Genomic DNA, 243898 nt, shown 5'->3' with positions numbered 1-243898 from the left:
CTAGTACATACATACATATATATATATATATATACGCACACATTTTTTTTCCCACACAAGTATTCCCACAGATTATCAGAAGTAAATACAAAGACGTGTCGCATAATAAGATAAATATTTCACACAGTAAAAACAGTGTGTCAAATGTTGCATGTTGCAATGCATTGAATCACACCTAAAAAATAAAAACAGCCTAAATTAGAATGTCAAAATCTGCTTTTGAGTTCCACGTTGGTCCCTCTGTGTTTGACGCAAATCAGGAATTGAATGTAAGGCATACATGCTGTTCAGTCCATTGGTTAGAAGTGGAGAAAGTTTTCAAAGTTTTCATTCATCTGTGCAGTACAACTGACAGACACCATTCTACACTTTTTGAATCTTCAAGAGATTTTATTATTATTATTTGTACTTAAGGCACCTTGACACTTGCACAGATTTGCTCACTGCATTAACCCACAATCTGGCATGCCAGTGAGTAAACGCTTCGTAAACTGTTGTAAACTGTGTGTGAATTGTGCGCAGCTGCGTGCCAGTGCGCAAAGAAAATTTTGAAATGTTCAAAACTTCTGGCACGCATAAATTTCATGAACTAGTCATGAACATTGTGCATCCTATTCAAAAACACTGTGTGTCACTGCATTTCATTGTAAGCAGGACATCGGAATGATTATGACGAGATGTTACATCTATAATAAACATAATTTTACAGATACATTATCTAACTCATAAGAAGGAATGAAACTGCTACTGTTTTACCAATCCATTGCAATTTAAATATTATAATCACCTTTGAGACAAGACTCCAAATGCGTTCTCCGCCACACGAAGCGCATGAGACAGTGTCTCTGTGAATCTGGGAGCTATTAGAGAATGGTTTCATCAGCCAAGTTCTGACACCAAATGCGTCATCGGCTATGAAATGATTATTTTATAAAGCGTGGCGTCAAGTGGGACAAAGTGCAGCATCAAGCGGGGCTAAGCAGGATGCACTGGCACAATGAATTGTGCGGCAGTGCAGGGATCAAATTAATGCAAGTGTCAAGGTGCCTTTTGACTGTGGATGAGAAAATGCAACAGTCAGAAAGACCAAAGTGACAAATTCCTAACTGTGTAAATTCCATGAGGTATTTATGACATCATTACTGCTAATGTACACTGATGTCATCGAAAAAAAGAGAGGAGCAGCACTGTAATGTATGAATGGAGTCTGTAGGGCCTGTCTTATGCTTATGTGCATGCACCATGTGCGTGCATGTGTCAGAGCACTGAGGTACAGTTCTTGAGGAGCAGAGGTTTGGCCAACGCCAAGATGTCCAGGTCAGGATCCAGGGACCTGCCCAGCCCCTCCAGTACCATGATGGCAATAACGATGGATGCAAAATTACTCTCCAGCTTGACCTACAACAGCAAACGATATTCAACAATAAATTACAACACTGGTATTATGTATCTCAGTACATACAATATACATACATCAGTGTGGGCTGAGAAAGTGCTGCATGTGGACTGTAAGAGGTCATTAAACATAAAAAAAATAAATATCTTTGAATTTCAATTTGGTAATAAAGTTTAAAGTTAAAAAATATTTTGAAACAATCAGAAGTAATAAAGCCATGAGATTAAGTTATTCTTGATTTATCTGACCTAGTTTATACGAAAATATTAAAGGATTATTAACCGAGCGAGAGGAAATATCAGACGGGGGAATATCCGACCCAGGTGTTAGTACAGACCGAGTGCAGACGGGGGAATATCCGACCCAGGTGTTAGTACAGACCGAGTGCAGCGAGATCCATACTAACACCTGGGTCTGATATCCCCATACAGACTGAGCAAGCGGGGTTAATAATTTGTTTATTATATGGGTATTATATATATAAACGCGCAAACTTACAGTATCACCGGAATATGCTGCTGACGGTGTTGGGTTTGTTCGCTTTCTTCACCTCCATGAAGAACTTGCTAAGAGATGGTTCGGTCTTTAGCTGGTAAGCTTTCAATCTGTGTGTTTTGTCTGATGCCGTTGACATATTTATGGAGTACATTCATGTCCAACTTGGTTTTTGTAATCACGTTTTTAGCTTCCTAGTTTGTAAAGAAAATGCGTGCTGCAGGCTGATTGTCATGGAAACCGGTTTGATATGAAAAAATATCAGACTGGTAATCAGACAATCAGAGCGCGCGTAGCTTCACAGCCATATAATAATTTAATTTCATGAGTCAAACAACATTGACACTTGAGATTTGGATGGACCACAGAAGTGGGCCGAGGTATTCCTAAGTTGCAAATATGTTAATGGTAACCCTTTTCCGAAAGAAAACACAAGGAGGATTTTTTTTCCCTCACTCTAACACATTGTAATCATATCTGAAATTTGAACACAAATTAAAAAGTAGAGGGTTCTCAAAAAGCACATGAATATGAACCAAAAACTCGTGTTTATCTGTGCTTAAACAAGCTGAAGTACAGTTCTTCAGAGAACTGTTTTTTGTTCCAAAATAATATTGGTAAGAGAACTCAATGGGAGGCATCACAAAAATATGAATTTAAAATGCTCATGTACCCACATCTAGCTCAAAGTCTAATAAATATTCCTATTTATTTATTTGCCTGAGACATTCAGCGATGCCACACTCACATTTTCAAATATCACGCATGCAAAGAAATGCTTTATGAGCTTTAAAACTGTCAACTTTATTAACAATAAAGTACTACAAATAATTTCCATAAAATTTGCCATTTTCCTGTGTATTAGCTTGACCCCTGACCCTGTTCACTGGTAGATCCCAAACTAAATCAAACTATTTTTTCCCACCCACAGGCTCAACGTACCTGCCAAGCTTGATCAAAACAGGATGAGGCGTTATTAAGATATCTTTGAACAAACACAGTTCCATAACAATGAGAGCAATCACAAGAGCGTACGCCTCGGGCAACAATCCAACGAATGTGACATCTTTTTATGTTCGCATACTTCCCAACATGATCACAGTGCATCTGAACATCAATCTTTTTGTTTTTGGTTGAGCAGCAGGATTGCAGCAGTGGCTCTGTGAGAGTGTATAAATAGTAGAATTAAGTGTTTCTGGATAATGGAACTCTGAGTGGTGATGTGAGTAAGGATGAGTGCTCCAGGTTGTTGCTGTAGTGAGTAAAATTCCTCCTGACACTTCACCTTGTGTTTGATGAGCAGACTGAAGACTCTGGACAGCAGGTCAGCCACTTGGATCTAACAACACACAAAGAAAAACACAGCAAAAAATACCTCAGTCGTAATCAGTGAGCATCATCAACTTTCACCAGCCAAAAGGAAAATGGTCAAGTCAAGGTTTAGGTTTAGGCTCTGGCTGACGGACAGCAGTGGGTGTGACTGTTTTAACACAAACCATTCTGTTGGGAAAGTGTAGGAAACGGACCCACAACAGGGGGCGCAAATGAACGGACAATGGAGTAAGTCAAAATAACAAGCTTTACTGTTGTGAATGTGCACAACGAATACAACCAATCACAGCAATGGACAACAGTCAATTCACAAAAGTGTCGTGTGGGCAGGCTCGAAGATAGGAGACGCCTCTCCAAGGTAAGACCGGAACCACACGGCTTCCTCCGCCACAGGACCCCGGGAATACTGGAGCCGCCAAGTCCCGAACTCCCAGGTGGCCACTGCCTCCGCGTGTCGGACCTGGTACTGCTGGCGAGGAACAAAGGACAGTTAGCCACAAACTAAGCACAAATCCAAAAAGATACACTCCGTAGCTTTGATACGTTACCTCTCTGGTAGAAACGATATCTCGGCGATGAGGTGGAGATGCCGTCCTGCTGATATACCCCAGTGATAATTGCCGTCAGCTGTCTCAGGTGATGGGTGACAGCTGTTACCGAGGCTGCTCCTGTGGGGCGGCGGCGCCCTCTGGTGCCTGGAGCCCGCACTCCAGGCAGGGCGCCCTCTGGTGGTGGTGGGCCAGCAGTACTCCTCTTCAGCGGCCCACACAACAGGACCCCCCCCTCAACGGGCGCCTCCTGGCGCCCGACCGGGCTTGTCCGGGTGGCGACGGTAGAAGTCGGCCAGGAGGGCCGGGTCCAGGATGAAGCTCCTCTTCACCCAGGAGCGTTCTTCGGGACCATACCCCTCCCAGTCCACCAGATATTGAAAGCCCCGGCCCATCCGACGGACGTCCAACAACCGGCGCACTGTCCAAGCCGGCTCGCCATCGATGATCCGGGCAGGAGGTGGTGCCGGACCGGGTGTACAGAGGGGCGAGGTGTGATGGGGCTTGAGCTTCGACACATGAAATACAGGATGGATCCGCAGTGAGGCTGGAAGCTGAAGCCTCACTGCGGCGGATTGATGACCTTGAGGATTTTAAACGGTCCTATGTACCTGTCCTGTAGTTTAGGGGAGGCCACTTGTAGTGGATGTCCTTTGTGGACAACCACCACTTCCTGCACGGGGCGATATGTAGGGGCCGGGGTCCGCCGCCGGTCTGCATGGGTCTTCGCCCTCATCCGGGCCTTCAACAAAGCAGAACGGCGGCACGCACACCGACGGCACTTCCGCAGGTGGGCCTGACCGAGGGCACACCGACCCTCTCCCTCAACACCGGGAACAACGGGGCGCTGATACCCCAAACACACCTCAAAGGGGGAGAGGCCGGTGGCTGATGACACTTGACTGTTGTGGGCGTACTCGATCCAGGCCAGATGAGTAATCCAGGCCGCCGGGTGCTGCGGCTGTCACACAACGCAGGTTTGCTCCATTTCTTGATTGGCCCGCCTCTGCTGCCCGTTGGTCTGGGGGTGATACCCGGACGAGAGACTGACCGTGGGCCCCAGTTCCCGGCAAAAGCTCCTCCAGACATGCGAGGAGAACTGGGGACCCGCGATCGGAGACGATGTCTGATGGTAATCCCATGCAGGCGGACGGACGTGGTGGACCAGGAGGTCCGCTGTCTCCTGGGGCCGTTGGGAGCTTCGGGAGGGCCACGAAGTGGGCCCGCCTTGGAGAATCGGTCCACTATCGTGAGGATCACTGGTGTTTCCCTGGGACGGCAGGAGGCCCGTGACAAAATCCAGGCCGATGTGGGGACCAGGGGCGATGAGGCACGGGCAGCGGCTGTAGCAGTCCCGGAGGTCCCTTGCCGACTGGTCGGCCTTGCCCCTGGCCAGGTGGTACAGGCCTGGATATAGTCCCGGACGTCGGCCTCCAGGGACGCCCACCAGAAGCGCTGCCGGACAACTGCCACGGTTCTTCGCACCCCTGGATGACAGGAGAGCTTAGAGCCGTGACAGAAGTCCAGGACTGCAGCCCTTGCCTCTGGTGGGACGTAAAGTCTGTTCTTGGTCCAGTCCCGGGGTCCGGGCTTCGTGCCAGGGCCTCCCAGACGGTTCTCTCAACGTCCCAGGTGAGGGTGGCCACGATAGTGGACTCCGGGATGATGGTTCCGGTGGATACGACAACTCCGCTTTGACCTCGTCTTCGTGTTACCCGGGACAAGGCATCCGACTTCTGGTTCTTGGTCCCGGGCCGGTAGGTGATGCGGAAGTCAAACGAGCCGAAGAACAGGGACCAGCGGGCTTGCCTGGGATTCAGCCGCTTGGCGGTCCTGATATACCTCCAGGTTCCGGTGGTCAGTGAAAACCGTGAATGGCACGGACTTTCCCTCCACCAGGTGTCTCCACTCTTCAAGAGCCTCTTTCACCGCAAGGGAGTTCTCCGGTTGCCGACGTCATAGTTCCGTTCAGCCGGGGTCAACCTGCGGGAAAAATAGGCACACGGATGAGAGACCTTATCGGTCTTCCCACTCTGGACAGCACAGCTCCTATCCCTGAGTCGCGGCGTCCACTTCAACCCTAACTGGCGACTAGGATCGGGCCTGCACCAGAACGGGTGCAGACGAGAAGCGCCGTTTCAACTCCTGAACGCGGCCTCGCCACGATCCGACCAGGTGAAGGGGACTCTTTGGTGAGGTCAGGGCTGTCAGGGGCTAACAACCTGACTGTAGCCCTTAATGAACCTCCTGTAGAAATTCGCCAAAGCCGAGGAACTGTTGCAGCTTCCTACGGCTGTGGGTTGGGGCCAGTCTCTCACCGCTGCAACCTTGGCCGGATCAGGTGCGACGGAGTTGGGGGAGATGATGAACCCCAGGAGGACAAAGAGGTGCGGTGAAACTCACACTTCTCGCCCTTAACAAACAGCCGGTTCTCCAATAACCGCTGCAGGACCTGACGTACATGCCGGACATGAGTTCTCAGGATCCGGAGAAAAGATGAGTATATCGTCTAGATATACGAAGACGAAACGGTGCAGGAAGTCCCGCAATACGTCGTTAACCAAGGCTTGGAACGTCGCGGGGGCGTTTGTGAGGCCGGAACGGCATGACCAGGTACTCAAAGTGACCTAAGGGGGTGTTGAATGCCGTCTTCCACTCGTCTCCCTCCGGATCCGAACCAGATGATACGCGTTTCTAAGATCAAGCTTGGTAAAAATCTTGGCTCCATGCAGGGGCGTGAACACCGAATCAACAGGGGTAACGGGTATCGGTTGCGAACCGTGATTTCGTTCAGCCCCCTATAATCGATGCATGGACGAGTCCGCATCTTTTTTACCCACAAAAAAGAACCTGCGCCCATCGGGGAGGTGGAATTTCGGATCAACCCGGGCAGCTAACGAGTCCCGGATGTAGGTCTCCATTGATTCGCGCTCAGGCCGTGAGAGGTTGTACAGTCTACTGGACGGGAACCCCACTGCCCTGGAACCAAATCGACTGGCACAATGGTACGGCGGTGGGGGGGGACGTGTGAGCGCCAGATCCTTGCTGAAACACGTCGACAAGGTCGTGGTACTCCACCGGCACCGTCCCAGATTGGGCGGGACTCTGACCTCCTCCTTAGCTTGGGAGCCGGGAGGAACGAGGAACTAGACACACCCGATGGCAGGTCTCGCTCCCACTGAACCACTACCCCGGACGGCCAATCAATCCGGGATTGTGCTTCAACATCCAGGGAAAGCCTAAAACCACACGGGAAGTGGCCTGAGTCACAAAAAACTTGATCACCTCCGGTGGTTTCCTGACACCACCAGCGTTACAGGTGGTGTCTTATGTGTGATCGGAGGGAGCAGGGAGCCATCTAGCGCTCGAACCTGCACAGGCGAGGTAAGCGCCACCAGAGGGAGCCCTATCTCCCTGGCCCATCTGCAGTCCACAGATTCCCTCAGAGCCCGTGTCCACCAGTGCTGGGGCCTTCAGGGTTAAATCCTCATACAGGATCGTGACTGGGAGTCGTGTAGCAATGTGGGTGTGTCCCACGTTGAATGTCTCGGCCCACCCCTAGCCCAGTCTCTAGGGGTGGTCGTTGGTGTTGTAACCGCTCGGGGCAGTCTCTCACATGGTGCTCTAGTGCACCACAAACAAAACAAAGCTCCATGGGCCCGTCTCCTCTGTGCAGCTGGTGCCCTAAATTGTTGCCCTACTCGTGTACCTAGCTTCGTCAGTAGGGGGAGCTGTGGCCCCACGGAGCGCAGGGCCGTGGAGCGTGGGGAAGGCGGAGCGCGGTCGGAACCGGAAGGGAGAGGGACGGCGCGTGCCCGGCCACGCCCTTCGTCTCGTTCCCGCCGACGTTCTTCTAACCGGCTGTCCAACCGTATGACAAGATCGATAAGCCCGTCTAAATCCCGCGGTTCGTCCCTTAGCCACCAGGTGCTCCTTGAGAACCAAGACAGTCCGTTTACAAGGCGGCGCGGAGGGCAGCGTTATTCCAGCCGGATCTCGCAGCCGCGATGCGGAAGTCGACTGCATAAACAGCTGCGCTCCGGCGCCCCTGTCTCATTGGTACAGTAGCACGGTTTGAAGCGGTCTCGCCCCTATTAGGGTGATCGAACCCGGTTCTGAGCCCCCTCACAAACCCATCGTTATGTCAGAAGGAGCCGTGAATTCTGCTCCCAGAGCGCTGTAGCCCAAGCGCGTGCCTCACCGCGAAGCAGGTTTATGACATAAGCTACTTTACTAGCATCGTCGCGTACATTACGGGACGCTGTGCGAAGACGAGCGAACACTGCATCAGAAATCCGCGCACGTCTCCACACAGCCTCCGTACGGCTCTGGAGGGCTTATGTATGCTTCTGGGGAAGGGAGGGAGAGGTCGTTGAACAACCAGTGGAACGTCAACGTTACGCACAGGATCTATGGGAGGGAGAGCCGCAGCGGCGCCCATGAGGGCGGCGCTTCCACCTGCGCGGCGAGAGCCTCCACCCTGCGGTTCAGGAGGACGTTCTGCTCGGTCATGAAATCCAACCGAGTCGTGAAAGAGGTGAGGATCCGCTGCAACGCACCGATTACCCCTCCCGCGGACCCTGCGCGTCCTGTTCTTCCATTGGCCGTTCAACAGCCGGTTGACGCCCCTCGGGATCCATGGACGCTGGCCGAGATATCCTGTTGGGAAAGTGTAGGAAACACGGACCCACAACGGGGGCGCAAATGACGGACAATGGGAGTAAGTCAAATAACAAGCTTTACTGTTGTGAATGTGCACAACGAATACAACCAATCACGCAATGGACAACAGTCAATTCACAAAAGTGTCGTGTGGGCAGGCTCGAAGATAGGAGACGCCTCTCAAGGTAAGACCGGAACCACACGGCTTCCTCCGCCACAGGACCCCGGGAATACTGGAGCCGCCAAGTCCCGAACTCCCAGGTGGCCACTGCCTCCGCGTGTCGGACCTGGTACTGCTGGCGAGGAACAAGGACAGTTAGCCACAAACTAAGCAACAAATCCAAAAAGATACACTCCGTAGCTTTGATACGTTACCTCTCTGGTAGAAAACGATATCTCGGCGATGAAGGTGGAGATGCCGTCCTGCTGATATACCCCAGTGATAATTGCCGTCAGCTGTCTCAGTGATGGGTGACAGCTGTACCGAGGCTGCTCCTGTGGGGCGCGGCGCCCTCTGGTGCCCTGGAGGCCCGCACTCCAGGCAGGGCGCCCTCTGGTGGTGGTGGGCCAGCAGTACTCCTCTTCAGCGGCCCACACAACACCATTCAGTTAAATGGTTAAAGGTTTCTTATCAATTCATTAGAAAATTAGGTCAAATTTGCACACTGCATAAGAAAGCAAGCAGATATACCGTATTTTCTGAAGCCACACCTTTATTCTGTATTATCAGCTCTTTGGGATTTTTTGCACTGCTGTAGTAACAAAATGGGGAAAATGCCCTTCGGTCTCTATAAAGCCAGTAACTGCTCATAGTCATGTATCCTTCTTAATCAAACATCTGTAACATCTACATCTGATGGAGGGTAAAAAAACAGTATGAAGATGATTTATTGGTTTAACTCGCACCCTTTCACAATTATATCATCGGACAGTCTGACATCACGATTATGATGCCGTTAACTGTCCAGCTCCACTGTCCAGTTTAACAACATGATAACGAGTGCCATCATCTTGTACTTCTCCAAATTAAAAAAGGGTATAATAATGACAACCTGGTTCAAATTTGGTTTATGTATCAAATCAATCCAAAGAGCAATTTTGTTTTGCTTATGTTATATCCCACACGCCTGCCTGCCACCTGCTGGATGATGAGTAGATGCTGGACGAATGATGGAAATTTGGAGCAGCTTTGGTTGAACTTACGTATGTCTACTGGATGTGTCTGGGCTTGTTGCAGGGAATAATGTTAGCATCACATGCATGGTGGAAATTAGGAGCAGGTGTAGTTTTGACAGAGCATGTTCGTCACTTTCATTTCCAAGCTCAGGTCAGGACCTTTGGTATTTGCTTTGTACTTTTTTTAATGTCTGAAAAAGTTATCTGTATATTTTGATAAATTGGACGGGTTCACATGACTGAATATTCAACATATAAATGTCAGGACTGGACAAAACAAAAATGTCTCAGCTGGCACAAAGTGCTGTTTTGTGCTCCAGTGGCAGCTGTGACAATAAGAATCATTATTCAGCACACAAATGTGTGTGTTGTCATTTCAGTTGCTCCCATCTCAGGATGGGGTTGCCACAGAGGATACAGCCAGCTCCGCATTGGTGACTGGCACAAGTTTTACGCTGGATGCCCTTCCTGACGCAACTCCAGTTTCACCCGTAGAAACCACACACACACACACACAGCAACACATTTGGCAACCACAAATGTACACACAGTAATAACACACACTTCTAGGTTTGTACCTTTCCCAGTGATACAGTGTTGCTGACGGCACGATCCACCAGCTGTGCCATCTCCTCCTTGAACAGGGCCACATCTTGACAATCGCTCGCCCTAGCGTGATGAAGCATCAACTCTGCCACTTGATCACCCTGAAACAAAGAACATAAACAAAAGTCAATCAAAAACCACTGTGACGGGTGATAAGCAACGTATACACATATTTTAATCAATCTATCTAGATAGATAGATACAGTTCATCCACACAGAATTCACAGCGCTTCACTTTTTTCCACTATTTTAACAGCCTTATTCCAAAATGGATGAAATAATTTTTTTCCTCAAAATTCTACACACGATACCCCATAATGACAATGTGAAAAAAAGGGGGGGGGGGGGTTTAGATTTTGCTGTGGGATGTTTTTCAGTGGCAGGGAACTGGGAGACTAGTCAGGATTGAGGGAAAGATGAATGCAGCAATGTACATAGACATCCTGGATGAAAACCTGCTCCAGAGCGCTCTTAACCTCAGACTGGGGTGATGGTTTATTTTCAGCAGGACAATGACGCTAAGCACACAACCAATATATCAAAGGAGTGGCTTCAGAACAACTCTGTGAATGTCCCTTGAGTGGCCCAGTCAGAGCCCAGACTTGAACCCTGGAGAGATCTGAAAATGGCTGTGCACCGACGCTCCCCATCGAACCTGATGGAGCTTGAGAGGTGCTGCAAAGAGGAATGGGCAAACTGCCAAAAGATAGGTGCACAAAGCTTGTGACATCATATTCAGAAGACTTGAGGCTGTAATTGCTGCCAAAGGTGCATCAACAAAGTACTGAGCAAAGGCTGTGAATAATTATGTAAGTGTGATTTCTTAGTTTTTTATTTGTAATAAATTTGGACCCCCCCACCCCAAAAAAAATTCATGTTGTCATTATGGGATGTTGTGAGAAGAATTTTGAGGGGAAAAATTAATTTACTCCATTTAGGAATAGGCTGTAACATAACAAAATGTGGAAAAAGTGAAGCGCTGTGAAAACTTTCTGGATGCACTATAAATGCATTCACTATGAGTGTTGGTGTGCAATAGATCATTAAGTCAGGGTGCCAATATTTTTTGAGAGCATATATTATGTTGAAATTCAGTGAAAAGAAATAAATGATGGAACGTGATTGTAAGAAAAAAAAATTATTAAATTATTATTAAATTATTTTTTTAAAAAGCAGTCATGAGCGGTGAGTAGAGTGGTGAGGAGATGTAATTGATTGTTTAATTGTAACAATTTTTCAAACATCCTCTGTAGTTTTTGTTTTCCCCAGAGCATTACCAGAGTGTTATACACACGTGTATAACACTCGAATGTGTATAATATTACTCTGCACATTTTCAGGGAACCTCAACCTTTCGTTCTTGTGTGGTACCACTTGTGTGGTACCATCATTGCCCGAATCCGTGTCTCCTCTCCGTCAAGCCCCCTGCGTTCACAGTGTAACACACACACATTAATTTTGCACTGTTGTCCACTTTACCTGCCGCAGCAGCACAGCTTTAAAGACAGCCTTCAAGTTGGATAGATCGTTAGTGCTGAGTTGGGCTACGATGCCGCCATCCAGCAGCACCAGCTGCAGGGGGCACGGGTCGGGTCTCATACTGACCACCACTGTGTCCCACAAGTCAGTGAGGTGGCTTTTCCATGGGGCTCCCCAGATTTACCACAAACTATCACTGGAACCAACAGCAGGCCCTCGACACTGAACCAGGATGTTCCCAGGGTGGAGATCCCCGTGGACAAAATTGTCCACAAAAATCTGCCTCATGAAAGACAATGATATTGTAACCTTAGTGGAAATGTCCCATGAAATCACATCAAATCACCCAAGATTATTCAATAAAATGTCACATTGCATCAGGTTTCTTTCAAAAACACAGTTGATAGGAGGACACATGCACGTGATACAACAGTGGCGATGTCAGGACATACATCTCACCATCTTCAGCAGGGCGCCGACTCCTATCCTGGCAATCCTCCTCTTCAAATTCTCAGGTACCTCTGAGCTCAGGTACTTGGAAATGGGCTCGCTCTCCTGTAGATATAGCGCACCTCATTAATGATTAATGACAACAATCAATTTATCCACAACAATCCAAATGGCTGCAGAAAACAAAAGTGGACAATTTCTGAAGAGAGAATCTTATGTTTGACATACTTTGTGTATTGTCAGTTAGTGGTTATTTGGAAACTGTTACAATACTTGATGATTAACTACTGATGCAAAAATGCTAAAAATGTCTCAGGAGCTACCCTCTTAAACGTACTGACAACTGTTTTCATCAGTTTTATATCATTTTAAACAGAACATGTTGGAGTTTGAAATATGGGAAGACAAAAAAATATATACCACGTTGGGCTCTGGAAAATCACAATAAACATTTTCATTATTTCTCGCATTTATTCATTAAACAATTAACAGAATATAAAACAAAATGATCACAAGTTCAATTAGTCGTGAAATCATAGTTACATGCTGCCCCGCCCAACTCACCTCAAACGTTTCCACTAATATAGTTCTGGTGACAAACGGCCGCAATGGAGTTGGGAACTTGACAGAGTCGACATCACGGAAATGGTCCTGGAATCGCTCCATGTTCGTGGCCTCAAAACGGAGATCGATCTGACACAAATGAGTAGTCAGTGGATTCAAAGGATCAAAAACTATTTTGGCACTTGTTCCCTCTCTTCCTTTTTTTTAAGGATAGTTGTTTGTTTTTAAGGATAGTTGTTTTCTAGTGTAGCAAATAAGCAAGATGTTGTTGTTGTTGTACAATCAGCTGCTCCCTCCCACATTGGTTGGGGTCGCCACAGCGGATACAGCCAGATCCACATTGAATCAAGCACCAAATTTGGGAGAAAAAATTCTGAGAGGTCCTTTGCCTCAAAAAAAGCTGTTAGCCACATTTAATTTTGGGGGGGGGGGGGGGGGGGGGGGGTAATAATGTTGAATCGTTGTGTCAGTTCAACAGTATTCTGGAAGTTTTCAGTCTTTGTGCACTGATATAGGAGCAAAGCAAACTGCATCACTCTCTGTGTTGCTACTCTTGCCTGTTGTATTCCACAAAGAAAGATGGTCTTCAACAACAATGCTTCATTAACATTCCTTAGCTATTTACAAGAAGGTTCAAATTACAAGTGCTGGGAAAACATTGCCAGAGGCCTGCGTGTCTGCCTTATATACTGCTGAGTTGTTTACATAGAATACCATGGAATATTCTATAACTGTGGAAAAGCACAGTACTAATTGCAACATTACAGAACATGCAGGAAAGCTTCAGAAGGCCACAGAACAGTCTAGACTAATCAAGACATAAGCACGTTTTAGCTCAGGGGTGCCCAAGTTCGGTCCTCGAGATCTACCTCCCTGACACTCTTTGTTGTCTCCCTGCTCCAACACACCTGAATCCAGTGAAGGACTCGTTAGCAGGCTTTTAATGAGCCTTTCATTGGATTCAGGTGTGTTGGAGCAGGGAGACAACTAAGAGTGTCAAGAAGGTAGATCTCGAGGACCGAACTTGGGTACCCCTGTTTTAGCTTATCTGTAAACAGATGAATCATTCTAGGCTGTTCCACAACATTACCTAATTCAGATCCCAAGCCAATGAGGTTTACTGGGGTGTGGCCATTTCCATGCACAAGCAGCTATACTTGGACCCGTAGGTAAGAGTGAGGTAAGCAGTAGGGATGGGTACTGATATCGATATCGATAATATGATTGCAGTTTACTGGTTGTATTACAACATTTGTAAAGAGGTGTCATTTGATTTAAATTGCAATTCGCTTTGAAGTTATTAATTCCGTGCAGACTCTAGACTTAGAGTAGAGAACGGTGCAGTGTTTGGAGCAACAAAACAGAGGACGATTCTCGTTTCTTTCTCGCAACAAGACAAGAGTCGCAGTTAGTCACTTTAATCTGCACAAAAGTGACTCACGACATATTTTAATGGCTTTGAGTTAAGAAGTGGAGTTGCCACTTCCAAAGAAGAGCAAGGCAATGAACCAATGAAGCAGCGGATCGGGGCACGTCTTCATTGGTTTAAGGTTCAAAGCAGAGCCGCGCTGCAGAAACGGTTGATTATATACCCGCTGCCTTCTCTGTAGAGAAATGATCATTTTCCTGACAAACACCCTCTAAAACAACGGTCGCTCATAAGGGAATAAGCACATTAGGCACAAAGGCTATTGATGTCAGTGGATCGAATCATTTCTTAACGATACTCAAAAAGAACCGGTTCTTGATACCCAACCCTAATACACAGTGAGACCTAGTGCCCATCCAAAGGACATGGATGACTTTAAAAGCAGAAATACTGACTCTACTACAAAACCCTTACACCCCAAACAATGTCATACGTTCTGCTGCATGCATCTAAAAAGCATGAAAATATTGTCCGAATTTCAAATCCTCCCTAGTCCACAGTACAATATTTAACAGGTACAACATTGAAATAAACCAACATTAGTGATGAAAATACATATTTTCAGACGCCATCTTGAAAAAAGGCTGCCACCTTGAAAGCTGAAGTGGCTAACAGCTTCTTTGCAAAACATAGACCAAGAAGTATCGCTCTGCCAGATTTGGTGCTTGTATCACAAAATGAAAGTTTCTTATGCTACATGCATTTATCTGCGGCACTGTTCTTGTTGTAAATTGAAATAAAACATGCCTGATACACAGACACATTTACTGTACATTTTTCCACTGCAGGTGACCTATATGACATTTTATAAAAAATGTAGAATTAGAAGTCAGAATATTTCTACTCACCTGTTTGGTCATGAGCTTTTCAAACTCCTCCACGACTTCACACAGACTCAGCCATTTGAGTCCCGGCACACAATGCAAAAGCCAGCTCCCGAGCTTCATCAGCATCAGGTCAATTTCCACCTGCCGCCTGATGCCTGGGTGGACCACCTTGAACACACACACACACACACACACACACACACACACACACACACACACACACACACACACACACACACACACACACACACACACACACACACAAACAAACAAACATTAACACATCTACCGCAGGGATTGGAAGAAAATGCCACATTAAACCAAGACAGCAAAGCATTAATAAAAGTGTGATTGTTAGGAGGCTATCTCAAAAAATTATTAATAAAATATAAAATAATTGATAATTAATAATATATGTAAACAAGATAATTGTTTATTCATATTTGTATGATGTTTACCCTTTACTTCCCATTCATTTTAAAACATTCGCAATCACACCTCTTCACAACTCTACTCCCCACTAATGATTGCTTTTAAAAAATATTTAACCCCACAAAAGCCACCCTGGAAGTTAACAATTCACTGCCATTCAATTCAAACTCACAAACAGCACCAACAACCGAGTTGCCTTTTGAATTCTAGGTATGTCAGTGGTACAAATCATCTTACGTTTCTGGCCAGCTAGGTGTACTGTTTTCCTGTAATATACCAGTTTATATCACATTTTATCTGTCTTTGATAGTTCTGGTCAGTTTGTTTATGGCTCAGTGTGGCACACAGTAAATAGTGCCTTTGTAAATGTATTAACATCGCCCACAGCATTTTGTTAGTAATCACAAAATGTAAGAATTTATTAACAACCACACTATGCAATTATAAGCTTTGGAAAAATGTGGTTTGAGGACATTTAGCTCTACTACCCCTGCTCCATTAATACCCATGTATAACCCCAATTCCAATGAAGTTGGGATGTTGTGAAAAATGTAAATAAAAACAGAATATAATGATTTGCAAATCCTCTTCAACCTATATTCAATTGAATACACCACAAAGACAAGATATTTAATGTTTAAACTGATAAACGTTATTGTTTTTGTGCAAATATTTGCTCATTTTGAAATGGATGCCTGCAACATGTTTCAAAAAAGCTGGGACAGTTGTATGTTTACCACTGTGTTACATCACCTTTCCTTCTAACAACACTCAATAAGCATTTGGGAACTGAGAACACTAATTGTTGAAGCTTTGTAGGTGGAATTCTTTCCCATTCTTGCCTGATGTACAACTTAAGTTGTTCAACAGTCCACAGTCTACGTTGTCGTAGTTTGAGCTTCATAATGTGCCACGCATTTTCAGTGGGCGACAGGTCTGGACTGCAGGCAGGCCAGTCTAGTACCCGCACTCTTTTACTATGAAGCCACACTGTTGTAACATGTGCAGAATGTGGCTTGGCATTGTCTTGCTGAAATAAGCAGGGATGTCCCTGAAAAAGACATTGCTTGGATGGCAGCATGTGTTGCTCCAAAACCTGGATGTTCCTTTCAGTATTGATGGTGCCATCACAGATGTGTAAGTTGCTCATGCCATGGGCACTAACACACCCCCATACCATCACAGATGCTGGCTTTTGAACTTTGTGCTGGTAACAATCTGGATGGTCTTTTTCCTCTTTTGTCCTGAGGACACAACGTCCATGATTTCCAAAAACAATTTGAAATGTGGACTCATCAGACCACAGTACACTTTTCCACTTTGCGTCTGTCCATTTCAAATGAGCCCGGACCCAGAGAAGGCGGAAGTGTTTCTGGATGTTGTTGATGTATGGCTTTCGCTTTGCATGGTAGAGTTTTAACTTGCACTTGTAGATGTAGCGACAAACTGTGTTAACTGACAATGGTTTTCTGAAGTGTTCCTGAGCCCACGTGGTAAGATCCTTTACACAATGATGTCGGTTTTTAATGCAGTGCCACCTGAGAGATCAAAGGTCATGGGCATTCAATGCTGGTATTCGGCCTTGCCGCTTACGTGTAGAAAGTTCTCCAGATTCTCTGAATCTTCTGATTATATTATGGACTGTAGATGCTGGAATCGCTAAATTCCTTGCAACTGAACATTGAGAAACATTGTTCTTAAACTGCTGGACTATTTTTTCATGCAGTTGTTCACAAAGTGGTGATCCTCACCCCATCTTTGCTTGTGAATGGCTGAATCTTTTGGGGATGCTCCTTTTATACACAATCATGACATTCAACTGTTTCCAATTAGGTGTTCTTTGAGCATTCATCAACTTTTCCAGTCTTTTGTTGCCGCGTCCCAACTTTTTTGAAACGTGCTGCAGGCATCCATTTCAAAATGAGCAAATATTTGCACAAAAACAACAAAGTTTATCAGTTTGAACATTAAATATCTTGTCTTTGTGGTGTATTCAAATGAATATAGGTTGAAGAGGATTTGCAAATCATTGTATTCAATAAGAAAGTCCAACTTGCCATGGCCAGACAGTCACCCAAGGAATGTCTGCAAAAAAAAAAACAAATTCTACAGGGCCATGGGGAAGCCACCCAGAAGCCCCCTACTGAATGAGTCAAGGTCAGTGATCATCTATGTGTCAGTTGGCACTGACTGAAGGAATGTGTATGCAGTACTATTGTAAAGTAAGTAAGTAAGACCCTTCGGCTGCTCCCATGTTTTTCACTCAGGGTTGCCACAGCAGATCCAAGTTAGATCTGCATGTTGATTTGGCACAAGTCTTACACCAGATGCCCTTCCTGAAACAACTCAACATTACATGGAAAAAGGTGGCAGGGGTGGGGTTTGAACCGGGAACTGTCCGCACTGAAGCCAAGCACATGAGCCACTTGGCCACCACCCCATGCAGAATTATTGTTTAAAAAAAAAGGTGGTGGCCAACAATAAAATGAGAAGTGTGCAAAAAGTCATTTTGGCCGGGGAGCTTAGAACAATTCAAGGACAATGACATTGATCTTGCCTGTAGGTAGCCCCAAAATAATTTTGCAAAATGAGGGGAAAAAGTGACTGAACAGATTTTCCGCAATAAAATCCATGTCTGAAAAATAGCTATTTGTTTCCCTCGTTTCCTGGGAGCCCTGGTGGACCAACAGGGATTCCATGATCAAGTTCATCATTCCTTGACCAGAGAGTTCCACAAGAATTGTTTGTACCAAATTTCAGAAAAAATCTACAAATGGTTTTTCACTAACTCATCAGCCGGAGCACTGCACAATGCACACCAATGCAAATCAGGCCTTTGTACAAAGGACTAAAAAAGAAAATAATTTTCTGATTAAAAAAATAAATATTCCTAAATGAGGGTTTATTTGACAGTAAATATCTCTTTTGGTTTCAGACAGTTGGCTGAACAAAAGAGATTTCAAGATGAGTGAGGAATTTTTACAAATTGTAATTAAGCGGTATTCAACATTTTCCATATTTCTGTCAACGTACAACAGACCCTTCAAACATATTAATTCCAACCTTTTGCCTGTAGGTGTAATTTTGGTTAAACATCCCATGTCATAATGCTGACGAAAGTGAAAACGATAACCTGGATCCAGTTCTCAATCTTCACTAGTATTTATTAGATTTTGTCCCACCTCTCCACAACATTTTAAATAATAATAACAATAATAATGAATAATCTATCTATACATTCTTGAATCATCCTGGTGGGAAATAAGCAATTAAGTGAAATTGTAACTCACTTATGGAGGTAATAAAGGAAATAAATGTGGCCTTAACGGCACTGACTCTATCTTCTGACTGCTACAATCACCTTGATAGCAACAGGTATCAGATGCTCCTTTTCTGTGCTGCTCTCATCATACCAGCTCCTCTCTTCGTGCTCCTCCTCCTTTCTCCCTCTCCACAGCTGCCACAGGGAGCTACCAACACCTCCAAGACCAGCGATCTCCCAGGCTTCCAGCAAGTCTTCTCTCTCCATCTCCTCCACCAACAGTTGGAAGGCCGGGTCTTCCACCCGGTCCGCCTTGGCCCAGCCCCGGTACACCTGGGCCACACAGCCTGAGCCCATTGGCTCCTTGCTCTCAAACACCAGCACCTCCCTCCAACCATCCCCAAAGGCCCGCTGCAGACACTGCTTGGTGTGGGACCAGGGGTGCGGACGGACCTTGACATGGAGCCTGGAGAAGCGCTCGCAAAACTCCTGAGGGAAGATGTCCTGCCTGGTGCTGGCCCACTGGCCCAGTTTGATAAAAGCAGGACCAGAGATCTCTGTCACCCACAGCAGGGCATCAAGCCAGAGAGACGCCCAGCGGGTGGAGACCACAGCCAAGGGGGCCAGGAGCAGGAGCGGGCCAAATCTAAGGAGCAGCACCAGCGCACGCAGGCTGAGGCGGACAAAGAAGATCAGTTTGTGGACCTGGACTTTAGCTAAAGTCTTTCTGGCAGCAGTCTGAGATGTGAGGGAGGCTTGGTGACATGTGGCTGCACAGCACGCCATGTGGACCCCCCCAAAACACAGCAGGCTCACTCTGGGGATCCGGATTACAATCCGCCCCCTTTTCATGAAACACGTCCTGGAAGTCTGGATGAGTCGGGCAAAGGCACCTGCTTTCTGAAAGCTGTACCTCAAGTTGAGAAGAGCTGCTTTAGCTCCAAATACAGACATGATCAGCATGTGGACCGGGTCAAAGGTCAACAATCCACAGTGATGTTTTTGTGCAAACAGCCTTCAGTGAAGACCCAAAGAGCTCCATCTAAACAGGAATCACCACCTTAAAACAAACACAAAGCCGGAATTAACGTGAAATAAAGATTAACGACGGATTTTAGTATTAAGAGCTGCTCGTTTACTCACTGTTACTGCAGTTCCTGTGGAAACCAAAAAACGTCAATTCCTATTACGCACATTTCACGAGGCTGAACCAGCAAAATAACAACTGCAAATATATAATATATACTTTACGGAAACTATAACATTTAGACATGTTATGACCACATGTTATAACGACCTTACAACGAGCCTACAAAAAAAAAACCAAAAAAAAAAAAACGTGAAAGCGCTTCCTGGTATTACGTCACGTTACCGAAGTCACGTGACTTTATTTTAAAGGCGCAGTGTCTGGGGGGGGGGGGGGGGGGGGTTAAGTGATCGCCTTCCAAAATAAAAACATTAAATTTTGGGATACAAAAGAGGACTACATAAATAATTTGTGTAAACAGCCTAATTATTATGATTAAACAATTCATTTTAGATGTATTCATTCATGAATTAACATTTTAGGAACAGTGATTGATGAGGTTCAATTAATTTTAATAGCTTAATAAAATACAACATTACAACAATAAAAAGTCAACTTTTATTTATATTCAGTTCCAGTAGTATACATTTATTTGAAAACATTGCAATTCAAAGTCAATTTTTATGTAAAACCAATAAGAATGATAAGAATAGTATAATACCATACTTATTAAATATGTGCATTGCAAAATCAGTTTATTTAAATTAATTTGTAATAATAATAATAATAATACAAATAAAAACTGTGCAAAGTCACTGTTTTCATAAATTCATTTATTTAAAATTTATTTATTTAAGATAATAACATGCTCATTAAAAATTACAGCATGAAGTCCTGACAGGCTCTATTCTCTAGAAATTTTGCTTTGAAATTGCTTCAAACTTTTAGAGTTGCCAGCTGGTGCATTTAGCTACTTACAACATGTTTAATAACATTTTGAGCCTTTTTGCTGTCTTTCTGATGCCTGATTCAGTTTTTTTCTCAGTCACTCTCTCTCTCTCTCTCTCTCTCTCTCTCTCTCTCTCTCTCTCTCTCTCTCTCTCTCTCTCTCTCTCTCTGTGGTGCGGCTCCATCCAGAGATGGGTGTGGTGTCTGCTTTCTGTTTCTTTTCTGCTTTAGCTCCGTTTCTGTACCCTCCTGTCCTGTGCACCGGCAACATTTCCTACATTTTTGTTTTGTGAATTGTTCTGTAAATTGTGTCGGCAGCATGGCCCAAGCAGAGGGTCACCCCTTTGAGTATGGTCTGCTTGGGGTTTCTTCCTCAAATCATCAGAGGGAGTTTTTCCTTACTACTGTCACCTGTGTGCTTGCTCTGGGGGTTGGTAAGGTTAGACCTTACTTGTGTGAAGCGCCTTGAGGCAACTTTGTTGTGATTTGGTGCTATATAAATGAAAATAAACTGAAATTGAAATTGAACTGAAATTCCATGAAATCACGGACTTTTCAAATAACAGATAAACAGCATTCATTAGAGCTCTGTCCAGCCATAAAAATAAATTTGGATGATCACATTTGAATGATTTCTTCCACTTGTAAAAGGCAGTATTTCCATCATGTTTATCATAGTTCATGTAACAGCAAACAAAAAAAAAAAATAGCACTACGTTTTACTTCCATGGGTGAAACTTGAATACCGCTCACATTTGGGAACCAGAAGACAGGATTTGACTTTCAGTCATGTGTTCTAAAATGTTCCTTACAAAACAGTCACCAGTCAAACACCTTCAAAAAGGAACAATGTAAATCCACTTTTCCTGCATTGGCAAGAAGGTATATTCTGCTTCCCCTTGGCATTTTAACAATGATATTTGTACTAGGGGCTTTTAAATTTAATTTAATTTTAGAAAAAAAAGGGGGGGGTTACGAAAATAATACTAAATAAATAAACAAAAACATGTTATTGTTTAAGGAAAATAAAAAGCACCATATGGAGATAAAAAATCATCACCAACATTTAAAGGGACTGCACGTTAGTGCAATGAGGCAGTTTTCTCTGCAGATGGAGACACATCACAGCAAGAAACTTTTTTCTTGTTTTTTGGCAGGCCATGGCAAGAAGAGGTGGATTAAAAGTAGCTAATGGTGCATTAAAAGTGTCAACAAAGACATAAGCTGTGTGGGTAGATATAAAGTGTAAGTGGAAACATTTGTGTAAAGCAGGCAGCTGTTGATCAGAGTTGGAGACTATTTGCCTGATCTTTTACAAAGTGCATTAAACCCTGTTTTTATTGCATGAAGGAGTCTTTGGAGCTGCTTATTGATTTGTGATTGCTGCAAAACAGTACGGGAATGAAAGACACACACACACACACACACACACACACACACACACACACACACACACACACACACACACACACACACACACACACACACACACACACACACACACACACACACTTGGTCATGCAGTGAGGGCTGACAACATCTCTGTTCCCACTTGTGTGTGTGTGTCACAGTGTGTGTATGTATGTCCCCTGGACAGTGGGCTCTGTACCCTCCCAGGATTTCAGCTGTATTTCTGACTCAGTAAGGTGAGTTAAATGCCAAACAGATGTTACCAGACCCTTCCTCCCACCGGCTCAGGTCAGGCGAGCAAGAGTGTTCAGATCTCTCTTGCATTTCAAAGGCAAGGTTGGGGTTTGGGGGTCAGAGGTCAGGGCAGTTGCTCATCTGAGGTGGTGCTGTGTCTGACACTGATAGTTGCTCAATGAAATGAGTTTTGGAATGCAGTTGTTTTGAAATCATTTCAAACCCCTTGTGCCACATGTGGAACTAACATATTATTCATATGGATTTGGTGAAATGAGGCTGTAACTACATATTATCTATAGATACAGTGTGTTCTTGGAGCGGTGCATCCATAGATGACACAGATTAGGACACCCTGGACAGGCCGCCAGTCTTTCACAGGGCTGACATACTGTATGTTGGCAGACAAATGCCTTCACACTGACTGACATATGGACAATTTAGAGTTACCATTTCACCTCACCTGCATGTCTTTAGAAGAGGGAAGAAGCCGGAACACCCGAAAGGAACCCGTGTAAACACAGGAAGAAAAAGCACACTTACCACATCTTTACCAAATGCCCAAACCACCTCAGCTGGCTGCTTTCAACAAGAAGGAGCAGCAGCTCTACTCTGAGCTCCCCACAGATGACCGAGTTTCTTACCTTATCTCAAAGGGAGACACAGGCTATTTTCCTAAGGAAGCCCATTTTGGCTGCTTGTATCCGCAATCTAGTTCTTTCGGTCATGACCCAACCCTCATGATCATAGGTGAAAGTAGGAATGAAAATTGATCAGTAGATCGAGAGTTTCACCTTTTGGCTCTTCCTTTTCGTCACAACAGTACGGTAGAGTGAATGCCATACTATCCCTGCTGTGCCGATTGTCCGGCCAATCACACGCTCCGTTGTCCCCTCACTCATGAACAAGACCACGAGGTACTTGAACTCCTTCAAGTACCTCATGGTCCTCGCTTTTGAAAATAAATAAATTGTAAATTGAAATTGAAAGGTAACATCAGTGTTGGGAAAGATACTTCCAAAAATGCAGTTATAGGTTAGTAGTTACTGTTATTTCAAAGTAATTATTTACATTACAATAGTACTGTCTTTGAAATGTAATGTGTTACATGACTTCTGCATTACTTTTCAGTAACTTTTGCCACAATAACTGCATAAGTAGGAATTGGCATTTACTGCAGCTCATTATTTGTTTTACCAGGTTAGTCTTATTGAGTCCCATCAAGACCTCTTTTGCAAGTGAGACCTGGACAATTATAAAGTTTACAATTCACTTAACCTGCATATCTTTAAATGTTTGAGGAAACCGTAGCACCCAGAGGAAACCCACACAAATACAGGGAGAACATGCAAACTCCACACAGAAAGCCCACAGGTGGGAATCAAACCCATGACCTTCTTGCTATGAGGCAACAGTGCTAACCACTAATCCACCATGCTGCCATTATAGATCCAGTGGAGGGCGATGTGGTGAAGCATTATGACTGTGTGCCCTTAAGGCTACTAACAACAATATAATTAATACAATTGGCAGAGTGACTGCTCAAGACGCAGTTCAAGTAAAAGTCACAGCCAGAATCACAAAGGATCAAAGTCTGGTAAAATTATGACAGAGATTTTGTGAATATTTCAAGTCTAGGCCAATTAATAAACACAATCAAGCTAGAGCTCACTATAATGTAACCTATAGCCTAAGGACATGGCAAAATACACAATCTTTTTCTTTTCTTTTCCATTCTTTTATTCTCTTTTAATTCAATAAGTTCACAGCATAAAGCTGGTATTCACAAAACTGACATGATGGACATAACTTATGCTTTATCATATCATATAAAGTGCACTTGGAGGATTAGCCCTCAGCCTCAAAGGATATCCCAACTTCACAAGAAGTTGGGATAAAATGATAATCATAGACTGCAACTGCTAAGAAATAAAACACAGGCTAAATATGTAAATATAGAAACCTTACTAGACCTCTTTGCCTATATATATATATATATATATATATATATATATATATATATATATATATATATATATATATATATAGACACACTTTTACATACATGGACTCTGTAGACATCTGGCAAAATTTAAATCATCTGAAAATGCAGATATTGATTTTTCAAGAGTTATTATTACCATAAGAACATGTGATTGCACAAAGTCATCTGGTCATAGCTGGTGGAGTTTCAGTCAGCTCTGCTGTGTACGCATGATTCAGTGGGGTCAGGCAAAATAGTCAAATCCAGTCTTGGTTTCAAAGTCAAGATGGTTCAAACTGCATTATTATGAATAATAATAATAATAATAATAATAATAAATTAAATATATTTTTTGAAGTAGTGGAATCTGGTTATTATTATTAGCATTATATGCAAGAACTGTATTTAAAGGGTCTTCAAAAATGGACTTTTAAGTAGTTTGGGGGGCTTTCCCACCCCTCAACCCTGTGGGTCCGTCCCTGCACGGTCTGGGTGCAACCTGTAGAACAGAGATGAAGAGAAAGAGGGTGCATTGGTTGTGTTTAAATTGGTCTTATCGGCTCTGCGAGTCCACACTATCAAACAGCAAGACAGATGCACGCTGTTGATAAAAAAAAAAGACTTACTGCATGTTTAAAGCTAAACAGTGCATTCATCTATTTTTAAAAGATGCACAGTGCTGTGTGTTGATGCCTGCGGCAAACACTGTCTGCTCACTCTACCTCGCAGATGAAAGTGAGAGGAAGTGCGAATTTTTTTTTTAGTAAATCAAATTTAACTGACCAATACAAACCAGTCTTTTTTCTAGCCGATTCTTATTGGATTTGACCAATTTTGATCTATTCATCAACAGTGCATACAGCAGATTTATCAATGCAGCTTTTTGAAGAAATCAGTGTGGAAAATCTGCACTCCACAGTCCAACACAAGGCTGTTTTAGCAGGCTGCATTTTGCCAAAGGTCTCTCAGTGTTGGTGATTTTTTATAAAAGCAAAATCCCACAATATTTCAGGTTAAAAGTGTGTTGTAATGTGCATTACTGAAATATGCAACAAGTATAATATTACTGAAAAATTATTAGTGATGACTTATATTACTGTAACTGCATTATTTTTGTAATGCGTTACGCCTGTCACTTAACATCTGAAAAAAATGTGTTCTCCTGAAGAGTGTGGCATGCCTATTATGGGATTTATGATTTCCAGAAGAGATTTAAACAGGTCAGCGAATGATGGGTCTTTGAACTGCACACACACACTGCCATATGTCTGGTCTGAGCCATGCTAATCCACCTCTGGCTCCCCCGGTGCATAGTTACTGCACACCAACCTGCATTATACAAGTATTACAATTTCAGCCTGTACTTTTAACTTTTCATCAAAGTGACTGAGCAGCCAAATCCACATTCAAGTACAAGCCCAATTTCAATGAAGTTGGGACGTTCTGTGAAATGTAAATAAAAACAGAATACAATGATTTGCAAATCCTCTTCAACCTATATTCAATTGAATACACCACAAAGACAAGATATTTAATGTTGAAACTGATCAACTTTATTGATTTTGTGCAAATATTTGCTCATTTTGAAATGGATGCCTGCAACACATTTCAAAAAAGCTGGGACAGTGGTATGTTTACCACTGTGTTACATCACCTTTCCTTCTAACAACACTCAATAAGCATTTGGGAACTGAGGACACTAATTGTTGAAGCTTTGTAGGTGGAATTCTTTCCCATGCACACATGCACACACACAGAGGGCCACTTGGCTATTATAATGTAGATGAACCACAATAACAACATTTAAACCCCCAAAACCCCAAACTCCCATGGTGCATTGCAGCACAATGCCCATTGTTCACTGTTGTTAGCTAATATCGTAGATTTCTCCAAAAATATTAGTCCTATTAACTTTTGGTTTTCGCAGTGTTCATCCTTGACCCAAAATACATAAGCATACCAAATGGCAAATGTTAACTCTCCCCAGTTTCTCTGTGATCAAAGCCATACACAGGCATGCACACAGAGGCCATTAGATAAGAAGAAGAAGAAGAAGAAATGAGAAAATCTAACAATGAGTGAAATATCAAAGATCTTTCAATGACAAACTTCATTATCAAAGTTGGTAACTACGTATCTGTTGACTGGTTAAATGATTAATTGTAATCTTGTAATTTATCATAAAGATCCCATAATACCGGCCTGCAACATGAGACACTTTTCATAATTTTGCAAGCCTGGACGTCTTTGCAGTTCTCTTTCTCCATTCAATTTTTTTTACTGAGCAAGGGTGAGTGACCCCTACAAGACCAAACCGTGTCTGTCTTCCAGCTCTGAGTCTTTGTTGTTGTTGTTGCTGCTGCTTCCAGGCTCCTGAAGGAGGCTTTTATTCAAGTATTCAGTTGTACTTGGCTTTTCCTGCTCTTTTTAAACAGGGCCCTCTGTGACCTGGCAACTTAGGGATCCAATCTCTTTTAGCCAGCTGTAGATCAGTTCAGTGTGGAGGAGGTGTGGGGAGGGTGATGGTGGAAAACAGAGAGGGAGGAGAAGGGAAGGAGAAGGAGGAAAGAAGGTAGGAGGGGGGCTTAGAAAAGAGGGGTGGGAAAAGTTTGGGGAGAGAGAGAGAGAGAGAGAGAGAGAGAGAGAGAGAGAGAGAGAGAGAGAGAGCAGGAGTGAGTGTCATTGAAAGGAGTGAGAGCGAGTGAGTGCATGTTTAAAAGTGGAGAGAGAGCTTTAAAGATTTTAGCCCACAGGCTGCACAGGAGGAGGGATTCCCCCAACTTTTTGCCTTTTTCATACTTTTTTTTTTTACTTGGAGCTGTGTTATTTTTTTGTTGTTTGTACAGACAGAGAATATGTACAGTGGGAGCAGTTGGAGGCAGGAGTAGAAAGGAGAGAGGAGAGAGGCAAAGGCCACAGACTTCTCTCAAGGAAAGAGACCATGCAAGTGGATGCTGTCTCCTCCAGGATCTCATTCCACAAAATGACAAAGGACTCCCGGAGCACTTTATCAAGGCTCAGCCCCCCAAGAAAGGTAAAGTCAAGAGAGGAAAGTATAAAGAAATGGGTTTGTTTGTGTGGAAAGTGGGATTCAAAGCCTGATCGTGATTTGTACTGAGTCTTGGCTTGCAAGAGGAACAGTTTTTAATGTGCATTTATTGGGTTTTACTATGTGCAGAACAAAACAACCGTGTTTAGTGTGTGTATGTGTGTGCGATTGTCACCAGCTTCAACATTTGTTGCTCTCAGGACATAGGTTTGTATGAAGACTTGTGCATTACATATAGTATATTCTCCAGGTCGCACACATAGATTTTTATTAACATGTACATTCTGAGCGGACCCCAGTTTAGCGGTGAGCATGAGGTTGTCTTCCAACCAAAAAGTTGGGGGAGTTGAAATTCTGGTGAATACGGTTTGCGTGCTTGAGTCCTTGAACATGATACTAAAGCCCAGATTGCTTCATGCTGGGGGAATCTACAGGTGGTCCCCACGCTGTAGCACCACTCTGTTGGGAGGATGGGGGAAGCCTTTCAGGTCGAGTGGAGTACTTATACCACCAAAAACCCCAGGGTGAGACTCTTAAGGTCTGATCCCCAGAGACATGTGGCAATCACAATGTGTGATGGTCAGTAAATGAACAGATATGCACTGTGGCAGTGTGCTTCGTGGTTAGCACTCTTACGTCATAGCAAGAAGGTTGTGGGTTCAGGTCCAAAAGCTCAGTTCCTTTTATGTGTGGAGTTGGTATGTGTTTCCTCTGCTGTCCTAGTCTCATCACGCATAATGAATGGACAGAATTATTGGTCTTTATTTTAAATCGGTCTTTATTTTAAATACAGAATTTGAAACATCTTCACAAATAATTGTAAATAACCCAATTTTGTTTAATCACAATTTTTTTTTTAACTGTTCAGAGTGAGTTAACAACAACCAAACAAAATGCTTCTATATCGTGAAATAAAAAAATACTGACATAAATATGAAGAGTTCAGATACAAAACCCAGGAAGTACTTTTTTAAATGGAGAAAAATGCAGTTGAAAATGGAGATCTAAAGGAAACCATATGCATGCACTGCATGAGGCAAATGGTGGTCACACCAGATACTGACTGGTATCCCCCCCCCCCCCCAATAAAACAAAACTGCACCTTTCAGAGTGGCCTTTTATTGTGGGCAGTCTAAGGCACACCTGTGAACTAATCATGGTGTCTAATCAGCATCTTGATATGGCACACCTGTGAGGTGGGATGGATTATCTCAGCAAAGGAGAAGTGCTCACTATCACAGATTTAGACTGGTTTATGAACAATATTTGAGGGAAATGGTGATATTGTGTATGTGGAAAAAGTTTTAGATCTTTGCGTTCATCTCATACAAAATGGGAGCAAAACCAAAAGTGTTGCGTTTATATTTTTGTTGAGTGTAATATATAAGATATACCTTACTGAATTTTCATGTAACATTTCATGACATATCACAAAGTAATAGATTAAATCCCTTTTCATGATGCCATCACGAACTGGCTTGAGATCAGGTTGCAATGTTACATTTCTATCTGATGCCTCCTTCAACAGTTCTTTCTTTGTGATACCGATGTTCTGAAGGAACACAAGTTCAACTGGGATCTTCTTCTATTTCTGTTTAATGGACCGTACATTTGTTTGTGGTATCACACATCCTTTCAAGAAGGTTCCTACAGATGAAGTAGACTTGTGGAGGTCCAGTGTTGTGCTCCATAAGCCTTGATTTTCTTTTTCCTGCTTTAACTGCAAGAAAGAATTAGCACTTCTAGTATAACCTTAAATACAGCCAAAGGCTCCTCAATTGAACCCTAATTATGGCAATTAGTCATTCAGAAGCTTTTAAAAATAAATCACTTTCTGTAATTTTCTGTGCTGTTTTGTGTGTCATTGATCTTGATGTATGCTGACCTACTGAAAAGTTTGCATTGTGAAGAAAAGCTGAAATTAAATCTCATCTCCTATTTTTTTTTTAATTCATAAAATAATAATATAGTAATTGTAACTGACTTAACAAATAACAGTGTTTGACAGAATTGATTATGGGCATTTGGGCAAAATTACCAAGGTGTATGTAAACATATCTCCACAACTCCACATTTTGTTTCACACATACAGTGCATCTAGAAAGTATTCACAGCGCTTCACTTTTTTTCACATTTTATGTTACAGCCTTATTCCAAAATGGAGTAAATTCATTTTTCCCTCAAAGTCTATTCACAACACCCCATAATGACAACATGAAAAAGCTTTTTTTTAATGTAAAATTATTAAAAATAAAAAACTAAGGAGTCACACGTACATACGTATTCACAGCCTTTGCTCAATACTTTGTTGATGCACCTTTGGCAGCAATTGCAGCCGCAAATCTTTTTGAATATGATGCCACAAGCTTGGTGCACCTATCTTTGGGCAGTTTTACCCATTCCTCTTCGCAGCATCTTTCAAGCTCCATTAGGTTGAATGGAGAGTGTCGGTAAGAGAGAGAGTTGAGTTTGCAAAAAATTGTTTTGGGGGAATAAGATTTGCAAATATTGAGTTTTTGGGAGGGGAAGAAGAGCTTTCTTTTTTGTTTGATTTTTTTTGGGGGGGGGGTAAGGTTTGCCATTTTTTTATATTTTGGTCTTTTGAGGGAGGGGTTGTAATTTTTTTAATTTTAATTTTATTTATTTATTTGGTTTGTTTTTGCTTTTGGGGAGATAAGGTTTGCAAATCTCATTTTTTGGTGTGTGTGTGTGGGGGGGGGGGGGCATGACATTTGTAAAAACAAAACTGTTTTGGTGAAACAAGCTTTTAAAATTCTTTTTTGGGGGAGTGGAGATGACATTTATAAATTTTTGTTTGCTTTTGGGAAGTGGAAGTAATAAGTTTTGTAACGTGATAGTTGATCTGTTTCATTCATAAGTGCTTCTTCACACATAACACGATTTAACTTGACTAGCGCACAAAGAAGGAATTGCATGCCAATTGTGAAAAATCAGAACAACCTCCAATGCCTCATACATATGTCGCTACTGCCTCCATCACCCCACACACCTGTTGCTACAACTATTTGCGCACACCAGCGGCTGAAAGACAGAATGTGCCCTGTGAGAGCCCATTCAATCCCTCTCGCGGCAGGTGTCGGCCAAATTCCAGGTGACACACCTGAACATCTAACACCGCTCGCTTGGCACTTAGGAAATGTGTGGCCATTCGCGCTGTTAGCATGAAAACAGTCAGCAGACAATAACTTTCGAGCTGGATATGAAATTTGTCCTAGTGTCCCCGCGACTGTGAAGTTCCCAAGTATACATGTGACGTGCAAGAGTGTTGACTCCCCCCACAACATGTGTGCGTGTGTTTTGCATGCTCCCCCCGCACTCCCGCAACACATAGCATGCATGTATTTCACAGCAGCTATTGACATCTCTGGTCCTGGACATCACAGTTGCAGAACACGTACCGTGTTTTGATGGACATGCACGTGTGTGTGCTAGCTGTCCTCACGTGGAAATACATAAAACCATATATCGCTTTTGCAATAGGCTGGAGAGCGTGCACAGTGCACATATTGACAGGATGCCCCAGGTGAGCTCTGTTCCACATGACGTGGTGTCTGATCTGCAGTGTGCCGTCCACAAGACACACGTGTTGGGCTGGAAATGCATGCGGGGCTGGCTGGACACGCCAGGTTCAGCAGATGTGGACATGATAAGAGCAAACTGCTTCATTCATGTCATTTCATGACTGTACATCTGTGGCCATGGGTCATCTACAGAGGAACAGATGGTTCATACTTGTATTGCCCGCTTGATAAGAGGGATTCAATAAAATCCAGTGTTTTTTAAATGGTGTGTGTGTTTTTTTTTTAAATATGCACATCGCGTTGTTGATTTCAGGCATTTTTCTGCACCTTTTACAGGCCAATGATGGTAGCGCAGTGATAAATTTTCTGGCTGGCAATCAGAGCTTTTGTAAATTGCAGGTTTGAATCCCAATGCTTTCCTTGTTCACTCATACGAGCTGTTCCGCTGTGATTCGTCCTGATTTGTACGATGTGTGAAGGGACCCTAATATTTGAGCAGTATTTCAGTTGTTGTCTCTCTGGCTCCAGTTAAAGTTTATCTGAGTAGCTTTTTTCAGACTGTCTGCACTGAGTCCATTACTGTTGTCTGCATGCAGTCATATAAACATGCACAAGTGAGCACTTACACCAGAATAGACAATAACTCTTTCTGCTTGCTAAATAGAAATATAGAGGGCAGAAATGTTGTGGTGACCTTTTGGATAGGAGTCAGAGTGCATGCTTACACCGTCACATTCCACATTAGAGTGAAGACAAGATAAGTAGATGGACATTCTTTGCTGGAAACAAAGACCCGACTTCATGCAAATTCTCAGGACGGGTATTGTGAGGAATCAGGTGGGCAGGAGGACAGAGGGGTTCAACTTTAGATGCTTTCAGCCTTTTGAGGATTTGTTTTCAGTGTATTGGTCATGTGGGATTGAAACAGTGCATTCTGGTTTAAAGGGGTCACCTGGCAGCTGCAGTCACTGAAACTATGGGTTTTTTCCACTAATGAGGGATCCACATAGTGATTTGGTTTGGAAAGGATTTAGTTCAACTTTTCACTTTGGACAAAAACTATTTTAGTTATTCCTCTAGTGGGTTAGAATGCTCACACCGTCATGGGCAAAACAGCTATCCAAAGTAAAGATGGGGCAAGCTAAAATCATTGCAGTAAATCACTTGTTGTTGCCACTAAATCAATTTATATAGAACATATATATACGAGGTCTGTCCAAAAAGTAACGGACCTTTTTATTTTTTCAAAAACTATATGGATTTGAATCACGTGTGAAGCCATGCGTAAGTTTTTCCACGCCTGTCGGTTGCGTCATTCGCCTGTGGGCAGGCTTTGAGTGAGCACTGGTCCACCCCTCCCGTCTGATTTCTTTTGTCTGAGAACTTGCTGACAGACTGCCGCTTTGCTCCATGAAATTTTTTTTAAGAAACTGTTAGAGACAGGCAGTTGGAAACCATTCGATAGATTCAGTTGGATATCGGTGAAGATTCTGTCGGTGTCACGTGGATTATGGACTGTTAAAACCTTTTTAAAGACAGCCCACAGCGGCGGAGGGCGCGAGGCGCGTCGAGCGGCCATCGACAGACTGGATTGACCAGATCATTTCTAAACTGAACGCTGTGTTGATCCGGGACATCATGTGACTAACAGAAATGGCAACAGAGCTGGAGATTTTGTAATGAAAGACGTGCGGAGGATTTCGCACGTCGGCACGAAGCAGCTCAGGACACGCAGAAAAAAAAAAAAACACCTCTGTGTTGGAAACATTCAGAAGATTCAGACGGCTTTCGATGGCTTTCAGTTGAGTGAGTATCCGAGAAATTGTGTAACAGCTGGACATGCCCCAACATGTCCTGTGAGACTTCCAAGACAGAGGTGTTTTTTTGCTGCACGTCATGAGCTGCTTCGTGCCGACGCGCGAAATCCTCCGCACGTCTTTCATTACAAAATCTCCTGTAACAGTGGAATGTGCCACAAAAGTGCTATGTCCAGCTCTCCTGCCATTTCTGTGGTAGTCACATGATGTCCCGGATCAACACAGCGCCCTCCGCCGAGCGCTCTCCGCCGCTGTGGGCCGTCTTTAAAAAGGTTTTAACAGTCCATAATCCGCGTGATGCTGACAGAATCTTCACCGATATCCAACTGAATCTATCGAATGGTTTCCAACTGCCTGTCTCTAACAGTTTCTGAAAAAAAATTCATGGAGCAAAGCGGCAGTCTGTCAGCAAGTTCTCAGACAAAAGAAATCAGACGGGAGGGGTGGACCAGTGCTCACTCAAAGCCTGCCCACAGGCGAATGACGCAACCGACAGGCGTGGAAAACTCACGCATGTGCACGAAGGTTCAAGCTTGGCTGATGCAGTCGCACGTGATTCAAATGCATATGGTTTTTGAAAAAAATAAAAAGGTACGATACTTTTTGGACAGACCTCGTATAATATATATATATATATATATATATATATATATATATATATATATATATATATATATATATATGTATGTATATGTATGTATATATATATGTATATATATATATATATATATATATATGTATATATATATATATATATATATGTATATATATATATATATATATATATGTATATATATATATATATATATATATATATATATATATATGTGTGTGTGTGTGTGTGTGTGTGTGTATAAGCAGGCTTTGTTTTTGGTAAAGCCACACACCACATTCTTAACACAAGTAGTTTTATTCAAAACCTCTAAATAATAATAACTGACATCAGTGCAACAGGTCCACATACATTTGAATTTCAAATGTGCATGTGTACATGTACACACAAATTGTGACATTGTAATTTGTAAATTAAGATTTCCTTGATGATACCATAGTGGAATTTAGTCAACAAAATGAAATTTCAACAGTGTTCAACAGAATGTAATTTAAAAGAATGGTGTAAGGTGCAATTGCAAAGTGACCTGTGGAGTTGACAGTTGTGAAAACAAAACAAAAAAACAACAAAAAAAATCAAGTAATTAGAAGGTAGACACGAGCAGCCTGTTTTCATTAAGAATTCAGCAATCTGATGGTCTGGGGAGAAAAGCTATTGAAGAACCCTCGTGGTCCAGCACCGAATGGTGCAGAGCCTCTTTCCATTTTTTAAGTGATTAATTAAGAGGACATATTGGGTTTTATTTATATATTGCAGAAAACACAAAAAAACAAACAAACAACAACAACAACAACAACAAAAACAAGAAAAGTAAAGCTTATTAATTCTGAGTGTATACTCACCACACCAAGGTCTGTCAACCACTGACAGTGGTTGACAGATAATATAAATTTACTTTGAGGTTCATTTGTAACCATTTTTGGAAAAATGATGCATTCTGTAGTAGATGTAATTGCATACAGCAATATGTAACCAAAGAAAAGAGACTGACACTTCCACATTCGTACACCTTGCACCCCATACAGTTCAGACCGATTTAAAATATGATGCATATTATGTGGTTTATATGAAAGAGCTTAAAGAAAATTTAATGTATTTATTTATTATAAAAAATGGATGCACATCCTCTGGGCCACTGGGATAGGCTCCAGCACCTTACGACCCTGAACAAGAACACATGGATTTAGAAAATGCTTGAAAGACATCCTTTGTCCTACAGTCTTCAGTTCATTGGGGGTTTTTAATTTTCCCTTTGGAACATCCACCGTTCTTTTGACATCCAGCAATTTTCAGAGAATTACCTCCTAAGGAAATAAATAAATATAAATAGGACATTTTGCCATCTTTTGCTCATACTGCAGACAAATTACAATGTCCAAAAGCCAGAGTTTACTTGGTGTGGATCATTAAAGCCCCGTTTACACATAGACGGTAAGAGCTCCCGGAAGCGTCCTGGAAGAGCTTTTGGCTCACACGCCGTTGTTAACGCCGGCAGTAGGGGGCGTGGCTTAGTTCCGGCTTTACCGGGACTCGTCGAAAAAATTATTCAACATGTCGAATAATTCCGGGAGCGCTCCCGGAGACCTCCCGTGACAACAGCGACAATGAAATGCAATTGATACTTTTTAATCACCGTTTCATCCTGCCGCTTCCTGTAGTGCTGCAGTTCTCGTCGCGCCGCGATGACCAATCAGAGACTGAATATGTAGTGACGTGGAGATGTCTGGAGTTTGAAGATGTGAACATGCCCTGTATCTGGTAGCAGCCTGTGAGCAGGACTTATGTCTTGTCCTTTATTTTACAATCATGACAGTTTTTGGAGCGAGCAGCAGCACCACAGCAGCGTGGAGCGGAGTTTTTTATTATTTTTATTTTAAATGCGTGTGCGTGCGAATTGTCCTGGAGATTATTTTGCTTATTAGCTACACAGCTGTATAATAAAGCAAATGGTGACTGGCTTCTAAACACAATTATGACAGAGTTGTTTTGGGGAAAGAGCAGAGGAGCAGCCCCCGCAGCAAACAGCAGCAGGGAGCGGAGTTTCTTTTTTCTTTCTTTTTTTTTACATGCGCGCGAGCGAATCGTCTGTAGAGAATATTTTATTAATTAACTACACAGATGTATAATAAAACAAATGGTGACTGGTTTCTAAACACAGTTATGACAGAGTTTTTTGGGGGAAAGAGCGAGGAGCAGCGGAGTTTCTTTTTTTCTTTCTTTTTTTTTACGTGCGCGTGCTCCGCCCCTTTCCACCGCGAAAACAGCCGGAACTACCGCGAACTTCGGTCTACGCACTACTCGCCGACAAAACCGTCTGTGTAACCTGGGCTTAAGTCAGATTGCAGATGGATGCAATCTGACTTCATGCTATGCTCTAGACACTATTATTTCCTTATATATATACGCAAACACTGACATCTACAGGGACTGAATGTTGGACATAACGCCTTTAAATAACATCTTTAATATGTATAAACCACACAAGTGTCTCATGTTATAAACTTATCTTTTCACTTTGTCCCTCCATCAGTAATTGCAATAATTGCATACTGATCCAGAATGGTCTGACTGATCAAGATGTTGCAATCTGATATTTAATTCACAGGACGAAACAAAATAGTGTCTTCCTGATCTTGGTTTTACATCATTATACAAATAATGAATGTTTATGAGTTCAATGGTATGAATATTTCATGAGGTGAAAGCTGGAGCAAACCATTCAACATACAAAGCACCAATCAAATGACAAGGATCCACTCAGCTGTTACATAATATAGTTTAACATACATAATAAGTAGAAACATTTCTAAAGCAAATACATTTGCATGTATTTATTTGACATTAAATAATGGCTGAGTGGATCCTTGTCATTTGATTGGTGCTTTGTATGTCACGTGACATTCGTCATTTGCGTTGTGTTGCATTTAGCGTGCAAATATGGTTCCATTTACAGTGCAAATTTGGTTCCATACATTTTTTACCATTGCACGATGCGAACCCCGCCCACACACACACTAGTGGGGGCGGCGTTTAGCTAAACATGGTGGAGTTTTGTTTTGCTGACGGACGACGATTTGAACGAGCTAATTGACGGTGCTAATTCTTCTAACACACACACACACACACACACACACACAAAGCCAGATCCACTACGCCGTAAACCTTCTGGAGGCATGAAGAGCTGTTAGGATGTAAAGCTGGACAAAAGTCTGACGCGATTTTTCACTGGACTGAGGAAGTACACAGTCTTTTTTTTGGTGGGCGGGGGTGGGAGTGGGGAATATAACAGACTAACTGTTTTTCCAAGTTGACTGAGAACAATTTTAGACTCATATTTAAAGTTTGTGTTAGACTGTTGATGTCAAAACACCACACCAAAATCTAAGTCCCTTTTCTGTTGTTTATAAATTAATATAATATCAAATGACAAGCATCTATTTTACCCGTTATATAAAACAAATAATGAATGTTTTTACATTCTTTAAATGGAATGAATATTTAATTTGGTGAAAGCTGGAATGTATCATTCAACTCGGCTTCGTCTTGTTGAATGTAACATTCCGTCTTTCACCTTATGAACTATTCGTACCATTGAACTCATAAACATTCATTATTTGTATAATATTACATGTACATAATACAATTTGACAAAGGGTAACACAAAAACAAATTACTTTTTTTCCGCTGTGGTTCTCAGAAACAGAAGAAAATACAACAGGTAAAACAGCACAACAAAACAAAAAAAATACAGCACATTTAATCGTAGCATTTTCTGCATTGTTACAACATTAGCACACCAGTTAGCTTCCAGTACTGCCTAAAAATGAAATATTACAGGCTGCAAAACAGCCAGTTATGAAGCCAGTTTCACTGAGACCAAACATCACACAAACGTATGTTGAAAATAGTTCTGGGGTATTTTTGTTTAATAATTTACGCTCAGTCAACATTAGCATGCTATCTTTAGCTTAGCAGGCTTAAAGTCTCGCTCACACCGCGAGCATAAAATAAAACCAACAGTGCTAATTTCTGGTTCGTCTTGTTGAGAGACAGTAGTAAAAATACTTACCCAGTGTATTGATATCATAAAGTCTCACATTTCTTCAGCTTTCACATAACAGGTCTCTTTGTTACGGTGTTCCGAACTACGATCCTACAGCCACTGAGTCATCATGGGTCATCCTAAATATCAAACACTCCGATATTGTTCCCAGGCTATCTTTGTTCACAAGAGTGTCATCACATCCTTGAACCTCTCACACACTGGAACCACCATTTCAAAAATATTGCCACATTTCTTTAACAGTGCTAATCTGGGGCAGCCCGATGTCGCGCTGGACGTAAAACATACATGAATATTTGAAACTGAGTAAAGTCATCAGTAGAGGGGAATGAAAGATGGGATTTTGGTGCTGTTCCTGAACTAGCAGAGAAGCTCCATTTAATTATCATTTACAGCCTCATGTGCTTTTCATATGATCCTAAATGAACGGCTTCAGTCAGTCAATAGGAGTTTTCCTGAGTTAATTAACATTCCTCCTGTCTGTCTTGGCATTGTATTTGTTTAAAAGCAGCACGGCTGAGAGTTTATGCAGGCTGGCTGTCTGTAAAGAGAAGCTTTATGGAGTTTCAGATAAAGAGACAGGGACGACCTGTCTGCTAGTCAGCAAGCTTGTAATAAGCGGCCTGCTATCTTATGAAGAGGCTCCGGTGTGGAGCCAGTGTGTGTTTGTGTTATCACACACATAATGGTCTGTCAGACTGGATCAGTTGCTTATATTGTAAAGTCCAGGGTAGAGGGGAGCAGTATGATGTGCAGCGATGTAGAAAAGTGGTTATTTGTGACCTTGCAGTCATCACTGCAAATACTTACTCTCTCTAGTCTTAATATTCTGTTGTGTGTTTAATTTTACAGTCATTCTTATACCATTTTACAGCGGTGCACTTTAATGCATGCAGGAATATTGTTTGTGGTCCTGTGTGTCTGTCCATCTGTCAGTGTTTGACCAAAATAATTCAAAGTGTTTTTAATTCAGTTTGAGCCAAACCTGGCAGAGTGATGGAGGGGTTAGCCAAGGACAAAGTGATTTGATATTGGGAAACATCGGTTAAAAGTCAAAGTTACAGGCCAATGTCAAAGTTTGGACCCTAGAATCATAAATAGGGGAATGACTATTCTGAGGTAGGGGTAATTCTAGATTTAACTATACTTGCAGTTATTCTCATTTTAATTTTTTTTTTTTTTTGTATAATCAACATGTGTTGCATATCAAAAATTTTCACATCAGTCTCAGCTTTCAGAATACGTATTACATATGTGTCAAAAGCACTGTATGTAGAAATATTTTGGTTCCAAATTTGAAAATATGAGATGCATTTTTGGAAAATTCTTAAAATCTTTACTGATAATGCACCTTTATTCATGTGGACAAAGTGTTTTTGGTGCCAGGAATGGGCTCACCAAAGTCTTTGGCTTACAAAAGTAGTGCAATATATGAAGGAAATTGTGTACCAGTTTAAATAAATAAAAAATAAATTCAATCATTACTTCCAGGTATGTTTTCTATCTTCACTCTATGCAGAAATGTCATCAAATATCTGTCAGTGTCACAAAAACTGTCCATTTGCTCCATTGAGTGGGGATTGTAAATCCTGCAAAAAGAAAATAGCCCATCCACATGTTTTTAACAATGGTCTTCTTTGTCTGTAGGACAAAATATTTAAAGTAAAAATGTATTTTCAGGCTGACAGGACCTCTTCTATTTCTTTTTTTTTTTAGCATTAATGAGTGTTTAAAGGCAGTATGAATTCATTTGCCTCCTGAAGAGAGCGACGGTGCCCTCTGAATGAGCATGTTAATGTGGCAGAGAGAGTGAGAGGAACAGATTCATATTAACTTCTCTGGGCTCTAGAATTGGCTGTAAGACAAATACCGTGTAGAACAGGGATTGAAACTAGAGGTGACACTGTAATTTCAGGAAGTGAAGTGAAGTCTCTGAGATGTTCCGTTACTGATTTATTTATAAGATAAGATAAAACTTTATTGATCTCACAGAGGAGAAATTCACATCTTACATCAGCTCTTAAAAAAACACAAGATGGGTGCAAGTAGAGGAAAATGTTCATCAAGCAGCGTGTGCAAGGATAAGCAACAATACTTGTAACAGTACACGACATAAGAAAGTGAGGTAGAAATAGAATATGTATGTGTATATATATATATATATATATATATATATATATATATATATATATATATATATATATATATATATATATATATATATATATATATATATTTTTTTTTTTTTTTTTTTTCCAATTATTTTCATTTATATAGTGCTAAATCACAACAGAGTTGCCTCAAAGCACTTCACACAGGTAAGGTCTAACATTACCAAACCCCAGAGCAACAGTGGTAAGGAAAAACTCCCTCTGAGGAAGAAACCTCAAGCAGACCAGAGTCAAAGGGGTGACCCTCTGCTTGGGCCACACTACAAACATAAATTACAGAACAATTCACAGAACAATTCACGGACGAATATACAAGAAATGCTATTGGCACACAGGACAGGAGGATCACCAACACAAATACAACTTCCATCTCTGGATGGAGCTGCACCTTAAACAGAGAGAAAAAACAGAATCATGCATCAGAAAGACAAAAAAAAATACTGTATAATTTGCCAGCATTAAACAACAAGAAAAACAGAGAAATACTAAGGTGATTGCCGGCCACTAGCCCTAAACTTCACTAAAAGACCCAGAATTTAGGTAAAGTTGAGGCCGTGGCCCGCTCCAATTACTAATAAATGAATTAAAAGAGTAAAAAGCGTAAAACAAAACTGTACCAGTATGCTAGCCATATGAAAGGGAAAATAAGTGTGTCTTAAGTCTGGACTTGAAAGTCTCCACAGAATCTAACTGTTTTATTGACACAGGGAGATCATTCCACAGAACAGGGGCACGATAAGAGAAAGCTCTGTGACCCGCAGACTTCTTATTCACCTTAGGGACACAAAGTAGTCCTGCACCCTGAGAACGTAAAGTCCGGGCCGGTACGTAAGGTTTAATTAGGTCAGCTAGGTAGGGAGGTGCCAGTCCATGAATAATTTTATAGGTTAGTAGCAGAACCTTAAACTCTGATCTCACTGGGACAGGAACCCAGTGAAGGGATGCCAAAATGGGTGTAATGTGGTTGAACTTTCTGCTTCGTGTCAAAAGTCTGGCTGCAGCATTTTGAACCAATTGGAAACCCCTAATGCTATATATATATATATATATATATATATATATATATATATATATATATATATATATATATATATATATATATATATATATATATGTTCTCCACTCAGATTGCAATAGCCAATCACAGATTATCCTTTCTGTCCATCATTTACCTGTATTTTGGCATGCTTTGCACCAGAAAGTTATGCTGGATCCAAAAGGATCCGAAAAGGCTAGGACCAAAAGTTATATTGGATCGGTTCCCACTGACCAACAGCGTTAGAGCTTACTGCCAACAGCTAGCCAATCACAGCGCGGCATACGAAGGTCAGGAACTAGCTGACAGACGCTGGTTGAAAAAATGGCAACAAACATGTCAACAACAGCAACAACAGAGATTTGCTGAGTTCACAGAGGAGGAACTGGTGGAAATATTGAACTCCAAGAATGCCAAAAACACTAAGAAGGTACTCTGAATCAATCATATGCTGTTCACAACAAAATAAATTGATCTGATTTACTTGACTCTTTGTTGTTTGCTTAATTGTTTGCTTGGCTACGCCTCGTCCAATATAACTTTTCTTCATCCAGTATTTCTCTATGTTGGACTCCTTACCATCCATTATTTGTATAATATTATACAAATAATGAATGTTTATGAGTTCAATGGTACGAATATTTCATGAGGTGAAAGCTGGAACAAACCATTCAACGAGGCGAAGCCGAGCTTTCACCGAATTAAATATTCGTACCATTGAAAGAATGTAAAAACATTCATTATTTGTTTTATATAATGGCTAAAATAGATCATTGTCATTTGATATTTTATTCATTTATAAACAACAGAAAAGGGACTTACATTTTGGTGTTCCACTGTGACTTGTAATCCAGTGATGCTGTGCACTGACTTCGGACTTCCATAAAAAAAAAAAAAAAAAAAAAGACTGTGTAGTTCCTCAGTTCAGCCAAAAATCACATCAGCGTTTCCTGTTAGCAGCTCTTCATGCATCCAGACAGCTTACAGGGGAGTGGATTTTGTGTGTGTGTGTGTGTGTGTGTAGCAGCGTCAGTTAACTCAATCAAATCATCATGTCGCTGTCCCGTGTGTGCGGGCGCCCACGCAACCGGCTCGATCCAGCTGTACCTCTTCAGTGCAGCAAAAAAAAAAGTCACGTCAGAAATGAGTCCAGGTTTTCTTTCTCTTCCTGCTAACATTTAGCACAGTGGATTTGTTTTGTGTGTGTGTATCTTACAAGAATTAGCAGTGTCAGTTAGCTCAAATTCAGGAGAGTCGTGTCCCCCGCGTGCGCGCACACACACACACAACCTGGTCGGCGTTTGTGCGTGCGTGAACAACAAAAATAAGACTGTATACGTCCTCAGTGCAGCAAAAAAATAAATAAATAAAAAATCACATCAAAAATGAGTCCAGCTTTTGTTCTCTCTTCCTGCTAACAACCTCCAGGCAGCACAGTGGATTGGTTTTGCGTCTGCGTGCGCACGTGTGGGTGCATGAGCATGCACGGGTGCGCACGTATGCATGCACGAGCATGCTCGCACATGCGCATGCAAGCATACTGGTGCGCACGTGTGTATGCGTGATCACATGTGCGCGTGTACACGAGGCCGTGCATGTGCGCGTGCACGTGAGAGTGCAATAGTACCAAACGTATGGAACCAAATTTGCACTCTAAATGGAACTCTGCACTCTGAATGCAATGCAACACAAATGGGATGAATTAATCTATGTCATGTGACATACAAAGCACCAATCAAATCACCAGGATCCACTCAGCCGTTTTATATATATATATATATATATATATATATATATATATATATATATATATATATATATATAAGTATGTATGTGTGTGTGTATGTATATGTGTATATGTATTACAGCTTCCCGCTCCTCTTATCCTCAAGCAGCCGTTTCAAGAGGAGCGGGAAGCTGGAGATCAGTCAGTCAGAGCTGGAGAATTACCTCAAGGAGCTCTACAGCGACCCAGCGAGACAAACCCCGCTTGAACCACCAGGGTATGTTCCTCGCCAAGCTCAGCCATCTCACCTCTTTGACGTTGCTCTGCCCAAGCTTAGTGAGGCAGTAGAGGTTGTTCGGAAAGCAAGAGCAGCCTCAGCCCCAGACCTCAACGGGATACCCTATAGGTTGTATAAGCACTGCCCAGGGGTCCTGAAACACTTATGGAAGCTCCTGAGAGTGGCCTGGAAGAACCAAGTCATCCCGTCAGAGTGGCAAAGAGCAGCCACTGTCTTCATCCCGAAGGAGGCGAATTCCACCACCATTGGCCAGTTCAGAAGTATCGCACTCCTAAACGTCGAAGGCAAGATCTTCTTTGCCATCCTTGCCAAGAGGTTGACCAGCTACCTCACAAAGAATGGGTACATTGACACCAGCTGCCAGAAGGCCGGGGTGCCAGGCTTCCCAGGGTGCGTGGAACACTCGGCTGTAATATGGGAGTAGATCCAGCGAGCAAAAAGAGAGAGAGGTGACCTGCATGTAGTTTGGCTAGATCTGGCCAATGCATAGGGGTCAGTCCCCCACCAGCTCATCGAATTTGCCCTGGAATTCTTCTATATCCCCGTCTGCATTCGCGCCCTGGTTTCAAGCTACTTCGCAGACCTTCAGATGTGCTGTACCCATCAAGATTTCATCACAAGCTGGCAACGACAGGAAGTTGGTATTGCCATGGGATGTTCAATCTCCCCCATCCTGTTTGTTACAGCCTTTGAGATCATCCTTATAGGGGCAAGGAAGATGAAATTACCTTCTGGACAAAGGCTGCCACCAGTGAGAGGCTGTATGGACGATGTCACCACCATCCTCCAGACAGCGGCATGCATGACGAGACTGCTGAAGCGGATCGACGAGCTTGTGGGCTGGGCAAGAATGAAAATCAAACCTGCGAAGTCACGTAGCCTGTCCCTAAGGAAAGGGGTCAGGAGCGACCATACCATCTTTGTCGCAGGTGGCAAGGAGATCCCGTTGCCGGCTAGCCAACCCGTCCGTAGCCTCGGGTGGACCTATACGGCAGACCTCTCCGACAAGCAGATGGGGGATGCAGTGAGGAAGCAGCTTGCCGATGGCTTGGCATGGATCAGCGAGAGCCAGCTCCCTGGCAAGTACAAAGTATAGATCTACCAACTCATGCTGTATCCAAGGGTGATGTGGCCGCTGAAAATGTGTGAAGTCCCCTCGTCAGTGGCAGATAAGATGGACAGATTAGCAAACCTGTACATCAAGAAGTGGCTGGGACTGCCGAGATGCCTTTCGGACGTGGGGCTATTCAGGAGGAACACGCTGCAACTGCCTTTTCAATCCATCAGCCAGGGATACAGGCAGGAAAAGGCCCGACTGGTGCTGGAGCTAAGGGATTCCACTGACCAGCTAGTGAGAGCAGCTGGCTCTCAAGTGCGAACAGGGAGGAAGTGGAAAGCCCAGGAGGAGGTTGACATGGCCGTCAGCAGGTTGAAACACCGGGAGGTCATTGGACGAGTCCAGGAGGGTCGAGCAGGTTTGGGCAGAGGCGAGGCCCCCATCTTCTGATCCAAGGCCTCCAAGGAACAAAGAAGAGCCATGGTGGTGGCAGAGGTGGCAAGGATGGAGCAAGACCGGCTACGTGTCAAAGCGGTGGCTCAAAGCCGTCAAGGAGGCTGGATGACTTGGAAGGTGTCACAGAAAGGTCCATGTCATGGGCTGACCTGTGGAAGATCCCCCAGGCCAGACTCAGCTTCCTTATCAGGGCCACCTACGACACCCTGCCTTGTCCCCGAAAACCTCCACTTATGGTTTGGTATGAAAGAAAGCTGCCCCCTGTGCAACACCATCAATGCAGGCCTCCAGCATATCCTCTCAGGCTGCAAGACCGCACTATCTCAAGGCCGCTACAGGTGGCGGCATGATCTGGTGCTGAAAAAGCTGGCAGAGGTGGCAGAGGCATGCAGACAATGAGCCAACAGCAAATCTCCTGTCCCAGCGAGACCTCCCATCCCTTTTGTAAGAGCTGGGGAGAACCCCAAACTCACCCACCGGAAAGTAACATCAAGATTCCTCTCACCTGGTGGTGAGTGGACTATGAGGGTTGATCTGGGGAGGCAGCTTCAGTTTCTCAGGGAGATAGTTGAAACATCGCTCCGGCCAGACCTGATCATGTGGTCAATCCCACACAAGACCATCCTGCTTTTAGAACTAACTGTCCCGTGGGAACAGGGGATGGAGGCTGCTAATGAACGTAAGTGTTCCAAGTACGCTGACCTGGCGGCAGAGTGTCAGGAGGCTGGCTGGAAAGCCATTACATGCCCCGTTGAGGTGGGGTGTAGGGGCTTTTTGGGCTCTTCAACAGTTTGTCTGTTGCGAGACATCGGCTGCACAGGGGCAGGGAGCTGCAAAGCCATCAAGGAGCTAGCAGAGGAGGCGGAGAAGGGCAGCTTCTGGCTATGGCTAAGGAGGAGTGATAGGGGTGGGGGCAGAACACCTAGGGCATCAGCAGGGTGTGGCAGGTGAAGACACCTGCCATCGCTCCGCCACCAAGAGATGTACTGGGGTTAAAGGAGCGAAACATCGGTGACTGGTGGTCCCCAGCTGATGACCCGTTCCTGCCCATAGGTGTATGGGGGAGCACACTTGTATAGAGTGCACTGGTGGAGGTGCGTCAGGCAGTAATGTCCAGCAGGTATTCCAACAGCCTGTATCTTCAAATATGTATGTGTGTGTGTGTGTGTGTGTGTGTATATATATATATATACACATATACATACACATACATACATACACACATGCACATATGCACACACATACCTATACACATACACATATGCATATCTATATGTATGTACATATATAGAACTTATGCATATATCTAAACATGACTGGGATTGAAAGAGATATCAGCATCTTATTTACAATATCTGAAGTGGAGTTTAGTTATGGTAAGGTGACATTAGTGTAGGGATTTGTAAATGAGTTGTTATTGCACATGATTTGTGGACATATTAATATTACATGTGATTTGTGGACATATTATTGCATGTGGTTATTTCACAGTGTTATTGCACAGTCTGACGGCAGAAGGGAGGAACCACCTGCGGTATCGTTCCTTCTTGCACTGAGGATGCCTCAGTCTGTCACTGAAGGAGCTGCTCAGCTCCACTACAGTCTGATGCAGAGGGTGAGAGGAGTTGTCCATGATGGATTTGAACTTGGTTAACACCCTCCTCTCAGCCACCTCCTCCAGAGAGTCCAGAGGACAGCCCAGGACAGAGCTGGACTTCCTGACCAGCTTATTCAGTCTCTTTCTCTCCTGCTGTGCTGCCCGGGGCCCAACAGCTGACAGCAGAGAGGAGAGCAGAGGCTACAACAGAGTCGTAGAAGGTCTTAAGCAGAGGCCTGCTCACTCCAAATAGAAACATGAGGTGGATATGTCGGCATGTCCATCGACCTCAGAGTGTTAAAGATGCACCAATGATTACTATGAAGTCCCTGATCATTTTTCTGTTGGTCACATGACCTTTGATCTCAGGTGACCGTGAAAGATCAAACTCAAGGTCATACATGTTTAGTTTTGGACAGAAATGACCTTATATACTATATACAACCCCTGGCAAAAATTATGGAATCACCGGCCTCGGAGGATGTTCATTCAGTTGTTTAATTTTGTAGAAAAAAAGCAGATCACCGACATGACACAAAACTAAAGTAATTTCAAATGGCAACTTTCTGGCTTTAAGAAACACTATAAGAAATCAAGAAAAAAGATTGTGGCAGTCAGTAATGGTTACTTTTTTAGACCAAGCAAATATGGAATCGCTCAATTCTGAGGAAAAAATTATGGAATCACCCTGTAAATTTTCATCCTCAAAACTAACACCTGCATCAAATCAGATCTGTTGTGTGGGCCGCCAGAAGAGGAGGTACTGCTGGCCCACCACCAGAGAGTGCCCTGCCTGAAGTGCGGGCTTCAGGCACGAGAGGGCGCTGCCACCACGGACACAGCCGGGAGTGACAGCTGTCACTCATTATTTCCTGACAGCTGTCACTCATTCATACTTCATCATCTCACTCCATAAAACCCAGAGGTCATCTCCACCTCATCGCCGAGATATCGTACTTCTATGGAGGTAACCTTCTCAGCCTGCAGATTCAGATAAGTAGTTACACAGACGCTGCACGAGTGTGTGTTAGAGGTGGAGGTGGCATTCCCACCGTTGTTCACACACCCACACTTGACTGTCTTTGCTCTTCGCCAGCAGTACCAGATCCGACAGTCGGGGACGGTGATCACCTGGGAATTCGGGACTTGGCGGCTCCAGTATTCACCAGGTTTGGTGGCGGCGGAAATCGTGTGGTTCCGGCTCTTCTCAGGACAGACGTCTTCTATCCTCGAGCCTGCCCACACGTCACCTTTGTGGATTGACTGTTATCAGATTCTGAGATTGTCTGTATATTCGTTGTGCACCTTCACAACATTAAATTGTTAATTTTTGGCTCATCTATTGACCGTTCATTTGCGCCCCCTGTTGTGGGTCCGTGTCACTACACTTTCACAACAGGATATCTCGGCCAGCGTCATGGATCCCGAGGGGCGTCACCCATCTGTTGGACAGCCAATGGAAGAGCAGGGTGCACAGGCGTCTGCAGGAGGCGTGCTCGGTGAGTTGCAGCAAATCCTCACCGCCTTTACCACTCGGCTGGATTTGATGTCCGAGCAAAACGTCATCCTTAATCGCAGGGTGGAGGCTCTCACCGCACAGGTGGAAGCGCGCGATCAGAGCGCTGCTGCGGCTCCTCCTCCTGCCGACCCGGTGCCGGATATTAACATTCCACTGGTCATTCAACGAACCCCCCCACCATCCTCTGAAGCATACATAAGTCCCCCAGAGCCGCACGGGGGTTGTGTGGAGACGTGCGTGGACTTTCTGATGCAGTGTTCGCTCGTCTTTGCACAACGACCCGTGATGTACGCGTCTGACGCCAGCAAGGTGGCTTATGTTATTAACTTGCTTCGGGGTAAGGCACGCACCTGGGCTACGGCGCTCTGGGAACAGAACTCACGGTTGTTATCAGCATACACTGGGTTTGTGGGGGAGTTCAGAACAGTGTTTGATCACCCTAACAGAGGAGAGACCGCTTCAACAGTGCTGCTGTCAATGCGACAGGGGCGCCGGTGCGCAGCCGAATATGCAGTCGACTTCCGCATCGCGGCTGCGAGGTCCGGCTGGAATAATGTTGTGCTCCGCGCCGCCTTCATAAACGGACTGTCATCGGTCCTGAAGGAGCATCTGGTAGCTAAGGAAGAACCGCGGGATTTAGATGGGCTTATCGATCTCGTTATACGGTTAGACAATCGGTTGGAGGAACGCCGTCGGGAGCGAGGCGAAGGACGTGGCCGGGTACGCGCCATCCCTCTCCCTTCCGGGTTCGAAAAGGGGCTGCCCTCCCCACGCTCCGCAGCCGCAGCGCTCCGTGGGGCAACAGCTCCCCCTGCTGACGTTGCTAGGGAAACGCACAGGGCCAAAATGAGAACAGATGACAGAATGAGGAGGCTGGTGCGCGGGGAGTGTTTTCTCTGCAGCTCAAAGGAGCACATACAGAAAAACTGCCCCAAACGGCCACAACGACAACAACCGCCCTTAGAGACTGGGCTAAGGGGGGGTCATAACATTCACGTGGGACACACACATATTGCCACATGACTCCCAGTTACAATCCTGAGCGGGGATTTAACCCTTCAAGCCCCAGCACTGGTGGACACGGGGTCAGAAGGGAATTTGCTAGACAGCAGATGGGCAAGGGAGGTAGGGCTCCCTCTGGTGGCGCTTCCTTCGCCATTGCAGGTGCGGGCACTAGATGGCACCCTCCTCCCTTTAATCACACACAAGACACAACCAGTAACTCTGGTGGTGTCTGGAAACCATCGGGAGGAGATTGAGTTTTTTGTAACTCCTTCTACCTCCCATGTGATTTTGGGCTTCCCATGGATGTTGAAACACAATCCCCGGATTGATTGGCCGTCTGGGGTAGTGGTTCAGTGGAGCGAAACCTGCCATCAGGTGTGTTTAGGATCCTCGGTTCCTCCCGGTTTACATGCTAAGGAGGAGGTCGAAGTCCCTCCCAATCTGACGGCAGTGCCGGTTGAGTACCACGATCTTGCTGACGTCTTCAGCAAGTATTTGTCACTCACCCTTCCCCGCACCGTCCGTACGATTGTGCCATTGATTTGGTTCGAGGCGTTGAGTTCCCGTCCAGCAGGCTGTACAACCTCTCACGACCTGAGCGCGAATCAATGGAGACCTACATCCGGGACTCATTAGCTGCCGGGCTGATCCGCAACTCCACCTCCCCGATGGGTGCAGGTTTCTTTTTTGTGGGCAAGAAAGATGGCGGACTCCGTCCATGCATTGATTACAGGGGGCTGAATGAGATTACGGTTCGCAACCGATACCCATTGCCGTTGTTAGATTCTGTGTTCACCCCCCTGCATGGAGCCAAAATCTTTACTAAGCTGGATCTTAGAAATGCGTATCACCTGGTTCGGATCCGGAAGGGAGACGAATGGAAGATGGCATTTGACACCCCGTTAGGTCACTTTGAGTACCTGGTCATGCCGTTAGGCTTCACCAACGCCCCTGCGACGTTCCAAGCCATGGTTAACGACGTCTTGCGGGACTTCCTGCACCGATTCGTCTTCGTATATCTGGACGATATTCTCATCTTTTCTCCGGATCCTGAGACCCATGTCCAGCATGTACGTCAGGTCCTGCAGCGGTTGTTAGAGAACCGACTGTTTGTGAAGGGCGAGAAGTGCGAGTTTCACCGCACGTCTTTGTCCTTCCTGGGGTTTATCATCTCCTCTAACTCTGTCGCCCCTAATCCGGCCAAGGTTGCGGCGGTGAGAGATTGGCCCCAACCAACAAGCCGTAGGAAGCTGCAACAGTTCCTCGGCTTCGCTAATTTCTATAGGAGGTTCATTAAGTGCTACAGTCAGGTAGTTAGCCCCCTGACAGCCCTGACCTCTCCAAAAGTCCCCTTCACCTGGTCGGATCAGTGCGAAGCCGCGTTCAAGGAGTTGAAATGACGGTTCTCTACTGCGCCAGTTTTGGTGCAGCCCGACCCAAGCCGCCAGTTCGTGGTTGAAGTGGACGCCTCTGACTCAGGGATAGGAGCCGTGCTATCCCAGAGCGGAGAGACCGATAAGGTTCTTCACCCGTGTGCCTACTTTTCTCGCAGGTTGACCCCGGCTGAACGGAACTATGACATCGGCAATCGAGAACTCCTTGCGGTGAAAGAGACTCTTGAGGAGTGGAGACACCTGTTGGAGGGAGCGTCTGTGCCATTCGCGGTTTTCACTGACCATCAGAACCTGGAGTATATCAGGACCGCCAAGCGGTTGAACCCCAGGCAAGCCCGCTGGTCACTGTTCTTCGGGCGTTTTGACTTCCGGATCACCTATCGCCCCGGGACCAAGAACCAGAGGTCGGATGCCTTGTCCCGGGTACACGAAGAGGAGGTCAAAACTGCACTGTCGGATCCACCGGAGCCCATCCTGCCTGAGTCCACTATCGTGGCCACCCTCACCTGGGACGTGGAGAAGATCGTCCGGGAGGCCCTGGCACGAAGCCCGGACCCGGGAACTGGACCAAAAGACAAACTATACGTCCCACCAGAGGCCAGGGCTGCGGTCCTAGACTTCTGTCACGGTTCCAAGCTCGCCTGTCATCCGGGGGTGCGAAGGACCGTGGCAGTTGTCCGGCAGCGCTTCTGGTGGGCATCTATGGAGGCCGACGTCCGGGAGTACGTCCAGGCCTGCACCACCTGTGCCAGGGGCAAGGCTGACCACAGGAAGTCCCAGGGTCTGCTCCAACTGCTTCCTGTGCCTCATCGCCCCTGGTCCCACATCGGCCTGGATTTTGTCACGGGTCTCCCACCGTCCCAGGGCAACACCACCATCCTCACGATAGTGGACCGATTCTCCAAGGCGGCCCACTTCGTGGCCCTCCCGAAGCTCCCTACGGCCCAGGAGACAGCGGACCTCCTGGTCCACCACGTCGTCCGTCTGCATGGGATCCCTACTGACGTAGTCTCGGATCGTGGTCCCCAGTTTTCCTCTCACGTCTGGAGGAGTTTCTGCAGGGAACTGGGGGCCACCGTGAGCCTCTCGTCTGGGTACCATCCACAGACAAATGGACAGGCAGAGCGGGCCAACCAGGAGTTGGAACAGACCCTCCGCTGTGTGACATCCGCGCACCCGACGGCCTGGAGCAACCACCTGGCCTGGATCGAGTATGCGCATAACAGCCAGGTGTCTTCTGCTACCGGCCTCTCCCCATTTGAGGTGTGTTTGGGGTACCAGCCCCCATTATTTCCCGTGGTGGAGGGAGAGGTCGGTGTGCCCTCGGTCCGGGCTCACCTTCGGAGGTGCCGTCGGGTGTGGCGCACCGCCCGTTCTGCCTTGTTGAAGGCCCGGACGAGGGCCAAGACCCATGCAGACCGCCGGCGGTCCCCGGCCCCTGCATACCAGCCCGGGCAGGAGGTGTGGTTTCGACGAAGGACATCCCGCTTCAGGTACAGTCACCGAAACTGATGGACAGGTTCATCGGACCCTTTCGCATCCTCAAGGTCCTTAGCCCTGCCGCAGTGAAGCTCCAGCTCCCAGCTTCACTGCGGATCCACCCGGTGTTCCACATCTCCAAAATCAAACCGCACCACACCTCACCCCTCTGTGCTTCCGGTCCGGCGCCGCCTCCTGCCCGGATCATTGACGGGGAGCCGGCTTGGACACTGCGCCGGCTCCTGGACATCCGTCAAACGGGCCGGGGGTTCCAATATCTGGTGGACTGGGAGGGGTATGGACCCGAAGAATGCTCCTGGGTGAAGAGGAGCTTCATCCTGGATCCGGCCCTCCTGGCCGATTTCTACCGTCGACACCCCAATAAGCCTGGTCGGGCGGGGGGGGGCCTGTTGTGTGGGCCGCCAGAAGAGGAGGTACTGCTGGCCCACCACCAGAGGGCGCCCTGTCTGAAGTGCGGGCTTCAGGCACAAGAGGGCGCTGCCGCCACGGACACAGCCGGGAGTGACAGCTGTCACTCATTCATACTTCATCATCTCACTCCATAAAACCCAGACGTCATCTCCACCTCATCGCCGAGATATCGTACTTCTATGGAGGTAACCTTCTCAGCCTGCAGATTCAGATAAGTGGTTACACAGACGCTTCACGAGTGTGTGTTAGAGGTGGAGGTGGCATTCCCACCGTTGTTGTTATGGGGTGTTCACACACCCACACTTGACTGTCTTTGCTCTTCGCCAGCAGTACCAGATCCGACAGTCGGGGACGGTGATCACCTGGGAATTCGGGACTTGGCGGCTCCAGTATTCACCAGGTTCGGTGGCGGCAGAAATCGTGTGGTTCCGGCTCTTCTCAGGACAGACGTCTTCTATCCTCGAGCCTGCCCACACGTCACCTTTGTGGATTGACTGTTATCAGATTCTGAGATTGTCTGTATATTCGTTGTGCACCTTCACAACATTAAATTGTTACTTTTTGGTTCATCTATTGACCATTCATTTGCGCCCCCTGTTGTGGGTCCGTGTCACTACACTTTCACAACAAGATCTGCTCGTTGACATTGACCCTGTGCCATGACATTGACCCTACGTGTCTTTTTGCAAGGAATGTTTTCGCAGTTTTTGCTCTATGGCAAGATGCATTATCATCTTGAAAAATGATTTCATCATCCCCAAACATCCTTTCAATTGTCCAAAATATCAACGTAAACTTGTGCATTTATTGATGATGTAATGACAGCCATCTCCCCAGTGCCTTTACCTGACATGCAGCACCATATCATCAATGACTGTGGAAATTTACATGCTCTCTTCAGGCAGTCATCTTTATAAATCTCATTGGAACGGCACCAAACAAAAGTTCCAGCATCATCACCTTGCCCAATGCAGATTCGAGATTCATCACTGAATATGACTTTCATCCAGTCATCCACAGTCCACGATTGCTTTTCCTTAGCCCATTGTAACCTTGTTTTTTTTCTGTTTAGGTGTTAATGATGGCTTTTGTTTAGCTTTTCTGTATGTAAATCCCATTTCCATTAGGCGGTTTCTTACAGTTCGGTCACAGACGTTGACTCCAGTTTCCTCCCATTCGTTCCTCATTTGTTTTGTTGTGCATTTTTCGATTTTTGAGACATATTGCTTTAAGTTTTCTGTCTTGACGCTTTGATGTCTTCCTTGGTCTACCAGTATGTTTGCCTTTAACAACCTTCTCATGTTGTTTGTATTTGGTCCAGAGTTTAGACACAGCTCACTGTGAACAACCAACATCTTTTGCAACATTGCATGATGATTTACTCTCTTTTAAGAGTTTGATAATCCTCTCCTTTGTTTCAATTGACATATCTCGTGTTGGAGCCATGATTCATATCAGTCCACTTGGTGCAACAGCTCTCCAAGGTGTGTTCACTCCTTTTTAGATGCAGACTAACGAGCAGATCTGATATGATGCAGGTGTTAGTTTTAGGGATGAAAATTTACAGGGTGATTCCATAATTTTTTCCTCAGAATTGAGTGATTCCATATTTTTTTCCTCTGCTTGGTATAAAAAAGTAACCATTACTGACTGCCACAATCTTTTTTCTTGATTTCTTATAGTGTTTCTTAAAGCCAGAAAGTTGCTATTTGAAAACTGACAACTGAATGAACATCCTCCGAGGCCGGTGATTCCATAATTTTTGCCAAGGGTTGTATTATGGTGTCACTGAGCCACAAACAATGACTTTGGATGTATTGGTGTCACATATGTAAGGTACAATGTATACTCTCTGAGTGTCCATTCCTGTCTCAGACTGTTTTCCTTTGTTCCACTTGCTCTCTTTTTTTCTCTTTCTTTCTGCTGTCACTGTTTTATGATGTACAGCATGCACACAGACATAAAGACAGCGGAATGGTCAACACATGCAGCACACACTGCACTGTTTGAAATGTTACTGTGTCGAATATTAATGCTTTGTAAGGAAGGGAAAATAACTCACACACCAGATGTTTAATATCGTGGCAAGTCTTTCATCTTTTAGAACTGACTCAGCATTTTTTTGGAAGCATATTGAAGTGGAGAAATGCATCCTGCAGGAACTGTATGAGTCACAAGAGTCATCCAGAAAAATGTTGTTAGACTTTACAGGCTCAGTTTCTAGATGTCTATGTTTTTGGGTGCACATTTTTTGCAGTACTAGGGGATAGCCACAGAGTCGTATACAGTATGACTACTAGAGTCCGTGTCACAATTTTGAATCAGGGCAACTCAGTGGGCAATACGCACAAACACTCAAAGAATCTCATCAAGAAACAGGTGGAAAATTCTGGAAAGCTGCGCATGTTGGCAAAGCCACAAACAGAGGAAGAAGGGAGACAACATTTCCTTCCATAATTAAGCAGTTTTGGTTATTCTTGTAACTTTTGCCGTGACTTATGGGCAATAAACTGGTGTAAATCGTCATGTCTGTGCACCAAATCTGAGGATTTAGAAATGACCTTGAATTTTATTCAAAGCTGACGTTATTCAGTACTATACAAAATGGATTTAATTAATGCGGAGCATGTGGAAGTAATTAATGTGCCCAGTTTGGATTGTGTGACATTGTGTCTTCATGTCTGCAGAATTTGGAAGCTGGAACATATCTGATCTGTTTAAACTTTCAACATTAAAATAAAATAAAATAATAATTTCTTAGCCGATGATGCATTTACATTCAGAAGTATTGGCTGATGAAACCATTCACTCATAGAATCAGAAATCCTGCAGGCTGTGTCATCTGAGTCACGCGGTGGAGAGCGCATTTGGAATCCTCTCAAAGGTAATTTTTTTAATATATATTGTAAAGGATAGATGAGCCGTGAGTGTGAATGCAGCAGTTGCAGCTGAGCATGTCAAGTCACCCAAACGTCTCAGCTCTGCTCACAGAGGCTCTCTGGCTCAGCTGCTGATTTATTGCAGCTGGAACAGATCAGATCCATGTAACTTCCTGTGGCCCATTTTTGGGCTGACTGTGCGGGATCTCTCATTAACCTCTGGATATGTTCCTAAATGTTTCAAATCTGCATTACTTAAGAACTCTAATGTTGACCCTAGTGTATTGAAAAACTATAGGCCGATATCAAATCTATCATTTTGCTCTAAAATTCTGGAAAAGGTGGTTTCACGGCAGCTCATGGGCAATGTTACTGAGAATAATCTTTCTGACCCACTGCATTCTGCTTTTAGAAAATATCATTCCACAGAGACAGCTCTCACTAAAGTGGTGAATGATCTTCTGCTTGCAGTGGATTCAGACACCACTATGGTTCTGATGCTGTTAAATCTTAATGCTGCATTTGATACCGTGGATCATCATATTCTACTCGATAGGCTGGAGAATCATTTAGGGATTACTGGGAATGCCCTTGCATACCTGACCAGTCATTCTCACTGTGTTTTGTACAATAACACTACCTCTAACCTTAGTGACATGAAATTTGGGGTTCCACAAGGGTCCATTTTAGGCCCCCTGCTTTTCTCCCTTCATATAGCACCCCATGGGCACATATTGCTGTGTTTTGGGATTACCTTTCTGTTGTGAAAGTGTCGTGACACGGACCCACAACAGGGGGCGGTAATGAACGGACAATGGATAAGCCAAAAAGTAACAATTTAATGTTGTGAATCGCACAACGAAGTACAGACAATAACAATATGGTGGAATGTCAATTATACACAAGGTGACGTGTGGGCAGGCTCGAAGATAGAAGATATCTGGCGAGAGAAGAGCCGGATCCCACACAGCTTCCACCACCAACGGATCTGAAGAACACCAGAGCCACCAAGCCCTGCGCCCCAGGTGGCCACTGTCTTCAGCAGTCAGACCCGGTACTGCTGGCAGAGAACAGAAACAGTATTGATGAGTGCGAGTTCGCACACTCAGTAATCCCACAGTCTGTGTTTAGTTAGGAGGGAGCACCTCCACCTCCAATCACACACTCGTGCAGCTCCTGTCTAACCACTTATCTGGCTGGGGTGTGAAGCGAAGCCGTCGCTGATCACACCAAACGCCAATCCCACAGATAAGGCAAACACCACAGGAAAACGGCTGCAAAAGAGTTCAGACTATTATTCAGTTTTAAGTCAGCAGAGAAGTTACCTGAATGGTAGCTGATTTCTCGGCGGGGAGGTGGAGTTGCAGGTCGGCCTTTATGGTGGTGGTGATGTGAATGAGTGACAGCTGGTGCTGATAACGAGTGACAGCTGTCACTCCCGGTTGCTATGACACCCTCTCATGCTTGAAGCCCGCACTTCAAGCAGGGCGCCATCTGGTGGTGGTGGGCCAGCAGTACCTCCTCTTCAGCGGCCCACACAACACCTTTCATTGCTATGCTGATGATACTCAGTTATACATGCCGATAACTGCTCATAATCTCATCCACATAAAATCATTAGAAGATTGCCTTGCATAATTGAAAAGCTGGATGTCTAGTAATTTCCTACTTTTAAACTCTGATAAGACTGAAATGATGGTTCTTGGTCCAATGAAACATCTGCATCAATTTGACCAGCTAACGCTTAGCCTAGGCTTGTGTGTCATACATCACACTGCCAAAATACGGAACCTTGGGGTACTTTTTGATCCTACGTTGTCCTTTGACCTCCACATTAGAGATATTTTGAGGACTGCTCTCTTCCACCTGTGAAATATAGCGAAGATTCGTCCCATCTTGTCTATGGATGAGGCTGAGACTCTGGTACATGCATTGATCTCTTCTAGATTGGACTACTGCCATGCTTTTTTTTCTGGTTTACCGCAGTCCAGCATTCAATTGGGTCAAAATGCTGCTGCCAGACATTTGACAGGAAGCAGAAAGTTTGACCATATTACACCCATTCTGGCATCCCTTCATTGGGTTCCTGTCTCTGTGAGATCGGATTTTAAGGTTCTGCTACTAACGTATAAAATTGTTCACGGACTGGCACCTCCCTACTTAGCTGACCTAATTAAACCCTACGTACCGGCCCGGGCTCTGCATTCTCAGGGTGAGGACTACTTTGTGTCCCTAGGGTGAATAAAAAGTCTGCAGGTTATAGAGCTTTCTCTTATCGTGCCCCTGTTCTGTGGAATGATCTCCCTGCATCAATAGTCAGATTCTGTAGAGATTTTCAAGTCCAGACTTAAGACGCATTTATTTTCCCTTTCGTATGGCTAGCATACTGGCATAGTATGTTACTATGCTTTTTACCCTTTAAAATTCATTTTATTAGGAAACGGAGCGGGCCGCAGCCTCAACTTTATCTAAATTCTGGGTCTTTTAGTGAAGCTTAGGGCTAGTGGCCGGCGATCACCTTAGTATTTCTTCTGTTTTTCTTGTTGCTTAATACTGACAAATTATACTGTATTTGTTGTCTTTCTGATGCCTGATTCTGTTTTTTCTCTGTTTGAGGTGCGGCTCCATCCAGAGATGGGAGTAGTGTCTTCTTCTGCAACCCTCCCATCCTTTGAACAGGCAAAATTTCCTGTATATTTATTTTGTAAATTGTTTTGTCAATTGTGCCTGTGGCTTGACCCAAGCAGAGGGTCACCCTTTTGAGTCTGGTCTGCTTGAGGTTTCTTCCTCAAATCATCAGAGGGAGGGACCTTACTTGTGTGAAGCACGTTGAGGCAGATTTGCTGTGATTTGGCGCTACATAAATGAAAATAAACTGAAATTGAAAAATTGAACTTCCATCACTAAGATTTCGGAATGTGTAGTTGTCAGGGTAAGTTTAATACTTTAGTTTAATGTAAATTAATTTTACAGACTCGATATCCAGGTCATAACAGTATTTTAACACGTATTTTGCAAGCTTTTTTTCCCATGTGTGTTCCGCATATCTGCATTGAAAATGCATATGAAAACATGTTACATTCAGACACTTCGACAGTATTTTGTCCGGTTACAAAGTGTCATGTCACTCTCCATGAAGGGACATATAGGGAATAACCCTGTTGTGTCTGATGGTTTGTTGACGTTCATGGTGATGTGTTAACGGAGTCGGTAAAATGAGTTTTACGGCAATGCATTAGCGGAGCTGTAAAATGGCTTTTTGCGACCGTATAACAGCAGTGTCGGTACGCGACTTTCTCTCGCTCTCAGCTAATAGCGCTAACAGCTAGCAGTGTGCGCAGCCAGTGTTCTGTTGAATTGTGCATCTCATCGCATAAATTGATAGTTCTTGGTCGCGACAATCAGAATCCACATCAATACTTTCATATGGGAGCTTAAATTCACCCATTTAGGCTGTGGCATCGGTACGCAACTTTCGTTTGCTCTCAGCTAACAGCTAGCAGCGCGCGCAGCTGAATTGTGCATCTTGCCACATAAATTGACACATTGATGTCTTGACAATATTGTGCATGTGTGCGCATGCACATGCGCAGTTGCGTGGAGGACAGGAATGACATCTCGTCAGAACACCGGTCAGGGCGTGGAGTAATACATCCAAATTTGAAACGATCTAATATTTTGCCACTGTTACCCCGATATTATACGGTCTGAAATCTCACACGCTTAACCAATCAGATTATATAAAATGTAATTGGAGTAGAATTGTGTTTAGTAGGCAGCATTGGGAGTGCGCTCTAGTAGTAGGGCTCTGTGGTAATAGCACCCATGGGCATAAAGACAGTAAGGGCTACAGCAACATGGCATTTCACCTGAGCGACCTTGACCTTCACTTGAATGATTGACCTGTGGCTGACCTTGCCAGGGCAGTTCTCTAATCTACCTAAGTGTGTGTCACATTTGAATCAAAAGGGGTTGAAAAATCAAATTCATTGCCAACATGAATTTTTTCGGGGCCAATTTGTGGTCAAGCTTCACTGACAGACCACGTTTGGTAGAAATCAGCAAAAGGACCTGAGAAGAGTCGACCAACGAAGAGACATGCAGACATGACCTCGACAGAAAGATTGTCCTTTGGCAAATTTTTACCTCACCTCAGCAATTCTGGAAACAATTGGCACATGTGTGCCAGGTTTGGTGGAAATCAGAGTGAACAGCTTCAGTTTTGACCTTGGACACCAGTGACGTTGAGGAGAGCCAAAACAAACCCTTGAAAATTCTGGGGTAAGCCTTCAACCACATGCCTAGTTTGGTATAAATCAGCCATGGGACCAGGGCCAGACTGGTAAACAGACAGACAGTGCTCACATTATATAGTATGATTATCATACCTATTGTTACAGCAGAATCACTGTCAGCTGCAACAGCAGCAGAAAATAATGACAGGAGATGTGGCAACTTTGCAGAGTTAATGAGAGCAGCAATAATTATTTATTTGTAAGATTCAACATTGTTTTACTGCTTAGCACAATTTATACCAATAACAGAATTTCTGGCTGTAGTTGTTACTTAAAATATCAACATGGACCATTGTTGAGGATCAATCATCATTGACCCTACAGCTCAAGTAAGCAGAAAATCTGTAAATATTTAACTTTTGACATCACGTAGCATTACAGCATGTGATGCGTCACTTCCACAGCCAGCAATGGTGGAACTTTTCATTGTGGAATTTGACCATCTGCCATACATAGTTCATTCGTTCCTTGCACTGTGATGAAATGTCAGTTACAACACTATGACTATATGTGGCATATTTCCCTGAGTATATTCTCATGAGCAAATGCGTCATCAGCCAGACGAGGTCAAGGGGATACTCATGCATCACGTGGCTGTGACACACAGATGACTCCGTTCAGTGGTGGTCAGCCTGGGTGGTTGCCATTAACCAAGTTGGACTGAGCAGAGTAACACAGTCACTGTATTTGTAGCAACAGAGAGGAACATGCTGATCGTCATTGTGTGAGTGAGATATTTTCCACTTATTGTGAGGAATTAAATATGCACCAAACACTGCTGAGTTCTTGGTTGTACCGCAAACCTTAAGGGTTTTTTTCTTTTTTTTTTTTTTTGCTGTCAGTTAGTGGAAATCAGGGAAAGACGTGCTTGAAAACCACAGCAAAGTCTGGCATCCAAAACTGAACTACACTCACTTCTTACATGGAACACATTTTGCCACAGGTAATAGTGTTTTTAGAACATTTCTTTAAAAGTCATACGTCGTGATAGTCTGTATAAATGTGTTTGTGAATGCTTTTTACAACCATAAATCAGAAAAAGCTGGGACAATATGGAAAATACAATAAAAAAAACCCTGCAATGATTTGTACATTTGCTCATTAACTGTAACTTCTATCACATTGTATACAGTATGAACCCAAGATATTTCATATTTTATATGGAAAAATTCATTTTATTTGATGATATAATCCATTCAGCATTTTAGGCCCGCAACACCTTCCAAAAAAGTTCAGACAGGGGAAATGTAGTTCTAGTAAAGAGGAAAATAATAATCATGATAATAATAATAATGTTTTTTCAAGCAGATGATGTCATGAATCGTCATTTGCTACAAAAGTAGTGTCGTTGAAAGCAAGGGCGTAGGTTTGGTCTCAGCTTTGGTAGGGACAATACCACCCCCCCGCCCCCCTGCCCACCACCACCACCCCCTAACCCACTCATACCATTAGACGCACAAGTACAGCATAATACATAACATATGACGACATAATGCTGAATAATTTAACACTTTATTTACATTATTAAGTGTGTAGGCAGACAAACAAATAGCTTAAATAACAAAATTGCACCCAAAATCACGAATCAATTCTATAGGCCTACACCTGAGAGAACAAGACAACAAAAAAAATACTTGTGGAGCTAACAAAAAAAAAAGAAGTTTTTGCAACCAAGATGTATAATCTATTCTCTTCATCAATAATGCAGTTGTAGGTATCTGGCAACCTAATTTGCCAACAAAAAAAGGGCTTTACAATGATATATATGGTGTATTACGGTAAACGTAAGCCTGTGATGTCATAACGCAGAGGAAAAACACGGAAGTTTCACACTAGTGCGCCGCTGATTCTCATTACCGTACGTTCTCATGTAAGCCCTCACGCTGAAAAATTTCAACACTGACAGCAAGCCAAGAACCCGTGCTTTCCAACAGTATGCTATATGTTGCATATATTACGGTAAAGTGCGTTCGGTGACTTTTGAAACGAGGGAAAAGTATGAAAAAGAGCGCAAAAGTGACAGAAAAGTACAGAGACAGACAGCAAACATAAATGTAGTAATTTTTGAGGAAAAGGCAGGGTGTCATTTGTGAAGGTGTGTGTGCGTGTTTGTGTGGGTGTGCAGTTTATTTTAAGTGTGGCGCACAGCATTGTTCGCAAGCCCCCGCCCTTCTTGTTTTTCTGCACCGGAGCAGTGTTGCCAGATATGAAATATGAAACTATCGTACCAAAACCTCAAAATTATCGTATTTTGGGAGAAATTATCGTACACAAACAAAACGCATACAACGTAGCTATTTTAGCGTTTTTTTTTAATTTACAAAGAATTTTATGTCACATTTTTAAACAGTAATTATAGTAATGGGGAAACTATGGCACAACAAGAACGCAAATGCACAAGCAAATGCACTACCAGACTAGAAAGATTTTTTTTTTTTCTGTGAAGGGACACAAACGTGTTAATTACCAGACTAGAAAGAGTCGAATTCAACCTCGAGGTCGCTGTCGTCATCTGATGCCATGGCCACTTGCGCAGATTTTGTTGAACACAGAAAAAAATGTTGACACCTCCATAAGGAACTTTAACTTTTTTTTTATTTTTCTTGTATATCTCTTTGCTCTTGTGTTTTGTTCGTTTGTTATTGCATTTGTTGAAATAAAGTTTCGAAAAAAAAAAGATGTTGGTTGGGGAATCTTCCTGTCACGGCAGAGATTGGATGGGAACTCATTACTTTGTATGGAGAGGGGGCGGGCTTTCAAATGACTGTCCCGGTCGCCCAAAGCCAGCATTTGATGCCGCCTGAGTGCAACACCTGCAAAATGATTCTTGGGTGTCAGAGAGAGATGCGTGTTTGGGCAACCAACTGAAATTATCGTACATATTGGATTTTTTCCCATTATTGATCGTACATCGTACAGAGGGCAAAACTATCGTACAAATACGATAATTATCGTACATCTGGCAACACTGCACCGGAGCCACCCATCCTCTGCGCTCTGGGACCTCCCACTTTACAAATTAAGCACTGCCTGCCACGAGATGCGCTTTGTTTACGTCCATGTGAGAAGAACGTGAGCTAATGAAATTGCAACATGGGTAACCCTGTCACTCTGGCACGTCGAAAACACAAAACGTGACGACTAAAATTATAGTATCGAGTTCGCAAAAAAATAGTGAATGATTTTGTTATATAAAAAAAATTCTAAATATTGGTAGGGACTATTTTGCCATCCCAAAATATTGGTTGTGACTTGTCCCTATGGTCCATATGCAAACCTACGCCCCTGGTTGAAAGGCTGAGTCTTTAAGGAGCAAAGATGGCAAAGATGGGACAACTAGTTTGTCAACAAATCCACTGGAAGGACTGGATTTGTATATTTCTCCACCTACAGTGTGTAATAAGTCCAGGAAGGGCATCTGACATCAAAATTGCCAAATCAACATGCACCACGCAACATGTCGATCCACCTCTGTTCTCACTTTTTAGTGTGTGTATGGTTGTTGTTTTGTTTTTTTTGTTTTTTTTAATTTGCATTTTCTGTATCATCTCAAGTTTTTATTAAGTTCCGGTTACACGGCACTAACGAAGGACAACAAAGCCCAAAAGAAACAAGAAATCTGGGCTTTTGTTGACTTTCAGAGGCATTGTTTAACCTTCTTTCAGCTTCATTCCTGCAGTTGGCACGTCGTTGGAATTTTCAAACGGTTGAAAAACTTAAACGAATACCAACAACAACGTCAATTCATCTGTATTTTGTTTTGCTTTCATTCTTGATGGTTTCTTATCATTTGCTTAGTTTTCGTAACATTAGCGTTGCGTTGTGTAACAGTAGCGTCTGTCTCTACTGGTCTCTACTGGTGGTTGGCTCTCACTGCGGTATGGTATCACTTCCTGTTCCAGAGCACAGCGGTGTTTTGCTGTATCTGTTAGCTGTTTAATCTGCGTAGTTAGATTGATCTAGATAACTAGATAACAGTTTGTTTCACAGTGTAATCTTCACGTGCCTTAACTAAAGCACTCCCTCTGCTGAATCACCTCTAAATTATTTACACATTATTCACTGTGTGTATTTTTAGGAATCCGCTAGCTTAGCGCAGCTACTAGCTCTTAGCCGGTTTAGCATGGTGGCTTCTCCTGTCTCTCCCACACTTCTCTGCTCTGGTTGTGAAATGTTTAGTTATTCCTCGGCCTCCTTTAGCAGTAATGGTACTTGTAATAAGTGTAGCTTATTCGTAGCTTTGGAGGCCAGGCTGGGCGAATTGGAGACTCGGCTCCGCACCTTGGAAAATCCTACAGCTAGCCAGGCCCCTGTAGTTGGTGCAGACCAAGGTAGCTTAGCCGCCATTAGCTGCCCCCCAGCAGATCCCGAGCAGCTGGGAAAGCAGGCCGGCTGGGTGACTGTGAGGAGGAAGCGTAGTCCTAAACAGAAGCCCCCTGTACACCACCAACCCGTTCACATCTCTAACCATTTTTCCCCACTCGGCGACACACCCGCCGACGAACAAACTCTGGTTATTGGCGACTCTGTTTTGAGAAATGTGAAGTTAGCGACACCAGCAACCATAGTCAGTTGTCTTCCGGGGGCCAGAGTAGGCGACATTGAAGGAAATTTGAAACTGCTGGCTAAGGCTAAGCGTAAATTCGGTAAGATTGTAATTCACGTCGGCAGTAATGACACCCGGTTACACCAATCGGAGGTCACTAAAATTAACATTGAATCGGTGTGTAACTTTGCAAAAACAATGTCAGACTCTGTAGTTTTCTCTGGGCCCCTCCCCAATCGGACCGGGAGTGACATGTTTAGCCGCATATTCTCCTTGAATTGCTGGCTGTCTGAGTGGTGTCCAAAAAATGAGGTGGGCTTCATAGATAATTGGCAAAGCTTCTGGGGAAAAACTGGTCTTGTTAGGAGAGGCGGCATCCATCCCACTTTGGATGGAGCAGCTCTCATTTCTAGAAATCTGGCCAATTTTATTAAACCCTCCAAACCGTTACTACCCAGGGTTGGGACCAGGAAGCAGAGTTGTAGTCTTACACACCTCTCTGCAGCTTCTCTCCCCCTGCCATCCCCCCAATACCCCATCCCCGTAGAGACGGTGCCTGCTCCCAGACCACCAACAACCAGTAAAAATCTATTTAAACATAAAATTTCAAAAAGAAAAAATAATATAGCACCTTCAACTGCACCACAGACTAAAACAGTTACATGTGGTCTATTAAACATTAGGTTTCTCTCTTCTAAGTCCCTGTTAGTAAATGATATAATAATTGATCAACATATTGATTTATTCTGCCTTACAGAAACCTGGTTACAGCAGGATGAATATGTTAGTTTAAATGAGTCAACACCCCCGAGTCACACTAACTGTCAGAATGCTCGTAGCATGGGCCGAGGGGGAGGAGTAGCAGCAATATTCCACTCCAGCTTATTAATTAATCAAAAACCCAGACAGAGCTTTAATTCATTTGAAAGCTTGACTCTTAGTCTTGTCCATCCAAATTGGAAGTCCCAAAAACCAGTTTTATTTGTTGTTATCCATCATCCACCTGGTCATTACTGTGAGTTTCTCTGTGAATTTTCAGACCTTTTGTCTGACTTAGTGCTTAGCTCAGATAAGATAATTATAGTGGGCAATTTTAACATCCACATAGATGCTGAGAATGACAGCCTCAACACTGCATTTAATCTATTATTAGACTCAATTGGCTTTGCTCAAAATGTAAATGAGTCCACCCACCACTTTAATCATACTTTAGATCTTGTTTTGACTTATAGTATGGAAATTGAAGACTTAACAGTATTCCCTGAAAACCCCCTTCTGTCTGATCATTTCTTAATAACATTTACATTTACTCTGATGGACTACCTAGCAGTGGGGAATAAGTTTCATTACAGTAGAAGTCTTTCGGAAAGTGCTGTAACTAGGTTTAAGGATATGATTCCTTCTTTGTTATGTTCTCCAATGCCATATACCAACACAGTGCAGAGTAGCTACCTAAACTCCATGGGTGAGATAGATTATCTCGTCAGTAGTTTTACATCCTCATTGAGCACAACTTTGGACGCTGTAGCTCCTCTGAAAAAGAGAGCCTTAAATCAGAAGTGCCTGACTCCATTTTAGAATTCATCATACTACAGAAACAGCATTAGTGAAGGTTACAAATGATCTTCTTATGGCCTCAGACAGTGGACTCATCTCTGTGCTTGTCCTGTTAGACCTCAGTGCTGCTTTTGATACTGTTGACCATAAAATTTTATTACAGAGATTAGAGCATGCCATAGGTATTAAAGGCACTGCACTGCAGTGGTTTGAATCATATTTATCTAATAGATTACAATTTGTTCATGTAAATGGGGAGTCTTCTTCACAGACTAAGGTTAATTATGGAGTTCCACAAGGTTCTGTGCTAGGACCAATTTTATTCACTTTATACATGCTTCCTTTAGGCAGTATTATTAGAAAGCATTGCTTAAATTTTCAATGTTATGCAGATGATACCCAGCTTTATCTATCCACGAAGCCAGAGGACACACACCAATTAGTTAAAGTGCAGGAATGTCTTACAGACATAAAGACATGGATGACCTCTAATTTCCTGCTTTTAAATTTAGATAAAACTGAAGTTATTGTACTTGGCCCCACAAATCTTAGAAACATGGTGTCTAACCAGATCCTTACTCTGGATGGCATTACCCTGACCTCCAGTAATACTGTGAGAAATCTTGGAGTCATTTTTGATCAGGATATGTCCTTCAATGCGCATATTAAGCAAATATGTAGGACTGCTTTTTTGCATTTGCGCAATATCTCTAAAATTAGAAAGGTCTTGTCTCAGAGTGATGCTGAAAAACTAATTCATGCATTTATTTCCTCTAGGCTGGACTATTGTAATTCATTATTATCAGGTTGTCCTAAAAGTTCCCTGAAAAGCCTTCAGTTAATTCAAAATGCTGCAGCTAAAGTACTGACGGGGACTAGAAGGAGAGAGCATATCTCACCCATATTGGCCTCTCTTCATTGGCTTCCTGTTAATTCTAGAATAGAATTTAAAATTCTTCTTCTTACTTATAAGGTTTTGAATAATCAGGTCCCATCATATCTCAGGGACCTCTTAGTACCAAATCACCCCAATAGAGCGCTTCGCTCTCAGACTGCAGGCTTACTTGTAGTTCCTAGGGTTTTTAAGAGTAGAATGGGAGGCAGAGTCTTCAGCTTTCAGGCTCCTCTCCTGTGGAACCAGCTCCCAATTCGGATCAGGGAGACAGACACCCTCTCTACTTTTAAGATTAGGCTTAAAACTTTCCTTTTTGCTAAAGCTTATAGTTAGGGCTGGATCAGGTGACCCTGAACCATCCCTTAGTTATGCTGCTATAGACTTAGACTGCTGGGGGGTTCCCATGATGCACTGTTTCTTTCTCTTTTTGCTCTGTATGCACCACTCTGCATTTAATCATTAGTGATTGATCTCTGCTCTCTTCCATAGCATGTCTTTTTCCTGATTCTCTCCCTCAGCCCCAACCAGTCCCAGCAGAAGACTGCCCCTCCCTGAGCCTGGTTCTGCTGGAGGTTTCTTCCTGTTAAAAGGGAGTTTTCCTTCCCACTGTCGCCAAGTGCTTGCTCATAGGGAGTCGTTTTGACCGTTGGGGTTTTTCTGTAATTATTGTATGGCTTTTGCCTTGCAATATAAAGCGCCTTGGGGCAACTGTTTGTTGTGATTTCGCGCTATATAAATAAAATTGATTTGATTTTGATTTGATTTGTTTGACTTTCGTCCAACTTTGTTTAACCTACCAAGTCCGACATATTGAACAAACGCAACTGAACAAATTAATAACTAAAACTTCGACGAGCTGAACGAAACATCCTTGTATTGCTAATGAATTGTTCATTTTTGGGAGGAAAAAGAAGCATCTTCATACAGAAACAACAGCGTTAAGAACGTTTTAAAAACTACTTTAACTCGCACGTTTCAACTTTTTGTGGCTGGCCTGCGTGCGCATCTTTGGGAGTAGCCTTCATCTGACACGGACAGTCCCAATGGCTGATGGAGAACTTTTGTTTGTGAAGCCAAACAAAACAAACAAAATCTCTCAGCTGTTGTCAAGACAAACAAAATCCCACACCTGCAAGTATTGTGGCAATGAGGACAAGGCTGGCTGTCCTCGGTTTTATATCCGCTTTCGGTAACGTCATTGTGAATGTTTTTGAATGATTTCGTGATGGGAAAATGCAGGATCTTTCGTCCATCTTTTATTGACGATTTTTGACATTTCATCCAGCTATCGCCCTGTGCCGTGTGACCGAGGCATTAATTTGGGGTTGTACATGACCCCACACATATGCAGGCAGCAGAAAATGGAGGGCTGGGAGTTGACAGCTCCGCCAGATTTCAGAATTTTTATAAGACAATCACAAGAACACAGATCTTCGGTTGGAGAAAGTAATTTGTAGTTAGTAATTTATTAACTCTGTACTTTTAATTTCTAGTTAGGTTTCTTAAAGAGGAATTGTCACTTTTACTTGAGTTGTGTTTTTATGGTAGTAATTGTAGTTTTACTAGTTTCAGTACTCTACCAACCGCAGGAAAAAATGATTCTTTTCTATTGTGGGCGACATGAAAGCCTACATTTATCTCTGAAGTGAATTCTACATTACAACTTGAAGTCCAAAGCACCATTTGTACTGTTGATGTAACTCATGCATATATTTGCATGTTGCTTTTACCAGGTACAAACATGACACTGTTGGTATTGTTCATGGTATAATTTCCACTTAAAGAAACAGATTTTTCTCTGTGAGTTGAGAACGGGTCTTCTGTGTGCTCTTGCTTGCGTGTTCGTGGATGTATGCATGCTGGCGGATGCAGCTGGTGACATCTGTCCTATTGTCTTCTACTCTGAAAAGTGACAATAGTGCTTTCAGACGTTACACTCTGTACACCCCCTCCTTTACAGGAACTAGCTTTTGCAACCGGATTGCATCGGGGGCAATGTCCCGCTGCCCCTGAGCTGCAGTTGTTCCTATGGCAACACACTCACAAAGAATGCGTCCTGTGGCGATGGTGAAAGAATTCCCTTGCTTTCAAAGTTATGGGGGGGGGGGGGGGGTATTGTCTGCGATGTTGGTCGATGGCCATGGGGATTTGTCTTGATCAAAAACAGTCTGACCCACTGTTTGATACACATATATACATTCATGGATAATGCATACCGTTCCGGACTCCCCTAACACTCTCCTGTCAGTCCCACAAAGACATGTATACATGCACGCATGGATAATGCATACCATCACACTGGATACCGGCCCAGGTGGCAGCAGGCCAGGCCTTTTCTTATTAGAGGCACTCTTAACCCGCGCATCCACAAAGCCGAGCTCACACATTTCTCTCACATGCTGCCGCTTGTGAGCTGTTGACCTGTCTGGCAGCTTCACTCTGCAAAGTGTCTGATGTGTTCTGACTTGTATTTGAAGGTAATATGACCATACATGGAGGATCACAGTGCCAAGATTCTAAGTGGGACATGGCATATTGAATCCGCGCCCCACTGTCTTTATTTACACAAGCTACAGAATAGATTTCTGTAGAGTCTGTAGCAGGGCTCAGCCTGCAGAGAGGAGAAAACACCCCATCAGCTACCCTATGACTGTTAGATGTGTCCTGGCAGAGTCATCATAGCAAACCAATACTGGTGAAGACCATCCAAACCTTAAAGGTTTGCTAGCTTTTTGCGGCTTTGCAGTTTGCTCCCACTGGGTGCACACGATGGTTGCATACTTCCACATGAATGCAGCAAATGTACACGCTAGAAATATATGAACACTATATCCACTTACATGCTGAAGAAACCATACTCGTACTTGTGCACAAAGATTAGATTCTTTTGTCATGCCATAGAGAGTGCACGTGCATGCGGAGAACGCTCCCGTCTGGAGAGGAATGTATCCATCTGGGTTCAAAGTGTCACTCTGATGTGGCTGTGCCGCACACTGATTTATAGTTTCAGGTTGCCATGTTATGATGAGCATTCCAAGTAAAATGGGAAAAGGTGACCGCATGCTTTGCTAGTTGAGTTCTGTGCAGCGTGGGTGTAAAATGTGAGATGGAAAAACTGTAAGACCAGTAATCTTGAAAATATTTAGGCATTTCCAATCATTCCGAGGACTTCTCAGTGATGAGAGTTGTAAATTAGAGGGTATCTTGCTTTGTCAGCTTCACCTAAACCCTTTTAACGTGGATTGATGTGATGACAAAGTTCCTTTACACAAAGAGCCTTCACACATAGAACATTAATGATTAATGGTGTTCGCCATCTGTGATAGACAACTTTATTTTGTTAAAGCAGGACACAGGGCTGAATGATTTAAAGAAAAAAAAAAATATACCTTTGCACTTAGAGTCCCTCAGCTGATGCTCTCATTAAAGTAAGTCAAGGCAACAAATCTTCAATAAGCTTCTTTTCCTTCCCAACATGTATCACTGACATTATCATATTTTGCTTATATAGTAACTCACCAGATTGACCTGTTTTCCCCAAAAGAACAGATGAAATTCAGCAATCTTCAGTACGCTGCTGGTCCATCCCAAGACGCATCGCTGTGCCAGTAAGAGGACAAACATCTCTTTGCTTATTCAAATAATATTGTGTTTACCTTGTTAATGATCTATTTCCCCAGGCAACCTAGTTCAAGGTGACCTATTTTAATAAGCATCTGATCAGTCTCATCCATTGTGATGTCTTTGGTACTAGGTCTCATGAAGTCAAAGTTCAGTCAATAACACACTTGCACAGGTAGAAGAAGCCCCACCCCTATTGTGCAGAATTTCAAAGTATTCACAATCACTAGAATAGTTAAACTCATATTTTAATAGTTACACTGCCCTGATTACAACATTAAAAGCAATCACATCATCAACAAGGATGTAATTAAATGTTGAAATAACTAAATTAAAATGATTTCATCATGAGGTTTATGTCACATTGAGAAATCCTAATAATCAAACAAACTGCAGTCTTTGTTACATCATCTCCTGTTGTGTTTATATATATTATTATATATATTTATATTTATTTACGGTGTCTTTTTTCTTGGTTGAAATGCAGATATGAATGAATGAATGAATCTACCAGACTTAAAAATGTACACATTACTTTTCATGCTATTTTATTTGTCTAAAATAAATGTCCAAGGTTGATTATCATGTTAATCAAGACATTATTGCATCTGAAACAACAACAACTGACAGTTATGGTTTTATTTTACAGATGAATAAAGATTTCTAAAGAATCTTTTTTTTACTTTACTATTTTAATTACAAGTTTTCTAATGTACTTTAAAATGTACAGTAATCAGAAATTAATCTTGAGGTAAAAAAAAAGATTTGTAAGGATTTTCTTCAAAAAACTGCAGTGTATCAATTAGTAGTTCTGATGTTCCTCTGGCACACATTTCTACACTCTGTCATCTTCTGTGTTTGGCCTGATGCCTCAACTTTGATCGTGGCGGCCTGCGACAAGTAGTGGTGCGTGCTCCCAGGGGAACGCCGCACAAGCTTGGCTTTTGCCATGTCGCGCCGCAATGTGTCTTTAACACAACATTTCTCATTGAAAATAATGGGTTTTAGAGCAATGTGTGACACGTTTAAGGCCCTGATCACATTCGGTGTGAAAGGCCCTTTAAGGTTGTGACTATTTAATGAGCTAATGATGCGCTAGAGTTAATTATGCATTTGAGAAAAGTTGTTAAAAAAGTGTTAACAAAGAAGGGAAGAAGAGGAATGATTCAAAATGTCACTTGTATGATGACACATTATTGAGCCAATCAAACGGCTGAGATGGAACAAGTTCATTTTGAGTCCAGAAATCATCATGGTTTGGCCTCGAAAAAGGGCCACAGTCTCTTGAGCTGAATGGAACATTGTCAAGTGAACATATTCTTGTGGAGGTTTTACAGAACAGTCACCCATGCTATTCTCAAAACTGACATGACAAAGTCACTTTGGAACAAATTATTGGCATAGCATGCACATCTGTAAGGGGGATCATACCGTGTCTTCCTCTCACCAACTTTGTCATCTCCTGGGTCAACGTTAAAAATGTGAAAAATTTTGATTACCGTCAATTTGGTATCGACTCTGTAATAAGAATCAAAACAGTATGAACATTTATCCAAGTGTGACAACTTAATGAGTGGATGCACCAGACACACTGCAGACACACGGGAGGTTTAATCACATGAGAGCAAAGTCTAAACACTTTATACTTTGCAGACAGAAAGTAGTAGTTTTCTCCACTGTGGTGATAATTTACAGTAATCTCCACCTTTATTACATTATGCAGACTTTAGCTGCTGATTGTCATGTCTGAGTCTTAGTTCTCAGTCCTATACAGAGCTGCAAAAATAAGGAACACTAGAAAAAATGTATGAAATTAACAGTGAAGTGTTGTAAAATCACAACATTAAAAAAATCTGTAAACAGAAAATAAATGAAGCAGTGTTTAATTTACAGTGTATACCCACCATAGTGACTTTTTAACATTGTGATGTGTTTAAAATGCAGGTAAATTTCGTACAAAACTATGTGTGGACAAGGCTGAAATCTGACTTTTGTTCCAAATGCCGGTGTCCTAACATTTCATCCTACCTACAAACCACAGCATCATTTCAAAAATATCTGAGTCCAAACAGACCATTTCAAACGCTGCAGTATGTGGTGCTGTAATGCTTCCATAACGAACAGAACATGTGTAGCATGTGCAGGACAGGTGTCGTGCCAAATATGTCCCACTGGTCTAAAGAGCTAAGCAATGTAGCAGCAACTTTACAAAGTGGCACAGAGTAAATATAAAATTTTTATTCTCACCTGTTGCCTGCTTTCAGTCAGATTCATCATCACAGCCTGCTGAAAAACTGTTATCCAAAGAGGACGGCCTTGTTTTAGAATGCGTTGTCCGGAAATACTTTTATTCTTCATCGTGAAAAAAAGTCCCTCGGTGTGAGAGAGGTAGGGCTATGACGTCATCATTTCAGAAACCCGACCAATGAGATGTGCTGTAAGAAATTCCGTCAGGGGAGTATGCATGGCTGATCAAGAGTGTCATCATTCACGGTGGAGCTGCGAAGCAATCTGCAGACTGTGTGACGGTCCCCAAAAACTGTAGAAAATCTGAATTTTTGGGGAAATTCTCAAAAAAAGGTTTTCTGTGGAAATGTACGTTTCCATGGAAAACTTACATGTCTGTGATCAGTGAAACTGCATATCATAATCAATGGTCTAATAAGACCCCCCCCCAAATTCTCATCAGATCTGCATTGATACCATATCTGGCCTTTTGAAAGTTCAGTTTGACAGTTGTAGTGAGGGAGAACTTTAATCCCTGCTGTATTGTCCATTTGATTCACCCATTATATTGTACAGAGCTAAGGTGAGTTGGTGGCCATAGCTGCCTTCCATTTCTGTGATGCCCCACTTGCCTCAGGTCATCCACCCCTTGCTGGTAACTCAACAAACAGTTTTGAAATCTTTTATGACACGCTGATGTGCAGTAATGCCTGTGATGTTTATTTGTGGACAACTGTGACTAAAAAAGTCTGCAGTCAGACGGGGTTAAAATAATGTTTATTCTGCTAATTTGTTGCTTTTATTATGTCTTAGATAACTACCAAAAATAATATATATATATATATATATATATATATATATATATATATATATATATATATATATATATATATATATATATATATATATATATTATTTTGGCATGCTTGGCGCCAGAAAGTTATGTTGGATCCAAAAGGATCCGAAAAGGCTAGGTCCAAAAGTTATATTGGGTTGGTTCCCACTGACCAATAGCGTTAGAGCTTACTGCCAACAGCTAGCCAATCAGAGCGCGGCATACGAAGGTCAGGAACTAGCTGACAGACACTGGTTGAAAAAATGGCAACAAACATGTCAACAACAGCAGAAAATCGTCTGCCAGTGAGGTTTGCTGAGTTCACAGAGGAGGAACTGGTGGAAATATTGAACTCCAAGGATGCAAAAAACACTAAGAAGGTAGACAAGCACGCTACTGATGTTTTAGAAGCATTCATATGCTGTTCACAACAAAATAAATTGATCTAATTTACTTGACTCTTTGTTGTTTGCTTAATTTGGGAGGGGGGTGGAGAACATAACAATTGATGGATGGTAAGGAGTCCAACATAGAGAAATATTGGATGAAGAAAAGTTATATTGGATGAGGCATAGCCGAGTATAACTATATATACACTCAACAAAAATATAAACGGAACACTTCTGATTGTTCTGTCTGAGTTATTTTCATTAGTTACTTCATCCAAACCATCAACATGTTTATTAGACCCCATTCCTGCCAGGCTGCTCAAGGAAGTCCTACCATTATTTAATGCTTCAATCTTAAATATGATCAACTTATCTTTGTTAGTTGGTTATGTACCACAGGCTTTTAAGGTGGCAGTAATTAAACCATTACTTAAAAAGCCATCTCTTGACCCAGCTATCTTAGCTAATTATAGGCCAATCTCCAACCTTCCTTTTCTCTCAAAGATTCTTGAGAGGGTAGTTGTAAAACAGCTAACTGATCACCTGCAGAGGAATGGTCTATTTGAAGAGGTTCAGTCAGGTTTTAGAATTCATCATAGTACAGAAACAGCATTAGTGAAGGTTACAAATGATCTTCTTATGGCTTCGGACAGTGGACTCATCTCTGTGCTTGTTCTGTTAGACCTCAGTGCTGCTTTTGATACTGTTGACCATAAAATTTTATTACAGAGATTAGAGCATGTCATAGGTATTAAAGGCACTGCGCTGCGGTGGTTTGAATCATATTTGTCTAATAGATTACAGTTTGTTCATGTAAATGGGGAATCTTCTTCACAGACTAAGGTTAATTATGGAGTTCCACAAGGTTCTGTGCTAGGACCAATTTTATTCACTTTATACATGCTTCCCTTAGGCAGTATTATTAGACGGTATTGTTTAAATTTTCATTGTTACGCAGATGATACCCAGCTTTATCTATCCATGAAACCAGAGGACACACACCAATTAGCTAAACTGCAGGATTGTCTTACAGACATAAAGACATGGATGACCTCTAATTTCCTGCTTTTAAATTCAGATAAAACTGAAGTTATTGTACTTGGCCCCACAAATCTTAGAAGCATGGTGTCTAACCAGATCTTTACTCTGGATGGCATTTCCCTGACCTCTAGTAATACTGTGAGAAATCTTGGAGTCATTTTTGATCAGGATATGTCATTCAAAGCGCATATTAAACAAATATGTAGGACTGCCTTTTTGCATTTACGCAATATCTCTAAAATCAGAAAGGTCTTGTCTCAGAGTGATGCTGAAAAACTAATTCATGCATTTATTTCCTCTAGGCTGGACTATTGTAATTCATTATTATCAGGTTGTCCTAAAAGTTCCCTAAAAAGCCTTCAGTTAATTCAAAATGCTGCAGCTAGAGTACTGACGGGGACTAGCAGGAGAGAGCATATCTCACCCGTGTTGGCCTCTCTTCATTGGCTTCCTGTTAATTCTAGAATAGAATTTAAAATTCTTCTTCTTACTTATAAGGTTTTGAATAATCAGGTCCCATCTTATCTTAGGGACCTCGTAGTACCATATTACCCCAATAGAGCGCTTCGCTCTCAGACTGCAGGCTTACTTGTAGTTCCTAGGGTTTGTAAGAGTAGAATGGGAGGCAGAGCCTTCAACTTTCAGGCTCCTCTCCTGTGGAACCAGCTCCCAATTCAGATCAGGGAGACAGATAACCTCTCTACTTTTAAGATTAGGCTTAAAACTTTCCTTTTCGCTAAGGCTTATAGTTAGGGCTGGATCAGGTGACCCTGGACTATCCCTTGGTTATGCTGCTTTAGACGTAGACTGTGGGGGGGTTCCCATGATGCACTGTTTCTTTCTCTTTTTGCTCTGTATGCATCACTCCGCATTTAATCATTAGTGATCGATCTCTGCTCCCCTCCACAGCATGTCTTTTTCCTGGTTCTTTCCCTCAGCCCCAACCAGTCTCAGCAGAAGACTGCCCCTCCCTGAGCCTGGTTCTGCTGGAGGTTTCTTCCTGTTAAAAGGGAGTTTTTCCTTCCCACTGTAGCCAAGTGCTTGCTCACAGGGGGTCGTTTTGACCGTTGGGGTTTTTCATAATTATTGTATGGCCTTGCCTTACAATATAAAGCGCCTTGGGGCAACTGTTTGTTGTGATTTGGCGCTATATAAAAAAAAGTTGATTGATTGATTGACTTTTGGTTTTGCTCCCATTTTGTATGAGATGAACTCAAAGATCTAAAACTTTTTCCACATACACAATATCACCTTTTCCCTCAAATATTGTTCACAAACCAGTCTAAATCTGTGATAGTGAGCACTTCTCCTTTCCTGAGATAATCCATCCCACCTCACAGGTGTGCCATACCAAGATGCTGATTAGACACCATGATTAGTGCACAGGTGTGCCTTAGACTGTCCACAATGAAAGGCCACTCTGAAAGGTGCAGTTTTGTTTAATTGGGGGGGGATACCAGTCAGTATCTGGTGTGACCACCATTTGCCTCATGCAGTGCAACACATCTCCTTCGCATAGAGTTGATCAGGTTGTCAATTGTGGCCTGTGGAATGTTGGTCCACTCCTCTTCAATAGCTGTGCGAAGTTGCTGGATATTGGCAGGAACTGGTACACGCTGTCGTATACGTCGGTCCAGAGCATCCCAAACATGCTCAATGGGTGACATGTCCGGTGAGTATGCCGGCCATGCAAGAACTGGGACATTTTCAGCTTCCAAGAATTGTGTACAGATCCTTGCAACATGGGGCCGTGCATTATCCTGCTGCAACATGAGGTGATGTTCTTGGATGTATGGCACAACAATGGGCCTCAGGATCTCATCACGGTATATCTGTGCATTCAAAATGCCATCAATAAAATGCACCTGTGTTCTTCGTCCATAACAGACGCCTGCCCATACCATAACCCCACCACCACCATCGGCCACTCGATCCACAACATTGACATCAGAAAACCGCTCACCCACACGACGCCACACACGCTGTCTGCCATCTGCCCTGAACAGTGTGAACCGGGATTCATTCGTGAAGAGAACACCTCTCCAACGTGCCAAATGCCAGCGAATGTGAGCATTTGCCCACTCAAGTCGGTTACGACGACGAACTGGGGTCAGGTCGAGACCCCGATGAGGACGACGAGCATGCAGATGAGCTTCCCTGAGACGGTTTCTGACAGTTTGTGCAGAAATTCTTTGGTTATGCAAACCGATTGTTTCAGCAGCTGTCCGAGTGGCTGGTCTCAGACGATCTTGGAGGTGAACATGCTGGATGTGGAGGTCCTGGGCTGGTGTGGTTACACGTGGTCTGCGGTTGTGAGGCTGGTTGGATGTACTGCCAAATTCTCTGAAACGCCTTTGGAGACGGCTTATGGTAGAGAAATGAACATTCAATACACGAGCAACAGCTCTGGTTGACATTCCTGCTGTCAGCATGCCAATTGCACGCTCCCTCAAATCTTGTGACATCTGTGGCATTGTGCTGTGTGATAAAACTGCACCTTTCAGAGTGGCCTTTTATTGTGGGCAGTCTAAGGCACACCTGTGCACTAATCATGGTGTCTAATCAGCATCTTGATATGGCACACCTGTGAGGTGGGATGGATTATCTCAGCAAAGGAGAAGTGCTCACTATCACAGATTTAGACTGGTTTGTGAACAATATTTGAGGGAAATGGTGATATTGTGTATGTGGAAAAAGTTTTAAATCTTTGAGTTCATCTCATTCAAAATGGGAGCAAAACCAAAAGTGTTGCATTTATATTTTTGTTGAGTGTATATATATATATATATATATATATATATATATATATATATATATATATATATATATATATATATATATATATATATATATATATATATATATATATATATATTTATAAATGTCTACCATATGTTGAAGATGTTGAAAGAACTGTAGAAGTTTAATTTGGCTTACTTCAGCCATGCTGAATACCCCTATCCATTTCACTAAGACTTTTTTTTCCCATTTTTTTTTTTTTCAGGGGTTTTTTTTTGGGGGGGGGGGGGGGGGGGTACCACTGTAGGTCTTGGCTCAGGCTTCCAGTCATTGTTCATGGGGTGTGTGGAGGTCAGAATCATCTTTTCTAACTCTGACATTGGCGTTTACACTCTGGAAGATTACTTTCCCAAGCTCTCGCCTCATTCAGCCCCCTGAGGATCAGCGGGTGAATTATGAAAAAAATCTGTTTCTGCACAGGCATGCAGAGGAGCTGGGATGTGATGGGGGAGCTCTGGTGGGAATTCTCAAACGTAACCCTCATTTTGTGAAGGGGAGAAAAAAACAGGAAGTGGAAGAGGAGAGGATTTTGGCTTTGGAGCTCTGCTCAGAGACCATGGCTTATGGGAGAAATTGGATCCAGGGCCGAGAGAATAATGTTAGTGTGTTGAAAAAGCTGGGTTATTGTTGAAAAGACTGCAGGCCTACTCGATGGAAGTTGTTGAGCCTGACTTTACAGAGGAATGGTTTCAACGTTAATAAAAAAATACCCACAGTGTCTGTCAGCACAATGTGATATCAGATAACGACACATACTGCTAACTGCAGGGAGACCTTTGTTTCCGTGAACTGGGGGGGGTTAGGGTTCGCAAAACCCAAGCTCTGCAGCTAACAGCACTGACAGTATTGTCAAATGTGTAAAACATCATGTCAGTCTCCTGTTGCAACTGTGTTTCAGAGCATGAAATCAAATACTACTGTGGCTGCAGAAAAAAATGTGCATGTGTGCCTTTGTCTTTGGAGGACCAGGAATATTACTTGTTTATACATCTTACCTCACCCATTGAAATGACCAGGTACGTGCTCAACAGTAAAATTCATTGCCAGGAACTACTTAGACTTCCTTTGTTTAGGAAATTATCCCATCAATGGCCTTGCTTAGTCTGGCACTAATATACTTTTAGGCTTGCTGTAACCGGACTGTCTACACCATATGCGTGCACTTTTACAAGGGTAGAAATGATTAATTGAGGACACTGAGCAATTTCATTTATATGTATCATTGAATTTTATGCCTTGAGGAATTGTTTTATTGTTGGAGCTATTGAGTACACCACCAGCATTTACTTACACACAGATGTCTCACCTGTTATGACCATGTTGGAAAATAGAGGAAGACAATTGGAATACATGATAGTCAAAAAAAACCCTCAATGGCAAGTCGCCGATAGCGAATGAGATTCGGCTTGAGATGCCGACATCTCTGGATGTTGTTGGGCTATCCTGGCTGACATGTCAATACAATGTTGCATGGAAGTCGTGGACAGTACATCTGGATTGGCAAACTGGTGTGCTGGTCCTCATCTTTAAAAACTGCTGCAGTGTGTGATTTAGTCTCTATATGACCAAAGTAGGCGCTGTTTCCACATTCTCAGCATCATATCAGACTTGTTGCCAGTATTGGACGCCACCAGGAGTGCCTCTTGTCACAAATCCTGTGTGTGATGTTCATGGACAGGATTTCAAGGTGCAGTCAGGGACTGGAGGATGTCCATCTTAGTAACCTCAGAATTAAAACCTGTCTAGTGACCGCCGATGCTCACTGGACAGGTTTGAGACCGAGTGTGAAGCAACTAGGATGAGGTTCAGTTCTTTAGAATCTGAGTCCATGGTCCTCTGACAGAAAACTGTGGATTGTACCCTCTGGGTCAATGGAGAATTTTCTCCCCAAGTGGAGGAGTTCAAGTCTTTTGACAAATGGGAGTAAGTTGGAGTATGAGATCTATGGATTGGGGCTGCATCTGACTGTCATGGTAAAGAAAGAGCTGAGCCACAAAGCGAGACTCTCAATTTACTAGTTCATTTAGAGTCCTATTTTCACCTATGGCCATGAACTTTGGGAAATGACCAAAAGCATGAGATTGAGGAAACGAGATATACTTTGAGACAGGATGAGAATATCCTTGAAGGACTCACAATAGAGCCACTGCTTCCTTGAGTAGAAAGGAACCAGCTGAGGTGGTTCAGGCATCTGGTGAGGATGCCCCCAGTCGTCTTCCTCTGAAGGTCTTCTAGGCTGTCCAACAGAGAGGAGGCCCTGGGGAATACCCAGGACACGCTGGGGGGATTATATTTCTCAGATGGCTTGCAAATGTCTTGCGATTCCCCAGGAAGAGTTAGATGACTTGGCTGAAGACAGGGATGTGTGTGCTGAGCTGCTTGGTCAATTACCACTGTGACATGGAGCAGCAGAAAATAAATGAATTGATGTAGCAACCATTCATGCAGCATAATTCTCACAGCTGTTAATTATGTACACGCTGCCTTTATGCAAATGACTATCTATAGTCACTATTTGTGTTTGATGTTGATACTTGTTTGGTTGTCCTATAAATAGAAAAGCTGCTCAGACAGCATGGGTTCTTTGCATTATCTGAATTGGACAAGTACAATTGTAGTTTAACGTCAATACAATAATTGGTACAATAATTGTAAAAATAATCAATTATTTCATCCAAATAATTGCTCTTCCACTGCTGCTTCTCATTGTGATGAGTTCTGCACATGACAGACATCATTCTCTAAGATCAGCGGGATGTTAGCCTCAATCCATATGTTAGGTTTTGTGGGGCGAGATTCATTGTTTCTCTGGTGATGTACCCTGAAACATAAAAGATGATACATCCCATCATAGATATTCACCAATTTAATTGATTTTCTGTTGGCTGCTCCTGTTTTTGCTTTTGGTGCCCACAGCTGTTGGTGTGGCATAGGTTTCACATTAAATACTCGTCCAGACACAAGTCCAGAGGTACGAGGTCTGTCCGTAAAGTATCGTACCTTTTTATTTTTTTAAAAAACTATATGGATTTCATTCATATGTTTTTACGTCAGACATGCTTGAACCCTCGTGCGCATGCGTGAGTTTTTCCACGCCTGTCGGTGACATCATTCGCCTGTGAGCACGCCTTTTGGAAGGAGTGGTCCCGCCCCCTCGTCGGATTTTCATTGTCTGGAAATGGCGGAATGAAAAGGACTTTTTTTCCCATCAGAATTTTTTCAGAAGCTGTTAGAGACTGGCACCTGGAAACCATTCGAAAAATTTATCTGGCTTTCAGTGAAAACTTTACGGGCTTCACAGAGAATAAGGACTTTAACTACAGGTTTAAGGACCCCTTTAAAGGACGGTCGGTGCGCCGCGCTGCGAGCTGCGATGATGCGGCACAAACCACTGGATCATTTCTAAGCTGATGGCTCTGTGGATACGAGACCGTCGTGTGCTCTTTCTCTGGTTATCACAAGACCTGGACATCAGCCATTTTCCGGCAGATTTCACTTTTAACAAGAGATTTTGTCATGGAAAGCCGCGCGGAGGCTTCGCGCTTCACGACCGATTCGCTGATGAAGCGAGACAAAGGAACACCTCCGTTTCGGCGTGTTAGAGGACAAGTTGGGACATGTCCAGCTCTCCACAAGTTCTTTTATACTCACTCGACTGGTAAGCACTGAAAGCCGAGACAGATGTGTTGCAGAATATCAGGAACATATATGAGAGGGTCCAAGATGCTATGTGAACAGTGTCCATGTTAAGCCCTCCACTCATTACGAGAAGATGCCATACGAATGCTGCTACTAGCTAAGTGGATGCTAGGGTCCCTTGATTCAGACAGTAGTGTCAACTGACAACGTGGCGCCATTTTGGGGCCAATTGTGCTGAACTAGGGAACGAACCTTTTATTTTTTCAACTTTTTTTTTTAATCAGTTAATGACATACAGCAACACATCCAGGTACAGGTACTATCAAAATAAATATTAAAGTAGTTATCAAAGTTTGTGTACGAGTTACTACGAGGACAAACGAGGATTTTAGAGGCATGTTAATGGTGAGGACGAGTCTGTTCGAAGCTTATTATCTGAGTACCTGGCAGCTACGAGAAGAGGACAGGCTATTTTGGATAGTCTTTTTTGTCTCCGCCCTCTCGTGCACTTCGTCGTGACAATCCCACCAGCTTTGTGCGCTGGACGCTGTACATAAAATAATTATTTCATAGTGGATTAATCATTTTCTGTCAGCGTTTGGCTGTTGAAAACACCTCTAATTGCTTCCAGAATCAGAGAGGACCATTTCAGCTGCCGCTTTTCTTTCTGTCTTTTTCCTGCGCTGCATGAGATGGAGAATGTAATTGGAACAGCCTAAAAGGTAATAATTTGTAATGTTTATATTGTAATGGCTTGGTAAAACATTTGCATGTTTTTTAATTGTTTGCACAATCTTCATATACGTGGCTGATTATTCAAATCATCACTGAAATTTCTGACAAATCCATACGTGGCTCATTATTCATGGCTTTATTATTGGGTGGGACCAAAGCTTTCCTGAAATCAGTGAGTGTCAGCGCTGAAGTTTAATTTTGTACCTCTGTTACTGTGCACATCCAGACCGATATGTCCAGATACATGTGAGTGGTATTTAATGGAAATACATTGTGATCGGACGGGACATTTTTTTTGATGTGAGCGAAAATCTGTTAATAAAATTCTTTATATATGGTGTTTATTACATAGAAAACCATACAAAAACATCCAGTTTATATGATGACGGTTTAGGTGAGTTTTACTGTACATGGGACTGAACACAAGTCGCTTCCATCCCACACCGCTGACTTTATTTTCCCAAATTCGGTACATCTTGAAGCTCTTGTTGTGTCTATTTGCACAACAACCTGGCATTTTCAGTCAATAAATTAATAAAATAGCTGGATTTACATGCAGATAGATTAACAGCAAATGCTATTTTGGCCCCAAGATGGCACCACGAGTCACGTGACTGCCATTTTCGACCCGTCATGTTGCTACTCTCTGAATAAAGGGACTCCAGTGGATGCTAGCCAGTGTAGTTTACCTCTCGTTATGTTCATTCAGGGAATGAACCGGTGAGTGAGAGAACTGGTGAGCCATCAGGCAAAGACCACAGTTCAGCAAACAAATGAGTCAAGAAGCTAGTTTTTGAAAGTGGAGTAATGACTAAAAACAGGCTAACTTAATTGTTTATTGCTGCTCTGGCTGCCCAGGCTGATAACTCACAAATGTGTGAAACCCTGTAAATTCCCTTGTGCTGTGACAGAACTCAAAATGACTAATGAACAGAGTGAACTCCTGTGTGTAGCATGATTTCTCAGTTAACATAATGAACAGCTCTGTGAGCCAGAAGTCTTGTCAATGAGCGAAAGTAAGCGGAACAAGCTGAAATGTCGATCCTTCAGGAAGTAACCGTATATGTAAATAAGTCAGAAATGTGAATGAACAAGGAGACAAATGAATCCATCTTTCAAGTAAAGGTTTCATAGAGTTGGCTCAGTAAGGTGAATGACTCTGGTTGATTTTACCTCCCTTGAAGCAATGAAACAGCACCTAAACTACGTCTAGTTCTTCTTCTTCTTCTTTCGGCTGCCCCTGTTAGGAGTCATCACAGCAGATCAATTGTTTCCATCTCACCCTATCCTCTGAATCTTCCTCTGTCACACCAACCACCTACATGTCCTCCTTCTCCACATCCAGAAACCTCTTCTTTGGCCTCCTTCTTCTCCTCCTGCCTGGTGGCTCCATCCTCAGCATCCTTCACCCTATATACTCTGGGTCCCTCCACTGCACATGTCCAAACCATCTCAATTTCACCTCTCTGACTTTGTCTCCAAACCATCCTACCTGAGCTGTCCCTCTGATATGTTCATTCCTAATACTGTCCATCTTCGTCACTCCCAAAAAGAATCGCAACATCTTCAGCTCTGCCACCTGTCTTTTTGTTAGTGCCACCATCTCTAAGCTGGTCTCACTACTGTCTTGTAAACTTTCCCCTTCAGGCTTGCTGATATTCTTCAGTCACAAATCACTCCTGCCACCTTTCTCCACCCACTCCACCCGACCTGCACTCTCTTCTTCACCCCTTTACCACACTCTCCGTTACTTTGGAATGTTGACCTCCAAGTATTTAAACTAATCTACTTTCACCATCTCTACTCCTTGTAACCACACTATTCCATCGGGCTCCCTCCCATTCACACACATGTACTCAGCCTTGCTCCTACTGACTTTCATTCCCCTGCTCTCCAGAGCATATCTCCACCTCTCTAGGCTAGACTAAACTTGCTCTCTACTCTCACTACAGATCACAATGTCATCTGCAAACATCATAGTCCATGGAGACTCCTGTCTGATCTCATCCGTCAACCTGTCCATCACCATTGCAAACAAGAAAGGATTCAGAGCTGATCCTTGGTGTAATCCCTCCTTCACCTTGAATGAGTCTGTCATTCATACTGCGCATCTCACCACTGTCATGCTATCCTTGTTATATCCTTGTTATATCCTGCACCACCCTCACATACCTCTTTGCCACTCCAGACTTCCTCATACCATACCACAACTCTTCTCTTGGCACCCTGTCATAAGCTTTCTCTAAATCCACAAACACACAATGTAACTACTTCTGGTCTTCTCTATACTTCTCCAACAGTGTTCTCAGAGAAAACAATGCATGGCATGAAACCATATTGCTGGTCACAAACCTTCACCTGTTTTCTGCTTCTACTACTCTTTCCCACAACGTCATGCTGTGGCTGATCAACTTTATGCCTCTGCAGTTACTGCAGCTCTGCACATCACCCTTGTTCTTAAAAATAGCAACCAGCACACTTCGTCTCCACTCCTCAGGCATCCTCTCACTTTCCAAGAGTTTATTAAACAATCTAGTTAGAAACTCCACTGCCATCTCTCCTAGACATTTCCATGCCTCCACTGGAATGTCATCTGGACCAACTGCCTTTCCACTCTCCATCCTCTTCCTAGCTACCCTCACTTCTTCCTTAATAATCTTTTGTATGTCCTGATTTACTCTCACCACATCATCCAGCCCTTTTCTCTCTCTCATTTTCTTCATTCATCAGCTCCTCAAAATATTCCCTCCACCTTCTCAACAGACACTCCTCGCTTGTCAGCACACTACCATGTGCATCTTTTACCACCCTAACCTGCTGCACATCCTTTCCAGTTCTGTCCCTTTGTCTGGCCAATCGGTACAAGTCCTTTTCTCCTTCCTTACTATTGAACGTCTTGTACAGCTCACAATATGTCTTTTCCTTAGCTTTTGCCATTTCTCTTTTCACCTTACGCCGCATTTCCTTGTACTGCTGGCTACTTTCTTCATCTCTCTGACTAGCCCAAAGATTTTTTTAGCAACCTCTTTCTCATGCTTTTCTGGACGTCTTCGTTCCACCACCAAGTCTCCTTGTTTTCCTTCCATTGTCCAGATGTCACACCCAGTACTGTCCTAGCTGTCTCCCTCACCACATCTGCAGTACTTTTCCAGTTGTCCAAAATTGCTTCCCCTCCATCAAGTGCTTCTCTCACCTGCTCACTAAATTTCACACAACATCCTCCTCCTTCAGGTTGCACCATCTAATCCTTTGTTGAGCTTTCACGCTCTTCTTCTTCTTTACCTCTAAAGTTATCCTACAAACCACCATCCTATGCTGTCTAACTACACTCTCTCCTGCCACCACCTTACAGTCTCTGATTTATTTTAGCTTGCATCTCCTATAAAGAATGTAATCCACCGGTGTTAATAAAGTTTTATGTTCCTGTTCAAGGTTTATTACAGATATTCAATATTACACTACTTTATCATGTCAGTGTTCAAAAATGCAGTTTGGGATTTTACTTCTAAATAGATCAAGCTGAATAGATCCTATGGTAAGATGAGCTTTATGTTAGAGGTTAGTCAAAACTTCATCTCTTACTCCAACAAATGTGGGATTTTGAATTTGACACAGGCGGTGTTGGAAGGATTTATGTAGGCCAACATGAGAGCTCTATAAAAAATGCCTCTTGGCTCAGGTGGAATGGGTCCTGATCTGTGGAGCCAGCAGGATAATTGGGAGCAGACTGGGATGAGTCAGGAGCTACGCTGATGGGCGCTTACTGTCAGTAGTGAGAAGAGGCTGACATGTTTGAAGTTTCTCCTCCCCTTCAAGGAGATGTAAGATGACACGATTTCCCAGATGGTGGACAGAGAAAGATCTGTTTACCTCCAAGTCTGATTCACCTTCTCCTCTTCTGCTGTCAAATTGTCCTTTTCTAGACAGAGCCTCGTCCTCCTTCACTGAACTAATTAAGGCCTCTTTGTATTTGTTGGCAAAAGCTACCTCAAGGCAGAAGAATCCATTTGTAATATAATTTTCCAGCAGGTTTTACATTTGAATAAAGCTCCTATTTGTGTCAAAGTTACCACAAGTGTTTTTCAGTTACCAGTGTAATTTACCCATTTTATCAGGTCACCAGTAGTAATGGTCCTCCTCCAGATAATTTCTATTTTGAGTCAGGCTTATCAGAAGACTTTAGTGAATCATCAGGTTGAAGGCTGCACCCCTGGCACCGTCAGTGGACTGTGGAAAAGAAACCACATTCCCCATTATAAGTCTGTGGTTAGTAAAACTACAGGACTGTCATTTGTAAATCCTGACAGGAGAAGTGAGAGGCACTTGGATTTTGCTTAGTTTGTCTGGAGTTTCCTTCCGTTCACTGCCATTTTGACCTTGCAGCAGCCAGAAATGTCCTGTTCATCAGCAACAGTTCTTCAAGTTCTGACTGTAACAGACAAATTTAGATGTTAGAAACCTTACTGTGGACAATGCTGCTTTTCCACTTGGTTTATACAGCACATTGTAGTGCTGAGGTGAGCCACATTGTAATCATATGCAATTCCACTTTGCCCTACTCAGGGTTAGAGACTATTCATGGTCATGTCCATCTTTAACTGATGTAACTACAGTACCAGTTAAACAGTTGGACACACTTTCCCCATTCTGTCCAAACCTTTGACTGGTAGTGCATTATGATCGTATGACACAAATACCTGATGAGACACCTTGAGTGACACCCCCCACCCCCCATTTCCTTGTAAACAAAGACACAAGAAGGACATCCTACCACCCATCAGACTGGTGATTATACCCTGATATCATAGCATTAATCAATGAGAGTCTCTTTCACACCAGGCCTACGTAGAATTGCGGTGTGCTGTGTATCAAGTATGCCCGAAAAAACATTGCAACGCGCAGATGTTGTGTAGTCCCTACATAGGTTATACATATAGGTATCAGGCTTGGAGACACACTCATGTCAGACACAAATGCAAGACTCACACTCAGACGGTCGGCGTTCATAGTTCTTTACTGGAGTTACAAGTGTGGTTTAGTACACACAAAGGCAGTCAGAGAGCAGCAACAATAACCAAAGCATCAGGTGAAAAGTAGAGACCAAAAAACAGGTAGGGGATTTCAAAAAATATGGTAAGACAGTCAGGACATGAAAGAGCTCAGAGGACAGGCTGGAAGTGAAGGCACAAGGGACAACAATCTGGTGAAATAGAAGGAAGGAAGAGATTTAATTAAGGCAAGTGATCAGCCAGTGATGCAGAGCAGGTGCGAGCAAGCAGGGCGGGGAAAAAAAACCGGAAGTGACACATCCGCCACTAAGCAATCAGATGACAGACAAAAGAACGCAGCCACAAAAACCCAAGCAGAACAAATAACAGAAAAGACATAAAGCAAAAGCAACAATAATACAGATCCAGACCACAGAAATACCAGTGTGACAATATGTTGTCGTACGATGCCGTGTCTAGGTTTGCTTACACTTGCGTACGGTTGCTTACTGTATACTTACTGCCATGTATGTAGCCCTTGCCACTATATCAACCTAGTTTTCTGCTTCTCAAAACACATCGTTCCTGTTGGAATTACAGTGGACTGCCTCTTCTTCTTCTGTGGATTTGAAGCTTCACTGCCAGCTGCATCACTATGTTCAGATGGTGGTGCACGTGATTCCTCATCTTTACCAACGGAAGCATGCGAAGAAGGTGCACGAGAAGGTTTTGTGCCTTGGCCATGACCTCTGCCTTTCCTTCATGGCATTTTGTGGTAATTTGGCAGCATAGTCTCGTTTGAGGGCGGGTACTAAAGGGGTAAAATATGATGCATATGATGTAATTTCTCTACTTCCAGGGAGTTTTTGGACTTATTACACACAAAGAAAAATGCAAATAAATGCAAAGAAAATACAAAGAAAAAGTGACGATGCAGTGGAAAGTGGATATACGTTGTGGTTTGTTTATGACCCGGAGCTCAAACGTGTCAAACGTTTTGCAGGCGGAAGAATGCAGCTACTCTGGTTAGCTGTGTAGGCTAACACTTACAGACACCTCGTTTTCCCATCCCCACAGGGAACCAAAAAAATACTTTTTGCGACGGCTTTGGAGATTGCAGCCAAAAATAAAACAGTACACCATTTTCCCATGCGAAGTTACGCTGTGTATATATTGCACAAAGGGACCGGCTGTCCCCATAAGTGGTCAAATCCCACAATATTCCACAGATTCCATTCAGTGCCTCCAGGAGTGCCTTGACTGCACAGATTGGGATGTTTTTAAAGACAACTGCAAAGATCTTGATGAACTTACAGAAACAGTGTCTGCCTACATCTCGTTTTGTGAAAACATAACTATCCCTCGCAGATCATTTCATTCCTTCTCAAACAACAAATTCTGATTCTCTAAAGATGTTAGAGACTCAATAATATAGAGAAATAAATGCTTTGAAGGAGGGGATATGTCTATGTATCACATATTGCAGAAAGAGGTCAAAAGAAATATTAAAAGAGCTAGAAATGACCATAAGAACAAAGTGCAAAGCCTTTTTACCTCAGGAAATCTTCGTTCATCTTGGAAGGGAATGAAATCTATGTTAGGTATGGAATCAAAATCAAGCTCTGGTGTTCTGAGCACTAACCTGTTTCCTTCAGATGTGGTCTTTGCAAATGAATTGAATACTTTTTATAATCAATTTAATGTCCTGAATTTTAATCACAATTTGTGTGTCCTTCAGAATGATGAGCCCAGCAACATTAACTTACCCATTGATAGAGGTGTGGTCCTTAAGCACCTTAAAAGTGTTAAGGAAAGGACAAGTTCAGGGCCTGATGGTATTGTGGGAAGGGTACTAAAAAACTGTGCAGAGCAATTGGCTGATATATTCTGCCACATCTTTTCTTGTTCAGTGGAACTTCGTAGAGTACCCTCCCTTTGGAAATCCTCAACAATTGTTCCAGTACCAAAAAACAAGTCACCTAAAGAACTGAACGACTACAGGCCTATAGCATTAACATCTCTTGTTATGAAGACTTTTGAGAAAATTGTGAAAGAGGAGCTGTTAAGACAAACACAGGGAGTGTTAGACCCACTCCAGTTCGCATACAGATCTGGAAGGGGCGTGGATGATGCGATCTCCACTTTACTCAATCTGGCTTTGCAGCATTTTGAAGGTGCAAATACCTTTATTCGGATGTTGTTTATTGATTTCTCCTCTACTTTTAACCGCATACAACCATATGTATTGGCAGAGCGATTAAGAGACATGAATATTGATGTTGGCCTAATCTTATGGATTATTGACTTTTTAACAAACAGATCGCAGAGAGTCAGAGTTAATGAAACTCTCTCCGATGCTGTTGTATCATCCAATGGAGTCCCTCAGGGCTGCATTTTATCTCCTTTGTTGTTTGTTTTTTATACTAATCTCTGTCAAAGCCAACATGATAATCATCACATCGTAAAATATGCAGATGATTCAGTCATCCTGTCCCTTTTGCACGGTGATGACTCCACAGACCACAGTTTGGTCTTGCTGGACTTTTTAGACTGGTGCCATTCATCTTTTCTACATATAAATGTGGATAAAACCAAAGAAATGGACATTGATTTCAGGAAAACACCACCTGTTCTGAATCATATGTCCATTGATGGGAAGCCCATAGATATTATTGAGAATTATAAGTATCTGGGCACCCAAATTGACAATAAATTATCCTTCGAATTGCAGGTTAATGCAGTGTGCAGTAAGGCTCATCAGAGAATGCACTTTCTGCGAAAACTTAGGAATTATAATGTAGATGGTGTCTTCATGAAAATGTTCTACAGTTGCTTTGTGGAGTCTGTGTTAACCTTTTCCTTCCTGTGTTGGCTAAACCTATTGAACCTTAAGAATCACAATCGTCTTTGTAATATTGTCAAGGAATGTGGTAAAATTATGGGAACTCAGTGCACGGACATTAAAACAAGGGTTGTGTCAAAAGCCAGGAAAATTATGGCCGATTCTGCACACCCTCTGCACCCACAACCATTATAAGTTTCTGCCCTCGGGCAGATGCCTGGTAATGCCCAAATGCAGAACCAACAGACTAAAAAACTCTTTTATTCCCACAGCCATTGCTCTCCTAAATAACACCTAAGGACTCACTGTTGCACTTAAGTCTACACTGACTCGCACCTTATTTCTGGGCTCTTGTTTTGTATATTTATTCTGCTGTGTTTTTACGTTTTTTATGTTTTTATGAATTTGTATGATGTGGTTTTATGAATGTAATGTAATTTTTACTGCTGACTGCACCTGAATTGCCCCCATGGGGACTAAATGATCAAATCAATATCACGCAGGGTTCAAACGAGACTGCGGTGCCCTGTTAAAGCAGTCCTGCGGTCCAGGAATAATAAAGTTCAGCAGCGATAATGGAGTCCAGCAGGATGAATAAAATGGCGTCGGGTAGTGTGCTATTGCATAGGTGTGGTGTACAGTAGCATAGTGTTGCGTAGACTTGTGTTAAAAACTACATACTGTCTGCATCCAGTGCTCTACACAGAAATACAACAAATTAAACATGTTTAATTTTTTCTTTGTTTTCGGTCAGGTTGCCACATCTGCACTTTATAAGCCAGCCTGCTAGGAGGCAAGATTAAGCTGTTTCATCTCGTTGCACTTGTTTGCGTAGTGGAACAGTGTCCTGTGGAATAGATAGCCCTGTTATCAGAAGTTGGCAAACAAGTGCACCACATATTAAAATTCAGATGGTAGAACTGGTGTCCACCCAGCACACCTTCATCGTTGCTCAGCTCATTTCCTGGAGATTATTCTTCTCAGTTCTGTTTTAAAATGTTGCGCTACTTTTGAAATGATGTAGAACTGGATATATATCAGGTATCAGCTGATGGTGGCCAAGTGGTTAATGTGCTTGGTTTCAGTGCAGAAGGTTCCAGGTTCAAATCCCACCCCTGCCACATTTCTCCATGTAATGTGGAGTTGCGTCAGGAAGGGCATCCGGCGTAAAACCTGTGCCAATTCAACATGCAGATCCACCTTGGATTTGCTGTGGCGACCCCGAGTGCAAACAAGGAAGCAGCCGAAGGGACTTACAGTATAGTAAAAGAAAAATATGGGTTGTGGGAATTCCTAGAACTCTTGTCATGGTTGTTCATGCTGTGGTTTGGTTTTATTTGTCCTGTGTGAATAATTTGTCTTTAGTATGATGACTTTGTTTATGGAGACAAAGAAGGTCAAACCAACAACAGCACAGACAAGAAAATAACATATTATATTGTATTGCATGTTGTTTATTGAGAAGACAAGAAGCCTCTTAACTGGTGCATCACTTTATTATATTGGTTTTGTCTTGGCACCATCATTACATCCACAGCGGCTTTCTCTGTGGTCCTAACATCTTCTGAGGTAATATTTTGCATCATTCTTCCTGGGATACACTGCAGACAATCAGGCCTCCAGAAGTTTCAGCTAAAAGCTACAACAAAACATAAACAAACAAACAAAAAACTAATATTACTATTATTACTTTATTACTATTATTACTATTATTACTAACTAATATTACTATTATTACTATAAACTATTACTACTATTACTATTATTATTAAAACTATAAATAGTGCATTACAAATATGACAATGCATGCTTCCATTGTATTTAAAAGGGATTGATAAGCCAAATTGTTAATGGGGTTTCCCCTTCAATTCCTGTCTGGTTCTGTGTCTAACCCAGTTCCATCCTTTTAACAATGGACGGAAAAATTGGAGGTGACAGGGCAAAAGGGGACAGGCCAGTAGTGCACAGGGGCTGATAATGGACTAGGACATCAGGACACAGGACAGCAGGATGGCTTGTTTGTTCATTCTTAATGTCAGTGAGTGTCTTTTCCTTATGGTTGAACTGATATGACTGTACATCCAGTGTTGCCACAGTTACTTTGATAAAGCAATCCAATTATTGATTACTGATTACTCCTTGAAAAAGTAACTTAGTTACTTTACTGATTACTCAATTTTAAAAGTAACTAAGTTAGATTACTAGTTAATTTTTTTGTTACTTTCGGCAGCTGCGGACAACACTCCCCTGCCACCATCAACATGAAAATGATAACGTGTTTTGCCAATACTCACTTTAGAGTCACCTTTTCTTGACTTCAATGAACATAAATACTTGTTTTATAAAAAAATAAAATAAAGGCATCTTTCTTAACCTCATATTTAACTCTTGACAGCACTGTAATGGTAAAACTTACAATTTCTAACTATCATTCCTTGTAAATGTAAGTATTAAATTCTTCCTAACATTTTTCTAACATTTAAATTCTTTCTAAACATTTTAGTTGTTGAAATTATTATTATTATAAGTAGCATTAGTAGTAGTAATAGTATGAAAAAATGTCTTCAAAAGTGGACCTTTAATCTAGAGCTGTTGTGGGGAGCCATGCTCCCCCACCACCACCACCCATGACCCCTTCCCACATCGATTCGCCCCTGGCTTGTTTGAGCAGAGGAATAGATTACGTTTATTTATGCGCAAAACACAACCAGACTGACAGGTAAGAAAGTTTTATCAGCGTTTTTTACATCATGTCATCCTCAGAAAGAGACTTTAGGTGCATTTGGGTGTAAAAAAGTGTTAGTATTTGTAACACATTGCGGATCAGCTGTTTTTAGCAAGGAGACATACAGTGGTTCAGAGATTTAAAGAAAAAAAGTGTAATGTCTTTGTAAAACCATGGCTCTGAGCATCACCATGCTTTGAGAGACAACTCTTTTTCAACTCAGAACTGCTGCACAGCGGACACGGTGTTATGTGGGCCGCTGAAGAGGAGGTACTGCTGGCCCACCACCACCAGAGGGCGCCCTGCTTGGAGTGCGGGCTCCAAGCACGAGAGGGCGCCAGACCCAGAAGAAGTGACAGCTGTCACTCATCACACCAGCTGTCACTCATTCACACCACTACATAAGCCGGACTGCAACTCCACCTCCCCGCCGAGAAATCAACTACTGAAGAGGTAATATTCTCTGCTGTATCCCTACTGTGACTTACGTCTGATCTGTTTTGCAGCCGTTTTTCCTGTAGTGCACTCTGCTGGGTTGGCGTGTAGTGAGAGAAGCGACGTCTTCGCATCTCACTCCATCCAGATAAGTGGTAACAGGAGCTGCTAGTGTGTTCCTACTTGGAGGTGGAGGTTCTCCCTCCTGACTGTGTACAGACTGTGGGATTACTGAGTGTGTGAATTCACACTCATCCATCCTGTCTTTGTTTTCTGCCAGCAGTACCAGGGTTGACAGCCGAAGACAGAGGCCACCTGGGGACTCGGGACTTGGCGGCTCCTGTGTTCTTCAGGCCGTTGGTGGTGGAAGCCGTGTGGGACGCGGCTCATCTCTCGTCGGGGGTCTTCTATCTTCGAGCCTGCCCACACGTCACCTGGTGTTAATTGTCTATTTATATCTTGTGTGAATTTAGTTGTGTGTTGTCACAACATTAAATTGTTACTCATTGGCTTATTCATTGTCCGTTCCTTTGCGCCCCCTGTTGTGGGTCCGTGCTACGACACCTTCCCAACAGGATTTCTCGGCCATTCGTCATGGATTCCGAGGGGCGTCAACCCGAGCTTGAACGGCCAATGGAAGAGCCAGGAGCGCAGGCGTCAGCGGGAGGCGTGTTGAGTGAGCTGCAGCAGATTTTAACCGCCTTCACGGCTCGGCTGGATTTGGTGACCGAGCAGAATGTTCTCCTTAACCCGAGGGTGGAGGCTCTCACCGCCAGGGTGGAAGCGCGCGATCAGGGTGCTGCTGCAGCCACTCCTCTTGCTGGTCCTGGGCCCGTAACAGACGTTCCACTGGTCGTTCAACGACCCCCCCCCCCCACCGTCCCCTGAAGCATACATAAGCCCTCAGGAACCGTACGGAGGCTGTGTCGAGACGTGCGCAGACTTCCTCATGCAGTGTTCGCTCGTCTTTTCACAGCGTCCTGTCATGTACGAGTCAGACGCCAGCCGGGTGGCTTATGTTATTAATCTGCTTCGAGGAGAGGCACGCGCCTGGGCTACGGCACTTTGGGAGCAGAATTCACGGCTCCTAATGTCTTATGCTGGGTTTGTACGGGAGTTCAAACAAGTTTTTGACCATCCCAACAGAGGCGAGACCGCTTCGAGCGTGCTGCTGTCAATGAGACAGGGGCGTCGCAGTGCAGCCGAGTATGCAGTCGACTTCCGCATCGCGGCAGCGAGGTCTGGCTGGAATAACGTTGCGCTCCGCGCCACCTTCGTAAATGGACTCTCTCCGGTCCTGAAGGAGCACCTGCTGGCTAAGGAGGAACCACGGGATTTTGATGGGCTTGTCGATTTGGTTATACGCTTAGACAACCGTTTGAATGAGCATCGTCGGGAGCAGGCTGGGGGGCATGACCGGGCACGAGCCGTCCCTCCCTCTTCCGGTTCCGAAAGGGTGACGTCGTCCCCACGCTTCACTGCCAGAGGGCTCCGTGTGGCTACAGCTCCCCCTGCTGAGGAGGCTATGGACACGAGCAGGGCCAAAGTAAAGACAAACGTCAGACAAAGGAGGCTGGCCCGCGGGGAGTGTTTTGTCTGCGGCTTTTGTGAGCATATGCAGAAGGACTGCCCCAAACGGTCAAACTACAACGCCCGTCCTTAGAAACTGGGCTAAGGGTGGGCCATAACACGCACGCGGGGAAACCCCGCAAATCTGCACGAATCCCAGTAACGATCCTTTGTGGGGATCTAACCCTTCACGCCCCAGCACTGGTAGACACGGGGTCGGAAGGGAATCTGCTGGATAGCAGATGGGCAAAGGAAGTAGGGCTCCCCCTGGTGGCTCTGCCGTCACCATTGCAGGTGCGAGCACTAGATGGCACCCTGCTTCCGTTAATCACACATCAGACACAGCCTGTGACCTTGGTTGTGTCTGGAAATCACAGGGAGGAGATCGTGTTCCATGTAACACCTTCTATCTCCCGAGTGATTTTGGGATTTCCGTGGATGGTGAAGCACAATCCCTGGATAGATTGGCCGTCCGGGGTTGTGACGCAGTGGAGCGAAACCTGCCACCGGGAGTGTTTAGGATCCTCGGTTCCTCCTGGCATGACGGCTAATGAGGAGGTTAAAGTCCCCCCCAATCTATCGGTGGTGCCAAAGGAGTACCACGATCTCGCTGATGTCTTCAGCAAAGATCTGGCGCACACTCTTTCCCCGCAGCGACCGTACGATTGTGCCATCGATTTGGTCCCGGGCGCTGAGTACCCATCCAGTAGGTTGTACAACCTCACACGTCCGGAACGCGAATCAATGGAGACCTACATCCGGGACTCTTTAGCTGCCGGGCTGATCCGGAACTCCACCTCCCTGATGGGTGCTGGTTTCTTTTTTGTGGGCAAAAAGGACGGCGGACTCCGTCCATGCATTGATTACAGAGGGCTGAACGAGATCACGGTTCGCAACCGATACCCGCTACCTCTGTTGGATTCAGTGTTCACCCCCCTGCATGGAGCCCAAATTTTCACGAAATTAGATCTTAGAAACGCGTACCACCTGGTTCGGATCCGGAAGGGAGACGAATGGAAGACGGCATTTAACATCCCGTAAGGTCACTTTGAGTACCTGGTCATGCCGTTCGGCCTCACTAACGCCCCCGCGACGTTCCAAGCTTTGGTAAATGACGTCTTGCGGGACTTCCTGCATCGGTTCGTCTTCGTATATCTGGACGATATACTCATCTTTTTCCCGGACCCTGAGACCCATGTCCAGCATGTACGCCAGGTCCTACAGCGGTTGTTGGAGAACCGGCTGTTTGTGAAGGGCGAGAAGTGCGAGTTCCACCGCACTTCTTCGTCCTTCTTGGAGTTCATCATCTCCTCCAACTCCGTCGCCCCTGATCCGGCCAAGGTTGCAGCGGTGAGAGATTGGCCCCAACCAACAAGCCGCAGGAAACTGCAGCAGTTCCTCGGCTTTGCAAATTTCTACAGGAGGTTCATTAAAGGCTACAGTCAGGTAGTTATCCCCCTGACTGCCCTGACCTCCACCAAGGTCCCCTTCACCTGGTCGGATCGGTGCGAAGCCGCATTCAAGGAGTTGAAACGCCGGTTCTCGACTGCACCAGTTCTGGTGCAGCCTGATCCTGATCGCCAGTACATAGTGGAAGTGGACGCCTCTGACTCAGGGATAGGAGCCGTGCTGTCCCAGAGCATGGAGGCTGATAAGGTTCTCCATCCTTGTGCCTATTTTTCCCGCAGGTTGACCCCAGCTGAACGGAACTATGACGTCAGCAATCGGGAGCTTCTCGCGGTGAAGGAGGCTCTTGAAGAGTGGAGACACCTGCTGGAGGGGGCATCGTTGCCTTTCACGGTTTTCACGGACCATCGGAACCTGGAGTACATCCGGACCGCCAAGCGGCTGAACCCCAGGCAAGCCCCCTGGTCTCTGTTCTTCGGGCGCTTTGACCTCCGGATCACGTACCGCCCCGGGACCAAAAACCAAAAATCGGATGCATTGTCCCGGGTGCACGAAGAAGAAGCCAAGGCGGGGCTGTCGAACCCCACCGAAACCATCATCCCCGAGTCCACTGTCATGGCCTCCCTCACCTGGGACGTGGAGAAGACCGTCCGGGAGGCCCTGGCAAGGAGCCCGGACCCGGGGACCGGCCCCAAGAACAGAATGTACGTCCCACCAGAGGCCAGAGCTGCCGTATTGGACTTCTGTCACGGATCCAAGCTCTCCTGTCATCCCGGAGTGCGTAGGACCGTGGCAGTGGTCCAGCAGCGCTTCTGGTGGGCGTCCCTGGAAACCGACGTTCGGGAGTATGTCCAGGCCTGTACCATCTGCGCCAGGGGCAAGGCAGACCATCGAAGGACCTCGGGACTCCTCCAACCCCTGCCGGTGCCTCACCGCCCCTGATCTCACATCGGCCTGGACTTCATCACGGGCCTCCCGCGTCCCAGGGCAACAACATCATTCTCACGATAGTGGACCGGTTCTCCAAGGTGGCCCACTTCGTGGCCCTCCCGAAGCTCCCGACGGCCCAGGAGACGGCAGACCTCCTGGTCCACCACGTCAAGGAGAGAGCATATCTCACCCATATTGGCCTCTCTTCATTGGCTTCCTGTTAATTCTAGAATAGAATTTAAAATTCTTCTTCTTACTTATAAGGTTTTGAATAATCAGGTCCCATCTTATCTTAGGGACCTCGTAGTACCATATCACCCCAATAGAGCGCTTCGCTCTCAGACTGCAGGCTTACTTGTAGTTCCTAGGGTTTGTAAGAGTAGAATGGGAGGCAGAGCCTTCAGCTTTCAGGCTCCGCTCCTGTGGAACCAGCTCCCAATTCAGATCAGGGAGACAGACACCCTCTCTACTTTTAAGATTAGGCTTAAAACTTTCCTTTTAGCTAAAGCTTATAGTTAGAGCTGGATCAGGCGACCCTGAACCATCCCTTAGTTATGCTGCTATAGACGTAGACTGCTGGGGGGTTCCCATGATGCACTGTTTCTTTCTCTTTTTGCTCTGTATGCACCACTCTGCATTTAATCATTAGTGATCGATCTCTGCTCCCCTCCACAGCATGTCTTTTTCCTGGTTCTCTCCCTCAGCCCCAACCAGTCCCAGCAGAAGACTGCCCCTCCCTGAGCCTGGTTCTGCTGGAGGTTTCTTCCTGTTAAAAGGGAGTTTTTCCTTCCCACTGTAGCCAAGTGCTTGCTCACAGGGGGTCGTTTTGACCGTTGGGGTTTTACATAATTATTGTATGGCCTTGCCTTACAATATAAAGCGCCTTGGGGCAACTGTTTGTTGTGATTTGGCGCTATATAAAAAAATTGATGGATTGATTGATGTGTCCCGCCTCAAGCCACACCACACCTCGCCCCTCTGTGCTCCTGGACCTACGCCGCCTCCTGCCCGGCTCATTGACGGGGAGCCTGCTTGGACAGTCCGCAGGCTCCTGGACGTCCGTCGTAAGGGCCGGGGGTTCCAATATCTGGTGGACTGGGAGGGGTATGGACCTGAAGAACGCTCCTGGGTGAAAAGGAGCTTCATCCTGGACCCGGCCCTCCTGGCCGATTTCTACAAGAGACACCCGGACAAGCCAGGTCGGGTGCCAGGAGGCGCCCGTTGAGGGGGGGGTCCTGTTATGTGGGCCGCTGAAGAGGAGGTACTGCTGGCCCACCACCACCAGAGGGCGCCCTGCTTGGAGTGCGGGCTCCAAGCACGAGAGGGCGCCAGACCCAGAAGAAGTGACAGCTGTCACTCATCACACCAGCTGTCACTCATTCACATCACTACATAAGCCGGACTGCAACTCCACCTCCCCACCGAGAAATCAACTACCGAAGAGGTAATATTCTCTGCTGTATCCCTACTGTGACTTACGTCTGATCTGTTTTGCAGCCGTTTTTCCTGTGGTGCACTCTGCTGGGTTGGCGTGTAGTGAGAGAAGCGACGTCTTCGCATCTCACTCCATCCAGATAAGTGGTAACAGGAGCTGCTAGTGTGTTCCTACTTGGAGGTGGAGGTTCTCCCTCCTGACTGTGTACAGACTGTGGGATTACTGAGTGTGCGAATTCACACTCATCCATCCTGTCTTTGTTTTCTGCCAGCAGTACCAGGGTCGACAGCCGAAGACAGAGGCCACCTGGGGACTCGGGACTTGGCGGCTCCGGTGTTCTTCAGGCCGTTGGTGGTGGAAGCCGTGTGGGACGCGGCTCATCTCTTGTCGGGGGTCTTCTATCTTCGAGCCTGCCCACACGTCACCTGGTGTTAATTGTCTATTTATATCTTGTGTGAATTTAGTTGTGTGTTATCACAACATTAAATTGTTACTCATTGGCTTATTCATTGTCCGTTTCTTTGCGCCCCCTGTTGTGGGTCCGTGCTACGACACCTTCCCAACACACGGCTCTGTGCTCGCAGCTCGCAAAAAGTGGGTGAAGTGAGCAGTTCTGTCGAACCCTGACCCACATCGGTTTTAATGCTGCAATCGACCCTCAATACAAAAATATTAGTAATGCAGAGTGACTTGGAGAATTAACTTTAATCTGATTACTGATTTGGAAAGATTCAAATCCTCATCCTCGTTACCGAAAAAAAGCGTTCAGAATAGAGTAATGCATTACTAAATAACGCATTACCGGGGGCGCTGTGGAGCACGCAATGGAGTAAGACGTGTCTGTTGAGCACTGCGGAGCAACTTTTTTAATAATTATATTTTTGGGGCACAAGCGTCAGAGAAAAGTTATCAAGGATTAATCCGAACTGTAACTGTCAGGGAACAAATCCAGAAAATGGCTGGTAAACAATCCAGAACGCGACAAACTACTCTTTTACCAACGAGGCCTACATCTCCTACTGCAGCTGCGGCCGCCATTGAAAAAGTTTCTCCAGTGAAGGAACAGTCAGTCCCGGCCACATCAGCGATGGACACCGAGACGTTCAAATGTGAGCTTTTAAATTCCTTACGCCAGGATTTAAAAGATATTCTAAAAACCGAGGTCCGGGCTGTGTTAGAAACTGAAATGGCAGCCATTAGAGCTGTCATTAGCACGGCTAGGTCTGAGCTAAAGGAATATAGACAGTCAGTAACATCAGAGCTGTCCGCACTGGGAGTTACGGTGAAGGAAATGGAGCAAAGCCTGTCGACATGCACGGACGACATCTCGCAGCAACAGAAAGCCTCGCTGCAGTGACACATGCTTTGCAAACCAAATGTGATGATTTAGAGGCCAGATCTTGAAGAAATAACGTCAGGATAGTGGGGGTGCCTGAGGCCCAAAGCTGTTCTACATCCTCTGTTTCGGCGCTGCTTAAACAAGCATTTGATTTGGAAAAGGCGCCGCTGCTGGACACGGCGCACCGCGCACTCCACTCAGCGCCACGGCAGGGGAATCCACCGCGCGTCATCATGGCCCGCCTGCACTACTTCCAGGATTGTGCAAACATTCTTCGCCTTGCACGTGAGAAACAGCGGATCAAGATGGATGGCATGACCATTTCAGTTTTTCCGGACTATACTGCTAAAATAGCCAAAGCCCGTGCTGCAGTCAGTGACGTCAGATGACAACTCCGAGGGATTGAGGGGGTGCGGTTTGGCATCCTCCACCCAGCCCGACTCAAAATCACCTATCAGAACATTGAGAAAACCTTCTCTAGTCCAGAGGAGGCCCAGATCTACATCGACCAGAATATTAAGGGGAACTGAGCAGGTGATTAATGACACTACAGATGGTTAAAAGACAATCTCAGGCCTTAAGCTTCAGTTCAATTAAGCTAAAAATGTTTCACCCAGCCATATGGTTTATTTAGTTTTTTTTTTTATTATTATTTATTTATTTATTTAAACAAGTGTGCACATGCCATATTCAGATATTTTTCATAAATATTATTTAGTAATACCCAGGTAGTTTTTTTATATAACCAAATATGTACATAGTGAACTCGGATATTTTTCACAAGTAGTATTTTGTAACACCCAGGTGTTTTTTTTTTTTTTGTCATAAATATGCACAGGCCGTTTAGATAACTTTCATATGTACTACTGCAGTGTTCAGTGTATAGCATGAGTGTGACAGAGATAAACCCGAGCACTTTTTGTGCTTTTTTTTTCACCGTTGGAGGTAGGAGTATAGGTGCGACCTTCTGTTGTTTTAGTGGGGTCAGCACAAGGGGGTGTGTGTTTATGGGGGGGGGGGGGGGTTTGCAAAGTTTTTTTTTTTTTTTTTCTCTGCTCCATGTTGTTATCAAAATATCTATATACTGTCAATTGTCTTAACAGATGAATAGGCCCACTGTATTTTCTTCTGGCTCAACACGCTTTATTAGCTGGAATGTCAAAGGACTGCATCATCCCATAAAACGTAGCAGAATCTTTCCACATCTGAAATCCTTAGGGCCTGAAATAATTTTTTTACAGGAGACTCACCTCCGTAACAATGAACACTCAAAATTGAAAAGAGGCTGGATAAGTCATGAGTATGGGGATAGATCTAGAGGTGCTGCCATTCTTATACGAAAGGGGGTCCCCTTTGTATCGACTAAAATTATATCCGACACTAAAGGTAGATATGTCATCATCGTGGGGAGGCTGTTTGGCATGGAAGTAGCATTGGTCAATATATATGGCCCAAACTGGGATGATCCACAGTTTTTTCCAACATCTTTAGCAATATTCCTGATCCTAATACTTCCCATCTTATTCTAGGGGGAGATTTTAATTTGGTGCTTGAGCCAAAATTGGACAGATCAAATCCTAAATTTGCAAATAGAATATCCAAATCTACAAATATAGTTCTCTCATTCATGGACTCTTATAAACTATTAGACCCCTGGAGAAAGGATAACCCTGTATCTAGACAATTTTAATTTTTTTCACCAGTACACCGTTCATACTCAAGGATAGACTTCTTTTTGATTGATAATAGACTTCTTTCTTGTGTTACTAACTGTCAATATCATAGCATAGTAATTTCTGATCATTCCCCTGTACAGTTAGATATGACTTTCCCGGATAGTGTTCTAAATCGACGTCCATGGCGTTTAGAGCCTTCGTTGCTATCTTATAAACCATTTCGAGATTATATTTCAGACCAAATTGACTTCTTTATCGATACTAACAGTACGCTAGGTATGTGTTGTGCCACTATCTGGGATGCACTTAAAGCCTATCTCAGGGGGCAAATAATCTTATATGCAGGTCATAGGAAAAAAGAATGTAGTCATCACCTCACTGATTTATCTCAGCAAATTAAACGGTTAGATAGCAATTATGCCACCTCTTCAAATCCAGATTTGTATAAAGAACGACTGGTCCTTCAATCCGAATTTAACAATCTCTCCATTGAACAAGCTGAAAGATTATTATTGAAAACAAAGCAAACCTACTACGAGCATGGAGATAGGGCTGGTAGATTATTATCTCACCAACTCAGACAAATCTCGGCTGATCAAACAATAACTGAAATTCGCATGGCACAGGGACTGTCTTCCAACCCCACAACTATAAATGAGCAATTTAAAGAGTTTTATACTAATCTTTATACATCTCAAGATTCTACCAATCCATGTGAAATTCAGACCTTCTTTGAAAAACTCAAAATTCCGAAGATCAGTCCCAAGACCAGACTATCATGGATGCCAAAATCTCAAGTGAGGAAATAACACATGCCATAAACTCTTTGCAAAATGGCAAATCACCTGGTCCAGATGGATTGCCAGTCGAATTTTATAAAACTTTTTCAGTTAAACTATCCCCTTTTCTGTGTAAACTTTTCGAAGAAATTCTTACCGTGCATAAATTACCTGACACTATGAATCAAGCTACTATCATTGTATTGCCTAAGAAAGGTAAGGACCCTCGAGAATGTAACTCTTATCGGCCAATACGTTTGCTCTGTTGTGATTACAAAATTCTCACAAAAGTTATGTCCCAGCGTCTTGAAACAGTGATGCCCAAAATAATTGACCCAGATCAATCAGGTTTTATATTAGGGAGACAGTCATTTTACAACATGCATCGCTTGTTCAGTGTGTTGTACTCCTCACACTCCACCCAACACCCCGAGGTAGTCATTTCATTAGATGCTGAAAAGGCATTTGATCGGGTGGAGTGGCAATATTTATTCACAACGTTGAAGAAATTTGGATTTGGCACAACTTTCATATCCTGGATTAAAACAATTTATTCAACACCATTGGCAGCAGTTCGCACCAATTCGGTGACATCAAATTATTTCCCACTGAGTCGTGGCACAAGACAGGGCTGCTGTCTGTCACCATTTCTTTTTGATCTAGCTATACAGCCGCTGGCCATTGCCTTGAGAATGGATGATAGGATTACTGGGGTGTCGAGATATGATAAGATACACAAAGTGTCGCTTTATGCAGACGACCTTTTATTATATGTGTTGAATCCTGGGCAATCTATACCAGTTCTCATTGACATACTACGTACATACGGCAATATATCAGGGTACAAACTGAACTATTCTAAGAGTACTCTTTTCCCCATTAACGATTTGGCAAAAACAATAGATTTTAGTCCTTTCCCCTTTAATAAAGATGAACAATTCACATATTTAGGAATCAAAGTTATACAACTGTACAAAGATCTTTATCAATATAATTTAAAAAACTTATTAGAACGCACCAAGTAAGATTTGTCACGATGGTCTACACTACCCACTTCTTTGGCCGGAAGAGTGAATACAGTTAAGTCTTACCAAGTTTTCTGTATTTATTTCAAATGGTTCCATTTTTTTTTTACCCAAGTCTATGTTTAAGGAGTTAGACACCATGATTTCAACTTTTATATGGAACAATTCTTCCCCAAGAATGAAGAAAATGTTTTTGGAGGTGCCCAAACCAGCAGGAGGTCTGGGCTTGCCCTGTTTCTTAAAGTACTATTGGGCTGCAAATATAAGTAAAATAATATACTGGATATCCACGTGGGGCAGTAGTCAGGGCCCAGTTTGGGCCAGCATGGAGCTGTTTGGCAACCCAGGAATCTATCCTATTTCTTTATTAAGTTCCGCGATTCCTACGGGTCCACAACCTCAGATCCCTAACCCGGTTCTCAAGCAGTCTTTAAAAATATGGTTTCAGTTTAGGAAGCATTTCTGTATCAAACAGCTATGCTCTTTTTCTCCTTTGGTAAATAATCATTTCTTCCGGCTGTCTCAAATTGATTCTGCATTTCAAATCTGGCATAACAATGGCCTAGTCTTTTTTAAAGACCTTTTGTAGTAACAGAGTGTTGATGTCATTCGAAATGTTACAAAGGAAATACAATATCCCTAGATCTCATTTTTTTTTTTTAGATTTTTACAAATTAGGAGTTTCGTCAATAAATATTTTAATCCTTTGACCCCACCATCTAAGAATGTCATAGATGACATATTAAGCTTGAACCCTTACGCGAAAGGTAATATATCAAAAATTTACAACATGATTCAGAATATTCACCCACCCTCCTGGAATAAAACCAAATTAGTATGGGAAAAGGATTTAAACATTGTGCTCTCCAGTCTGACCTGGCAAAGTTGTTTGAAATGTATCCATATTTCCTCTGTCTGCATTAGACAATGTCTGATTCAGTTCAAGGTATTGCATCGCCTTCATTATTCGAATGACAAATTTTCAAAAATTTATCCCAATGTCAATCCGGCGTGTTTAAGGTGTCATCAGGTTCCAGCTACTATGGGACACATGTTCTGGCATTGTCAATCACTGAAAGGGTTCTGGAATAACATTTGTGATGTCATTTCATATATGTATCGGAAAAAAGTGACACCTTCTCCATATATCTGCATTTTTGGAGTTCCCCCACCTGAGATTTCTATTTCTAGGTTACAAGCAAGTGTTATATCTTTTGCCTCTTTAATGGCACGCAGACTTATTCTTTTTCAGTGGAAATCAGCTAAACCTCTGCTATTTGATGGCTGGATTAAGGAAATGCTCGCTATGCTTCAGCTAGAAAAATTGAGATATTGCAGAACTAATTGCCCTGAGAAATTCTGGGTGGTTTGGTCTCCCTTTTTTGACTATATAAAAACATATACCAAATTGATACCTCCTTTTTGTTAGAATACAAGATGTGACACAGATATGATGGAGCAGGTCTCGCCCTTTTTTTCCCCCGTTGTTTAATTTGCTTATTTATTTCTTATTGTTTATTTTATTTATTTTATCCTTATTTATTTTACTCATTTATTTAATTTTTTGTTTTTTTTTGCTGGGGTGGGAGGGTTTCAATGGGGGGTGGTTGCTGAATGTTGTTGTTCATTTTTGCTTGTTGTTTGTTGTGAAATGAAAAGTTATAAAGTTATAAAAAAAAAAATAACGCATTACTGGCATCACTGTGTACATCACATAATATAACTTAATGGCAAAGTGCATCCAAACTTTTGACTGGTAGTGTACATCCAAATCTTCCACCAGCTGGAAAGGGGTGCACATCATAGCGCAAGCGTTATTGGCAGTTTCAGCCTGACACTATTGTGGTTTTCACACCTAGCACTCATGTCATATTTGTCCTCAGCAGCAAGTAGAACTGTGCTCCTGGGCATCTGGAACCAGAAACAGTTTGCACCACAGACCACCAAAAATCTGATGTAAAGTCATGCCCAGTGTAGTTGCATCCAAATAATTGCCCTCATGCATTTGTGGTATTTAAATGACACATTATTAAGACATGCCTGTCATAAGTAGGTTTAAGACACACTATGCATGCTGACAACAAGTATCTGTCAGTGCTCATGACAGATACTGTGCCATGTGCTCCTGGTGTAACTGGTTTGCACTTTTCAATAAGGACCGAATGCTCCCCTGGGAGGACAGAACCTAATTTATTTTTGAGAACACCATTCCCTAAATGGACTGCATTTATATAGCGCTTTTCCATCTGCATCAGATGCTCAAAGCTCTTCGCAAATAATGCCTCACATTAACCCCGATGTGAGGGTGCTGCCATACAAGGTACTCACTACACACCAGGAGCAACTAGGGGATTAAGGATCTTGCCCAAGGGCCCTTAGTGATTTTCTGGTCAGGCTGAGATTTGAACTGAGGATCCTCTGATCTCAAGCCCAGCGATTTGTTGTGCGCAGCTGTGTTCAATGTTCAAAATCTCTAGCATGCATTCATTTTGTGAACTATGCGTGAACATTGCGCAACCTATTCAAAAACACTGTGTGTCAGTGCGAGTCAACGTGTCAGAGCAGCACATCACAGCGCAGCTCATCTGAACGATTATGATGAGATGTTAAATCTATAATAAACATAATTTTACAGGTACTCATAAGATGGAATGAAAATGCAACTGTTTTACCAAGCCATTACAATATAAATATTATAAATAATTATCTTTGAGATGATTCGAAATGCGTTCTCTATGGCATGAAGTGCACAAGAAAAGCTGCAGCTGTAGAAAATTCCTCTGTGATTCTGGGAGTGATTAGAGGTAGTTTCATCAGCCAAGTTCTGAGCGCAAATGATTAATCCACTACGAAATAATTATTTCATATAACGCAGCATCCAGTGTGGCACAAAGCGCAGCATCCAGCTGAACAAAGCGGGTCGCATTGGCACAATGAATTGTGTGGCAGTGTGGTGGTTAAATGTGTGCAAGTGTCAAGGTGCCTTTACTTGTAGACTTTCTGTATGACTTTCAGACATGAATGACTCAGAGTGAATGCTGGCTTGCGATCAGTCTTGCAACAACTACATGAAGAGGAATCATAATGATTCTGGAGATCCTCTGATGTTCTATCTAGTGCTTTAAAAAGTTTCATATTAGTAAAGTTGGCTGATGCGCGAAACAACTTAATTTGTCTCTTATTGTGATTCCCCTTTTTTTTACTTTACCATAAATCAACTTTTAGCAAAGAAAGCGCAAGAAGAAAAATTGTAAAGTTGTGAAAAAGTCAAATGAATGCAGAAAAATGAAAACACACACACACACACACACACACACACACACACACACACACACACACACACACACACACACACACACACACACACACACACACACACACACACACACACACACACACACACACACACACAAAACACACATATCGTCATGGAACTGGACTGCTTGGCTCACATCCAAGGCCTCTGTCTGAAATCAGCTTGGGAAAGCAGCGGGGGCCCTGAACAGGACACAGAGAGACAGACAGAGACGGCCAAGCTCAGATAAAATTCCATTGTTTATTTGCCCGACCCCCTCCTCCTCTCCATATATCCTTTTCTTTACCATGAGCCCTTCCTTTTCTCCTTTTTCAGGAACAAGGCAAATTCCTGTCAAAGCTTACAAGGTCAAGTCAGCATTTTGGTCACGGTGTAAATCTCCATATCGCTGTGGCGCAACGCTTCACATCAGATCTGGCAAGGCCTGTCATTTTGAAAATAACTTGGCTGCACACAAGTGAACGCTGTTCCACAATTTCCAGATCATGCATCTCGGTGCAGCTCAGTGTGGATGAGACGGAGCAGAAAATGATGAACAAAACACCCCCCCACCCCCACCCCCACCCAGGCCTCAATGCACCATATTGAGGCCACAACTCCAAGAGGTTCACCGCTGTGATTTGGTACTGCAGTAAGAGTTGGTTAAATGTGCACTGGTGCATGAAATTAATTGCAGGCAAAATGGCAAATAAAGTGAGCCACATCTCAAGTATTTAAGCGTGGGTGCACGAAGAAAGAGAATCTAAATCATGTTTGACAAGTGTCTCAGCAGCTGTCACGTGCCAGTCGCCTTTCCCCGTTTCCTGTAACACCACGAAATGCAGCATGCACTGTGATTAACGTTGTCCTTTTTAGGAGCATGGAAATGAGAGAGAACGGGAGCAGCAGAGCGCAGTCGCGGGATGATGTTGTGGTGTCGCTGTTCTTACAGGATTCACAGGAGGGATGGAGGTGGAGGAAGGATGAAAACTTGACGAGAAGCAGCTGTTAGGGAGCGGCCGGCAGACGTCCAGAGAGTTTGCGGCAGCAAGCCAACAGTTCACTGACAATAACTTTAGAGATCTGACCAAACTGCATTATAGATCTGCTGAGTGGATCCTTGTCATTTGATTGGTGGGTTGTATGTCACATGATACGGATTATTTGTATCATTTGCCGTTGTGTTTCATTTACCATGCAATAGTTCTTTTTTAGCTTTTTAAAATTTTGATGCTATATGAAATGTGCTATTGCATGCTCCGACCACCTTGTGCGCTCACGCTACCGGGGGCGGCGTTTAGAGTTTGTTTTGCTGGTGGATGATGATTTGAAGGAGCTAAATAATGCTGCTAATTCTAACACACACACAAAAAAAACAAATCTGGAGGCATGAAGAGCTGTTAGGATGAAAAGCTGGACAAATTTGTGATGTGATTTTTAACTGGACTGAGGAACTACACAAAGTCTTTTTGTTCTCTTTTTTGGGGGGAGTACACAAAGTCAGTGCACAGCATCACAGACTACATCGTTGCAATTTTGGACTCCAATTTAAAGTTTGTGTTGGAGTGTGAAGCATCAGTGGAACACCAAAATGTATGTCTCCTTTCTGTTGTTTAAAAAAATAATAAAATATCAAATGACAAGGATCTATTTTAGCTGTCATATAAAACAAATAATGAATGTTTTTTCATTCTTTCAATGGAATGAATATTTCATGAGGTGAAAGATGAAATGTTGCATCTTTCACCTCATGAAATATTCATTCCATTGAACTCATAATCATTCTTTATTTGTATACTAAACACTGACCGTTAGGGATCCACCAAAATCAGTTATTTGCAGATTATTAATGCCATTACATTAGTTCGGCTTCTTCTTTTTTCCTTGGGGTCACCACAGCAGCAATTCAGCACAGCTTTTAAACTGGATGTCCTTCCTGACACAACTCCCCATTGTCATGCTTCATGTCTCAGTGGTTCCTGTCCTCTGCCTCTGTCTGAGGTCCTACAGACTGTTGCCTACATATCTTCTTTTATTCTGGTTTTTGTGGTCTCTATTTAGTGTTGAATTAAGTGTCTGCTTGTGTTGGTATTAATTCTAGCATCGTGCATTGCTTTTATTGTTTCATTTGCTTTCATCCCCTTTTTATGCAGCAACACAATAGTGAAAAACAGTCTTTGGGTTGAAACGATACAGCAACCACATGGATCTCTTTATGAACACAATGCCGTGAAGAAATGATAAAATATGGCCGACTCATTTCTGAAAAGGCATGAAAAAGAAGTTAATCACGGATATCTCAATGCATGTGTTTGTCATTTGTTTGACGTGGCACATCAGTAAATGTGACACTGTGTGTTTGAGATGAGATCATTCATTCCGGCATGAGTTATCTATTGTCCAGACATTTCAATTTCACGTTACAGTTTAATATACTTTTTATTTATGTCTGCCAGCTCTTTGTAAATCAGCAATTTATTTGACATCACAGTCATAGATGACACAAAAAACTCAAATATCTATGCAGTGCTGTAACCTGTGTCTGACTAGCTGTCCTGAACTGTGTGACTCTGTAATGAGAATTGCCAAACTGGCAGCTTCTTTTTATGTTCCCCCTGAGGCATGAATTTACAACCCATACCTTATCATTTTGAATTAAATGTGGCTTGCATGATGTTTTGCATCTGGCTTACACATTTCACTGATAAAAGTTGCTTTAGAAAACCAGATTTGCCTGCTAAGGTAGTGACAGAGCAGCTCAGCTGCCAAATAATGCTTCTGCAGTGCTTTGTCCAAAAGAGAAACATTTTTTCTGCCTATTTATTGGCAGTTAAAGAAAGCGTAGTTAATAAAAGGCATCAGAGGGCTGATGTATACCCCAGCATGCTCTCCACACCGCAGTATAAATGTGCAAGCAAATATACATATGTCTGCAATGGTGTTTTTGACTGTCTGTGATTTCATCACATGACTTCTGCATGACTTCATTATGAAGTCATTCATACCACTCAATATATATATATATATATATATATATATATATATATATATATATATATATATATATATATATATACACTTTCTTTGACATTGGCCTTTGACTGATTTATACCAAAATTAAAGTACCTTAAGCTATTCACCTAAGTAATATAGTTTATAATATAGTGAACTCGATCTGATCTTTTTTGAATCATCTTATGGCCCTGTCCCACTGGCATTTAGGAGGATTTGCGGATGGAATGCGCACAAAAGTGGCCCACATCCGCCAAACAACCGCAATAACCGTGTAACATTCCTTTATGAGTCGGCCGCCATCCGAACACGTCCGTGATCATCCGCAGAGGCACGCATGTCTGCAGCCAGGATTTTTGAGCAACTCAAAAATCCTGCTGCGGATGAGATCCGCATCACTGCCTGAACACATCTGAAGACATACGCAGGACATACACAACCAGCGCGCCGCATATCCCCTGTCATCCACTGATATCCGCAACCGACAGGTTGGCGTGGCTTGGTGGTGGACCGGGACAGCGTGCAAAACAGATATGACGCGTGCCCAACACGGCCACATCACGGTCGCAAATGGTATGTCGCGCATGTAGACAGAGTGGGCACGGATGAAGCGAGTGCATCACGACCGCTGTGCCCCTCATGGGGGCGCCTCCGCGGTCGCCTTCACTTCTGTTCCCTGTTATATCTGCTTTTCTTGCTCATCTATTCGCTGATCCACCCCGGGACATTTGTCATTTCCGCCCACCTTTGTTGCGGACGCTCAGCTTTTGTCTCCTCATTTCATGCGCAAATCCTCCTAAACGCCACTGGGACAGGGCCCTTATTACACACCCACAGACAGACAAACACACAATACCCTCCAAGGGTCGCTGTCAAAAGTAAGTCTCTTGGCTGCTTCCTTGTTTGCACTCAAGGTCACCACAGCAAATCCAAGGTAACGTGGCAGGGGTGGGGTTTGAACTGGGAACGTCCCGCACTGAAACTAAGTGCACTAACCACTTGTCCACCACCCCTAGGTGCTGCTGTAATAGGGCGCTGCAGTCCCGTTTGAACCCTGTGTGATATTGCGGGATTTGACCACTTATGGGGACCTCCGCTGCCGTTGTGCGATATATACAGAGCATAACCTCACACGGATAAATGGTGTACTGTTTTGTTTTCAGCTGCAATCACCGAAGCAGTCGTGTAAGGTGTTTTTTTTTTCTGTTCCCAGTAGAGAAGGGAAAACAAAGCCAATGGGAGAGGTCGTGTCGGTAAGGCCGGGTTCACACGGCAGGATAATTAGGCCGATATCAGACCTGATCTTCCCCTTCCGACAATCTTAAGGACGTCCCGACAATCGTGATGACGCTAAAGATAATATTATCAGATATTCCTGCCGTGTGTGGTGTGTTAAGAGCGCTCTGATCTGCTCGGAAGGACGTCAGGAGCGCTCAGATCGCAAATCGGGGATATTCAACATGTTGGATTTTTTTGGCCTCATATTGCAGCGTGTGTTGTGTCCTCCAACCAAAACAAGCACGCAGCCTGCTGAATGTGACGTGCAGCCAATCAGAAAGCGAGGTGACGGACGCACGGAGCAGAAAATAAAATCAAAACAGCTGTTCTGACTTACCAGAAAGTCCGGTGGTCGCGCTGTCTCCACTCCTTTAAAGAACGCCTTTTCTTTTTTTCTTTTTGTATAATTTTTCCCCTCTGTTTTAAATAGTCCACAAAGTACCTCCGTTTGTTTACTCTGAAGTCACGTTTAATCTCGAGAGATTTTGTGAGATTTCCTGTCTGAGATGGAAATGTTGGTGTGTGAAATCTGTTCGTGTGAGGTGTTGTTGTTCTTTCCGTGTGGCTGAACACCACACACTGTTTGACCAAACCTGTTAGAGCTATGATTTTTTTATCTTCACATGTGTGGTCTCTCAGGTTTTGGAAACCTAAAGATAATTTTAAGATCCTGTCGTGTGAACCAGGCTTAAGGGTTAGCCTACACAGCTAACCAGAGTAGCTCCATTCTCTCGCCTGCAAAACCACCTCGACATGTTTGAGCTCCAGGTCATAAACAAACCGCAACACATGTCCACTTTCCACCGCATCGTCACTTTTTCTTTGCATATTCACTTTGTATGCGTGTAATTTGCCGAAAAACCCATTTGCCATTCTTGACGCAACTCCACATTACATGGAGGAACGTGGCAGGGGTGAAGGTTGAACCAGGAATGTCACACACTGAAACAAAGTGCACTAACCACTTGTCCAGCACCCCTAAGCATCACTGCACCAGTGTGCAGAGTCATAATTGTGTCCATCTGTCTGATGTGAATGAAGCATTCGTCATCATGCAACACAGGTCATATCAAGATCACTGGTCAAGGACAAATCAGAGGTCATCATCTGAAATCCATGAATGACCATATCTCAGGAGCTTTGTGGCCAGTGGTGGGCACAGATAACCAAAAAAATGAACTTCAATAACAGAAAATCAGATAACTGAAAAGTTATCTTCGATAAAGATAAAACAATAAACCACCCAAAAATGTGTCGGAAGTTACAGATAACCTATAACAGATAATTTCCAATATTGTCTCTGGTACATTTACAACTACTAATAAAACTAATTTAAGTTTTAATGCCACAATAGCTTCTACTAATATTAAAAGTAACACAACAGACCCAAACAGTGAGCCCAAACTTTAACATAATCCCTGTCTGCTACATTTAAAATGCGTGGAATTTAACAAACACAAATACAATAACAACATCTATAAACCCAGAGAATATATTCACGAGAGTTTTAGGCACTAGAGTTTAATGCTGTTGTCCGTGGAGCCTGAACAGTGTGAACAGTGAGTATCTGAAATGCATTTTTCCTGTCGTGAATGTACTGAGATTACATCATCCTACCCATAATGCACTGGGCACAGCATGTGCTCACAAAACCTTAAAAATTAGCACATTACTTTAAAACTAAAACATATATCTGATATTTTCACTTTATAAAACTTCAGACATGACAGTAATTTTAAATAACTTGTCCAAAATTAGTTTGGTTAAAATTTGAACCATAAGTTAAAAATGTATGCCTCTGGATGACTTAGGTGATATTGCCAGCATATCAGTATGGTGTTAAAGGAAATGTTTTTTTTTTTTTTTTGGCTATTTCTCTTTTGTTTACAGAGGATAGAGATGCTTTTCATAGAAGCAGCTCTCTTCTGTTAGCAGAGGATATAACTGTCCATCTGTTATAAAACTTTTAAGAGGTAGGTGCTGAACTTTTTTTAAAATTTAAAAATGCTTATCGCTGTTCAGCTTTGTTTACTTTATCGGTCTAAAAGTTATCGGACAGAAATTAATTGGAAGATAATTGATCCAATAATGGGTTTTAAAGTTATCTAAAAGGATAATCCGATAATGAAAACATTATCTTCAATAATTATCTGTTATCGGATTATCGGAAGTGTGCCCACCACTGTTTGTGGCATACTGCAGAAGTGGTTTGCTGCATAGACGTCTGCTCACCCAGGGCTAATAAATGTATCAGACGTCTGATGTCAGCGAAGTCACGTGATAATGATCAGTGAAGCCAAATAAAATTAGTTGGCAGCAGAAAGGCACTGCAGTCATCAAGATACCTTGTTGTTCATGGTCAGTGATGAGGAATAAAAGTAAAGAGTGATGACAGTATTTTTTAAATTATTATTTGAACGTAAAGACCCTCGGTCAAGTGATCTCCTGCATACTACAAAACCAAACCAACAACTGATCTGAGAAACGACACGAGACAGTAGATTAACCCCACATACAGCACTCCATCACAAGCGCAAACACAGCACAATTGGGCATGACAGTCACACAACGGGTCAAAGATAAACCTTTCATGTAGATATATTTACAACAATACATAACTTGTATATCTTAACATAAAATTCTGTGTGGAAACTGGATGCTAGCCTACCTCAGTGGACTCAGGATCCTTGCTCCCTGCCGCACTGACAAGTACAACCCTCAAGGGCCTTTCTTGGGCCTTTCACACTGAATATGTCAGATGCGTCAAAAATCGGTCTAAAAAGCATTATTTTCAATGAGATGCACTGGTTTTTAGACGCTTCAGATGCATCACGTCAAAAGCCGAGCTAAACCAACGCTTCTTATGGGAGCGCGCATTGCCACTTGTCGGCAGGCTGATGTGGTCAAAGTTCAATCCAATCTAACTTTCGATGCTCTGAGCTGTGACGTACCTTTGCATTGTCCAATAGGAATGGCGCGTCGGCCAAAACACGGAAGACTAGTGGCAGAAACCACTGATCTCTACAAAACAGATTGGTGTAGAAACCACTGATCTCTACAAAATGGATCGGTGCAGAAACCAGTGATCTCTGCAAAACATACATGTCACTGGACTGCTCATTTATGGAGCAGTTTTCTGAAGAAAAATCCTTCGAAATGTTTTTTGTTGTTGTTGTTTGTTACCTCAGAATTTCTGATTACTGTTAACAAAAAGTTTAGAACACTTGTAATTAAAATAGCTAAATAAATCAATAAATGGTTCTTTAGAAACCTTTCATCTGTAAATTAAAACCACCTGTTATTTCAGATTAGATAATTTCTTGTTTAACATAAGGACATTTATTTTTAGACAAAAAAGTCTGGTAGATTATTTATATCTCATTTCAACCAGAAAGACACTGTAAATAAATACAAATTTATTATAAATGCAACAGGAAATAATTTAACAATGACTGCAGTGTGATTGTAAAGTAGGATTTCTGTGACATAAACCTGATGATTTTTTTTAATAGTCCTTTCAACTTGTAATTTCACCAAAATATGTAATTGCCTTTAATGTTGTTATCAGGACAGAGTCATTTCTAAAATATGAATTTGAGCGCAATAAGTGGAGAGCTTCTACTTGTGCAAATGTCTTTTGACTTTGATTTCGTGGACATTTTTAATGATCCGTTCATTTATTGTTAACATATAAAATGAAACAGCTTTTTAAAAAATAATAAAATAGTTGCTGTTGAAAGAGCCTTTTATTTAGAAGCAGGTGATGTTCTGCTGGATTCTTGGGACCAGATGAAGGTCTCTTCTGCAGCTTTGAACTCCGGTGGTGTTGCTGAAGACACTTTTGTCCTATTTCGAAGAGCAGAGATGTTTTCTTTCGACTGGACTTCGTAGTGTTCAGCTCATCATTGGCAGTTTGGTTGTCTGCACAGCAAATGTTCCTAATTGTGACAAATAAAAATATTTCTTTGAATATAAAGAAACACTAAACAGTTTATATATAAAAAAGGAAAAAAAAAAAACAGGAAAAAAACGATGGAAAAAAATGCCCGAAAAAATAAGTTATTTAAAGTTGAGCTTTTGTGGTGTCTGAAAAAAGCTGTAGCTTTATTTGGTAAAAATAAAAAAGACTGAACCATTTAGAAATTAAAGCGTTCACTCAGATCAACTGTGCTAAAAGGCTAAGCTAACGTTAGCTGATCATTAAACCTTTACAGCAGTTCAGTAAACGTCACGTTTTATTTTTACATTATTCTCACCTCAATAAAGCTGCAGAACTAAACTCCGTTGGGCAAACTGGGACTTCGCATATATCCAAAAAGTGGGAGATTTCGGACTGAGTGGGTTTGCTCCATCACCCCGGCTGCCTGCCTCGCTCTGCCCAGGGATGATGCCTGATGCCGGCTTCTCTGAGCGGGTCGGCCCGCTGTCGCGGTTCGATCGATATCCCACCAAGTCGTCAGTCCTCCCTCGGACGGCGTCACTCCAAAAAGTAGCTGAAAAAAACTTCTCCCAGCAGGGTGATGGGAGAATCGTTCTACTGCTGTTTTTTAAAGCTTTTTTGTGGTTGAGGCGACCCAAATTCAAGATGGCGATCGCTGAACTTTTTTCAGGTTGTGGAAACAGCCAGAGTGTGACGTGGCAATCTCCGCCCCCTTGCCGATTCCGAAGCGACGTCGGATGCGTTGACGGATTGAGACACGTTGACGGATTGGCCTAAAGTATTCAGTGTGAAAGGCCCTTCAACCTATCAAATTGCTTGAACACAGGCACACGCCATATCCGTTTTTTTTTAATTAATTACTTTAGTTAATTAATTTGGTTTATTTGTTAAATACATGATATTATTGAATAACTAATATTTTGCTATATTTTCCAGTATTTCTTTTTCTTTCTTTTTTATTTTTATTTTTTGATAACTCTCACATCCGAGGGGGCGGGGTTGATGACATGAAACGCCCCCTCATGGCGCCGGGTCCGACCAAAAGACTTTGTAATGCAGGTTACACATGCAAGCAGCTACTATGGTGTGTGTGGGGGGGGGTATAATTTTGTGAGCTTGATCACAGGTCTTGAGATCTGCAGTTTATTTCTTTTGATTGATAAATTGTTGAAGTATCCTGCGAAAGCAGAACCTCCTGTCAGTTAGACATCAGTACTCTATGTGTTTAAGGTAGAGGGGAATGAGAATTATTTACAGGCATGTGGCTGCATATCCATATGTCTCTTGGCTACATTTCTTTCTACTTTTTTTTAATTTTTGTCTCGCTTGCAGCAGATAGTTTCCAGGTGTTCCAGCTGTGCATCTGTGGATTCAGCAGTTTGGCCCAGTGGAAACAGATGTCATGACCTTTAATACTAACAGTGGTCACCAACCCTGCTCTTGGAGATCGCCTGCCCTGCACAGTGTCCATGTCTCTCTGCTCAGTCCACAGCCTTATTAGCCCAGTCTGGTTCCTGCTGTCTTTTGATTAGCTGAACACCACTGACTGGACTTATTTAGTTGTGATTAGAGCAGGTAAGGCAGAAAACATGCAGGACCGGTGATGCCCAGGATAAGAGTTCATGATCACTGCTTTGGAGACTTGCCATAGTGCTATAAAGTCGCCTTTTGGTACAAAACGAAAAAAAGAAAGAACATACATACAGTAATTTTATTTTGTTGTGTTTATCCTTTGCTACAATCGCAATCAACGAATGTGATTCCTGCTTTTTACCTTGACCATAAATTACGTTTTGATTACAGGGCCATTCCATTGGGCAGCATTCTACTAAGTACACCACAATCCAAAAAAGTGCCAAAAGGGGATGAAATGGCTTAATCTCCCTCCGTACTCACAGCTGCAAGCTTGCTTCCTTTACCCTCGCACCCTCAGCCAGACATGATCAAGCTGTTGAACAAAAACTACTTCGGCTTCCAATTTATACCCTGATGGAGCACAGTCAAACAAGTTTCAAGCCATAATCAATGCGAATAGCCATTTTAAAGACGTTCAAACAAGAATTCCCGTAAGTTACCATGTACTGTCAATGATTTCGAGAAGTGGGATTGCATTTTTAAACAGTTCAATAATTTGATCCCGTTTTCAAATCTCGTGCCAATGATGGCCACAACTACTACATATACCAAGTTTGCTCAAGACTGACAAAGATGGATCAAGAAGCACTGTGGAATAGCCCCATTAGGAGGGATCTGTTGTGTGGGCCGCTGAAGAGGAGGTACTGCTGGCCCACCACCACAAGATGGCGCCCTGCTTGAAGTGCGGGCTTCAAGCACGAGAGGGCGTCGGCTTTGCTGGAGGTGACAGCTGTCATTAATCAACACAAGCTGTCACCCATCACCACCACTACAAAGACCGGACTGCAACTGTAATTACCTGAACTACCATTCAGGTAATTACTCTGCTGACTGACACTTTGTGTGTAATAACCTGAACTTCTGTTGCAGCCATTTTCCTGGAGTGTGTCCTTATCTGAGGGATTGGCGTTTGGTGTGACAGCGACGGCTTCGCCTCACACCCCAACCCAGATAAGTGGTTGACCAGGAGCTGCACGAGTGTGTGTGATTGGAGGTGGAGGTTTTCCCTCCTTTACTTAATACAGACTGTGGGATTACTGAGTGTGCGAACTCACACTCATCTGGACTGTCTCTGTTCTCTGCCAGCAGTACCGGGTCTGACTGCTGAAGACAGCGGCCACCTGGGGCGCAGGGCTTGGCGGCTCCGGTGTTCTTCAGCTCCGTTGGTGTTGGAAGCTGTGTGGGGATCCAGCTCTTCTCTCTCCAGGCGTCTTCTATCGTCGAGCCTGCCCACACGTCACCTGGTGTATGATTGACAGTCCACCATATTGTTATTGTCTGTACGTTGTTGTGCGATTCACAACATTAAATTGTTACTTTTTGGCTTATCCATTGTCCGTTCATTAACGCCCCCTGTTGTGGGTCCGTGTCACGACACTTTCACAACAGGATCAGCTAAAAAGTGGAAAGATATTCCTTAACCACTGCACTGTCCATCACACATTAAAGCCCCTGAACGGTAATGTCCCTCACGCCTTCATACTGCCACTACAACTACTACTAGGGACAATAATAATGGTAACAGCAACAACAACAATCACCCAGGCAGACAACCACCCCATCCCTACCTCTCTAACCATCTATCTGCTGCAGCCACTTAAATGTGCACATGGACTTGACCATGTTCAGGTGCTGGGGTCCACAACACTGAGGCACCTGTGTGCTGGATCACGCACAGAGGAAAAACAGCAAAACATCATAGCTGCTACTCTCTCAGAATGCAATTGGTACTCCTTATCCGAGTCTCACTAAGCAACCATTCATATGACACAAAATCATTCCTCCAAAGAGACCAAGTGCCAAATACTTCCAGTCATTGCTGTAGGTCACTGGTAGATTAGAAGCACCCAGGACCCTAAAAACTTGCAACTTTATTGCCCTGCAAAGGTGTCAGCATCACCAAACACCTTTGTCCAGTGACATTATGAGGTCTTCTCAGGCGTCTCTCGATTTTAAGGGCTTAGGTCCCAGAATGAGGTGTGTTTTTCAGTCTGGCTGTACTGACACCCAGTGTCCATCAGCTGATTAGAATCTACTGTTGGGTTTGTTATGCAACTGATGCTTTTCCAAGTCTATTGCTATGTCAAATACCTGCAAGTCCTCATGTCATCAATCAAAGTCCTGTCACCATAGATAATTCTCACTTTTTTAATGAAATACACTTATTCAGTTGAGTTCATGCTCGAGGCAAGTAGATTAAACAGTGAGTCTTTGGAATCAACAGGCAGTTCTGTAGGCTTCACCTGTCACACACACACAAAAAAAACCACGACAGTTACATCCACAGTAGTCTTGGCAGGAATCTGTCACACTTTGAATGCACACGGTCATCCTTACAGCTGCCGGTGAACAATGCTGCTTCCATTTCCTGTGTTGCAGCACACACACCCCAAAACACCAGTTACATCTCACAAGGCAAAGGCTGAAGAGGGTGAGGCAGATCGAGGTCTTCAGGGTCGCTTCAGTTTTCCGTGATGTTTTTATTGGCCTTAACAGATGGTTTCCGTCATCACCTGCATTGTTGTGGCAGCCATATTGCTTTGGTGGTTGTGGTTGACAAAAGACAAAGACAATGGCTTTCCTGCTCCCCCAAAACAGTTTTCTCAGTAAAATTGTAACACCAAACCAGAAAAATTTGGGACGGTAAATGCAAATTTGTTTTAAAAATGCAGGAATGTGTAAGTATTCACAGATGAAATGAAGTAGCCCTGTCAACACCTGAAATATTGGCTCTCACTGCGGTATTGTATCACTTCCTGTTCCGGAGCACAGCGATGTTTTGCTGTATCTGTTAGCTGTTTAATCTGCGCAGTTAGATTGATCTAGTTACCTAGATAACGATTTGTTTCACAGTGTAATCTTCACGTGCCTTAACTAAAGCACTCCCTCTGCTGAATCACCTCTAAATTATTTACACGTTATTCACTTTGCGTGTTTTTAGGAATCCGCTAGCTTAGTGCAGCTACTAGCTCTTAGCCGGTTTAGCATGGCGGCTTCTCCTGTCTCTCCCGCACTTTTCTGCTCTGGGTGTGAAATGTTTAGTTATTCCTCGGCCTCCTTTAGTAGTAATGGTACTTGTAATAAGTGTAGCTTATTTGTAGCTTTGGAGGCCAGGCTGGGCGAATTGGAGACTCGGCTCCGCACCGTGGAAAATTCTACAGCTAGCCAGGCCCCTGTAGTCAGTGCGGACCAAGGTAGCTTAGCCGCCGTTAGTTTCCCTCTGGCAGATCCCGAGCAGCCAGGAAAGCAGGCCGACTGGGTGACTGTGAGGAGGAAGCGTAGTCCTAAACAGAAGCCCCGTGTACACCGCCAACCCGTTCACATTTCTAACCATTTTTCCCCACTCGGCGACACACCCACCGAGGATCAAACTCTGGTTATTGGCGACTCTGTTTTGAGAAATGTGAAGTTAGCGACACCAGCAACCATAGTCAATTGTCTTCCGGGGGCTAGAGCAGGCGACATTGAAGGAAATTTGAAACTGCTGGCTAAGGCTAAGCGTAAATTAACATTGAATCGGTGTGTAACTTTGCAAAAACAATGTCGGACTCTGTAGTTTTCTCTGGGCCCCTCCCCAATCGAACCGGGAGTGACATATTTAGCTGCATGTTCTCCTTGAATTGCTGGCTGGCTGAGTGGTGTCCAAAAAATGAGGTGGGCTTCATAGATAATTGGCAAAGCTTCTGGGGAAAACCTGGTCTTGTTAGGAGAGACAGCATCCATCCCACTTTGGATGGAGCAGCTCTCATTTCTAGAAATCTGGCCAATTTTCTTAAATCCTCCAAACCGTGACTATCCAGGGTTGGGACCAGGAAGCAGAGTTGTAGTCTTACACATCTCTCTGCAGCTTCTCTCCCCCTGCCATCCCCTCATTTCCCCATTCCCGTAGAGACGGTGCCTGCTCCCAGACCACCAATAACCAGCAAAAATCTATTTAAGCATAAAAATTCAAAAAGAAAAAATAATATAGCACCTTCAACTGCACCACAGACTAAAACAGTTAAATGTGGTCTATTAAACATTAGGTCTCTCTCTTCTAAGTCCCTGTTAGTAAATGATATAAAAATTGATCAACATATTGATTTATTCTGCCTTACAGAAACCTGGTTACAGCAGGATGAATATGTTAGTTTAAATGAGTCAACACCCCCGAGTCACACTAACTGCCAGAACACTCGTAGCATGGGCCGAGGCGGAGGATTAGCAGCAATCTTCCATTCCAGCTTATTAATTAATCAAAAACCCAGACAGAGCTTTAATTAATTTGAAAGCTTGACTCTTAGTCTTGTCCATCCAAATTGGAAGTCCCAAAAACCAGTTTTATTTGTTGTTATCTATCGTCCTCCTGGTCGTTACTGTGAGTTTCTCTGTGAATTTTCAGACCTTTTGTCTGACTTAGTGCTTAGCTCAGATAAGATAATTATAGTGGGCGATTTTAACATCCACACAGATGCTGAGAATGACAGCCTCAACACTGCATTTAATCTATTATTAGACTCAATTGGCTTTTCTCAAAATGTAAATGATTCCACCCACCACTTTAATCATATCTTAGATCTTGTTCTGACTTATGGTATGGAAATTGAAGACTTAACAGTATTCCCTGAAAACTCCCTTCTGTCTGATCATTTCTTAATAACATTTACATTTACTCTGATGGACTACCCAGCAGTGGGGAATAAGTTTCATTACACTAGAAGTCGTTCAGAAAGCGCTGTAACTAGGTTTAAGGATATGTTTCCTTCTTTATGTTCCCTAATGCCATATACCAACACAGTGCAGAGTAGCTACCTAAACTCTGTAAGTGAGATCGAGTATCTCGTCAATAGTTTTACATCCTCATTGAAGACAACTTTGGATGCTGTAGCTCCTCTGAAAAAGAGAGCTTTAAATCAGAAGTGCCTGACTCCGTGGTTTAACTCACAAACTCGTAGCTTAAAGCAGATAACCCGTAAGTTGGAGAGGAAATGGCGTCTCACTAATTTAGAAGATCTTCACTTAGCCTGGAAAAAGAGTCTGTTGCTCTATAAAAAAGCCCTCCGTAAAGCTAGGACATCTTACTACTCATCACTAATTGAAGAAAATAAGAACAACCCCAGGTTTCTTTTCAGCACTGTAGCCAGGCTGACAAAGAGTCAGAGCTCTATTGAGCCGAGTATTCCTTTAACTTTAACTAGTAATGACTTCATGACTTTCTTTGCTAATAAAATTTTAACTATTAGAGAAAGAATTACTCATAACCATCCCAAAGACGTATCGTTATCTTTGGCTGCTTTCAGTAATGCTGGTATTTGGTTAGACTCTTTCTCTCAGATTGTTCTGTCTGAGTTATTTTCATTAGTTACTTCATCCAAACCATCAACATGTCTATTGGACCCCATTCCTACCAGGCTGCTCAAGGAAGCCCTACCATTATTTAATGCTTCGATCTTAAATATGATCAATCTATCTTTATTAGTTGGCTATGTACCACAGGCTTTTAAGGTGGCAGTAATTAAACCATTACTTAAAAAGCCATCACTTGACCCAGCTATCTTAGCTAATTATAGGCCAATCTCCAACCTTCCTTTTCTCTCAGAAATTCTTGAAAGGGTAGTTGTAAAACAGCTAACTGATCATCTGCAGAGGAATGGTCTATTTGAAGAGTTTCAGTCAGGTTTTAGAATTCATCATAGTACAGAAACTGTTATGTGTCGGACGCAGCTCGGAGAACCGACCAGCGTTTGAAGGACCCAGTATGAAATAAGCAGAGCACGGTACAAAGGCTAACTGAATTTAATACATAACAGTGATACAAAAAATACAAAAGAAAGTGCGGTCTGGCGTGGTGCGCTCCCAGCAGCGCTAACGGTCCGGAGCCAGAAGCTGTTCGGACCCAAGGACCCCGCCGACACCCCCCAGGTGGCCGCAACAAACCGAGTCTGTGAAAGAAGGAACCATTATGTGAGTCCACACTCTACACACAGAGAGAACCCTTAAAGGTGTACAAACAGCAAACACTTCCTGGCTTGATTACTAATCAGCTTCCCAACCTGCAGGCATGGAACATCCAGTTCACAAAACTCCACTGCAGTGGAAGCCGATACATGACTAACGTACAGCTCAATATAAAAAGGTGTGAGGGACACCACATTTACTGACTGTATAAATGTTAGTCACAAAATCTAACGTACCTCAGGAAGTGTGCTGACGAGCGTGAGACCTCACCCCCTCCTCTTTCACAGACCGTGCATCAAACCTGGATGTTCTCTGCATCCACTGATGATGAGATGGCTCCCGAGACGACGATCTCACCCGTCTGGTCACAAGGTCGAGTCTCTGGCAAATACACACTGCATACTCCAGTCTTAAATGCCACCATGTTCCAATCCATATAGATGCACCTCAGCTGTGAGTCCTGACGAGCCGCAGGTGATCAGGGTGAGGTCCTGATAACCTCAGCAACACAGCCACTCAGTCCCACATGCAAGCCACCTGGAAGGAGAAACAAAGGACAGAAACAAAAAGGCAGCCAGGCCCCCCCAGCCATATAACAGTATAACCCCACCCTCACGGGAAGCCTCCCGGCGACCACACAAACCTGGCCCAGGAGAAACACCCCCCTCCAGGGACCATGGCTGGAAACCGCATCTGCATTCGTCTTCCAACAGAATGGTTGATGTCCTCTCCTCTGGCTGCATCCTTGCCTTTGTTTCAGTCAGTCCCTTAGCACAGGTGTGGCCAGGAGTTCTTAAACCTGTGCAGTCAGCCTTTATCCAACCATGTTTGGTCTTTAGTCATAAAACAAAAAAGACAAACACAAACAACCAAAACATCCCCCCTCCCCAGGGGACCGTCCCATCAAACCCCGGGAAGAGGAGAAAAGAAAAACCCCAAACTTAAGCTTACAAATAAAAGTGCTAAAACACCCCCCCCCCCCCAAACGACATGTAGGGACCAACACCCCCCAGAGGACTTCCCGCCAGCTCCAGGAGTAATAACCACAGCCGAGGTCCCTCTGGGATCCAATGTCACCCACGGGGACTCCCAGCGCCTCCCAGAGGACCACTTGTCAACCCCAGGAGACGCCTCCCCTCATGACCAACGGACCCAGCCTCGGCCGACTATGGCTAGATGGACCCACAGCCCTTTCCCCCCCAGAGGACACCACAGTCAAACCCTGAGGGCGGAAACTGGGGGGAAAAAAAACAAAAGGAGGAAACCCCCCCCAGGTGCAGAGGTTACCTGGGAAACGCCCAGCATAACCAAACTGCACCACTCCAGCAACGCCGACACTACGGCTCACCCAGCTGGAGTCAGAGGAGAAGAGAGGGAACAAAAAGAAAACACCCCCCCCCCCCCTCCCCACGTGCAGAGGTTATCCGGGAAACGCCCAGCATAACCAACCTGCACCACTCCAGCAACGCCGACTCTACGGCTCACCCGGCTGGAGTCAGAGGAGAAGAGGGCACAACAAAAAACAAAACAACAACAAAAAAAAACAACCCAATTACCCCCCCCCATGACCTCCCAGGGGACCGTCCCATCAAACCCTGGGAGGTGAAACTGAAAGAAATAAAAAGAAAGACTAACACACTAACATACAGTTGCTCGGGTCCTTTTTTTTTTTTTTTTTTTTTTTTTTTTTTTTTGGCAGAACTGCAGGGTCATGACCCCAGACACTAAATAGTGAAAAACAAAAAATAAAATCCCACACAAAAACCAACTCAAAAAACACCCACACAAAATGAACTAACACAAAACAAACAAGTGATTTATACCGTCAAGCTCAAACAAATGGAACACACCTGTTCCAACTTAAGAGCTTGACGGTAATGTGACTCAGTCACCAACAGAGGGAGCCAGAGTGCTAAAAATAAAAAAACCCCTTTGGTGACAGAGAAAACAAACAAGCTGCTTTTCTGTGCGCAGCTGTGAGCAACACACAACCAAAAATGTGATTCAACTAAATAACACCGGAGCTGACACAACAGACGCAGTAGCTATCATTACCCGGGGAAACGGGGCTACGACTGTAACACAGGAAGCACCGCGACCCGTGCCACAGAGCTCCGCCGTGCGCGTTCACCCATTACAGACCCACTCCTGCAGCTCCCGTTCAAACCTCTTATCCGGTCGAAGTGCGAAGCGAAGCCGTCGCCAGTCACACTCCACCACGACCCACGGATAAGGCACAAACACAGGAACACGGCTGCAAGAGAGCACGAATCAGTATTCAGTAATGGGTCTCAAATACGAACCATCCGGGCGGAGAGCACCCGCAACTGATCCGGATAACTTCTGAACGTCTGCTGCCGCCTTCCCGGCGCGTTACCGTCTCTGCTACCGCTGGGTCCGTGATGTTTGGCCAGAGACTACTGTTATGTGTCGGACGCAGCTCGGAGAACCGACCAGCGTTTGAAGGACCCAGTATGAAATAAGCAGAGCACGGTACAAAGGCTAACTGAATTTAATACATAACAGTGATACAAAAAATACAAAAGAAAGTGCGGTCTGGCGTGGTGCGCTCCCAGCAGCGCTAACGGTCCGGAGCCAGAAGCTGTTCGGACCCAAGGACCCCGCCAACACCCCCCAGGTGGCCGCAACAAACCGAGTCTGTGAAAGAAGGAACCATTATGTGAGTCCACACTCTACACACAGAGAGAACCCTTAAAGGTGTACAAACAGCAAACACTTCCTGGCTTGATTACTAATCAGCTTCCCAACCTGCAGGCATGGAACATCCAGTTCACAAAACTCCACTGCAGTGGAAGCCGATACATGACTAACGTACAGCTCAATATAAAAAGGTGTGAGGGACACCACATTTACTGACTGTATAAATGTTAGTCACAAAATCTAACGTACCTCAGGAAGTGTGCTGACGAGCGTGAGACCTCACCCCCTCCTCTTTCACAGACCGTGCATCAAACATGGACGTTCTCTGCATCCACTGATGATGAGATGGCTCCCGAGATGACGATCTCACCCGTCTGGTCACAAGGTCGAGTCTCTGGCAAATACACACTGCATACTCCAGTCTTAAATGCCACCATGTTCCAATCCATATAGATGCACCTCAGCTGTGAGTCCTGACGAGCCGCAGGTGATCAGGGTGAGGTCCTGATAACCTCAGCAACACAGCCACTCAGTCCCACATGCAAGCCACCTGGAAGGAGAAACAAAGGACAGAAACAAAAAGGCAGCCAGGCCCCCCAGCCATATAACAGAAACAGCATTAGTGAAGGTTACAAATGATCTTCTTATGGCCTCAGACAGTGGACTCATCTCTGTGCTTGTTCTGTTAGACCTCAGTCCTGCTTTTGATACTGTTGACCATAAAATTTTTTTACAGAGATTAGAGCATGCCATAGGTATTAAAGGCACTGCGCTGCGGTGGTTTGAATCATATTTATCTAATAGATTACAATTTGTTCATGTAAATGGGGAATCTTCTTCACAGACTAAGGTTAATTATGGAGTTCCACAAGGTTCTGTGCTAGGACCAATTTTATTCACTTTATACATGCTTCCCTTAGGCAGTATTATTAGACGGCATTGCTTAAATTTTCATTGTTACGCAGATGATACCCAGCTTTATCTATCCATGAAGCCAGAGGACACACACCAATTAGCTAAACTGCAGGTTTGTCTTACAGACATAAGGACATGGATGACCTCTAATTTCCTGCTTTTAAACTCAGATAAAACTGAAGTTATTGTACTTGGCCCCACAAATCTTAGAAACATGGTGTCTAACCAGATCCTTACTCTGGATGGCATTACCCTGACCTCTAGTAATACTGTGAGAAATCTTGGAGTCATTTTTGATCAGGATATGTCATTCAAAGCGCATATTAAACAAATATGTAAGACTGCTTTTTTGCATTTACGCAATATCTCTAAAATTAGAAAGGTCTTGTCTCAGAGTGATGCTGAAAAGCTAATTCATGCATTTATTTCCTCTAGGCTGGACTATTGTAATTCATTATTATCAGGTTGTCCTAAAAGTTCCCTGAAAAGCCTTCAGTTAATTCAAAATGCTGCAGCTAGAGTACTGATGGGGACTAGAAGGAGAGAGCATATCTCACCCATATTGGCCTCTCTTCATTGGCTTCCTCTTAATTCTAGAATAGAATTTAAAATTCTTCTTCTTACTTATAAGGTTTTGAATAATCAGGTCCCTTCTTATCTTAGGGACCTCATAGTACCATATCACCCCAATAGAGCGCTTCGCTCTCAGACTGCAGGCTTACTTGTAGTTCCTAGGGTTTGTAAGAGTAGAATGGGAGGCAGAGCCTTCAGCTTTCAGGCTCCTCTCCTGTGGAACCAGCTCCCAATTCGGATCAGGGAGACAGACACCCTCTCTACTTTTAAGATTAGGCTTAAAACTTTCCTTTTTGCTAAAGCTTATAGTTAGGGCTGGATCAGGTGACCCTGAACCATCCCTTAGTTATGCTGCTATAGACCACTCTGCATTTAATCATTAGTGATTGATCTCTGCTCCCCTCCACAGCATGTCTTTTTCCTGGTTCTCTCCCTCAGCCCCAACCAGTCCCAGCAGAAGACTGCCCCTCCCTGAGCCTGGTTCTGCTGGAGGTTTCTTCCTGTTAAAAGGGAGTTTTTCCTTCCCACTGTTGCCAAGTGCTTGCTCACAGGGGGTCGTTTTGACCTTTGGGGTTTTTACGTAATTATTGTATGGCCTTGCCTTACAATATAAAGCGCCTTGGGGCAACTGTTTGTTGTGATTTGGCGCTATATAAATAAAATTGAATTGAACTGAATATCTTGGATTCATACTGTCTGCAATGAAATACAAGTCAAAGTGTTGTTTTCACAAGGTACCAGAATGTTGCTTTTCAGGTTTTGTCGAGCACCAAGTAGATGAGTCAAGTTTGAGATATTCGAACGTCATCATGCATGCCATGCCATCACTTTTACTCAGAATTGTGGAAAATTTACACCGTGTTGAGCTTTGGCCTTCAGCCTCCAAATGTCAACAACATACTTCTGTTAGTTCCAATACCCATTTTTCTTGCTAGCTGTTCCAGACCCCAGCCTCTTCACCCAAAATCTAGCTTTGATTTGGCCCGTTTGTCCTCTCCCCGTATGATAGGCAACATTCTTCCCAAACCAGCAAAATTTTATATGTGAAACTGAAGGCTCCATACATTCTTTGAAGTGCCCATGCTCACCCACTTTCCAGGCAGGATTTCTGGTCTTCATTTCTTTCTTTCTTTTTCCCCCTATTGGGTTTTGGCAAAGAGAAATGAAGGAGGAGGGGAAGGACGGGGAAAAAATGGTTGATGTTTCCCTTCAAACATGTGACCTCTGCTCAGCTCACAGCTGAAAATAATTTGGACCTACAGGCCAGTTGACGACTGACGCAAAAACTCCTCTTTTCTTCTCTCTAGGCCTTGGTTTGATTGGCGGTAGGGGCTAAAGACAAAGCCATGTAAGAAAAGCTTGAAGCTGAAAAATGGCATTTCTTCTACATGAGCTCATATGTTTTCAGTTGTCCATTAGCTCTTTCATTATAGACGGGAAGAGAGTACCAGCACAATACATGAGACCCAGAGGGGCAATTATGTTGTTAGCTAAGGGAAGACTTAAGTTTTTTGGCAGCTTTGTTCTTCTTTCTTTCTTTTTTAAATTACAAAATTGACCTAAATTATGGCTTTTTCTGACTTGCGTCATTGGCGTTTGGGACAGCAATTTGAAGAATTTGGCTGAATTAGGGCTGCATTCCCCACATAGTCGGGGGGTAAAGGAGAGAAGCGTCAGAGTTCGCTAATCCACGTTTATGGGTAGAGGGATGGGAGGTGGGTTTGGACCAGGCAGGACTCAGGAAATGTTTAACAGCCTACAAATACCATAAACTATCCTCAAACATCTGGTTGAAATCAAATATGCACATATGCATCCATTTGTATGGACACACCTATAGCATATATATTTTGAAAGTACAGGTTGTCCTGAAAAAAAGAGACATAAAACTTGATTGTGGGATGCAGGGAGAGCTGTTAACAGCAGTAATAAAACATTTATGCCAGGCGAGTGAATTGTCCAAAAAATGCCCTCAGACCCCAGAGGGTTAACCACTGAATCTGAAACATGACGGTAGATGCGTGAAGTGACATGGAATAAGTCTCTTTACCAAAGGGTATTCCATGTGACGTCAGTGACCCTATGTCCTTGGTGGAGGTTTGCGCTCTCCAAGTGCTTCTAGTTTAACCTGTATTTAACCAGGTTAGTCCCACTGAGATATGGAGTCATTATTTGCCACAGGCCAAACTGCATGTTTATTAAGGCAAACATATTAAATGGACAATGCATACATACAAATGTATTGTGGTCATTTGAAAGACATAAACCTCTGTGTAAAGCATCAGTACATCAGGTTGCATGTTTTTAAACTGGGTAGTTAGTAAATCTCACTCCATCACGCCAAAACACACTCTGGCCACAGACATCATGCCTCCTGGTTAGAGTGTCTGCCTCCCATGCCGGAGATTGTGAGTTTGTGTCCCGAGTGGAGAGATAAACACATACACAACGCAGAGATTAAACAAACCTTTCATAAATCAGGTCCTATGTCTCTTCACTCCACCCTCATGTCTTCCCTTGGCCTCATAGGCCAAATCACTGAGAATTATACACCTGTGATCTAATTTAATAGTACATATGGTTGTTCTAGCTTCAGTCCAAGAGAGTCTGGTTTAATAATACTCTGATAAATGGACCAAATAATCTTTTCAAACTCACTGAATATGTCCCTTCTCACTCAACTTGGCACTACTTGTCCATAATGAATAACACAGGGAAAATACACGACACATTAAAAAAGTTATTTTTTTGCAATGTGAAATCTTGTCTGTGAGGGATTCTTTAGTCCCGTTCTCTGACTTTCAGTTACAGCTATCCCCCAAAATTCCCAATGTGAGTCTAATTACATTAACTCTTGGCATATGCAGTATTTTCCACAAATTTCCTTAATACCTCTTGGGTATTTTGAAGTCTAATGTGGTTTATAGCTGTTGGCTTGCTGCCATTTAAAGTTTTATTGGTACCTGTAGCCTACATTTATTAATTGGGGTGGGGGACTGGTTTAGGGTGAGGGTGGCAGGGCATCGATCCTGCGAGTTTTTGCCTTTTTGCAGCTTGTTTTTGACATGGGTTTTGTTGGTCACAGAAATAACAGGTTTGAGCATTTTACTACTTTATATTCACACACAAAATGTTTCCTAAGGGAGTCCTTCTTTAGACTGAACACATACTATGGGCCTGGTTTACTAAGATCCCAGATAATGAGTGTTAAATTGCATGAGCAATCCAAACTTTTGTAGTTTGGGGTGGAGACAATTTTGGGATGATTTACGAAGAGTAAATGTGCAATTTATAGTGGGCGGTAATATGACATAGACACCAGTATGTAAATGAGGATTTTGCATGTGTTAATGGCTGTAAGCGCAAAATGAAATAAAATTAGCCACTTCATTTACTGCATGTAGGTGCAAGGCACCGCTTTATCCAGATCTAATTTACACGGAAGACAGCTTTGTACACAGAAATCTGACTGCTTTTTTCAGTATTGAGTAATCTAACAAATTAATGTTTCCAAATTAGTAATCAGATTAAAGTTACTTCTCCAAGTCACGGTGCATTACTATTATTTTTGCATTTTTATACAGTATAAATCATGGGTGCCCGACCGGTCGATCGGAGAGATAGTGTGGGCCAATGGCTGCATTAAAACTAGCCCGTGGGCAGAGCAGCTCAGAGTTGAAAAACTAGTTGTCATCTCTCAAAGCGTGGTGACGGCAGCACACCTGCACTGAGCTTTACAGGCATTTTTATGCTTTTGTTTTCTTTAAAACTCTGTGCTGCTCTGAGTGTCCTCACTAAAAACAGCTGAAGACCCGCACAATGTGTTAATAACAAATACTAATGCTCTTTTCCCACCCAAATGCACCTAAAGTCTGTTTCTGAGGACGACATTACGTAAAAAACACACATAAAACATTCTCATCTGTCAATCTGGTTGTGCTTTCTGCATAAATACACATTATCTGTTTTTCCTTCTCATACAGCAAACCAGGGGCGAATACAGAAGGAAAGGGGGGAGGGGTATACAGCTCCCCACAACATCCGTAGATTTGAGGTCCATTTTTGATGACATTTTTTCATACTACTACTACTTATATTACAATAATAGTAATAATAAATTCAACAACTAAAATGTTTAGAAAGAATTTAAATGTTAGAAAAATGTTAGAAAGAATTTCATTATTACATTTATAAACAATGTAGATAATAAAGTATAAGTTTTACTATTACAGTGCTGTCAAAGGTTAAATATGAGGTTAAAAAGATGTCTTTATTTTATTTTTTATAAAACAAGTATTTATGTTCATTGAAGTCTGACTTTATTTGATGTTTTACAAAAACTTTTTTTTCAGGAAATAGTATTTAAGTTCAACTTAAAATGTCAGGACATACATTGTTTACTTCACAGTACTGTTAAAAATGCACTTCCAATAAAGTGAGTATTGTCAAAACTGATGATCATTTTCATGCTGGGGTGATGGGGGGGGGGGGGGGGGGGGGGTGGGTGGGTGCTGAAAGTAACTAATAAAGTAACTCGTAATCTAACTTATTTACTTTTAAAATTGAGCATTCATTTATGTAATTAAGTTATGTTTTCAAGGAGTAATCAGTAATTGGATTAGTTTTTCAAAATAATTGTGGCAACCCTGTAACACGAACTGTGGAATGCACACACAGCACATACAGATCTGCGTACATCATCAACCATAGACAGGCTGGCGTGCTGCGTGCTCAACTAGGAGTCTGTGAATGATGAGGCGCAGCTGTCTCGTGCACACAGGTCACTGTACACAGTGGTTGAATGCACAGAGAGCTGTGTTCCAGCAGAACGCACAGCTCTGTGTGCAGTTATTTATGTGTGCTTTCACTGGCAGAAAGCACACACAGCACGCACAGAAGTGCGTGCATCATTCCACACAGACCCAAAGATGTGTGTGTGAAAAAAATCTTTAAAAAGTCCCAACATTTACAAATAATGATTTTTCTTTATTGTGTGTATGAGGAGGAGCAGCTTCTGTGCTGCTGGAACAGCAGTCTGTCACGTGCAATAAATTAACGCCAAGCTTTCAAACTCACACAATATGGACACAAGCCATGCCCCCTGCTGTCCTTTTGACCTTGATAAATCATGCTGTGTGTGCAAACCTCACGTATTTGCATGTTACCTCCCACAATTTTGCGCTCTCAGGTGCACAAACCCCATATTACATATTCATGAAGGCAAATGGGATAAATTGACAATATGTGCTATTTTGCGTATTTGACAGGTGCAGTCCTTGTTACGCTCTGTTAGCAAATCAGCATGGAGGTGCATTTGCAAGTGCAGTGATGTGACCTTTTACATACCCAAACCTTTTGTAAATCAAGCCCTATATGTTTGCATAATTTAGTGTCCCATCAACATATATCAGCCTTTTTTCCCCAAAGAGTGGTCTGTGGACCACTGGTGGTTCAGGTGGGAGCTCTAGTGGTTTAATTAATATCAAAGTCTAACATGAAAGTGCTTCTCAGACTGTTTTTAAAATTACTCCAAAGTCTAATAGATGGTAATATACTGTTGGAGTGATAACCAGAGATTTCCTACTGGATATTTTGAGAGTTAGGTGGTGAGACTTTTTATCAGTAATTCAATTTAAATTAAATTTAATTTATTTAGTTTCTATAATGCCAAATCACAACAAACCTGCCTCAAGGTGCTTCACACAAGTAAGGTCTAACCTTACCAACCCCTGAAACAAGCACACAGGTGACAGTGGTAAAGAAAAACTCCCTCTGATGATTTGAGGAAGAAACCTCAAGCAGACCACACTCAGAGGGGTGACTGGCTGCTTAGGTCATTCCAACTGTTACAAGATTTTACAAAACAGAACATAACAAAAGATGATTCTGATGAGAAGTCCATGCAGACGTCCAGTCACAGATATGGGTCATCTATGAAGCCATTCAGTGGGCCTGTTCCCATGGCAGAGTCGGTTCTACGTTACATGTCCGTTTCAGACATTATGCAGTCGTCAAGTCCAGCACAGGACATCATGACGTTTCAGTGATCAGCTGATAAAAAGATAAAAAGCTGATATAGTGATCAGCATGTCCATATGTCTATCCATCCGTTTTTTGCTTGTTAGCACAATATCTCAAGAACCAGTTGACCAATTTCATTCATACAGTACTTTACATAAGGGGGTGATCTGCCATCAGCAGTCGATTATGGAGACCTTGGGGTCAATGTCAAGGTCACAGGAAGATATTGAAGCTATTGTTGCCCATTTTGTTAGTGTGATATCTCAAGAACCAGTTGACCAGTTTCATGCATATTTAGCATAAGGATGTACTTGGGTGATCCCCTCACACTTTGTGGGGACCAGGAGGATATATCATCTCCTGATGACTCTTGTTTTATTGATTAAGTGGTCCTTGGGCTGACAAAGTTTGAGAAACACTGCCATATATACTTTTATGTGATCGTATTTGTATACAGGACTCTTTTTTATGTGCGTTCGTGTTGATGAGGTTTACTGTGAAGGGCACCTGCAGTCTCACTGTATCTTGAGTATAGTGACAATAAAGGCATCTTACGTATATATGTACCAAACAATTAGAAATTCTACTTTTACTTTTCACCTTAATGATGATATAAGCCTAAAGAGATGAAATACAATACAAAATGTCCTTGTATTTGTACAAGATTAGATGCATTTCTAATTTCATCATCTGCTGACCAGCCATATGCGGAGAGTATTCTTCTGACTGACTGTCTGTCTTTTTGTCTTGCAGAATGCCAGCTGCTAGCACCATGACCGGTGGGAGGGTCCTGCTGCTCTGTACAAACACTGACAACTGTATCTACCAATCAGTCAACGGGTACGTGTCGCCAAGGCCAGTCAAATGGTTTATGTCTGTCCTCACCCTGCTGTATTGTGGAAAAAGAGTATTATGTATGCTTCATTCTGTCTCTTGTCTGTATGTGACTGTATCTTTGCATGCAAAACTGACATGTTTATCCTGATTGTCTGCATTTGTTTATTTACATTTTAATGTGTATCTTTAAAATGGTATATACAAGATTCTAATCCAATTACATTTTTTTCCGCAAATCTGATTGGTTAATCATGTTATATTTCAGACCATAAAATATCACATGGACAGTGGCAAAATATTAAAACCGTTTCACATTTGATGTGTTACTCCGCCCCCTGACCGCGTTGCTGCGCAGGTGTCACTAATGGCGCTGTTAGCTGAGAGCGACAGAAACTAGTGCAGAGACAATGATGCCGAAATGCATGGATTTAATGGATTTAACTGGCTTGATTGATGGATTTACTGTGGATTTAACTCAGTGCAGCTGATGAGTTGGAGAAATCTGTGGGTCTGCTAACAGAATTTCCAGTTTGGCATGAAGACGCTGTTGCTACGGTAAGCTTTGAGAAACTGACCACACCCTTTCACAATGATTCGCCGACCAAATTACTTACAAAAAAGTAAACCGCGCAAACGATGGAACTGGATTAGAATGGGAATAACCCTGTTGTGTCTGATGATTTGCGGACATTTGCAGTCACAAATATTCATTTTACAGATAGTTAAAAATGGATTATTGCAACTGTAAAATCCAGTATGAACATCTGCAAATCATCAGACACAACAGAAGTATTCACTAACGAATGTCCACCGATGTGCTTGAAGTGGTCTGCAGTGAATGACTCAGCTGAATCTGGTGGGGCAAAAACAAATACTTTTTCATCAGTCCCATACTAGTCTTCATGAGTCAAGCAACAGCAACAACAATTTGTCAGTTCTTCTCAGAGCTTCAAATTACATTGTACACTCAGCTATTAATGACATCTTCTTCACTCCTCTGCTTTTGTGTTCCATCCATCCATCCATCCATTTTCTTCCGCTTTATCCGGAGTCGGGTCGCGGGGGTAGCACCTCAAGCAAAGCCACCCAGACCTCCCAATCCACACACACCTCCCTCAGCTCCTCCTGGGGAACCCCAAGGCGTTCCCAAGCCAGCCGAGAAACGTAGTCCCTCCAGTATGTCCTGGGTCTTCCCTGGGGCCTCCTCCCGATGGGACATGCCCAGAACACACCTCGTCCAGACATCCAGGGGGCATCCGGAAAAGATGCCCGAGCCACCTCAACTGGCTCCTTTCAATGTGGAGGAGCAGCGGCTCGACTCCGAGCTCCTCCCGAGTGACTGAGCTCCTCACCCTATCTCTAAGGGAGCGCCCAGCCACCCTGCTGAGGAAACTCATCTCGACCGCTTGTACTCGTGATCTCGTTCTTTCAGTCATGAGCCAAATCTCATGACCATAGGTGAAGATCGGAATGTAGATCGATCAGTAAATCGAGAGCTTTGCCTCCCTACTCAGCTCTCTCTTCACCACGAAGGTCCGATACAGCGACCGCATCACTGCAGATGCTGCACCGATCCGTCTGTTGAGCTCACGCTCCATCCGTGCCTCACTCATGAACAAGACCCCGAGATACTTAAACTCCTCCACTTGAGGCAAGGACACTCCACCGACCTGAAGAGGGCAAAGCACCTTTTTCCGGTCGAGAACCATGGCCTCGGATTTGGAGGTGCTGATTTTCATCCTGGACGCTTCACACTCGACTGCAAACCACCCCAGTGCACGCTGAAGGCCCTGACTTGACAAAGCCAACAGAACCACATCGACGCAAACAGCAGATACGAGATTCTGTGGTTCCCAAACCAGACCCCCTCTACACCCTGGCTGTGCCTAGAAATTCTGTCCGTAAAGATAATGAACAAAACCGGTGACAAAGGGCAGCCCTGGTGGAGGCCAACGTGCACTGGAAAAAGGTTTGACTTACTACCTGCAATGTGAACCAAGCTCCTGCTGCAGTTGTACAGGGACCAGATAGCCCTTAGCAAAGGACCCCGGACCCCGTACTCCCGGAGCACACCCCACAAGGTGCCTCGAGGGACATGGTCGAACGCCTTCTCCAGATCCACAAAGCACATGTGGACTGGTTGGGTGAACTCCCATGAACCCTCAAGCACCCGATGGAGCGTGTAGAGCTGGTCCAGTGTGCCGCGACCAGGACGAAAACCACACTGCTACTCCTGAATCCGAGGTTCGACTATCGGTCGAATTCTCCTCTCCAGTACTCTGGAATAGACCTTACCGGGGAGGCTGAGGAGTGTGATCCCCCTGTAGTTGGAACACACCCTCCGGTCCCCCTTCTTAAACAGAGGGACCACCACCCCGGTCTGCCAATCCAGAAGCACTGCTTTTGTGTTGAAAGGTTCCAATAACCCTTTCACAGTGTCACCACAGAATCGGGCAATTAGGCCACAATTATTTCCCTGCAATTACCAGGGCAAACATATGATTATTGGAGTCAGCTAGTGAGAGATCAGATCCCGTCTATTTCATGACCATTGCAGAAGAAGACACCCACTCCCACTTCTGGATGGAGCCGCACCTCAAACAGAGATCAGGCATCAGAAAGACAACAAATACAGTCTAAGGTGATTGCTGGCCACTAGCCCTAAGCTTCACTAAAAGACCCAGACTTTAGATAAAATTGAGGCCATGATCTGCTCTGTTTACTAATAAAATAAATTTAAAAGGGTAGAAAGCACAGTAACATACTATGCCAGTATGCTAGCCATATGAAAGGCAAAATAAGTGTGTCTTAAGTCTGGACTTGAAAGTCTCTACAGAATCCGACTGTTTTATTGATGCAGGGAGACCATTCCACACAACAGGGGCACAATAAGAGAAAGCTCTGTGACCCCCAGAGTTTTTATTCACCCTAGGGACACAAAGTAGTCCTGCGCACTGAGAACGCAGAGCCCGGGCCGGTACGTAGGGTTTAATTCGGTCAGCTAAGTAGGCTGGTGGTAGTCCGTGAATAATTTTATAGGTTAATAGCAGAGCCTTAAAATCTAATCTCACAAGGACAGGAAGCCAGTGAAGAGACGCCAACATGGGTGTAATTCTTCATGGTGAAACTCAAATGTCACATTTATTTTAACAAATACAAATATGGCAGCTCCAGCAGGTCTATTCTTTTAAGGATTAAATGAACTTAATAAATGGCTTTCAACTAGTCAACTAATAAAAAAAATTGTAGACTAGTCGGATGTTAGCTAGTTGTAGTTGACTATTACAACTAGTTGTCCCATCCTTATTTTCAGCAGACTCAAATGTCTTTGTGTGTTTTTGGACAGGGATCATGCAGCGAATGCATAGATTCAATATTTCAGCCAATTTCAACATCAAGTTTATGGTGGAACAATATAATTTCGTTATCTCAAAGGTGCTGAGCAAGTGGTTTCTTCCCAAATTTTTGGGGTTTCTGAATTTTTTTCAGATAATTTTCACAGAACATTGGGTATCTGTGCTATGCACAATTTGTCATTGGTTTTTGGCACTTGGTTTCCAACTGATAACTGTAAGATGGAAAAATAGGCATAAAATGGTCCCAGACAAGTAGCAATCACAAGCACATTTTACTCACACAAAGTGTAAACCACACAGAACAACTCCTGTCTTAGCATATGGGCACAACGTGTTCTGCATTCCATCGCCAGTTCTTTCTTGTTTAATAATAAACACGTTTTGTTCAGGAAAACCAGTGCCATTAATTATCTCCTCAATCTGTCCTACATTTTCAGATTTTTCACTCACCCTTCCACCTACTGATGTTCTCCTTTACTTTCTTTTGCTATTTGACCCCCCCGTTTCTTCATGCTTCATAAAACCGCTGCTTAACTGGTGGAAAATTTAATGAGAAGGAAAGGGGGAGGGAGAGAGGTACAGTGGGGTGAAGATATAAAAACATTTTTAAGAGAAGGTTTTTTTTTTTTATTTTGGTTATATTTTGGCATTGACTGAGTTTTGAAATTTTCTTTAGAAGTCTCGTAAGGAACTTGAATCTGTAATTTACCCCAGAGGTTTTGCATAGTTGTTGCTTTTCACATCCAGCAATGTCGACAGATGTCGCCCAGTAAGGCCACGCTTCCTCGACATGTTAAAGGTCTGTGGGCCAGAACTGAGAATTCTGGGTCAGGATTACAAAAGAGAAGAGGCACGTCTGCAGTTTGGCCTTTCCCCTTTTTCTGTGTACACTTCCATCTCCTCTCTAGAAATAGCTTTGTGTGTGTATTTCGTAAACTTTGACCTCCAAACCCAAAGTTCAAACAGTCACGACCCAGTAATATTCCAGGCGTGAGTCACTGTTAAAGCAGAGGCACCAAGCTCAGTTTTAACAAGAATTCTTGTTTAAACCATAAAACAAAGATCCATTTGCATGCGAGTGTGAGTGCTGAAATTGTGTGGCCAACAACTTTAAGCACTGTGGGGAACGCACCACTCTTCTTTTTGCACTGAAGATTACAACTGACATCTCTGTGGAAATCATTGCACAATATCTCAGAATCTTAGAATTGACAGCAGTGCAATGTTCCGTCTCGCTCTGCTGTTGTATCTGGAATTAATTAAGATCCTATATGAAGCAGTGGTTCAGAGGCCCCACCATTCTCAGAGTTTGGTTGGGAGAACAACTACACCACACGAAATATACTTTTAATGAAACTTTGCAAACTGTCTGCGCCTGGATTCTTCAAGCATCCTAATGTTAAATGTAGCTCTAAGTGATATCATTCTAAGAAAAATCTTTGAATTCCTCGAATTCTTAGACATTTCTTAGAAATTTCCCTCAGTAAGATAAAAGTTATTCACAAAGCATCTTAGGCCTTAAGAGAGCTCCTAAGGTGAAAACCTGTTAAGAGGAGGGAGGAGGACTTTTAAGAAGCCTAAGAGTGTCATAAACAGACAAGACGGAAAGACAGAAATGAAGGAGAAATATTCTCTGTATGTTGTGTGACAGTAATTCAGTGACACTACCGGCACGATTGTGCAGGGATAGTGTTTGTGGTTGACCTCCTCAGGAATGAGCTTAGTTTTCCCACCCAGCGCAGTAACGCAATCACACCTGAGATGGTCATCACAACATTGTGATACCTGGCTACGGGAAAAATGTATAGTGCATGTAAATTCTATAACATTCATACAATTATTAATAAGTAAGTGATGTCAGTAGCCAGAGTCTGAACTCACCTGTTTGAGAAGAACTTGGCTTGTGTTGTTGGGTTTGGTTTGTGGCCGGGGTTTTAAGTGCCTCTGTGTCTTTTATGTCCTGTCCTGTCCTGTCTCCCCATGGTCTGTGTCTTTTTGTGTGTCCTCGTCAGAGTCCTTGGCACCTGTCCTGTTCTGCATCCCAGTGTGTGTGTGTGTGTGTGTCTCCCATGGTGTGCTTGTGTGCATGTGGGTATGCTTGTTCTTGGTGTGTGTGTGTTATTGGTGTGTCTGCGATTTTGTGCTGTGATTCATACCTGTGTCATCTTCCATTACTCTGCCACGTATAGTTGCCATGGTCAGTGTCACCCATGTCAGCCGTGCATGGCAAAGGTCTGATCCTCCGGGTCCGAGGGCCCCGCCTCTGGTGACTTGGCTTTATGTCCGCCCTGGTCCTTGATGTTGTTTATGTTATCTTTTGGTTCCAGAGTTATGTTGTGTTCTTGTTTGTTTTCGGGCTTATTGTATTACCAGTGAGTTCCTGGTTCATTGCTCAGTTGTCAGGGTTATGCCTGACAGCTGAGCATGGCGTGTTGATACCTTGTCGCGTGCAAAGGCCACACCCCTCGTGCACTGATTGTGTTTTCTTTGGTGCTTCATGTCTTGTATTTCCTCCTCACATTATTGTGTTTCTGTTGTTCACCATTGTGTTAGTTTGGATTGATGTCATATTTCCGCTTTCTGTTTTTCCACTCGGGGTGTGCGTTTATTTTTCGTGTCTGTGCCCTTTTGATTTTTCTCCCACATGCTGCTGCTGTTGCGTTAGTCCTTGCCACACCTGTTAGTGATAGGTTTTGTTTGTTATTTAAGCCACACCTTTGTTAATGTTCTTTGCCGGTCGATTGTATCTGAACTCCTTGTGTATTCATGTGCGCTCAGTTCAGAACCAAAATTCCATGCGAAATAGAACCAGTATTGCAAGGGAAATGGAACAAAATGGCAAATGGCATGAATGATCCATATCACGTGACATACAAACCACCAATCACCAATACAATGACAAGCATCTATTTAGGTGTTATATAATTTTTAATATACTGGTTTATTATCACCCATGACCCAGTCCCGGATAAGCGGTTGAAGATGAATGAGATGAGAGTGGTTTATTGTCCATCCTTTGTGTGTTAGCAGTGTTAGCGGATACCTCTGCTCAATTTGCTTAACATGCATGCAATGCGTAGCAAACAGTCCCTTTCTTAATTTAATAATACTTCCAGAAATATATGTTGTAAGTAGTCATAAAATTAAAGAATGTATTAATGACTACAGTTCAGAATTTTAAAGTAACAAAATGTGCTTTTGAGTTTATTTAGAGTACTGCTATTATTGACATCCATTTATTTACTTTTTGAGAATTTTTTGAAAACAAAATTCCTATCATATGATGTCAAATAGGAGTAAAGCCCTCAAAAGACTGATTGATAACGATGTTTTAATGACTAAAGCTCGGCTGACATTGGATTCGATTTATATGGGGAGGTGGGGTAATGTAATTTTACCACAGCATGTCACAGCTAATATTTATGGCTGATATGCATGGGAGATGAAATGACAGAGATGGGAGTGGCTACTCAATAAACCAGCTTGACAAATTACTGTCAGTAAAGTAAGTCCCTTCTGCTGCTCCTTTGGTTTCACTCAGGGTCGCCACAGCAGATCCGAGGTGGATCTGTATGTTGAACAGGCACATTGCCCTTCCTGACGCAACTCCACTTTACATGGAGAAATGTGGTAGGGGTGGGGTTTGATTCAGAAATTCTATGTTTGGTAAATAAAACTAAACTGTGCATGTCACATCTCTGCTGTTGCCGGGTTGCCTGGTAAATCCTTAATTCTCTTTGAGAAAAAGTTCACTTCGCAAATGGTCTGGTCCTCCCGGTTGAACACAGGCCGTGCAGACTGCAACCATTTGGGGTGAACTTTATGTGGGCACTCACTGAAGAGCACTGAAGAGTTACTGTGTGGCTCCCGTTGATATGGAGTGATTATTTGAAACAGCTCTTAGTTCTCTTTTGAATGACCTGGATATGATCAAATCTGTAAAAGAGAACTGTAAAAGCCTTCCTTTGTAAGAAAGATGTCTTTACTTTTCTCCCAACTCCACATTTGTTGACACCAGTGTTTTGTCGCTCTGCCTATGCCACATGCTTCCTTACTCGATTAGTTGCATGTCTTTCCAATAACGTCCAGAGGCAGTTTTGTCTGTGACCAATTGTTCTGTTCCCTGGAAATGAAACATCAATGAAGAGCTGCCAGAAGAATTCTCTGGCTGTGCCAGGCTATTTGCCCGGTTAACTGTCATATATATATATACTCAACAAAAATATAAACGCAACACTTTTGGTTTTGCTCCCATTTTGTATGAGATGAACTCAAAGATCTAAAACTTTTTCCACATACACAATATCACCATTTCCCTCAAATATTGTTCACAAACCAGTCTAAATCTGTGATAGTGAGCACTTCTCCTTTGCTGAGATAATCCATCCCACCTCACAGGTGTGCCATATCAAGATGCTGATTAGACACCATGATTAGTGCACAGGTGTGCCTTAGACTGTCCACAATAAAAGGCCACTCTGAAAGGTGCAGTTTTATCACACAGCACAATGCCACAGATGTCACAAGACTTGAGGGAGCATGCAATTGGCATGCTGACAGCAGGAATGTCAACCGGAGCTGTTGCTCGTGTATTGAATGTTCATTTCTCTACCATAAGCTGTCTCCAAAGGCGTTTCAGAGAATTTGGCAGTACATCCAACCAGCCTCACAACCGCAGACCACGTGTAACCACACCAGCCCAGGTCTTCCACATCCAGCATGTTCACCTCCAAGATCGTCTGAGACCAGCCACTCGGACAGCTGCTGAAACAATCGGTTTGCATAACCAAAGAATTTCTGCACAAACTGTCAGAAACCGTCTCAGGGAAGCTCATCTGCATGCTCGTCGTCCTCATCGGGGTCTCAACCTGACTCCAGTTCGTCGTCGTAACCGACTTGAGTGGGCAAATGCTCACATTCGCTGGTGTTTGGCACGTTGGAGAGGTGTTCTCTTCATGGATGAATCCTGGTTCACACTGTCCAGGGCAGATGGCAGACAGCGTGTGTGGCGTTGTGTGGGTGAGCGGTTTTCTGATGTCAGTGTTGTGGATCGAGTGGCCCATGGTGGCGGTGGGGTTATGGTATGGGCAGGCATCTGTTATTGACGAAGAACACAGGTGCATTTTATTGATGGCATTTTGAATGCACAGAGATACCGTGACGAGATCCTGAGGCCCATTGTTGTGCCATACATCCAAGAACATCACCTCATGTTGCAGCAGGATAATGCACGGCTCCATGTTGCAAGGATCTGTACACAATTCTTGGAAGCTGAAAATGTCCCAGTTCTTGCATGGCCGGCATAGTCACTGGACATGTCACCCATTGAGCATGTTTGGGATGCTCTGGACCAGCATATACGACAGCGTGTACCAGTTCCTGCCAATATCCAGCAACTTCGCACAGCCATTGAAGAGGAGTGGACCAACATTCCACAGGCCACAATTGACAACCTGATCAACTCTATGCGAAGGAGATGTGTTGCACTGCATGAGGCAAATGGTGGTCACACCGGATACTGACTGGTATCCTCCCCCAATAAAACAAAATTGCACCTTTCAGAGTGGCCTTTTATTGTGTGCAGTCTAAGGCACACCTGTGCACTAATCATGGTGTCTAATCAGCATCTTGGTATGGCACACCTGTGAGGTGGGATGGATTATCTCAGCAAAGGAGAAGTGCTCACTATAACAGATTTAGACTGGTTTGTGAACAATATTTGAGGGAAATGGTGATATTGTGTATGTGGAAAAAGTTTTAGATCTTTGAGTTCATCTCATACAAAGTGGGAGCAACCTCTCTAACTGATAAATTAACTGTGTACATTGATAATTCTTTGTGTTCCAGACTCCAGTGCTGCGGACTGAAGGTTGGGGAACCTCCATCATTTGTGGTGCCCCAGCGCCAAGAGGTGTGTGGGTCACCAGAAGACAGAGACAGGAGGGACACTGCTGTTTCCACTAAGCGACCCCACTCCTCCATTCTCAGTCTTAGACCTTCAGACACCATGCTGACGCACGGGAGAGCCAACACCACTGACCCGCGGATTCCTAACATGGAGAATGGGCTGTGCAACAAGCTGAACCACACCAAGAGTCCAGTGGCACTCAAAACTGCCAGCATCCGTGACAAGATCTCACACTGGGAGGGCAAAAAGGAACCTGCTCCATTGAACGCCACAGGGTCATGTCCATTGGGCGTAATGCAGAAAGAAACTGAGATGGTGAGGAAAAAGGACTGCAAAGCATCAGATGTCCAAAGGACAGACAGCAAAAGGTTTGTCAGCTGGGATAAGCAAGACTCAGGCAAGGAGAATGTTGGAAAGTTTGGAGATTTGAAGCCCAAATGTCCTGATGGATTAACAAACAGGGACAGAGAAGTGATCTCAGAGGGAGGACTTCCAGGAACTAAGCAAACAGAACAACCCCAAGATAAGAAAACTGTTTTAACTCACATTAAGAAACTGGAGAAAGCAACAAAAGAAGCACCCGTTAAACCTTCACTAGCATTTCCAGGAAATTATTTCTGCCCGCCTTCAAAAGAAGAACAGGAAGAAACAGAGAAGAGGGGGACTGAGCCCATTTTTGGGACTTTTGACCTACCTCGGTCTGGGGGCATGTCACAGAAGAGGAGAGAGGGAGATCTGGAAAATGTGTACAGTGAGCCAGGTGCTCCATCAATAAATCCTTTACCAAAACCTCAAAGAACCTTCCAGCACCACACACCGCCTACTACCCCAGCTTTAGGATCAGGTTCAGGGAAAGGCAAGAGAAACCTCCCCCCTCTGCCATCAATTCCCCCTCCTCCCTTACCCACCTGCCCACCTCCCGGAGTGTCCAGGAGACCCTGGGCGGGCAAACCTCGGGACAGCAGTAACAGGTAAAGGACTATTGATTCCACGGCAACACTCTACTAAAGCTTGATAATATACTGTAAACTTAATTCATGTGCTTGAAAGTCACCACAAGTACATTTCCTGAACTCAGAACTGACCTGGCTGTGCTGTAAATTTCAAAATCATCATCCTAATGCTGACATGAACATCAGTTCCCACATCTGTGGGACTCACATATAAATAACAACTCCTGATGACATCAGCCTGTGTTGAAACATACCACAGAATGAGCTCATTGGTTGGATCTGAGTAATATACATGTGAGTTTAACTTATTCCTCCTTCTAAATCTTTGCAAAATGTAAAGAACTTCACGCAGATGAATATGTCATGTTAAAGAGCCCCCCTCCCCCTTTGGCAATCAGTAACCCCCAATGCTTTTTGCATTACTTAATATAGCATGTGAAGTTAAAATTGCGAAATCTGTTGTAATTGATCTAAAACCAAGACTAAATCACTTTCTCTGAGTCACTGCATGGTGAAGCTGAAGTTTGCACAACTGCCTCACAGCAAAACAGTCTTGGTATAACTGCCTTTCCAAAAGCCAATGCCTTTCTGGTTTCATCCATCAAAACATCTACATTCGGTTCATGTAGGCCTGGGCAATATACTGACATTACAGACACCACCTCTACAACACCATGCCGTGCCATGGATTACATCATCTTAGCTGGCCTATAACAAGAAATGTGCTCTGTTTTTACTTTTACACTACTCTGTTTTGATGTCATCACAGACAACATTTAAAGAGGGTTGTGTGGCTGTTTGCCTTAACAGTATGTAACCACTGGAGACATGTCAGCATAAACCAAGTAGTCATTTTGTTGTGGTTCAAGCTTTCCTTTTAACCACAGCTGTAAATTCTGCCAGTCAGCTCCTCAACTTTCAATGATGAAATGTAGAGACACACCAAAAATCATTGATTGAGTTCATTTAATTGTCTTCTTTGGACAATTAAAGTGAATTAAAGTAATCTATTAGATCATGATACCCTCACAAAATGTAGATTTTTGTGATGGTATCACTGTCTAATAGATCACAAACTGCCGTGAGACTGGCCTGTTTTGCGGACCCACTGTGTGGCGTTAGGGTTACAGTTACTGTTATGGTTGGTGTTAGCGTGAGACGACTCCATCTCAAAAATTTACTGCATTTCATGATGGTATCACAACATCTCTCATGGGAATATAACGTATTTTATATTGAAGCAATTACCTGGGCTTCTGGTGTGCTGAACTTTGCCCACATTTCTTAATTTTAAATCAAGGCTTTGAACTGGTTCATGGAATGAAAAAGAAACCAGAGATTTTATGTTTTCTATGTTCTGGAACGGAGTCTTTTATTTGAAATACTGGTAACCAATTAACTGTTAAGGTTCATAACTGGGAACTAAGCAGAGTATAACCCCGAAATGCAGGCAGCCAGGACTCAAAAGACTTTGTGCCAAACAAATAGTGATTTAGTAAGACAAAGTGACAAAACAAGTGCAGTCCAGAAGAATTGTGAGGGAAAACAAGAAGTACATTTAACAAAAGAAAAGGATGATGCTGAGGGAGAAATTACAACTATACTCACACCATGTTTAACATGGTGGCTAATCTTCACACCAAACAATGGACCCATACTAAATAGAAAACAAGGACTGGCTTATAAAGATTAACTGAACAAATGAGCCACAGGTGCAGTAATCATGACAGACAGAGACGTGAATAACTAAACAGAACACAAGGGGGCGGCAAATCAAGACATACACGCCAAGAAATAAAATGCACGAATGATTGCCGTAAACAAGTGCACATATAATCTAGATGGCACTGAACAAAAGACTTGAACAAGAAGATGAGCCAAACTAAGACAGCCACAACAAATAACCGATAATGAAAATCAACACAAAGACTTGAAAAGTGTGACAGAATGCACACAGGAAAACCTAACACACCATGAGATTACGCAAGTAGAAATACAAGAGGCTAAGACCATGAGACTGGGGGAATGTCGGGATCAAAACAGTAGAAGGTGGGAAAATAAAAACCAACATTGAACTCAGGGGTAATCAAGTGCAACAGGAAGACACAACAACACAGACGTGACACACGGAACAGATCCCTTACCAAAAAATAGTACTGATAAGTATATAAAAAGTAAACTGGAAGTATACTTGAAATATACTTGCATGTACTACTTTTTAGTAAGGGATGACAAGGACGTAACATATAGACAAAACTCAAACATACACAAGATGCGGGAGAGGCACACAACAGATAAAACCTGAATAGCACAGAACCAATAAAAACCATCATAACAGACAGCACCACAACATTAACACCATTATTTATTTCGTTCTTGAAAAGGTTTCCATTTGCAATGACCCGGTGAGGACGTCAGACTCCTTTAGTGCTCCACACCTAAACAGTTGTTGGCGGTAATGCATCGTGGCAGTTTGCAAACCACCAATAAACTCAACAGAAGAAGAAGCAGACCTGGTGAGGTTAAATTCTGCATATATTTTGGTTGTTGTTGGCGGGACAAAGTGCTGCCACCCCGTGCTTCACACTGAGAATCTCACCCAGAGCAGACAAACATTAATGGACTTCTTTAAAACCACTGCATTTATTCGGGTCATTATTATGCTTGTTTGTTTTTGTCTTGGTGAATCAAATGGGATTTATTTTTGCCGCGAACAGAATGCTGAAGATACTAGGATGTTGGCTGAACACTGTTAGGATTATATTTAAACTTTTACAATAACTTTTTTTGTTGTTGTTGACGGGACAAAGTGCTGGAGTTCTCTGGTTCAGGCTGAGAAACACACCCTGGAGCAGACAAACACTGAGGGACTTCTTTAAAAACGTTGCGATTCTTCAGTAATTTCCATGATAAGGAATAAAAGTATTTCCCAGACATCGTCTTCCAAAACAAGAATGTCTTGTCATCAGGTTGTGATGATGAATCTGACTGAACATCCATGATGGTATGGGGAGTGGGGGGGGGGGGGGTGAGCAGGGGTCTAGTGATAGCGCGCGTGCTAAAATGGCCTGTCTGCCAGTGATGCACGGGTTCGCTCATAAGCAATACAAACTCATCCAATTCTTTAATTCAACCCGACCATAACTCGAAAATATTAATGGAGACAGAATGATGACGACCTGCAAAATGGCATCACAAGTGCACAAAATATAATTGGCACTGCTGTCACCTTTATGAACAACTTCTTCAAATAAGCCCCACCCCTTATTTGTCTGCAAGGTAGGCTTTTTTGAATTTTAAATTCTCCTGTTTTTGAAGTGTTTTTGTATGAAAAGCTTACAGTGCATCTGGAAAGTATTCACAGCACTTCACTTTTTCCACATTTTGTTATGTTACAACCTTATTTCAAAATGGAGTAAATTCACTTTTTTTCTCTCAAAATTCTACCCACAGAACCCCATAATGTCAACATGAAAAAAGGCTCTTTCTGGGCCACTCAAGGACATTCACAGAGTTGTTCTGAAGCTACTCCTTTGATAGCTTGGCTGTGTGCTTAGTAGGGATGGGTATCGATAAGATTTTATCGATATCGATACCATTATCAATTCCGCTTATTGATCCGATTCCTTATCGATTCCCTTATCGATGCCTCTTGCAATTTTTTTTTTGTGTACTAAAAGTAGGCTTTACAGGTTTTCTATGTCAGCGGGGCAAAGAGCTTTTTCTTATCGTGCACCCGCTCTGTGGAACGGTCTTCCTGCGACCATGAGGCAGTCAGAGTCCGTGGACATTTTTAAGTCAAGACTTAAAGTGGATATGACACTTAAAGACAACATAATCTTATTACATGCAACAAAGGTTATATAATTCACTCAACCTAAGCATTTTGGGAAAATGGATGCGGTTCTCCCGTTATATACAACATTTGAACGTCCCGCCACTGAAAAATGTGCATGCCCTGTGACCAGCTTCCCGCTGAGCACCAAACCTGAAATACGTCACTGCATGTAGAACATATCGGCTTGCGCGCCTGGTGGCCGTTGTTTACACTTTTTAGCGGCTGAAACTTTGATTAAACGCAGCTCTCAGGGACTTGTTTGTCGATATGCCTGACCTGTGTGTCGCAGCATATTGCACAAACACAAGGGCGAAAGGTTTTAGCCCTTTCAAGTCCAGGCAGATTGATTGAAAACCGTGGTGTTGTACGATGCACGAAATGTCAGGCTGCCGCTTGCGCCGCTCGCACACCCGCATTTGCTCCCGACAGCAGACACTTTCCTCTACTGTCTGCATGTTCTCACCGCTCACAGGAACACCTAAAATGTCAACCCCAAATAATATGTTCACAATAATCTTGAAATGGTCAAGGAACTTGTAAAAATATCAGTGCAATACGGAGTAAACACTGCGGTGGCATGTTCACTGTTGTTTTCGGCGATCTTTTTCGAAACTTTCGCCGTTTATTTCCTATTCTTTCGTGAAAATAACGTAACTAAACACGGATGAATGCAATGCCAGGCACTCGAAAACGGCAAAAACCCGAAGGTAATGACAGTGGTCCACAAGTAGTAGCTACACTATCGCGGCTCAGGAAAAATAACAAAGGCAGTAAACAGACGCTAGAATCAAAATGTTATAATTATAGTGTTATAAACAGCAGCAACAAAAATCAAAGCCTCCCTTACCATTCCGTATTCTGCAGCCTTTCAAAATCCATCGGAATTGGCACGTCTCTTGCCTCTGCTTCGGCTCTGCCATAAGCACCGTCTGCATTATTTTCACTGTCAGAATGCTCCTGGTTTGAATGTTCATCCGAAAGATACGGCTCCAATCTGTAAGGTCTAATCACTGCTGCGACATCCTCAGGATCTGAGTCAGTCTCGATTTCCTCACAGAAATAATCCACACTTGAAGAGTCAGAAAGGTTCTCGATCTCGTCACTGTCCATGCTGAGGTCCATCTGTTCCTGTTGTCAATCTAACAGACAAAGACGGGACTCTACACGCTGGGACGTTACGACATCACGTGACTGCTGATGGAATGCTGCCAGCGCTCTTTCCAAGAAACACACTTTTGAGAAGCTGTACAAACTTTACTTCTCAGTGATAATGATTAAAACCACTTTCAACTTACTATACTGTATGTATACTTTGATATTTATATCAGTTTTACCTAATTTTTTAGGTGTCATATCCACTTTAAAGCCTATTTTTATTCTCTTTGTTATGAATAGTTTTTATTTTTATCTGTTTTATTCTTTTACTTCTATTTTTAATTATGTATTTGAAATTTTTTATTTTTATTTATTTATTTAATTTTTTTTTTTTTTGCTGAACTGTTCTATGTGAGGCGCCTTCAGACAGCTTTTGTTTGATTTGGCGCTTTATAAGCCAGTTAAATTGAAATTGAATAACATTTTATTGAGTCTTAAAGGAGACCTGCATTGAAATAAATGTGGTCAGATTTCAGAAAAGAAATAGCTGATATGTATTTATAAGACCCTTGTGAATGCAGTAAAGTAAATCTGTAAGCCCAAATTTGTAATTCAGCGGAGAAATATTCGTTTAAAAATGACAAATTTGCAGCTAACATTTAGCCCTCTGTGAAAACAGTTTGTACATCCGGATCATTTCCATGACGTCGGTGACAAGACGACGCGCTCCCGCCTTCAGTCCGATCCCGCATTGAAATTGATTTTATCTCTTAGTAATGTTACTGTTATACACATCCTGGTTTCAACATCCAAAAGTAAGCTGCAATGAATGTGAGATACAGCTCTGCTTGCTCAGATCCGGGGATCAGATCAGCGGCGGCATCGACAGCGGGCGACATTATTCCCCGACGCCTCGCTCTCACTGCCCCCGATACGCTTACTGAGTGCATGTGCTCGTTAAATTCCGCCGCGGCACTCACACCCCGTGTCTGCTGTGCAGCCAGCACCACCTCTCTGTCTACTGACTGGAGTTGCAGCCAACTTGGCACAAGTCCAGAGACTGCGCTCGCCATTTTAATGCAGTGCGCGCGGTGACACCTGTTGCTCGCAAGGTCAGACTTCTTGCTGCAAAATCTGCAGCGCCGCACGTCTCGGTAATCGGAGCCGCAGAGCTCTGTGGCGGCTGAGAGAGGTTTATATATTTTTAATGACTTGAATTCTTTGCGGGTCTCGCCTCCGTAGCCCGCGACGGTACACCGGAGGTGAAAGACAGTAGATTTTCAATATGACACCACTCAATCAAACGGGCGTATGAAAAAGTCCACAAAAATAATTTTCAAGCACAAATAAAAGAAATGTGTACTCACCAAGCGTACCGCAAGACAATATGAAGTTTTAAAAAGTAGATCCTTTCGTATAAGACAAGAAAAAGGTGCAGATGCAAACTGACGTAAATCCATAAATTACAGTTGGCGCGCGTAATGCATGCTGGGAGAGGGTCTTGTCCCTGACGTCTCGGCAGCGTCCATGATGAGAGGGACAATTTGCGGAGGGCTAAATGTTAGCTGTAAATTTGTCATTTTCAAATGAAGATTTCTCTGTTGAATGACAGATCTGGGTTTGCAGATTTACTTTACTACATTCAGATGGATCTTATGTGTAAATATAAGTCATTTTTTGGTCCAAAGATCTGGCTGCATTTATTTCAATGCAGGTCTATTTTAAAGTAAATAAATATGAAATTGGTCACTGGATCCTGAAACGTTAGACATAATAAACTCTACATGGTGGATCCTTGATCTCTGGACATAAATAGAAACACGAGGTCTGTTAGAAAAGTATTCGACCTTATTATTTTTTTCAAAAACCATATGGATTTGAATCACGTGTGATTGCATCAGCCAAGCTTGAACCCTCGTGCGCATGCGTGAGTTTTTTCATGCCTGTCGGTTGCTTCATTCGCCTGTGAGCAGGCTTTGAGTGAGGTGTGGTCTACCTCTCTCGTCTATTTTTTATTGCGAATAAATGTCTGAACGATTTGGCTCTTTGCTGCATCAATTTTTTTCCAGAAACTGTAAGAGACCTCTAGGTGGACACCGTTCGAAAAATTAATATGGCTTTCAGTGACGATTTTATGGGGATTAAACAGATTATGGGGTGTTACTGCCCCTTTAAGGATGGCCCACAACTGCTGAGAGCGCAGTGCGCTCCCAGCGCTGATGGACAGGCTGACACCCTGCACAAACAACCAGATCATTTCCAATGTGAAAGCTTTGTTGATCCGGGACCCCTTCTGACTTTCACAAAAAGGCAGAAGATGTGGACATCAGCCACATCTTCCACGTCGCAGCGGAGCTGCTTGGCGAAAAGAAACGCCGTGATGAAGCCTCACAGGACATGTTCTGGCATGTCCAGCTCATGCACAATCACAATCGGATATTCACACGACTGGAAAGCAACCAGAATCCGTCTGAAATCCACCTTTAAGCCGTCCTGTGAGACCAACACCGAGGTGGTTTTGTCCCGCGTAATGAATGGCTCCATGGCGTGTCCCTCGGCTTCTTTTTCCATGAAAAAAAAACTCCTGTAACGGTGGAATGTGCCGGAAAAAGTGCTGATGTCCACATCTTCTACCTTTTTGTGAAAGTCAGACGAGGTCCCAGATCAACAAAGCTTTCACGTTGGAAATGATCTGGTTGTTTGTGCGGGGTGTCAGCCTGTCCAGTTGTGGGCCGTCCTTAAAGGGGCAGTAACACTCCTTAATCTGTTTAATCCCCATAAAATCGTCCCTGAAAGCCATATTAATTTTTCGAATGGTATCCACCTGGAGGTCTCTTACAGTTTCTGGAAAAAAATTGATGCAGCAAAGATCCAAATCATTCAGACATTTATTCGCAATAAAAAATAGACGAGAGGGATGGACCACACCTCACTCAAAGCCTGCTCACAGGCGAATGAAGCAACCGACAGGCATGAAAAAACTCACGCATGCGCATGAGGGTTCAAGCTTGGCTGACGCAATCACACGTGATTCAAATCCATATGGTTTTTGAAAAAAATAATAGGGTGGGATACTTTTCTAACAGACCTCGTAAACAAAATCTGTAGTTATTGTCAAAAGCATTTCCTTTCAAACATTATTGGCATGAATGTCTTTTCATACCTCTGAGCTGAGCTCTTGCAGCCGGCTGTGCTGCACATCAGGATGTAATTTATAAGAATGCAGGATGTCTCATTTTTGGAGGAAAAAAACATTTTAGTCAATTGTAGTTTATTGTCTGTATTACAACGTTTGTAAGAGGTGTCATTTTATTTAAAGCGGCAATTCATTTTGAAGTTATTAATTCTGACTGGACTCTGTCTCTGCAGAGAGCCGCGCAGCATTTGAAGCTGTGTCAACGGAACGGAGGACGATTCTTGACTTTCTTGACTGCAACAAGACAAGAGTCCCAGTTACTTTAATCCACACAGAAGTGACTCACAATATTTTAATGGCTTTGAGAGTTGTTAAGAAGCGGACTTGCCGTTTCTGAAGAGCAGCGAGTCAAAGAACCAACGAGCTAGTGGGTCAAAGCATTGTTTCACTGGTTCACACTTCAAAATGGTGTCGCGCTGCAGAAACGGTTAATTACAGAGGCGCTGCAGGGTCTGTAATCAACGTAGAGGAATGATAATTTTCCCAACAAACACCCTCAAAAGCAACGCCTGCTCTGAAGGACCGATAAGGGAATCGTTAAGCACAAAGGCTATTGATATTGGTGGATCAAATCATTTCTTAACAGTACTCGAAAAGAATCGGTTATTGATACCCAACCTTAGTGCTTAGGGTCATTTTCCAGCTGAAAGATGGATCTTCACCCCAGTTGACGTCAAGAGCACTTTGGAGCAGGTTTTCATCTAGGATGTCTCTGTACATTGCTGCATTCATCTTTCCCTCAATCCTGATTAGTCTCCCAGTTCCTGTCACTAAAAAACATCCCCACAGCATGATGCTGCCACCACCATGCTTCACTGTAGGGATGGTGCCTGTTTTCCTCCAAACATAATACCTGGCATTCACGTCAAAGAGTTCAATCTTTTTTCCTAGAGAATTTTGTTGGTCTAAGAGTCCTTCAGGTGCCTTTTGGCAAACTCCAGGTGGGCTGACGTGCCTTTTACTAAGGAGTAGCTTCCATCTGGCCACTGTACCATACAGGCCTGATTGGTGGATTGCTGCAGAGATGGTTGTCCTTCTGGGAGGTTCTCTTCTCTCCACAAAGGAATGCTGGAGCTCGGGCAGCTTGAGCATCGGATTCTTAGTCACCTCCCTGACTAAGGACCTTCTCCCTGATCGCTCAGTGTAGATGGGCGGCCAACTCTAGGACCCGAACGTCTTCCATGTACAGATGATGGAGACCACTGTGCTTATTGGCATCTTCAAAGCAGTAGAAATGTTTCTGTACCCTTCCCCAGATTTGTGCCTTCTGACAATGCTGTCTCAGAATTCCGCAGACAATTCCTTGACTTCATGCTTGGTTTGTGCTCTGACGTGCACTGTCAACTGTGGGAACTTATATGTAGACAGGTGTGTGTCTTTCCAAATCATGTCCAGTCAACTGAATTAACCCCAGGTGGACTCCAGTTAAGCTGAAGGATGATCAGTGGAAACAAGATGCGCCTGATCTCAAGTTTGAGCTTCATGGCAAAGGCTGTGAATACTTATATACGAGGTCTATTAGAAAAGTATCCGACCTTATTATTTTTTTCAAAAACCATATGGATTTGAATCACGTGTTATTACATCAGACATGCTTGAACCCTCGTGGGCAAGGTTCGTGCGAGAGGTTTTTTCACGCCTGTCGGTTACGTCTTTCACCTGTGGGCAGTCTTTGAGTGAGGAGTGGCCCACCCTCTCATCGTTTTTTCATTGTTTAGGAATGGCTCAGAGACTGCTGCTTTGTTTGATAAAAATTTTTTCAAAAACTGTAAGGCGCAACTGAGTGGACACCATTCGATAAATTCAGCTGGTTTTCGGTAAAAATTTTAACGGCTGATGAGAGATTTTGGTCTGGTAGTGTTGCTTTAAGGACGGCCCACGGCGCCTGACGGCGATCTGCGCTTCGAGGCGGCAGCGTCTCGCCGTTTCAATTTGAAAACTTCCACATTTCAGGCTCTGTTGACCCAGAAAGTCGTCAGAGAACAGAGAACTTTCAGAAGAAGTCGGCATGAGGAGTTTATTCGGACATTCCATTGTTAACGGACATTTTGTAATGAAAGAACGTGTGGGCAGAGTCGCATGTCGGGCCGGACCCGACCACGGGGGGTCGCGACAGGAAAAACACCTCCGTTGGAAACCTTGACGGGCAAGTTGGAACATGCCCAAGCTGTTAAACAATTTCTCAGTTACTCACTTGTTGAAAGCCATCAAAAGCCGCCTGAATTTTACAAATGGTTTTCAACACAGAGGTGTTTTTCCTGTCGCGGCGCACACAGATGCACCGAGTCGTCACGGAAACCACTCGGCGAATTTGCGCGCACGTCTTTCATTACAAAATGTCCTTAAACAGTGGAATGTCCGCATAAAGTCCTCATGCCGGCCTCTTCTGAATCTTCTCTGTTCTCTCACGACGTCCTGGGTGAATTAAGCCTTAAATTAGGATGTTTTCAGGTCGAAACAGGCCGACGACAGCGCCTGGAAGTGCTGCGCGACATCCCACTCCGTGGGAAGTCCTTACAGCGACAGAAACACCCTGTAATCTCTCATCAGCCGTTAAACTTTTCACCGAAAACCAGCTAAATTTCTCGAATAGTGTCCACTCAGATATTCTTCACAGGTCCAGAAAAAATTTTGATAAAGCAACGCGCGCCGTCTCGAGCAACGTGTGAAACAAAGGAATTCAGCCGAGAGGGCTGGACCACATCTCACTCAAGGCCTGCCCACAGGGAAATGATGTCATCGACACGCGTGAAAAAACTCACGCATGCGCACGAGGGTTCAAGCATGATTGGTGTAATCGCACGTCATTCAAATCCATATAGTTAAAAAAAAATTAAAGTGTCGGTTTCTTATCTAATGCACCTCATGCATGTGAGTTCTTAATGTTTTATTTTTAATAAATTTGCAAAAATCTATAAAAAAACAAAAAACAAAAAACTTTTCACATTGTTATTATGGGGTATTGTGTGTAAAAATTTGAGGGAAAAATGTATTTCATACATTTTGGAATGAGGCTGTAACATAACAAAATGTGGAAAAAGTGAATTGCTGTGAATACCTTCCGGATGCACCGTATTTACTACTGCCCATGTGTAAGCCTTTGTTTACTGCTATGAGTGTCGGATTAGGATGAGACAAATGTCGAAAATGAATTTCTCTACGAGAAGCAATAAAGTATACCATACCTGCAGTTAGCATGTTTGAATCTTAAAGATTTTGGAACATCATGCTCACAATGAAAAGTTCAAACATTCAGGTTTCCGAAGGAAAATCAAAAATGTCAACGCTGCAGTCTTGCAGTACATCTGTTGCCCACTGTCTGCAGAAATGTGCATTCTTGTTTGGAGTGTGACTTGACTCAGTTGAATTCCATACCATATGTGGAGACCTCATACTGCTCCAGTGTGCCATGTCAAGTCCTTTGTTTGGTCAGGCTGTCTCGCTCTGAGTGTTCTTGCAAGCCTGTGTGTGACTACTTGTGTGCCTGTGTGTAAGTGCGTGTGTATTACAGACAAACCTGACACCTTATTAGGGACAAGCTCTATCCACAGCAAAAATGCTGCAGTCAGATTTACTATAAAGTGTCTTATAATGTAATATTTTTAATATTTTAGTTAATCTTTATGATCTGTTTCTAGACTACAAAATCCTTTCAGATTAATCATTTTTAGTATAGTTCTGTATATATGACAAATTAGAAAGGTACTGCATGCGCAAACATGTACGTGAGGGTGCATGCATCTGCTGATGCATGAGTGCACGTTATTAACAGAACTGCTGACAGTGTTGTTCTGCTGTGGCATCTGTCAACTGTTAACATCTGAGAGCTGTAAATGGTAAATGGACTGCATTTATATAGGGCTTTTCCATCTGCATCAGATGCTCAAAGCGCTTTACAAATCAATGCCTCACATTCACCATGATGTCAGGCTGCTGCCATATAAGGCGCTCACTACACACCGGGAGCAACTAGTGGATTAAGGACGTTGCCCAAGGGCCCTTAGTGATTTTTTTGGTCAGGCTGGGATTGGACCAAGGATCCTCTGGTCTCAAGCCCAACACTTAACCACTAGACCTTCACCTCCCCTGTAAAGAAAAAGATCTTGCAGGTGAGGGTAATCTGGGTTTGCATTGAACCTGAGTAAGACTAACTGCATTTAGACCTGGACTGTAGATTGTACACAAGTTTCTTAAAAGAGATAGCATGATTTCAACATACTGCCCTGTATCTATTGTCAAACATGGCCAAATGAAATAGTGGGGCAGATATGTGAAAAAGATGCTCACTTCTGGCAGAAAGTCTGAAATTTTGCTCACAGAGGTATTTTCAAATGCTGAATTAAAAAATTGGGGGATCCAAGAGGTCGAACCATTGGGTTGGCTGCCATCTTGAATTCCAATATGGCTGCTATGTTGAAACATTGATAGTCACTATCTCGGGACACAGGTTACTGAATTTTGGTACACAAGGGTATTTTGATATGCTGAATTAATAATACAGTTATTAATATATAATAATTAATATACATTAGTTATTCATTCATAATACAGTTGCTTTAATTCTATTCTAATGGTAAATGGACTGCATTTATATAGCGCTTTTCCATCTGCATCAGTCGCTCAAAGCACTTTAATGCCTCACATTCACCTTGATGTCTGGGTGCTACCATACAAGGCGCTCACTACACACCGGGAGCAATAGGGGATTAAAGCTCTTGCCCAAGGGCCCTTAGTTATTTTCCAGTCAGGCTGGGATTTGAACTGAGGATCTTCTGGTCTCAAGCCGAACACCTTAACCACTAGACCATCACCTTCCCCATTTTCACCCACCACCAGATACCACAAGTCCTGAAAAATAAAGAACATAAGTTCAGAAATTATTGGAAAGAAGACTGTCAAGCCTGTTGTTATCCAAAGCTTCTATTGCCTTCAAAAATATTATTGTATTGTCAACATCCTGAAATAGACTCTTTAATAAGCCTTACACATAGGAACAGTCACCTGAAATTGAGAAAAATGACAGGTTAAGGTATGTCATCCAGTCTTAAGTGTAAAATATCTGCCTAATTTACCTGTAAATGCATTCAATGATATTCTATGCCATCAAAATACTGCTACATATAATTCAGATTTCATCAAAACCAACAGATTAAAACCTGTTTCACATTGTTAGTATGTTTACCCAGGACTTCTGCTTCAGTTCATTTGAACTGGTCTCCCAGGAGAGCCTGCATTTTACCTGGATTAGTGGACCAACACTCTAACCACTGAGCCTGACTCCTACTGACAAACTGTCCTACGGACATTCAAAGGTGATAATATTTCAAAGATTGGCGTATGCAATCTAATGGACCAGTAACGTTGGAGGCCATCTTTAATTCTCATTTTACTTCAGGATCCCTTAGGAAAAGTGCTTGGATCTGACAAATCTGAAATCAGCATACTTCAAAGATTCTGTATGCAAATTTCCATACTTTCTGTCGGATGTGAACATCTTGGGCAATTTTTGTTACATATCTGCCAAACTACAAATGAAAAAGGTAAAGGGAAGGATGCCCCGTGGCTCAGTCCTTCTCCTATCTCAACTGAATCTGGGCTCTCGCCTGGATTCTCGAACTGATTTAAATTAATCTGTACCATTGACTAATTGGACAGTTTTCAACAGATCAGTCTCCATTTATTATGAGAAGCCTTAGACTCACATTTTACACAAAATAAGGTGTAATTGTGAGTCGATAATCCTACAGTTTCTTCCATACCTGGATAGAGGTTTCTTTACCCTATGCAAATGTGGCCATTTTAAAACACACACAAAATTCCCATCTTTTATTAACTTTCTGTATTTGTTGCAGTAAGCAGCAGTCCTAAATGTGTTTTGTTCTGTTCATCAGGAAGTCTTATGAATTTGAAGATCTTCTTCAGTCATCTGCAGAAGGCTGCAGGGTGGACTGGTACGCTCAGTCACGGCTGAGCCTAACACGCACTTTATCAGAGGAGAACGTCTACGAGGACATTATAGGTAAAAAATAATAATAATAATAAGAATGCCTTTTCTGTTCTGTAATCATCTGCACACTGTCTGTAAATGCTGCTTAACTATTTCAATAGATCAATAGTTATTTTTTCTAAATATTATATGATGTTTAAAAAATTTTTCTCTATTCAGATCTCAGTGACTCCACAAATGCAAATTTTTCCTCAGGGTTGCTACAGAAGATATACTTTAATGCTTAGTAGTTCATACATAAATAAATAATATATATAATATTTTATTTATTTATTTCTGGTGCATCTTTGGTTGCTGGAAAGGTGTTTTTTTTTTTATCATGCCTAAGATTTTTGCTCAGTACGATACATTCATGTGCGTCGTTCAGTAGCTGAGGTGACGAGGAGGCCAAGCTTTTCTTTTTTTTTGGCCCTTCTTTCATTAAATGCCTACTGCTTAAGTCTTATTAAAAATTTCATGTGGAAACCTGACCTACGTTCCTGACTTATTGGGTGCAGTGCTATGCCAACCCCACAGAGAGCTGGTTTCATTTCATAACTAATAAGAGTTGCACTGTGCGAGGTCGTAGATAACGTCATATTCTGTTATTGCCACTGCAGCAGGGGGCATTTGAACTTGGAGCTTCTGCATTTCACTGGCAATGGTGTCTTTGGACTTCATCTCCAAGACATTTGTATAATATGATCTTACTTGTTGCAAACAACCAAGATCATATTATTGAGGGGTTAGTAGTGGCATAGACCCTTTAGCCACTCCAAAAAAAAAAACAAAAAAAAACTTGGCAACACAAAAAAATTCTCTTCTTTCTGCATTTTGTGCAAGTATGTCTAATGATACATTCCGTTGGTGAGTGACACACATTATGAACAAGATGGGTAAAATCCAAAGCCACCCTTAAACAACAAGGGTCTTGTCCTTGGAGGGTGCCAACCTGTGTTGTACTGAGGTGTCACCCAATACACAGTGGCATAAATGTCCAAACCTGAGGCTGCTCATACAGGTGAACACCTGGAATGTTCTATCTCTCCACAAGGATGACCACCTTCCACTACTGCTGAGGTAGCTTGAAACACTTTGCATTGCAGTGGCTATACTGTATGAGGTACAAAGACATGGAAGTGGTCATATCTCAAGGCCAGACATGCCTACTTTTGGTCTGCCCATCCGAGTGGTCAGTGAACTGAGGCAGTGCCAGTTGCTGTGGTGAACCAGCTCCCTCCATGACGGATATAACCCCTTCACTCGATGAATGATAACTGCCCTAGAGGTGACACTCCAGTGGTCATGGATGATTTCAATGCTCAGTTGCTAATGAGACTGATCGTGTGTTTCTGGTAAAAAGCTGGAGACCTTTGCATAACTCTAGGATCTACAGAAGTGTCCAGTTTTGTTTTTTTTAATTCTGGAAAAAAAAAAAAAAAAAAAAAGACATGTGGCTTCCCAGAAGACTCATTTGAAATCTCATGCTCAGTTTCCAAGATCTCGCCAGACCGTAAGATTAGGCTGTTTCACAGGAGTTTGTGTGGACTCTGGCTGGAGTACTTGGAGATATAGACACAAATGGAGATCCAAATGGAATGTGCCAGTTCTTCTATGACCGGACCCTGAAACCAGCTGAGGATTGTTTTTGGATGTCAACAGCATCCATATGAGAGGACTGCTGAGTCAGCCAGTCAGTCAGTCATAGTGCACAGACTGATTAGAAATATCAAGCTCTAAGGAGCATAGAAAGCTGTCTGTGGTGGAGACAAGGAGGTGCTTGTTCGGAGAATCTGTGATCAAGAAGCTTACAATTTGCTGCGTAGTGACCCCTCGGCCTGCATACAGATGAATCAAAGGACGGCATCCATCCAAATCACCACATCATCACAGCCATGCTGGGTGATGGCTCATTTCTGACAGATGTTTGGCTTTACTGTCTCATTGTGCCAGCTACTTTGAGCAGCTGTATCAAGCTGAGCCTCCTGTGAGGATGTTAGACATCTCCAATACCAGGGTTTTGGTGGCCGATCCTCCAATCAACTGCAAACCACCAAGAGTCGGTAAGATTACAAAGGCAGTGAAACAGATGAGAGTAGGGAAAGTAGGTCTCTTCTGTAAATTCTTATGTGAATCAAATTCAAATCAAATTTATTAATTTGTATAGCGCCAGTTCACAACAATGTCGCCTCAAGGCGCTTCACACAACACAATTCGAAAACAGAACAAAATGAATTAAAAGATCAAAAGGCACAAAAAAAAGAGTAAAAACATAAAAGAGTAAAAAGAATAAAAAGCACATAAAAACATAATATACTAACGATAAGACTGGGAAAACATGTGGGTCTTAAGTCTGGACTTAAAAGTCTCCACAGAATCTGATTGCCTTGTTTGCACAGGGAGATCATTCCATAGAGCAGGGGCATGATAATAAAAAGATCTGTAACCCACAGACTATTTATTCACCCTAGGAACACAAAGACGTCCTGCACCCTGCAAACGCAAGGCCCGAGCTGGTACGTAGGGCTCAACCAGGTCAGCCAGGTAGGGAGTAACAGAACCTTAAAATCCGATCTCACAGAGACAGGAAGCCAATGAAGAGATGCTAGAATGGGTGTAATGTGGTCAAACTTTTTGCTTTCTGTCAAAAGTCTGGCAGCAGCATTTTGAACCAACTGAAGACCCCTAATGCTGGACTGCGATAAACCAGAAAAAAGAGCATGGCAATAGTCCAATCTAGAAGAGATAAATGCATGTACCAGCGTCTCAGCGTCAGTCATAGACAGGCTGGGATGAATCTTCACTATATTTCGCAGATGGAAGAAAGCAGTCCTCGTAATGTCTCTAATATGGAGATCAATGTAGGATCAAAAATTACCCCAAGGTTCCTCACTTTGTCCGTATGATGTATAACACAAAAATAAGCTAAGCACTGGTTGGTCAAATTGATGCTGATGTTTCGCTGGACCAAGAACCATCATTTTAGTCTTATCAGAGTTTAAAAGTAGGAAGTTGCTAGACATCCAGCTTCTCACTGATCTCCCCAATCTCCTATGGATTTTATGTAGATGAGATTACCAGCAGTTATTGGCATGTACAATTGAGTATCATCAGCATAGCAATGAAAGGCAATCCCAAAACGCCACAGAATATGCCCAAGGGGTGCTAAATAAAGGGAGAAAAGCAAGGGGCCTAGTCATTTGAGGTGTACTGCTCAAATTACTTTGTGTCAAATGAAGGGTTACTTGAGGAAACTCAAGTAACTGACTACCCATGACTGACTACCCGCTTGGGTAGTCAGGGTATGTCAGCTCTGACATTCTGGCCATATTCTTTGCGCATGAGCCAACGCACAGGTGCCTCATTGTTGAGGACTCCAGCAACTGGAAAAGGCCAAGGGGATGCCCATATTTCAACTGGCTGCAGAGGATAGATGGGTACTTTGGAGAAGTGAGCATGGAGCAGTTGTCTGCTTGGGTGATTGCTATGCAGAGCTTGGGGCTGTTCTGTGGTGTGGTGGATATGGTGAGCTCCTAAACCTGATCTGACCTGACCTTGTTTGCAACAATCAGATTATGTTTAATTATCTTTGAGTGCATCCACATCTTCTTTTTGGTTTCCTACCTTCATACATTTCCATATTGAGCAAACCATCAGCAGATCTGCTTGAGTACCATAACAGACACATTCAATAGAGCTTAGCGTAGGACTGTAAAGAATGAGTGCAATGTTTCCTTGGATTTGTTTTCAGTCTCCACATGCATGTTCTTATCAGAGCTCTCGAATGGAGATTTGGTGTCTTCAGATTGAGAGGGAAGCAAATGTCAACAGTGTGCTGACTGACGCAAACATACACACTGCACACCAACATGTGCACAGCTGACAAAAACATATCATTGAGATTTGTCATCATCATCAGCTAGCAATGTGAAAACCAGTTCGCTGATCCCTTGTTTTCCTCAAAGGGGAACTGAACGTCCCACTCTCACTATTTCTCTGCCTCCTCCTACTCACACGTCACATCTGGTGAATCAGTCAACGGAGACGCAGAGACAAAGAGACAAAGAGACACATAGTTGCAAAAATTAGGCTACCTCACTCTTAACTGTGTGCAGGGGAGGACCGGTGGCTCTCTTAGCATTAGCTTTGCTCACAGCTGTGCACCTCAATGAAATATGAGTTTGCACATTTGTAGCTCTCTCCACATCTGGAGTCATAATACTCTGGCAAAACAAACATAGCTGATATGGAAAGAATACTTTATGTGCTGTTACTCCAGCTTGCACTCTGAGGCTGTTCATAATGTTATTGTAATAAATGTTTTATTCTGAAGACCCTCCATCCAAGGAGAACCCTTACGAAGACATAGAACTAGAGAGAAGCTGTCTGGGAAGCAAATGTATTGCGTCTGCCTCCACATCTCCTGCCCCTGATACATCAACCAAGGTACAAATAAAAAGATATGTTTTGTTTTATATATATATATATATATATATATATATAAAACCTTTTCGATATACACAAAAGACCTATTTCTCTCAAATGTTGTTTACAAATCTGTCTAAATCTGTGTTAGTGAGCACTTCTCCTTTGCCGAGATAATCCATCCCACGTGTGGCATATCAAGATGCTGATTACACAGCATGATTATTGCACAGGTGTGCCTTAGGCTGGCCACAATAAAAGGCCACTCTGAAATATTCAATTTTGTCACACAGCACAATATCACAAGTTTGGAGGGAGTGTGCAATTGGCATTCTGATTGCAGGAATGTCCATCAGAACTGTTGCCCATGAATTGAATGCTCATTTCTCTACCACAAGCCATCTTTAAAGGCGTGTCAGAAAATTTGGCAGTCCAACCAGCCTGACAACCGCAGACAACGTGTAACCACACCAGCCCAGGATGCCCACGTGCAGTATGTTCATCTCAAAGATTGTCTGAGACCAGCCACCCGGACAGCTACTGCAACAGTCGGTTTGCAGAAACAAAGAATTTCTGCACAAACTGTCAGAAACCGTCTCAGGGAAGCTCATCTGTGTGCTCGTCGTCCTCATCGGGGTCTCAACCTGACTGCAATTCGTCGTTGTAACTGACTTGAGTGGGCAAATGCTCACATTCAGTGGTGTCTGGCTGATGATCAACTCTATGTGAAGGAGATGTGTCGTACTGCGTGAGGCAAATGGTGGTCACACCAGATACTCACTGCTTTTCTGACCCCCCAGAGCTCCCCAAAGCAAAACTACACATTTCAGAATGGCCTTTTATTGTGACCAGCCTAAGGCACACCTGCTGTTTAATCAGCATCTTGATATGTCACACCTGTGAGGTGGGATGGATTATCTCAGCAAAGGAGAAGTGCTGACTAACACAGATTTAGACAGATTTGTTAACAACATTCGAGAGAAATACGTCTTTTGTGTAAATAGAAAATGTTTGAAATGTTTGAGTTCAGCTCATGAAAAATGGGAGCAAAAACAAAAGTGTTGCGTTTATATTTTTGTTCAGTGTAGATAGGAAGTTTTAATTCTCATGTATTGTTGCTGTTCTCTCCATCTGCAACAGTACACCTCCAAGCCTAATTTCTTTAGGCAGAATTCCGAACGTCGAAGTTTCAAGCTCCTAGAACTACGCAAGATCAACCGGGACACTGGCATCATGTCACCATACCGCATCAGCCCTCCTTCCACCCCCAGCAGCCCTGACGACACCCCCTGTCTCTCTGGAGACGCTTACAACCGCAGGAGGAGGAAAGTCCCAAAGGTGCGTGACCTGTAAAGATGTGACACCACTCGTGATTCTGTGATTTACGTATCCTGGATAGAGTTGGAGTGGTTTGGTCTTGGTCCATTCATACTGATGTGGGGAGATTAGTAAGGACACAGAATTTTCCTTTTTTGTGGATATTTCTTGTGCAGAGAAAGACTCACAGAAGCTGCACTGAAATGATTGTGTTTATTAGTTTAAGAAGATAGATTCTTCTTGCTGTTTATCGCCCCCAGATGGTGCTGAAAATCAACAGCATCTTTGAGGCACGGCGGGGGAAGAGACACATGAAGAAAGTGTCTCAGTCTGCGGATTCCAACTCTGGGAGAGGTGAGGTCATCACATCAGAAAGCAAGCCAGGGAAACTACTCACATTTTGTTTTGTTCACCTTTCATTAACTTTGCACCAGTTTAAAAAATATTATATGAGTTAATTTTTTTAACTCAAAAGATTACATAAAGTTTTTTTTTTGGATTCCCTCAAAGTTAGACTTTTGGTCCAGTTATTTTGCACTCTACCTCACAAGAAACTCAGAATTATTGTGCCATTTGTAACTGTTATTAATAGTAACTTATTTTAAAAAATGTTGACATGAGGTTTTTTAGTTGTTGTTTTTGGATCATGGAGTGATAAATGGTGACTAGAGAGCATGTCTGTCCCATTCCATCTGACAGCAGATGCTCAAAGCATTATGCAATGAGGCCTCACATTTAGTTCAATAAAGCATGAGTAATGTGTGTCCTTAGTTCCTCTGCCTGTTGTTCATAGTCATCTGATGTCCTTTTTTGTAGTGACAGATGAGAACAGTGAGTCAGAGAGCGACACTGAGGAGAAACTAAAAGGTGAGAGCAGTCATATCTGTGCATGCAGTAGCTGAACGTTGGTGATGATTTCAAAATATTACGCAGTGACCTTATTTGTTCCATTGAAGCATGTTTGCAAAAATAGACTGACCATTTTATTTAAAATTTTTCATCCATTATTATGCACTGAATCAGAAACTTTTTACCAACCAGAAAAATATGCACAAATGCAGTGTCTTATGCAGTGTCTGTGTTGGTGTGTGAATCTGCATGACACTTCAGCTCACAGCCAGCGCCTGGTGTCAGTCCAGTCCATGCTGAGGCAGACATGGCGGTACCGGACCTTGGAGAGGGATCTGATGGACTTGCAGGAGAGGAAACTTTTTGAATATTTCATCGTTGTAGCGCTTCATAAGACCAAGGCTGGAGTCCCATACCTGCCAGAAGTCACACAGCAGTTCCCTCTCAAGGTAAGAGAGGACAGACATGTTCATTATACCCACTTATGGTGTGTTAGCCACTGTTTTAGTTTTCAAAAGAACCTTTGGTATAGTCTTCATTATTGTTCTATTATCTAATGTGTTGTAATGTTTGATTATTTTTTAATTTTATTGAAATTGATATTTTGAAAGAACATGTGATACAAATAGATTATTATTATTATTATTATTATTATTATTATTATTATTATTATTATTATTATTATTATTATTATTATTATTATTATCATCATCCATGAAGCAGCTTGAATCAGAGAGAGGCATGTGGCACTGGACAAATTGCTTAAAAAAGAGATTTTAATCTAGTCAGTACCAGCTTTTAACCCCTTCTAAGCCTGTATATCGCATCGATGGGAAATTTCACTTTTTGTGAGATACTGATAAGCCAAAATGAGGCAGGTGGTAAAGCTTAAATCACACTTTAAGCTTTAAAAGCAGCCTTTAAGCACACTTTATAAGCAGCTACAAGGGGTGATTGAGAAGTTTTGAGTCTGACCCGAAAATAGTAGGGTGTGGTTCTCCATCTTTTGCATTATGAGAAACCAACATTTCCTGAGAATATGTCAAGTTTTGACTCCCTGGGTGCAATGCTGAGAAATGTTGGTTCACGTCAGGTCAAACGTGTCACTTCTGCATGTTTTTTGCAGGTCGGTGGTACAGATCGTTTGTGTGCACGTTTAAAAAAAGAATAAAATTTAAAAACCTGACCCGTGCATAAGACAGGCAACGGGAAAGCTTCATACACATTTAGGGAGAGGAGGGAGGGAAAGAGACGTCACCCTCACTTCATTTAAAGAGAAGCTCACATCACAACCTCAGGGACTGAAGCTAAATCAATCAATCAATCTTCTGTCTGAAGACCTTTTTATAAAAACACTTTTGCAATCATGTCCTAGGATTTAAGATAAAACAAGATGGAAACAGTTAAGACAACAGCAACCTGTTCTGCTGAACAAGATTATATTTCACTCACTAACCATTGCTGCTCTTTTCTAATGCAGCATCATATTATAGAAAGACTTTAAACTATGCATGGTTTAAATTCTTCAGGATAAGCACATTTTCTACAGATTTTATTAATTCAATACTAATTAAATGTATTAGGCTAAATAAAAGAAGACTTTTGTATGAGCTTTTATTTGTCAATTAAAATTGATTTAAACAACGGCGATGAAACACATGTACATTGGAGAAAGTAGGTATAATAAATGAATGAATGAATGAATTCATGCTAATGTCTGCTGCTGCCATCCTCACAGTATGTACACTCTCATTCCCTGAACTGGTGGAAAAAACCAAGACTACACCTTGTTCATGTTAATGACCACTGTCGCCATTGTCACATGCTCACAAAACTCTGAACATCCATTGTCATTTGCTGAAATTCAGGCCTCTGGGCTAACTGAAGTTAGTCCAAAAGCTCAGCACATCAAGGGGTCCTACTTGTCCATCACTACATGATCAAAATTAATGGAAGCTACTGGAGCAGGGGGCTGGGCTTGCATGAAATAAGACCAAATAGCAGATCATGGAGGTGTACTAGGACACCTGTAACTCTCTACACTATGAAGATGAAGGGACGGTGATATTTTTGACAGTTTGGGCTGACAAAAACAAGCTCATTTAGCTAAACCCTGTGTTTTTCTTGTGACTATTTGGTACTGTTGCTGTGTATAGTATAAAACACTTTATTAAAAGATTATTCAAAATTTATATATAGAATAAAATACATTTTTTTTCTATCTTTTATTGCACCGATGTTTGACTAAAAATGAGATGTGGTCATTGCTTTTATCCTGATTACAGGATCAAAGACGCATGCTGTATGCTTGTTGGACATGTATGTCTTCCTGTTTTTCATCTAGCTTGAGAGGAGCTTTAAGTTCATGCGAGAGGCCGAGGACCAGCTGAAAGTTATTCCACAGTTCTGTTTCCCTGATGCCAAAGACTGGGCTCCTGTTGACAACTTCCCCAGGTCAGTCAGAGTGGAACCGTGGCACGAAAGAACATTTAAAAGCAGGGAAACAGAGTAATAATAGCAGCTTTTATTGTTGACAGGCACGTGTTAGAGAAGAAGCTCAGAGCCCAACAATGGAAATGACCTTGTGACTATAAAAATGACAACTGATAAATAATAACAGGGAACACTTGTTTGATTCTGCACCCCACATCTGGTTTGTTAAATAAAAACTTGTTAACTATTGTATGCTATTTAAAATTGAGCCTGTTACCCAGTACCACCTGGCGAAGCCCTTAAAGGTTGTTCTGAGAAGTGACGATGTGAGTCTTGACGGTGATGGCTAATAATTACCGAGCAGTAAATATTTGATGAGTGACGACACAGAGAAATGTTGTTGGCATAAGTTACTCCATCAACCAAGCACACACCTGCAGATGTAGTCATTGCCTCTTCAGTCAGGCAGGTCGTCACAAGTCAGTGAGTACCTGTCAAGTGGAGATGAGAAGGTTTTGTGAGGGTATTTGCAGAGTGAGCCTGTCCGGAGAGTCTCGACTCTCAAATGCAAAGTCAAACTCCAACATGATCGATGCTGTTAAGACTACGGATACCCAGAAGTTACCATTTACAATCAACTATTTTGAGAGTTGGGATGAAATTTTTGAATACTTCAAAAATTTGATCCCGATTCAAATCTGGTGCAGATGATGGCTGTAAACTATTACGTATACCAAGTTTGTCTAAGATTGACAAAGATGGATCAAGAAGTCCCTATGATGCTTAAAAATGTGCTCCAGTTTGCTATTTGGGATTAAATAGGAAGGAACAGCCCCAAACCATTTATTTCTACACTTTGCCTGTCGTTAAATCAAATCATAATAAAAACATTACACTTAAATGGTATTTCTCAAGACCTTGTGCAAAAACACTCATATTTATTAAGTTTTTTTTATTTTCAGCCACAGCTTTAAAACCATATGATTTTGTTTGTTTTTTCCCCGTCAGTGAGACGTTCTCATTTGTCTTGACTGGTGAGGACGGGAGCAGACGGTTTGGCTACTGTCGTCGGTTATTGGTAATTTTGTACAAATATATCACTATCTGAGTTTCTCTTTTGACTTTAATGTAAAATGCCCTGTTTTGATTTTGTTTGTCAAGAGTTTTCTCAATGATGTATCTTCAGCTTGTTCGGACAAAGGATCCATTTGTTCTACTGATGTAATACTGTAGTTGTATTTGGGTGAACAGTCTTGTCAAACACCATTATTTTGAAAATGTCTATCTGTTTCCTGTTTGGTGTTCGCAGCCCAGTGGTAAAAGCCGAAGACTTCCCGAGGTTTACTGCATCGTCAGCCGCCTGGGCTGCTTTGACCTCTTCTCTAAGGTATTGCTCATGAATTAAGCATACGTGAGAAGGGCAGTCAATTGAGTAGAGGTCTAACAAAGTCACTGTCAAGGCCGAACACTGTAAATTCCATGTCAAGTCCCAAGCCATGCCCCAATACATGACAATCAAGCTGACTTGGGACTTGGAATGCCCAAGACACCCCTTTGCATTAGATGGAAACACCCCATCCTGAAGGCAGCACGGTAGCTTAGTGCTTAGCAGTGTTGCCTCACAAAAAGAAGGTCCCAGGTTCAGCTTCTGACATGGTCCTTTCTGTGTGGAGTTTACATGTTCTAAATGTGAATATGTCTGTCTATATGTGTCAGCCCTGTGACAGACTGACAGCCCGTCCAAGGTGGACACCACCTCTCGCCCATTGAACACAGGGATAGGCTCCAGCCCTCCATGGTCCTTAGCTAGAATAAGTGGGTTGAGAAAGAGGATGGATGAACCCCATCCTGAAAAGTATTGTAATCCCGTTAGGCAGATCTGCCGCAAAATTGAGTAACACCTGGTACATTTTAGACAAACTTTTCTGTATGTTCTGTGCACCCACGGGTACCTATTGCAGACATCTTTCTCAAGTTTCAGTGATTTTTTTTTTAAAGCAGAACCTCCTTGGTGGAGAAAAGTGTAATGTCTATAATGCATTATTAGTTCATCATGAATACGGTGAAGTGGCATTGTATCTTGTAAAACTTCTCACTTGGCGAGTGGGAGCAGACCCCACTAAAAGAGTGCACAACGGTACCACCCTCTGTGCGCGCAGAGCTCCACCCACGATCCGTCTGCCTAGTGCAACCTCCCACAGAGCCTTGTGGTTCTGGCTCCAGCACAGACACACACGTGAGCTGCAGCTGATGTGGTTGCTGCAGTGGAAAAGGATCCTTGTAATGATCTTTACATATCAAACTGTGTGTGTAAATGTGGGCCCAGCATGCATATTACACTGCAAAAGATGTGTGTGAATAAATATACAAACACAGAAAATCCATCCAGAGTATGTTGCATCTGTACCAAACAAACTGCACAAACTCCACCGATGTACAGACATGAGTGTTTTGTACAAACTGCTCTGTGCCTCGAAGCCAGTCTCATCCTTTCACAATGAGCTTTTGTGCCTTTGTGGAATCTGTGACTGCCTTTGGAGCAAGTTTTTTCTAATGATAACCAATTTGAATATCTCATAGGAGATTTTCAGTACTTTTGGTTTTGGTTTGTCAGCCTTAGTTTATTTATAAAGACACTAATTTCTTGCTTTTGAAATGGCAGACTGCAGATGGTGGCTAGTGATTTGATTGTTACACAGTAAAATATTAGTGTATAAACGTGCCTGAGCAGAGACAGACAAGTCTATCACATGACCTTACATGACTATAACAGTCAGAGCTGGGATGGAAGCCTCGGCCCCACCGAATAATAAGTCATGAATAATGAGCCATGTGTGGGTGTGTCAGCGATTATTTGAAGAATGATGCACGTTTTAAGCTATCACGTGTCCGCTATGAAGGCGCCTCTATGTGCCTCTCTGTACCTCACATGTGCCACTTATCAGCCTCTAGTGAGCCACAACTGACCTGTCATTTGAGCCCCATCCAGCCTCGAATGGCTCGTGTCACTGCATATGGTCCACATCAAGCCCCATATGATCCATGTAGCACAATGTAACGTGATGTTGGTGCACGTTTAGGCATGGATTTTGTCCAAACCTCCAGCCCTCCCACATTTGGTCCATTTAAAGTGTGGGTTTTCAGTTCACAGCATCCATTCAAGATGTTGTCACATTTTTTAAACGCAGTCCAAAAAAGATGCTGCACTGTGTGAGTGCACACTCCCGTGCCAGGGGATGCATATTCTGACTGGGATAACTACTTTGGCACAACACCAGCATCCATGCATCCGTGCACCAGGCCGCTGTTCACCTGTGTTCCAGAGTCATTAAATGCAGCAGTTCTGTGTGTTCACCCAGCTCTCTATGACCACAAAAAAGACACCACAATGAAGTAGCCGCTTTAATTATATACACCTGCTGCTGCAGCTGTGTGGATCACCCCCCCCCCCCTCAAAAAAAAAACACATCCATAATAGGGATGTGAATTGTACAACAACTCACGAAACAACTCCCATTCTTGGGGTGACAATTTGATTCAGAATCGATTTTCGATTCAAAGAGCTCTGAGAAATAGTTACATTACTTTAAAAAGTTTATGTTTAAGAAAATGCAGCTTTACAAGGTTAATCAAATGATTCTAGATGTAAATTTGCTTATCTGCTTTGCTCGTTCAGAGTTGGCTGGCAGTTTAGTTAAGTGATGGAGTGTGTGCTGGTCAGTAGTCGGCAGAGACCGCTGCTCCCCTCTTTTAGCGCCGGGTGATGGCGTAGCATGTGGGCTTGCAGATTTGAAGTGTTTCCGAAGTACTTGACTTTCATTTTGCAGATTTTGCACACTGCATAAGTCATGTCAAGCTCCTTCTTACGCAGCAAATAATGAAATCCAAAATGCGCCCAAACATTTGCCTTCAGCAAAGATGGTGCTGGCTGAATTAGCTCTTCGTCTGCCATGCTAAGCTGCAGCTCACAAATGTTTGAAGCACATCGGACCCTCCCCTCGCGGGGATGCTGTAGTACGGAAGCCGTTGCCTGACAAACAGTACACGCAGTGAGTAAGCAAGAAAATGTTTAAAAAAATGCTTTTTAAAAATCGATTCTTGGACATTTTGGATCGATTCAGAATCGTAATAAATAAGAATCGCGATTTAGACATGCATCGATTTTTTCCGGCACCCCAATCCATAACCAGACCAGCTAGAACTGAACCACGGCTTCCTGGACAGTCGACTCTACGCTTCTTCTCGCTGGTTTTATTTCGTCCGCGGCTTATGATCATTTTGACACTGTGATCCAACTTTTAAGATTGTGTTTGTCCATTATTGACAGCAAAATCACTCTTTTGCAAGCTGGTGTTTTGCGTTAATTGTTGTCCTGAGTGCGAGTCATTGTGCCAGCATGCATAGAGTGCGCCTCATCTGATCCATTGTAAGATGTTAAATCTAACATAAACTTACTTTTACAGCTGCTTATAAAGACGGAATGAACATGCAACTGTTTTACCAAGCTATTAAAACATTACAAATACTTACCTGTTAAGTAAAATTATGTATTTGGACTATTTTATGGATTCCTTGAGCCAGCTTCTGATCTTTGAATTAGCACACTGGGACACTTACCGCAGTCTGCCACATAATACAGATTGCCCTCAACTCCTGTGTCTGTCCAGGGAGGTAGTGAGACTCCATTGTGACGTCTCAACATTTTTTCTTTGCACTGAGTTCAACTGGGCCACAAGATTAAGCCACGCACCAGGTGCATGCTACTGACCTCCTCCAAGGCCCCTCTCAACAAAGACACCATGGTATCCCTGTTCTGGATGTCTTGTTCACAAATGAGGAAAAAAAAATGAAACATCAAATTGTCAGACAGATGGAAACACTGTCAGCAGTAAGTCTTGTGGTTAAGATAGAGTAAAAAGGCAGAGTTTTTATTTTATCATTAGATCTGGGTTCCAGTCATCACCTATGATCTTGATCTTTAAGCAGTGACTGAAACATTGCAATCACAGCTACAAAATGCAAGAATTATCTTCACAGTGATGGGGTAAGATGCACTGACCTCTGAAAAAAAAAATCTGAAAATGCCAGAGGGAGTACTCTATATATCCCATGCAACCTGGGAAAGGCGTGTAATTTGCCAGGAAGAGCTGGAAGATGTGTCCGATGAGAAGGACATCTGAGTTACCTTATGAATTTGCTGGCACCAGAAACCAGCTCCAGATAAACAGTGAAAAATATATGGCTAGATGGATGGATATTGGCAAATTCCTCTGCCAAAGCCCAAAAAAAATGCTTATCCACAATGTTAAAAAAGAAAAAAGAATTTCCAGAAACCAACCCTTAATCCAGAACTACATCAAAATTTTGTATCTCTTCTAAATGTGCTCAATCCTGAACATAAATATACAAACTACCCTAAAGGCCTACTCGGACATATATAACCTACTTTGTGAAGGTAGTGACAATGCCATCTCCTCTTTTCTCCAGATCTTGGATGAAGTGGAAAAGAGGAGGGCGATCTCCCCGGCTCTGGTGCAGCCCTTCATGAGAGGTATTATGGAAGCTCCCTTCCCTGCTCCAGGAAGGACTATCACTGTCAAGAACTTCCTACCTGGCTCTGGAACAGAGGTAGCACAGCAAAATGACAGTAAATTACTGTATGTGTGTCTGTCTATATTTAGTATTCTGTTTGTCTTTGCTACAGGTCATAGAACTGTGTCGTCCGTCTGATTCTCGCCTGGAACACGTGGATTTTGAATGTCTCTTCTCCTCTTTGACACTTCGTCTCCTTTTCCGAGTGTTTGCCTCCCTCCTGCTGGAGCGCAGGGTCATCTTCACTGCTGACAAACTCAGGTTGGCACGAAGATGTTGTTGTGGAGCAGAGTGTTTAGTTTGCTACAGGCGCTGGGGAAGGGGTGGGGATCACATCTGCGTTGGAAACTGCCTGATAGGAGAGAGGTTTTAGTGCATGACTCCGGAGTTAACACATGTGCACACGGAAGTCATCACGCCCACAATTCATTAAAGCTTTAAGACGTTATAGCAGCAGTTCGGGGTTATAAAGTATCTTTGCATTTTTATTGTTGTGGTATCGCTGGTTTAACTGGTGGGATCAGCGGAAATAGTCACCATAATTAAAAAAACACACCCGATTAAGTTTGTATAATTCCATAATTGCCTTCTGTATCCTTCCTTAATGTCAATGTAATGTGGTTGAAAAGGCAGCGGGAGAAGCATTTCTCACAAGGGCACATAAGCAGATCACAAGCAGATCCACGTTTTCTACTACGGAGTGGAAACTTGGCCTCGTCAGTTTTAATGAAGTAATTTCACACAGATGCACATACCACAAAGGAGATTACGTGAACACTGTGGGGTGAGTGTTTGCTGCACAATTACGTCACACTCCTCTCAAAGATGCGTTTAACATTCCTCTCACAGCAACAACACGTTTGCGTACACAAACACAACTGAACCTCTCACATCATGTTCCAAACTAAGTGATGGGAGGGTAGTTGCTCTGCGCCATCCTCTGGTTGAGTGTAGAGTTGGATTTAATAAATTAAAATAAAAAATTCCAGGAATATTCCTCATGTTAAATCAGCGGTATCCAAACTATTCCAGAAAAGGCCGAGAGGGTGCAGGTTTTCTTTGCAGCCACTGACTTCAGCAGGTTATTTCACTGATTAACATCCCTTTGAGCGGGTGGGATGAGTTCATCATTGAAATCACCTGCTGGAGTCAGTGGTTGCAAAGAAAACCTGCACCCTCTAGGCCTTTTCTGGAATAGTTTGGACAACACTATGTTAAATCATTGTGAGTAATCAAGGCTCTGATTGCTGTACTCACCTTTGACCTTTTTCAGTTTTTGAAAGTTTTTTCACTCATGGGAGGCAGTAGGACAGCCCATCAGCAGTTAAAAATCCACACTCAAAATATATAGCAACAAAATAACATTGAAAACCCACTTTTACCTGCGTTGCTAAAACATAGCAGCTCTAGGAAATGTTTGGTTCCATGTGTGTGTCTGTTTATCTCTGTCGTCAATGTGCACACATTAACTTGATAAAGACTTCATATATCGAGGTTAAATTTGGCACAAAAGCTCATCTCTCTAGGACATCAAACAAGTTCATCACTGGACATGATTTGATTATAACTGTGGCCACCAGGGGTCTGAATCTCTGAAAAAAGTGACAATGCAAAGAGGAAAAACATCTATCTCCACTTCTCTGAATCCATCATCACAAAGACTTCATTTATCAAGATGAAACCTGATACACAGGGTCACCTTACTGAGATCTCAGACAAGTTCATCCTTGGCTATAATCATCATCACCAGGGGGATGAATCTTTGAAACCCTCACTGTGGAATATCTTGACAGAGTTTGTCTAGGAAGATGAAATGTGGTAGACAAGGTCACCTCACTAAGACTTGACAAGTTTAAGGGCCCCTTCACACATAGTATGAATGTGGTCGAATTGCACATGAATTGCGCATAAAGCAGGAATCGTATGCAATACGTGTAAAATCGTATCTGCCTCCAATACCTTGTACACCTGTTGTACAACTATTTGTGCACACCAGCAGCTGAAAAACAGTGTGCCCTGTGAAAGCCTATCAAACCCTCTCGCGGCAGGTGTTGGCCAAATTCCAGCTGACACACACGAACATCTAACACCGCCCGTTTCGCACTTCGAAAATGTGGTGCCATTCGCACTATCATCAAAAAAACAGTCAGCAGATGATCAGTCGAGCTGGATGTGAAATTTGTCTAAGTGTCCCCACGAATGAGGCTTTACAAACAGACACAGTGACACGTTGGTGTGTGTACTGAACTGACAGGGGGTGTGTCCACTGACAGGAGCGGCTGTGGAGATCTGTGGTTCTGGACGTCCCAGCTGGACAACACCGTAGCGTGTTTGGACAGACATGAGCCAACAACTGCCCACTGTGACACGCTTGTGTCCGCTTGCTGTCCTCTTGTGGACATATGTAAAAACATATATCGCTGTTGCAAGGGGCTGCAGCAAGTGCGTGCACGGCGTGCACATTGACAGGCTGCCCCAGGTGAAACGGACCGTCAGCTCATAACACGCAGCAGGCAATCTTAATGTCACATCACCCACGTGAGCTCTGTTCCACATGATGCGGTGTCTGTCCTGGGGTGCGCCATCCACAAGACATGCGTGTCAGGCAGGATACACATTTGGGGCCGGCTGGACACGCCGCAAGCAGATGTGGATGATGAGAGTGCACTGCTTCATCATTCATGTTCATCTATAGAAGAACAGACGGATCATACTAGTATTGTTCGCTTGATAAAAGGGGGTCAGTAAAATGCGGTGTTTTTATATGGTGTGTGCTTTTATTTTATTTTAAACACATGTCCTTCTTGTCCATGTCCTTCTTGATATCAGACATTTTCCCACACCTTTTACAGGACAGCGATGGTAGCTCAGTGGTAAAGTTTCTGGCTGGCAATCAGAGCTTTTGGAAACTGCAGGTCGAATCCCGTGGGTGGCATTATTTTTTTCACAGCAGCTGCACGATGTGTTTACCACATCGTGCAGCTGCTCGCACTGTGTTCTCGCGTGCACAAAACCGTCACAGCGTATTGTGCACGCTCAGCTCCATGGTTTTGTGGTTCGCTCATATGAGCTGTGCCTCCGTGACTCGTTCTGATTTGTAGTTATAAGTACTATGTGTGAAGGGTCCCTTATGCAGCCCATCATCTTGGCTTTTATATTTTTTATTAATTTTATATCAAGTTGTAGGAATTTGCTTTGAGTTTAAGAAAGATAATTTGAGAAATTTTGATATTGAAAAGCCTGATTTACTTTTTGTATCTGAAATGGCATACACAAATTAAAATGTGTGAAATATCAAGCAGCCCAATACTTTTGGAGAGCAACATATGAAAAATTGTGGGTTACAGGCTGTTCACAAACTAACAAGCAAACATGTTCAATGTTAAAGGATAGGGAAACAAACAAACAAACAGGGGTAAAAACATAGCCTCTTCCCAATACAGTTCAATTTATTTCATTTTTATTCCGTTCAGTTCAGTTCAATTTATTTCACCAAACAAAGTTGCTTCAAGGCGCTTCACACAAGTAAGGTCTAACCTTTCCAACGTTGGCGGAAGCAAAAAGAGTACCATGATGGCAGCAACAGTATTAATTTAGCTACAAACCCACCAATGTACAAACTAGGCAGATTTATTTCATTTTTTTAAAGTGAAATGTGTACTATATAACTAAATCCGTCAAGGGCCATCTTGTGCTTCAGTCCTTTACTAATAGTAAGTCCCTTCCGCAGCTCCTTTGTTTTTCGCTCCAGGTTGTAATAGCAGATCTGAGGTGGATCTGGATATGTTTTACACTAGATGTCCTTCAGGACACAACTCCACAGTACATGGAGAAACATAGCAGGGGTTTGAACTGGGAACTTTCAGCACTGAAACCAAGCACACTAACCACTTGGCCACTGCCCCTGTCGGTGCATATTTCATGTTAGATGCAAAGAAAAATAAACATGCAGAACCTATATTTGGTCACTGTTGGGTTTTTCTGTTCTTTTTACAGTTATTTTTAGTTCATTAAAAAATTCAAGTAGCTTGCTGAAGCAAACGTGTATAAGGTCAGGTCTGGGAGAATGCACTGGTCCAACAGCATTACCTGGATATTCGTTTTTTGAATTGTTCTATAATTTGTGTCAGTAGCATGGCCCAAGCAGAGGGTCATCCCTTTGAGTCTGGTCTGCTTGAGGTTTCTTCCTCAGAGGGAGTTTTTCCTTACCACTGTTGCAAGCGCCTTGAGGCAACTCTGTTGTGATTTGGCACTATATAAATGAAATGAAATTGAAATTGAACATGGAACTGTCTTGGGTCCTGGATGGCAACTACCCAGGCAGGCAACACATCAGCCATTAGTGCATTAATACTACAAAACTATAATACACATTTATTGTTCTCAAGTTGCATTCTGCGCGTTCCACTGTCAATCTTGTCTTTGAGCAAAAGCTACATACACATTCGTCCATCTCATTGACCTTCAGTGTGGAATTGCAGAAACAAATGAAAGGTCAAAGCAGTTAGAAAATGAAGACACATGACCACAAAAGAACTTTTGTAAAGGCTATCATAAATCATGGATTTTACCTGTGAAGCTTCCTGCAGGCTTTCAGTGCATTCCTTAATCTCTGCTGTCCCTCACTCCCTTGTGGAGAGGCTGTGTGATGACCTTAATTGTGTCTGTTTGTGGACAGAATAACCTACAAAGTTATGAATAACATTTTGTGAAAATATCTGAAAGTGTAGTGTTTGGAACTGTGGATAAATGTTTGGAGGATTGAGCTGATCCAAATGTGGATTCATTTTTACTGATTGTTATATCATTTCACGCCTATAGGTGGCCCTGTTGCATAGCTGGCAATAGTGTGTCTAGATAGAGAGAGTGGCAACATGAGGAGTCGAAAAAAAAATCGGTCACGACTCCTGGAGCCATCTTGGGTTCAAAATAGCATTCGCTGTTAATTTATCTGCATGTAAATCCAGATGTTGTGAAGGTGTAGGAACATGGACCCACAACAGGGGGCGTTAAATGAACGGGCAATGGATAAACCAAACAGTAACAATTTAATGTTGTAGTGCACAACGAAATACAGACAATCACAGTTTAGGTACCACCGAATTACAGATTTGAGTGACGTGTGGGCAGGCTTGAGGATAGGAGACATCCGTCCTGAGCCGAGCCGGATCCCACACGGCCTTCACCGCCAACGGATCTGAAGAACACCGGAGCCGCCAAGTCCTGGGTCCCCAGGTGGTCACCGTCTCCAGCTGTCAGACCTGGTACTGCTGGCAGAGAACAGAAAAACAGTATTGATGAGTGTGAGTTCGCACACTCAGTAATCCCACAGTCTGTATTCTTTTGGGAGGGAGCACCTCCACCTCCAATCACACACTCGTGCAGCTCCTGTCTAACCACTTATCTGGATGGAGTGTGGAGCGAAGCCGTCGCTGATCACACCTAACGCCAATCCAACAGATAAGGAACACCACAGGAATACGACTGCAAAAAGAGTCCAGACTATAATGCAGTTTCACGTTCAGCGGAGAAATTACCTCTTCTGATGGCTGATTTCTCGGCGGGGAGGTGGAGTTGCAGTCCGGCCTTTATGGTGGTGGTGATGTGATGTGGATGAGTGACAGCTGGTGCTGATAACGAGTGACAGCTGTCACTCCCGGTTGCTATGACGCCCTCTCATGCTTGAAGCCCGCACTTCAAGCAGGGCGCCATCTGGTGGTGGTGGGCCAGCAGTACCTCCTCTTCAGCGGCCCACACACCACCAGATTATTTATTTATTTATTCACTGAACATGCCGGGATGTTGTGCATTTAGATGCACAAATAGACACAGCAAGGACTTCAAGATGTACAGATTCCCTTCAGATCCAAACAGAAGAAAAATTTGGGAAAATAAAGTCAGCCATGTGGGATGGAAGCCGACATCATCAAAGCTTTGTGAGGTAAATTTATTGTTCAGTCCCATGTACAGTAAAACTCACCTAAACCGTTATTATATATAAGTCGGATATTTGCAGTCAACAGACAAAAAAGTCCCAAAGGTTTTGTATTGTTTTCTATGTAATAAACACCGTATATAACAGATTTTGTATACAACAGATTTTTCACTCACATCAGATAAAATGTCCAGTCCGATCACAACGTATTTCCATTACAACCCCTCGCATGTGGAACCGGAGTCATTTCTGTGATTAAAAGTCAGAATGTTGATTTTTTTTCACACCGTGTTGACTCGGACCTGCAGGCTACACAGTGAAAGCAGCCTGCAGAAGGTTTTCCATCCGTCGTCTGCCATCATATTATAATAGTATTTGCAGTGTGCACGCTGATTACAAATGGATCAGAAAAGTCTGCAACTTTACACCACAAAGTCGATAAAAGAGGAAAATGTACAGCTTACCTTTGATTTGGAGGTCATGATTATAGAAAGAAAAGCTTGTTGAGGGTGAAATTCGTCCAGAAGAAAGAACAATCCAGAGACGGAGAACTTTAAAACTGTCACGCACGTCATTGTATGACGTAATTATATACTCAACAAAAATATAAATGCAACACTTTTGGTTTTGCTCCCATTTTGTATAAGATGAACTCAAAGATCTAAAACTTTTTCAACATACACAATATCACCATTTCCCTCAAATATTGTTCACAAACCAGTCTAAATCTGTGATAGTGAGCACTTCTCCTTTGCTGAGATAATCCATCCCACCTCACAGGTGTGCCATATCAAGATGCTGATTAGACACCATGATTAGTGCACAGGTGTGCCTTAGACTGCCCACAATAAAAGGCCACTCTGAAAGGTGCAGTTTTGTTTTATTGGGGGGGGGATACCAGTCAGTATCTGGTGTGACCACCATTTGCCTCATGCAGTGCAACACATCTCCTTTGCATCATCCGTGAAGAGAACACCTCTCCAACGTGCCAAACGCCAGCGAATGTGAGCATTTGCCCACTCAAGTCGGTTACGACGACGAACTGGAGTCAGGTCGAGACCCCGATGAGGACGACGAGCATGCAGATGAGCTTCCCTGAGATGGTTTCTGACAGTTTGTGCAGAAATTCTTTGGTTATGCAAACCGATTGTTTCAGCAGCTGTCCGAGTGGCTGGTCTCAGACGATCTTGGAGGTGAACATGCTGGATGTGGAGGTCCTGGGCTGGTGTGGTTACACGTGGTCTGCGGTTGTGAGGCTGGTTGGATGTACTGCCAAATTCTCTGAAACGCCTTTGGAGACGGCTTGTGGTAGAGAAATGAACATTCAATACACGAGCAACAGCTCTGGTTGACATTCCTGCTGTCAGCATGCCAACTGCACGCTCCCTCAAATCTTGCGACATCTGTGACATTGTGCTGTGTGATAAAACTGAACCTTTCAGAGTGGACTTTTATTGTGGGCAGTCTAAGGCACACCTGTGCACTAATCATGGTGTCTAATCAGCATCTTGGTATGGCACACCTGTGAGGTGGGATGGATTATCTCAGCAAAGGAGAAGTGCTCACTATCACAGATTTAGACTGGTTTGTGAACAATATTTGAGGGAAATGGTGATATTGTGTAAGTGGAAAAGGTTTTAGATCTTTGAGTTCATCTCATACAAAATGGGAGCAAAACCAAAAGTGTTGCGTTTATATTTTTGTTGAGAATAATTACAGAGCTGCAGCTGCATAAATCAGGCTTTAAATTGATTAAATAAATCATCATAAATTGTAAATTTATGTAAATTTGATAGCATAACTATTTTTATATTTATTTTGATAGCACCTGTACTTGGGTGTGTTGCTGTGTGTGGTTAAATGATTTTAAAAAATGTTGAAAACATTAAAGGTTCATTCAGTACTTCAGCGCAGTTGGAACCAAAATGGCGCCATGTTCTGAGTTAACTCCACTCTCTCAATTATGGCACTCTTGCTGGCAAGAGACTGACGGTTAAATGTGTCATGACTGTTAAGGTGTAAATAACCGGCTGGCTCCACAGTGGCAAATGTTTGTGATCGTGCTGGTTGTTATTACATCACATTATTTACATCTTCTACACTGTAAACACTATGTGTAATGTTCAGCATTTACAGTTTCTCATGAATGTTGGATCGCGCGGTCAGTACAGTGGCTCAGTGGTTTGATTCACAGTAAGAAGATCTGGGGTTTGAATCCACCCTCACCCTTTTGGTGTGGAGTTTGCATGTTTTTCTTGCATGTTTGTCTTCATGGGTTCCCTCTGAGCACTCCGGTTTCCTCCCACAAGCAAAAACATGCACATTAGGATCTGCAACGTGTCTAGTCCTGACCAAGGCTGAATCTCTACATGTGGACTTGGCCATCGGATGCTGGAGTGTGGCTGCCAGCTGTTGGATTAGGGTGGTTGGATTATGTCTCACTGTAATTAAGACAGGTTCTTGTAAGAGGATACATTTTGTAATAAAGGCCCACTGTCTTCTTCTTCTTTTGTCTCTTAACAGCACATTGTCTCAGTGTTGTCATGCCATAGTGGCTCTCCTGTACCCCTTCACCTGGCAACACACATACATCCCCGTGCTCCCACCGTCCATGCTGGATATAGTCTGCACCCCAACACCCTTTATCGTCGGACTCCTCTCCAGCTCTCTGCCTCGGCTCAAAGAGCTGCCTATCGAGGAGGTGAGACAAAGTGTCTGTAACTCATTTCCTTCATTGAACAATGGCTACGGGAACTAACATCACTCTCCCTCTGCTCTTCCCTCAGGTCCTGGTGGTCGACCTCGGCAACAGCCGCTTCCTACGACAGGTAAGAAGCAAAGAATCATTGGCAAAACAATGAGGCCATCTGCTGATACACACTGTACATCAGCCCATCCTGCGACTTTGTATGACCTGTGTGACTGACTCAAGTTACCCAGGATTGTTTTCCACTCCACAGCTGGATGATGAGGACTCCATTCTTCCCCACAAACTGCAGACAGCTCTGGAGCAAGTACTGGACAAAAGGAGGGATCTGGCCTGTGATAAAGCAGACCTGCCCAATGGTGACTCAGAGCACTTCTCCCGCTTACAGCATAATTGTCCTTTCATTAGACACAATACAGCAAGCATTCCTGTAAATTGACTTCAGAATGATTGGGGTTCCTGTTCCATAAAAGAAATCCTGCATGCATTTCATGGTTTAAAAACTTACAGAGAATTTAGCACGATGTCAGGCAACAAGACTGAACATTTTCATTTAAGATGTTCAGTGTTTCATTATCCACTGGAGGTGATGAACACTGGCAACGAAAGAACAAATACGTATGTCCACATCCTGACAATGAAGACCGGGTCTGAGTCAGAGTCCCCACAGACACTATACTGGGTACATGTGAATGGTAACAGATAGAAAGAAGGATGGAAACAAAGATGAAGTGAACAAGGGCGAGAGGGCTAGGGTTTGAGAAGAGTACAGTGGCTTTAGAGAGAAAAGAAACCTTCAAAAATTAGGAGTGTGAAAGCAATTCAACTATTTTATCATCCTGCTCATCAGGAGAACTCAACACAATCAGACTCTCATCCAAGGACACAAACCGAATCTGAAGCGTAAACCTGCATTCAAACCAGGGTCTATATTCTGACAATATTTATCATTGTCATATTTACATGACAGTTTCACAGCTTTAAGGGAACAATTTTCTTAACATAAATTTTCCAGCATTACATCTGAGAGACACCACTTTCCAATGATACCTGACATCCACCAACTAACACCAATATCAAACCACTCTGTGAGGGTTTGACCTGCAGTCCAGGAGCAATTTGGGACTCGGTGCCTTGTCGGAAAACACTTCAAAACACAAACTTTCACATTAATGGACAATCAGCTCTACAACTGAGCCAGAGTCACCCTGGTGTGTTGAAATCTAATCAAACATGCTCCAATCACTATCGAATTTGAAACTGAGGTGCAGTCTGGGACTCACTACTGCCTGACAAAGTTTGATACGGATGTGATCCAGATTGTGGATTTTGTGGACATTTGGATTTATTATTGGAAAGTCCATTTGGTTTACATTTTGCATTATATCTCAATCAAAAGTGCCTCAATCAGTGCCATTTTTCTTTTATGGATTTACCTGCACCACAATTTTATGCCTGTTTGTCTGTCTTCCAGTCATCAGTCAGAAACCGAGTGCCAAAAGGCAATGACAAATTGTGCATATTAGAGATAACCAATGTTCTGTGAAAATGATCTGAAAAAGAATTCAGAAACAGAAAAAGTTGAAAGAAAAAGAAAAGCTGACAACCCCACAAAAGAACTTTGATTCAAGTGCATGAACAAAATAGATACACCTGATATTTAATCACATCTAAATTAGTTTATGAAAAGCTTTCACTTGCCATTTTTATTCCTTGTTGTGTCATACTGTAGGAGCGCAGGTAGCTCAGTGGATATAGAACTGGCCTGCCAAGATGTAGACCTGGGTTTGAATCCCACTCATGCTACCTGAGTTAACCCAACTGTCAAATGGGTACTGGCCTTTCCTGGGAAGTAACTTGTGATGGACTGGCATCCTATTCAGGGGGAGTCACGGACTTTTGGAACAGAAACCAGAGATAAGCACTGTCCCGATGTGCCTCAGGGCCTAGAACAGGGGTGGCAAAGTTTGGTCCTCGAGAGCCAGAATCCAATGAAAGATTCATTAAAAGTCTGCTAACAAGCCTTTCATTGGATTCAGGTGTGTTGGAGCAGGGAGACAACTGTGTCAGGAAGGTGGCTCTCGAGGACTGAACTTGGCCACCCCTGGTCTAGAAGGATTTAATTACTGTGTCATACTGTAAGAATAAGTAAAGAGACTGGAATACCAACTCAAGATCTCGTTCCATTGAGTTCTGTTTGTGAGCTTGCGACCCTGAGATTTCAGCCACTCGGCCACGAGAACTGGGGTAATTCACTTCCGGTCGTCTGCCAGCAATAACACCAGATGTGCTTGTAAAGGACAGTTTATGTGTGTGTGTTTTCTTGCATTTACTGCTGTGGCTTCAGCAAGTTATCCCCTCGAAGTATGTTCAAAGTATAGCTTGAATTAAGTTCTTGTTGATTTTAAATCATGACAAAATCTGATAATATTATTGATAAGAGCATGCAGACTGTCAGCAACTGTGGCAGATTAAATTCAAATAAATAGCAACTGTATCCCTGTAGAAGTGTAAACGACAACAAATTTAAGACCGAGAACTGGACTAGAAAATAATAGACTAGAAGATAAGCTCGTCTTTTGGAACAGAAATCACATTACAAAAATAAAAACAAATAAAAGGGTGGCGTGATCCTCTTCCCTTAGCTGACTGAATAAAATTGACTTTAACTGTCTTGTTGCAGATCAACTCCAAGATCTATATTTTACAGTGCTGTGAAAAAGTGTTTGCCACCTTGACCTTTTACATGTTAGATTTTTATTGGGACATCAAAAAACAAAACAAAAATTCATGCCTTGTATATTAGAATTTCCAAAATCATGCTTTTAAACTCACAGTGAAAGTAAATCTCTACAGTTTGATATAAATTAATTAAAAATCTAAAAGCCAAAATGATGTGTGAATAAGTAAGTGCCCCCTTTAGTATAGTACATGTAGACCATCACTTTTATATACAGTTTTCTTCGGACAAGTCGGGATGGATACGAAGGTGAAGAGTGAGGAAAGCCACCAAGACACCAGGACAACCCTGAAGAAGTTATAGATTTCTGTGGCTGTGATTGAAAAAATTGTGCAAAGTGCAGGTTTTGAGTGTTGCATCACCAGTTAGACAGCTTCATGATGAAGTGGTATAGAAAAGGTTTCTATAAAAAAGAAAGAAAGAAAAAAAAAAAAACACTTGAAAGTTTAGCTACAATTTGCCAGAAGACACATTGGAGATTCAAGCATAGATGTGATTGTTTTGTTGAAAGAAAATTATTCTCTGTGCAACTCTACTATGAAGGCAAAATGCAAAACTTGCACTTTGCACAATCTCTTCAATCACAGCCATAGAAGTCTATAACTTCTTCAGGGTTGTCCTGGTGTCTTGGTGGATTTCTTCACTCTTCACCTTCTTATACAGTCACTCAGTTTTTGAGAACTATCTACTCCACACAGATTTACCATAGAGTGCTATACTGTTTGTATTTCTTCATAATTCCTGTAAATAATGTCCAAGATATAGTCAGTGTCTTGGGAATGTTCATGCATCCATCCCCTGACTTGTCCGAAGAAAACTGTATATAAAAGTGATGGTTTACATGTGCTATACTAAAGGGGGGACTTATTTATTCACACCATCATTTTGGCTTTTAGATTTTTAATTAATTTATAGCTATATAATTGAGATTTACTTTCACTGTGAGTTTAAAGAGCATGATTTTAGAAATTCTTGAGAAATTATTGTTTTGTTTTTTTGATGTCTGAATAAAAATCTAACATGTAAAGGGTCAAGGGGGCAAACACTTTTTCACAGCACTGTATATACGATATATTTTATCTGAATAAAATATATCTAGGTCATCATTGAAAATGAGTCCTGGTTCTTACTTGATTAAGTCAAAGTCAAATACATAAACAAATAAACCCCTGCTTTAAAATAAATAAATAAATCCAGCGGTCATTAATATATTGACAGAATGTTCCTCACAAGCTTTGACTTACAGTATCTCTGACTGTAACTAATGGGAAATGGGATTTTTTTTTAAAAAAATGATATGTTCAAAATAAACGTCTGTGTGAATATGCATATGTATGAACTGAACAACAAGAGGCTGTAGTCTTGAGGTAACACTTGTAAGACAATGTAAGATATAAATGAGAAGCAAGATGCAAGACAAATGACATTTGAAAAGTCTTAAATTTGTATTTTGTGAATGCCCTTTGTTAAGTGCAAAGTGTGTGTTGTTGAAATAATGTTTGGGTGATTTTGATCAGCTGCAGACATGCAAATTGAATTTTGTGGCAGGGCAATGTGAAAATCTCGCCAAGAGTCCTCTTTTTACTTCTCACTCCTCTTCCCCCCATGTTTCTCTCTTTCAGACTCATGCTCCCTCAGCACAGTTGTGTCCGAGGCCTTTGTGCGTTTTTTTGTGGAGATGGTCGGTCACTACTCTCTCTTCATGGGCGGAGCGGAGCGGGAGGATGAGTCTTGTATCTCTTCATCCTCTTTACCTATTCCCTCCTCATCTTTTCAGCGTGAGGCTTTCCGCAAGGCCGTAACCTCCAAGAGCCTGAGGAGGTTCCTTGAGGTGTTTATGGAGACCCAAATGTTCACTAGCTTCATCCAGGAGAGGGAGCTGCGCAGGCAGGGCCTCAGAGGTACTGATGTGTGTGTATGTAATCCTGTTACACTTCAATGAATGGAATTATTAATTACCTCCGCCAAGGAGGTTATGTTTTCAGTCACGTTTGTTTGTTTGTCTGTCTGTCAGCAGGATAACTCAAAAAGTTTTGAACGGATTTTGATGAAATTTTGTGGAGTGGTTGGAAATGACAAGAGGAACAAGTGATTAAATTTTAGTGGTGATCCGGATCACGATCCGGATCCAGGAATTTTTTAAAGGATTCTTCACCATTGCGGGATAGGGGGAATTTTGACATTCTAGTTTCTAACTCCACAAAAACAAGGTAGAAAGGCTTGAAAAAAATTAAGGTGTAACATAGTCAAATGTTCTATCAAACAACAAAGTTTGGTGATGATCGGCTCCAGATTCCAGATCTGGTGAACCAGAATATGCAAAAATATAGGGAAAATAGAAAATGTGTCAGTGTGAGGTGACAAATGAAGCTAGAGATGCACAACTAACACCAAATTGTAGCTGAATCAGTACTGATTCAGTAAGGTGTCATCAGATTTGATGTAGCTTCAAATGTTATGGAGCTAGATCCAGAAGAAAACCGCCATTACCGAAAAATCTTTTTTATACAATAACTTTTCAAGTAATAAAGACATAAAAGTGATTCCAAGTTCTAGTGGTATGTTTTCATGGTCAAGGATGTCAAATATACAGGAAAGAAAAGTGTATGTATCATAGTTTTGGTTGTAACACTGAATTGTTGAATAGATCACTGTGCCAAGGAGGGAATCTCTTTAGGGTCAGTGATCCTATGGCCTTGGTGCAGGTTTGCACTCTCTGAGTGCTTCTAGTTCATTAATGCTGTTAAATCCAGGGACACACATCTGTTCCTAAACTGTGTAATGCTATCACCTCTCAGAAGTAACATGCACAGTGACCCCCAAAGGCCCATATAACGGAGTTCATTCAATAAATAATCAAAATCTATGTAACATGTTCCAGTGGGATATCACATATTTTGGGTAGAAAATGTATATGTATATATGAAATATTTACTACAACACTCAGAGCCTGAAAGTTAATCATTTCACGAGTGCTACCTGATGTTTGGATTAGAAAGAGAGCCATTGAACCATCTAAAAAATAAATGTATTAAAATCAGGATAAATGTCAAGAGTAAAGCAATAGAAGACAAGGCATGGAGAAAAAGTTTGAGTCTATTCTGGAATAGATAGGAATGATGACTGCATTTCTATAATGCTTTTCTGTCAAACAGATACTCAAAGTACTTTACAATGATTCCTCATATTTACTTCTCCAGCTGGTACCCACTTTTACAGCTGGGTCAGCTGAAACAATGCAGATTAAGTTTCTTTTCCAAGGACACAGACAAGTAGTAAGAGTGCAGTTTGAACCCAGGTCTATGGTTTGGGAGGATAGCTCCTTATATCCACTGAGCTAACTCCAGAACTCTAGGATAGATTCTAATAAAGACTGGGGAAGCTCTGGATAAAGGAACAGAGCCATAACATAAAAATTCAGCTCAGGTCTGGCATCCGAGTCTGAACAGTTGTAATACTTGGGACACTAACCAGTGAATTAAATCGACGACTCAATGCTTTTGGTACTAGGTTCCTTCAGAAGATTGCTGGGCATTGTTGGAAATTACTTTGTGTCCAATAAACATTAATTCTCAAGAGTCAGATGAGGAGTATCATGTGCATTGTGAGGGGATGTCAGCTATGACATTGTGGCCATGAGGCACATTTTTTCTGGGTATGATCCAGTGTGCAGGTGTCTCAGTGTTGTGGACAACTACAACAGGAAAAGGCCAAGGGGAAGCCCACATTTCACCTGTTTGTGGCAGATCAATAGCTATTTTCAAGAGGTGGGGATTTGTCTGCGTGCATGGTTGCTGTCCAGGACTCAAAGAGATTCCATGGTTTAGGTGATGCATTGATCTTCAGCATCAGCACATGTTCCCAGACCTACCATATCGCACGGCATGCCATGATTCAACAGCACGAAATATACATTAATCTATTGGTTTGTGATATTGTCACGAAAAGCACCACATTTTCATTACGGGAGCATAAATTCATTCTAATACATTCTCTGATGACTGCACAAAATTAAAAGTGAAGCGGGGGGGGAGGGGGTATACAGTGGTTATGGTTAGGGTTGGGGGAAGGAGTAGGGTTAGGTTATGGTTAAGGTTAGGGTTGGGGGTAGGAGTAGGGTTAGTGAGTTAAAAAAACACCCATCACCAAAATTCGAATGATTTCATGACAGGAGCACGAACAAAAAAAATAAAAAACAAAAAAGCAGTCAGACTGGGTTGTCCCAGACATGACCGTTGGCAGATTGACAATTTTTAATTGATACATTTCACACAGGTGTATTAATTTGTTGTTTTTGAATTTTTTTTTTTTAATACAGTGAAGGTTTGTGATCTATTCAAAATATGTCATGACATATTTAACTAATGGTCTGTTTCCAGGTCTGTTTGAAGTGAGGGCACAAGAGTATCTGGACGCTCTGCCTGGAAGTGAACAACGAGGAGTCAACAAATTCCTCAAGGGCCTTGGTATGATTTACTATATATACAATACTGTGTTTTCCAGAGTAAAAAAAATGCAGCTTAAAAAAACACACATTCATTATTAACAATAATAATTATAATAATTATTTATATTGGGCATTCCCAATAATCAAAGTAATAAATATAATAAACTCAAATAATAAAAGAATAAATGCCATTAATAAAAAATACACGAGCACAACAATGCACAAAACCTCCAAATTCATTTTCTACAACCCCTGGCAAAAATGATGGAATCACCGGCCTCGGAGGATGTTCATTCAGTTGTTTAATTTTGTAGAAAAAAAGCAGATCACAGACATGACACAAAACTAAAGTCATTTCAAATAGCAACTTTCTGGCTTTAAGAAACACTATAAGAAATCAAGAAAAAAAGATTGTGGCAGTCAGTAACAGTTACTTTTTTAGACCAAGCAGAGGAAAAAAATATGGACTCACTCAATTCTGAGGAATAAATTATGGAATCACCCTGTAAATTTCCATCCCCAAAACTAACTCCTGCATCAAATCACATCTGCTCGTTGACATTAACCCTATGTCATGAAATTGACCCTATGTGTCTTTTTGCAAGGAATGTTTTCACAGTTTTTGCTGTATGGCAAGATGCATTATCTTCTTGAAAAATGATTTCATCATCCTTAAACATCAGAAAAGTGTCCAAAATATCAACGTAAACTTGTGCATTTATTGATGATGTAATGACAGCCATCTCCCCAGTGCCTTTACATGACATGCAGCCCCATATCATCAATGACTGTGGAAATTTACATGTTGTCTTCAGGCAGTCATCTTTATAAATCTCATTGGAACGGCACCAAACAAAAGTTCCAGCATCATCACCTTGCCCAATGCAGATTCGAGATTCATCACTGAATATGACTTTCATCCAGTCATCTACAGTCCACGATTGCTTTTCTTTAGCCCATTGTAACCTTGTTTTTTTCTGTTTAGGTGTTAATGATAGCTTTCGTTTAGCTTTTCTGTATGTAAATCCCATTTCCTTTAGGTGGTTTCTTACAGTTCGGTCACAGACATTGACTCCAGTTTCCTCCCATTCGTTCCTCATTTGTTTTGTTGTGCATTTTCGATTTTTGAGACATATTGCTTTAAGTTTTCTGTCTTGACGCTTTGATGTCTTCCTTGGTCTACCAGTATGTTTGCCTTTAACAACCTTCCCATGTTGTTTGTATTTGGTCCAGAGTTTAAACACAGCTGACTGTGAACAACCAACATCTTTTGCAACATTGCGTGATGATTTACCCTCTTTTAAGAGTTTGATAATCCTCTCCTTTGTTTCAACTGACATCTCTCGTGTTGGAGCCATGACTCCTTTGTTTCAACTGACATCTCTCGTGTTGGAGCCATGACTCCTTTGTTTCAACTGACATCTCTCGTGTTGGAGCCATGATTCATGTCAGTCCACTTGGTGCAACAGCTCTCCAAGGTGTGATCACTCCTTTTTAGATGCAGACTAACAAGCAGATGTGATTTGATGCAGGTGTTAGTTTTGGGGATGAAAATTTAAGGGGTGATTCCATAATTTATTCCTCAGAATTGAGTGAGTCCATATTTTTTTCCTCTGCTTGGTCTAAAAAAGTAACCGTTACTGACTACCACAATCTTTTTTTCTTGATTTCTTATAGTGTTTCTTAAAGCCAGAACGTTGCCATTTGAAATGACTTTAGTTTTGTGTCATGTCTGTGATCTGCTTTTTTTCTACAAAATTAAACAACTGAATGAACATCCTCCGAGGCCGGTGATTCCATAATTTTTGCCAGGGCTTGTATATCCGCTTATTTCAATTAAAGGTCACAGGGGAGCTGGAGCCTACTCCAGCAGTCAATGGGTGAGAGGCGGGGAACAACACCCTGGGCAGGACAACAGTCTATCGCAGTGCCACATATAGACAGAAAACACATTCTGGAAAATACACTACTTATGAGAACTGCAAATGCCAGTTTGTCTTAATTTGTAATTTTTTTTTTTTTTTTTTTTCCAGGAAATAAGATGAAATTCCTTTCCAAAAAATGATTCCTGGAGTCTTGATGCTATCTGTGAGAGAATCAATGCTTGTGTTTAAAAAAAACAAAAAAAATACAAAGATGTGACATTTCCTGGACATGAAGTCTTCAAAGCTTAACCTGGCAGAAAGCAGTATATCTTCTTGTCATGTTGAAAGAAGACCTTTAATTGTACTGGACTCATTTTGTGAACATTATGAGGGGTTGACCTAGATTGGGCTAAAACTACCATCAACACTCTGTGACAGCCCATGGACTGGACCCTGCTGTTGCGCTAATAATCCATCACTCTGCTGTTCTCTAGTCTTGGTGTTTAACAGATTACCGTCCACAGTATGTTGTTGATAGCACAGTGTAAATGTTGTAGGATTTTCTGTCACCGATGTCACCCATAAAGCTGAAGATGTTCCCCTCCAGCCAGATGACAGATCCATATTTGTACAGTACATTCTGAGTATTTTTCTGTAGAAACTTTTATAAAGAAAACAGTACAACTTCTACTTTAACAGGAGGCTTTAAGTTAATTTATATTCTTTTTTTTAAGACCAACTTAATATCTTTTTAAATTTCCTTCAAGTGAAAGCGAAGAAATCTCCTGTAGTGTGTAAGATGTTTTATTTAACAGAGTCTAGTCCAGACTGTTTGTAGACCACTTTGGATTGTTGGGTATATGCACCACTGTTTTAAGGAAATGAACATTGCTGAAGTAGGAGCAAACATAAAGTCAGAAAAATGTAAAACTGGCTCAGTCATGGTAGAACATTTAGGTGAACACCTTTCAGTATAGGATTATGCTGATCTGAAGTTAAAAGGCCTCATCTTCCACCCAGAGTGAAGGCGGGCAGGTCACAACGTAAACGTTATTGGCGGTTTCCACCAGGCGCTGATGTGGTTTTCACATGCAGCACTCACGGCATCTCAGTACTAAGTACAACTGCACACGTGTGCATCCAATGGTGCATTAAGCTGTGGGTTTACACTGTGCGAGTTTTGGCCCTTTATGAGCCGATTTTTCATTTGTGCGAGAGTTTTTTGGATCGCGCTGAGTTTCACCTTAATCGTGCGTCCTGCATCGTGTAGTATACATCGAGTAACGAGCTACGTTTTACCTCTCGCGACCACCTTCCGATCAGGAATCGTATGGTAGGATGAAAATCAAACCTGTTTGATATTCTGGTCGGTACTCATGAGGGTATCGCGCTGTTGAAGCAGCGCTACAAGCGTCTACAAGCCGATGTGCAAACACCGATACGGAATTGGAGAGAGCATAAACAGTGATCATCTCTTTGGGAGAGCAGCTTCTGTTTCTTTTTTCCCCCTTATTCTTCAACTCATGTAAAGTCTTGTATTGTTTTTTTTTTGTTGTTGTTAAAAAATTTTATGTCTCCCATCGAGAGTTTTTGTAAAAATAAGAAATGTAAATAAAGTTTAAAAAAAAAACGTTTCTGTTTACGTTTTATTTCCGGAAACATGAGTCCGACGTGTGGTTTTTGAACGTACAATGTGAGCAGTCAGATCGCACCAGAGCATCGGGCTTTATAGTGTGAGAACATAAATCGTGCGCTCTGAACTTTTACACCCTGCGGTTTTGTCATACAGTTTGAGCTGGAGCCGAGTACAATGACTGAAAATATCGTACAGTGTCTGTCCAGCTTTAGTTGAAAACTCAACAGTGGTCAGGTGCAGTGCTGGTGCGCTGACATCATGTGACACCAGAAAGAGCGAGCAAAAACTTGGTCTAAAGGTGAGCTCAGTGTACGTGTGGTATAGAAATGCTGCAATATTCACCCACACACCTAAGTGGGTTCATGACGTACATGCACCCTGCTTGCTGACGATAACATATGCCAACATTCATGGTTCATACGACTGTCACATTTTTCTTCCACCCCTTCATATCTTCTTCCCCAGGGGGAAGATACATGATATTCCTTACATGTCAACAGCTACATTACACGCTGAGAGTCACAACATGTTGCCTGCAACAGTGTGTTAGTACGATGGTGTATTATGGGCACTGAAGCCTAAACACATAGGAGAAAACCCTCCACATATTTTCGTAAAAAGATGATACTTTTGGAGATCACTTTGTGAGAAACAACAAATTCTCAAAGTAATATGTCTCTGAATATAAAACCCAGAAAATGCTGGGGGGGCATGGAAGAATATTGCTTCATTTTATTGTCTCATCACACCACAGACACTGATGCTAAATGTGCACCTTAGTGGGGTTTAACAGCATTGAACACGGCTGGATATTAATAGCATTTATTGTCATTTGTGCATAAGAGAATTCTCTCTCTGTCTCACTCTCTTTCTCATGCACACACACACACAAAACGTCTACTTATTCGGGTAACACACAACAATTAATATGTCAATATTAATATGCAGCCATGTTCAAAGTTAGTGCATCTAACTAACGTATACATTTGATATTTGTGTTGATGGTGGGGAGAGGATGGAAATTGATGTTCTGTGATGAAACAAAATACCACTATCACTATCATCTTTCTCTCATACAATCTGCTGTTGCAGCATTTCTCACTGGTGACACACGTTGTGATTAACAATATATACTGTAAAAATAAATGAAAGTGAACAGTAAGTGCATAAAAACAGTCACTGAATGAAATAATAGTAAGCAGAAAAAAAAAGCAAAGTTTCACCTTCCTGCTTCACCTCGGGGAGCTTTGGTGGCCAATGCCCATTGGTGTGCTCTGAAATAATCTGTTAACGCACTAGAAAACCTGATTGCATGATATTGCGTTACGCCCACAACACACCCATGACAAGTGAAGAGGACACATCAAGTTCCTTTGCGTCTGGCTTTGCAATCTGTTTTGATTCACTCTTGATAGCATACAGGAATTGAAATCAACCTGCACGACGTTATGCAGCTTCGGTCAAGATAGTGCTCAAAGAACGACATGCATCCTGTTTTTGGCCAATCTACCAATGTATTTCTAAAATTCAAATATTTTTCCTTTAAACTTGATTGAAAACACAGTGCAAGTTTATTAATAAAGTAATGTGAATTTAATGATTTTTTTATGTTGTTATTGATGTCAATTGCAAATACTGTTTGACTGTATGATTGATTTTTTTTTTTAACACAGTCACACATCTGTGGAAAAGAAATATTGTTTTGTTCTGGTAAATCAGTTTTTCTTTTATTAACTCCAGTGGACAAGTCATCTGCTGATAATTGACAAAGGGTTCTGCAACATCTGTGCCAAAACAAGGTTAACAGCATTTTAACATGTAACATAGGTGGGATGAAGTCATTATCAAGTCATTCTCAAGTCATCAATCAGCAGGTCCCAAGTCAAGTCTCAATCAGTTTGCAAACAATTGGTGGTCTTTATGACTTGAGACTTGACTTGATGTGACTTAGTCCCACCTCTGACATGTAGTTTCTCTTTTTTCGTTCTTTTTTTTTTTTCTTTTCTTTTTTTTTTTTGCTGGCTGTTCTTTTGTTGCTTTTACCCATTTTTGTATTTATCTCATTCATGCTGTATTCTGCCATTTAGGTCTTTTATACATTTCTTCCTCTGTGATGGTATATACAAATATAGACAGTTACTGCTAAAACGACCTCGAAACAAAGAAATCTGAGTATCTCATTACATATTTTTCCCAGTTCTCTGAGGGGGTTACTGTGGCCCAATGTCAAAACTCTTTTTGCCTGTTTTGTACAATGACACATTGAGAAGTGGGCCTTCGCTTGAGCAACCTGCTCAAGCGCCTGAGCGCCACTTACTGAATTATTATGAGGATAACTGAAAGAAAGTTAATTTTATGCTATTGTCACAAGTGGGGTCTTTCCAACTACTTTGCAAGGCCCAAAATGTACACTTGAGGGCGCTACAGTCCATTTTATTTTGCGGCACCTCCCCAAAGGTCACAGTCACTCTCTTAATGTTGCTGTTTCCAAAAAAGCCACCAGTGAGTGAGTGTGAATGGGTGAATCTGTTTAGATGGAAAAAGTGAAAATAAAGTATGGTGGTGTACAGAGGCCAGAACACTTGCAAATTAAGACACTAACAAATACAGAAAACACACACCTGCATCAATCAAATCTACAACAGGTACTTGCATCAAAAATGCCTTGTAAATTGATAAAATGTTTGTGAACACAGAAAACACTGCTATAACTTGCAATACTGCAACAATGTAATTTGATCATGTCAGGTGCAAATTCACACAAAACACAAAAACACACATACATTGCAAATAGCCCAACACAATGGAACTCAACAAGATGTTTATGCCCAGAGGACTTTTACTGTTCAATGCATGACAAATAAAGTAATAAAATATACAAATATAGCTTACTTAAGATGAAAATTATCACTATAACAAATAAAGTACCTACTTCTCCCGACCATGTAAAGATAACTGAGTGCTACGATGGTCCCATCAAATAATAATAAAGCCATGAATAATGAGCCACGTATGGATTTGCCTGAAATTTCAGTGATTATTTGAATAATGAGCCACGTATAAATCTATCACGTATCCATTACTAAGGCGCCTCTATGTGCCTCTAAGTACCTCGCATGTGCCACGTATCAACATCTAGTGAGCCATGACCAACCTGTTATTTGAGCCACGTCCAGCCTCGAATGGCTTGTGTCACCCCATATGATCCATGTGGAGTCATGTAACGCGACGTTGGTGCACGTTTAGGTATGGGTTTGATCCAACCCTCCACACCTCCCACAATTTCAATTTTCAATTTCAATTTATTTTCATTTATATAGTGCCAAATCACAACAAAGTTGCCTCAAGGTGCTTCACACAAGTAAGGTCTAACCTTACCAACCCCCAGAGCAAGCACACAGGTGACAGTGGTAAGGAAAAACTCCCTGATTTGAGGAAGAAACTTCAAACAGGCCAGACTCAAAGGGGCAACCCTCTGCTTGGACCATGCTACCAACACAATTCCACACTTGGTCCTTTTAAAGTGTGGGTTTTCAATTCACAGCATCCATTCAAGATGTCACATTTTTTAAACACAGTCCAAAAAAAAGCTCAAACCCAAAACACAAACCCATCCATAACCAGACCAGCTCGAACCGTACCACGGGTTCCTGGGCAGTCACCTCTGCCGTTCTTCTCGCTGGCTTTATTTCTTCCGCGGCTTACAGTCATTTTGATATCGTGATCCAACTTTTAACTTTGTGTTCATCCGTTAATGTCTGCAAAATTGCTCTTTTGCATGCTCGCATTCTGCGTTAATGCTTGTCTTCATTTTGACACGGGTGATCCAACTTTTAACTTTGTATCTGTCTGTTATTCTATGCAAAATCTCTGTTTGCACGCTTGCATTCTGCATAAATGCTCATCTTCATTTTGACACCGGTGAGTCCATCTTTTAACTTTGTGTTCATCCATTATTGTCTGCAAAATTGCTCTTTTGCACACAGGTGTTCTGCGTAAATGCTCGTCTTGAGTGCGAGTCATTGTGCCAGTTCGTACACAACAGAGCTCATGTGATCCATTATAACAAGATGGTGAATCTATCATAAACATACTTTTACAGCTGTAACATGCAGCTGCTTTACCAAGCTATTACAATATAAACATTACAAATAATTACCTTTTAGGCTGTTCCAAATATGTTTTGCACCTCATGCAGTGCATGAGACAGGAAAGAAAGGACCAGATGAAACAGTCTTCTGTGACTCCATTAGCGATTAGAGGTGTTTTCAACAGCCAAACTCTGAGAGAAAATGATTAATCCGCTACAAAATAATTATTTTATGTACATCAGGTGCACAAAGCAAGTGGGATTGTCACGACAAAGTACGCGCGAGGGTGGAACCAAAATAGCCTGTCCAAAATAGCCTGTCCTGTCCTTGTAGCCACCAGGTGTTCGGATAATGGGCTTCAAATAGCGTCATCCTCAACACAAACATGCCTCTAACATCCTCGTAGTACCCTGTACACAACCTGCCTCAAGCTGTTGTTACTAAATTTTGAACTTCTTGAAATCACAGATGAGCCTCATTAACCAAACAAATATTCTGCCTCTGGGAGCCCCTAAGAGCCACTATTCTCCCACGTTTGTTGAATAACTGGACTCATACCAAAAAACATGCTGTGTGGCTCATTATTCATTGTTCATTACTGCGAGGACAAACAGGGTTGTTAGAGACATGTTAGTGGTGAGGACAAGCCCGTTAGAGGCCCATTATCTGAGTTAATTAGTGCCTATGAGGACTAGTCTGCCTCGTTGTCTCTTGTATGTGCCACGTTCAAGACTTGTATGGGCCAGTAATGAGCCCTGTATGGGCCATGTATTGCAGCTGTCAATCATATTTCCAGGTATGTTCGTAGTCGCCATGTATGGGCCATGTTGTGCCATATATGGGCCACGTGAAGCCAGGCTGTGTCATGTATGGGCTATGTTGAGCCTCATTAATACAAACAACACATGGCCATCATGTGGCCCACCTCTATATAAACTTGTTCAGCCTCGCTCTGCCACCATTTCGCTATGAACTACTCACACTCTCACATGTACAGTACAACAAGCACGGTTCCACACTGAGAAAGCCCTTCTAGACATTGACATCTGTTTCCTGGAATTCCTTCAGAAGAACATCATAATCTCCATGCAGTGGCCTATGCAGGATCCATTGTCAGACCTAGCACCTCTTCTTCTTTTGCTTTTCCTTTTTAGTTCTTCTTGCTTCTTCATCACCTTCTGCAGCAAAAGACCACTACAGCAGGCAAATTGTAGGTGACGGTTTGCAAGGCAATCTTGACCTTCGTCTGATGTGACAACATCTTGAATGGACGCTGTGAATTGATAACCCCCATTTTATATAGGGAACAAGTCTGGGAGGGGTGGAAGGTTGGGCCAAACCCATGCCTAAACGTGGCCCAACATGACACTACGTGGCAGAACGTCACGTTATGTAGTGCGACAAGGGCCCATACGTTGGGTCATACATGGCTGTGTGAGCCATTCGAGGCTCAAACAACAGGTGGCTCATTAGAGGCTGATACCTAGCACATGAGGTACATAGAGCCACACAGAGGCTCCATAGAGGCTTCTTCATAGCAGATGTGTGACAGATTTATATGTGGCTCATTATTCAAATAATCACTGAAATTTTTGACAAATCCATACGTGACTCAGTATACGTGGCTTTATTATTCGGTCTGACCAGGGCTTAAAGTGTAGGTGACACAATATGTAATGTTTTTTGAGTATTTAAGACAAAAATTAAACAACAGTTTGAAATTCATCCTTTCCTGGTTTGCAGTTACTGAAGAGATCCGAATAAATATTCGGATTTTGAACTGCGCGCCACAAAAAAAACAAAACAAAAAAACAAAAAAAAAAAAAAACAAAACAAAAAAAACGGGAACTTTCTCATGAGTCCTGACACTGGAGAAGAAGGAGATGTGATAGCGCTGGATCCAATATTTTAATAGTCCCATTAATTTATGGATTTTTACAGGCTACTGACAGCCCCATTTCCACCGAGTGGTTCGGGTCGGTGATGCATGTTTTTATATGGGTCAGAACGGTTACTTCTCACTGGCAGAATCCTTTTGATTGGCAGGTGGAACACTTATACTGACGAGCGCACACACAATGTCTGCAGCTTCTCCACTCGACACAGAGGCAAAACTGAGTATTTACACATTTTATTGTTTTGCGGATCATGGGATAATTTTGTCATGTACAGACTGAGACATTATGAGAAGATGAGGGACTGTGAGTCTTTTAACTTGCAGCACAAAGCGGCTCGCGGTGGAACAAGAGGAAGCATTCACAGCAGACACTCGATCCATCAGACGCAATTAACGAATTACACCTGTAGTTGACCGTGCCACTTCCAGATCAGCAGAGACTCGACCAATCATGGATTTTTCTTCAGCCAGGACAACAAATTCAATTGTTTTCAGACATTTTCATCAGACTAAAGATGATCTCACTGAAACGGAGAGGTAAGACTATATTATTTACTCCTTGTGTGAACGGTTTTAATATTTAATAATAAAGTGTTATGCTACTGATGTACAGTACATTAACTGTATTCAAAAAGGAAACAAGATTTGAAATGTACCTGTTTCTCAGAAAAAAAATCATAAATAAAAAAATCCACACTTCCTCACTTTTTTTTCTGATGTCACAGATAGTAAAACTAATTGTTTTTTTTAAATCAGTTGATTACGTCAAAAGAGCTGGCATTATTTATATAATATAAATATAAATAATGTTCCAAACTCTGCCAATATCATCATTGTTGTCAGACTGAATGTTTTCCTCCAAGGTTTTCTTCTCCCTCATTGTGGTCTAAATAAGGCTCAAAACAATAAGGCTGTGTCCCCACACCTTCAGACTGGACTTAAAAAAAAAGCTCCACACTAGAAAAAAAAGTAATCCGAAAACAACTCGTCCTCTGCCGTTTAGATTTGATTTGGGCTTTATTCAGCAGGTGCTGTTCCGGTGATGATGTAGCACAGGCTTCAGACAGCTGTTGTTTATCCTTCACGTGAGCACTTATCGACTTTTATTGTTCAGGATTTTTTTTAAATATCAACATTTCATCATTTTTAGTGATTATTTGTGCACATTTTTTGGTGTCTCCTACACGTTTAAGTCATCCAGGAATCTAGAAGAATTTCAGCAAGTAAAAAGTAAGGATGCAAGTTTAAGATGAACACCTGTGATCTCTAATCCCTCAGATACCACAGAACTGGTATTCATCAATAGCTGATATAACCACATGCACAAGGGATTATTTTGAGAAACCTTTGTCAAGCACTACAATATACAGTGAGGAAAATAAGTATTTGAACACCCTGCGGTTTTGCAAGTTCTCCCACTTAGAAATCATGGAGGGGTCTGAAATTTTCATCTTAGGTGCATGTCCACTGTGAGAGACATAATCTAAAAAAAAAAAAAAAAAGAAATCCGGAAATCACAATGTATGATTTTTTTAAATAATTTATTTGTATGTTACTGCTGCAAATAAGTATTTGAACACCTGTGAAAATCAATGTTAATATTTCGTACAGTAGCCTTTGTTTGCAATTACAGAGGTCAAACGTTTCCTGTAGTTCTTGACCAAGTTTGCACACACTGCAGCAGGGATTTTGGTCCACTCCTCCACACAGATCTTTTCTAGATCTTTCAGGTTTGGAGTTTCAGCTCCCTCCAAAGATCTTCTATTGAGTTCAGGTCTGTAGACTGGCCAGGCCACTCCAGGACCTTGAAATGCTTCTTACGGAGCCCCTCCTTAGTTGCCCTGGCTGTGTGTTTGGGGTCATTGTCATGCTGGAAGACCTAGCCATGACCCATCTTCAATACTCTTACTGAGGGAAGGAGGTTGTTTGCCAAAATCTTGCAATACATGACCCCATCCATCCTTCCTTCAATATGGTGCAGTTGTCCTGTCCCCTTTGCAGAAGAGCACCCCCAGAGTATGATGTTTCCACCCCCATGCTTCACGGTTGGGATGGTTTTCTTGGGGTTGTTCTCATCCTCTAAACATGGTAAGTGGAGTTGATTCCAAAAAGCTCTATTTTGGTCTCATCTGACCACATGACCTTCTCCCATGCCTCCTTTGGATCATCCAGATGGTCACTGGTGAACTTCAAACAGGCCTGGACATGTGCTGGCTTGAGCAGGGGGACCTTGCTACCCTGCAGGATTTTAAACCATGACAGCATCATGTGTTACTAATGTAATCTTTGTGACTGTGGTCCCAGCTCTCTTCAGGTCATTGACCAGGTCCTCCTGTGTAGTTCTGAGCTTTCTCAGAATCATCCTTACCCCACAAAGTGAGATCTTGCATGGAATCCCAGAGCGAGGGAGACTGACAGTCATCTTGTGATTCTTCCAATTTCTAATAAATAATCATAACAGTTGTTGTCTTCTACCAAGCTGCTTGCCTGTTGTCCTGTAGTCCATCCCAGCCTAGTGCAGGTCTACAGTTTTGTCCCTGGTGTCCTTAGACACCTCTTGGCTCTGGTGGACAGGTTGGAGTGTGATTGATTGAGTGTGTGAACAGGTGTCTTTTATACAGGTAACAAGTTCAAACAGGTGCAATTAATACAGGTAAAGAGTGCAGAATAAGACGGCTTCTTAAAGAAAAATTAACAGGTCTATGTGAGCCAGAATTCTTGCTGGTTGGTAGGTGTTCAAATACTTATTTGCAGCAGTAACATACAAATAAATTATTTAAAAAAAATCATACATTGTGATTTCCAGATTTTTATTTTTTTTTTTTTAGATTATGTCTCTCACAGTGGACATGCACCTAAGATGAAAATTTCAGACCCCTCCACGATTTCTGAGTGGGAGAACTTGCAAAACCACAGGGTGTTCAAATACTTATTTTCTTCACTGTATACTACACAATATGGAGTTACGTTCACAAATGCCACATAAACCTTTATTGTGCAAAAAAGAAGCGTTATGTTAATCTTATCCAGAAGCAGCATCAGCTTCTTTGGGCTCAGAGGCACCTCAGTTAAACCATCACACTGGAAATGTGTATTGCTGTCAGATGAACAAGTACATCAGATCTTTAGTGGAAGAAATGGATGAGGTGGGGTACACCCTGGACAGGATGTCAGTCAGTTGCAGGGCCACATATAGACAAACAAACACATTCACACCCGCACGCACACTTACGGACAATTTAAAGTTTCCAATACACCTAACTTGCATGTCTTTGGAAGTGGGAAGAAGCTGGAGCACCCAGAGGAAACCATGGAAAGCATGGGGAGAACATGCAAACTCCACACAGAAAGGTTAAGGTGGGAAGTAATCCCAGGACCTTCTTGCTGTGAGGCAACAGTGCTAACTACTAAGCCACCACCCAAATTAAAGAGCAGATAATACAGAACAAAGTTGTGACTTTCTTGCAACTTGTGTAACTTATTTTTTTCATCTTTAAGAGGTATATTTTGACAGGTGCAACTTATACTCTGGAAAACATACTGCTTATAAGAACTGAAGGGAACTGATCCCATGATCTTTTTGCTGTGAGGTAACAGTGCTAACCACTAAACCAACTGAATTCAGTTTATTTTATTTATATAGCACCAAATCATAACAACACTGCCTCAAGGTGCTTCACACAGGTAAGATCTAACCTTGCCAGGCTCCATGAGCAAGCACACAGGTGACAGTGGTAAGGAGAAACTCTATATTATTTAGGAAGAAACCTCAAGCAGACCAGATTCAGAAGGGTGGCCCACTGTTTGGGCCATTCTAACAGTTAAAATGTTTTTACAAAAGAGATAGAAAACAGAAACATAAAAAACAGAAGAGCAACAAAAACAGAGTCAGTTATTGAGATAAAAATGGTCCACGTTGGCACTTAGTCTCTGTTTCCAGGTCTTGAATGCCTCTGGTAGGACATCCTGAGGTTAGTTTGGCACCCTAGAGTCGAACTCAAAGAGTTGTTTTTGGATATTTGGGAAGTTTGGTGGTGTGTGAGATCACTGCATAAGGATATATGTGTGTGTGTGTGTGTGTGTGCGCGTGCATGCGTGAGTGAGTGCATGAGCACATCTGTATATGCAAGTGAAGACATTTTATGTACAGACTTGTCAATGAACTAATGAGAGAACCAGACCATGAAACAGCTCAGCACTCCATCACTCAGACCCCCCCAACACACACACACAAACACAGACACAGACGCAAAGTAATTTCTGCACTGTTCTTGTTTGAATGTAATGACCTTCGAATTTTAGCCAGTAATCTACCTATGAGCTCATATTCATGATTTGCTTTCAACTGTAATATGCTATTGCACTCAAAAAAAAAAAAAAATTCAATGTCCAGATGGATCAACAGCATTTTTCAAGAATTGATGATTCATACGTATGTACTGTAGTACATTCATATGTACTGTAGTACATTAGACATGAATCTGAGTCTCTGACCAGGAGCTGCTGCTGACGGCTCCCTCATGTGGTGTCATGGGCAGAAGCAGTGTTGCCTTAGCATGGAAGAAATACACACATCCATTGATAATGTACAAGGGGACAGTTTGTAACTTTTTTGACATAATTAAAGAAAGTCCTTTCAGCTTCTCCTGTTTGTTCCACTCAGGATCACCACATACTTACTTTATGTTTATTTGATAGGGACAGAACAAAAAGCATTGTTACAATAACCGATGCCATGTTCATAGGTCATATAGCTAATAGCTAATTCGCAGACCTGGTCCCTAGAACATAAAAAGGACACTTACACAGTCATAAACAACACATAATAGTAGCAATAAAACAGTACAATAAAACACAATATGGCTAATGTCTACAGATTTAAGTTAAGCCATTGTCTTATTTTGTGCTTAAAATCATTCAGGTCTGTAAGAGATTTCAATTCGGGAGGTATGGTGTTCAAATACTTATTTGCAGCAGTAACATACAAATAAATTATTTAAAAAAAATCATACATTGTGATTTCCAGATTTTTATTTTTTTTTTTTAGATTATGTCTCTCACAGTGGACATGCACCTAAGATGAAAATTTCAGACCCCTCCACGATTTCTGAGTGGGAGAACTTGCAAAACCACAGGGTGTTCAAATACTTATTTTCTTCACTGTATACTACACAATATGGAGTTACGTTCACAAATGCCACATAAACCTTTATTGTGCAAAAAAGAAGCGTTATGTTAATCTTATCCAGAAGCAGCATCAGCTTCTTTGGGCTCAGAGGCACCTCAGTTAAACCATCACACTGGAAATGTGTATTGCTGTCAGATGAACAAGTACATCAGATCTTTAGTGGAAGAAATGGATGATGTGCATTCTGGACGAAAGACGTAAAAGACCATCCAGGCTATTGTCACCAGCAAGTCAAAAAGCAAGGTCTGTCATGGTATGGGTTGCGTCAGTGCCCTAAGCAAAGGTAATTTTCAATTCCCTGATGGCAGAATTAATACAGAAATGTACACTGAGATGTCAGAGCAGCATATGCTGCTCTCAAGATTCAAAGGACATCCCTGCATTTTTCAGCAAGACAATGCAAAACCACATTCTACACACATTACAAAGGCAGGGCTGCAGAAGAAGAGGGTACAGTTACTGGAGTGGACTGCCTGCAGTCCTGACCTATCCACAGTAGAGAATGTGTGGAGAATTTTGAAAAGAAAAATGCAACGACAACCCCACACTGTTGCACACCTTAATATGCAGAAAGAATGGGACAAAACAACATCTGCAAGGCTTCAATGTTTGGTATCCCCAATGCCAACATGTCTTTTAAGTGTTGCACAAAAGAATGTCAATATTACAAAAAGGTAAATGCTTTACCATCCCAACTTTTTTGGGATGTGTTGCAGGCTGCAGGAGTGAATATATACTGTATTAACAAATTAAACAAAGTTGGCCACACAAAAAATAAAATATTTGGGTTCCTATTGTCTGCAGTTAAATGAAATGTGGCCCTGCAACAGACTGGCATCCTGTCCAGGGTGTACCCCGCTGCACGCCCTATAACTGCTGAGATAGGCTCCAGCCCCCTGTGACCCATAACTGGTGTAAGCACTTGAAGATGAGTGAGAGAGTGATGTTCTGTGCATGTGTAAACTCTCCACACCAATAGGTGATGCTCGTCTGTGTATGTTTTTCACAAATGGAAACCAGAAGTTGTGAAAGCAGTTATAGGGCGTGAGGTGGGGTACACCCTGGACAGGATGTCAGTCAGTTGCAGGGCCACATATAGACAAACAAACACATTCACACCCGCACGCACACTTACGGACAATTTAAAGTTTCCAATACACCTAACTTGCATGTCTTTGGAAGTGGGAAGAAGCTGGAGCACCCAGAGGAAACCATGGAAAGCATGGGGAGAACATGCAAACTCCACACAGAAAGGTTAAGGTGGGAAGTAATCCCAGGACCTTCTTGCTGTGAGGCAACAGTGCTAACTACTAAGCCACCACCCAAATTAAAGAGCAGATAATACAGAACAAAGTTGTGACTTTCTTGCAACTTGTGTAACTTATTTTTTTCATCTTTAAGAGGTATATTTTGACAGGTGCAACTTATACTCTGGAAAACATACTGCTTATAAGAACTGAAGGGAACTGATCCCATGATCTTTTTGCTGTGAGGTAACAGTGCTAACCACTAAACCAACTGAATTCAGTTTATTTTATTTATATAGCACCAAATCATAACAACACTGCCTCAAGGTGCTTCACACAGGTAAGATCTAACCTTGCCAGGCTCCATGAGCAAGCACACAGGTGACAGTGGTAAGGAGAAACTCTATATTATTTAGGAAGAAACCTCAAGCAGACCAGATTCAGAAGGGTGGCCCACTGTTTGGGCCATTCTAACAGTTAAAATGTTTTTACAAAAGAGATAGAAAACAGAAACATAAAAAACAGAAGAGCAACAAAAACAGAGTCAGTTATTGAGATAAAAATGGTCCACGTTGGCACTTAGTCTCTGTTTCCAGGTCTTGAATGCCTCTGGTAGGACATCCTGAGGTTAGTTTGGCACCCTAGAGTCGAACTCAAAGAGTTGTTTTTGGATATTTGGGAAGTTTGGTGGTGTGTGAGATCACTGCATAAGGATATATGTGTGTGTGTGTGTGTGTGTGTGTGTGCGCGTGCATGCGTGAGTGAGTGCATGAGCACATCTGTATATGCAAGTGAAGACATTTTATGTACAGACTTGTCAATGAACTAATGAGAGAACCAGACCATGAAACAGCTCAGCACTCCATCACTCAGACCCCCCCAACACACACACACAAACACAGACACAGACGCAAAGTAATTTCTGCACTGTTCTTGTTTGAATGTAATGACCTTCGAATTTTAGCCAGTAATCTACCTATGAGCTCATATTCATGATTTGCTTTCAACTGTAATATGCTATTGCACTCAAAAAAAAAAAAAAAAAATTCAATGTCCAGATGGATCAACAGCATTTTTCAAGAATTGATGATTCATACGTATGTACTGTAGTACATTCATATGTACTGTAGTACATTAGACATGAATCTGAGTCTCTGACCAGGAGCTGCTGCTGACGGCTCCCTCATGTGGTGTCATGGGCAGAAGCAGTGTTGCCTTAGCATGGAAGAAATACACACATCCATTGATAATGTACAAGGGGACAGTTTGTAACTTTTTTGACATAATTAAAGAAAGTCCTTTCAGCTTCTCCTGTTTGTTCCACTCAGGATCACCACATACTTACTTTATGTTTATTTGATAGGGACAGAACAAAAAGCATTGTTACAATAACCGATGCCATGTTCATAGGTCATATAGCTAATAGCTAATTCGCAGACCTGGTCCCTAGAACATAAAAAGGACACTTACACAGTCATAAACAACACATAATAGTAGCAATAAAACAGTACAATAAAACACAATATGGCTAATGTCTACAGATTTAAGTTAAGCCATTGTCTTATTTTGTGCTTAAAATCATTCAGGTCTGTAAGAGATTTCAATTCGGGAGGTATGGTGTTCAAGATCTGTGGACCTTTTACTGCAAACGCACTCTGTCCAAAAGTCGTTTTACATCGGGCTGGTCTACAGTCTCCACTCACAGCTCCTCTTGTAATGATACCGCGAGTTTGACATTTTTGAATCATTCCTTTTACAATATCAGGAACAAGGCCATTGACACATTTAAAAACTAAATTCAAAAACGAACACTTCAAAAATTTTTCAAAGCTTAAGAGTTTATGCTTTTCTATGATTTTACAGTAATGCCACCTAATTGGCTTTTGGTCATGCACTTTTAAGGCTTGTTTGTAAAGAGAGTTCAAACCTTTTAGAGAGGATTGGTTCGCCTGGCACCAAACAGTGATGCAATATGAGAAATGTGACAAGATCATTGCATGAAAAAATAACTTGGCTGCACTAATTGACAAGCAAGATCTTATGAGATGAAAACAATTCAAGTTAGTCCTAATTGTCTTAGTTATTTTCTTTATGTGACTCTCAAATTTAAGATGGGAGTCCAAGACGACCCCCAGATATTTAAATTCATCTACTCTTTGAATTTCCTTTTATTTGTATCCTAAAGTTTTCTTTGGGCTTTTGCCTTAATGAAAAACACATAGACATCATTTTAGAATAGTTTAGAGACAAGAAATTATCCTCCAACCACTGAGAGACCCGGGTCATTTGTCTATTAAGAAGCTCTGCAGCCTTCTCTGGAGTTTTTGCTGAGACATAGATTACTGTGTCATCAGCATACAGCTGGCATTCAGCCTCAGTGCAAATGGTCGGAAGGTCATTAATATAGAGACAAAAAAATAGGGCCCAGGATGGAGCCTTGTGGTATCCCCATTTTATACTCCTGAGATGGTGATATAGAGCCATTGATTTTTACTGGCTGTGTTCTTGACTCCAAATAAGATGTAAACCAGCTGAGAGACTGTTGAGAAAAATTTAGCTGCTTTAATTTGTGCAGGAGAACATGGTGGTTTACAGTGTTGAAGGTCTTATGGAGGTCTAAAAACACTGCTCCAACCACATTTCCCTGATCATCAGAAGAAGATGGATCTGCACGTTGATTTGGCTCAAGTTTTACACCGGCTGCCCTTTTGCCCTTTCTGACAGAACTCCACATTACACGGTGGAGAATAGAGAGGGGTGATCTTGAGCCAAGAACCTTCTGTCCTGAAAACAAGCACAGTAAATGCTTATCCACCACCCCTGCCCTTTAGCACATATAATCATCACCATCATCATCATCATCATCAGTCAGGGTTTGAGATTTTAATTTTTGGTCTGTTTTGTTATTTTCTTTGATTCATTGGTTTTCTGTGTGTTTATTCTCTTGCTGGGTTTTTCTGCTTGGGTCTGTCTGTCTCTATCTCTCTTGCCTGTCCCTGGGTTCTTGGTGGTGGGGATCTCTATCTCTCTCTCTATCTGGCCACACCCCTGTTCTGGTGCTGTCCACACACACCTGTTAACTGATTTGCTGCTCATCATCTGGGTTATATAAGGTCTACTGGGTGCAGTAGTTCCTTGCCAGATTGATGTGCCTTGTGCCTTCTATCCAGCTCTGTCTCTATTTTTTGAACATTTCAAAATTCTCTGTGCACAACAGCACGCGCCGGCGCCCCTCTCGCATCCTGTCTGCACCTGTTAAAGACAGGTTTACTCTCCAGCATGACACAGATCGTGCTAGTACAACCCCAATTCCAATGAAGTTGGGATGTTGTGTAAAATGTAAATAAAAACAGAATACAATGATTTGCAAATCCTCTTCAACCTATATTCAATTGAATACACCACAAAGACAAGATATTTAATGTTCAAACTGATAAACTTTATTGTTTTTGTGCAAATATTTGCTCATTTTGAAATGGATGCCTGCAACACATTTCAAAAAAGTTGGCAAGGGGCAACAAAAAACTGGGAAAGTTGATGAATGCTCAAAGAACACCTAATTGCAAACAGGTGAGTGTTATGATTGGGTATAAAAGGAGCATCCCCAAAAGTCTCAGCCATTCAGAAGCAAAGATGGGGCGAGGATCACCACTTTGTGAACAACTGTGTGTAAAAATAGTCCAACAGTTTAAGAACAATGTTTCTCAACTTTCAGTTGCCAGGAATTTAGGGATTCCATCATCTACAGTCCATAATATAATCAGAGAAAATGATTAATCCGGCAAAACGTAATTATTTCATATACATAGCATTCAGCACAGAGCATGTGGCAGGCGGTGGAACAAAGAACGGCATCCAGCTGGGAACACAGCGGGTGGGATCATCACAATGACGGGCGTGCAAGTGCATGAATCAAAAGTCATACTCATGTCAGGGGGCCTTTAAATACAAGATGTGAAATTTCAGCTCCAGATTGCCAGAAGGTACAGGGGCCATTCCAGCCTATATTTTCATATATTATCTGTCTTGTACAAAAATCCCAGTTACTCACCAAAGATGGCACTAAAAGGATGAATTTTGTATTTAAACTCATTCAAAAAAATCTTCCATAGATACAGCAGAAAAGCAAGGTTTTTTTCTCCTTTTAATGTGTTCTAAATGTCATTTTACAGATTAATACACCAGCCAACAACTATTTTCTTAGAAAACATTTATTGTCTTAATGGTATACTGCAGAGGATAAAGCAACACTCCCTCTGTACTCTGAGGTTTGTTGTACATTCCTTGGCCCTCATTTATCAAACTGTGCATAGACATGGTTCTAAATGCTGTTGTATGTCTGTCAATTAAAAAAAATCCATATTTGTCAAACAGGTGTCTGTTAGTCATATGCATATCACTAAATAACAGCTGTTGATAAATCTCACCCATTCTAAAGCACATGCTTGTGCACATTCATGATCATCTGCATTCACAAACGCCCTCAATGAACCACATGGTAGCAAAACATTAGTTTGCTATTTATGTTTCTTACCGGAAAAATGGCTGAAAGTGTGAAGAAAATGAACTTTTGCAAAATGGAGATAGAGGTGTATGTGTGTGTTCACAGCATAGATTAAAAAAAGATAAATAAATAAAATAAATGTGCCACTAGGTGGCGACAACCCATCCACGCAGAGTTTTGAAGTCCACCATGGGCACCAACCATTCACTTACAGTGCCATCTTGTCTCTTAATTTAGACATCAAATTAATTTATGGACATAATTTTAACAAGCTGTAAGAAAGTTCAATACATGCACAACAACAGGTAGCATAAAACATTGCAATTAATAAATCAACTAGACAATTATTTTTCTGTACATTTTCCCAGAATGATTTCCACTCATGATGTCAGTGGGTGTCCTCTTTATAAAGATTAGTCTTTCCTAATGACATGTGAACATCAAAAATAACGTGGGTGCATTTTTAAAAATTACTAGCACCTCTATAAAAACTTAACTTTTTCTTCAACTTTTCCCAAGTGCTTTATAAATAGAGCAAGGAAGTTTTAACACAGCATTTCTAAACATCACAGTTTTATTTTGGATGCTTACATTATTTTACTTTGCACACAGAAACAAAATTATTTCACAAAAACCAAAAACTACTATGGTCAAAAGTATTAGCTCCCCAATGCTAATAGTCAATTGCGTATCATTTTTGCTGGATAACAGCCTACAGTCATTTGTTGTCACTTTCAACAACTCTCACACATGCCTCCTGAGGAATCCATGCCCATTCTTCTTTGGCAAATCAAAAATCATGTGATTTATATGGATGAGAACATATATCTCCTAGGCGGCTTGGGAACGCTTCAGGATCCCCCAGGAAGACTTTAAGAACTTGGCCAAGAATAGGGAAGTGTGGAGTGAGCTGTTTGGTTTACTGCCACCATGGCTGGAACGTGGATAAGTAGCAGAAAATAAATAAATGAATGCATGGATAAGACCAGGTTTTAGGTGATTCCAGCAGGGGTGGTGGTCAAGTGGTTAGATTGCTTGATTTTAGTGTGTTAGGTTGCTGGTTCAAACCCCACCCCTTCTGGCTTCTCCATGTAATGTGGAGTTGTGTCAAGAAGGGCATTCAGTGTAAAACTTGTGCCAATTCAACATGCAAATCCACATCGGATGTGCTGTGGCGACCCTGAGTGCAAAACAAGGCAACAGCCGAAGGGACTTACTTTTACTTTCTAGAGCACAAAGTCAAAATAAGCAAAGAAAATAAAAGGAGGAATTTGAAAAGATCCAAGAATAGAAAGAACTGATCTGAGAGCAAGAAATTAGACTGACAGAAGAGCCGAATGACTTGGTCCAAGAGCAGAAAGACAGCATGGGGAAAAAAGAATGGGATGAAACTACACAAGAGCAGGAAGTAAGACTGAAGAAAGAAAGGAATGGCCTTATTCAAGAGCAGGAAGTCATTCTGGGAAAAAGGACTTAACCTGATCAAAGAGCAGGAAACTGGAATTAAAAAAAAAGACCTAATACAAACGCATATCCTGGCACAGCTAGACTCAGTCTGAGAATTAGTCTGGATATGCCACTGCTCACATTTCATTTCTAGGGGTATTACCATTGGACGAAGGCAAAACTGCCTCTGGATGCTATTGGACAGACTTGTAACCAATCAGAGCAAAGAAGCATCTGACCTCTGAAGAGCAACAACAGCTGATAAACTGATCTTTTCCCAAATCCAGTTAGGAATAAGGCATACACCCGTCTTACAACGGAAGACTTTTAGGGCCATTTGCTTTTGTCCTGATTGTTCTAAATAGAACCTAGAACGGTTTCACATAATTGTCCCATATAGGTGGCTATGATCCGGAAAAGTGACTCTTTGGCACACCTCAAAAAGTCATAAAGGCATAAAGGCAGTCCCATATGAAATGAATAGGTGCGACTGTTTTGGGCCAAGAAGAAATGGCCACAAATGGGAGGGCGGGGGGAGCAAACTAGAGTCCCTTTATTCAGAGAGTAGTGACATAAGTCAAAAAAAAAAGTTCACATGACTCGTGGTGACATCTTGGGCCCAAAATAGCGTTCGCTGTTAATCTATCTGCATGTAAATCCAGCTATTTTATTTATTTATTCCCTGAAAATGCTGGGTTTCTGTGCATTTGGATGCACAAAGAGACACAACAAGGGCTTCGAGATGTACAGATTCCCTTCAGATCCAAACAGAAGAAAAATTTGGGAAAATAAAGTCAGCTGTGTGGGATGGAAGCTGACATCATCTTCAAAGTTCTGTGAGGTAGATAGATTTATTGTGCAGTCCCACATACAGTAAAACTCACCTAAACCATCATTGTATAAACCAGATATTCGTAGTCACTGGACAAAACAAGTCCCAGTGTTTTTGTATTGTTTTCTATGTAATAAACACCGTAAATAACATATTTTTCACTCACATCAGATAAAATGTCCCATCCGATCGCAATGAAATTCCATTAAAAACCCCTTGCATGTGGGACTGAAGTCATTTCCATGATTAAAAGCCCGACCATTTATTTTTTTTCACACCGTGTTCAGACTCGGACCTGCAGCCTGACGTGCACCTGTTAAATCAGACAGCGCAAAAGGCTGTGATTTGACATTTTTCTGCTTTCAATCCTTCATCTCCCATCATATTTTAATAGTTTTTGCAGTGCGTACGCTGATTACATTTCAGGATCAGATACATTTGGCAGAAAAGTCTGCAAATTTACAACATGGAGCTTGCCTTTGAATTGGAGGTGATGAATGTAGAAAGAAAAGCTTGTTGAGGGTTAAATTAGTCCAGAATAAAGCATAATCCAGTGATGGAGAACTTTAAAACTGTCATCCACGTCATTACATGACACAGAGTTACAGAGCTGCAGAAGTATAAATCAGGCTTTAAATTAATTAAATAAATCATCATAAATTGTAAATGTATGTAAATTTGATAGCTTAGCTATTTTTATATTTATTTTGATAGTACCTGTACCTGAATGTGTTGCTGTATGTGATTAACTGATAAAAAAAGTTGAAAACATAAAAGGTTCATTCAATAGTTCAGCACATTTGGCCCCAAAATGGCGCCATGTTCTAAGCTGGCGCTACTCTCGGTACAAATGGACCCTAGCCCAAACCCTTTCACAAAACAAATTCATTTGCAAAGTGAATTATGGATCTGGTTTACCAGGATGACAAAAACAGGATGAAATGCAGAATCAATTAAATGAACTCAAGAGTCGGGAAAAAAAAGAAGTGAATGATATGATCCAAGAGCAGGAAGGTGGATAAATGTGCAAGTACATGTATACTGATTAATGACAAAAAGAACTTAACTGGATGACCTAATGCATGCATGAAAATGTTAATTGAGCATAGAATAAGAAGTCATGAAGAAAATTTTAACAAAAAAAAAAAAATTATAATTACGTATCATAATTATAAAAAAGGTCTCATAATTACGAGATCTTTTTTGTAATTACGAGATCCTGATCTCGGAATTATGAGATCTGAGATCAACAGTCTAATTTTTTGTATGAATGCAATAGGATTCTGTACAAAGTAAAGGACAACTAATCTTTTACCGGAACGGAGCCAAAATAGCCAGCTCTGAAAAATGAACAGTCCCTACCATGATTACCAGGATTTATGCACTCTTATGAGTCCCCGTCTATTTGTTGGAGAGTTTCCTCTGCACGGCCCCCTCCAACACCCTTTTTCCTGTCCTTTCCTTTTGGGAGTCCTCCTTCCTTCACCTCCCCTCCCTTTGCCGTTACGTGTGGACCGGTCAGACCTGCCTTCTTCTCCGCCTTGGTCTTTTTCTCCGGCTTTTCCCGTGTCATACCACGTCTAATTCCTGAAATTCCTGCCCTGCTCGCGCTTCAAACAGCCGCTTCAGGAAGGAGACGAGGCAACTGAAAACAAACTGAAAACAGTCAAATACTGTGTTACTTGTCTTGGAGCCTGTCTCACGGGTAAGCTACTACACGTGTTTGTTTGTTTATTTATTTATTTTCTTTTTAAATAGTTGCACCTCAGATTTTTTTAAACGGCGCTGTGTGTTGATAAGTCGCCAAACTTTTCTCACATAGTGAACGTCATGACGCCATAAAGACTCTTTCGAATCAGCGTCTGTTCCTCGCTGTCACTACATTCTTCAAATTTCTCACATTTCTTCTCAAATTCCCGCATTTTTTTAAAAGCGCGTGCGTGGATGTGTTTGCTGCGCTTCCAAGCACAACTTTATAGTTTTTATTATTATTTTAAAGTCATCATGTGGTAAAAAAAAAAAAAAAAAAAGCTGTGTGACAATGGATGATTATCGCTACTTATAATTAAACACATTTATGTTCACGTACTGTGTCTTATAGTGTCAGGCATCCCAAATTATTCGTTATTATAAGTTTTTCCACCCTGCCAATATGTAATTTATTATTATTATTATTATTATTATTATTATTGTTATTATTATTATTATTATTATTATTATTATTATTATCATGAATCTTTACTGCATTTTCCTGCCCTTAATGTATGATAATAAGCACAAGAAATTTTCAATTACCAGTATTTATTATATATAAAATGTATATACATTACAATTTAATTTGTAAGCTGTGTTTAGATGAATTGTTCAGTTCCCAAATGACCATAAACTGATTTTTAAAAAGGCTCAGCTCAGTTTTCTGGCAACCACAGTGATGCCTTCAAATATCTTATTTTCTTAAATAATAGAAATGTCAGTAATAATGAGCTACTTGTTGATAACTTTTGGGCCAGTCAAAAAATTGATCAACTGTATAATCATTTCAGCTGCAGTTCAACACTTTTATAACAAATTAGTCTGTTGATAATGTGTCTTGTTTATTTGTTTCATTAGGGTTTTTGTTTAAAATCAGTAATAATTTCATCTAGAAAATGTAAAACTGACGAATGCTTTCCTTTATTTCCCACAGCTGAAGTTGACATTATAAGATCTTTTGTTTTTGTCCAACCAACGGCCTAAAACCCAAATATATTTAGCTTACAACTGAGAAGAGCAACAGTTCTTCACATTTTAGAAACTTTTTTTCTTGGTAAATTACTTCAAACATCAAAGAGTTGTCAGTTTCTTAATTGAGTAATCAATAAATTCATGGTGGTATGATCTTTTAATGATTGCTCAAAACTGGTAATATTTTATAAGTTATCAATAATTTGTGGGATATTATATTTAATCTGATAATCCTACTTTCTGAAACATCTGCAGAGTCCTGGGATACCAGAGCGTAGCAACAAAAACTATGATAATTTCACATTCAGGTTATATAACACTTTAACATGATGCTGAACTGTAATAGTGTGTTTGCAAATACAATATCAAATCAATTCATAAAAATCACAGTTACAGTTGCTTAGCAACAGAATGTAGATCATCTTTAGTTTTCCAGATGTGACAAATGATTTGTTTGCACAAGTCTTCACGTTGGGACATATTTGATTGAAATGTCTGAGAACGGATGGATAAATTCAAAGTTAGATTTGACCCCGCTTTGAACCATTGGTGATTAGGTGAGAGATTAGTGTTGTCCTCCTTCATCCAAACCTCATGCACTCAGATTTTTCTCTCAGCTTTCTACATCTGAACAAAATTCACTGCAGGATTTTGAGAAGCGGAAAGAACAACTGTTAAATGACATCTAAGAAGCGCTCCTCCGATACATGAAACTGACCAACTGGATACATGTTTTATATAGCGGGAGGGGGGTTAACAAACAGACAAAATCATATTTCACTGGATTAAATGGAGCACAGGATAAATCATCATCCAAAGTATTTGACAGCTTTCTGGATGACAAGGTGAAAGGTTTTTTTAAAAAACCAACATCGAAAAAAAGTCGTATTTTTGATGTACGACATCAGCTCCAGTCAAACATGGACACAAGATTAAGTAGTTAAAACACCTATTTTTTAAATTTTGGTAACTTTAAAAGCAATCTCGACAGTAAAAGTGCCATATTTTGTGTGTGCAACCATGCAGTTTGTGCGACTGTGTATATTTGAGTGGATCCTTGTGTAGTCACTGCAGTGTTGAAAGGCTGTGTGAGTGAATAGTTCGGGTCAGTGTCTGACCTCGCTAACACAGGCCTGTATGTGTGAGTGTGTGTGTGTGTGTGTGTGTGTGTGTGTGTTATGGTTTCCTGCGGGGCAGCTGAGAGGAGTGTTTTCCAGAGGAACAACAGGTGGACTGGGGAAGGGTGACAGTGTGACATGGGGGCAAACACACACCTGTCAAGGCCTTCTCTGAAGTCCAAAAATGTTTGGGTTTTTTCCAGCCCTGGGCTCTTTGTTTTCAAGGCTTTCAGTCCATTATTGTCCCACATGGATGAAATATTACCTCCATCAAGGGGAATTTATTTTCACCCACGTCTTTTTTGCTGGTTAATTATTGATTGTGACATTGTGCAATCTGTTTCCTTAACATTTTTTTTTTTCATATCTTGGCTGAATGGATGAGTTTATCCTGGAAGAAAGTTTGTTATATTTTGGAGTGCTTCTCCATGAAGGGGTGGGGCCCTGACATGTTATCAATTTTAATAAAGGAGAACAAAAGTTATATTCAATTACTGATTTTTTTTTTATGATACTTTGTTTGTGAAAATGTTGGGCCTGTCATATAATCAGTAATAATGCTATAATTAATATATAATTAATAATAATGTAATATAATTCATTATAGCTCATTTTGAGGAGGCTCTGTATAATATTAGGAGATTGTGCAGTTAACTAAAACCAATTATCACAAGGCTTATGGAAAATGTTGTTTTCAGCCTGGAATTGATACCACTATGTTTCAGAATGGATAAGGATAAAGGGGTAGTTGTTGTTGTTGTTGTCCATTGGGCTGCTCCCGTTTTTTTTTTTTTTTTTTTTCCAGGGTCGCCACGGCGGATACAAATATGCCAGTATTTTGGAAGTATATTGTGAGATTACTAATTATACTTATCAACAATTTAAATAAAAATGAACCTAACCTGGAACAGGTAGTTCTAGATTTTTTGGTTGGAGTCTCGATTTTTAAAAGCATGATGTTTTTAGGAATACAAAAATGATCTCCCTCAAATAATATTTTGTCTCATACAGTTTTTTTCTTCTTAAACTATTCATGATACTGTTGGAAAAAGTCAAGCAAGCCCGGCTGCTGAGTGGAACTCCATTGAAGAAAGTGATACTACAGTCCATACCGGATCCACTCGTGCTACCCTCTGAGCCTAATCAAAGGCGTTTTTGTGTTTCAGTGATTATTTCAGTGAAGGTTAGGGTTAGGGTTAGTGGAGGTCAGATGTTTCTGAGAAAAAGTAGATCACCACTTTCTCCATGATCTGTAGCCAGACTGATCTCAAAAAAGTCCTGAATGCAGATCTTTTCCTGCTCCCAATGCAGGCACAAATGAGTCAGGTCTCCTGTGATGAGCCTGTTCAAACATGGGCTGAGTTGTGATTGGTTTGTCAGTTTGTGATGTAGCAAATTTAGGTTCACCCATTCTCATTGAAAACTCAGATTTGTGCAACACAACCAACCACATACAGCAAATGATTGTGGAAAAAATTACCGTAGTGACAAACTGTGGACACATGGTAAGTTAAAGTAAATACTAAAAACGTAATGTAAGTCCCTTCGGTTGCTCCCTTGTTTGCACTCGGGGTCGCCACACAAAATCTGAGATGGGTCTGCATATTGAATTGGCACAGTTTCTGTGTAGGCTCTCAGTTGTCCAGGTGGTTTCCATAGTAGAGAAGCTTGAATCTTTGACCCACACTGGACTGGACAACCCAGTCCAGTCGAAGATTCAAGCTTCTCTACTATGAATTTGCACAGGTTTAACGCTGGATGCCCTTCCTGACACAACGACACATTGCATGGAGAAATGTGGCAGGGGTGGGGTTTGGACTGGGAACTTTCCGCACTGAAACTAAGTGCACTAACCAGTTACCCACCACCCCTGTACTTAGAGTAAATACTGAAAGCTAAAATAAAATAATCAAAAACATAATATTATTTATTTATTTATTTATTTTCACATTGCCAGATGATGTGTTTGGACCCTGGTGATATCTCTACATGCCCTTAATGTCCTTTCCAAGGTTGTGTTGTTAGCGGTGCCGTCTGACAGAAGATCACATGTTTTAGTCCATAGGCATCAAACTGATTCCACAAAGGGTCAAGAGGGTGCAGTATTTCTTTGTAACCACAAACTCCACCAGGCGATTTCACTGATTAACATCACTTTGAGCAGATGGAGTTACTGGTTACAAAGAAAACCTGCACCTGCTTGGTTCTTTCAGTTTGATGCCTATGTTCTAGTCTTTCTGTTTGTTTGCACATGTGAAAACTGTAAATGTGGTTAATGAATCATTGTGTCAAAGGAAAGCTGAGCATACTTTTTACTTGTGATTTCTTCCTGAATTTTATTTAACATTGAGATATAGTAGGTTTTTATTTTATCACGTGTTCTTCTTACCTTATGATGTCACAAAGATCTAATGGGGATAAAAGCCTGTACTGTGACTGCCCTCCTCTGTCGATTGTTGGAGGTGACACGATTCCCTCGGTGGAGTACAGTTTGTGCTCTTCAAATGCACCTTTTCATTTCCACCTTTGTGAAATAACGTGTGGTAGCATGTGTGTTGTTCTGCCCTGAGACAGGTCCTCTCTAGGAGGAATGACTTTTGTTTAGTTTTGCTGTGCTCATCCCACATAGTGATCCTTCCTCCTTCCATGAGGCACAAATGAATAATACTTCATATGAACCTGGCATATTAAAGACTTTCTGCCACCTAAGCACCCTTCCTCTGCCACCACCACTGTTCTCCTTGTGGTGTATGACACTGTGTTGTCCATCGGTTCCAGCTAGTCTGATGGATCTTTCATTCTGGATTATTTGGTAATGATGTGATGTAGACCTGCCACGTTGTGGCACTCTGACTGCTTTGGCTGTCATTATAAAATAATTTATATTGATACTGAATTTATATTGTGAAATTGTGAAGGAAAAGTCCAAAACTGTTCAGAGAATAAAGGCCCTGTTCTTTTCTGGCACTACCCAGCTTCATATTCCTGCATTTACACACACTGTGAGCAGCTTGGTGCAACCATACTGGACTTATAACTGGAGGAACCGATGAAATGGGAATGATTAATAAAACAGATGATCATTATAAAATTAATCAGCAGTTGTTTTGACGATCATTTCAGTCATTGGGGCAGCGTCATTCGCCCATCCAAGTGGAGGTCCTTCCTATTTTGTCACTCATAGCTCATAAATGTCACCAATCTCTTGCTCTGGCAGAACAGGACTTCTGATGGGTACAGATGTATAAACTCAATAAAATAAGTGACTGATTAATCTCGAAGCACACACAGTTGAGTGATTGCCTCCAGGGAGGGTCACAAAGGACACCTCCCCACAGTGCTGTGTCATTTCTACAGAATGTAACAGAACGGAAAGTTGCAAACAGTTCGACCTGGTGACACAGACTAGGTGACACAGACCGTAACAACAAGCTTAACCTAGTCATCATCTGAACTGCTGACCTTCACCTAACTCCTAACATATCCTAAATTGGTTAGTGCTAGTGAAGTAATAGCTTTATTAACATTGTCATTAAACCATTTCAATTAATGCTGAAAGTAAACACTTCACTCACATCTTCATTATTTCACTTCACCTCTACTGTTGTGGTGTGCAGAGGTAACAATTACAAAACTGTCCAAATACTTATGGACCTAACTGCAAGTCATTTGTGAATGGATTACGTTCAGTATGCTCAAAACGTACATGACTATGATTAGAAATCATAATAAATGCCAGATCTAGAATAGTAACCGCATCAAAACCAGTCCGTGGAATTCAGCAGATATCTGATGTCTGACAATGTTTTGAGTTTTAAAATGTTCAGTATTTGAAATAAGGCTAATATCCTGTAGAGTTGTTAGCTTCTCCGTTCAGTGGGGATGCACGCACGCATGCACGCAGTGATGCATTTCTGAGACATCAGAAATTCATGCCCAATATTTCCTCTATCACCTTTAGTTTTTAGTGTTTGTGCATCAGATGGACGACACAGAAAATATACGTATAAATAAATAAATATACGTATCAAATGTTGGAAAATTAAATCAAATATAATAAAAACTAAGTGGATTTTAGGTCAACTACTATGCTACTGTCAAAACAATAGAAAAAAATATTGCCTTCCAGCTATTGTCCCCTAGCAAGAGGGGATGCTGCACCCCATTTGCATCCTAACTTCCAGGGTCCCTGATAGTCTATAACAGTGCGTGAAGATGTCGCTCACGAATATGATCTAGCGCTCAGTTTGACAACATAACACACCTGATATGTGACCTATGCAAAAACAACAGTAGCATGACCACACTCTCACTTTAGCACAACTTTGGCATTTCCAGACAGCCTCCTGTTGATGTTACGTTCATGTGCCACCGTGTTTTAGGCTCCATGGAAATTCAAGGGATGAAGGAGGTATGTCAAAGTTTGAACAGGGAAAAAAAACTTAAAACAGGTTGAAAACCTTGCCACAGTTCAAACAAGGCCCATTCATAATGATGGAATCTCGCGGGTTACGATAAAAACCCTGCTGGACCTTTTGAGATTTTCCAGTGTTGTCTTCATGATGCCTACGCCCTGTTGTGTAAGGATGCAATTCAGGTGTGAGACACTAAAATGTTTGCAGAGACTTTGTCAGTTTCCCTGGTTGACCAAAACAAAGGAACTGGGGAACAGACATGGCTCCATAAGCTTCACATTGGCTGCAAAATCCTTCCCCCAAGGTTGTATAGATTTGTGACTGTTATTTGAGTTTTAGAACTTAAACATTGAGAAAATGATGGACAACATTCACTGTGTACCTTGATTGATGCTCTCTCTTGCTGTCCTTTTCTTTAGCTCCTAAATTCATATAAAATCCTTTCTGTTGGTTTATGTGATGGCATGACCTTTTTATTTAAGTTTGAAAATTTAGTGACCATGAAACAATCAGAAAATAAGTGTTTGCTGCTTTAGTACTTTTCTGTGCAAAAACTGTGACTGATTGATGAGCATAGTTTCAACTCATTCATCATCAATCCAGCATCCACTAACTGTCCAGCAGGTGGTGGACATGTATCTTGGACAGTACATACGCTAAACACATTTTGTTTTCTGATTGCTCTAGTACATCAAAGTTCACCTGATGCAAAAGAACTTGTCCACATTATATTCATTAATGTTTTGCTGCTTATCCGGTTCTGGGTCACGGTAGCAGCAGACTAGCAGCTTAGCCCACACTTTCCTATCTTCATCTAACTCCTCCTTGGGTATTTCCAGGACCACCAGGATATGTAATCCCTCTAGCATGTCCATCTGGACCCACCACCCAAAACCAGAGAAGGAAAGGTCTGGTGCATGGCTCGATGTTGCAGTGGATACACGGACTGACATTTGGTTATGTACTCATTGTAGACAGTTTTGTTTTTGTGAGCTATAAAATGATAGAGGTGTAGCCTTTGACATACTGTGTTAGGAAACCTGAGGAGATGAACACATTAGTTAATTTATCCATCTGTTCACTCATTGCATTTTATATGCTACATGTCTCGGGTGTGGAAAAGCCTGTGAAAGTAGTACTATCCTTTTTGGTTTCTTGGGGCAGGATCAGATTGCATATATGCTGAATTTAAACAACAAAAAAATGTCTTGGGCTATGTTATGCATTTGTTTAAAGATAGTAGACTATTTGCTGTACACCAACAGCATTTCCTGTATATTCGTCTTGTGAATTGTTCTGTAATTTATATCTGTAGCATGGCCCAAGCAGAGGGTCACCCCTTTGAGTCTGGTCTGCTTGAGGTTTCTTCCTCAGAGGGAGTTTTTCCATACCACTGCTGCTCTGGGTTTAGTAAGGTAGACCTTACTTGTGTGAAACGCCTTGAGGCAACTCTGTTGTGATTTGGCGCTATATAAATGAAAATAAATTGAAAATTGAAATTGAAATATTTGATTCTGCAACTACAAAGTGGGAGGATCGATCCCGACATACTCCTGAGTATCAAAGTGTTTGGTAATGATACTAAATCTGAACACGTTCTCAGTATCATATTGAGTCACTGAGGAGCAGTATCTGGGTACGAGGACCATTGCCAAATGTCACATTTAATATTTGACAAATTATTATTATACTCCAATATAGTAACTATATGTGGTGTGTGAATACATTAGGTCAAATTTACTGGATTGTAAGAGGTAACCACATACAGTATTTAATTTGATGTCACACTTCTGGGTTGACTGCAGCACCTCTACTGGTGGATTATTTTTAGCACATTTGTTTAGTGCGATAATTACGAATAGAAAAAAATTATTTTGAAAATAACTGCAGATATTAGTTTGATTTATCATTTAGAATTACCCACAAAAAATTTTAAAGGAGGTCCCTTTTAAGTAACTTGTAAGACTTACAGTGCATACAGTATATACTCAAAAATATTTGAATGTTTTGAATGAAATAAACTGATCTGACAAAGGGCATTTTTAAGTAATAATTTTCATTTTCTCTGAGGGTGTTGTACAATTTACTCATTCACACGACATAAACAAACAATTAATTCAGTGACACATCTAGATCCAGATGTTTTCTAAAATCGAAGCATTTGTATGTATCTTCACTCTGAACCTTACTTTTCTACAACCCCCATCAGAGGAGCCCAGTCTCACGTTTTTTGTCATGCCCCCGTTATGAAAAGCACCTGATTTTTGTGACGTTTTTTTCTCATCTTGCTATTTCTAATCCTCCCCTTCTCCTAAATAAATGGACTTTATATAGCGCTTTTTTGGATCAGATGTTTAAAGTGCTTTACAAATAATGGCTCACATTCACTCCGATGTGAGGCTGCTGCCATGCAAGGCGCCCACTACACACCGGGAGCAACTAGGGGATTAAGGACTTTGCCCAAGGGACCTTAGTGATTTTCCGGTCAGGCTGGGGTTTGAACTGAGGATCCTCTGGTCTCAAGCCCAACGCTTTAACCACTAGACCACTAACTCCACCATAACCATAGCGTAAGTGTCTACCCTCCCCTAACCCTCACCATAACCCGCCAGACCCCCCTGGGACCCCACATTTCATGCCCCCATAACGAAATTAATTTGTGCCCCAGTCATGAAAATCACCCCATTTTCATCCCCCCGTTACTAACCCATAGATTAATGTACTTTTCAAAATACCGCCATGAACTGCCATGGGACTGGGTTGATCAGAGCCACTTTTAAGTAATTCTGTTCACAGCACATTGTAATTTTCAACAAATCAATCATTTTTTGTCTCCCACAGCTTAAACAGCCCAGTCCCATACTGTGACCTTATTTATTTGGTGCCTTTACATTCCCAGCCTGATTAGAGGAGATTGTGACTATTTGAGTATTCTCACACACATACAGCACTAGTGTTTCTTCTGTGGTACTGTGGGTTCCAAGAATTTAAAAAAAAAAAGCTTTACACACATGCAAAACCTCAATCAATGTCTTGATTTTATAAAATTCTTATTATTTTTTAATATCACATTGCTTTTTCACTGTTGTTCATGTGCCTATTGATCGGCTGTTCCACACCTCTAACCCTTACCCTCCTTTGACCGATGTTATCGACAGTGTTTGACTCAGTATGGCACTCAGCTGTTGAATTTTCTGTCGCTATGGTAAATCCTGTTTTTAAAACTCACATGTACGGTGTATGTGTATGTTCGATGTCTGTCTGACCCTGACCCATGTCAAAGGTGAACGGGGACGGCTGCCTGGTGCATTGTGCACTGTTAGCCTCTTCCACAGAGTGTGTGATTTTCATTTTTTCAACTCAGTTTGAGTTATGATTAAACCTGTTTGTGTACTTTTATGTACATTTATGCAATGGAGCAATGTGGGTCCCTTCTTTTTTTCCAAATATTGTTTTATTTTTACATTAGTGTTTTTCTCAGTATACGAGCATTAGGGGTAATGGTATTGTGGAGGTTGCAGGGGGGGAGCATTTCTTTGCATGACCACAGCACCAGCTGGGGGATTATACCGTTGAGCGGATCTACAGAAGAGAGGCCCCTATGAGGGTGGTTGTGGGACTGGGTTGAGTGAGGGAGTTTATTGAGCAAGGAAGAGATGGAGGAGACAAGGGGGTCTTTTAAGGCCTAAGTTAGGTTAATTGTTGTCTGTGTTTTCATGGACAGCATTATTCTGATATTAACCTGATTAAGACAATACTCTGAATAAGGCACTGCCATGTAAACAGCATTTTCTGATTACTTTCATCCAAATAAGGCCATAACTGGAGTAAGTAATAATCTAAGATGTGCATACATTTTAGTTGTGTTATTGAAGTGCATTGTAGGCATGTACGCTAGAGGTTGGGGAAAAATAGATTCTTAGATGCATCGCAACGTGGGCATCAGACGATTCTGAATTGATTCACAAATGTCAAATATCGATTTTATAAATGTTAATTGCAGGGGTGGAACGCGGGCGCTGGCCACTACTTTTACTCAAGTTATTTTTTTGGAGCCAATAATGCACTTTTTATTAAGTGCATTAGCTGTGTGGCTTCTTTACTGTCACACTGTTCCAAATGTTGCGGAGACAGACAGACTGCGGTGCAGGTGCTGAGCTGCACTGCGAGATGAAATGGAGCAAAAACACCCACCTTTGGACACCACAGAACAAGAAGCACCGAGTGACAATCTGAACTAAGGTTTTGTATCAAAATCTATACAAAAACAAACAAAAGTTACCTGATGGAGCGCTTGTGTAATATTTATTGTAGACTCATGACATATAAACTAAAATGTTTCAAGCATTTTTTATTTTAATTTAATAATTGGGCAGCTCAGTCTCATTTGAGGGCGGGTCAGGTGCTAAAGGTGTAAAATATGATGCATATGATGTAATTTCTTTTCTTCCTGGGACAGAAACACGGCACTTTCTCTGAGTTTTTGGGCAAATTGCAGCCTAGCTTCTGCTACTCTTTCCCATAACTTCATGCTGTGGATGATCAGCTTTATGCCTCTGTAGTTACTGCAGCTCTGCACATCATCCTTGTTCTTAAAAATAGGAACAAGGATGATGTGCAGAGCTGCAGCAACTACAGAGGCACAGATGTGTCCAGGAAATGGCTCGGGGTGCTGAGGCAGACGGCTCCGATCGTTGCTTTGGCAAAAGTACCGTGAAAGTTTTCGCATACACTCTATGGAGTGTTTGTTTCATGGCAGTATCAGACTGCACACACCGTGCGTCTATTCAATTTGTTTTGATGGTGTCGTTATAGCTAGTTCTGTTATTATTTTGTTAGTGCTTCTTGTTCTAAATAATATCCGCTTGAAACTCAGTTATTTTGGTGACACTTGGCTACAATCTAAACTGAATCTAAAATAAACTGCATATTGTATTATTGGTGAAGTGAGCGCAGCAGGCAGTGTGTGTGCAGTTCAAACACTCACCCTTGGCTGACCTCTTTAAATCTCTTTTGCAAATATAATATACATCCATAACTCCATGAAAGGCATGCGGCACTCTGCAGAACACGTTTTTTTTTTCTTCCAGATATTAACAGATCCATTTTAGCTTTGTAATGTGTTGTTATAACCACATACATTAGTGTATATGCACACTGTGAGCACATGGTACTGCATTTAACGGCATTTGTAATCAGCAGTGATCTGGTGATAGTTGTGTGACACACAACTGCAGGCTTCTGCTGTGGACAGTCACACCTGATTATCTCGTATTTGCAACTGGGACGTCAATCGGCACAAAAAAAAAAATCGACAGTGGGAGACCACTTAAGTCTTTAAAAACAGGACATTGCTGATTTTTGATACGAAAATATAGAGAAAAGTTGTCGATCAGGTACAATAAACATGATTAGGAGCCTACCGTTCTCTGAGCACAACGCTCCTTGTCATCCTCTGCAGCAAGATGAAACCTATGAAAACCATGTCATACTCCTCAGTAGAAGGCATTTTTGAGATCTTCATCGAGACATTTTAGCTTTTGTATACATGTGGGGAAAACAGCGGAACTAGCGGCACATATGTACAAACAGGTGTATTCTGCAACAATTGGTTACATTTGTATTCAAGCAAATATAAAACAGTCAGTATTATGAATTTTGCCGACTGTTTTAAAAAATTTCCCCAATTTTGAAACTGGGACCAAAAATCAGCCACAGGAAACCATCATAAGAACACTTCAAATTTACTTCTGAAAGAAATGAACCCTTTTCCACCAGATACTGAAAAGGTTTAACTGATTAGCTGATTTGAAGATGGTCATTCTTTTTATTGAGTAATTAGTTAAACTCCCTGTGGACTCTTAATTAATGTATCACATAAAGCTTTTGTTTATGGATTTTTATTTATTTAATATTTATTTATGTATTTATTGCTTTGTTTTGTGCGTGTGTTGCTTAACGTGTAATTCCTAGATAGGGAGGGATTAGAAAAGTGTCCGGCTGGCTGGACACTTCACAGGAAGCGTTTTGGAACATCAGGGTCCTCTGAGGAAGTGTGAGAGGGGGTCTGGACTGCCTGGATATTCATGCTTAGCCAGTTAGTGACTCACTCAGCAGATCACAGCCTGCAACCCCATCGTAGCTTTGCTGAATTTCATCTCCTGCACCACATGTAAAACATGCACACACGCACACTGTGGCTCATGTTCCCTGGTTTTTCTTTTTGTTTCCTTACATGGTCACATAACTCTTAGTTTGAGCATTGAATGACAAACAGGGAGTTGCTTGTAATGACTCACTCAAGATTTCTTGTCATGTCCTGAGAAGACGCGGTTCTACCACCCCTGCCCATTTTCATTCTTCTCTTAAATGTCCACCCGGAGGAAGAGGTGGAGCAGATGTCTTTCTCATACTCTGACCTCAGAAGTGTGCACACAACCTAGACAACCTTGCTTGTACAAAAACCGGTGTGGCGGACCGAACGGTCCCTCTACAAATCGGTCCCCCCTGCCTTCACTGCGCATCATTGAGCATCAGCTGCGATCCACCAATTATCACCTCGTTTCTGCTTAAAACTGCACTCCAGTCATCATCTATCTCAGCAACAGATATCTTAAGCTTTTGTTACAACAGTCATTTCCACATAAATTCAGTATTATTTCATAATAAAATATGGGGGAGCGATCAGAACACCACAGCAGCACGTCTATTTCAGTTTCAATTTTCAATTTATTTTAATTTATATAGCGCCAAATCACAACGGAATTGCCTCAAGGCGCTTCACACAAGTAACGTCTAACCTTACTAACCCCCAGAGCAACAGTGGTAAGGAAAAACTCCCTCTGAGGAAGAAACCTCAAGCAGACCAGACTCAGTGGGGTGACCCTCTGCTTGGGCCATGCTACAGACATAAATTACAGAAACAATTCACAAAACGAATACACAGGAAAAGCTGTTGGTGCACAGGACAGGAGGGTCTCCAGCACGAATACTATACCCATCTCTGGATGGAGCTGCACATTAAACAGAGAGAAAAAAACAGAATCAGGCATCAGAAAGACAAGAAATACAGTTTAATTTGCCAGCATTAAACAACAAGAAAAACAGGAAATACTAAGGTGATCACCGGCCACTAGCCCCGAGCATCACTAAAAGACCTAGAATTTAGGTAAAGTTGAGGCCGAGGCACGCTCCGTTTCCTAATAACATGAATTAAAAGAGTGAAAAGCGTAGAACTATACTATGCCAGTATGCTAGCCATACGAAAACATCTGAGTCTGACTTTCTACACTCAAATTGATCAAAGGGAATAATGGGATTATTAATGATCAGATGACAAGGTAAAACCTCTTAAATCATTCTAAAGTCAGTTTAAAGTAGAAACAAGGCCGTTTTAAGTGGAAACGAGGCAATAATCGATGAATTGCTGCTGAGGCTCTGAAATGACACATGGGCAGTGAAGGCAGGGGGGACCCATTTTTAGGGGGGAGTGTTCGGTCGGCGGCACCGGGATAAAGCAGAGCCGAAAGATGCACTTCCATTCAAAAATTCCTACGCTGTCATCTGTTCAGGTGTTGGCTCTTTTTGTTTGCTGCCATAAAGAGTCACTGACATGTCAAGTTAATCCGCTTCCTTGGCTGTGGGGTTATTGTAACAGTTAGCTCGTGCCTTCACCTTAACTCTGTTTTCTAAAGCAAAGCACTTTGATTTTAATGACATCTTAAGATATGAAAGTTTAATAATGTAATCAAGTAATTGTGATGAAAAAATGGAAAACCTGAAAAGCCCTAGGCCTTAATATGCTGCCGTGATCCTTTTACATATCTGTGTGTCTCAACTTGATGGTGATCCCACTTTAATGTCTCCTCTTCGTGTGTTGATTTAACTCCTCCACACACCCTCAGTCCTGTCTTACGCACGGTCTTTTCTTTTCCTCCAGCTGTCATCTCAACACTAGGTGCCACCATTATTAAACTGCATTCTTCAACTGTAGCACACAACATCTTGCAATGTCCTGGGGGAAAAAAAGCCTTTTCAAGTTCCCTGCCAGTTAAAATTTTTCAGATAATTTGCAAAAGATAATGGCAGAAATTTTGCACCAGACCCAAGATCTTGAGGAAGCAGCTTCCACTAAAAACCTGTATTTATAAACCTTTATGCTGATTCACCCCAAATGTAACTGTTATTTCCTCCCCCAGTTCTTTCTGTAATACTGCCCATTACAAAGTACAAACTCGAACTATTCTGCACTTTTAAATGTAATAAAAGTCACAGCAAATAATGGTTACAAGCAGTTTTTATACAGGATTACATATGCGTGACAGAGGCGGACCTTATTTTGCTAAATCCTTCTCTTATTGGCCCCTCGTGGGCATTCAAGGGAGGTCCATCCCCCTGCCCAAGGTCCGTGCAATAACGGGAGACATATGATTTATAATGGTAACCTAACTCTCTTTATCCTAAGTGGTACAAACTGGTTAAATCGGGTTTTACATACAAATACCAAGCGAGAACAAAGGAAAGTGAGAATAAGAATGAAACTAAAAGTATAACCCTGAATAAAATAACTACCTTAATACCAAAACAAGTATAGAAAACAAATAAAGAAAACCATAATTGAACACAGAAATATATCTAACATAATCGTCCCTTTTCAAGACCAGGCCCAACATTTTCAGCAAGTTCTGGTCATTTCTTTGACATCATCCTTTGAACAGTCAAAAGTAATTGGGTCAAACGTAGCCACCTTGGTGGAGGTAATAATATCTAAAAGTATCCTTAGTGTGCTGTAAATGATGCTTTTTAGACATTAGAAATAAGTTTTGTTTGGAGAACCTGCAACATTCTGACAAAAATGCATCCCTAATTGTCCCCAACATAACTATTTCTTCGAATAATGTGAACTTTGTTTCTCTGGTTTTGCTTTCCTAGAACTGTCCTGCAACACCCAGTCCCAACACCATCACATCTGTGGATTTCACGACCAATACCGCCAACATCCTCCCATCTCTATTCACTCCCATCTCTCCTGGCCCCTGATCCCTCCCCCCTCCAATCACTGCTTTCCTATTTGCCTTCCCATCACGTCTGCAGAGTGGGTGCCAGCTTCCTCCCCCAGGGGTGGGAGTGAGGAGCTGGGGGAGGCACTGGACAAACCCCTGGAGAATGATGCTGAGGGTGTGTGGAGCCCGGACATTGAGCAGAGCTTCCAGGAGGCTCTGGCCATCTATCCTCCATGTGGACGCAGAAAAATCATCCTGTCTGATGAGGGCAAGATGTACGGTACGCCAACCATACCTGTGAAACCTTAAAACCCATTATGTCTGCAGAAAGGTTTGCATTTTGACCAGGGGTAAGGAATGTTATGTGTTAGGAAATTATTGAGCCTACACATGGCCTTCAGAACACAATATTACAGCAAACATTTGTCACTTTGTGTTTCATGTTTGTAACTTTAATTCAAAGTGGAAAGTCCAAACAGCAAACACATCTGAGAAAAACCGAACCCCAAATGATTTAAAACAAGTTTCTCTTTATCATTTATTTACAAAGGTGTAGAACAGGGGTGGGCAATCATGTGCCATGAAGGGCCGAAGCACTGCAGGTTTTCCTTGCTACCAATCACCTCAGCAGGTGATTTCATTAATGTTCAGGTGTTTCAGCAGGTGGTTTCATTGACAACCAGGTGTTTATGTTCAAGGGAGAAGCTCATCAGCAACCCACCTGCTGAGGTGATTGGTTGCAAGGAAAACATGCAGTGTCTCGGCCCTCGTTGCCCACCCCTGGTGTAGAATCTGCAAAGGTCCATTTCACACCCGCATGCAACCTATTGACAGATCATGAAGATGCTGTAGGTTTGGAAGTCAAATATTTGTATTCTGTATATTATTACCAGTTTGTGTGTTTAACTGTTAAGGTATTGTCACATTAGCTACAAGCGCCTGCAAGCAACAGAGGCAAAGCAGTGACTTGCCATTCATTTTCAGTAAGAGTGGGCGTTTTGCAGCGGCAAGAGACAACGATCACACTGCCACCAGCTAGGCACAGTCAAAATTGACTTGAAGTCTATTTGAAGTCTATTTTATGCAAATACTGACGCAACTGCCAATCAGTGTGAAAAGGTAGCATTATGTCAGCTGGTTGTTTGCTCAAACAAATTTATCCAAGACGGCGGAAAACGCTCTGAAACAACTGCGTAATTCTGTCTCTCATACATTTTGTATAAGAAAGTGAGAAATAAACACTTCTAAATCTAAAAATGCTGTTATTATAACCAGATAATACCTCTGAAGTGATTTACAAGACATCTTATGGAGATGTAGCGTGCATGCCTCGGGAATGCCATCAAGCTTGTGACCACAGCATTAGAAAGATTGTTTATGTAGTAATTAACCCATTTTTGATTAAAGTTGTTGCAAATTATGCTAGTTATCATAAGAAGAAAATATTATATTATGTTGTATCTGGATGTATATTTGGGACTCAGTTATCACAGATGGACACTTGGCCTTTTAATAGAGCTATGTGCAATGAATGCCTCCCGTAGTTTTCTTAGTTTGTAGTGGAATAAACACAGAGGCTGTGATTTGCTAAGATCCCAGATAACGAGTGGTGAATTGCTTGGGCAGTCCAAACTTACATGTTGGGGCAGAGACAGTTTTGCTAGTGTCGTACTAAGAGTAAATGCACAATCGATAGTGGGTGGTATTGTGATGTAGACTGTAGTATGTACAAGAGGATTTTTCTGCATCTTAATTAAAAATTAAACCAAATCAGCTACTTAAGTTAATGGATGCAGGTGCAAGGCACCTCTTTGTCTAGATCTAATATACATTAAACACAACTCAGTACTTGAATAGCAGTAAATCTGATTGATTTATCTAATGCTGTCTATTTTATTTATTATCATCTCTCCAGTGTTTGTCTAGTCTATGTTTTAAAAGTGATTACACTTGGTGCTATCTGTCATTGGAAATGAAAATTTACTCAAATGCAGACTTGGCCATCTTTTAAATAATTTCTTTCTGTGACCCCTTCTGTTGTTTTCTGATGGTGCATAAGGAGCACATTCACACACAGTCAATGTTTATGCTTTGTTACTTACAAAATCTGATACATAAATGTGTTCATGTACTGGAAATTTAAAAAAGCAGTCTCCTATTTCAGACATTCATTCCTGCTACATCCATCGCCCTCCAGCAAACCAGTGAACAATCACGCTGCACTCCACCTGTGGAATGCACAGAGAACCATGTGCACAGAACCGTGTGCACAGTTCTCTGTGTGTTCCACCCGTAGAACGCACCACAATCACCCACCACTCTGCCAAAACACTGTTGTAATAGCCAGCGTATAAGCGTGTTCAAGCATTGTGGGTCTTTTGCACACAGCCGCGGTGTCCCGCACAGACTCTGATATGTGTGTCTGTTTTTGCTCCACCTGTTACACATGCACACATTTATTATTAAAGAAACAAGCATGAAATAAAGTTATATATGATGTTCACAGTGAATGATTAAAAAAGCCTCTGCGTTGGACAGAATTTTGTCAAGTGCAATTAGTTAATGCCAAGTTTTGAAAGTCACAAAAAACAGACACTATCACCCACAGAATTTTCCTTTGACTTTGATAGATCAAGTTGCCTGTGCAGACATTACCTGTTTTCATGTCTTCTTCCACCTTTATGTGCACTCGGGTGCACAGGCTCCAAATTGCATATTCATGAAGGCAAACACACTTACTTGTCAATATACGCTATTTTGCACATTTGCCAGAAGCAATCCTTGTTGCGCACAGGTGTATCTGCAAGTGCAGTGGTGTTTGCAAATGTTTTTACACACGCAAACATTTAATAAGTCAAGCCCAGAATGTCATGTGGCTACACAATGGAGCTGTAATCATTAATTGATTAATCAATAATTAATTGATTATTAAATTAATCTCTAGCTATTTGGTAATTGTAATTTTAGTAATTACAATAGTTACTAATTTTGAGTCATCCTTTGTTAATTTCATATTATCTGAGGTCAGTTTCTTAAATGTGGATGTTTTCTGCTATCTTTCCTCTCTCTCTGACAGTAAACTGAATATTTTTGGGTTGTGGACAAAACAAGCCATTTGATTGTCTTTCATATTTTCTTTCATATTTGTTCCATGACTGCCTTAAAAATTTCTGGCACTTTATATGTTTGTGTTTTTAAACATTTGAAAAATACTTTTTATGACAAAATATTTTGAATCTCAGGTTGAACATTAGGATTCGTTGTTATAATTTATTGGTAAATAAGCTAAAGGAAAATGAATGAATCTGAAAATAATCAAGAGGCTAATAAAAAAATCACAAAATTAATTGAGCATTCAAAAAATAATCAATACAACAATCAAGTATACAAATAATGAATGTTTATGAGTGCAACAGTAAGAGTATTTCATGAGGTGAAAGATAGAATGTTCCATTCAATTCAAAATATTCTTTCCATTGAGCGAATTTAAAAAAAAAAAATCATTATTTGTTTTATTTAACGGCTAAAATAGATCCTTGTCATTTGATATTTTATTAATTTCTAAACAAGAGAAAGGGACTTACATTTTGGTGTGCATCGCTGGTCTTTTGACATCAACAGGTTCCAAACAGTCAAATTTAAATTTGAGTCCAATCCAGTCCAAAATTGTTCTCAGTCAACTTGCAAAAACAGTCAGTTCAAAAACAATCCTGATGATGTAGTCCATAGCTGATGCTGTGCATCATGTACAGACTGCCGTCTGCTTTTCTCAGTCCAGTCCAGCGAAAAATTGCAACAGAAATGTGTAGAGCTCTTCATCTGACAGTGGTTCCACTTCAACTAGAGACGTCCCAGCGAATACTGCAAATGCCTCCAGATGGCTTCTAGCATACTGGGTTTGTTTTTTGTGTTAGAAGAATGAGCAGTTCCTGCCATGTTTGTTTTTAAGCTAAGTGTCATCGCTACTAGTGTGAGCATGAGTGGTAGTTGTGGCGTGCAATAGCACAAATTGTATAGTACCAAAATTGCACACTAAATAGCACTATTGCACAGTAAGTGGAACACAATGGCAAATGGAATGCATAATCCATGTCACGTGACATACAAACCACCAATCAGATGACAAGGATCTATTCAGGTGTTATACAACCCCTGGCAAAAATTATGGAATCACTGGCCTCGGAGGATGTTCATTCAGTTGTTTAATTTTGTAGAAAAAAAGCAGATCACAGACATGACACAAAACTAAAGTCATTTCAAATGGCAACTTTCTGGCTTTAAGAAACACTATAAGAAATCAGGAAAAAAAATTGTGACAGTCAGTAACGGTTACTTTTTTAGACCAAGCAGAGGGAAAAAAAAAATATGGAATCACTCAATTCTGAGGAAAAAATTATGGAATCATGAAAAACAAAAGAACGCTCCAACACATCACTAGTATTTTGTTGCACCACCTCTGGCTTTTATAACAGCTTGCAGTCTCTGAGGCATGGACTTAATGAGTGACAAACAGTACTCTTCATCAATCTGGCTCCAACTTTCTCTGATTGCTGTTGCCAGATCAGCTTTGCAGGTAGGAGCCTTGTCATGGACCATTTTCTTCAACTTCCACCAAAGATTTTCAGTTGGATTAAGATCCGGACTATTTGCAGGCCATGACATTGACCCTATGTGTCTTTTTGCAAGGAATGTTTTCACAGTTTTCGTTTTATGGCAAGATGCATTATCATCATGAAAAATGATTTCATCATCCCCAAACATCCTTTCAATTGATGGGATAAGAAAAGTGTCCAGAATATCAATGTAAACTTGTGCATTTATTGATGATGTAATGACAGCCATCTCCCCAGTGCCTGACATGCAGCCCCATATCATCAATGACTGTGAAAATGTACATGTTCTCTTCAGGCAGTCATCTTTATAAATCTCATTGGAACGGCACCAAACAAAAGTTCCAGCATCATCACCTTGCCCAATGCAGATTCGAGATTCATCACTGAATATGACTTTCATCCAGTCATCCACAGTCCACGATTGCTTTTCCTTAGCCCATTGTAACCTTGTTTTTTCTGTTTAGGTGTTAATGATGGTTTTCATTTAGCTTTTCTGTATGTAAATCCCATTTCCTTTAGGCGGTTTCTTACAGTTCGGTCACAGACGTTGACTCCAGTTTCCTCCCATTCGTTCCTCATTTGTTTTGTTGTGCATTTTTTATTTTTGAGACATATTGCTTTAAGTTAAGTTAAGTCTATCTTGACGCTTTGATGTCTTCCTTGGTCCACCAGTATGTTTGCCTTTAACAACCTTCCCATGTTGTTTGTATTTGGTCCAGAGTTTAGACACAGCTGACTGTGAACAACCAACATCTTTTACAACATTGCGTGATGATTTACCCTCTTTTAAGAGTTTGATAATCCTCTCCTTTGTTTCAATTGACATCTCTCATGTTGGTCATGTCAGTCCACTTGGTGCAATAGCTCTCCAAGGTGTGATCTCTCCTTTTTAGATGCAGAGTAATGAGCAGATCTGATTTGATGCAGGTGTTAGTTTTGGGGATTAAAATTTACAGGGTGATTCCATAATTTATTCCTCAGAATTGAGTGAGTCCATATTTTTTTCCCTGTGCTTGGTCTAAAAAAGTAACCGTTACTGACTGCCACAATTTTTTTTCTTGATTTCTTATAGTGTTTCTTAAAGCCAGAGAGTTGCCATTTGAAATGACTTTAGTTTTGTGTCAGGTAGTGATCTGCTTTTTTTCTACAAAATTAAACAACTGAATGAACATCCTCCGAGGCCGGTGAGTCCATAATTTTTGCCAGGGGTTGTATAATACAAAATAATCTTCAGCTGTTGCCCTACTAAACAATGCATATTATACAAATAATACTATTATTAATAATATTTGTACATATTATACAAATAATGAATGTATATGATTTCAGTGGTACGAATATTTCACAAGGTGAAAGATGGAACGTACCATTCAACTCGGCTTCGTCTCATTGAATAGTACGTTCCATCTTTCACCAAATTAAATATTTGTTCCATTGAAAGAATGGAAAAACATTCATTATTTGTTTTATATAACACTGAAAATAGATCCTTGTCATTTGATATTTTCTTAATTTATTAATTTAAATCACGTCCAGCTTTTCATCCTAACTTCATCCCAACAGCTCTTCATACCTCCAGACGCCTTCCCGGCATGGTGGATTTGTGTTTTTTTTTTTTTTTTTAATTGGCAGAGTCAGTTAGCTCTTTCAAATCGTCATCCACCAGCAAAACAAACTGCCATGTTTAGCTAAACGCTGCCCCCAGTAGTGTGAGCGTGCGCAGTGGTCGGGGCGTACAATAGCACATTTTGTATAGCACCAAAATTTCACACTAAAAAGAACTATTAGATGGTTAATAAAACACAATTGCAAATGGTACAAATAATCCATTTCACGTGACATGCAAGCCACCAATCAAATGACAAGGAGCCACTCAGCCATTATATAAAAAAATCTTAGCACACTTTTACTCGGCTTTTGACTGTCCGGTGTGTTTTTCACTGAAGATTATTTGGAGTTAAATGTTTTTGTCAGGTGACTAGAGCAGAAACCACGACTAGGCTGCAAATCTCTGTTCATACAGAGAGATTGGTTAATCCCAACATTTATCTCTACATCTACACCGCAGCTGAGCACAAATATCCACTCAGCATTCCATTTCATATGGTCAAACAGTTTGTTTCTCACAGTCTCCCACACACTTGTAGAAGTACATGTACACACACACACACACACACACACACACACACACACACACACACACACACACACACACACACACACACACACACACACACACACACACACACACACAAAAATAATCACACTTGCCCTTATGTTTGTGTTTCACATCACTGCTGTTTCCTGAACAGCTGTCAGATCCATGTGGTCCTTTAGTGTATGAAGTTGTCAGAAACAGGTGATACATATGAAACCTAATTTGTTACACTAACACAGATGATGCTTCCCGTGCAGATTTCAGTTTCTTGACCTTGTATAAAAAGCACTACTGTTAAGTTGACATATTAAGGCAGAACAACTCAAACAATCAAACCTGCAGTTAGGAAAAAGAAAAATTGCAATTCTAACTGAAATTTCCCGATCGATAACAATGTGAATAAGTTAAACTCAAAACATTCAAGTATGATTTTTTTCTCCTGTAAGTCTAGTAGTAGACAGAAACTTGTGTTATTCTTGATGAAATGACCCCAAACAGGTTCAGCCTAGGATGGCTCAAGAGATTTGACCTTCTCAAAACACATAGACTGTGATTGGATCACTTGAATTGTAACTGTGTGCGCTGTTACTTGAAGTAAGCAAACAAATGTAGTACTTAGTATTGCAACTGTTCTGGATCAAGATGAAGATCCAGTCTTTCAGTGACTTCGTGGACGGACTATCAGCAGTTTTTCTGTATGTGCTGAGAGTGTTGCAGTTGTTGAGTATTCACTTGTCTCTGCAGTGACACACGTGTCACACAGAGCTTGGCCTATGAGGTCGAGAAGCACGTGGAAAGATAAGTTTATGTAGTCATAAGGTTAATGGAGAGAAGTCTTGTTTCAAGTCTCATATATATAGTCTTGTATAGTTGTGAGACCTGATCCTCCTCAGTGATTCAAGGTGTCTGGATGTTTTTTGTGGTCTGTCTCTGTCGAGAACCCTTGGGTACTACTGGTATGGCTTTGTGTCAAATTAGCAGTTACTTCAGGAGATTCAGATGACGTACTTCTTGTATCATGATGGACAGCTACGATAGTACAGTAATTTTCCTGATCATCAATACTGAGGACCCCAGTAACTGGATGAGGCCAAGGGGATGCCCATGGAGGCCCCAGGCAGCAGATTTCAGGAGATAGTGATAAACTGAAGGTTTGCCTGTGTGGTCTGGATGTGACACTACTGCACTATTGCAACCCTCCAGATCTGTATGACTTTGTACCTGTTTGCCATGAAGTCCATTGTTCTTCATGAAATTAAAAAATAATACCATCTGATTCTTGATGGTGCCTCCTGTAATGTATTTCTTATTTTTCATCTGTTATGAAAATAATGCTTTCAGATAAAAGACAAACAAAACAATTATATCACAGCCTTTATCAATGAATATTTGTGAAATATCATTGTTAAAGATTAAAGAAAATACACCGCACTCACAGTCATAAGGTGCCAGAGAGATTCATAAATCAATGCAAAAAAGGCTCTGCACACTTATCTCCATGCAAAAATGTTTGTATTTATCCAAGCTTTCAGTCACACAACCTTCATCAGGGCATTGTTTGATGTGATGTGAAGGTGAGGTCATACTTCTTCACAACGCATTGCTGAAAGATGCGAACAACAGATGGCCTGACTTGTTGGATGAATGAATCCGTGTGGTAGCGGCGCTCTCAGACAGATTCTGACATTGTCTTGTTTTGTCACTGTGCCAGACAGTTCCGTTAACTGTTAGCCTAGCTTAGTATGCTACTGAGGTCATGGCCATCCTGTGGTCCACACTTAAATCCTTATAAAGCCTGTAATAATAGTTGGGTATGGTTGGAACAGAGGATAGATGGGCAGATGACACATATGGATGGGGAACTGAGTTGTGAAAGGTGGTGGTGGGTGAGGGGGGAGCATGTTGGCAACCCTGACGCTGAGTTACCCATTTTCTCCCAGTGGGGGTCAGAGGCAAGTGATGTGTGCAAGGGGACTACATTGGCTTGCTAGGAATGGCATGTGCGTTTGAGAGCCCATGGGTTCAAGGCAGCTCGGCTGTAACCCTAAACCAGAATAGACGTTTACCCTTTGAACACATGGAGGGGGTGGGGGACAAATAGACACCAAGGTGAAAAGCAGTGTCTTGCACGGCCTTGGGTCTAGCCCTACAATTCTGTCACACCTGTCCCATGTGTAGGTTTCTATGTTTCTATGTGACAAATTTGGAGTTGTCCCTTAGTTTTTAATTTGTACCGTTTCTTTGATTTACCTCCTTTAGTGCCCCTTCACACATAATGCGAAGTTTGGTCGACATCTGACCAAAAACAGCAAAACAGCGTGAAACAGTTTGAATTTACGCACCACAAAACATCGCGCCGACGGGCAGGCATGCATGAGCCCGGTGCAAGAGTTCGTGCACATGATGGTGTCTGTCAAGCAGGAACAGTGCGAGGTGCACTACATGATCGCATCACTTATGTGGAAAAAGAATAAAAACCAGCTGGTACCTGTGGGACCACATCGTGCTGCCTTTGTGGAATAAATAAAAGTTAAAACCAGCTGGTACCTGTGGCACCACATCACACTGCTCATCTGGAATAAATAAAAATTAAAACCAGCTGGTACCTCTGGGACCACATCACACCACTCGTGGAGTAAAAAAAAAGAAAAAACATACCACCCACAGGACGCGAACCCTCACCGTCCGAAAGCTCTGATTGCCAGTCAGAGACTTTACCACTGAGCTACAGAGCTGTCCTTTGAAAGCTACCAGAATCTGGCTCATATTAGGAAGGACATGGAAGTATTACAAAAAAAAAAAAAATTTCAAATCCCACACTATATAAAAGCACCGTATTTATCAAGGGAGCAATACAGATATGATCCATCTGTTTCTCTGTAGATGATGGTCACTGAAATACAGTCATGAAATGACATGAATGAGAAGCAGTGTGCTCTGATGACCACAGCTGGTCCGGGGCATCCAGTTGGCCGCGCGTGTGTTCTGCCCGACACACGTGTCTTGTGGACGGCGCACCGCAGCACAGACACCGCGTCATGTGGAAAAGAGCTCACGTGGGTGACGTGATAGTCAGATCGCACGCTGCGTGTTCTGATCTGACAGTTTGTTTCAACCTGGCGGGCTGTCATTGTCCGCTCCGTGCATGCGCTTGCTCGCTATGCTTGTCGCCATGGCGATAAATATTTTTATTTATGTCCACGTATTAAGGCAATCAGACACATGCATCTCACAGTGGACAGGTGTTAGTCCATGTCTGTCCAAACACAGTAGGTGTTGTCTAGCTGGGATGTCCAGAATGACAGATCACCACTGCCGCTTCTATCATAGCCAGACCTCCTGTCAGTTCTTAGCGCACGCACCAAAGCCACAGTTGTGTAGAACTTAGACAAATTTCTCTGCCAGTACGACAATGGTCGCCTGCAGTCTGCTGTCATGCCAAGAGTGTGACTGGCCACCCATTTTCTAAGTGCCATGTGAGCGGTGTTAGATGTCCGTGCGTTTCACCTGGATTTTGGCTGACACCTGCCGCGAGAGGGTACGATGGGATTGCATAGCGCACACTGTGTCTTTCAGCCACTGATGTGCTCAAATAGTTGTAGCAACGGGTGTACAAGGCATTACAGGAAAGGGACGATTTCACACGGTTTGCACACGATTCCTGCGTCATGCACACTTCGTCCAAACTTTGCACTATGTGTGAAGGGGAACTTAACTATGTGTCTTGGATGCTTTGTCAATCATTGTCCTTCATCGTCACCTTTACATCCACCTGTCTGTCTGTCAGTAGGTTGAAAGTGCCTTTCAGTTCACCTCCATCTGCTTGCGGTGTTTAACCTGACAGCCTTGCAGAAAACCCAGATTGATGACTTGAGAAAAGAGATGAGATTGAGTCTGTGCATGATCCTCATTGACCCTACGCTGCTCAACTAGCTCTTCCTTACAGTCCTGTGCACATCCCCTTTATTATCACTATCCCCCAGGTCACAGTGGCCAAGAACTCAAGTCATTCAAGCAACTGTAATCAATGCAAAGCCACTTCGAACCTCTTTAGTGTTGTCAACGTTGCTGAAGCGTTGATGGGTGGGTGTAAGTCAGGTAGTAAAATCAAACATCAGCTGAGAATATCTCTAAAGGGATACTTGAATTGTTTAATTTTATGCTGCAATTGTGCAGTATCCTTGCAGGAGCTAAATACGGGTGCATAGACAAAACAATCTGCGAGCAAAATACCTGCGTGTCTGCTGGACAAATTCTGACATACTCTGAATTTTGGGTTGAATTCCCCTCCGAAGAATGAATGCCATTCTTCTCTAAACAATCATATTGAGTCTTCGAACAGACAAACAGATGGAATATGTTTAGCTTGTCTTCTAGTCATTAGAAATTCCTAAATTGAATGGGGATGTTTTTAAGCACATATTCCACATACATTCAGCACATTTTTTGCATCATTCTGTCCATGGTACTGCTGCATCTTGTGCCTATTAATCAACAGACATATTAGCTCGCGTATTCAGGATGGTGACATGGATATTGCGGTGGTTATGTGCTCCGCAAGCAATTCACCATACATCTGCCAAGGAAAACATTTCCTGCCTTCTGTGGCTCTCTGCGAGAGATGTGCCCTGTGGTCAGACCATTGAGCTCATGCAGCAGTAACAGCAACAACAAAAAAAAAACAGTCCCACTTTTGGAGTGGAACTGCTGACAGCTCTGCAGAAGAATGTGCCACACAAAATATCATTAACTCTGTCATATTAAGTTATGGGCCACTTTTGCAATTATTATTGTGTCACTTCATGATGCCTTTTTCCATTAGTTTTCATTTGGCAGTAGTAAACTGTGCATCACATCATGTTTTATCCAGCTGTCTCGGTTCCTCCCCTGGCTTTCTCAACATCTGGGAGAGGAGGGCTTTTCCCATATTTTGGTGAGACTTGCTTCATGTGAAAAAGTTCTGTGTGCATTTATGCGGTGGACAGAATTAACAAAGATCTCTTCGGTAGCTAAGCTTTTCTGTCAAAATAAATAATACCCTCCCAACAAATGTCACTCCCACTGAGCTTTGCTTGCACATGTCAACCCATTAGTGTTTTTTTGTTTTTTTTTAATCTGTTGATGCAAACATGATTCTGTCTCAAGGGAATCTGAGTAGGAATGTGATTTGGAAGAATAGCAGGAAATAACAGCGATATGTCACACAGTGTGTCCAAACTGTGCAATCACAGTGAGAGATTTATCGAAGACCATGACTCAGCGATTATTGATTCAGCCTTTAGAGTTGGTGTTTTTTTTTTGCATGTGTTGGCTGTTTGCTAGTGTTACACCTACTGCTGTAGTTGCAGAATCAACTCCAAATGTGAGTCTAGGGCCGGCAAATAAAACATTATTATTACATAAATTAACAGACCTGGATGAGTTCATTTGTGATTAGCTCAATGATCATTTCAGAATTGAAGCTAAGATGCGGATTGAGCCAATTTATTATTGTTGTGGAACAGCCTAGAATTATCCATCTGTTTACAGACAAGCTAAAACATACTTACAGTAGTGTTCAGAATAATAGTAGTGCTATGTGACTAAAAAGATTAATCCAGGTTTTGAGTACATTTCTTATTGTTACATGGGAAACAAGGTACCAGTAGATTCAGTAGATTCTCACAAATCCAACAAGACCAAGCATTCATGATATGCACACTCTTAAGGCTATGAAATTGGGCTATTAGTAAAAAAAAGTAGAAAAGGGGGTGTTCACAATAATAGTAGTGTGGCATACAGTCAGTGAGTTTGTCAGTATTGTGGAACAAGCAGGTGTGAATCAGGTGTCCCCTATTTAAGGATGAAGCCAGCACCTGTTGAACATGCTTTTCTCTTTGAAAGCCTGAGGAAAATGGGACGTTCAAGACATTGTTCAGAAGAACAGCGTAGTTTGATTAAAAAGTTGATTGGAGAGGGGAAAACGTATATGCAGGTGCAAAAAATTATAGGCTGTTCATCTACAATGATCTTCAATGCTTTAAAATGGACAACCAGAGACATGTGGAAGAAAACGGAAAACAACCATCAAAATGGATAGAAGAATAACCAAAATGGCAAAGGCTCACCCATTGATCAGCTCCAGGATAATCAAAGACAGTCTGGAGTTACCTGTAAGTGCTGTGACAGTTAGAAGACGCCTGTGTGAAGCTAATTTATTTGCAAGAATCCCCCGCAAAGTCCCTCTGTTAAATAAAAGACATGTGCAGAAGAGGTTACAATTTGCCAAAGAACACATCAACTGGCCGAAAGAGAAATGGAGGAATATTTTGTGGACTGATGAGAGTAAAATTGTTCTTTTTGGGTCCAAGGGCCGAAGACAGTTTGTGAGACGACCCCCAAACTCTGAATTCAAGCCACAGTTCACAGTGAAGACAGTGAAGCATGGTGGTGCAAGCATCATGATATGGGCATGTTTCTCCTACTATGGTGTTGGGCCTATATATCGCATACCAGGTATCATGGATCAGTTTGGATATGTCAAAATACTAAAAGAGATCATGTTGCCTTATGCTGAAGAGGACATGCCCTTGAAATGAGTGTTTCAAGACAATGACCCCAAGCACACTAGTAAACGAGCAAAATCTTGGTTCCAAACCAACAAAATTAATGCCTCGCAGATGTGAAGAAATCATGAAAAACTGTGGTTATACAACTAAATACTTGTTTAGTGATTCACAGGATTGCTAAAAAAGCAGTTTGAACATAATAGTTTTGAGTTAGTAGCGTCAACAGCAGATGCTACTATTATTGTGAAGACCCCCTTTTCTACTTTTTTTTTTACTAATAGCCCAATTTCATAGCCTTAAGAGTGTGCATATCATGAATGCTTGGTCTTGTTGGATTTGTGAGAATCTACTGAATCTACTGGTACCTTGTTTCCCATGTAACAATAAGAAATATACTCAAAACCTGGATTAATCTTTTTAGTCACATAGCACTACTATTATTCTGAACACTACTGTATTTCTTGATTAGTCTAGAACAGGCGTGCCCAATCTTTTTTGAACACAGATCTACTTGTAAAGTTGACAGTGTATTGAGATCTACCAAGCCACGTCGAAAGCCATTTGGTGTTTTCACGTACCCCATAATCCCTTGCGCGCCAGAGTTGCTGCAGTCAAAACAACATAGAGAATCCACATGATGACAATTGTAAATGAATATTATACAACAAAAATGTAATTTTTTTTATGCGTTTCATCATGTTAATAAGAGACTGCATGCATGATACCCTGAAAACTTGCTAAAACAATTATAACAAATAATCCGTGTCTGCTACGTTTAATCTGCGTGGAATTTAATGAGCGCAAACCGAATTTCAGACATCTTATATATATTAGTCTGGAACAAGAGGACAAACAGTGTTGTAAAGAACAATAATCAAGACGTTAAAGAGCAAACTTCACTTTCCCCCAGAACGACATGATCAGGAAGCGAGCGTAGCTCACAGCAGCTCCCATTGAAAATAACAGAGAGACAGCCTGTGATTCTCGCATGTTTACATAAAACAAATGCAATAACAACTTCTATAAACCCAGAGAATATATTCATAAGAGTTTTAGGCACAATATAAAGAGTTTTATGTTGCGACATTAATGGTGTTGTCTGTGTGCAGCGGTTAAAGTGCAGCCCGATGAGAGCGTCTCAATGCAGTTCTCAGTGTTACTGAGATCTTGCAGCGCGGCGACCTCTCCGAAGTTTTGTGGTATTTGAAACCTGAAAAGCCTCAATAGCGTAGCTGCAATTTATTGTGCACCAATATAATAACACAATTTCCTGGCACAAAGATAAAGTTTTAACAGTAATAATGCATTATTGAAGTAAAAGTGCATGGTGCAAAGAATAAGCACAAGTCAGCCTAGGACTGGCCTGTAACAACACAACAACAAACAACTCAAATTGCACAATGCCTAATTAAAGTTGGAAAAGTTGTTCCCTACCTTAGTGGGACGTCTGGCACTGAGAGGAGGCAAGAAGTAAGAAAAGCTAAATCCAAAAGCTGTGCATATTCAGCATGTTTGGGTGGACGGTTTGGCTATGCAAAACTATAAAAGCACCAAAGTCTATCAATATCTCCTTGAATCAAGTTAAAATACTACCCGACAAGTAGTACCACTGTAATGCCAAGATTACGTAACGTTAATATACGTATGGTGTTATTTCATGCAGTGCTTGGTTGTATCAAACGCCAGAAAATAAATAAATTAGATAGCAGCTAACACTACAAACACAGCTTACCCGTTTGTCTCACTAGCATCCGCCGTGGCTTCTTCAACGGAGGGTTGTAGTCCAACCATTGCTCTGGGTAAGGATGAAGTGGTGTGGGTTTTTTCTCCACAAAATAAAAAGAACAGATATAGGGATGTTTGGGTGGATTTTTCAAATTCGGCGCCTTTAGCCAGCACCAGAGAGCCTCATCTTTCGATGGAGGAGGGAACAAATTAAATGCTCATCCACGGCACTCAAATCTCTCCTTTCCCTGTTCAAAACATCGTTCTGAAAGTGATAGTTTCCTCTTCTTCCAGTTGTCGTGGCACTCACGAACTGAACATTTAATGCTGCTCATGTTTGGACACTTCTAGCGTACTGCGTTCCCACGCTAATCATCAGACGCAGTGACAAACCGAAAGTTGTTTGATAAAATGGAGCCGCTCACCCTGACTTCCTGAATAAAGTAAATAACAAAAGCAGTAAGTCACAGAATTAATAGTCACAGTGGAATTGAGCTAACGGCTCACTATTTGCATTCACAAACACAACAAATGCAAAAATAAATGAATAAAAATGCTAACTTTTAACTGTTAACATACCATTTTTGTCCACAGTGTAACTTACGTATTTAGGCTCTTTATGTTGCTTCAAAAATGTTTTCTCGTTTTCATTTTTTTCTCTGCAGCATAGAAGTTGAATTTAAATTTAAGAAATTTAACGGCAGCCAGCATCCTTATTGGTGCAGTGCTGCCACCTTCTGCATCAGTCTGTTATAGCAGCACTGTCCGTTACAACACCAGTGTCATATGATCGACTGGAACTCAGCCGGCGATCCACCAGTCATCCGCAAGCGACTGGTTGGGCACGCCAGGTCTAGAACATTATTATGTTCTTGAACTTTCCTGTATGTTCTGTGATGTTCCACTTAGTTTTATGGTTTTCTAGAAGATTCTGTAGCGTATACAAGCATTTCCCAGAAAGTTCTAGAATATTCCAAGGTATTCTAAGTAAACAACTTATGCAGCTGGTCTGCTCTGTGTAAGCCTGATCCTGTCAGATCTCAGGAGCTGAGCAGTGCAGCATCTGGTTAGTACTTGGATGGGAGACCTCTTTGGAGCTCCAGCAGCTGTGTGTGATTCTCCAGGTGAACCTGGAGTTGCATTAGGAATGGCATCTGGCATAAAACTTGTGCCAAATACCTATGTGGCTCTGCCTCTGTAAGCTGTGGCGACCCCTAACAATAACGGGAGCAGCTGAACTGATAACATTCTAAGTAAACAACTTGAGTAGTATCTAAGGCGGACACGCAGGCATCTGGCAGTGTTTTTTACCAGCACTTATCATTTGAACCTTTTTTGTAAATACCCAAGGATTTGTTAATAAAGTGTTCATTATTGAGGAATATCTTTCTCTGTTGAATACGGCAGCTTTTCGGCGCTGTCGGCAGGATCCCCATTTTCTTTTGAGGGTACAGTGAATTTAGATGCACCATGACGGAGACAGCTATAGTAGATTTAATTAAAGTGCTGCAGGAGTAGTTGCAAATGCAGTGTCCTGGAAATTACCTCAGTGATATGGGCTTTCCCCCCCCATGCTTACCTTCTTCTGCTTGAATTGATGTGTGCAGTACCTACAACCTCTCTGTGATTAGTGCAGCTCATGATCCATATTAGAATAATAATTATGACAGTTTTGCTGTATAACACTGCAAATATTTGCAGGAGGCTGAAGACCTGAGTTTTGAAGGCCTGATGCTTCTGTTCTTGCTGTACAGTTGTTAGGACCTGAACACTAACCACTGAGCTTAGGTAATGACGGCATGTCTTTGGTATTAGATCTTTCTGGAGAATCCTGTGCCACTGGAATGACTTTGTATTGAAGAAGGTGCATTTTACAAAGCATGCCG

General features: G+C 42.2%; 3 protein-coding genes across 3 annotated transcripts in view; 2 read left to right on the top strand and 1 right to left on the bottom strand.

The window, feature by feature from the left end:
* Window positions 1-934: 934 nt before the first annotated feature.
* Window positions 935-19990, bottom strand: adck2 (aarF domain containing kinase 2). Its single transcript, XM_034176046.1, is given in 9 exon segments — window positions 935-1398; window positions 3177-3230; window positions 10188-10316; window positions 11695-11973; window positions 12154-12249; window positions 12709-12837; window positions 14986-15132; window positions 18758-19718; window positions 19802-19990. Coding segments are annotated over 8 exon segments (1839 nt in total). The 5' UTR covers window positions 19622-19718; window positions 19802-19990; the 3' UTR covers window positions 935-1257.
* A 6931-nt stretch (window positions 19991-26921) lies between these two features.
* Window positions 26922-189239, top strand: si:dkey-82f1.1 (DENN domain-containing protein 2A). The gene is made up of 20 exons (XM_034176045.1): window positions 26922-27295; window positions 132143-132229; window positions 141430-142461; window positions 156464-156591; window positions 160892-161004; window positions 162124-162321; window positions 162561-162654; window positions 163117-163167; window positions 163411-163598; window positions 165494-165603; window positions 166591-166660; window positions 166892-166969; window positions 171070-171210; window positions 171287-171435; window positions 179633-179810; window positions 179896-179937; window positions 180070-180175; window positions 184179-184457; window positions 186936-187022; window positions 189037-189239. The coding sequence occupies exons 2-20, from the start codon at window positions 132144-132146 to the stop codon at window positions 189066-189068; spliced, it is 3162 nt and encodes a 1053-aa protein (XP_034031936.1). The 5' UTR covers window positions 26922-27295; window position 132143; the 3' UTR covers window positions 189069-189239.
* Window positions 189240-227124: 37885 nt separating this feature from the next.
* The window catches only part of LOC117515469 (transcriptional enhancer factor TEF-3-like), a 73902-nt gene continuing 57128 nt past the window's right edge, over window positions 227125-243898 (top strand). The window contains exon 1 of the mRNA XM_034176039.1: window positions 227125-227248. Coding sequence (XP_034031930.1) covers window positions 227242-227248 — 7 coding nt within the window. The 5' untranslated portion in view covers window positions 227125-227241. The remainder of the gene's footprint in view (window positions 227249-243898) is intronic.

Source organism: Thalassophryne amazonica, chromosome 8, assembly GCF_902500255.1.
Source record: "Thalassophryne amazonica chromosome 8, fThaAma1.1, whole genome shotgun sequence".
Classification (NCBI taxonomy): domain Eukaryota; kingdom Metazoa; phylum Chordata; class Actinopteri; order Batrachoidiformes; family Batrachoididae; genus Thalassophryne; species Thalassophryne amazonica.
This window is presented reverse-complemented; position numbering and strand designations above follow the sequence as displayed.

What these genes read in the sequence shown, in the direction of transcription:
- si:dkey-82f1.1 (XM_034176045.1), top strand. Translation starts at nt 132,144, where the DNA reads ATGCCAGCTGCTAGCACCATGACCGGTGGGAGGGTCCTGCTGCTCTGT. An exon ending in CCTCGGGACAGCAGTAACAG is followed by an intron (nt 142,462 to 156,463) that starts GTAAAGGACTAT and finishes TCTGTTCATCAG; the next exon opens with GAAGTCTTATGAATTTGAAG. An exon ending in TACCTGGCTCTGGAACAGAG is followed by an intron (nt 171,211 to 171,286) that starts GTAGCACAGCAA and finishes TCTTTGCTACAG; the next exon opens with GTCATAGAACTGTGTCGTCC.